The 264,901-nt window shown below is 43.2% G+C and overlaps 1 protein-coding gene across 1 annotated transcript; it reads left to right on the top strand.

Moving 5' to 3' along the window:
• Positions 1 to 130,336: 130,336 nt before the first annotated feature.
• On the top strand, positions 130,337 to 248,056 carry LOC121568671. Its single transcript, XM_041879076.2, has 24 exons — positions 130,337 to 130,397; positions 131,663 to 131,791; positions 133,721 to 133,800; positions 139,111 to 139,177; positions 139,523 to 139,705; positions 142,870 to 142,983; positions 145,040 to 145,129; positions 146,922 to 147,127; positions 148,483 to 148,572; positions 148,728 to 148,731; positions 149,025 to 149,151; positions 150,300 to 150,429; positions 172,647 to 172,886; positions 179,388 to 179,651; positions 180,360 to 180,579; positions 186,763 to 186,851; positions 188,602 to 188,786; positions 202,716 to 202,988; positions 206,421 to 206,673; positions 208,841 to 209,004; positions 223,506 to 223,665; positions 241,686 to 241,883; positions 246,865 to 247,009; positions 247,127 to 248,056. Exons 3-24 carry the CDS (start codon positions 133,783 to 133,785, stop codon positions 247,198 to 247,200), a joined length of 3,294 nt encoding a protein of 1,097 aa, XP_041735010.1. The 5' UTR covers positions 130,337 to 130,397; positions 131,663 to 131,791; positions 133,721 to 133,782; the 3' UTR covers positions 247,201 to 248,056.
• The last annotated feature ends 16,845 nt before the right edge of the window (positions 248,057 to 264,901 follow it).

Genomic DNA, 264,901 nt, shown 5'->3' with positions numbered 1-264,901 from the left:
ACAGCAGCAACCTCAGCCTACATCTATTAATTGAGATATGTGAATTCACAAGAGAACTAGGTTATTCGATAAGCACTCTCTATTGCCTATTTTTCTGTGATGAATATATGGCATAGCCTTCAAAGTAAACGAGTCCAGCAAATTCAAAAACATAATGACAAAACGCATCAAATGTTTTGTTACAGTTTAAAGGCCCCCTGCACTGTGCCTTGAACGAAGCTGCCCTTTTTTTAAAGCTCACACCCCCCCAGTCTTATTTTCTGTGAATCAACGATGAAAAATTACTTGAGTAAAATGGACCATTTGCTAGGAAATCGCATATTTTCACGGATAAGGAATGGAATAAGAGAGAGAGGGGAAGAGAGGGGAGAGACGCTGATGTCTGACTGAATTAATAGACATGATTATTTCACACCAAAGAAGAACACTATTTCATCTAAGCTGCTATCGGTTCCATCACAAAGGGTCACCGCGCAGCTGTGGCGAACCCAGCGTTATTATGAAGTTTGATGATAGGATCCCGTTTGCTATCCTAGTACCTCGCTCGAGGCAAGCAATAGCTCGAGGCAACGCCAGTGCCGCCCCGTGATAAAGGACTTACTCTGTGCGCAAAGAAAGAGAGCAGCTTTCACTTGAGACTAATCAACTCGCAGGCTTGGCCTATACTGCTTTTCGTTTTTCCTCCCTCGATCCTTTTTTCATAATACAGCTAACTTTTGGCTTATTGCACATTTCCTGGATATTTACTTATTTATCCTGCTAAAGAAAGGAGTGGATTTGAGGGACATAGAAATGCTGTTAGGATGAATCCAAGTCTACGATTGAGGATGGATTTGCTCACAAATCGTTAGGATCCACAACAATAGTTGTAAAATATATATATATTTTTAAATACAATAATGAAATAGTGCAGTTGTTAAGCAAGTTACAAGACACATGAAGACTTGATGGTAGGAAAGGAACCATTCTGTCTATAGCTCATTTGAGCATCTGCCTTTAAGGTTGATGGTTTAAACTTTATCCAATAAGGTAGGCCTTTAACACGTTTACACAGTAATTTCCAATCTAAATGCCAATAAGAAGAGTATATTGATACATTGCACTGCTGTTTTCCACAATTGTCTTTTTCCACTTTGCCAATGTATTTTATTTCTTGCTGTTTGGACATTTTTTATAAATGTTTGTGTGTTTGATTGAGCCAAAGATGAATTCCCACTTTAATCTGAATGGACACTAAAGCTGTGAATTGCAATGCACTGACACTCCAAGTGTCTCTCTACCTGGGCTGTCTGAAGCGGTGGACTCTAAGCCCCAGAGTGTGGGTGTGTGTGTGTGTCTAGCCCTCTCCTGTGTATGTTGTGAAGACTGCACTATGCTGTCTAAATAGAACCTGTTCACATTAACACCTTGGCACTATCATATTCATCATCATCACTATCCTCATCATCATACTTCTCATAGTCATCTTCATCATTAGTCCTGTCTGTACAGATAAAGATGCTACGGCCGTCTAGTTCCCTATGTGGTCCCGTTTGGCTCAGTTGGTAGAGCATGGCAATGCCCGGGTTGTGGGTTCGATTCCTATGTGGGACCAGTACGAAAAAGTGCAAAAATATATGCACTCACTACTGTAAGCCGCTCTGGATACGAGCTTCTACTAAATTACAACAACAAAAAAATTGATGCACAGAAGAAGTGTGTTTAGCTCTAAGACAGAATACCTGATGTCTGACTAAAAGTTTAAAGGAGGCCAGAGTGAGTCACTTGGATAGTTACGTTTGATAACCTACTCCTAAAAATACCTTACGATAATAAGACATTTACTTATAACAAATTGCAATTGTTTATGACTTGATATAAACATTTCCGGAAATGTCATTTTCAGTATTTGGGAAAGGGATAGATCATGTGTAATAACTTTTTATGATGAATTGCTACATTATTATCTTATTAGAGGAAACCTATAGGGGAGGGGAGATTGCTTCGACCTCTTGAGTGTGAGAAGAAACGGTTAGATCTAACCACAGGCTAAACACTTCCAACAGGACTTGACATTGCAGAACAATTTCCCAATTACCTTTTGACATGCATATTGACACAAACGTGCAAAACTGTAATTTTCTCTCAGAATATGTTAGCTTGAGGGGATCGCTTTCATGCCAGTGAATTGTCAGATGTATTTCTTCCTCGTTCCTGCTAGTCTGACTGACTGTGACAGTCAGAGTTCCCTGACAACCATTGCTAAAGGGAGAGGCCATTTTCAAAATGGCAAAAAACAGACAACTTTGATTTTTCCATTCTTTAGATGACACCATGTCAATACTATTTGGAGTGAAACATTGAATATGACTGTAGAGTAATCAAGTTACTGAAAACATAACATTTACCATGTAAACAGAAAAGGTAATCACAATTAATCATCAAATTGGATGTGTGTATTGTGTTTCGGTAAGACATGTTGTTGTGCACTAATAGTGTGGTGTATTCTCTGTCCTGAAAAATGAAGTAAGCTTTATGCAACATCTTTTTGAAAGCGGACCCTTTCGTTTGTCTGTTTCAACCCTAGCCAATAAACTTCACAAACACGTGCTGTTGTCTCAGTCAATCATGCACTATCCAACCTAGTCTGCCAGTTGACATTGAAATGCCATGGCCATCGAGACATCATCCTGTCTTTGACACAGCCAGGCAGTGAGAGGAGAGGGAGCTCTCTAGCCGTGTCATCACAAACTTGTCATCCCATTCGGGTTGATTGGCACGTGCTAACCCAGATCACGGCTGCTAGCATTGACGGAAGAGGGTTTCCCTGATTCCCTAACAGACCCAGGAGCCTCATGACAGGATCCTCAGCAAAGCGGGTCAGTTGGGCATCACCTGGTTCCGGGGGCCCCCTGCTTCGGCTTCAGCCCCATCCCCAGCCCATGCAGCCACATACTCAGCCCTCGCCTGTGCATACTCCAGTCACAGCCCACACCTCCAGCATTATGCCCTGAGTGAGAGGCTGGAAACATTTAATTGCCAAGCCCGCATCGCCACGCTCCTCAAAGTGTGAGGTGGGCCGTTGGTGTGTACGATCTTTCACCAAAATCTGTTATCTACTGGTTGGTGGAAGGTATTGAGGGGAGAAAGGAGCTGAGTGGGGATGGTCTGATGCTAGCTAGCTAAACCAGGAAGTACTCATGTTGTGAGTGGGACTGGTGGACTAGTGTCAATCATTCAGTCAGTTAGTTAGAAAGGTTTCAAACTGTTCATGGTACGTGAAACTAAAGGTGAAAATGCATGTTTGGGACCGGTCACAGAAGGTCAAATGTTTGTCTCCACAGCATAATATACATTAAAAACCACGTAGACAGTATCTAGCCTTGAGTTTAACCGATGACACAGTGACAGAATGGTGACACTGTCTGTGGTCGTCTTCATTCACATACGGTCACTACTCTCTCATTCACATACTGTCACTCCTCTCGTCACACGGTGGCCACGTATCTCATGCCACACCACAGCCTCCAACCACATTCAAAAGTCGTTGCGGCAAAATGAGCCTCCGCTCCTTCTAATCACCCAAATTAGCATGGCAGCCTCAACTGGTGGGGACGAAACGCAAGCATCTAGCGAGCAGCAGCACTGTGTTTAACACAAGTTCCATTAAAAGAGCCCATTACTATTACTGAGGGGAAACAGTGCCCCGGGGTTCTCAAAGTGTTGCAAAAAACCTCATTGATAATTAAGTGTTGGTTACCCCGGTATGCATCGCTTCCGAACGTTGCTTACCAATCACAGGTCTCTCTCTCTCTCTCTCTCTCTCTCTCTCTCTCTCTCTCTCTCTCTCTCTCTCTCTCTCTCTTTTCTCTCCTCTCTCTCTCTCTCTCTCTCTCTCTCTCTCTCTCTCTCTCTCTCTCTCTCTCTCTCTCTCTCTCTCTCTCTCTCTCTCTCTCTCTCTCTCTCTCTCTCTCTCTCTCTCTCTCTCTCTCTCTCTCTCTCTCTCTCTCTCTCTCTCTCTCTCTCTCTCTCTCTCTCTCTCTCTCTCCTCTCTCTCTCTCTCTCTCTCTCTCTCTCTCTCTCTCTCTCTCCTCTTTCTCTCTCCTCTCTACATATCATAGAATCACGTGGGCCCTCTAATAAGCGTCAATTAGAGCGACGGGAGGCCGGGGTTAATTATGCCTCAACACATTTTGATTGAACGTCATTAGAATGTACAGTGTTTGGGAGGAACGATGACAAGGGGTAACGGTAGATAACACGTTCGTCTTCGTGTGTACACCACTCACTTCCTCCCCCCCTTCCTGTCGCATCGGTAAATACTGAGACGTAAAGGCCCCCATGACAAAACCACTGCTATTTATTTGATCAAGCCCTGTGGTTTTGCACGTGTTATTCAAAATGAGTGCTTTGCATGCACACAATGGCTTGTACCTTTGTGTTTAGTGTTTATGCAGACTAGATAGCAGGAGAAACACTGTTGGATGATGAAAGAGAAGCAGTTGCTATTAATAATTTGTGTTGTTGATAGAATTACTCACAAGTTACCAACCCAAATGCCCCCTAATGTGGAGGCTTTTCTGTAGCCAAACAAACAGAAAAATCATTGTCTTTGCAGAGATGTGCTTTCAAGTGAAACAGATTCCACTATCAATAATATAACACAATATGTGCCACAATACACAAATACAGAGTCAAGGAGGGAATCATTGTTCCACTGTAAACACTTGCAGTGAGAGAAACTTGAAAGACAAAAAGGCACAATGTACGCTAGGTATCTTGATTGAAGCCCAGCAAATGGATAACAATCATTATCCCAAATAATAACACTTTGTTTGCGCGACGGCGAAGCAAAGACATAAAAGTAACTTCAAAATGAAGCTCTTGACAGCCCGTTAATGGATCGCTGTAGGCCCATCTGTTTCATTGCAAATAGAAATGGGGTTTGATTTCGTGAACTGTTACCACTGTCACTGTAAACAATAATTGTCAAACATATTTACCCGCAATCGCTTTAGCAGATGTTCCGGTTTTTGTTTTGCTCGGCTTTTGTGTATCTCCCCTCTGCAGACGCGCCACATGCCCTCCCCTACCCCCTCCCTATCCCCTCTGTACTAGAATATTGAGCAGGTATTTGCTGAAGGTGCTTCAGGGCACAGGGGGAGAGGGGAAGAGAAGGGGAGATTATCTGGCCCCCTCATCAGCAGTGCTGGGCCCACTCCTCTCTTCCCTCTGCCTGGGGCCTAGGGGGGGCGGGCCTTGCCTCGCAGCCATGCAACCTCTTTATCACCCTAATCTGTTAATTGTAGGCGCTCAATTGGCACATGGTGGATTTTTATTAGAGCTTCCCCACATTAACTAGACAGAGAATGCAGAAAAGCTGGTGTGGCCCTCTGTTTCTTCTCTGTCTTTTTGTTAACCCCTTGATGTTTGGCCTCATAATGGAGACTGGGCTCTTTCAGGAGCTACAGAGAAGCCCCTCACTGTAGCAAACTGATCTGATCTCAGGTGCTCTCCATACCTTCTCCTCCTCCTTCTCCCATTTATTTTCCTCCCTCTGTCTTTGTGGAGCTTCTTACAGTCAACCAAGCCCTTCATCTAAAGGGCTATAGCGGCCACCTTCCCCACCTGCCCCATTCAGGCTCTTTTCTCTCTCTTTGTCAGGCCAGCCTGCGTCCTATCACATTATTCACTCAAGATGCACACACACACACACACACACACACACACACACACACACACACACACACACACACACACACACACACACACACACACACACACACACACACACACACACACACACACACACACACACACACACACACACACACACACACACGTTTCTGGGCCTTCCTGGCCAAAACAGACTGTGTTTGTTGTCAAAAGAGTGATTAAGAAAGATGACCCCTCCCTGCTTGGAGAGGCAATTAGAAAGGTCAACAGAAGTTAAACTCTGATTTTAAAAAAAAATGGTGGTTTTGTTTAACATAAATTAATCACACTATCAAACTCCAGCAAGAAGGGGTCTGTTGAAAGGGTGTAGTTAAAAAGGAGTCAACCTGTAAGCGCCATAGAATGCAGGCAGGGCCCACGTTTGTAATTCAAAGCAGAGAAATATTGGAATGCACTCTTAACTGAGAACCAAATTAGAGAACTCGTGCAAGAGGGCAAATTCAAATGAGATTGAGCTTGGGTTAATCAGCTCTACAATTATTTCAATGCACTCAAAGATGAGTGAGTGACTGCATGGTGATCATGACGAATGCAAAACGTGGTGTCCTTGGGAAAATCAGAAGCAAAGTTTTTAACTGACAAAAAATGCGGACCTGTAACTTGGTGACAGGACAAAAGAGTGAGTGATTTATGACAGGCTATTAAAGGCTCCTGCTTTCAGACACGGCAAACAGGTGTTTTACTAATCAGTTCATGAAGTAAAAATAAATAAAACATTGTTGTATTTTTAGACAGTCGGTGCGTACACCTGAAGTAGTCAGTAGTCAGAAAAAGAGGTCTGTATACTCTTAAGGTCAAATCAGTCCAACATCGGCCTGCAATGCCACTTTTCATTCCCTTTCTTAGGAGAAACTGACACTTAAAGTCACATTTAGGGTCACACTCAAGTCACACACCATCAAAGGCCACCTTGTGTCTGGGCTCCAGGTTTCATAATGTCCCTGTGTCAACCTTCGTGTCACATTTACCGTCCCGATCTTGATGAACGTGGAAAAAAAAGCGGCATGATAACAAATTAAATTTGGCTCGAGATTGAGTTTGTGTAATTTATTTTAAAAAATAGACGGAGTGATTCACACCCTGCAGGTCAATGAGGTCTTTGTAAACTGGCAGCTGCATGTCGTGAACTGCATTTTTTTTATGGCGGAACAGGGTCAGAGGGACTGTTACTGTCCCAGGATTTGGGTCCTTGCAGAGCAGGCTACGTACCAAGAGCTACTGACTACCAAGAGCTGTTATCTTGATATCTTCAGAAGGCCTTATTCACAAGGACTCATGTGGTGCCTACAGCAGTCCAGACAACAAAACAGATGCATGATAATGAAGCATGGATATATCTGTAACAAGTATGTCACAATCCCATTGGTTAGCTCTAAGTATCAACTCAAACATATAAACAGTTACTGAGTAGAGGGTAAGGATGACCCATTTGTTTGGATTTTAAAAGTCGGTAAAACAGCTGTTTTATGCTTACTCTAAAGATTTTCAGTTACAATCACATGCAAATACATATGCAAAGTTGAACTAAGTCAAGATACCATTTTCTTTGCAAATGTGAGGGCAGCATACGCTGAGTTTGGTAGCAGAGTTGAATTTAGACGCAAACACAGGCATCCCCCAGAATAGTTCTTCCAGATTCTTCCAGGTATATCTCACTGGTCATCCCCAAAGCCAACACCTCCTTTGGCCGCCATTCCTTCCAGTTCTCTGCTGCAAATGACTGGAACGAACTGCAAAAATCTCTGAAGCTGGAGACACTTATCTCCCTCACTAACTTTAAGCATCAGTTGTCAGAGCAGCTTCCCGATCACTGCACCTGTACACAGCCCATCTGTAATTAGCCCACCCAACTACCTCATCCCCATATTGTTATTTACATTGTTATTTATTTTGCTCATTTGCACCCCAGTATCTCTATTTGCACATCATCTTCTGCACATCTATCACTCCAGTGTTAATACTAAATTGTAATTATTTTGCACTATGGCCTATTTATTGCCTTACCTCCATAACTTACTACATTTGCACACACTGTATATAGATTTTCTATTGTTTTATTGACTGTACAAGTATTTGATACACTGCCAATTTTGCAGGTTTTCCTACTTACAAAGCATGTAGAGGTCTGCAATTTTATCATAGGTACACTTCAACTGTGAGAGACGGAATCTTAAACAAAAATCCAGAAAATCACATTAATTAATTTGTATTTTATTGCATGACATAAGTATTTGATCCCCTACCAACCAGTAAGAATTCCGGCTCTCACAGACCTGTTAGTTTTTCTTTAAGAAGCCCTCATGTTCTCCACTCATTACCTGTATTAACTGCACCTGTTTGAACTCGTTACCTGTATAAAAGACACCTGTCCACACACTCAATCAAACAGACTTCAACCTCTCCACAATGGCCAAGACCAGAGAGCTGTGTAAGGACATCAGGGATACAATTGTAGACCTGCACAAGGCTGGGATGGGCTACAGGACAATAGGCAAGCAGCTTGGTGAGAAGGCAACAACTGTTGGCGCAATTATTAGAAAATGGAAGAAGTTCAAGATGACGGTCAATCACCCTCGGTCTGGGGCTCCATGCAAGTTCTAACCTCGTGGGGCATCAATGATCATGGGGAAGGTGAGGGATCAGCGCAGAACTACACGACAGGACCTGGTCAATGACCTGAAGAGAGCTGGGACCACAGTCTCAAAGAAAACCATTAGTAACACACTACGCCGTCATGGATTAAAATACTGCAGCGCACGCAAGGTCCCCCTGCTCAAGCCAGCGCATGTCCAGGCCCGTCTGAAGTTTGCCAATGACCATCTGGATGATCCAGAGGAGGAATGGGAGAAGGTCATGTGGTCTGATGAGACAAAAATAGAGCTTTTTGGTCTAAACTCCACTCGCCGTGTTTGGAAGAAGAAGAAGGATGAGTACAACCCCAAGAACACCATCCCAACCGTGAAGCATGGAGGTGGAAACATCATTCTTTGGGGATGCTTTTCTGCAAAGGGGACAGGACGACTGCACCGTATTGAGGGGAGGATGGATGGGGCCATGTATCGCAAGATCTTGGCCAACAATCTCCTTCCCTCAGTAAGAGCATTGAAGATGGGTGGTGGCTGGGTCTTCCAGCATGACAACGACCCGAAACACACAGCCAGGGCAACTAAGGAGTGGCTCCGTAAGAAGCATCTCAAGGTCCTGGAGTGGCCTAGCCAGTCTCCAGACCTGAACACAATAGAACATCTTTGGAGGGAGCTGAAAGTCCGTATTGCCCAGCGACAGCCCCAAAACCTGAAGGATCTGGAGAAGGTCTGTATGAAAGAGTGGGCCAAAATCCCTGCCGCAGTGCGTGCAAACCTGGTCAAGACCTACAGGAAACGTATGATCTCTGTAATTGCAAACAAAGGTTTCTGTACCAAATATTAAGTTCTGCTTTTCTGATGTATCAAATACTTATGTCATGCAATAAAATGCAAATTAATTACTTAAAAATCATACAATGTGATTTTCTGGATTTTTGTTTTAGATTCCGTCTCTCACAGTTGAAGTGTACCTATGATAAAAATTACAGACCTCTACATGCTTTATAAGTAGGAAAACCTGCAAAATCGGCAGTGTATCAAATACTTGTTCTCCCCACTGTAACTCTTTGTTTGTTGTTTTTAAATCGCACTGCTTTGCTTTATCTTGGCCAGGTCGCAGTTGTAAATGAGAATTTGTTCTCAACTGGCCTACCTGGTTAAATAAAGTAAAAAAAAAAAAGTAAAAAAAAGAAAGAAAATACAACACATCATCTAGATAACATGCAGACAAGATCCACTGCCCCAGTGTTGCCCGTTCATCAAAGCAGTAACAGACCGAACTGAGCATCGCTGCTAACGCTAACGTAGCACATTGAAGTAGCCTGTTCTTGTGTCACTCAGGACCCGCAATCTCTGCTTGTCTGACTTGCTTGGTGAGGAGATAAACATATCTTCACTCTGTGGGCTTAGCCTCTCTTAGCCTCTGCTAGCCTAGCGCATGGCTTTTATGGTGACTTTTCATCAGGGTAAATGGGGATACATTTTATCATAATGTCTGGGGGAGCCCTCAGCCCGGGTGTTGTATAGGCCAACACAAGGCAGTACAGGGGCTTTACAACTTAAATAAGTATTTTACCCGGGGCTCTGTTTTATTACAACTACTGTTTACATCTGACAATACATCCTAAGTATTCTATTATTAAGTTTGGACAAATCATTTGCCCCGGGTCGAAGGTAGTATGCCATTGAAATGTAATCCTTCTGTTGATCTTATTACTGCCAAACCTAACAAGAAGAAATCAATTTCAGGGGCAAAGGAAAAGGGGGAGAAAAAAAACAGGAAAGGAAATTAGATAAAAAAGATAGGGTGGTGGCGGGAAGAAAAATGTCTATGCTCCACTGTGAGTCTGGTTGACGCCCCAACAAGTCGACAAATAGTGCGTCGTAATTTTTCGAGACGTTAAAATATGGTGCCCCTCGACACTTTTTTTCCCTTGCCCCCGAGGTGAAAGCAGACACCTCGGATTAGTTCATTGTGGAGCCCACATTGTTTTAGCACTTACTCCTCACCGTGAGAAAGTGTGCAGGAGCAGCTTTGAACGTAACACCACCTGCAGTCCTATCCCGACTTCTCTGACAGACAGGCCATGGGTTTTTCAAGATTCTTATACCAATTCATCGATTGAGTTCAACTGAAATGTACTAGTCCACCATCGCTGTCTTGAATGTGCCCTTGTTTAGCCAATGTTGAGATACACTCTCCAGACATCTCAAGTATTAGTACAACTATACATTGCTTGGATTGTTTGTTTGTATGAACTCAGACAAGCTAATCCCAGAATGAATTAGAGATATTTCATATAGGCCAATGATATAGAAATGGACTAGACAGCATAGACCTGCAACTGAAGCAAACCTTTCCAGCCTGTAGTAGGCCTATCTGTGTAGTGTGTTTCTATAACTCAGTCCTAGTAGCTAAGGCACTTGGTTGTGATGTACTCCTGAGTGGCGCAGTGGTCTAAGGCACTGCATCGCAGTGCTAACTGTGCCACTAGAGATCCTGGTTCGAATCCAGGCTCTGTCGCAGCCGGCCGCGACCGGGAGACTCATGGGTGGCGCACAATTGGCCCAGCGTCGTCCAGGGTAGGGGAGGGAATGGCCGGCAGGGATGTAGCTCAGTTGATAGAGCATGGCGTTTGCAAAGCCAGGGTTGTGGGTTCGTTTCCCACGGGGGGCCAGTATAAAAAAATATGTATTCACTAACTGTAAGTCGCTCTGGATAAGAGCGTCTGCTAAATGACTAAAATGTAAATGTACAGTATTGGAATGTAGCTTAGTCAGTGTGCTACGAGGTCAACGGACACTAAGGGGTCACCAAGCACACTACCACTGAACTCTACCACACTACCACTGAACACTACCACTGAACTCTACCACACTACCACTGAACACTAGCACACTACCACTGAACTCTACCACTGAACACTAGCCCACTGCACTCTACCACTCTAGCACACAAGCACACTACCACTGAACACTAGCACACTACCACTGAACTCTACCACTAAACTCCAGCACATTTAGGAGAGGTGGATGCTCACACCCTGGAAAAAAAAGGGGGACAAGTGAACAACTAAACAAAGAAGTAATAAATTAGCCCTGGGAAGAAATGTGAATCCGAGTCTCTGGCATGACGCCACATGGAACCCCAATAAAACCTGCAATGCTTTCTCTCTCTCCCACATCGCCTTGCTTTAAGTGACACGGGAGAGAGGGAGAGGAGAGAGAGAGAGGAGGAAAAGAGAGAACAGACACGTTAATGGGGTTAATGCCTGACGAGTGATGTCATGGAAAAGTTGCCGCTCACCAACACCCACCCGGCCGCCCCTCTCTACCACCTCGTTGGGCCACATGGGGGGGGGATGAATGGCCGTTCCCACGTCTTCCATTCCCCCCCCCACACACACACACGCACTCTAAGGATTTCCATGTGTTTCACTCCTGATATAAGTTAATCAGGTTCACATTTTAAACAGAGTAGTCATACAGTCCTCAGCTTGCTCATAACACAACACTTTGAGCCAACCTCTCTCTCTGTGTGTGTGTGTGTGTGCGTATGTGTGGGAGAGACAGTGTGTGTGTGTGTGTGTGCCTGTATAGTGTGTGTGATGGAAGGGGGTGCCTACTACTGCCTACATAGTCACCAGGGATGCTTATGAATACTTCAGAGTGCACACTACTGTACGTCCAATAGGACCAGACAAGTACATGTGAAAATGCTCATTTTCTAACATATTTTTTAAAACAAATAAACGATTAAATATTAAAACAAACTAGGTCATTTATTCTCATCCACATGAATGAACTTGGGGAGCAGCATTCGGTTAAAACACATCTGTCATATTCCTTAAAGATCACGCATATTTCAAATATGTTAATAGGCCGGGGAATATATGCAATATGAAGTAACAAAATGCACATCAGAAAGCCGTGCTTTGGAGCTTATGAAAAAACATAACACTCGCTAATTATTCTGGAAAATAATGAATTGCAAAACAGCTTCTCGCATTCAAAATATAGCTGTGAAACACTCTGTTGGGAGGCTTCAGCGTATAGTGTTTTGAGCTGCGGTCGGCCATGCATCTCAACCAACCAGAATTCCCTGCGACTTTCGTCCTCTTTCATCATGTTGCTGTGGCGATAATGAGCATAGAACTCTCTCTCTCTCTCTCTCTCTCTCTCTCTCTCTCTCTCTCTCTCTCTCTCTCTCTCTCTCTCTCTCTCTCTCTCTCTCTCTCTCTCTCTCTCTCTCTCTCTCTCTCTCTCTCTCTCTCTCTCTCTCTCTCTCTCTCTCTCTCTCTCTCTCTCTCTCTCTCTCTCTCTCTCTCTCTCTCTCTCTCTCTCTCTCTCTCTCTCTCTCTCTCTCTCTCTCTCTCTCTCCTCTCTCTCTCTCTCTCTCTCTCTCTCTCTCTCTCTCTCTCTCTCTCTCTCTCTCTCTCAATATATATATATATATATATATATATACAGTGGGGAAAAAAAGTATTTAGTCAGCCACCAATTGTGCAAGTTCTCCCACTTAAAAAGATGAAAGAGGCTAGCTTGCTGGCTAAGTTAACTGCATTAGCTAACATATTTTGATAACTGGTTAGATGGCGTAATGTACAGTATTTCCAAAACTTTTGTTGACTTTAATGTAGCTGTAAGCTAGGTGTTGATAGCAACTGGTTGACTCATGTAGTGCTAATGTAACGTTAGCAGGCTGGTAGTGCTAATGTTAGCAGGCTAGTAGGGCTAACGTTAGCAGGCTAGTTGGCTAGCGGCGTTGCAAGTTGATTTGTATTAATACATTCATAAAGTATTTGCTTGTAAGTTGGCTGAAAATGTATTTGACACCAGTAGTCATAAGTGCAAATTATTTGGTTTAATTTTAAGTTATACATTTTAAGTTATTTCTGTTACATTATAGGCAATAGCCTGGCTTGCCAATTCCTCCATATTACATCACTCCCCGACATGACTTCAGCATTCTTCGGAATTCTGATATTTTTTATGTAATAACTCAAAAAATAGGAAAGTGAGGTGTAACTTTGCATTGGGACTTTTGATGTGTATACTAATGCAAATCTATATGTTACATGTGGTAACGTTTATGCTACCTGCCACAGAGGAACTCTAGAGTTCTGTCAGAGTGACCATTGGGTTCTTGGTCACCTCCCTGATTAAGGCCCTTCTCCCCCGATTGCTTAGTTTGGCCGGGCGGCCAGCTCTAGGAAGAATCTTGGTGTTTCCAAACTTCTTCAATTTAAGAATGATGGAGGCCACTGTGTTCTTGGAGACCTTCAATGCTGCAGACATTTCTTGGTAGCCTTTGCTCTGACATGCACTGTCAGCTGTGGGACCTTATATAGACAGGTGTGTAACTTTCCAAATCATGTCCAATCAATTGTATTTATTACAGGTGGACTCCAATCAAGTTGTACAATGGAAACAGGATGTACCTGAGCTCAATTTCGAGTCTCATAGCAAAGGGTCTGAATACTTACGTTAATAAGGTATTTCTGTTTTTTATTTGTAATATATAGTGGGGAAAAAAAGTATTTAGTCAGCCACCAATTGTGCAAGTTCTCCCACTTAAAAAGATGAGAGAGGCCTGTACTTTTCATCATAGGTACACGTCAACTATGACAGACAAAATGAGAAAAAAAAATCCAGAAAATCACATTGTAGGATTTTTAATGAATTTATTTGCAAATTATGGTGGAAAATAAGTATTTGGTCAATAACAAAAGTTTCTCAATACTTTGTTATATACCCTTTGTTGGCAATGACACAGGTCAAACGTTTTCTGTAAGTCTTCACAAGGTTTTCACACACTGTTGCTGGTATTTTGGCCCATTCCTCCATGCAGATCTCCTCTAGAGCAGTGATGTTTTGGGGCTGTCGCTGGGCAACACGGACTTTCAACTCCCTCCAAAGATTTTCTATGGGGTTGAGATCTGGAGACTGGCTAGGCCACTCCAGGACCTTGAAATGCTTCTTACGAAGCCACTCCTTCGTTGCCCGGGCGGTGTGTTTGGGATCATTGTCATGCTGAAAGACCCAGCCACGTTTCATCTTCAATGCCCTTGCTGATGGAAGGAGGTTTTCACTCAAAATCTCACGATACATGGCCCAATTCATTCTTTCCTTTACACGGATCAGTCGTCCTGGTCCCTTTGCAGAAAAACAGCCCCAAAGCATGATGTTTCCACCCCCATGCTTCACAGTAGGTATGGTGTTCTTTGGATGCAACTCAGCATTCTTTGTCCTCCAAACACGACGAGTTGAGTTTTTACCAAAAAGTTCTATTTTGGTTTCATCTGACCATATGACATTCTCCCAATCCTCTTCTGGATCATCCAAATGCACTCTAGCAAACTTCAGACGGGCCTGGACATGTACTGGCTTAAGCAGGGGGACACGTCTTGCACTGCAGGATTTGAGTCCCTGGCGGCATTGTGTGTTACTGATGGTAGGCTTTGTTACTTTGGTCCCAGCTCTCTGCAGGTCATTCACTAGGTCCCCCAGTGTGGTTCTGGGATTTTTGCTCACCGTTCTTGTGATCATTTTGACCCCACGGGGTGAGATCTTGCGTGGAGCCCCAGATCGAGGGAGATTATCAGTGGTCTTGTATGTCTTCCATTTCCTAATAATTGCTCCCACAGTTGATTTCTTCAAACCAAGCTGCTTACCTATTGCAGATTCAGTCTTCCCAGCCTGGTGCAGGTCTACAATTTTGTTTCTGGTGTCCTTTGACAGCTCTTTTGGTCTTGGCCATAGTGGAGTTTGGAGTGTGACTGTTTGAGGTTGTGGACAGGTGTCTTTTATACTGATAACAAGTTCAAACAGGTGCCATTAATCCAGGTAACGAGTGGAGGACAGAGGAGCCTCTTAAAGAAGAAGTTACAGGTCTGTGAGAGCCAGAAATCTTGCTTGTTTGTAGGTGACCAAATACTTATTTTCCACCATAATTTGCAAATAAATTAATTAAAAATCCTACAATGTGATTTTCTGGATTTTCTTTTCTCAATTTGTCTGTCATAGTTGACGTGTACCTATGATGAAAATTACAGGCCTCTCTCATCTTTTTAAGTGGGAGAACTTGCACAATTGGTGGCTGACTAAATACTTTTTTCCCCACTGTATATGCAGATCTGTGGAATGTTGAGGCCTAATACCAAAGACACACACACACGTTAATTGCACACAAATGCACACACACTCACACACAGTTGCATTCAGGTGTGGAGTGAGGCATATGAGCATGAAAGACAGCTAGGGCAGATCAGAGCCATGATGACAGCAGGTAACATAACGACACCAGAGGGACGGCTGACTTACAGTGAAAACAACGAGTGTTCTACTGTGAACAACTACATTTTTTACAGGTCTAAAATGCAATTATAGGATAAATATGTATATATTTATCAAATGCATTAAAATAGTGTGATATCTAATTGAGGTAATTGCGATTACATGCTTAGTTTATTTACTTTAAAAGCTGTTCATATAAAAATTAGCCCTGTCAATCAAATACACCATATGCAATGACTTTAACCTGTTTAGCAGGATCACCAAGTCTTAGTGGTGGTTTGGGTTTAGATCTTCCTCTGCAATGGCACGTCTTTGATATGCTTAGAGATAGGTGGAGGACAGTAGTGGGCTATTGTCAGGCCAGTCAGACAGTCAGTCAGTCAGTCAACATCAATCTGAATGGCACTATAAATGGCCAATAACAATGATGACAGAGAATCCCATGGGCCATCTATGACACTTCTCAATTGTAAAAGGAGCATTATACACATTTACAATGAATAACTAACACTTTAATGCCTCTAATACTTTAAGACAGAACTAAATGGATAAAACAATATTTCCCAGACTTTCCTGTCAAGAATGAAGTACTACGAGCTATAGTAAACAAATATTGTTCTTAACACCTTCAAAAACAGACAGGGATCCTGGCATTAAAAACAGAAGCACAGCTCTAGCAGACTACTCCTTTAACAATTATCAAGCCAGAGGAGAGAACTTTGATGATGAGAGATGGACAAAACATTACAAACACTGTAAAGAGAGTGAATATTTTGAGTTATTTTTTCAGGCCCTGCTGTCTCTGGCTTCCTACGTTGTTTTGAAGCAGTGAATAGATTTAAGACACACACACACACGCGCACTCCCGCACGCCCGCACACACACACACACGCGCACGCCCACACACACACACACACACACACACACACAACGCGCACACACGCCCGCCCGCACGCACACACACACACACACACACACACACACACACACACACACACACACACACACACACACACACACACACACAAAGATGTAGGATGACATGACAAAGAGCTGGGGGAGAGAGAGAATGGGGGGAGAGAGAGAAATGGCCCCAGGCGCCAGTACTTCCAGTCATACCATTTCCCTTGGTGGCAGCCCAGGCAGGCAGTCCCTAAATAAGTGACTTATAAGTATTTATTGATGCACAAGTGTGGCATCTGTTCCCGAGGTCTGTGGCTCTGGATGTAATTAGCTCTGAACCTTACACTTCAATCAGGCGACACACTTAAAGGGAAAGACTAGAGCCCCCTTTTTCTTCTTCGCTCCCTCCCTATCCGCCTGTTTGTTCCAAATCCACACTGTATGGCTCCTCGATGAGCGGTAATTATGAATTATTCCGTCATTACCTTCATCATCATTATTGTTACCCCCGCCACATTCCCCACAACATCAGGGCCAATGGTTCACAGTAAAAGGTAAAGGGAAAACACTCTAAAGCAATGGCACTGACGTCAACAAACGAACAAACAAACAAACTATCCAGCAGTTGATTGTTGTTGCCCATTTCATGGCCTAGCTTAAAACGCTTCCTGAAATGCTTTGAGTATAGTGTGTGTGTGTGTGTGTTTGTGCAAATTGTGTGTATGTGCATCCATGAATGTGCACATATGCGTGTGTGTATTCGTGTACAGTGTGGCTGAAATTAAATTTGATCAATTTCAGCCGGATTTGAAAATATAAACTATTCATTTTGTTTGGGGAGAACACAAGAGGAGGTTTAAACCTAGCCCAGGGGTTGGAGGCTTTGTTCAGCCTCTGCTTTGATATTACGGAGGGCTTTTTTATTGAGCGCTTGACAAGATAGATAAACCATACAGTGGATTGAATAGCCTCCTCTTGCAGCACACAGTAAATGTCATTTGCCATTAACAATGCTGCAGTGAGGTACATAAAACCATTAATACACCCCTTTACGACCGCTCGACCTAACTGAGCATGTCTCCCATGCAACCCTCAATCTGATGGACGTGCTAGCCACGGCCTTGCTGCAATACCACCACAACAGCATTTAATTGCCACCAAGCAGATGAGATGACAGACATTAGCTTTTTAAGGCCCGTCGTAAAAAGGAAGACGGAATGAAACACACAAGGCTGAGCACACCTATCTTGAGAGAAGTTGCCACCAATAAAAATTCACATTGTGTATAATGAGGTGTAGTTTCTGCATACTCGGACAATCCCAGGAACAACAAGAGCATGGATGGACTCATGGGAGGGGGTGGGGGGAATTGGGGGACAGACGACTGCCTCTTTAAGGACACTTGGCCAGGAGAAGGGGCGAGGGGTAGGGGCGGAGGGGTGACAGGCTATCAGTCAAAAATGAGTGGTCCACCCACAGAGCCCTGTGGTGCCCCTGTAAAGCCAGGTTCAGTCCAACAGGGGCTTTGGCCATAGATCATCACTAGGGGCCCATCGGGGCCCGGGATGTGACTAAAGCGGGGCATGCGTGGAAACAATGGCCCATAGTCTGGAGAACGAGCTTAAGCAGCTGGGCGTCACTGGCCTTAATGGGGGGGCAGACTCCCCACTCCCCTCCAGACGACCCACAATGCATTGTCTGTTCCCCCAGCACAGAAAAGGTGGTTTTTCCAGGGCCCTGCTACTATCATGTGGTGACTTTTTCCCCCTGCGAGAAGCCGCTGCCAGCTGAATAGCACTGGGACGAGTGATGGGCCCTAATGTTTGTGTGTGTGTGTGGAGCAAGAGGGGAGGCTTTGAAAGAAAGCGGCCCATTGAGGGCCATTTTGAGGCGGGGAACACACACGGCATATCACAAGGGAGCATCTGGGCCCTGTGGAATGTGTACATGATGTCAAATGATGTCCTAAAGATAGGCTCCATAAAAACACTTGGAGAGGGTGATGATATGACACATCCCACCCCAGCTCCCCACTTGCCATATAAGTGAGTTGAAGAGAGAATGTTTGTATTGCCTGGCTGGAGTTTTGCTAGTGGGACTCATTGACGATGCGTTGCCAGATAGGGAAGTCTGTTGCCGTCGTCTCGTGACACATGAGTAGGAATGTTCTGACTCAAATCCTGTTTTGGCTGTGTTGCTGGGGTACTACACGACACAACACTTTCCCCCCTCCTCTTTCCCTCTAGTGTGTATTTCTGGAGTTAAACTTTGAGAGCATACACAAATCCTCTCTGAGCCGTCCTACAGAATACACACTTTCCCATCAGCCTGGGCGAAGCATGCCCAGACACGTGCATGTCATTAAAGTCCTGTAGACACCTGCTAGTTTGGAGCAATCTGATTATTGTAATTTCCATGAAATCTCTACCTGCATGCACATAGGCAGTAAAAGGAGGAGTAGTTGTTACAATTACAGGTTAGGTTAGTTAGCTGTCATAGGGCCCAGGACCTTCACAGGCTTTCCTACTGGGTTTCCAATTGATTGATTTAATTATTACATTTTACATTTTAGTCATTTAGCAGACGCTCTTATCCAGAGCGACTTACAGTTTTAGTGAGTGCATACATTTTTCATACTGAAAAATGATCTTGTCTTACCTGGCAGGTATACCTCAATAGACACACCCTCATCGAGGTGTGCTTTGAAATGGGTTGGTGCAATCAAAGTTTTTTCAATAGCCATCTGATAGACCTAAATTATTTTCCTAAAATGACATTTAGTTTGACTATACGTATCTTAGTGGTACATCTCACTTTGTGTTCTTGTCAGATTGGCCTCCTTATAAGTTTCTCCACACTAAGACCATTTCTGACTGAGGTCCAAGTAGGTCAAGAGTCAGCCACTGAGACACACACACACACACACACGTATGAGTTGACCAGAGGAAGCGAGGGGATCAAGAAGTAATTTATCATGCACTTGTCACATCCTGACCTCATTACAATTAGCAGCCAGATGTCCGTGCACTGTGTGCCACAAACCTGCGCTCACACTCCGAGGGGCACTTTTCAGTGTGTCTCACACGCACAGGCACACACACACGGATGCATGCAAGGACACACACACGGATGCACGAGCACAAGCATACACACAACCACACATTTACACACTCAAAAATCCCAGCCTGTCTCATTCCACCTCTCCAGCTCTGTCAGAGGGGATGGGACTTAGGGGACAGGACATAGGTGGTGGTAGTGAGAGTGTGTGTGTGGTGGGGGGTTCAACCCAGGGGGGACCAGGCTTTCAACTCTCCAATACTACTGGACCCCCTGGATAACTGACCTATCCATCCCTCTCTCTTTATCTCCTCCCCTGGGGGGACTAGTAGGGGGGATGGGGGTGGACTGCTTTGGGGCCCTTACCATGGCAGACTGGGTATTACCTGTGGAGTGAGCTGTCACACTCAGCTACCTGCACTGGGGAGATACAACCGGGCCAGGACACCCTGGGGTGGGGGGGGGGCTGGCTCTGTCAAGGGACTGATGGTATGAGAGGAGGGCATATAATCACTCAGGGCCGTCAGCTAGCCATGACACCGGCTACCTCTTTGGAATCCAGACCTGGAAGGAGGGTGGAGGTCACCAAATGGTCGCAACGGGCTCTTGTGGCCATAGGTGAGAGAGAGGGGGACCCTGGGAAGGATCTGTGAGGAGGAAGTGGTGGAGGAAGAGATGAACTGCTGGTGGTCAACATGGTCTTCTAATTACCTCCATGCTGGGCTTCTCTCTGTCTCTCTCTCTCTAGCGTATCTCCTGTGAGCCCCCCGCACCCCTCCTGTGAGCCCCCCGCACCCCTCCTGTGAGCCCCCGCACCCCTCCATCTGTGCCCCCATGCCACACATGCAATGTGTTAACCCACCACCACAGGCCTCCTACCCCCTACCCTAACAGCTAACACCCCAGCCTATCCGTCACCGCCTGGTGCTACTGTACCCTCCACGGTCGCGCTGCGTTGAGGGGGACAATGAGGAAGTTGAGGAAGCCGCCAGGCGGCTAATTCAATGAGCTGGGCCCTGTCGGTGATCTAGGGATCAGGGATCAATGTTCTTTCGGGCTCTTCAACCTCCTACAGTTAGCTAGCCATATAGGCTACCACTACCCAGGGGACCGCCGCTACAGCTGCTGTAACTTCATTAAACACAATGCAAACGCTGTGCAATCGGGGCCCAAGGCAGACAGGGCTGAGGTGAGACTGGCACAAAGGCAGCCATTGTGGCTCAGGACGGGGACAGGGAAGTGGAAAGCATGCTGACAGATGCCCCTTTCCCACACTTATTTATGAAACTGTGGTCCGCAAATAATGTCACAGGCTAGAAATAGTAGTGATGAGTTGACAGCGATGACAATGGGAGTGAGGGAGCATCGTTTGACCTGGAAGAGAATTGTGTACTCAATATAATGTACTTACTGCTTCAATGTTTGTCTATTGTGACTCATACGTGATAGGTAGCAGTTATTCTTAACATCGCTGGTTAATAATGTAAGAAATGATCCCCTATGTCCGCAGACGTCAAGCCAGCCGAATCTCCAGCCTGCTGAGTTGTATTCTGAGCAGACAGATGAAGCAAGATCACAAACTAACAGAGGCAAACCCAACACTGTTTTGAATAATGCTGCTGCCTGTGTAGCGATTTGGCACCCTGGTAGAGTGGATTGACCACTGCCCCTCCAGTGGACGGGAAAAATTGGACGAAAACAATCTTCTGCTTGTTCCTGCTTTACCTTTCCTGACACGGGCTGACCTACTCATCGATCTTCGCTCCACAAAATAGGTTTCCTCCCCGGGAAGAATAGACTGTGTGTGTGTGTCCTCATTTATAACAACATATTTTAGGCCCACAAAGACTCTACTCTCCAAGGTTTCTTCTCGAGGGTCTGATATTAATGCTAATAAAAAGCATGTTTTATTGCTGTTTATTCTCTGTGTTGCTTTAGTCACAGGTTAGGTTATATACTGCATCATATTTCCTAATGATTATGGCAATATACAGGTATTGCTTATTCCCTCCATTTGCAATCACCTATTCTAGTATATTAAAACTGCTACCTTGTGATTAAAGTAACTGTCCTGTGTTTCCAGATTTCTATGAAATATGACCTATAATTACTTGAGTGAAATAGCTTTCCTTCCAATTTTTTTAACATTAAGTATGTTAAAAAGCAGCTTTTCTGTGTTGGAATGGTGTGGGCGCACCCCAACAACAGAATGGTGTGGGCGTATACCAGTCATAAAAAATATTAATGCGAGTAGACCGCTGATTGGCCAGCTCATCCTCCCCTAGATCGCTGATTGGCCAGTTCATCCTCCTCAGGAGTATGACATCATACTCTATGAGGAGATCGCTAGGATTTTTTAAACAGTCTGTTTGAGATACAAGTTTGAAGTGGGATTCTTGAAGTGTTTTTCTTCGCCAATTTATGCTTTGGCCACAAATACGAGTATATGACGAGTCAACAACATTATTTGGGTATGAGTTAACAGAATATGAACTTTTAAAAGTGAGATTTTCAATGGACAGTTCCTTTAATTTATTCAGTTAATTTCAGAAGGTATGAGCAGGTCCTTGCTTAATGTATATCTACAGTACATAAATGACAAAGCTGCAAGCTGAATCATCAGTGCTAATGCCACGTGCGGCCCTCCCTTGTTTCCCCCCTAATTGGAGACCGGCCCGTTTTGTGTGTATTTATTACTTTATTCTTGAAAATGTATTATCTTTATTAGCATGCATTATTTTGCCTTTTCATTTCCTTTGGTTTGCTGTGCCTTTATTCTATGTGTCTCCTAATTATAGTATCCTCCCCCTTTGGCTGGTCTCCACGGCGATCGGCACACCCCTAATTGACACACCTAAGGCTAATGCCCTTAACGAGCCATGTGCCCTGTACAAAAAGGAGCTCCCAGCTCACTTCTGCTGCTGGTGAGAACAACCATAACTACCGATGCCGCCGCGATGGAGGGCAGAGCCGAACGAACAAGTGCTATGATGCACAACGCCCGGACGGTCTTTCCTGAACCAAGTGAGTGAGGAAAGTGTCCTACAGAGAGAATGCTTCCCCCTGATCCCTGCTCTGTTCTTTCCCCCCTGTGCCAGTGGCAATGCAGCACATACCAACGAGCAAGGCCTGTTTCTAGCTTTTTGGGGGCCTCGCGGGCAAAACATTTCAGTGGCCCCCAATCTTGGTGGCAGAGAAACATTTGCATCTTAAAAGTTAATGTCCTGCAATTCTACACATTTTGTCATGGGATGGATAGAAAATGTAGCAGTTTTAAAGCAAATTTCCTGCAATTCTACACATTTTGCCATGACTTATGCCATGTTCATATGAGTGTGAGTGCCTGCATTGACACTTTTTTGCACTAACTCTCTTGCACTGCATACACACTGGACTCTACCCACACACTCACACTGACACCCCAACAAACACAACACACTACATATGCCCACATACACACGCATACTGATGCCACATACACACACATTTTCACACTCACCACATACTCCCTGTATACAGCCATGTTATTTTCTACTTCCTGTCTACAGCCATGTTATTTTCAACTTCCTGTATATAGCCATGTTATTTTTACTCATTGTTATTCACTGTATTTATTCCTCGTGTCACTATTTTTATCTTTAACTCTGTATTGTTGGAGAAGGACCTGTAAGTAATCATTTCACTGTTAGTCTACACCTGTTGTTTAGGAAGCATGTGACAAATAACATTTGATTTGAGTGACTAACAAAATCAATGGGGGCCCCTGGAGGTAAGGGCCCCTGGGCATGTGTCCTGCGTATCCGGTCAGTAATTCAGCCATGATTACTACAAGGTTTAGATCGCTGGCTAGGCTAACTTACCTAGCAATCTATAAAATGTTAGCAGACATGGGCTAATTGAGTGACTGAAATAACAAGAGAAAAACGGCTGATGCGCTACCAAATTTCAAAAATTGCATGTTGTGACCCCCGACTGACTTCCTAGTCGGGGGCCTCCTAGCGGCCGCTTATCCCTAGACATGGCACTGGCGACAAGTGACCAGATGGACAACTATGGACCGACGGACGGACAAATGAACAGCGGCGTCAGCCATTTTCTTCTACCTAACCAGCAGCTGTGACTTCATCTTGGGACTGAGTGTGTGTGTGTGCCTTTGTGTTGAACTTTTGTAAACCCCGGAGACCTCAACTAAAGGGAATCTAAACTCTTATCAAAAGTTGTCTGTGTGTTGGCCTGGGATCGTACTTACCTGTTTCTGACACTAACACACACACGCACCACTTGCACTGATGTTAAAGGTAAATACAACATGCAATGTATTACACTAGGAGTAGAACAGGAACCTTCTGAAAAAAGATAAAAGGAAGGAACGTTTTTTGTGTGTTTTTTTTTTTAGCTCCAGGAGCTGGTCTGGGGGAGTGGCTTCAGATAAGAATAACAAGTCACACGGCAGAGGACAGATCTGGGTGCTTCTCCTCTGCCCCGAGGCCTGGGCATGCACAGCGCCACTGAGGCGAGAGGGAGGAGGGGAGGGGAGTGGAGAGGGGGACGTTTCTTAGCAGAGGATAGAGAGGGGTAGGGAGAGAGAGAGCAAGCAAGAGAGAAAAAGGCCTTGTGTTTGATGTATGAGCTCTGGCTTGCCATTATGAGTCACCACCCCCTCAAATCAGCTGCAGGCAAAACAGAAATCTTTTGTGATTAATTAGAAAAAACTGGACAATTATGAATTGACTACACAAAAGCCAGTGTATATGGTAATATAAATAGTAAATGAATCCCACACAATGCCATGCAAGTGTGTTAAATCACAAGGAGAGAGGCTTTTTCAGACTCCTCTGGATTTTTGGATGCATGATTCTACACAGCAGCAACTTGATTTGGTCCTCTGGTGTTGTATTGAATAGTCCAGCATCATCTCTGTGCCTTCATTGTTTCTGGGCATTTCTCCTTAATATGTTGATACTTTCAGCTGCAGTTTTGGTGGGACTCCCTATCTTTTTAGTGGTACATAAGGAGAGCCTTGAACGTCAACTGACTATATCTAAGAACTAATTTTAATACATACACTGAGCATTACTGAGCTGTTTTGAATATTAGTTGACCACATGATCTGACCAGGAAAAACTATTTTTACTCACATTAGGTCAAACTCCTGGCCTTAACTATTAGTGCACTCCGTGTGAGAGCCAGCCAGACATTTGTAATGGCAAACTATCCATTGTCATGTGAATTTGCCGGCGGTGTGTTCAGGAGCATTCCAGTGATGTGACCTGATTGAGGGAACCTATTCAGCCACATCACAGGGGGAACTACTTTTTTAGAGTCCACGTCTAACAAGCAGCTGGAGCGCAACGCAACATCATCTTCACCCTTTACATAAAAGTTTTCTTCCCTGTCAGACAAGGCGACAGTGTGGTTTCCAGCCTGCTGCCATATGGCCCCCATACTGTTGGGGTTCTGCTTAACAACCTAGGCACTGAGTCTCTTTGCAAGAGCAGGCCTGTAAAAAATCTAACACAGGCAAAAGTCATCCGTGGCTAACGCCTGATGGCCATTTCTCCAGGAGGGATGCCTGCTTGCTTGGCATGGCATCTCCCTCTCCCCTGGAAGGGTAATTAACTTGTTATCTAATGATACCCCATATCCCTGTGTCTTAGACCCTCTTAGACCCGGGCCCCCCCTTTGGGTTGGAGCTTGGCGATCCCAGCAACTCTTGCATTGTTTTCTATTATTATTCGAGCGGTGATGCCTCGGTAGTAAAGCCATTGACCATTCAGTCAGTCTGAGTAGCGGCTGGATAATTAAAAGTTCCCAACCCTTGGCCCTCGGGGGGTTGAAGGGGCCATGGCAGCCAGTCACACAGGAGCCGGGACCGCTGCAGCACCACAGCGGCCAATCGATCAGCTGATTAACCCTCATTACTGATTGGTCCGAGCTGATGGCACCCCAACCCACAGTCAAGAAATCACCTTTGGCACCCGAGGCATGGGGAGAACTGCTGTGCTGCTGCAGCACACTCCATTACTGAGGGAGGGGTGGGGGAGAGAGGAGAGGCAATCTTTTGTGTGTGTTTTCACCATCGTGATACAGAGTCAACCAGAGAAAGAAGAAATAGTAAAATCACATTTGTTCATCTTTATTAGCCTGAGCTGCCTTTCCCTCTCTCCTTTGCTCCCTCCCTCCTTTTGTTTGGTGGTGGCAGTTTTAAGCTGGGTCAAGCAGAAACGCTAGCCCAGTTTCCGCTGCAATGGCAGATAAGGCATTGTACCTTGGCTCAGTAAACAATAGACTGCCATCTGTCTATTAGGAAGCACATTATGAGTGGGTGGAGGGGAGAGAGAGAGAAGCAGAAGAGGAGGAGAGGGCTCTCTGTGCTAGGGTTCAACCAGGCCTGCTTTCCTCTGCTGCCCTCTACCCCTCTGTCTCTTTCTGCCTCCTCTCTCTCCATCTCTTTTCTCTCTCTCTCTCTCTCTGCAGAGCCACTCATGTGTTTGTCTCCCTGGTAAAGAATGCACAAGTGCGTGCTGGAGGAATTCTGAATCTGGAGCAAGATGTGCCGCATGCTGCTTCTCTCTGAGAGAAACATACTGTATTCCAGAGGGAGTGAGTCTAAGGAGAACCAGCCGTCTCCCTCCCTCTCTCTATCTGAAAGTAAAACATAGCATTGGCATCTTTGCTCTTAAATAGACTAGTGGAATAAGAGGGAAAGCTTTGGTACTTTGAGCATGACATGACAGATTAGATACCGGAGCAGACACTCTGGGGACATTTAAAAAGGTTGCGCCGTGCCCAAACAGAATACTCCAGATCTGCTGGTTCTATCTGAATTCTAAAGGTTTGGGGTGTAAAAGAGTCGGAAGCCTGTCATGATGCCATACTTTGTGTGTGGGGTGCGTGTGGAGGGCCTTGCACACATCTCACTTTCATCCCCTAGGCGAGAAGTTCTCCTCACTCAATGTTTTCTGCAAACAAGCCTTATCTTACTCAAGTTGTAACTCTCATCCAAAAACAGACAGGCTTCTCTCCCCAAATGTGACAGGTCATATGGCAATGCTCTCAGCATACAGTGAGGGAAAAAAGTATTTGAACCCCTGCTGATTTTGTACGTTTGCCCACTGACAAAGATATGATCAGTCTATAATTTTAATGGTAGGTTTATTTGAACAGTGAGAGACAGAATAACAACAAAAAAATCCAGAAAAACGCATGTCAAAAATGTTATAAATTGATTTGCATTTTAATGAGGGAAATAAGTATTTGACCCCTCTGCAAAACATGACAGTACTTGGTGGCAAAACCCTTGTTGGCAATCACAGAGGTCAGACGTTTCTTGTAGTTGGCCACCAGGTTTGCACACATCTCAGGAGGGATTTTGTCCCTCCTCTTTGCAGATCTTCTCCAAGTCATTAAGGTTTTGAGCCTGACGTTTGGCAACTCGAACCTTCAGCTCCCTCCACAGATTTTCTATGGGATTAAGGTCTGGAGACTGGCTAGGCCACTCTAGGACCTTAATGTGCTTCTTCTTGAGCCACTCCTTTGTTGCCTTGGCCGTGTGTTTTGGGTCATTGTCATGCTGGAATACCCATCCACGGCCCATTTTCAATGTCCTGGCTGAGGGAAGGAGGTTCTCACCCAAGATTTGACGATACATGGCCCCATCCATCGTCCCTTTGATGCGGTGAAGTTGTCCTGTCCCCTTAGTAGAAAAACACCCCAAAAGCATAATGTTTCCACCTCCATGTTTGACGGTGGGGATGGTGTTCTTGGGGTCATAGGCAGCATTCCTCCTCCTCCAAACACGGCGAGTTGAGTTGATGCCAAAGAGTTCAATTTTGGTCTCATCTGACCACAACACTTTCACCCAGTTCTCCTCTGAATCATTCAGATGTTCATTGGCAAACTTCAGACGGGCCTGTATATGTGCTTTCTTGAGCAGGGGGACCTTGCGGGCGCTGCAGGATTTCAGTCCTTCACGGCGTAGTGTGTTACCAATTGTTTTCTTGGTGACTATGGTCCCAGCTGCCTTGAGATCATTGACAAGATCCTCACGTGTAGTTCTGGGCTGATTCCTCACCATTCTCATGATCATTGCAACTCCATGAGGTGAGATCTTGCATGGAGCCCCAGGCCGAGGGAGATTGACAGTTCTTTTGTGTTTCTTCCATTTGCGAATAATCGCACCAACTGTTGTCATCTTCTCACCAAGCTGCTTGGCATTGGTCTTGTAGCCCATTCCAGCCTTGTGTAGGTCTACAATCTTGTCCCTGACATCCTTGGAGAGCTCTTTGGTCTTGGCCATGGTGGAGAGTTTGGAATCTGATTGATTGATTGCTTCTGTGGACAGGTCTCTTTTATACAGGTAACAAGCTGAGATTAGGAGCACTCCCTTTAAGAGTGTGCTCCTAATCTCAGCTCGTTACCTGTATAAAAGACACCTGGCACCAGAAATCTTTCTGATTGAGAGGGGGTCAAATACTTAATTCCCTCATTAAAATCCGTTTATAACATTTTTGACATGCGTTTTTCTGGATTTTTTTGTTGTTATTCTGTCTCTCACTGTTCAAATAAACCTACCATTAAAATTATAGACTGATCATTTCTTTGTCAGTGGGCAAACGTACAAAATAAGCAGGGGATCAAATACTTTTCCCCCTCACTGTAGATAGAAAGAACATACACACAAGTCTATTACACTAAAAGGTGGTTTCATGGTCCCAAAGTAAGCCTGCTGGTCTAAAAAACACTTCCATTGAACATAGATCAGGAATAAGCTTGTTCTGGGCTGTATTCTTAGAATGTATTTGAAGCAGCCCCAATCCAAAGAACACGACTGGTGACTTCAACATGTACTGTAAGCATACCTTCTATTACGTCTATTTCTATACTCAACAGAAAGAGGGGGAGAGGGAGGAGAAGAAGAGGGTGCAGAGCCTGAGGGTGCCAGCTAACCGCAGGGGGAAGCGGTAAGACATCAAAGCGCCAGGCTGTCACCTCCAATGCTTGACCTTTAACCTCTAACAATCAGCCAATCAGTCGCTGTGACCACACATCATATTATCCAATCTCTACATCCGGAAAATGGTTAGAGCTATACTAACCTTTTTTCATCCATTTAAATGTGTATTAAACTATAGTCCTGGGTGCACTGTGCAGAGGTGAGATTAATAAAAAGAGAAAGTCTGTTCCTGGGACTCGAAGATGAAAAAGAAGAAGGGATCCAGAGAGGGTAGAAGATAGGACGTGTGGGGCCAAGAATATGATTGTTTGAGGATGTGAACTGGTCCCCTCCCCCTTCACTCCCTGCCCTCCAGAGATCTGCATCAAAAATAAATAAATAAAAGTATCCTCCAGTAACAGTAACAAAACATATCCCTTAAAACGATTTAAAGTTAAATAAACAGAGCTGGCCCGGGGCCAAGAGGCGCAAGGCTGATGAAATCAGATGCTATCTGCCAGGTGAGCCAGGCCCACATGACAATAAGAAGAAGAATCTCTGGGCTCTGCTCAATTATCTGGGATTTACATACATTTATCTCCATGGGACGCTCGCTCCAGAAAAGTGGTGCAAGGTTATATTCTCTCGGAAGCAGCTAACTCGCTGATAAGACTTTAGAGAAAACAAACCTGAAACTGCCTGAATGTCATCGCCAGGATCTAACCTCCCTCCGCTATCAGTCTGACGGGATCTGATCTAGTCGGGGCTTATCAACACAAACAATATGGCTGTGGATTATCATAACTGAAAACGATCAATCTTCAGGAGGGAGCACTATTTATCTCACGCTAGGCGGCTAAGGAGATATGCAGAGATATTCTGAGATTACAGATACGGGCAACAAAAGGGGATAGGCTGTTTAAGGTCACATTAGGATACGGGGGATCGGAAGTCAAATCGTCCATTTACCGGATGGATATAAATACGGAAAGTGCACACACATCGACACACACAGACCCACACACACGAGAGCTGGTGCAGACTGGTGTTGGGGGCTGGTGATCTCTATGAGCTCATGCATGGATTGCTATCTGTTTTATGTCATGACGCCCCGGGGGGCAGGCTGAAATCTGATAAGCCAGGTAGAGCGTAAATACCTGGTTTCTTTAACATCATTCAGGACGCACCTTGGGAGGAGGGGGGGCTGGGTCAAGGTGTGTGTGTGATTTCATCTGAGCCTGTAACCACTCTGGCTCCTCTTTTGGAGACCGGGCCTCCCATTCTGCAGTCATTGTGTCACAAATCAACTGACAGTCACGTCTTCTCATTCAGCCGCCGTGCATTGTTCCTACGGTGACATGTCTAAACCTAATGCATGTTGAGAGGGAGAGGTCCTTAGTGCAGTGGTTAAAATGAGGAAAAGACAACAACAGACTTCAGTGGTAGAGCAACTCAGTCCTTGCTACACTGTTGCACTGCAGTTGGCCAACGGACTGAGTGAGTTTCCCTCTACCTTAAGGCCTTGTGTGCAGTGTGTACTTTAACATTCAATATGACTAAGTTGTCAACCCCTATGGAGGATGGTCAGCAGCTGAGAAGCTGATATGAGTTTTAGGAGTCTAAGGGGAGGTGGCGAGTGTGAAGGTACAGTTCCTTGCAAATGTATTCATCCCCCTTGCCGTTTTTCCTATTTTGTTGCATTACAACCTGTAATTTAAATTGATTTTTATTTGGATTTCATGTAATGGACATACACAAAATAGTCCAAATTGGTGAAGTGAAATTAAAAAAATTACTTGTTAATTATAATTTTTTAAAAGATAAATAACGGAAAAGTGGTGCGTGCATATGTATTCACCCCCTTTACTATGAAGCCCCTAAATAAGATCTGGTGCAACCAATTACCTTCAGAAGTCACATAATTAGTTAAATAAAGTCCACCTGGGTGCAATCTAAGTGTCACATGATCTGTCACATGATCTCAGTATATATACACCTGTTCTGAAAGGCCCCAGAGTCTGCAACACCACTAAGCAAGGGGCACCACCAAGCAAGCGGCACCATGAAGACCAAGGAGCTCTCCAAACAGGTCAGGGACAAAGTTGTGAAGAAGTACAGATCAGGGTTGGGTTATATAAAAATATCCGAAACTTTGAACATCCCACGGAGAACCATTAAATCCATTATAAAAAAATTGAAAGAATATGGCAGCACAACAAACCTGCCAAAAGAGGGTCGCCCACCAAAACTCACGGACCAGGCAAGGAGGGCATTAATCAGAGGCAACAAAGAGACCAAAGATAACCCTGAAGGAGCTGCAAAGCTCCACAGCGGAGATGGGAGTATCTGTCCATAGGACCACTTTAAGCCGTACACTCCACAGAGCTGGGCTTTACGGAAGAGTGGCCAGAAAAAAGCCATTGCGGGAGACTCCCCAAATATATGGAAGAAGGTACTCTGGTCAGATGAGACTAAAATTGAGCTTTTTGGCTATCAAGGAAAACGCTATGTCTGGCGCAAACCCAACACCTCTCATCACCCCGAGAACACCAAGCTTATAGAGACATACCCCAAGAGACTTGCAGCTGTAATTGCTGCAAAAGGTGGCTCTACAAAGTATTGACTTTGGGGGGGGGGTGAATAGTTATGCACGCTCAAGTTTTCTGTTTTTTTGTCTTATTTCTTGTTTGTTTCACCCCAAAAAATATTTTGCATCTTCAAAGTGGTAGGCATGTTGTGTAAATCAAATGATACAACCCCCCCAAAAATCTATTTTAATTCCAGGTTGATAGGCAACAAAATAGGAAAAATGCCAAGAGGGGTGAATACTTTCGCAAGCCACTGTAGATCCAGTGCACTGATCTTCCCCAGTCTTAATGCTGAGAGGCTAAAGCCAGATGAGCAGGTTGTGGCAGGCTCTTTTAAGAGCCCCTCTCATTCAATTATCATTGAGGCGCTTCAAAGTGTGACCACTGTCCTTGTGTTGGGGGGCCAAAATTAAGGTCCAAATGAGGCAAAGGGGCCGTTCCCGCTCCCCCCAACACACACACACTAAAATCCATGACTCAACAGGAGCCAAACCTGAGCCATCTAAGGATGTCCTCTACTGTGGAAATGCTTCTATTCTTCCTCTGGACAAACATCTTCTTGAATATGTGAGAGTTTTGGAAACATTAAAGAAACATTGAAGGGAGGGTTTAGGGAACGTTAAGCCCTACCTGAGAGATCCAGGTGAGATAGTGTAGCGGAGTGTGAGATGACACTGATCCATATGGGAATGCAAGCCAGTGACCTTCGGATGGCCCTCTCACACCCACTGCAGAAACCGGGGAGCTAGTCCCACAGCGCATTACACACTAAGTATACTATCATCTACTTGCTGCTGCCTCAGACAATGGTGGCTGATGCGTGGGTGCCAAACCAAGATATCCTGGCTTCTAAACCAATACATCATGGCTTTCAACACTGCAACAGCAATCTGGATCTTCACTGTATGAGGAAGTCCTAACCGCAAGTGGTGATACGCTCCGTTGTGTGTCTGGGTACAAGAAGCGAAGCAACATAGCTGTTGTGTGTCTGTGTCCAAAAGTGCAGCGACATTCTTGTTTTAAAGCACGTGGATAGTTGTGGTAGCAGTCAGACATGGTCGACTATAGTTTTCATAATAATAGTTGCCGGGCAGAAACCGTGCATCAATATATTCAAACATTTGTAGTGAATTTGGGGATATTTTCAATACTCACCACTGTTTGTCCTTCATAGTTTTAATGCGTGTCTTGTTTGTGCACATAAAGCCATGGAACGGCTGTGCTGTTGAAAATGTTAAGTGCATGGTACTATTTAAAGGCATTTAGTGGTTTGTGGCAACCGACTCCAAATTGCAAAACATTTGCACGGCAATGCGCCTCACTCTCCAAACTTGTTTCCAGATTGGGTTTTATATTGTTTGTTGACGAGTGCCGTCTTTTATTTGCTTTGCTCCATTGCCTCACTTCTTGGCCATTTTCGAAGAACATTCCACTTGTTAATTTGCTGACATCATCACTCACGATCGATAAGGCGTTATTTCTGTTTCTGCGATAAAGTGGATCGAACGCTCGCAAAAAAGAGCACTGTGCAGTAAGAAGAAGTAAAGTTTAATCTGAAGTTGTGAATGACAATATTGATTTATCTTTTCTCTGGACAGAATACGGCCTGGGTGGAAGATAGTGGACAATAACAGTCACATGGTTAGATGGATTCTGTATTCCTCTCTCTCTCTCAGGTGTGACAGAGGAGCAGAGATGCACCATAGGGTGATGCTGTGGTAATGTGTGGACATGAGGAGAATGGGAAGGTGTGGCTGAGACGAGAGTGGGGACAGACAGGTGTCAGTAAGATTGATCCTCATAGGTCTTATACTGCGTTTCCATTGGCTAAATAGAGCTGAGCCACACCTGACATACAAAATCTATGTCACCATCCTCAGTCAATACCTGCCTTAGCCTAAATGGTAAAAGATAGCCAGCTACCAGGCGCTCTGGCCTTTAAAGGCCTATTTATCTAATTCATTGCTAATAGCTTCCCATCACCAATGACGGGAAGATCCGTTATCAGTCAGGCAGAGCCTCATCAAGCAGCTGCAGAGCTATAGCTATATCTCCTACACCAGGAGGCCCATCTCTGAGACAGAGGGCCTGTACGGTAGCCATCTTGAGAGGGCCTGGTGGACACATTAAGACCCATTTGCATGGTGATAACACAGACAGGAGCTGCTGAGGAGCGCTAAGCCCAAGACTCAATGGAGCTGGCAGTTTAAATATGTAGGGGCTGTTAGTGCTAAATACTGGAGCTATAACAATAAATACTTATCAAGTAGTGGACATTCACAAGTAGAAGAAGGGTTAAAGAGCACTGGTGATGAACCTGGTTAGTCAGTGATTTAGCAGGTTGGAATCTCTGAATGAATCTCGCAGGAGTCACCCCCCTTTTTTAAATGTTAAATGTTCTCTCTCTCTCGCTCTCCATTTGTGCCGGGGCCCACAATTAAGGGCCGTGGCTCTGAATAACAAAAAAAGGCCCTTCTAACTCAGGTTGGCCCCAGGTGTTGTTTAGGCTTGGGGACATCAAAGGCACTTTTGAACCTTTCCGAGGCCCTCTCTGCTCAGGTAGTAATCCCAAAGCATAATCTATTTTAAACTGTAAACCACATTAGACTGACACCCTAAATCCACAGGGAGGGGGAGGGAGGGGGGGTGGGGGGGTTGGTGACCTCTTCAGACAAAAGGCAGCTGACCTTAGTAAAGGGCTGTGTGTTTTGCAGTAAGGGGATAATATGTAGCTAATGTGTTTGCATTTCTGAGATGTATTTAGCAAGGGGCATAGTGGTTGATTCCAAAAGGCCCTTTTATTTAAACTACGTCATCAACTAGGTGTAAAAGGAAGATTAAATTGTGTTAATTGGGGGTTAATAACAGAAACAACTACTAAACATGGATGAATCAGCACTAACAAACAAATATATGTGACCTTAACAATGAACAATAACACAATGTAAACTCTGAACTGATCAACAGCTTAGGAAAGAGCTAAGAAGTACTCCTTAAGTATTTCTCAAAGTATTTTCTCTCACACAGTAGTTCAACATGTTACCTCAATACCAGGGATGACATGGGTGAGTAGCTCCTGTGGTTTCCATAACATTGCCTGGGGAACCAGATTCATGGGGCTTTTACACCATGCAGTCCCATTTACATTTCTGCTCACCAACTGGCCTCGGGTCATAGGCAGATTATAGGCCACAGAGGTCAGACATTTGCACATGGTTGTGTGTGTGTGTGTGGCCTGGTGAGAGGTGTCTGTCAAAATCTGGGAGTGAAGTGACGTTTCTGTCAGCCAGTGCAATAGACCAGAGCAATGATTATGTGTGGACAACATACTGACCTGTCCTCTGCAAGTGATTCCCCTAATGACTAGGGTGCACTCCACCAACACAAGGTTTCAAATACTTTCTCACAGCAAACACACACAGGCAGACGTGAGCCCGCACGCACAGACACACACACACACTACCCCCGGCACACACACTAATCCCACACACAATGTTCAACATTCTCAAAGCCATAAATTCTCTAGGTGTAGAATTTATTAAATGTCTCCAGCCCCCTGCTTCTCCCCACCCAACAAGCCAAGAAAACAAGCCATATCACAATCAATTCCATAAGCTAAATTGGGGTGTAAAGTGGCGTGTTGAAGGTCAGGGTGGCGGGGCTTTGACTTCCATCTGAGCGTGAAGCACTTACCCTCTGCCCCTCGGAAGCAGCTAGCGACAGACAGACAGACAGACAGACCGACTAGGCCTAGCTCTCTGTGCCATCGCCTCACACAATAACTCTCCACAACTCCACACTCACTCAGCTTGGTCACCCTGTAAAGAGAGGGCGAAAAATAAGGGGAGAGACAGAGAAGGAGGGAAGGAGAAAATAAACGAGAGAAGAGTGAGTCCTGTTTACCTAGGTATTCCTGATTAAACCGGGAGTATTTTATTTAATGAGCATGACGCACGCAAGGTGTTCTCGTAAATCATCACATGGTTTACAAACTCAATAAGAGCTTCCTGCTATAACCAGGCAGCGCACACCTAAATTATTAACGAAGCCGGGGGCCCCCAGAGGCACAACTTTGATGATGTTATAAACAGGGGAGAGGACAAGGTGCTCTCTCAGCAAAAGATTATGGACCCCTAATTATCCAGCCTCAGAGAGAGAACGAGGGAGAGAAAGAAAGATCTGCATCTAAATAAACGTGACACATTTCCTTCCTGGCCTCTTATTTTTTCTCACACACTACTGGACTGAAGGATGATTGAGAGGGGGGAGCTAAGGGAGCCGTTTGAACCAATCATTGGAGGGTAATGATTGTGAACTGCACTGTAGGTTATAAGTCTTTGCATTGACATAAAAAGGAAATGGGTGTGATTGATAGGTTGGTGTTTTGAGAGACAAATATGGTAATATATGACATGTGGATAAACACTGAGAACACCTTCCTAATATTGAAATGCCCAATCACCCCCCCGCCCCGAATGGCACACATACACAATCCATGTCCTCCCCTTCATCTACACTGATTGAAGTGGATTTAACAAGTGACATCAATAAGGATCATAGCTTTCACCTTGTCAGTGTATGTCATGGAAAGAGCAGGTGTTCCTAATGTTTTGTACACTCTGTGTGTGTATGTGTAAATTATGAATATGTTAATGAGGACAGTGTGCATGAAAATGGCCGAATGCACTGGCACCGAGATCACCGTAACAAGTTCCTCCTCTGACAGCTTTTTTTCCCCTCACAGGACACATTTTTCTCTGGGCAAAATACAAATTTTTTAATCCAAATTCATCAAGCTTTGATAATCGCTGATGCAGCATTACTTGAGGTAAGCCTGGGAAATGGTAGGAAAAGTACAAAGTAGTGGAACACTGTTGGCTTTAACTGATAATTTTACTTTAACTAATAAAATGACTCCTAAGAGACTGCACATCAGAAATAGAGGGGAAGTTACAAGTGAAAGTAATCAATATAAAAGCGGAACCTGTACTGTCATCTGTTAAATTCACTCACATAATAAAATGATTATCTAAAGAGACTAAACTACACTTTCGCGAGTGGATCTGTATCTTTATCGCCCAAAGCCAGGCTTTGAGTTGGAGTACCTGTACCGCTAGCTAGCTATACATACACCACAATGTATTAGGAAATGTTTGATACAAATCCATTCATTTCCAGCATTACAGCATCTCTCTTTCACCAGACACATGAGTTCCTAAGGCCCAGTTAGTCTGGGATGTTAGTACATACAGAACGTAGTAAACTCAATAGCGGACAGCCGTGTCTCTGGTGAGAATGAGATAAAGAAGTGTAATTTCCCCAGTGCAAATTTGCTCCAAATTAAAATAAAAAACGAGTCCCTGGTGAAATCGCTTCTAAATCTGATATAGCAAGTCAAATGACTTTGTCATTAAAACGGATTGACTGTCTGCAGATCAGACTGGTCCCCATAAAACACATAAGGTCCTCGTAATGCACGTTTGTCTTAAAGATGATCTGTTTCGAGTTAGCCTAGCCAATGCAGTTTCCTCTCTGCACGGTTATAAAGGGGAGATGTTCTTTCCCTTTGACAGCCCTGTTTACTCCAAGAGGCTAAACAAATTAGGTCCCAGCTGACTGAATGGTGATGTGACGAACGGGGTGAACGCAAGACACTGGGAAGGAAGGACAGAGAGGTCTGTATTATAAAGATGTTAGTGCAGCTAGCCACTTCAGAGACATTTACTCTGACACCGCGACAAGTAGCAGGAATGGTTTTAGATGAAGAGAAACCAGGAAACTCCCGGAGAAGTGTTTGTTAATGCTAATGACCCAGATTCTCTGTACACGCACAGACACACACACACACACACTCACATACACACACACACACACACACACACACACACTGAAACACCAAAAAAGCACACACGCACACACCCTTTGACAAATATGACGATTTGATGTTTACTCTGCTCAACCACCTCTGCTCTAGCCAAAAAGCCTACTAACATCTCAGCTCAATTTTACCACATGGAGAAACCAAACAAACACAAGGCCCTGCTGCACACAGGGTGTGCAACTCACAGAAACGGGCAAAACAAAACACGTGTAAAATGCTGTGACCTTGGCCTAGAGAGACAGGCTTCCTCAATGCACAGACAATAGGCCGCTCGGGGTTCGAACACATGCGGCTCCCCTAGACATATTTGTGGTTCCCCCGCCCTCTTCCTCACACACCTTCTGTGGGAGGCTGGAGCTGGAGCTAGCTAGCCTCACGCCGCTACCGCTATCATAACCAGCTAGGGGGAATTCAATAATGCATTGAGATGTAAAATACCCTGAGATGTGTTTTCATTCCCCTCTCATCACAGCCAAGCATGTAATCTAATCAAAGAGGATGCTTCCCCCACTCTTGAGCATGGGCGCGAGGAGTCACACTCATACTGCTTCGAGTTATCCTGGAAACACTGCTCCGCAAAAAGATGGTTCCCCCTCAGGGGCTGAGTGCCATGCACTTTCTCTTCCCATCCCCCCAGTCGAAAATAAGGATGGTTCTTGCATAATGGAATCAAATCCAATGACTGTTGACCTCATGTAGTAAACATTGAAGCATGCTTGGTTTGCAGGCTGTCTCTTTCTCTCTCTCTGTCGCTGGCAGGTTCCAACCTGTGTAACTCCATCGCTCTCTGGTTATGTATTGGAGGTGTAATGGATTGAGGGTAGATATATGCATGTGCTTTTTGTAACCCGAGTTGGGAGGCTCCATGTTCAGGTCGTAGAGGAGACTAAGTGCAACACACATTCATCACTTCAGGTAATAATGACAAACTAGAGACCCTGAGGGACCATTCAAAAGGGTCACGTTCAAAGGCAAATCAGAAGTCTCTCGACAGCTAAAAACTCAACATAACCTCCCCGAACACATTAGCCAAAAATCCTCACTGACCCACTGTGTATCCCTTCTCTCCATTCCCAACCATTCTCCATCCACAATAAGTCATCTGTTGAGTGGCTGAAATGTGATGATTACGCAGGCCCCCAAGTATGTGCTTTTGAAAGGAAGTGGTGTCATCGCTCCGTCTAAAACTGTATCGGACCAAATCGAATTATATCCCAGGCGCCCTGGCACATTCAATTATCCCGAAATCCCCCCAAATACCACCAAAGACGTGGTCGCCAGTCGCCATTGACTGAAGAGTGGCCAACTGTAAGGATAAAGGGAGCGGTAACAAGGCTAGCTAACAGAGAAAGTCAAGAGAGATAGGGGGTCTGGGATGAATGCAGCGCGGTGGAGTGACGTTGTAGGCCGTCTTCTTGTGACTATCCAAGCTGTCACCAAGTGGCTCTGTATTAAAGTATGCATGCCCTGAAGCTTAGGATGCCGCTTTAGTCAAATTGAATAAAGACGATGCTTTGCACCAGTTTGAGAGTGTGGTTTCTAAATATACTATCTGATAAAAAATTATAAAAACATTCTCCAATAGAGAGACGCAAGCTAGCATGTAATTAGCATAACTTATAATCAAGTACAACACAAAACAAAAGACCCTTCACATACATTTGTCCAAACGTGTACCACACCAGAGTGAATATCAAATATCAACTGTTGATAGCTCAATGTATCGATCAAGTGTTCACCAGTCAACACGCTGTTTACTTGACACTTACAATTCCAACTTTTATATCTTTAACAGAGGGTGAAAACTCAAACGCCGGCTATAATTAGCTGTTCAAAAGGAGGTTCATATTTCTCAGGCTGAGCTTCCTTATCGGTTTCCTGGACAGATTGTAATGAATAACCCTGTGAGAGGCTGCCCCCCTCCTGACCCCTCCCACCCCCCTCCCAGGAGGCCGTACAGTGAGACAGACAGTGACACACAAATCTATCCCCTTTCACTGAGTGACAAACCGATCTGCCTGGCTGGCTAGTCATCAGTGACCTCTTCCACTTGGCCATCACTTTACCCAAAGCTGAGATACACGGATTGAGTGGAGTGTGTTGGTAGTGAAACCTCCCCTCCGTGTGTGTGTGTGTGTTTGTACGTGTGAGAGAGGAAGTGTGTGTGTTTGTTTGTACGTGAGAGAGGAGAAGTGTGTGTGTGTTTGTGCGTGAGAGAGAGGAAGGGTGTGTGTGTGTTTCTGTGTAGCCCTGTCCATCTATGACTCTGCTAAACATGCATTTTTATGACAAATCCACCAGGGTGTCAAAATACTAGAATCAATTGTTTTCCTGGGTCACTGATCAATTGTCACATGTGCCAATCAAAACCTAATTATTCAAAATCCCCAGTTATTGTTTGCATACATGTACAGTAACAAATGTTCCTATTTCCAAAAGTGATTTTATTTTTGGAGGGGTAGAGAGGGGTAGGATATGTTTGTTGTGGACACAGTAGGCCTTATTCAGATCTAGTACAGTAGTGCATTGTTCAAATCTAATGCAATGCATTTTTGCCATCTTTATTATAGGTTTCCATAGTAACATGAATACATATTTTGTGATGCTATGAATGACAGTCAAAGTCAAAAGCTGTTTGCTTCTGAAAATCAACAAAGCCAAAACAAACATGTTCCCAAATAAACTAGACACGTTATTCAATCAAAGGCTAAACGCTAATGACACGTGAACACGGCAAACAAACACACTGTGTGAATCTGTAAGCTCCAGAAAAGGAGAAGGTGTTAATTAGTGCACTACCTACAGCATGATTGCATTGCACTTGTTATGCACTTGCAGGTGATTACATTTCAACAGGAGCACATTACATTCATCACTTGGCAATGTTAACAGGTGACAGCCCGGCCCTGAACACTTACACAGTCACAGTCACACTCACACCCTTTTCTTTGGTTAGCCAATCCCCTAACCAGTTTCTGTATTCCCTATCTATCCTCACTCTACCAGAAAAAGAGTGGCCGGCAACCCACTTTAAATTCTCCTAGCATAAGAGCGCGTTGTCCAGATTCTTACAGCAGTAACCCACCAAGGCTTTTGTTCAAAATTAGACAGCGGCCCCCGAACAGCCTGCTCTAACTCAAACTATTTCCCCGCTGAACCAGCCTTTCTCTTCCCCTGATTTTAAAATGATGCCATCAAGTCGATCAGGCACCGGCGAGCCACCGTTGGGATGGCGGTGAAATGACAAGCGAGTTTCTCTGTGATTTATTCTGTTCTAGCGCAGTTGAACGGCTGTCCCCGTTGATGAGCACGGTGCGCTGCTCTGCGGTGCCTGGGAAAATCTGCATCTGTTACATGAGCAGGGCTTGTACAAAATGGCATGTTGTCAGAGTGGCAGGCTTGTCTCTACTCTCTGCATGGTAGACTCACTGCTACTACTGCTCAGGTCTACAGGGACCAGGCACTGATACAAAGTATCCAACTTGCTGACTGACTTTATGCATATAGGCTGTTATTGATACTGCGGATACATTTGAACCATATTAATTAAATTGCAGCGTTGTAGTCCATTATAAATGCACTGCACTCATTTTCAGATCTGACAACAAACACAAGGTAGAGCTAGGCCTAACCACACCCTCTATAACAGACTAACCACACCCTCTATAACAGACTAACCACACCCTCTATAACAGACTAACCACACCCTCTATAACAGACTAACCACACCCTCTATAACAGACAGACGGACGGACGGACGGACAGACAGACAGAAGGGCAGATGGGGAGACAGATGGACGGGCAGACAGAAGGGCAGATGGGGAGACAGACGGACGGACAGACAGACAGAAGGGCAGATGGGGAGACAGACAGAAATGATTTTAATAATGACATTTGTATCTATGAATTACACAGCCCCGAGGTCCAACCTTAATGATCAGTGAGTGATTCCACAGTTAGTCATTGAAGTGTATGATGATCCATTGCACCAGGAGGCAAAACCCCCTCCTTCAGGGAGCTGTTCATGTTCAGCAACGAAGCATGTGAAATAACACATTCATAATCATCTACTAATACTAAGGAATGATGAAGATAATTAAAATGATATCTTAAACTGATTCGATTCAAACAAAAGCCCAACGCCTGCTAAGTTTAATCACGATTTGGGTGATTTTCATTTACATTTACGTCATTTAGCAGACGCTCTTATCCAGAGCGACTTACAAATTGGTGCATTCACCTTATTTTCCTGATAGTAAACAAAATGATCAAGTTTACCATGGTGACACAGAGATTCCAAGAATATTATAGGCAACACCTTTCCCGGAGCACTGTTGGCCCAACTCCAATGACAGTATTCTACCTGAGACAAGGCCCTGTAATCACTCATCGTATCTAGCTGAGAGCAGCAGCCTACATGGGAGGGAGGGAAGCTGTATCAACATCAGCCTAGCTGTCACTGCCCAGACTACTGTCCCTGTTCCTCTGACAGGCCTCAGCCCCAGCCTTCATAGATCATCTCTCTCCATCCCTCTCCCCCTCTCTCTCTTGCTCTCCCTCTCAGTGGGTCCTGGCCTGGTCTTGTCTGGCTGCAGCTGAGAGTGGGGGACCTGGGGTGGGGTGCCTGACCAGCTGCATGCTTTTCTGTGTGACCCCCGGAGAGGCTACAGAGCAGGCACCTGTCTATCTCCCACGACCCCTATTGATATGTGGTGTGTCTGTGTGTGGACAGGACACTGGGGAAGAAGGGAGGCAACGGCGTGGGTTTCAGTCAGGCTGCCGTGGTTGACCCGGATAGAGAGTGGGCTGACCCTGATGGGGGGGGTCGGCTAGGCTGCTTATGTAAAGTACCAATCATGGAGACCAGTGATGCTAATGCTAACGCTGCTATAAAGCTACATCAACAACCACTGCTACTAGAGCTACTGTAATAACAAGCTACACATACAACTATTACTTCATTATTTTTTATTCATACTAAATTAATTTGTAAACTAGTTTAAAAACAGCAATAGGCCTTTTCCTTCCGCTATCCTATCTTCCTTTGAAAAGTAGAGCAATCCCAATATAAAGTTCAGCCAGTCTGTACTAAGTAGGTCTGTGTGTGTGGATGTTTTGTGAAAATATATTTTTAACTGTTGATAAAGATCAATAGCCATGCTCATGATATAAATTCTGAGCTCCAAGATTGTATTGATCCAACCTCTAATGCCTTTGGCTTCAGGATGGCATCATGAGGCAGACTTGAGAAAAAATACAAGCAAAAAACTGATTGACTGTAAAAAAGATTGATACTGTACCTCCCTAGCTAGCCTGCTGTAAAACAGTCTGTGGTTTCACTTGTAGCTACTGCCAGCTTGATTCCTTGTGAGAAAATCAGAGTGATAATGTATTTTTGTTGTGTTGTTCACTAGTTATATGCAAGTTCCCCTTCTTTTTTAATTTCATAACTTGCTCTGAAGTTTGGCAAAGTCATTGAACGGTGTCTATCAGTATTATTTGAATTGAAACCACAGATCATATCTTGTCGCCAAGTGTCAAGCAGGGTGAACTAACACTCGCACTTGCGTTAATTATTTTTTCTTACTAGCTCTGACTTTTGCTACTTTATTTAAAATGTACTTACTATGACTGACTGTGGTATGTGGTTGTCTCACCTAGCTATCTTAAGATGACTGCACTAACTAAGTCACTCTGGATAAGAGCGTCTGCTAAATGACTAAAATGTTAATGTGGAATGTGCCAAGCAGAGTCACCTCAAACAGTCATAATAACATTTGTATGGCTGTTAGGCTACTGGATCAAGCATCCATGCCATCCCAAACTGTGTACAAAAGCATGCAAACACAAACAGGCAGGCACAGACACAGGCACGTTCACCCATGCACACACTTCCTCTGAAAGCCAACCTGCTCTCTCTCACCACTCTGGCCCTAGCTGCATGTGCAGGAGCAGTACAGGCAAAGGGGGCTACTGTAGATCTGGCGCCTGGCACGTCAATATGACAAAGACACATTTTCCTCTGTCTGCCTCGGCCACCTGGCCCCTCCCTAGTGGTGTGAGGCCGCCTCCCCACCGCTGGGCGCTCAGGTATAGTCTGGACCAAGGGTCAAAGTTCAATAAGTAGGACAAAACCAAAATGTGTGGGCGGGCGGGGGGGTCGTGCTGCCATTAGTTATGCTGCTAAATGTCCCTCCCAGGTGCCACATGGCTGTAAGGAACAGACCCACCAGACCAGGCTGATGGAACTGCCCAGACTGCTTTCCCTATTCGCCTGTTTCAAAGTAGCACATAGAAAAAGCCCAGGTGTCATATCACTTTTTTACCCCCACGCTGAACCTGCCGTTCTTCTACATTGGAATATGGAGTGAAATGGCTCTGCAGAAGAGCATGTCAAGTTAGGACTCCTTTGTGAGGCAGGTCACTGTTGGACCAGTTCATTGGTTATGATTACCCCCATTTACTGACAATACAGTCGGAGAGGAAACTGTACCCCCCCCCAACAGACACACACACTCCACATGTACACACACAGCTCCTTCACCCTTAACTCCACTCAACCCAGAGAAAGTGAAGTCATTAAGATACACTGGATACTCCTCTCCTCTTTACGTAGAAGTTCAAGTTTCCTGTCTAATATTGGGGTTCTCGATAATGCCCGGGCGATTTACAATAATTTTCCTGCACCAGGCTTCTGGTTTCACCTGCGGTGGCGAAGATATCATTTCTCTTCACTGTAAAAGCCCAGAATGCAGCTTGTCAGGCCCATTCCTCAACACGCTACATTTCGGGGCCTGCTGACACATTCATAAATATGACACCTTGTTTTGTCCTCTTGGCGTCTTTTGGTTGGGGATAGCCTTTGAATTGGAAGCAGGTAAGCTAATAGGCTCTCTCTGATACATGGGAACCTGGGGTTTGGAGCTCCACGGTGGCCCCGGGCGACATATGACAAGCAGATAATGACTGTATACCTGTCAAGTCAAGGATATCTGTCTAGCACTAAATACAGATGTGCCTTTTTGACAACAAAATGCCAGCTTCTCTCTTGTTCTCCCTTTCACATGCATGCGAGCACACACACAGAAACACAGAGGAACAAAGGCCTCCTAAATGTATGCGCTTATAATTGTGATTTTCTGCGCTGGCCGGTGTTCCCACGTAATACGTGTTTGGGAATGCATGGTCGGAGCTAATATGATTCCATTGTAGTCAGAGAGAGTGAGATAGGGGAGAGCAAGAGAGAGACTTTCTGTGTGTTGTGTGATGCCTCGGGGGTTGCAGGTGAAAGCAATCTCTGCCGTGAAACCCGACGAGATGCGCATTTCTGCACCCGGAGTGCTGCCGGAGCTGATTTTTTTTTGATAGGATAAAGCCACTGACACTCGGTTCCTCCATCACGCCAGGGCATGCCGCTGTTTTCATCTCCCTCCTATTCTATTCATTAGCTATCCAAACACGGCCGCCACGATACCAACACAGGGGAACATTTTGTTGTGTTACATGGTGGGATTAAAATGGATTTAATAAAAAAAAAAAAAAATTAAACGATCTACACAAAATACTGTAAAAAATGTGAACATTTGTCAAATATTAACTAATATCTTGATTACGTAAGTATTCAACCCCCTGAGTCAATACATATTAGAATCACCTTTGGCACATTATTCGTTCTTCCACCTCTGGCCTGCTGGTCCCCCTACCTCTGCGGAAGTACAGACCCCGCTCAGCCCAGTCAAAACTGTTCGCTGCTCTGGCACCCCAATGGTGGAACAAGTTCCCTCACGACGCCAGGACAGCGGAGTCACTGACCACCTTCCGGAGACACTTGAAACCCTAACTCTTTAAGGAATACCTGGGATAGGATAAAGGTAATCCTTCTACCCCCCCCCCCCCCACTAAAATAAATAAAAACAAAATAAAAAAGACAATATATATAAAACAAATGAAAATTAAAAATATACTCAAAAAAAAAAATGAAAAAAAAAAAAAAAAATTTGTAAAGTGGTTGTCCCACTGGCTATCATAAGGTGAATGCACCAATTTGTAAGTCGCTCTGGATAAAAGCGTCTGCTAAATGACGTAAATGTAAAATTATTCATTTTTAAATTCTTCAATTTCTGTCAAGTTGGTTGTTGATCATTGCTAGACAGCCATTTTCAAGTCTTGCCATAGATTTTCAAGCAGATTTAAGTCAAAACTGTAATTAGGCCACTCAGGAACATTCAATGTCATCTTGGTAAGCAACTCCAGTGTATATTTGGCCTTGTGTTTTAGCTTATTGTCCTGCTGAAAGGTGAATTTGTCTCCCAATGTCTGTTGGAAAGCAGACTGAACCAGGTTTTCCTCTAGGATTTTGGCTGTGCTTAGCTCTATTCCGTTTCGTTTTATCCTGAAAAACTCCCCATTATTTGCCCCATTATTTGCTGATGTCAAGCATACCCATACCATGATGCAGCCACCACCATGCCTGAAAATAAGGAGGCAGTTACTCAGTGATGTGTGGTGTTGGATTTGCATTTAGGCCAAAAAGTGTACTCCTTTGTTGTTGTTTTTTGTTGTTGCAATATTACTTTAGTGCCTTGTTGCATATAAGATGCACGTTTTGGAATATTATTATTCTATATATTTGTATTCTTTTTTTCACTCTGGTCACTACAATGTTGTTGATCCATCCTCAGTTTTCTACCATCACAGATATTGAACTCTGTACCAATGGCCTCATGGTAACATCCCTGAGCAGTTTCACTCCTGTCCTGCAGCTCAGTTCAGATGGATGACTCTATCTTTGAGGTGTCCGGGTGGTTTAATACATAATTCACAACATAATTATTAACTAGACCATGCTTACAGAGACATTCAATGTCTGATTTGTTATTGTTACCCATCTACCAATCAATGCCCTTTTTATGAGGCTTTCAAAAAGCTCCCTGGTCTTTGTAGTTCTCGGGGCCAGTTCCAGGCATAAGCAACATAAGCGAAAGCTTAGGGCCCCGCGGCTGCTAGGGGGCCCCCGACCCCCAATGTATTTATTTTTTAAATGTAGCAAATCTTTTGGGGAACTCAGTCAGGATCTCAACTTAATATGTTGATAGTTAGAATAGTAGAATATAAAAGTTGCAATTTCTAAATTTGGTTGTGCATCAGCAGTTTTTCTCTTCTTGTGTTACTGACAGTTACTCAATTAGCCCATGTCACAGTGTTAATTTTGGCAGCTATTTTAGATTCCGTTTTAGTCTTAGTTTTAGTCTTAAAATAACTTTTAGTCTTAGTCACATTTGAGTTATTATCAGTCAATTAAAACTCTGGAAAATGTTAGTCTAGTTTTAGTCACAGCCATTGTAGTCACATAAGTCAGTGCATTTTTGTCTATTAAATAATGAATATGTAGGCTACCTCTATCTTCCATCATGTGAACATTCAGATAGCCTTGTCCAGCTAGGCCTACAATCCCCTCATATAGCTGGCACATTGTTATTGTGGCAGATTGTAACCAATGCCAACCATAAGTAACCATATAGGCTATAAAGCCTTGGCTACAGGTTAAACAATTTACAGCTCAGACATTCTCCCCATCATAACTGTCAAGGGGGTAAATAAGTGGTTTCCCTGAAAAGGAGAGAATTTTACAAAAATGACAGTATTACTGTACTCCTAATATTCAACAAATAGCAACAAAAAAGCGGCAATACAGATGAATGAATAACAGCGCACATGGGAAAATAGAGCTTCTGATGTGATCAAAGCAAAAATAACCTCCATGAAAGTAAGAGAGACTAAACATTGTTTCTATATAGTTGAGGTTAGTTACAAGTGAAGTCACCTGGCTTCGCATCAATTCGAAAGATTGACGAGTGACTGAAGTGACTGCATGGGAGCTGTGTGGGAGAGCCGGGCAGATCAGCTCAATCAGACAGCGCAACTGAAAGATGTCAATTTGGGATTGCATGAAATATTCTGCATGCTTGCATGCTTATGACTGGGCAAAACAGATGAAAAGGAGCTTCATGTCAAATGAAATGTCCATTAGTCTCACGTGGAATTCTTCTCATCCCATTTTCGTCAACTAAATTGAAAAGTAATTTGTAATAGTTATCGTTTTTTTCCCAGGGCGCATCGTCTCGTTATCGTCATAGTTTTAGTCAGGAATAATAGGTCGTTGACAAGTATTTTTCGTAATAATTATTGTTGAGGAAATGAACACTGCCATGTAAGCCATTTTTTTTAGATTGGTAAATTAGTCTAGTCATCTATCTAAACTTGTAGTAATCATGGTTTGAGTTACCGACCGGGGCCCTGACTTCCAGGGGGCCCCCATTGATTTTGTAAGTCACTATTACACAGATGTCATATTAACATGGTTTAAGTCATGGCAAGATTAGTAGAATTGCAGCAATCTTGTTTTAAAACTGCAACATTTTCTCTACGCCTCATGGCAACGTGTAGAATTGCAGGAAACAAAATGTTGCTTAGGGCCCCCAAAAGGCTAGAGCCAGCCCTGGTAGTTGAATCTGTGCTTTAAATTCAATACTTGACTGAGGGATCTTACAGATGTTGTATGTATGGGGGACAGAGGAAGGGTTAGTCATTTAAAAATCATGCCAACCCCTATTATTTCACACAGTGAGTCCATGTAACTTTTTATGTGATTTGTTAAGCCCAATTTTACTCCTGAACTAATTTAGGTTTGCCTAAACAAAGGGGCTGAATACTTATGCAATGAGTATTTTTTTTTTTTATTGTTATTAATCTTTATTTTTTAAATCATTTTTCTTCCACTTTGACATTAGAGTATTTTGTGTATATTGTTGACAAGAAAATACAATTCAATCAATTTTAATCCCACTTTGTAACACAATAAAATGTGAAGAAGTCCAAGGGGTCTGAATACTTTTGCACACACACATACACACACATCTTCAATTTTTGTTGTAGTTTTAGTTTTTTGGAGATCAACATTTTGCACAGTCATGCTTTGAATGCGCATTGCATCCATAAATAAATACAGTCAAAATCTGAGGCTTCAGCCCTGCCTTGACCAGAATAAAAGGAAAACGGCATACTACAGCAGCCAAGAGAATCCAAATGATTAGTGCATTGCTGAGATGAATGAACAAGAGACAATTATACATCATTTATGCAGATTCAATTACGGCTCTGTACATGGAATTATTATGATTAGCAACAAACCATATTTTTCCATTCGTGGCGAGGTACAGTATTTTGTATTTGTAGGCATGAAGCTGCAATGCATTTAGCATAATCTCATAATAGGCCAATTTAAATATTTCTGCCCATGTTGGCCATACTGTAATCCCAAACAAAAACAGTGCATTGGGCAGCGCTCCACGAAAAATGTGAATGGAACTTATTAGTAGCTGGATACTTATTATATGCCATTATTTATGGCTGCGAGATTATTTCCAATCCACTAGGTGCTTAGTGAACAATACTGAGGAAGGCTCCCGGTAAATGTATGCCTATTACCATCATCTGATTGTGGTTTTCCAACCATGTGTGGTCTGGAAGCTCAGGTCCAGTCCTCAACATTCAACCATCAACATATCAACTTCCTGCCTGTGGCCCATGTACCCGGCATTGTGCCTGTCTGAAAGAGCATTACGCTCCTATTGATAAATCCCACTGCCTCGGAGGCCTCTCCCAGTGCTGCCGCCAATGTAGCGCCCATCCCCCCCCAAGGGAGAGGAACACTGACACTTATGACAGTTTATTATACAGAACATGGAACCTGGTTAAACAGATTGGAATCTCCCTGAACGTTGAAAGTGTTTCTCCTAGCCCCGCTCCGCTCTGCTCCGCTCGACGCATTAATGCAATCTAGAGAAAGGCTGAAGAGCTTTTCTCCAGGTCAGCCAGCCAGCCAGCCAACCAGTCAGTCAGGAAACATCGGCCTCCACCACAGCCGCCCCGCCAGCTAAAATGGAAATGTGAGAACGGGGTAGACTAGCCTGGCTGACAGGGATTTAAGGTTCAGTACCGTCAAGATAAAGTAAAGCCTCGCCTGGCAAAATGACACACTTTCCCCCTGTTCAATGGCCATAATAACGTGTTCCTATGTGTTCTTATGCCGGGCCTGTAACCTTTTATTAAATTAGAAGTAGCAGCTCTGAGGTCCTTTTCTAAACTGCAGGCAGCCAGAAAGCTACATACTACTCTGTCCCTCCAAGGAACAGCTTGAGCTTTCAGGCGTACGGCCACAAAAAGATCTCTCTCCTTTACAGGATTTGAGTGTGGGTCCCTGGTATGGATGTAACTGCCATTCTTCAGGTAAAGTACTATATATAATATCACACGTCAAAGCAGTAGCGCAAAAATGACATTCTATAAAGTGTTTTGTACCTTTGAACTATTGGAAAAAGTGTGAGTGACATGACAATCGACAAACGACTGAAATACACCAACTCACGTTGCATTCACAAGAATTGGAAATGATCAAAATCCAAACTACATTGAGAGAGCTAGCAACGTCTTAGCCATCCATGTCTTTCCTCAGTTATAAACCAGGGGTTTTTCAGTCAGGATGTGTCAATGTGAGATCTTTTATGATTGTCTGGCTTGCTCATATTCCTATCCGGGGGGCCAGTATGTGCATGCACAGAGCAACATACAGTATCTTGGTGAATGAGAGCATTTGAGAAGGGTTGGAGAGGGAATAAAGAAGGATAGTGAAATACAAGACTGTGACAGGAGGTAAAAATGACTGCTCTCCAGCTTCCAATAATCACCTGCTATTAGCAGTATGACATAATACTAATAATAATACATGCTAATAGCACAAGGTAACGTGTGAACAATGAATATGTATTCATTGTTTTAGGACTAATTGTGGAACATGGGAGAGGTAAGTGATTGTTGTAATCGTGGGAAACGGCAGCATACTTAGGTGAGTCGAAGATAATTGTTTTAAAGTAAAGCTCAATATCTTTCTTTCCTTGTGACAACACAAGGATCTGTTGTTCCTTTCAACTCCCTATTTGTTGCAATAAACCCACCAGATCGCTTCACCCTCTAGTCAACTCAATACTGAGATGCAGTTAGAAGCCAAGCCTGTTTCTCCAGGAGCTCTGAGGCAACACACTTCTCTTCTCCCTGATCCCTTTATGAACACCTCGCCACCGATTCTTCTCCACTTCGGGGGACTTCTGTTCCATTCTTCACGGTCAAGGATTAAAGCATTAGACAACACAGCTCGCCTCGCCGTGTCACGTGCTTGGGTGCCGCAGCCAATGGCAAAGAGCGCTAGGCGAGCGGCAGGCGCAACAGGCGCCCCGCTTGGCCACCCACACATCCAGGAGACGGTGCGGGGAGCAGTATCAAACGGGGAACATCTGTGGCCACTGGGCCGTGCAGGACGGGGAACAATGGTGGCCCCCCGGGGGCAAGGCAGGCACACACAGCTCTGGCCTGCTCCTCGCTGCAAAGGCGCAGGCACACAGGCCCAGGGAGCAAGACCCCCACCCCCCCCCCACCCCATGTGGCAGCAGAACCATGGTGGAGAGACAGCCAGAGCTAAAGATGCACAGCCACTGCTCCAGCACTGAGGAGCAAGAGGAGGAGGAAGAGGGTCTCTCATGGCAGGCAAGCAGGCAGGAGACACTGCAGTCCCCCCACCACCCTGGACCTATGGCTGAGTCTGAGTAGAGACTAGCCCCCCAGGCCTGTCTCTTATAGACACACAGAGCACAGCTATTGGAGAAAGTAACACACAACTCAATGACTAATGAGTTGTGAGCAGCACTCCACCACCTGCCTCTTTGGAAATGGAGGAATGTTGTGTTTACTCCAATGGTGCAGTGTTGGAACCATAGAAAACTGAAGACACACACGGAGAAGAAGCAGTGGTCTGCTGATAAGAAAACATTGGATGGTTATTGTCTAGCTGTTTAAGTGCATTGCAGTTGACCTGTCCCAGTTCAAATAATAGGATAGGATCAAGGTTAGATGGTAAACATGTACAGTCCCCTGTTGTCAATGAATGCTGGAGAACTGCTCCGAGGGGGTTCGATGACTGCATAAGAGATGGCAAATGACATTATAGCTTATACAGTGGGAGAACAAGTATTTGATACACTGCCGATTTTGCAGGTTTTCCTACTTACAAAGCATGTAGAGGTCTGTCATTTTTATCATAGGTACACTTCAACTGTGAGAGACGGAATCTAAAAAAAAACTAACAGGTCTGTGAGAGCCGGAATTCTTACTGGTTGGTATGTGATCAAATACTTATGTCATGCAATAAAATGCAAATTAATTACTTAAAAATCATACAATGTGATTTTCTGGATTTTTGTTTTAGATTCCGTCTCTCACAGTTGAAGTGTACCTATGATAAAAATTACAGACCTCTACATGCTTTGTAAGTAGGAAAACCTGCAAAATCGGCAGTGTATCAAATACTTGTTCTCCCCACTGTATAATAAGGACGTTTATGATAATTTGGCAGTGTCAAATTCAAACCCACAAAGTGATAGCGGCTGAAATAGTGTAATGCAACACTACATTTCGTAAACAAAAGTAAACTACAAAATTACTAAACATTTTCCAAGGTTTTACTTTAATGCAAAGTTTAGACCAATTATTTTCAGTGGGGAAGAGAAGAAGAAACTATGTACATTTAATCTATAGATCCTGTCCTTGTCCACTTAAAATGTATTGTTCTTCCTTTCATGTTTTATTCCCTCTTGAAAACATGTACTCTGATGTAGTGCACACGTCCATGACAGTTCCAGGCCATTGCACATATTAGGAGTCAACTGCTGCTTTTCTGTGTTTAGTTTCTGTATTTCTTATTTGGACTCTGATAGATCTTCATAGCTACATTACTCAAGAAAAAAAATAAAAAATATGGTTTTCTCCTCCCATTCCCCTCATTAGAATGCGTCAAGGAGCACAGGGCTCATCCGTCTACTAGGCTATATTGCTATACTGTAGGACTGAATAAAGCAGCATGTCTAGATCGACAGAGCAGAAGCCATGCAGAGGTAACCGTACCTCCACATCATCATCAACATCTCCCCACAGAGACACATCATTGCCACATCCTCACTGTTTACTTCTCTAAGCAGAGCGAATCCCATCATGGCTCCCTCCGTCGGCTCCGCAACACAATTTCAATAAAATATTCCACAGCTGTCGTGGCTCTCAATGGCCTCCCAAGTGGCTTTTGTTGTGTTGACACGCGTGAAACTGTGCACAGGCACGGAAACAGGGCAACAGACACCGTCGCCCCACCACCGCCACACATGTCCCCACCACTGATCCCCTCTGTGTCGCAATGTCACCTGACTCGGCGTGCCACCTTGTCATGTTGTGGTTAGGTGAAACGTCACACCAGCACACTCACGTGTCACCTATAAGAAGAATCATTGTTGTGAAATGCTTTCATATGAGGGCTGAATGTGGAATATATTTTGTGTGTATGTCATTGTAGGGAATAGTAAGAGCAGGGAACAGAATTCTATATATTTTTTGCATGTTTATGTGTGTGTTTGTGTGTGTTTATGTGTGTGTTTATGTGTGTGTTTGCGTATGTGCATATGCATCTGTGTCTTCTATGTTTCTTGTTCGTTTGGGTTGTATTTTAGTGTGCGGGGTTGACGAGCGCTGATGAGAAAATGTACAGCTGCCTCTGTCATGGGCCCTGTCTGGCTGTGCGGGCCCCTGCCATAGCCCCCTGTATTGTATAGCTGTGTGGGCTCAGCTGCACAGGTCCTCCCAGCAGAGAGCTGTGGGCTGGTGCCCTCCTCTCCATCACCCCAGTGGGCCCCAGTAGCCTGAGCTCAGTCACACACACCTCCCTGGACTGTGGGAACCACCAGGTCTCTACTGGAGCTACCTCTACACTTCACATGAGACCAGCACTGGAGACCCAGGCTAGCATCACAAAAAATGGCTACTGAGGCTTGTATCTTGAATTCAGTCAAACACAAATTCATAGACAAAACACCAAGGCAATCATTTATAGGTCAATGTTGTGTTATGAGTGGCACCATGAGACAGAGTGGAGTATCAGTCGGGTACAGTTTGCATTACAGAAACAATACGTTATTACCACATTGTCAATATCTCTGGAAGAGAACTCCCCCAAGGTCCCCATTCATTCAGCAGTAGTTCAAGTAGAAGTTCTGATATAGTGGCTGTAGATGCATTTCAGCTATAGAATAACAGAGGTGGTAGGGACAATGATGGAAGCACTCTAACGTTTACCATAATATACACAGACATGAGAGGATGAGGAGTTACACCTGAGGACAATCAGTGTGTTTAACTAGCACTTAGTGACTTACTAAATTAGTGATCTAAATCTTCCAATTGAAGTGTTTGCCTTCTGAATAGGCGTTTCCTTCACAAGATTGACATACTAGCCATTTTTGTTTGCCAAGCGCACTTATAGGATTTACACTGAGCTAGCTACATGTTTTAGATAACATCGCATTGGTGGGATTCTTTACCATACTGTACCATGCAGACCCCTTAATCAACCAACTACTCGTATGAGTTGCTTTTCAGTTTGACTGACAGAAGTCGTGCTTGACCATGAAGCTAAATGAGTCATCAGTAAACTGTACCCAAGTTATAATAAACTATAGTATCTGTATCACAGTGCATTTTGTACTCATTTAAATATGTAATAGGATAGGATGTAGGTTGGATGGTAAACATGTACAGTCCCTTGTTGTCAAAGAACGCTGGAGAACTGCTCCGAGGGGGTTCGATGACTGCATAAGAGATGACAAATGACATAATAGCTTATATAATGAGGAAGTTTATGATCATTTGGCAGTGTCAAATTCAAACCCACAAAGTAATAGCAGCTGAAAGTGTAACGCAACACTACATTTCATAACAAAAGTAAACTACAAAATGACTAAACATTTTCCAAGGTTTTACTTTAATGCAAAGTTTAGACCAATTATTTTCAGTGGGGAAGAGAAGAAGAAACTATGTACATTTAATCTATAGATCCTGTCTTTGTCCACTTTCATGTTTTATTCTCTCTTGAAAACAGGTGAAATCTTTGCACGGGTGCAAATGCTTTATGCAGGTGGTGAGAGTAGGCAACGACAGCTCCGCCATGCTGACCCTCAACTCGGAGGCCCCCCAGGGGTGTGTGATTAACCCCCTTCTGTACTCCCTGTTTACCCACGTCTGTGTGGCCACGCACGACTCCAACTCCATCAAGTTTGCTGTTTACACGATGGTGGTAGGCCTGATCACCAACGGTGATGAGAGAGCCTACAGGGAGGAGGTCAGAGACCTGGCAGTGTGGTGCCAGGACAACAACCTCTCCCTCAATGTCAGCAAGACCAAGGAGCTGATCGTGGACTACAGGAAACGGGGGGATGCACACCCCCATCCATACCAACAGGGCCACAGTGGAGAGGGTCAAGAGCTTCGTTCCTCAGTGTCCACATCACTGAGGACTTAACATCCTCTCACACCAGCACAGTCGTGAAGAAGGCACGGCAGCACCTCTTCTTCCTCAGGAGGCTGAACTTTTACAGCTGCACCATCGAGAGTATCCTGACTGGTTGTATCACCGTCTGGTATGGCAACTGCTCCGCCCTCGACAGAAGGCCCTACAGAGGGTGGGCCAGCGTATCACTGGGGTTGAGCTCCCAGCCATCTAGGACGTACTTGCCAGGCGGTGTCTGAGAAAGGCCCGAAAAATTGCCAAAGACTCCATCCACTGGAGACATGAATTGTTCTCCATGCTCCCATCCGGCAGGTGGCACCGGTGCATCAAGACTCTGACCAACAGAATCCTACCAGCTTCTATCCGCTGACCACAAGACAAACGGCTAAATGGCTACTAGTATGTTTACTATGTTAAATGGCACACACCCCCTCACACCTATGCTACTGCTAAAATGGGTGCCAGGCGCACCGGTTTGTGTCAAGAACGGCAACGCTGCTGGTTTTTTCACGCTCAACTGTTTTCTGTGTGTATCAAGAATGGTCCACCACCCAAAAGGACATCCAGCCAGCTTGACACAACTGTGGGAAACATTGGAGTCAACATGGGCCAGCATCCCTGTGGAACGCATTTGACACCTTGTTGAGTCCCTTCCCCGACGAATTGAGGCTGTTCTGAGGGCAAAATGGGGTGCAACTCAATATTAGGAAGGTGTTCCTAATGTTTTGTACACTCAGTGTATTCTCGCATTCATGTTTCTTCAACCTATATCCTACTTCTAATATATATATATATATATATATATATATATATATATATATATATATTGTGATGTCACGAGAGGCTACACAGCTTTCAGCGGGATTGCTCAAGTAGTGCAAGGAGACCAGGTTCAACCAAAACAAGGATTTTATTAAAGGTCTTGGGAAACTAACGAAAGTATAACACAATTCTGTTCTCTGGTGGCTCTTTAAGGGTTAACAGTTCAGGGATGTCTCTTCCACATCCAAAATCATAACTCTCCTCGCTCAAATAACTTTTCCCCAGTCTTACTGTATTCCACGTTGCAGCTAGTGGCCAACCCAGCAAAACGTCCTTCCAAATGTCCCACACGTATTTCCACAGGTGCATATATCCAAAGGTGAGTATTTCCCAAAGGTAAGTATCTCCAAATCCTTATATTCCTCATGGAAGTGGACGTGCAGCACTCTTGTCCTCCAGAGAGCCCAGCTTGGAGACCGTGTCTCTTCCCTTCAACAAACCTTCAGCTCATCAGCTCCTGATTGGTTTCAGCTGCGTGGGAAGATTGGCCATAGAGGGTTGGAGTTCCCGACCATACCAGCAGATGGAGCCATAGCTGTCTGGGTTTGCAGCCATCTCAGGGGGGATGTAACGTCCCTCCAGGACACAGCCTCTCGTGACATCACACATCCCCCTCCTCGGGACCGACGTCCTCGTCGGGTAAAGGCAGCGAAGAAGGCATCACGCCGGGAGAGGGCGTCCGCATTGCCGTGGTGCTTGCCAGCCTGCTCTCTCTTCAACTCCTCCACCTCTAGGACCAGGGACTCAGCCTCCTGTTGTCTCTCCTTGAGTTTCTTACTGAACGCATCAGCCTTGGTTTTAGCAGAGTTTAGCTTCTGTTGAGCAGCTTTCAGTTCCTTCTCTCTCTCTGCCTCCGCATTCTTCATCTTGTTCTCCAACACCTTGTACTTCTCCTCTGCCTTCTTCTGGACCTCCTTACTACTGCGCAGGGTCTCCTCACACTCCTCGATGGTCCTGCGCAGCCTCTCCAGCTCCTCCTGTTGCTTAGGGAAGGAGCTCTGTTGGAGTTTAGCCTGGAGGATATCTAACTCTTCTGTCTTCATGTCTAACTGTTGCTTTAACAAACGATACCTCTCAGCGGTCCCCTTCAGACCAGACAGTTCTTTGTCCAGATTCTGTAGCTCCGTCTCTGTGTCGGTCTGGGGCACCTGCCATCCCTATCAGAGCCCGGGCGGGAGTGAGTAATTCGGAGGATTGCACGGAGCCTTCCCAGGATGAGTCTTGCCTCTCCGTTTCCGAGGTACTCGGGTTATCCTCTCCTGAGACTCTCTCCAGAGTGGGTAAAAGGCTGGGCAGTCTCGTCCAATTAGGACAGGGGACGGGGAGGGAATCAACCACCCCCGCCGTCGTGTGTATGGTTCCCCGTGTGCTGGTCATTGTAAGTTCAGTAATGGGGTATTCTCTGGTGTCCCCATGGACACAGGAAACTGGGAGGACTTTCCCCGGGGTCAGACACGTTGGGCCCACCAAATCCTTACGCACCAGGGTGGCCCGGCTACCAGAATCCAGTAAGGCCTCCACATCATGGTGATTCACAGTTACCGGGCAGGTGGGGGGTCGATCTGGGCCGCCATCTACGACTCCCAAGAGCGAGGCAAAACGGTGTGTGGGTGCTGAGCTGGAGGACTCCGCAGTGGGCATAGGTTCCTCGGCTGGTTTCCCACACTGCCAGGAGATATGTCCCATCTCCCCACACCGGTAACACTGTCGAGTTTCCGCCTCCTGGTGTACTCTTCTTGGACCCGCCTGGTTTCTGGCTCCCCCTGGAGCCGGGATGAGTCCTGACGTGGCTGGGTTCGAGACCTTGGGGTCCTTTGGACGGGTTCTTCCCATTTGTGGTGGGGCCGCACTCCCTGGGGTCTTTCCGGGAAGCATTCAGCATCTCCGCTGTGGCCTGGTACTTTTCCACAGCTTCCACGGTCAGATCAGCCGTGGTCAAGGCCTGTTGACTGATGAACCGTTTTGCCTCATAAGGCAGGGCGCGTAGGTAACGATCCACCACAACGGCCTCCACCACCGCCGCTGCTGTATTCCTCTGCGGATCCAGCCATTTCCTTGCGATTCGGACAAGTTCATGCATCTGCGCCCGAGGAGGTTGGTCTGGTTGGAAGGTCCAGCTGTGAAAGCGCTGGGCCATACCAAACTTTGTGAGTCCATATCTGCTGAGGATCTCAGACTTCAGGGCATCATAGTCAGTAACCTGGTCAGGGCCCAGGTCCCGAACAGCATTCAGCGATTCCCCGGTTAGAAAGGGGGCTAACAGACCAACCCACTGTTGCTTGGGCCAGGCTTCCCTAGTGGCCGTGGCCTCAAATGCATGCAGGTATGCCTCAATGTCATCGGTAGCTCCCATCTTAGATATAAAGTCACTTGCCTTTATTGGGCGGGTATTTTGGACAACCCTCTGTCTCTGCAACTGCAATTCCTCTGCCTTCAGAAGGTTGGCTTTCTTTTGCTCCTCCAAGAGAGCCACGTTTGCTTGCATCTGGGCTTGCTGGCCAGCAACAAGGGCTTTCAATATGTCCTCCATTTCCGTCGGCGGGGAGCCTACGGCCAACTTTGAAAACTGGGTGATCAAACCTTCGGTATCCTCCTCTGACATGCACTATTAACGCTTGAGCTTGCCTGTATTCTCCACCATCTGTGATGTCACGAGAGGCTACACAGCTTTCAGCGGGATTGCTCAAGTAGTGCAAGGAGACCAGGTTCAACCAAAACAAGGATTTTATTAAAGGTCTTGGGAAACTAACGAAAGTATAACACAATTCTGTTCTCTGGTGGCTCTTTAAGGGTTAACAGTTCAGGGATGTCTCTTCCACATCCAAAATCATAACTCTCCCTCGCTCAAATAACTTTTCCCCAGTCTTACTGTATTCCACGTTGCAGCTAGTGGCCAACCCAGCAAAACGTCCTTCCAAATGTCCCACACGTATTTCCACAGGTGCATATATCCAAAGGTGAGTATTTCCCAAAGGTAAGTATCTCCAAATCCTTATATTCCTCATGGAAGTGGACGTGCAGCACTCTTGTCCTCCAGAGAGCCCAGCTTGGAGACCGTGTCTCTTCCCTTCAACAAACCTTCAGCTCATCAGCTCCTGATTGGTTTCAGCTGCGTGGGAAGATTGGCCATAGAGGGTTGGAGTTCCCGACCATACCAGCAGATGGAGCCATAGCTGTCTGGGTTTGCAGCCATCTCAGGGGGATGTAACGTCCCTCCAGGACACAGCCTCTCGTGACATCACAATATATATATATATATATATTATGTATATTATTATCATTATCACTGCATTGTTGGGAAAGAGCTCTCAAGGTGTACTGTTTTACAGCTGTTGTATCCTGTGCACGTAGCGAATAAACTTCTGAAATGATAAAATTCTATTGTATCTTGCCAAGCAGGTCTCTGATGTGTCACACACTGTGATAATTCATCGTATAATGACAGACAGGTATGAACAGAGAGAAACTCCCACGTTACTTTGACCTACTGTGTCCACAACACCCTGTGGCATTTGCAGACTTGAGTGGTATAAAATGTAATGATGACTCCCACAGAAATATTGTTGAAATTCTAGTCCTGTGTCCTTCCTCAACTTGTGAATACTACAGAGGAAGAGAGGAAAGGAGGCAGAGGGTGAAGAAAAAAGAAAGAGATGGGACTGAGAACGTTTAAAAAATATATAGAGAAAGAAAGAGAGCCTCCATTCGGATGGCTTCCTGAGACACAGCCGAGTCTTAATCAAAATCCACACAGGAAGAGCTACTTGAGTAACTTAATCAAAGAGGCTGCTGTGTATTAATAATGGAGCACGGCGGTGGAATGGAGTTTTACTTATTCAAGACTGTGCGCTTACTTTACCGCATACCTTTCAGAGTATTATTAGGCACAGGGTTCACACGTGTGTGTGGCAAGAGACTGAGACATGCTAATAGAGGTCTTAGGCTAATGTCTGCTCCCCCCACGTTCAGTCCACCTACCACCTTTACTGGTGAAAGACAAGTCCAGTATGGAGTCTATGATGGTCGGGCCCGGCCCGTCCCATTCCTGGCCCTGAACTACCTTCATTATGATAGATATGGATTGTCGTTCATAGCGTGTTGCAGCAGAGCTGAGGCCTTAATAGCAGATGGTATTTTCTCGTTTAGAGGGGTATAACTCATGTCAACGGATTGGCCGTATATGTCAGGATGTCTTGACGAATCTCCCCTCTCTTTCCCTCTTCCCTTGCCCATCTCTCAACTACTCTTTCAAAAAACACAGAGGTAGAACTTCAGAGCCCCACACCTGCCTTCCCCAAGGCGACGGCGCTTGGGAAAATATCTGTGGGGCAGATAGGGAGCCGACTCACTTTGCTTTGCCTGTGACAACATAGAAGGGAGGCAGGTCCTTCTTTCAGTGTTTGAGGAAGGTGGATGGTTTCCATCGCCCAACTATGGGGCCTGTGTCAAAAACCGAGGACAAATGCCTGAATGAAGCTAGCATGACTCAGTGACAGTTGCGGGCCAAATCTGATGAAAACTACAAAAACTCTAGTTACAGATAATCTTGTCGTCCATATATTTACTTCTTATAACCGTATTACCTAAAACACATTCTGATGTTTATTGCTTAAAAACAATATCCCAGACCCAGACATTCTCTAAACATCTCTTCTTAGATGATAATTCCTTATTTTCCTCGAAGGTGAGATGTTTTTCAAGGATGCCTTGTCAGGAACTTTTAAGACTCTCTAGTCTTAATCTTGCCGAGACAATAGAGGTAAGAGAACAAATAAGAAATCATTCCGAGTGCTTTACACTAAACCTCTGTCTGGTCATGTCACTACAGCACTGGGATCTCGCAACACTGTGACAAACAAACACTGACGTTACATGGGATTATTGAAGAAACCGCGGCAGACAATGGCCTTTTTCGATACAGTGGGACCCAGATGCGTGTAAACAACAGAAATGGCGGACATGTGTGGCGTGCAGATAGGGACGGGGACGGTAATTAGCTCAGCGAGAATATGGCGAAGCCCGCCATTGTCTAGGCGCCCAGAATGCCTGCACTTCAATGGCAATCTCACTTGTGGATTTGGACGCCCCAGATTGAGACGATGTGACTGGCTATTGTTCTGCTAAATGCTATTAACTTCTAAGCTGAGTGACACATAAAAGTGAAGCTGATGTAAATTACAATTCCCTTCTCATAATCCACTTGCTGATGGGAAACATTAGAGAGGCCTTGTGTCTTAACAACAGATTACCGGGTTGAGCTTTAACACTCTGCAGGTTTTAGTGAAATAGGGAAGATGCCACAGGATTTCTGTTTCATCCACCCATTCCCTCCTCCTTTTTTTCCCTCCTTCCCTCCTTTCATTGATCCTTTAGTGGCATTCAGTATCTGCCAATGGTGCATGCCTGCAGGGGGTCCACCAAATCCATTATCAGGTAGAACAACAACCTCCACAGTGTTTTTACTCACACTGAATTTCGGAGCGGGGAGGGGAAGTGGGGGCTCGCCCGTACCTTTTGAAGAAGATTATGAGAAAACCAGGGAGACAAACGGGCGACACGAAAACACAGCGAACAATGAAAGAAAGTTCTAGTTGCCATTGAGTGTCAGAGATGTGCCACATTGGCTGCCTACGCTTACTCCTGTCTCCTGAGATGCCTGAGATGGTGAATAATGGACATAATCAGAGCTATTACCAGAACAGGACAACAGTACACTCTCACTCATCAGACAGGTATATTCTAAAATCCTTACGAGAGATCAAAATTAATTGACATAGTTTGTTTTGGTTCATGAGAGGTCAGAAATTCATGCTATCGAGGAACATAAGCTATTGGCGAATGCAACTCTAGGCTAATATGTATTAGGATTCCTTAGGAAATACAATATTTTATATATAGGTTAACAGAACCAACACCTGTGCTTTCTAATGCGTGTTAGCAGTGGTTAGGAGTCTTGGGTGTGACAGCTGATCGTACCAAGAGTCCTGCTGGTGATCTCTGGGAAATCACTCCACACCTCGCTAATTAGCGCTAGATTATTTTCGTGTGATAGCACCGGGGCCCTCTGAGCGCACTCAGTAAGAGACCGTGTTTACCTGTGCTCCAGAATCCCCATCAGCACGCTGACAGAGGCATGACAAAAACCGGATCCCCCTTATCTAGCCAAGCGGCCTTCTGAGGTGCGCCGAAAGTGACAGGTTGAATAAGTGTGTAGGCAGTCGGAGAGAGAGAGGCAGAGCCGGCTAATCCCCAGAAACATTGGTTTCTTCTCTCTGACTAAAACGGTGGGTGCCCAGACTGACCAGCTGCATCTGCATCGGCGTGGCCCCTAATTCTGCTGTGCATGGCATGCATACACGCACGGGAGGTGGCACCCGTTAGGACTGGCAGGCGTTGGGCACCTCTGACTTCATAGCGACTCCACAGCCTGGCTGGCTGCATTGGTCTCTCTGCAGGGCAGAGCCTCACCAGGGGGCCAGCATAACGACGTACACTCTTAGAAAAAAAGGTGCTATCTAGAACCTAAAAGGGTTCTTCAGCTGTCCCCATAGTAGAACCCTTTGAAGAAGCTTTTATGGTTCCATCTTGAACCACAGAGGTTTCTACATGGAACTTAAAAGTGTTCTACCTGATACCTTAAACCAAAAAGGGTTCTCCTATGGCGACAGCCAAAGAACCCCTTTGGAGCCCTATTTTCTAAGAGTGTAGCGTACACAACATCCACACTGCCCACTGCTGAGTACCAGCCTGAGACAGTCCAGTGCAGTGTGCAGCACAGCGTGCCTAACCCCCGGGTACCATTCATCCTGGCTGCTTGCCACCCCTCGGATTATTCACTCTATTTCTTTAAAAGCTTTCAAAGAAAACGAGAGGGCCAGAAAGAGAGAGGGGGGGGGGAGAGGAAAAGAGCTCTGCGAGTAAAGATGGGCTAAAGAGAGGTAGGTAGGGGCTGTAGGAGCTGTTGGGTGACCTCTTAACACAACCAACCTGAAATAGCCATTTGTGTGACCTGCGCATATTCCAACACACCGTACCAAAATAATGTATGCACTTACTAACTGTAAGCCGCTCTGGATAAGAGCGTCTGCTAAATGACTAAAATTTAAAATGTAAAAATGTAGCCGTCAGGATGCGACTGTGTTTCCCTGCAGTCTGACTTGCCTTTCCTGAGGGGGAGTCAGGGCCTGTGGCTTAGCGACTGCAGTGCAGCAGGGCTTTTCTTTTGAAACCTGAAGCCGCCGATGGCTGCCTATGGCTTGGCCCAGTCTGGGGGTGTAAGGTATGAGGGAGGAGGGAACCTGTCTGGCCGGAACGGCGTGTTGTCTGAGTTCCAGGTCCCTCTGGCTCTCATGGGAGTCGTGACGTTACTCCTGCCACCGTACTGTAGCTGGCCTGCTGTCAACAACAGGGCATGGGGTTTTGAGCGACTGAGCGCACCTATCAAACTGTGTCATCTTCGACACCAAAGGCCTTTTCGAATGCCACTCTTTCATTGTCTTTCACTCTACATAAATATACCCTCCAAAATAAATGTGTTGTCAGCGCATTTATCCCCCAGATATGCATTTCTAAGAGCAGAACCACGGGCATTTTGGGAGATACCAAAACTTAAACTTTGGCTTCAGGTGATACTAGTGTAGAACAAGATCTTTAGAGCGTATAATAGATCTTTAGAGATATTCAAATGATTGAACTCTCATAAATAAAAAAAATTGGGATGCACTTTATCTCATAATGTTTTGGTTTGTCTTCCTGTAAACACAGTGAATCTACAAAGAGAACAGAGCACTGTGTGAATTGACAGGCTAATTTCGCGATAGCATTCCAGGAAAATAGAGCAAGTCGAATGCATTCTCTGTAGTGGAGTAAAGGTCAGAGTCACACTTGTCATCCTGCAAGGAGACATGTTTCGAGAGCCGTAAAGAGCGGCGCACACAGCTCTAATGTGGCCTTAATAAGCAAAAGCAAAGAACTCAGAGGATGTTGCGTGTTATGCAAACAAGGAAGATTTACCAAATAAAATCTCTATTTCTCCACTCAAGCTTCGGAGGCTTTACGGTAGCCAAGATATGGAGTATGAAGGGATGAGGAAAAAAATCTGAATGACTTCCAAATGATAATGCTGAGAACCTTAGGCACGTCTCCAAGATAAAATACTGGAATGGTGTATTTAAAGGTTAATGGTCATGAGTGTTCCTGATTGTGTCTGTGTGTGTCTGTGCACATGTGCACACATCAGCCAAGGCAGATGAGGATGACAGATGTGTGTGAGCGAGCGTGTGATGGAGGGATGTTGAATCGACATCGAGGGGGGAGACGGCACTTTGAGTTCCATCCTCTCGTCCTCCCTCTATTCCTCTGTTTCCTAAAGGCACAAACTCTGCGAGTTGTCACCTTGGAGTAGTCTGGAGGCCTGCTGAAGCACTCGACTCCTCCGGAGAGAGAATGTCAGCCCGAGCCCTGGGCAGTTTTGACAAACAGAGTATATATTGATACATGATAAAGTATGCTAGAAATCACCCCACTGCCAAAGGCTACTATAGTTTTAATATCATCATTTGAATTAACAAGCATTCTGTGGAGAAATAATGAGCTTTCATTATTCAGAACATCATCCTTACCCGGGGAGCTCAGAAGCTATTAGCGCTTGAGAACTTAATGAAAAGAAGATAGAGAAGGTTTGAGATAAAAGTTTGAATGACCACACTCGGTAACCAGAGTTAAATTTTAATGTGGCCCAGTGGATGACGGATAGCCTCTTATCTCAGCCTCAGCCGGGAGGAGGGCGGGTGGACAGGGTGACAGGGTGAGCCACCCCCAGAAGGTGCCAGGCAGGCTGGCGCGCAGGTGAAGGATGGGTGCCCACCTCACCTCTGTGAGTTACCACGACAGGCCTGGCAGAGTGTGCCCATCAGGGTAGTGCCAACCTTCCCCCAGTGTGATCCTGTAGGTATAGATAACCTGACACATCTATGGCCCAGACCTCCTAAACTGACTGTTAACCGTGTCTCAACTGTGTTCCTTTTGTACAGTATTGTAAAAGTGCCATACAGTGGGGAAAAAAGTATTTAGTCAGCCACCAATTGTGCAAGTTCTCCCACTTAAAAACATGAGAGAGGCCTGTAATTTTCATCATAGGTACACGTCAACTATGACAGACAAAATTAGAAAAAAAAATCCAGAAAATCACATTGTAGGATTTTTTATGAATTTATTTGCAAATTATGGTGGAAAATAAGTATTTGGTCAATAACAAAAGTTTCTCAATACTTTGTTATATACCCTTTGTTGGCAATGACACAGGTCAAACGTTTTCTGTAAGTCTTCACAAGGTTTTCACACACTGTTGCTGGTATTTTGGCCCATTCCTCCATGCAGATCTCCTCTAGAGCAGTGATGTTTTGGGGCTGTCGCAGGGCAACACGGACTTTCAACTCCCTCCAAATATTTTCTATGGGGTTGAGATCTGGAGACTGGCTAGGCCACTCGAGGACCTTGAAATGCTTCTTACGAAGCCACTCCTTCGTTGCCCGGGCGGTGTGTTTGGGATCATTGTCATGCTGAAAGACCCAGCCACGTTTCATCTTCAATGCCCTTGCTGATGGAAGGAGGTTTTCACTCAAAATCTCACGATACATGGCCCCATTCATTCTTTCCTTTACACGGATCAGTCGTCCTGGTCCCTTTGCAGAAAAACAGCCCCAAAGCATGATGTTTCCACCCCCATGCTTCACAGTTGGTATGGTGTTCTTTGGATGCAACTCAGCATTCTTTGTCCTCCAAACACGACGAGTTGAGTTTTTACCAAAAAGTTATATTTTGGTTTCATCTGACCATATGACATTCTCCCAATCCTCTTCTGGATCATCCAAATGCACTCTAGCAAACTTCAGACGGGCCTGGACATGTACTGGCTTAAGCAGGGGGACACATCTGGCACTGCAGGATTTGAGTCCCTGGCGGCGTAGTGTGTTACTGATGGTAGGCTTTGTTACTTTGGTCCCAGCTCTCTGCAGGTCATTCACTAGGTCCCCCCGTGTGGTTCTGGGATTTTTGCTCACCGTTCTTGTGATCATTTTGACCCCACGGGGTGAGATCTTTGCGTGGAGCCCCAGATCGAGGGAGATTATCAGTGGTCTTATATGTCTTCCATTTCCTAATAATTGCTCCCCACAGTTGATTTCTTCAAACCAAGCTGCTTACCTATTGCAGATTCAGTCTTCCCCAGCCTGGTGCAGGTCTACAATTTTGTTTCTGGTGTCCTTTGACAGCTCTTTGGTCTTGGCCATAGTGGAGTTTGGAGTGTGACTGTTTGAGGTTGTGGACAGGTGTCTTTTATACTGATAACAAGTTCAAACAGGTGCCATTAATACAGGTAACGAGTGGAGGACAGAGGAGCCTCTTAAAGAAGAAGTTACAGGTCTGTGAGAGCCAGAAATCTTGCTTGTTTGTAGGTGACCAAATACTTATTTTCCACCATAATTTGCAATTAAATTCATAACAAATCCTACAATGTGATTTTCTGGAAAAAATAATCTCAATTTGTCTGTCATAGTTGACGTGTACCAATGATGAAAATTACAGGCCTCTCTCATCTTTTTAAGTGGGAGAACTTGTACAATTGGTGGCTGACTAAATAATTTTTTCCCCCACTGTACCAATGGGTAAGCTATAGTTAATTAATTAGCTATGCATGATTTCTATACAATAACCCTGCCCATGCCCTGGGACATGTACCGGACCATCAGTCTTTTTCAAACATGATTTCCTTCAGTATGCAGTGACTGTAGTTTATTACATAATTACACAAATTGCAATAATGTAATGCATTGTTCTGATATGAGGGTATCATTATGTAATCGCTGAACAATTACTCTTTACAATCAAAGTCAAGTCAATACAGGTCAACGACGACACATTTATACAAATCCAAATGAATGACGACTGGTTGGAGAAATGTGAGCGATGTTCTAGTCTAACGTTATATATGGAAAGTGCACAGAGAAAAAACAGAAAGACAGAGGGGGGGGGGGGAACCACTGGAGTAGCAGGGCGACTCACTCTCTCTCTGTGTGATGCTGCTGCCTGTGTTTCTCCCAAGGGCCTAGGGAACTATGTTTGCTTGCTGAACCATTGTGATGTCTCCAACAGACATGTCTGCTGCGCTGTGCTGGAGGAAATCTTTGTGAATGGGAGAGGAATGCATTGATTTGATGAATGAGTGGATATTTGCGGGAGTACTGGTGGCCAATGTGCAATCTGGGAATTATTTGTGTTGCTTTTGCGAGTTCTACTTAACAGCAGCTAAAACCTTTAGCTTTGGATGCAGACTGCAAAAGTCACAGTTTAATGAAATGCCAGCGAGGGGTTTTCTTTTCTCTCTTGAGAGCAAAACTGAGACACGCCACATCACACTTTCTATCTTCGTTAGCTGACGATTGTGTTCATGCATGAAGCGGCATCCAACTTGAAACTACAAGTTCCATCTGCATAAGGTTTAATTCACATACTTCGAATGGCCAGTTAATTCTTGTTTTTCAGCTAGGCGACTACTTCCCTCTTAGTCTTTAGAAATAAGTTATATATCATCACCAGAGCATTCAGAAGTTCCCCTAAAAAAGTGCTTTTCAATCTATAGATTATATACTGTATATACTTAGACCTACATCAACATGGTTGGTTGCTCACCTCATATTTGTAATATTCGACAGTAATGGTAAGTGCGGTTGAACAATACAATTTACCACATCTCACCGCATTAAGTTTAAAATACCTCAAACCAAAACCCCAGTGACTGACCCCTCGCCTATAGTTTGGATTTTATGTCATCTTCCCCTCAGCTTGGGTGATTGGACCCAAAGTACTTCAGTCTGGTTATCTTTCTGGATATAGGCTGCACCTTGTCCCATTCCAAATACATCAAGGACACATACATATGTTGCCAATGTGCATTTCAGTATATAAAACTCATATGTAGGCCTATATAATATTTTTTAAATAACCAATTAATACTTCTACTAGGACAATAAAGTTGGACATCAAACTCAGGTGTTTTATAGGAAAAAGGTAAATATCATTTGAATGCATTTTACTCCACAGCTTCTACTATTTGTACCACAGTATGTGTCACACTTCAAAGAAAGTGCTTAACTTTTTAAGTTCCCATAAAGAATCCTTACCCAAAATAGGGACTCTGTTTATGGTGGCCATATAACCGTAATTAAACACACCCATGTGTTGCCTGCTACAAGTGCTTAACACAGAACAGCGGCAATACAACTCCACAAAATAGAGTTGAGGGGAGAGAAATGCCCACTATAGATTTTCATATATATTTTTTAAAAGCAGTTTACCTTTGGATTCCACACATAAACAGCCTGCTTTGGCCTACCTTACCACCTTCTATATACTCCAGCTAATATCAATGTGATAAAGCAACTGTTCACTTTGATAAATCCAACATTTACTACTTGGATATTCATCACTTTACTCAAAGTGTATAAAGTCTTGTTGAACTCAATGTCCAAGTCTGAGTCTCTTAAATCTCAAAAACCTGAAGCAAAGTATCTGACACGGATTAAAGATGACACAAGGGTAGCAGGCATTTCTCCCAAAATTGTATTGGAAAATGTAGTAATCAAATGGATTTTATTGGGGATTCTATAATATATAACGCCAGCTTTCCTGATAACTTCAACCTCTTTAATTTGCCTCTATTGCATCACTTTGGTTGGGATTTATATTTGTAGCACTGCTGGGGCCTGGAATGGCTGAAGGGTGAAGCCCGGCAGGGAGAGGGAGAGTACCCCGGCAAGCCCTGTGTAAGGCAAGCATTCACAAGCCCCAAGCAGGCAGGCATCGTAAAAAAACAGCCTACTAATCATTTCAATACACCGCCCAGCCAGGCACCTCTGTACTCATCCACTCTCACACTGAGATAGTGTTATGAGCAACAGTGTACAAGGGAACAACTGGTTGGGTAATGCTGTAACATTATCCGCAGAAGAGGAGAAGAACAGGTACTGCATTTTTATGAGAGGGCGGGGCCCTCCCCCCACCCGACACAAAAGACACCTAATTTAGATAAATGGAGCTGGCATCTCATGGGGAATCTTCCTCATAATTTCCCTTGGAGTCACAAACAGCTGTTGTTTAACTAGATCATATCAGTATCACATTGCTGCAGGCCTGAAAAGTAGCTCCTCCGTCGCTCCTGATTGAGCTAGATAGTCATTTTTAAAGTTGATCTTTTTCAGGTACTTGAATGTTACCGCTGCCTCGTGAGACGGTATACATGCCTGCGAAGCGAAACCCGAGACACCAGCTATTAAATATTTCTTTAATAAATCTCCCGACCTAGGCCTTAAAGTGAATCTAAGCCCACCGCCAAACCCCCGTAATAAAGAAGGGATCCGTCTTTCCGTCTCTATCCTGCATGCCGTTGTCCAGGAAGTTCCAGCCTTCCCGTTCCAGCGTTCCCAGGCTCCCACACTCCTTCCATGTGTTGACGCTTGATTACAAACACATGGCATCATTTCTATACAGCCAGCTCGGGACAGAAAGACAGACAAGCAGGCAGGCAGACAGATGTCACATGCCCCAGACTGCAGACAACCTGTAACATACTTTTCATGTAGTCCATCCATGAATGTGTGTTGCAGTCAATCAGAAAGTCTCATTTTCTAGCAACTGTAAATGGGGGTTCCTCAGGGATCCGTCTTAGGACCTAATGAAGTCACTTTGTTACACTGAGATTTTGCCTTGTTTAATTAATATTGTATATTACTTTATATTACTTGCTGTTATTTTGATTTCGCATTTACTTTGATATTTTACTTTTGATTATTGATATTTGTACTGCACTGTTGAGGAGAGCTTGCAAGTAAGCATTTCACTGTACTGTACTGTTTACACCTGCTGCATCCTGTGCATGTGACGATAAACTTTGAATTGATTCTGATTTGGCCATTCTCAGCTGGTTATCCAAAATCAACTCACAAAACATTTAGTGTCTGAGGCTCATGAGGGAATCAAAGCCACAACCAATGGAGTTATCTCAGTCTGAATCAGAGGCCTGTGAGTGATTTGGGATTTCAGTTGAACAGAGATTACTAGAGCTCTCTCTTTTCTATTCGTCTCCGACCCCCTGGAATGACTTCCTGCCAGAGTGCATTCACCAATCAGCAGCCAGCTGTGAAATTGGCATTGAGAGTTAGCAGTCTGTTTCTTCGGCTCTCCGGGACGGACAGGAAATGGCTTGGGTTGGCCGGCCGCTGAAAATTGATCACCTGCGATGCGTTTCCACCCCATAGAACCCGACCACATCGGAGAGGCAGGGAGCTAAGCCTGGATCACCATAGCTTAGTCTACCCTACCATTTCTACAATCCACTTGTACAATCCTCTACAATGTGATAAAAAAACCATGAAGCTAGCCAAATGAATGTCCCACTTTAGTATCTTACTTTTACAGTTACACACACACAAGTGAACAAGTGTCTAAAATCACCTAATAGTTACATAAATAACACACAAAGCGTTTTTGTCAAAGAGCCCCATTACTGATGTTAAGGGACGAGGACAAAAGGACTCCCCTATAGCAAAGTGCTACATTTTCTCGGTGGCCGGATACTTTTACGATAATTGCCGCTACTTTCCCTATGTAACACTCTCATAATTAGGGTTTACTTCACGTCCCCCAGAGGGATTTTTGGGAAGCGCTCGCTTGCATCATACGTGTGTTTACACTTCTGCTAGAGAAAGTCTTCATTCAGATACTGCTCACGACCTGGTCTACGGAACAGAACAGGAGTGTTTTTACATCTTCATGCTTCGATCAAAAGCAGAAATATGAGTTAAGGACACAGAAATGCTAATGAAGTATAGGCTATGGTATGACGCAGTGTCATACAGTACTGCTGTCTATTACCCCCAACAACTCTTTCTCTATGTCAATCTAAGTCACTCCAGCAACTGTTGTTTCACGGAATAACTGGCTGGATAAGTGTGTGTGTGTGTGTGTGTGTGTGCGTGTGCGTGTGTGTGTGTGTGCGCGCGCAGGCAGGAGAGCAGACAGTCAGAGTGCGTTGCTCTGGGGCGTAGCTCAGGGGAGCTGGTTTTCGAGTACAGCGCAGAGGCCTTGTCATATTCATGTCACATTACCGGTATAATACACTGCTTCAATCCAATTAACTTCTCCTGGGACTGGCCTTGCTGCAACAGCCATGCAGGGTGCTTTTCAGGAAAACACAACCGTACAGTAGGAGCTCTGACCTTGACCCTCTGTAAGGACGATGTCTGATACGGAGAAAAAATGTATATGATATTGTTGGGTATAGTATGTCTTATCAATTAAATTTGTTATAAAATTGTATTCGTGACATATACAGTTTACAGCAGGTATAAAAGTTGCAGTGGAATGCTTACGGGCTAACTCCGTTAACATTTGCAGTCCAGTATCAATATAAAGTAATAAGTCATAATAGTTATTCTATAATCACATTCATACAACAAAACTGTATTACACTGCATGTATTAGACTGTCCAGATATGTTTCTTATAACGTGTGTGTGTTGTTGATGCTAGACGTGTGTGTTTGTGTTAGCGTGGTGCTTCAGTGGAACACAATGGGGAGCAGCTAGTTTCTTTGATGACTCATTGAGAGTCATAAGGTGAGTCACTGGGTGTCACATTCCACAGCCAGCGTTTCCTGTGTGAGCTTGGTCTTAAGAAACGCATCCACTCCAGGTGTGTTGGAAATGAAACACGTGAGTAACTGTCTTTGGAACAAACTACAAATCGATAGAGAGATGCAAAGACGCATACCCCCACACATTCACACTGTGATTCGAACCCAACCCAGCCCACATAAAAATGAGCAGAGAGCGTGTTAATGTTAGTAGCATAGGATCCCACAGGGATAATGTTCACAGCACTTTGCAGCTCCATTGTGAATATGTTACGGCAGAAGATCAGTGGAGAGATCTATGGTTAATGTGACTTCCTTTGATGACCTACGCTTCTGTGCGGGCCTTATGCACTGTGTATACAGTGGGGGAAAAAAGTATTTAGTCAGCCACCAATTGTGCAAGTTCTCCCACTTAAAAAGATGAGAGAGGCCTGTAATTTTCATCATAGGTACACGTCAACTATGACAGACAAAATGAGGGAAAAAAATCCAGAAAATCACATTGTAGGATTTTTAATGAATCTATTTGCAAATTATGGTGGAAAATAAGTATTTGGTCAATAACAAAAGTTTCTCAATACTTTGTTATATACCCTTTGTTGGCAATGACACAGGTCAAACGTTTTCTGTAAGTCTTCACAAGGTTTTCACACACTGTTGCTGGTATTTTGGCCCATTCCTCCATGCAGATCTCCTCTAGAGCAGTGATGTTTTGGGGCTGTCGCTGGGCAACACGGACTTTCAACTCCCTCCAAAGATTTTCTATGGGGTTGAGATCTGGAGACTCCAGGACCTTGAAATGCTTCTTACGAAGCCACTCCTTCGTTGCCCGGGCGGTGTGTTTGGGATCATTGTCATGCTGAAAGACCCAGCCACGTTTCATCTTCAATGCCCTTGCTGATGGAAGGAGGTTTTCACTCAAAATCTCACGATACATGGCCCCATTCATTCTTTCCTTTACACGGATCAGTCGTCCTGGTCCCTTTGCAGAAAAAACAGCCCCAAAGTATGATGTTTTCACTCCCATGCTTCACAGTAGGCATGGTGTTCTTTGGATGCAACTCAGCATTCTTTGTCCTCCAAACACGACGAGTTGAGTTTTTACCAAAAAAGTTATATTTTGGTTTCATCTGACCATATGACATTCTCCCAATCCTCTTCTGGATGCACTCTAGCAAACTTCAGACGGGCCTGGACATGTACTGGGTTAAGCAGGGGGACACGTCTAGCACTGCAGGATTTGAGTCCCTGGCGGCGTAGTGTGTTACTGATGGTAGGCTTTGTTACTTTGGTCCCAGCTCTCTGCAGGTCATTCACTAGGTCCCCCCGTGTGGTTCTGGGATTTTGCTCACCGTTCTTGTGATCATTTTGACCCCACGGGGTGAGATCTTGCGTGGAGCCCCAGATCGAGGGAGATTATCAGTGGTCTTGTATGTCTTCCATTTCCTAATAATTGCTCCCACAGTTGATTTCTTCAAACCAAGCTGCTTACCTATTGCAGATTCAGTCTTCCCAGCCTGGTGCAGGTCTACAATTTTGTTTCTGGTGTCCTTTGACAGCTCTTTGGTCTTGACCATAGTGGAGTTTGGAGTGTGACTGTTTGAGGTTGTGGACAGGTGTCTTTTATACTGATAACAAGTTCAAACAGGTGCCATTAATACAGGTAACGAGTGGAGGACAGAGGAGCCTCTTAAAGAAGAAGTTACAGGTCTGTGAGAGCCAGAAATCTTGCTTGTTTGTAGGTGACCAAATACTTATTTTCCACCATAATTTGCAAATAAATTCATTAAAAATCCTACAATGTGATTTTCTGGATTTTCTTTTCTCAATTTGTCTGTCATAGTTGACGTGTACCTATGATGAAAATTACAGGCCTCTCTCATCTTTTTAAGTGGGAGAACTTGCACAATTGGTGGCTGACTAAATACTTTTTTTCCCCACTGTACATGGCGTATTACTCAAAGGACTGTGGTGACAAAAGTGTCTCCGAAAGCCCTGTTTTCATTCCAGAGCGCCGGGGCAAACTTGACAGTCTGGTTTTTCGCCAGTGACAAGCGGGACCAAAAGGTCAGAGACTTCAAAGGCGAGCCCGGCAGCAGCGTCAACACAGCGCTCAGCCCTGACTGCCAGCCTACTTCAGGAGGGATTTGCGTGGGGTTATGAGAAATCCTTGGAAAACAGGCGTCAATAGGGCTGTGTGGAGTGCGCTTGGTGCACTTTGCAATCAGCACCTCTGGTTTCAATGCACTTGTCCAGGTATGGACTGACAGACTGACAGATACACACCAATCCAACTTGCCAAAGTCCCATTCAACTCTCCACCATAACTCTGTTTTCTTTTAGAGGATTTTGGGGATTTTTAGGGGGGGAAATCTGACACAAATATACAAAACAAATAAATCAATAAAACAAATATATGCATAATAAATATTAATCAAACTTTGAGGAAGCAAAAGAGAGAAAAAACTGCTCTATCTTGTGAGCAGGGGAGGTTTCTGTCCTTATCAAAGTGGCACAGGGCAAGATTAAAGAGTCCAAATCCTCCGTGTCCTATCCTTCTCTCCCTCTCTCTCCCTGTAGCAGTGGGCGCTGGGTGCCAAGCTCTCGTCCTCTCTGCCTCCATACATCCCTTCTTCCCTGGAGGAGGGCGTATTAATTACTCCAGTCAGGGGGATCTGCATCCTGTGCCATGTTTGCTCTTAGTCCTTCATTGTCACCATGCAGATCTACCATCACCGGCACAATTATCAATTTAGAGCACGGTTTGGGATGCTATCATTTCGTCCTTCTCTCTAAAAGTGTGACGTCGCCGCGGCTTCTGCGTTCATTCTGTTTCCACTCTCTTCTGCTTAGTGATTGTTGTGTATAGCTGTTTTATTAGCGACTTGGCCTTATGAGATATGACTATGATGTGGGGGGTGTTAGAAGGTCCTAGTTGGTTGGCTTGTTTTATCTGTTGCAGTGTTTACCAGGTGATGAATGGAGAACACAGGTGGATTACTCAAAGGTGAGTCTTCATAGGGTCATTGCATGGGGGGCTGTTTGGGGTTGATGACATCACTTCCTATTGCTGTACAGTAACTGCTAAATGACAGCATTTACCATTTGTATTAAGATCACGAAAGTATAAACAATATATATATACACAGTACCAGTCAAAAGTTTGGACACACCTACTCATTCAAGGGTTTTTCTTTATTCTTACTATTTTCTACATTGTAGAATAATAATGAAGACATCAAAACTATGAAATAACACATATGGAATCATGTAGTAACCAAAAAAGTGTTAAACAAATCAAAATATATTTTATATTTGAGATTCTTCAAATAGCCACCCTTTGCCTTGATGACAGCTTTGTACACTCTTGGCATTCTCTCAACTATCTTCATGAGGTAGTCACCTGGAATGCATTTCAATTAACAGCTGTGCCTTGTTAAAAGTTAATTTGTGGAATTTCTTTCCTTCTTAATGCGTTTGAGCCAATCAGTTGTGTTGTGACAAGGTAGGGGTGGTATACAGAAGATAGCCCTATTTGGTAAAAGACCAAGTCCATATTATGGCAAGAACAGAGAAACGACAGTCCATCATTACTTCAAGACATGAAGGTCAGTCAATACGGAACATTTCAAAGAAAAAGCCATATCTCAAAAAGAAAAGATTAAGATAGGCAGTCTGAGATATGGCTTTTTCTTTGCAACTCTACCTTGAAGGTTAGCATCCCGGAATCGCCTCATCACTGTTGACGTTGAGACTGGTGTTTTGCGGGTACTATTTAATGAAGCTGCCAGTTGAGGACCTGTGGGGCGTCTGTTTCTCAAACTAGACACTCTAATGTATTTGTCCTCTTGCTCAGTTGTGCACTGGGGCCTCCACACTTTCTATTCTGGTTAGAGCCAGTTTGCACTGTTCTGTGAAGGGAGTAGTAAACAGCGTTGTACGAGATCTTCAGTTTCTTGGCAATTTCTCGCATGGAATAGCCTTCATTTCTCAGAACAAGAATAGACTGATGAGTTTCAGAAGAAAGTTATTTGTTTCTGGCCATTTTGAGCCTGTAATCAAACCCACAATTGCTGATGCTCCAGATACTCAACTAGTCTCAAGAAGGCCAGTTTTATTGCTTCTTTAATCAGCACAACAGTTTTCAGCTGTGCTAACATAATTGCAAAAGGGTTTTCTAATGATCAATTAGCCTTTTAAAATGATAAACTTGGATTAGCAAACACAACGTGCCATTGGAACACAGGACTGATGGTTGCTGATAATGGGCCTCTGTAAGCCTATGTAGATATTCCACTAATAATAGCTGTTTCCAGCTATAATAGCCATTTACAACATTAACAATGTCTACACTGTATTTCTGATCAATTTGATGTTATTTTAATGGACAAAAAAATTGCTTTTCTTTCGAAAACAAGGACATTTCTAAGTGACCCCAAACTTTTGAACGATTGTGTATATATCTCTATCTGCAGTTGCCGAAGAAATATCTCAAAATAACATCCAACTAAAAACACTAGCACTCCGATACAAAAACCATGACCTAACGAATATTAAACAAATGTTCATAGCTTCCTCACCCTCCCCTCTTCACATCACTAGGGCCAATTCATTACCCCTCATCTAATTCAGTCAAATTGAAGCTGTATATTATTGAAGCCAATGAGTCCAGAGGGCCCACACATGGACTGATGCTGGGTTCAGACTTCAGCCTTCATGCAGTGCCTCTCTGCGCCTGTTGTGCCCACTGTGCCAGGGCCGGAGAGCAGTGTGGACAGCCCTGGCTCTGACTTGCGTATTCTTGGCTGCTAAACAGGGGGAAGTAGAGCCTGCGAAACTTAGGCCCTCAGGATGTTCTGTCCCCATGCCAACGCCAGAAGTGTGGCTGGAAGATAACGGGCCCACCACGTGCACTGGTACACTTTACACACAGAGCGAGGGAGGGATGGAGGAGGAAAAGAGGGGAGGAGGGAAAAGGAGAGCAGGGAGAGAGAAAGGGGAAGGAGATAGGCGGGATGAGAGAGGGAAAGAAAGATGTTCACTAGAGAGATAGAAAGACAGAAAATGAGAGGGAGAGAGCAACCACAGTCTGGGCAGGATCAGAGATGTAATGTTCATTTCTCCTGAGAGGGATTTCAAGGTTGCCGTCTACTCACATCTCGATTTAGTGTATATACGTGGTATACAGGGCTAATTATTTAGACATGGTGTACGGTGTACTTCTTCTGCTATTGAGGTCAAGGCTGTGTTGCATTATGCTGCAACCAGTTCACATAGAATATGCTAATGTTAACAGCATTCTGCGTGCAGACACACACACAGTACACACACACACACACACACTGAGGGCTACATGTTACACAGAGGGAATTGGAGATGCATCTTCAGTCAGGTTGCCCACTCCCCTCTCTCTCTCTCTCCCCCCTCTCTCTCTCTCCCCCCTCTCTCTCTCTCTCTCTCTCCGTCTCTGTGGTGTCTCATTGGAAATGTAGAATGGAGGAGCTCGGGGCCATGTGTGGAGGCTTGGCCAATTATAGGGATTTTCATCAGTGCTGGAGCTGCTCGTTGCTGCAGGCGGAGAACAGGCAAACCAGCCACGGGTCCCTGGGTCAACACTGTACTCTCATATCTCAACACAATGAGCATACCTGGGAGAAGCAGGAGAGAGATTTGCACAGTAGATAGTCAGAGAAATGCAGCACCGACTTTACAGCATATCGTAAAAACGTAGACCGTGGTACTGCATACAGATAATTTCATGGCCTGGCTGCTATAGCAGCCACTGCTCTACCAATGGTGAATGCTACTTGTTATCGCTAATACTAGTTTAATGTCTATAACACTATGACACTGACACTATATTGTAGGATCATTACTGCTGATGACAATAATTGAAAAAATATTACATTACATGCACATAACAACATGTGATCTACTAAGAAGAGGGTTGAATGCTGTCAATACACTATAATAAAACTGTGAACAGTGGACAGCTTTCCTTCAGTTCCCTACTACTACTACTACTACTACTTACCTCACTTCACCTGCAACAAGCTGATTTAACTAGTTTCCAAGTCATAGTCAGGTAATCTACAAATGAGGAGGAAGTGAGAACAACCAGAGTTTTGGGTGCAGCTGGTGAACTAAATTGTGGAACTAAATGGCCATGTCACCCACAGCCAGCCTCGTGTCAGGCTGATAACCCATTGAATTGGCTTCGGCTTACTAAAGGTTACAGACCCCATGCAAGGTCTAAGACAACGATTCACTCGTATATAATTTAGTAGCTTGCGGGATATTCAGCAGCAAAACTGGATTAAGCAAGCCCTGAATCTTCTTAAGTAGTAGGAATCAAAGCATGGTGAATGTTTGCCCTAGGTTTTGGCTCGGGGATGAAACGTTTGGCCCGCTTCATGAACTAGAACCAACACCAGAAATGTCTCTGTGAATTATCTGCCTTTGTGCTGAACAGAGTCTCTGACAACACTGCACCGTGTTACACTACAAAAACTCAAAAATGGCTGCAAATTGAGTGACTTGGAAAAGGCACCAAACTTGTGGCCCGTTCCGTGGTGTTGCTGTGTGTGTGTTAGCACTGGAGGCTAGCTTGTGGTGGAGGGGGAGATTCACGCCTCCTCACACGCCAGCTGAGAAACCGCTAACCGCCTGCATTTACAACTTATCCCCGACGCAAGTAAACACGTCTCTCTTTTTTTTAAGAGAAAGTAGCGAGCACATCCAAAAGCACTGCTGGGGGACTCACAATGCTCCTGAACAAACACTGTTGGGATTGCTAAATTACGCTTGTCATCTAAACGCAAACAAGTCTTCGATACGATCGGAGGGGATTAAGCCAAGGTGTCAAAATGGAGAGAGCAAATAAAAGGAGGTGGTCGCTTCTCCTCTCACAATCACAGGATTTCTCTTAACGCTTAATGAGGAGGGGGTGTTGATTTAAAAAAGGCCAATACAGACTCCTGAGTCTATTTAAAGAGAGACAATTGGATATCAGAACCATATTTATTTCCCAGAATGCAAAGGGGGGCGAGAAAGCGAGAGAGAGAGAGTGAGACAGAGCGCGAGAGAGCTCTAAATCTGTGTCAAAAAAGACATTAGGCCTGGGCGAGATGTTCATTTAGCGAACCAGCAGTGAAAGCAGGTATGTTGGCCCATTAATTAAAATAATCACATCACAGGTGTTAGAATAATTCATTAACTCAGATTTAGTTAATGCTTAATTTAATAAGTCCTTGTTGGTCAGGAGAATTGAGAAGGAGGGGGAAAAACGGTACAAGGAGGCTATTAAACAACGGCGGCCAAATTGTCAGTCTGTGTTTAGGCGTTCCATGGGGGAAACATTCCTCCCTTTTAAGAGATATATTATTTTATGAAAGACCAAAGGGATGGAGGGTTGGAAAAAAAAGACAAAAATGGGGTGGGGAAAAAATCAAGTTGCCTTACTATTTTTAACTGACCCATAAATCTGTTTTTAAATTCCCTTCCATTTAAAATACCCTGGTGAAGGTTTCCTTCTATCGCACAGTGCTGTTAAGTACCACAATCCATGCATAGCGCTACATTTATCCTAACAATGTAATTGGTCCAGCTCCCTCGGCTAGTGGCTCAGTTACTGGCCCTCCCCCAGGCCTAGAATGAAGAGAAATCCCAACCCTCTGTGGGACTCAGACATGGAGAAATAAAAACTACTACTACGCTAGCGTCAACTACACGCCTGCTAACAACTCCACTGGAGGGGTGTGTGTATGTGGGGGGATTCTGCCTAGTCGCACCATGGGCAACAGATGAAAAGGAAGGCCTGCCCCTGCTCTTAGACACACACACACACACACACACACACACACACACACACACACACACACACACACACACACCCGAGCTGGCCACTCGGCAGCGAGGCGCAGCGCAATTACGAGGAGGAGGACAAAAGCTTCACAGAGAGAGCAACAGAAGGGCCGGCTCCCTGTGTCACCTGCAGCTAAATATATAAAGCAAAGGGGAGGCTAAGGGGTGGGGGGAGAGAGGCGCATAATCAAGCACTTGACTAATTTGGAAAGCTCCAGCTGGTTTGAGCCAGAGGGCCTGAGTAGCAAGAAAGTCTGAAGCACCTTACTGCTAGACTCCACCCCCCCCCCCCCCCAACCCTACACACACACACACACACACACACCTTCCTCTATCTACCAACATACTCCCCCCTGACCAAAACCAACACCACCCTCAATATAACCCCAACTCCACCCCCTCCTCCCAATGCCCCTCCCTGCACCAGCAGCACGCTCCCAAAACAAAGAGCCAGAGACATCAAACGCTACAAAATGTCAATATGTTTGGTGTGGGGTTGGGGTGGGTGTGAGGTTGAGGGTGGAGGAGGTGAGAATCTACCATGTAGTACCTGGTTTGCGTGCCTTCCATATTTACATATCTGCATTTACATTCTGGCGCTGCACCTGGGTTTCACATGAAACCCATACAACTTATCAAGCAGCTGGAATGGGCCACAGATGACAATGGTATGGGCCCTTCATGTGTGAAAGGCCATCTGAAGTGTCAGTGTCAACAACCCTGATGCTCCTACATATACAGTACACTAAAAGAATCCTGTTGTTTTTACGGTAACATACTGGCAGCGAGTTACCTGTAAGTTCATGTAAAAAAGGTACAGTATGTTACTGTAAATTCCCAAAAACCGTTGGTTTAACAGTACATTACTGTAAACTTTACAGTAATTTACTGTTAAGCCAAAGTTTCTTTGGAATCTACGGTATCATATTGTACTTTTTTTTTTACAGTAACTTACAGGTAACTGGCTTCCAGTAAGTTACCGTAAAAACAACTGGATGTTTTTTTTACAGTTTAAGCTTGTAGTATCACTATCAGGGTCTTTCAATACAGGAGTATCAGGTGGAGGTTTTTACATTGACATTCAGCAAGAGAGTGAGTAATGGTGTAAGACCTGCCATGAAGGTGCTGGTTGATACATACGTTAGCTAACATATGTCAATAAAGTTACAAACAAACAGGGATAAACCCAGACCTATATGGATGAGATGGTCTCCCGACTAACCTGATATTGTGAGAAACAATGTAATTTTTGATTAGTCAAAACACGCACACACACACAGACACACAAACACACACACACCAAATAACAGAGACCCATGTGGGCGAATCACGGCAGTGTTCTCTACCCCTCTGCCCAATGACAGAGTTCATGACGAGGAGGAGGAGCTACGACTGAACAACTAACGGAAGATCTCTCAGAGGGAGATCAGATGACGGTTGATGCTCGAAAGCACAGCAACTTCGGATCCCAACGATACAACCGAGATGTTCAGGGGAGGAGCACAGAGATAAAGAGAGATAAAGAGAAAGAAAGAGAAAGAAAGAAAGAAAGATGGGAGACAATGGGTTTTGTGGTCAAGAGGTCAAGAGGTCAAGTGGACTATCCCTATCTGATGCCATGGATCGCATTAGGACTGAGGGTTTAGAATAAAGACAGAATCTGCATCACAAATGGCACCCTATTCCCTACATAGTGCCATAGACACTACCCTATGGGCCTTGGTCAAAAGTAGTGCACTACATAGGGAATAGGGTGCCATTTGGGACAAAGACAGACAGCTGCCATTGAGGGAGAGGTTTTGTGTCTCTGGTGTACCGGTGCCACTAGTCTGTCCTAGATTTTTTGGAGGTTGATTAGATGAGTTTATAAGTCACATGCACAGGGTCGCAGATGTATTCGCAGGGTACATTGAAATTATTATGCTCCGAGCTCCAACACTGCAGGTAAAAAAGAGAGAAGTGAATGAGACAATAATAATAATAACAACAACAAATATACACATTTACAACTGTAGCAATGATACATGTCCATAGGGGGGTGGCAGGGGGGGTAGAATATCCATAGGGGGAGCAGCAAGGGTGGGGGTAGGAAGTCCGGGGGGCAGGAGTGGGATGGGGGATAAGGTAGCTGCCTAGCGGCTACTCAGCAGCTTTATGGTCTGGGGGTAGAAGCTATTGGCCAGTCTATAAGGATGAGGGATGAGGTATCACCCAGGAGAGCTGAGATCAATGGTTTCCTATTCACTTTAAATGGGTTATGATAATAGGCCCTTTTCACGTGACGTCAGACAACTTCCGTTCTGCCGCGATGCAGGTTATGTTTACATCCGGTGTCGCTTAGGAACGCTTAGCTAGTAGCACATCATTATGGAGTTCACCCAGTCCCTTTCACATCTGCCACCAATACGACTTAACGACGTAGAACGACTTGCTGACAAGTGGTCCCTTACTTCAAGATCGAAGCTTGATAAAGGCTACAAGTTCTTCGTTGAAGGTTACCTGTTTGATTATGAAGGTACGTGTTTATCTTTATTTAGCTTAAATTAGCCCTATGCTAGCGAAGGTTATGAGCTGACGAGTTTCTGTTTTGCAGCCTCTTTTTAATATTACTGCTGTTTGTATCGACCGTAAGATAAGAGTCAGTAATGTATTAATGGCTAATGCTGCGCCCTTTCTCCCAATCACTGTATTGAAACAGTCTCAAGTGTAGTTAACGGTGAGGTGACAGTGAGAGGGCGATGTTACAGGTCCATGAAGAAAAATGAGGAGGCTCATCGGCTTCAGGTTTCTCAGATAAACAGTTCTCTAACATTATGATAAGATAGGTTAAGATAGATAAGTTTTCTTTTTGTTGTGTTTTGCTGCGGTTGCAGATTTAATAAGAATGATTCCACAATGTTCCACTGTGGATCAGTTTGTTTCTCAGTCTGAGCTCTGATTTTGTATCATTAAACTTAATACACAACGAAATTCTAACAAACCGATGTGGGTTGTTGACGGCAATAAAGACTGGGAAAGATTCTGTGATAACTCAAAATGTTCAAATTTTCGATAAGTGTTGGCACTACTTGTCAAAGGTTTCAGAACAGCCAATTTTTCTTAATTAAAAAAAGAAATTGGGTTTTGAAAATTGTGTACAGTAGTTTATAATGAAACGCAGAAAAAATGTTTTGTAAGTACAGCACTAATTGTTATGTCTCTATGAACAGGTTACACTAGACTCTGCAGAGGTTCCTGTGGTACTCAATCACATGTCATGTTCCTGCTCTGCTGGGAAAGCACTATGTAATCACATAGTAGCACTTCTTTTTCAAAGTGCTCACTATGTTACCATGGGCTTTAAGACAGTGCCATTGCCTCTGTCATGCACCAGCGCACTGCAGACCTGGCACCGGCCTAGGACACAGGTCAGACATTATTTGTTACACTGATGCAGAACTTTGCAGTTTGTATTGACTTTTGACAATGTATTGTTCATCATTATTATATCACAGGGAATTGTACCAGAGGCCACCAATGATATGGCGGTGTAAACCAGCGGCTAAGAAAAAAACAAGTGTCAGAGCTGGTGTGAAGTGCACACTGTACCGAGCCTATGATGGTGAGTCTGAATGAGCCCCCGCCTGTACTAGAGCACAAAGACTTTAGTGCATTTCTAAAATAATACAAACATAAAAGTGATTATTATTTGTTACTTTTTATATAGACTTTCAGTGGATATTTTTTTATTTGTATTAGAAGCATGTACGAGACTGGATGAGTGTGGTTGTCTTTTTTTAGTGAAAAAGATAAGGTGGCATTTAATGAAATCTAAACTTGACATATCTCACTTTCATGCCAGGGCCTATTCCGGATCCTCACGTCATGGCCAGTGCTGAGAAACTGAAAGACATCCGTCCACAACCAGGGATTTGCAAATTGCTGCACGGGCTTGAGGGCCTTAATTTGGTGGACTCTAAATTTGGCCCTGTGCCATTTGGGTCTGTGCTTTCTTACCAGTGCCCTCTAGAATTAAGTAGAGATATTATTAAACACCCTGGTGCCAGTGAGTTTCCTCAGTTGCCTATTGAAGGTTACAACTTTAAATTTCCCATTGATTTTGAGCCCAACTACATACAACAATGTCATTTGGACAGCCTGATTGTGTCAGAGGAGATGTCTGCTGCTATTGAAGCAGAAACAAGAATGCAGTCAGAATGCCAGCTGTGGAGCCAGGTACGCAAACCCCGACTGACAGCCAGCAGATTCCGTGAAATATGCCATGTTCGTGGGGAGTTGTCTGCCAAGGCTTTGGCAACCCGCATTCTGAGAGGAACTCCTCAGACAGCTGCTATGAGAAGAGGGTTGGATCTGGAACCTGAGATACTGAGGCAATATTCTGATTTTTGTGATGTCTCTCTGAAACAATGCGGGGTCATCATCCACCCTGATTCACCTCACCTTGCAGCCAGCCCGGATGCTAAAGTCTTCTGCCCAACAGAAGCACCACCATTTGGTCTTGCTGAGGTTAAGAGTTGCGATGTTGAAAATGTTACCCAAGTTAAACACCTGATCACAGTTAAAGGCCAGGCCTGCCTTAAGAAGAGCCACAAATACTACTATCAGGTTCAAGGCCAACTCGCCTTAAGCGGACTTCAGTGGTGTGACTTCATTACAGATACCCGCACTGACTTCACAGTTGAGAGAATCTTTAGGGATGAGGAGATTATCCACTCAATGCGACAGAAGCTTGATCATTTCTATTATAACATCTACATGGATGTCTTCTTAAGTTATAAAACATAAGGCAGAATTTTATGTGTAAATAGTGTTAAGGTAAATGTGGAAGGTGAACCTTTGACATTTTTTCTTTAACTGCAAATTAACTTGTCATATACTGTATATCTCCTATGTACTGAAACACACATTTTGAAAAGGATTGTGATGTAAATGTCGACATGTTTTTCTTTAACTGCAAATGAACTTAATTGTGTTATATACTGTATATCTATGTATTGAAATACAAATTTTGAAAAGGATTGCGATGTTGTAAATGCTCTTACCAAAATCAAAAAGGATTGGAAGCAGTTGCTTGCAAACATATATTTAATAGTTCCATCAGTGCCATGACACATAAGCACATAACATGGTTAATAGTTGGATATTTTTTACAATATATCACATTAGGTTCATTAATAGCTATGAAAAAGTTATTACCCTTAACAAAAACATACAGTATAACATTAGATCAATTAAATTACCAACAAAGTTAATTCATATTTACATTTTTTTGTACATACAATACAGTAATATAAAAGTACTTCTATTTACAGCCCATCTAGCTTACTCAGGAAATATACAACTTCCAGTTGACAAAAACATCAGACTGGTTTGTCTCCTTTAATGTCAAGAGGTCCCTGATAGTTCGACATGAGGCAGCAGATGGCCCACAGCTGATTCACTGAACCCACTGTGGAAAGAGGAACAAGCCCATCCCAGATATGGTACTCCTTCACCCTCCGTATGGCCCTCTCGACTAAAATCCTCAGCCGGGCGATGGCCTGGGTCTTAAGAGTGTCCTCCCTGCTGAGCTGAGGAGATTTTTACGGGAAGATACGGGAATTTCTGTTTGTTGTTTGAACAAAATGGTACACTGCAATAGCATCTTCTCGAAGATTGTGCCATGCTTCGGTGTTGGATGGGATACTGTTGCGATACAGACACCGGGAGAAAAGAAACAGCTAAATTAACATTCAGCTTTGACCAGGAATCAATATTTATCTAGCTATCATGCACAACAGTATTTGAATAGGTGAGTTACTATACATTCATGAATAAACTAACTGCCTAACAAAGGGTTAGATAGCTAGCTAAGTAAACTTGTTACATTACAGCCAGGCAGCAATGTAACGCTACCTTTAACGTTATCGGTATCTGGTACTAAGTTGTTGTTAGCTAACGTTAGCCCACTTTTTAAGTAACTAAGGCAGTGAACAATTATGAATTAACAATAACGTTAGCAAGTTACAAACCATTGCATATACGTAAACATTATTACTCTTAACTTTACTAATTTAACTTAAACGTACCTCAGAAGAGAAGTCTCAGGTTACGGGCGAACGGAAGTGAAGTTAACCTGCTACGCGGAAAGGCGGAAGTTAGATGACGTCATCGTGAAAAGGGCCTATAGAAAGAGATTCTGCTAACAGTTTGTTTTGATTGTCCCTATATACTAGCAGTAACGCGCATGTCTTTTGCCAGGTCGCAGTTGTAAATGAGAACTTGTTCTCAACTGGCTTACCTGGTTAAATAAAGGTGAAATACAAAAATTAATAAAAAATAAAACTTTTTTTATTTTTTTCAACAGGGAACCATAAAGTAACTGTTAGCTTAATTTGTGGGTCATTTCTTGAGGATCTATAGATGTAAACACAATAGACTGTCAATATAAAGTTTTACAGAGAATACTGAATAGGAACATCAGGCAAATTGTAACTAAATTGAAGGGAACCAATGAAGCCAGTTACCATTACAAATACCAATGGAGTCTTTAAACAATGAGATTTAGGGCATGTTCCCAATCTGCAAACTACTTTGTAAACCTCAGTACTTTCATGGTTACCTGGGGTGTTTTGGGGTGACAGTGTTTTGATTTCTACTGCTGCCATACTGAAATGTTCGCTAATTCAGAACATATGGTCATTTTTACTAGATTTACGTCCAGCCAAGATTTGTATTCGGTTGGCAGGTGAAGTCAAGAGTATGAGGCCTGTATGTGAGTGTGCGCACACACACTTGTACAGACGCGCACAAACAAGTCCCCCAAGCTGGGGTGTGGTGGTGCCCACTGAATGACAGGCACCTGAGCAGACCAAGCAGCCCTGTCAAGCAGTCTGTCACTGTAGTTTTATGTGCTCTTGATTTATGAACTTTTGGCTGTGCCCCCGCTGGCACTGTGGCAACACATTTAAAATGACATTTCTCTCATTCTCTTTCTCTTTCACGCACACGCACACGCACACACACACACACACACACACACACACACACACACACACACACACACACACACACACACACACACACACACACACACACACTAAGTAGCTCCCACACACAGCGGGAGGGCCCGGCGCTGGGTTCACGTCGCTGTGTTTAATTTGCTCTGCGCCTCCATTAAACCCACGCAAAACACTCAGCACCCCAAAAAAGATCTGAGGGTGAAGTGGCAAGAGCACGGCCCCGACCATTTTTCAATCATCACACAGCCTGCCACTGCCAGGGCAGCAGCCAGACCTGCTAGCTGTCAGCAGCTCCAACACTGTAATAAATTAGGCAGGCAAGGCCACTGTGGTGGCATGTGGATATGGTTCATATGGTTGTGCTATAAACATGCACTGCACACATAGGTCTGTTGATTGTAGGCATACCTGTAGACTATTCATAATATTGATAAGACCTTCACACACACACACAATTACAAACACACAACGTACATATAACATCGACTTCCAAAGAACCCCATACATACAAGGGTATAATACCCACGCACACTAAAACACCTACAGTCCATGTGTACCTTCACCCACCCCATGTACCACTCACATGTAGCCTACACACAGAGAGCCGCAGAAAACAAGGGCCAAATTGGATTTCCGAGGATGATTGTGTGATGAAAGATTGTGTATTTTTCTCATCTCCCCACCAGTTAGTGTGATTAAATAAAACCTTGCCCAAGTTTCAATAAACGTATTATAACAATTGCATTGCCTTGACAAAGATTTAGGGACTGGCGTGATGGGATTTGATTACTTCGAAACATTGAGGTTTTTTAATGCTATTTCTGCTTCTTTAAGTTGAATGTACACCTCCACTTGAAGAAGTTTAAAGGATTACTCTTCTTTTCAACACGTGGTTAACAGTACTTTGATGACGACAGCGGCGGCTTGAGTTCCTCCCAACAAATTTGCCCAGATTGTAAAAGTACCATAAGGAACCATATCCAAAATGAGACCTTATTCCCTATATACAGTAGTGCACTACTTTTAGTGCACTATCAGTGTTGGGGAAACGACTCTGAAAATATTGTTTATCAAGCTACAAATGACTTCACACTGGAAGAAGTTAAGCTACACTAAAGCAACCCTTAAGAAAAACAAGCTTACTTAGATACTTAGAAAAAGTAGTTCACTACATCCAAACTACTTTGTGAAGAATTATCATTTCTAAATCAGAAATGTCATAGACTACAAATTGCAAGAACAGTTCTCTTTGGAGTCAGATATTAACAGAATGTGTAATTTAGCCTATTAAACACAACGTGAGAATTAGGCACACAAAAAGTTTTTCAAGTGAAAAATATTTTTGCAAAAAAAAAGTGTGTAGTTCCAGTAGTTAGCTACACCACTACATGGCAAAAAGTAATTAACTACAGAAAACACAACCAATATTTTTATTTAGTTCAACTACTACCAAGCAACTGCAAAATGTAATTAAAATTACTATTTGAACTAAATGTAGTTCAATACTCCCCAACACTGTACACTATATAGGGAATAGGGTGCCCTTTCAGACGCTGACTTAGAGTACAATAGGCTAGTAATCACAGGTAGGGGGAAAAAAGGGGAATTCATCTGTTTTAGACTGTCTTTAGGTGTATGCATACTGTCTGTCTGAAGAGAGTCTAGCAGTATGACCAGACAGGATTACTAAGTCTAGATGAGCGCTGACACAACCAGAGTCTACTCTACTGTTCCTCCATATGGGCTGACTCACAGATGGGCCTGACGCATGCTTTCCACTGCATCATGAAAGAGAGAGAGAGAGAGAGAGTCATCTGTTGGCCTGCTCATTGATTTACCTCTCCAAGGGTGAGAAGCAGAGACAGGTAACAGGCAGACCCAACCCCAGTTTGTTCTTGGCAGGTGGTGACAAGCCGCAAAATATCTTCCACGCCTTTTCTTCTAACCAAGTTAACTTCTGACGCAACACATGAGATTGAATATCTGTTGGGAGCCACAGATATCCTGAGTGATCGTCAGCTACACTGGGATCTGTTTTCACCTCTCTGTGTTCCCACACGCCATTCAACTCACACTGTAATAGGCCACATCGCGTCATCACAGAGAGGCAAGGATGGATCCTGCTGAGGTGTGTGGGTGTCTGCCTGTCTGTCAATACACACATACTCTATATGACTCTGTCTGTCTGAGTTTATCTATATGAGTACTAAGTGTACTGTGTGAGAGTGCTAGTTGCCCCTGATACTGTCTGACGTAAGCCCACTACAGCAGTGCAGAAACAGAGTGTGTTTCCCTGTCTGGAGGCACATCTGCTCCCACAGCTGCTTCCCCTCTCACCTTGAGTCAGCGGCTCTGCTACTGCCAGACCAGTGGCACCACTTCCTGTTGGGCGTAAACAAATGATAACCAGGTAACCATGGAGCGGAGATAGTGAACAACTACACCACCACCAACAACAATAGCTAAGCCACTGAGAGGAGGAGAGAAATAAGAACTGTCTTTACTTATTAAAGTAACTGTCCAGTGTTTCCAGATTTCTATGAAATATGACCTATAATTAATTACAATATGAGTGAAATATTTTCCCACCAAAATTGTAATTAAGTATGTTAAAAAGCAGCTTTTCTGTGTTGGAATGGTGTGGGCGTACCCCAACAACAGAATGGTGTGGGCGTATATCGGTCATAAAAAATATTCACTCGCGTAGATCACTGATTGGTCAGCTCATCCTCTATGAGGAAATAGCGAATCAAATCAAATCAAATGATATTGGTCGCGTACATATATAATGCAGATGTTATCGTGGGTCTAGCGAAATGCTTATGTTCCTAGCCCCAACAGTGCAGTAATACCTAACAATACAAAACAATACACGCAAATCCCCAAAATTAAAATACAATTATTAAGAAATATTTAAATATTAGAAAGATCAGTGTCAGAGTCCGGAATATAAATATATATGTATATGATGGTGTGCATATACATTATGGACAGTATATGAATAGAAAAGGTATACACAGCAATAGTTATATAGGATGAGCCTTGACTAGAAGACAGTACAGTATATACAGTGCCTTTGGAAAGTATTCAGACCCCTTGACTTTTTCCACATTTTGTTACGTTACAGCCTTATTCTAAAATGGATTAAATAAATAAAAATCCTCTCAGCATTCTACACACAATACCCCATAATGACAAAGCGAAAACAGGTTTTTAGAATTTTTGCAAATGTATTAATAATAAAAAACAGAAATACCTTATTTACATAAGTATTCAGACCCTTTGCTATGAGACTTCAAATTGAGCTCAGGTGCATCTTGTTTCCATTGATCATCCTTGAGATGTTTCTACAACTTGGAGTCCACCTGTGGTAAATTCAATGTACAGTTGAAGTCGGAAGTTTACATACACCTTAGCCATATACATTTAAACTCAGTTTTTCACAATTCCTGACATTTAATCCTAGTAAAAATTCCCTGTCTTAGGTCAGTTAGGATCACCACTTTATTTTAAGAATGTGAAATGTCAGAATAATAGTAGAGAGAATTATTTATTTCAGCTTTTATTTATTTAATCACATTCCCAGTGGGTCAGAAGTTTAGCATTGCCTTTAAATTGTTTAACTTGGGTCAAACGTTTCGGGGAGCCTTCCACAAGCTTCCCACAATAAGTTGGGTGAATTTTGGCCCATTCCTCCTGACAGAGCTGGTATAACTGAGTCAGGTTTGTAGGCCTCCTTGCTCGCACACGCTTTTTCAGTTCTGCCCACACATTTTCTATAGGATTGAGGTCAGGGCTTTGTGATGGCCACTCCAATACCTTCACTTTATTGTCCTTAAGCCATTTTGCCACAACTTTGGAAGTATGCTTGGGGTCATTGTCCATTTGGAAGACCCATTTGCAACCAATATTTAACTTCCTGACTGATGTCTTGAGATGTTGCTTCAAAATATCCACATAATTTTCCTTCCTCATGATGCCATCTATTTTGTGAAGTGCACCAGTCCCTCCTGCAGCAAAGCACCCCAACAGCATGATGCTGCCACCCCCGTGCTTCACGGTTGGGATGGTGTTCTTCGGCTTGCAAGCCTTCCCCTTTTTCCTCCAAACATAACGATGGTCATTATGGCCAAACATTTCTATTTTTGTTTCATCAGACCAGAGGACATTTCTCCAAAAAGTACGATCTTTGTCCCCATGTGCAGTTGCAAACCGTAGTCTGGCTTTTTTATGGCGGTTTTGGAGCAGTGGCTTCTTCCTTGCTAAGCGGCCTTTAAGGTTATGTCGATATAGGACTAGTTTTACTATGGATATAGATACTTTGTACCTGTTTCCTCCAGCATCTTCACAAGGTCCTTTGCTGTTGTTCTGGGATTGATTTGCACTTTTCGCATCAAAGTACGCTCATCTCTAGGAGACAGAACGCGTCTCCTTCCTGAGCGGTATGACGGCTGCGTGGTCCCATGGTGTTTATACTTGCGTACTATTGTTTGTACAGATGAACGTGGTACCTTCAGGCGTTTGGAAATTGCTCCCAAGGATGAACCAGACTTGTGGAGGTCTACAATTTATTTTCTGAGGTCTTGGCTTATTTCTTTTGATTTTCCCATGATGTCAAGCAAAGAGGCACTGAGTTTGAAGGTTGTTGTTGGAAAAATTACTTGTGTCATGCACAAAGTATATGTCCTAACCGACTTGCCAAAATTATAGTTTGTTAACAAGAATCTTGTGGAGTGGTTGAACAACGAGTTTTAATGACTCCAACCTAAGTGTATGTAAACTTCCGACTTCAACTGTCTATATAAGGTCCCACAGTTGACAGTTCATGTCAGAGCAAAAACCAAGCCATGAGGTCAAAGGAATTGTCCGTAGAGGTCCGAGACAGGATTGTGCTGAGGCACAGATCTGGGGAAGGGTACCAAAAAATGTCTGCAGCATTGAAGGTCCCGAAGAACACAGTGGCCTCCATCATTCTTAAATGGAAGAAGTTTGGAACCACCACGACTCATCCTAGAGCTGGCCGCCCGGCCAAACTGAGCAATTGGGGGAGAAGGGCCTTGGTCAGGGAGGTGACCAAGAACCCGATGGTCACTCTGCCAGAGCTCTAGAGTTCCTCTGTGGAGATGGGAGAACAATTTTATCAATTTTACAATAAAGCTGTAACGTAACAAAATGTGAAAAAAGTCAAGGGGTCTGAATACTTTCCGAAGTGGGTAAAACAGTATGTAAACATTATTAAAGTGACCAGTGTTTAATGACTATGTACATAGGGCAGCAGTCTTGGGTTGAGTACCAGCTGGTAGCTGGCTAGTAACAGTAACTAAAGTTCAGGGCAGGGTACTGGGTGGAGACCGGCTAGTGGTGAGTATTTAACAGTCTGATGGCCTGGAGATAGAAGTTGTTTTTCAGTCTCTTTGTTTCAGCTTTGATGCACCTGTACTGTCTCCGTTTCTAGATTGTAGCGGGGTGAACTTGCCGTGGCTCGGGTGGCTGAGGTCCTTGATGATCTTCCTAGCCGGGTGCTGTAGATGTCCTGGAGGGCAGGCAGTGTGCCCCCGGTGATGCCTCCGCCAGGGCCCTCACCTCCTCCCTGTAGGCTTTCTCGTTGTTGTTGGTAATCAGGCCTAACACTGTTGTCGTCTGCAAACTTGATGATTAAGTTGTAGATGTGCCTGGCCACGCAGTCATGGGTGAACAGGGAGTACAGGAGGGGGCTGAGAACGCATCCTTGTTGGGCGTAGCGGTGGTGTTGTTGCCTACCTTCCCCACCTGGGGTCGGCCCGTCAGGAAGTCCAGGAGCCAGTTGCACAAGGTGGGATTCAGATGTAGTTGATGAACAGATGGGATAGGGCAGCGTGCAGTGTGATGACGATTGCGTCATCCGTGGATCTGTTGGGGAGGTATGCAAATTGTAGTGGGTCTAGGGTGTCGGGTAAGGTGGGGGTGATCCTTAACTATCCTCTCAATGCACTTCATGATGACAGAAGTGAGTGCTGCAGGGCGATAGTCATTTAGTTCAGTTACCTTCACTTTCTTGGGTACAGGAACAATGGTGGACATTGTGACGCAAGTGGGGACAACAGACTGGGATAGGGAGAGATTGAATATGTCCGTAAAACACTCCAGCCAGCTGGTCTGCACATACTTTGAGGAGGCAGCTAGGGATGCTGTCTGGCCATGGAGAATGAGAGCTTGTGAGCGGCTTTGGCCCGCGTCAGCGGCAGTTTTTTTTCCTTGAAGCGGGCGAAGAAGGTGTTTAGCTTGTCCGAGAGTAAGGCGTCGACGTCCACGACGTGGCTGGTTTTCCCTTTATAATCCATGATTGTCTGGAGTCCCTACCACATACATCTCGTGTTTGAGCCGTTGAATTGCGACTCCACTTTGTCTCTGTACTGACGTTTTGTCTGTTTGATTGCCTCACGGAGGGCATTGCTGGACTGTTTGTACTCGTCCATGTTCCCAGTCACCTTGCTGTGGTTACATGCGGTGGTTCGCGCTTTCAGTTTTGCACGAATGCTGCCATCTATCCACGGTTTTTGGTTTGGATAAGTTCTAATCATCACAGTGGGTACAACATCCCCTACGCACTTCCTGATGAACTCAGTCACCGAGTCAGTGTATATACGTCAATGTTATTCTCAGAGGCAACCCAGAACATACCCCAGTCCGCGTGATCAAAACAATCTTGACGCATAGATTCTGATTGGTCAGACCAACATTGAACAGTCCTTACCACAAGTACTTCCTGTTTAAGTTTCTGCCTATAGGAAGGGAGAAGCATAATGGAGGCGGGATCTGATTTACTGAAGGGAGGGCGGGGGAGGGCCTTGTAGCCGTTCCTGAAGGAGGAGTAGCAATGGTCAAGAATTCTTGATGAGCGAGTAGTGCAGGCGATGTGTTGATAAAACTTCGGTAGTGTTTTCCTCAGATTTGCTTTATTAAAGTCCCCAGCTACAATAAATGCGGCACAAAGTCCAGTGTAGTTCCTTGAGAGCCATCGCGGTGTCGGCTTGTGGGGGAATATACATGCCGTGACGATGACTGAAGAGAATTCTCTCGGGAGGTAATGCGGTCGGCATTTGATAGTGAGGTATTCTAGATCGGGAGAACAAAAGGACTTGAGTTCCTGTACGTTACTACAATCACACCATGAGTAGTTAATCATTAAATATATACCTCCACCTTTTTCCGGAGAGTTCTTTCCTTCCTGTCCGCGCAATGTACGGAGAACTCTGCTTGCTGTATGGATGGGAACAATATATCTGGAGACAGCCATGATTCCGTGAAACAGAGAATGTCACAGCAAGCATTTTTGAAATGGTCTGTTTGAGATACAAGTTTGAGGTTTTTTTCTGAAATGTATACTTTGGCCACAAATAGTATAGGATGAGTCAACAACATTCTTTGGGTATGAGATAAAAGAGTATGAGTTATAAAAATATTTTTAACTGGAAAGTTATTTTAATAACATATTCAATGAATACAGGTATGGAAATCGAACAATGTGCATTGAGGACCTCGTAAACACACACAAACACACTTATTCCTCCGTTCAGGGGCCAAGAGCACGGGGACTGTGAGGAGAGGGCCATATTCATCATCCCAGCGCCAGGCTGGCACCCCCACTCAATCACGCCGCCTTGTCAGAATGGTCAAACCTCATTCACATCTTTAAACATTCAATCACTGGCTTTACCCTGACCACAGACAGACAGATAGACAGGTATAGCCCTCAGCTATATGTGACAGGCCTCTACTTTATCCAGGCTGTCTCCCTCTAACCTGGGATAGCACAAATTATACCTATAGCTCATCCACTATCTATCTACATGTCTCTTGTATCTAACATCTGATCCAATGAAATTGACAGAACTGAAGTCACACCTCAACCAATGAGAGGTGACACAGAAAGACATAACAGAATAATAGATAGTATTCTAAAATATTCTTCATAATTGTGTTTCTGACTACTGTGTTTGAGGCGTAGGGCCCCGTTGCATAGCTCACAGTACAGTAACTCTTTCTGCCTGAACAGGTCTCCTTGGAGGGAAAGGCAAAAGGCTTTCATTTATCCTGAATGGAAGACAAAGCACAAAACACAAGTCCCCAGTGGCCCCCTGCACTAGGAAACTACGCGAACACCTTGCCCCAAATATCTGATCTTGGAGGTGCAAAAATAGCATCCGCTGTATTTGTTTGCTGGGACGAATTCTTCCAATCCCCAGACATTGTCTTGTCATTGAACATTTGCCGCGGTGTGTTAGGAATATAAAAATGCGTTTCTATAAAAAAGAAAACACATAGCATACTGCTCAAGAACAAAAAGATAATTGTATTGATTTGGATGTGATGTGCAGAAGTTCAAAACTCTCACCTGGGTTATAATGTTTGCTGTCAGATGGGCTATATTGACCGAGTTGTTGACGCAGGAGCTCTGCTCAGAAATGGATCAATGAGTTGGTTTGAACTCCACATGAAAAGAAGAAGCTCAGAGTAAAAAAACAAAAGAAGTTCCAATGGATATGAGTTCAGTTCCTTTGAGCCGAGAGAAAGAGATGTGTGTGTGTGTGTTTCTGTTTCTGTTTATGTCTGTGTGTGTGTGTGTGTGTGTGTGTGTGTGTGAGACAACGAGAGAGAAAAGTGTCTGGTATGGAGGCTGTGAGAAAGTGAAAGTGACTGCGAGCCCCTGAGCCATAGGACTGAACATAGCTGGTGGGTTTGGTGGGGCGGGAGACTCAGTAAGCGAAAGCTGCACACACTGACATCAATTACACTGAAGTAACTAACAGTAAATGGCAGTTGTCAGTTAGTCTTGATGGCTTGGGGAAATATTTCCTCACCTGAAGGTTATTGGCCAGCTCTGAGGAAGCCAGGTTTTGCTTGTTGCAGAGCAGGCCCACTTTCTCTCTCTCTCTCTTTTTCACTCCTTTCCCCTCTCTCCTGTCTAGCTCCGAGCTATGGTAAATCAAATAGATTTGCATGATGATAAACATGCTGGGGCAGCGATTTGAGTGGAACAGCACTCACATTTATAAAAAGCAGAGCAAGATGAAACACACACACACACACACACACACACACACACACACACACACACACACACACACACACACACACACCAATAGCTAAAGCAAGTGTACAGGGGGACTAGCAAGACAAGAAATCCAAACGGCAGTCACAATCGCTGACATCTCCAGGACGCTGTATGCCTGCCTGCCTGCCTGGTTACATCCCATCCAGCATGCCACAAAGTCAGCTAGCCTTCAGCCCTGCTCGTAAAACCAATGACTAATTTCCATTCTCTCTGCTGCCATTCAGCCTCAAGGTGGACACGGTCTGGGCTCCCTCAGCACACACAGATACAGAGGGGGAGAGAGAGAGGCAAGCTCTCTCTCTAGCTCTCTTTTTGCCTGGGAGCGGCTGCTGTACAGTAGCTGGGCAGGTTGCTGTTGTGTGTATAATCCAGTGAACACAGTGTGCAGTGTAGCCCACCCTCCCCCCTTTTCTATCCCCCTCTGTCTGAAACAGACCCAGGAAAAGGGAGGCCCAGGGGTCAGGCAGCCAGTCTCTCCCCAGAGGGGGTGTGCTCCAGGGGGGGCTGGGCTAGGTCGGCGTGTGGCTGAGGCAGGTGGTGGTGGGGAGGCAGTCAGCGAATCGGCACCTCGCTGCCAGGGCCCACCCACACACAGACAAACGAACACACACAAACACACTGAAGACTGGAAAGTTGTATCTACTGATCAACCCTAGTCGCCTCGCCAGGGGGCTTGTGGGACACCCCTGGATTTTGGCAGCAGGTTCCAGTTGCAGCCAGCCCTCTTTTTTCATAGCAGGAAAAGCGTGTGTGTGTGCTGTGGGTGTTTCTGTGAGTGTGCATGTGGGTGAGTGTGTGTAGTCACAGAGCATGTGTTTTTATTTATGTGGCCATGTTTGTTTGGTGTGCGAGTGTGTGTTAATTTAGGTGCATGCCTGTGTAGGTGTGGTATGCCTGTGAAGATTTGTTTTCGAGTGAGTGAGCCTGGGTGTGTGTGTATATATGAGTCAGAACCCCCCCCAAACCATTTCCTGAGAACACACATGCACAGCCACTCCTGACCCCTCCTTTTATAGCCTCCTGTCTGGCTGTTAAGGTTGCCTGCTTGCATTAATTACCTCCCGCCCTGCGCTCCCTGGACACCCTCATTCCAAACCCACCTTTAGGGTCCGCCATGCAGGAGCAGGCCTGACCAGGGTTCAAACCAATTAACAAACAGCTTTCCTTAAAGGAGTCTATGCCTTTATTCTCCCCACTCTCCAAGACAGAGCCTAGTACCACCTACCTACCCTGAGAGCTGGCATGCCCTGCGTCTAGCTACCTCGGTTAGTTGAATTAAAGAAATGAATAATGAATCGACTTCACCACCCCAAGACTTTTTCGTGCCTCTCGTGTTTGCACCGCAGCTCATGTAGCCCTCCCATCAATTAAGCATGTTAATACAGCCACGGTTATTCATTTAGGTGTGCTATTGCCTACTCAGCATGTTGTGTGCAGTACTTTAGAAATCCCATGGTTTGCTTAGTTGCTTATGCCCAATGGCATGCTGACGGTGGTTCCGTCTATGTGCCAAACGTTTGATAGGTTTGAATCTGATAGTGTGGTAGTAAGTGCAGTCGGAACGTATCAAGCCCTCCGGTGTGGAGTTGACGTTGTGGTGGGTTATGGGTGTCATGGCTAGGTTTGTGTTCTTCTCATCGCAAGCCTGTACATGCAAAACATATTTCACATGAGATGGGTTGCTTGCTACACACACACACACACACACACACACACACACACACACACACACACAAACACACCTTTCACCTCTACATACACTACAAATGACAACAATGTTTATTTTGCCATACCTATAAATAACACAAGACAGTTTCAGCACAAACCAGTATAAAACAAGTATACAGTGATACATTTCATGTTGTCAACATTTAAACTGACACAGATACCATATTTCCTGTGTTTCTATCCCACACTTCCTGCATCTCCCTCTCCCTCTAGCTCGTCTTACAAACGCCGCCTGCACTGCTTATTATCATTGGTATGCACAATGTTAAAGGTAGAGGCAACCTTCCTGTCAGACAGCCAAGAGAGGCAGACATTTGATTTACGAATCCCCACCTGGTTGTCAGGAGGATGTACCTGTGCAGTGGAAACTCAGAAGGTGAATCATTATGTGTGTGTGTTGCGTGTGTGCGCTTGTGAATGTGTGTGTGTGTGAGAGAGAGAGGAGGCTAAGCAAACGAGAGACAGGTGGAAAGTGGAGGGAGAGATATTTGTGGTTCGGCTACTAGGGTGTGATGTGCATTGTTTTGAAGAGCAAGAACATTATGTAAATAAATACTGATATCCTGCATCAGCAATGAAACGGACAGATGTAGAGATGTAGACAGGCACATGCATGCCCCATGTTTTCAGTTAGATGGAGGAGACAGCATACACACAGGGCTGTACAGCAGGGGCCTATACTCATTCAGCTGACTCACTTGCTGTCTTGGGTGATGATGACGGTGGATGAATCCAAGACGACCTCACTTCCTCTTCCTGTCACGTGACCTCTGGATGACATACTTTAGAGGGGGGGTGATGTCATAAGAGCCCTCTGATTTGGCAAGGCCAGCTTCCTTCATCGCAAACCATTGGTTGATGAATGCAACGTCCAATATCAGTCTTGTCCAATGTGATATCAGCTTGTTTAGCATGTTCATTTTGGTGCTGAGGGGCCAGTGGTTTAATGTCCATTCCTTTCCACTCTGTCCTCTCCGACTACACGGTTCCACTGAAAAACATCAAGGGGAGGAATGTGTGTAACGTTTTATGAATCCGACACAATTAAGACCATCGTTTCCTGTAGCCCGGAGCGGCCTGTAGAAGAGCAACTGTCTCAGCAGAGCCCAAGTGAAATGTTTTTCTAATTACCACACACCCACACACACACACACACACACACACACACACACACACACACACAGCCCCATCACATGGTTTGCGTTACATTTTTAAGTAAATACAGCTAATCTTTATTGGTAATTTCATCAAATAAATGGGGCTGTATAAATGAACCACATCAGGTTTTTGGGCATCAGAAAGTGAATGAACGGACGTCCTGATTGAAATGAAGGTCTCTTCAAACTCCCCAGTGAGGGTTTTCATGAGTACCAAAGGGAAGTTGAGGATAAGACAAAAGTGCCTCCGGTCCAGTGGGACCTGGGTTACATTTTTCTTAATGTGTTGGTTTCTCTAATCAAAACGTCTGTATGTTTATTCTCAGGTAAACCTCTGTAATTTCCCTCATATGTTTGTAATCTGACCAATTTAGTCCGTCATTCCTCAAGATTTGGTGTAATTTGTCATATACAAAAAAAAATTATCCCTCCGTTGTGACTCTGTTACATTATTACTCAAAACCATACCTCTCCTCTCTCCCTTTTCTTCAGCTTTATTTCTGCCAGACGACAGCCGTTCAGTGTGGGCCTACATGAAATGAACAAACAGAGAGTGTTTAATCTCACACAGATGACAATAATGGCTGTTGTTGTGACCACTCTACTGATGGCAGTGACCAGACGCTGTATTGATCAAAAGGTATTTTTTCTCTCTCCACAAGCAGACCGTTGAATGTGTTGGTCTGTGGTGCTAGACAATGCTATTGACCGATAGCTCTCTCACTCTCTGGGTGACAGGATAGTTACTGTATGTATTGGTGAGAACATCATATGTGAGAGAGAGAAAGAGAGAGAATTAGAGAGAGAGAGACAGCGAGAAAATTAAGGAAGAACACTAGAGGAACATCTTGTAATGTATCCTGACATGGCTTATTGTGTAAAGGTGAGGTAAATCAAGGCTCCAGATATTAAATCAAAAGTCTGACCTCACCCACTCCAAGAAAATTACAAACCCAGAGAAGATGGAGGATGCTGTCAGTGTCTTATTAAACCGCTGTAGGTCTAAGCCCTTAGATCGCAATTTCTACTAAGCCTACAGTGGGGAAAAAAAGTATTTAGTCAGCCACCAATTGTGCAAGTTCTCCCACTTAAAAAGATGAGAGAGGCCTGTAATTTTCATCATAGGTACACGTCAACTATGACAGACAAAATGAGAAAAACAAATCCAGAAAATCACATTGTAGGATTTTTAATGAATTTATTTGCAAATGATGGTGGAAAAAAAGTATTTGGTCAATAACAAAAGTTTCTCAATACTTTGTTATATACCCTTTGTTGGCAATGACACAGGTCAAACGTTTTCTGTAAGTCTTCACAAGGTTTTCACACACTGTTGCTGGTTTTTTGGCCCATTCCATTTTTGGCCCATTCCATTGATGTTTTGGGGCTGTCGCTGGGTAACACGGACTTTCAACTCCCTCCAAAGATTTTCTATGGGGTTGAGATCTGGAGACTGGCTAGGCCACTCCAGGACCTTGAAATGCTTCTTATGAAGCCACTCCTTCGTTGCCCGGGCGGTGTGTTTGGGATCATTGTCATGCTGAAAGACCCAGCCACGTTTCATCTTCAATGCCCTTGCTGATGGAAGGAGTTTTTCACTCAAAATCTCACGATAAATGGCCCCATTCATTCTTTCCTTTACACGGATCAGTCGTCCTGGTCCTTTTGCAGAAAAACTGCCCCAAAGCATGATGTTTCCACCCCCATGCTTCACAGTAGGTATGGTGTTCTTTGGATGCAACTCAGCATTCTTTGTCCTCCAAACACGACGAGTTGAGTTTTTACCAAAAAGTTATATTTTGGTTTCATCTGACCATATGACATTCTCCCAATCCTCTTCTGGATCATCCAAATGCACTCTAGCAAACTTCAGACGGGCCTGGACATGTACTAGCTTAAGCAGGGGGACGCATATTGCACTGCAGGATTTGAGTCCCTGGCGGCGTAGTGTGTTACTGATGGTAGGCTTTGTTACTTTGGTCCCAGCTCTCTGCAGGTCATTCACTAGGTCCCCCCGTGTGGTTCTGGGATTTTTGCTCACCGTTCTTGTGATCATTTTGACCCCACAGGGTGAGATCTTGCATGGAGCCCCAGATCGAGGGAGATTATCAGTGGTCTTGTATGTCTTCCATTTCCTAATAATTGCTCCCACAGTTGATTTCTTCAAACCAAGCTACTTACCTATTGCAGATTCAGTCTTCCCAGCCTGGTGCAGGTCTACAATTTTGTTTCTGGTGTCCTTTGACAGCTCTTTGGTCTTGGCCATAGTGGAGGTTGGAGTGTGACTGTTTGAGGTTGTGGACAAGTGTCTTTTATACTGATAACAAGTTCAAACAGGTGCCATTAATACAGGTAACGAGTGGAGGACAGAGGAGCCTCTTAAAGAAGAAGTTACAGGTCTGTGAGAGCCAGAAATCTTGCTTGTTTGTAGGTGACCAAATACTTATCTTCCACCATAATTTGCAAATAAATTCATTAAAAATCCTACAATGTGATTTTCTGGATTTTTTTCTCTCAATTTGTCTGTCATAGTTGACATGTACCTATGATGAACATTACAGGCCTCTCTCATCTTTTTAAGTGGGAGAACTTGCACAATTGGTGGCTGACTAAATACTTTTTTCCCCCACTGTATGTATGTGGACACCCCTTCAAATTAGTGGATTCGGCCATTTCACACACATTGCTGACATAAGTATAAAATCAACCACACAGCCATGCAATCTCCATAGACAAACATTGGCAGTAGAATGGCCCGTACTAAAGAGCTCAGTGACTTTCAACATGGCACGGTTATATGATGCCACCTTGCAACAAGTCAGTTCGTAACATTTCTGCCCTGCTTGAGCTTCCCCGGTCAACTGTAAGCAAAGTTATTGGGAAGTGGAAACATCTAGGAGCAACAATGCTCAGCCGCGAAGTGGTAGGCCACACAAGCTCTCAAAACGGGGCCGCCGAGTGCTGAAGCGTGTAAAAACCGTCTATCCTCGGTTGCAACACTCACTACCGAGTTCCAAACTGCCAAACTGCCTCTGGAAGCAATGTCAGCACAATAACTGTTAGTCTGGAGCTTCATGAAATGGGTTTCCATGGCCGAGCAGCTGCACACAAGCCTAAGATCATCGTGCGCAATGCCAAGAGTCGGCTGGAGTGGTGTAAAGCTCGCCGCCATTGACCTCTGGAGCAATGGAAACGCATTCTCTGGAGTGATGAATCACGCTTCACCATCTGGCAGTCCGACGGACAAATCTGGGTTTGGAGGATGCCAGGAGAACGCTACCTGCCCCAATGCATAGTGCCAACTGTAAAGAGGAATAATGGTTTGGGGCTGTTTTTCATGGTTTGGGCTAGGCCCCTTAGTTCCAGTGAAGGGAAATCTTAACGCTACAGCATACAATGACATTCTAGGCGATTTTGTGCTTCCAACTTTGTGGCAACAGTTTGGGGAAGGCCCTTTCCTGTTTCAGCATGACAATGCCCCTGTGCACAGAGCGAGGTCCATACAGAAATGGTTCGTTGAGATGGGTGTGGAAGAACTTGACTGGCCTGCACAGAGCCCTGACCTCAACCCCATCGAACACCTTTGGGATGAATTGGAATGCTGACTGCGAGCCAGGCCTAATCGTCCAACATCAGTGCCCGACCTCACTAATGCTTGTGGCTGAATGGAAGCAAGTCCCAGCAGCAATGTTCCAACATCTAGAAGAAAGCCTTCCCAGAAGAGTGGAGGCTGTTAGAGCAGCAATGGGGAGACCAACTCCATATTGATGCCCATGATTTTGGAATAATCTTTTTGACAAGCACATGTCCACATACTTTTGGCCATCTAGTGTAACATATGGAATATGGAATTGTTTTAAGATGGTCATAAAATGTATTATCATTTATCCATTTAATTTAGAATTTTAGGATCCCTGTAGGTATAAAAAAAAGATATATATTATTATTATTTGATGAAACATTGAATTTGGCCTTTACTGCTATAGCTCATAGAAACTAATTGAAAAACAAGGCAAAACAGAAAGTGAAAAAATAAATCATAAGGAACAAGGTTTTGAAGTGTCTGTCCTATATCTGAGAGATATAAGAAAACTTTTCTAGACCCATGTTTGGTCACGTTATTTTCAGCTTGCGTGCATTGTAGAGCAGAACAATCGATGCCTTCGTGTTTGTGAGTGTCTCTCCTTTCGATATTGGTGACATTTTAGTTTGTAGCTCCAACGGTTCGGTCTGGAAAGTCGGTTTTGTGAGAAGACCTCTTCGAAATGACGAAATCCGCGACAGAGAGTTCAGACAACTCCCGTAAAGCTTTTGGATGTTGTAGTGCCAAACAACTGACACTGTCGTGTTCGTGAGAGTCTCTCCTTTCGATTTGGTGACATATTAGTTTGTAGCTCCAACGGTTCGGTCTGGACAGTCGGTTTTGTGAGAAGACCTCTTCGAAATGAAGACGTCCGTGACAGAGAGTTCAGACAACACTGGGGAGTTACTTGTGTGTAGAAAAAGGCCACTTTCACAAGCCCTATGTTATGGAATTGGCACAATCGGTGGAAAGAGGGGATTGAGCTGCAGCCACTACAATATGGGAAGTATCTAGCATAAACACACAGAGAGCTATTCAATATTCAAAATTATGTCACTGTGTGACGCACGGGTGCGTCAATCAACTCTATGGGGTTTTAAGGACTTAGGGGCTAACCAAGGAATGTGTGTTAATTTCTTATGAATCTGACACAATTAGGGATGTAGGGAGGGCTATCCCAATAACACACTTAGGTGGAACGTGAGCCTAGATATGGGGGTCAATTCATATTTCTATTCAGTCGAATAGGCTATTGTTTCCTATGAAGATTTTTCTATTCATAATATGAATTTCAACTCACTTTCTGAATAGAAAACCGCATTGACCCCAACCCTGGTACTACTCAACATTGACCTCTGTAAAGGACCAATAGCCCTGCAAGACCTGTGTTGCATTGGGGAGAGAAGTCTCAAAATACAGTATTTACTTTATCAGCTCAAAATCTGGTATGATACAGTGAGGAAAAAAAGTATTTAGTCAGCCACCAATTGTGCAAGTTCTCCCACTTAAAAAGATGAGAGAGGCCTGTAATTTTCATCATAGGTACACGTCAACTATGACAGACAAAATGAGATTTTTTTTCTCCAGAAAATCACATTGTAGGATTTTTAATGAATTTATTTGCAAATTATGGTGGAAGATAAGTATTTGGTCACCTACAAACAAGCAAGATTTCTGGCTCTCACAGACCTGTAACTTCTTCTTTAAGAGGCTCCTCTGTCCTCCACTCGTTACCTGTATTAATGGCACCTGTTTGAACTTGTTATCAGTATAAAAGACACCTGTCCACAACCTCAAACAGTCACACTTCAAACTCCACTATGGCCAAGACCAAAGAGCTGTCAAAGGACACCAGAAACAAAATTGTAGACCTGCACCAGGCTGGGAAGACTGAATCTGCAATAGGTAAGCAGCTTGGTTTGAAGAAATCAACTGTGGGAGCAATTATTAGGAAATGGAAGACATACAAGACCACTGATAATCTCCCTCGATCTGGGGCTCCACGCAAGATCTCACCCCGTGGGGTCAAAATGATCACAAGAACGGTGAGCAAAAATCCCAGAACCACACGGGGGGACCTAGTGAATGACCTGCAGAGAGCTGGGACCAAAGTAACAAAGCCTACCATCAGTAACACACTACGCCGCCAGGGACTCAAATCCTGCAGTGCCAGACGTGTCCCCCTGCTTAAGCCAGTACATGTCCAGGCCCGTCTGAAGTTTGCTAGAGTGCATTTGGATGATCCAGAAGAGGATTGGGAGAATGTCATATGGTCAGATGAAACCAAAATATAACTTTTTGGTAAAAACTCAACTCGTCATGTTTGGAGGACAAAGAATGCTGAGTTGCATCCAAAGAACACCATACCTACTGTGAAGCATGGGGGTGGAAACATCATGCTTTGGGGCTGTTTTTCTGCAAAGGGACCAGGACGACTGATCCGTGTAAAGGAAAGAATGAATGGGGCCATGTATCGTGAGATTTTGAGTGAAAACCTCCTTCCATCAGCAAGGGCATTGAAGATGAAACGTGGCTGGGTCTTTCAGCATGACAATGATCCCAAACACACCGCCCGGGCAACGAAGGAGTGGCTTCGTAAGAAGCATTTCAAGGTCCTGGAGTGGCCTAGCCAGTCTCCAGATCTCAACCCCATAGAAAATCTTTGGAGGAGTTGAAAGTCTGTGATGCCCAGCGACAGCCCCAAAACATCACTGCTCTAGAGGAGATCTGCATGGAGGAATGGGCCAAAATACCAGCAACAGTGTGTGAAAACCTTGTGAAGACTTACAGAAAATGTTTGACCTGTGTCATTGCCAACAAAGGGTATATAACAAAGTATTGAGAAACTTTTGTTATTGACCAAATACTTATTTTCCACCATAATTTGCAAATAAATTCATTAAAAATCCTACAATGTGATTATCTGGAGAAAAAAAATTCTCATTTTGTCTGTCATAGTTGACGTGTACCTATGAGGAAAATTACAGGCCTCTCTCATCTTTTTAAGTGGGAGAACTTGCACAATTGGTGGCTGACTAAATACTTTTTTCCCCCACTGTATAATCTAATATGAAATTGCTGAAAACAAAAAACTTCTACAAACACAAGGGACGTGGCTACTGTACACAAACCAATGGGGGCCTGCCATGAGAATTCTGACCAGCTGTGCTGTACATAAGTCTTAAAAACAGCTAAGTACATATACCACAGCTTATTGTATTGTGTTGTGTTCAATGCTACACAATAGGAAATACATTTAAAAAAATTGTTTTCAGGTTTTATTGTCACGTGAACAAGTACCGTGAAATGCCTTTCTTGCAAGCTCTTTCCCAACAATGCATTAATCAATATCAATATCCAGTATAGTACTATAAAATAAAGTAAAGTAGAACAAAAACACACAAGAAATAGAAATAAGAAGAACACGAGAAATTAAGTAAGCTATTTACAGGGTCAGATTCAGGGTCAGTAGCTATATACAGGGTCAGTTCCAGGGTCAGTAAGCTATATACAGGGTCAGTTCCAGGGTCAGTAAGCTATTTACAGGGTCAGATTCAGGGTCAGTAGCTATATACAGGGTCAGTAAGCTATATACAGGGTCAGTTCCAGGGTCAGTAAGCTATATACAGGGTCAGTTCCAGGGTCAGTAAGCTATATACAGGGTCAGTTCCAGGGTCAGTAAGCTATATACAGGGTCAGTTCCAGGGTCAGTAAGCTATATACAGGGTCAGTTCCAGGGTCAGTAAGCTATATACAGGGTCAGTTCCAGGGTCAGTAAGCTATATACAGGTTCAGTTCCAGGGTCAGTAAGCTATATACAGGGCCAGTTCCAGGGTCAGTAAGCTATATACAGGGTCAGTTCCAGGGTCAGTAAGCTATATACAGGGTCAGTTCCAGGGTCAGTAAGCTATATACAGGGTCAGTAAGCTATATACAGGGTCAGTTCCAGGGTCAGTAAGCTATATACAGGGTCAGTTCCAGGGTCAGTAAGCTATATACAGCTTCAGTTCCAGGGTCAGTAAGCTATATACAGGGTCAGTTCCAGGGTCAGTAAGCTATATACAGGGTCAGTTCCAGGGTCAGTAAGCTATATACAGGGTCAGTTCCAGGGTCAGTAAGCTATATACAGGGTCAGTTCCAGGGTCAGTAAGCTATATACAGGTTCAGTTCCAGGGTCAGTAAGCTATATACAGGGCCAGTTCCAGGGTCAGTAAGCTATATACAGGGTCAGTTCCAGGGTCAGTAAGCTATATACAGGGTCAGTTCCAGGGTCAGTAAGCTATATACAGGGTCAGTAAGCTATATACAGGGTCAGTTCCAGGGTCAGTAAGCTATATACAGGGTCAGTTCCAGGGTCAGTAAGCTATATACAGCTTCAGTTCCAGGGTCAGTAAGCTATATACAGGGTCAGTTCCAGGGTCAGTAAGCTATATACAGGGTCAGTTCCAGGGTCAGTAAGCTATATACAGGGTCAGTTCCAGGTCAGTAAGCTATATACAGGGTCAGTTCCAGGGTCAGTAAGCTATTTACAGGGTCAGTTTCAGGGTCAGTAAGCTATATACAGGGTCAGTAAGCTATATACAGGGATGTAACTCAGTTGATAGAGCAAGGCATTTGCAACGCCAGGGTTGTGGGTTCGATTCCCACAGGGGATATGAAAATAAATAAATAATGTATGCACTAACTAACTGTAAGTCGCTCTGGATAAGAGCGTCTGCTAAATGACTAAAATGTAATGTAAATGTATGTCAGTTCCAGGGTCAGTAAGCTATATACAGGTTCAGTTCCAGGGTAAGTAAGCTATATACAGGGCCAGTTCCAGGGTCAGTAAGCTATATACAGGGCCAGTTCCAGGGTCAGTAAGCTATATACAGGGTCAGTTCCAGGGTCAGTAAGCTATATACAGGGTCAGTAAGCTATATACAGGGTCAGTAAGCTATATACAGGGTCAGTAAGCTATATACAAGGTCAGTTCCAGGGTCAGTAAGCTATATACAGGGTCAGTTCCAGGGTCAGTAAGCTATATACAGGGTCAGTTCCAGGGTCAGTAAGCTATATACAGGGTCAGTTCCAGGGTCAGTAAGCTATATACAGGGTCAGTTCCAGGTCAGTAAGCTATATACAGGGTCAGTTCCAGGGTCAGTAAGCTATATACAGGGTCAGTAAGCTATATACAGGGTCAGTAAGCTATATACAGGGTCAGTTCCAGGGTCAGTAAGCTATATACAGGTTCAGTTCCAGGGTAAGTAAGCTATATACAGGGCCAGTTCCAGGGTCAGTAAGCTATATAAAGGGTCAGTTCCAGGGTCAGTAAGCTATATACAGGGTCAGTAAGCTATATACAGGTTCAGTTCCAGGGTAAGTAAGCTATATACAGGGCCAGTTCCAGGGTCAGTAAGCTATATAAAGGGTCAGTTCCAGGGTCAGTAAGCTATATACAGGGTCAGTAAGCTATATACAGGGTCAGTGCCAATACCATATTTACAATGTGCAGGGATACTGGAGTGGTAGATACTGTATGTATAGGGGTAAGGGGACTAGGCATCAGGATATATGATAAATAGAGTAGCAGCAGCATATATGATGAGTATGTTAGTGTGTGTGCGTGTAGAATCAGTATGAATGTGTCTGCATGTATGTGTGAAAAAAAAAGAGTAAAATCCACCGCACTAGGCCGTTAAACATAACCATTACTGTTGCTTTACTTGTTAGCATTCTAGTAAAATCTGGGTTTTAAACCATCAAAAAATGCTCTTGCACTGAGCTGCCCACAGCCCAGGTAAGGCCCCTGAAATCCCCAACTCAACCCAGTTAATGACCATGAATAATGTCCACTGCTCTCCTCTTTGTCTTGTCTGGGTGCCCAGCCTAATCCGGCCTGACAGTCAGCTTTGCTCTTTTATTAACTCTGCGTCACTTGTAATCAGTGACAGTGAAGTCAGGCGGCAGGCAGGGCGTGCTTGTGTGAACTCCCACCACTGTACTGCCTCCCCTGGCCCTGTATGGCTGTATCTGTATGGCCTGGGCCAGCCTGGCCAATAATGCAGCTACTGGGGCACAAACCCCACATAATGAAATAACCCTGGTCCGCCTGCTCTCCCGTATTTGGGTCAGGCCCATACAAAGCTCTATTGATTTTTGCTCTGTGTCCGACTGTGCCCCTGTCGGAAAACCATCATCCTCTACTAATACGCACACCGCTGCTGCAGACTCTCTCCCGGATCACACCAGAGTTGTTGGAGATGGGGTGTGTGTTTTTTCTCTCTTAGCGTCCCCTGCATTGGCAGACACTGGAGTGGTTTGATAAAGAGGCAGGCTGACATTCGAATGGGCAATTTGTGTGCGAGCGGCGACGAGGAGGGGATCAGGAATTCGCTTTACTCCCTTAAAAGAATGTAGCAATGCCCATATGTCCGTCTGCCCTACTACATACTCGTCGGAGTGGAAGAGCTCAGATGGATGCTAGAGTGCTCTCTCTCCCTTTCTCACTCACTCTACCCCTTTCTGCAGGGCTGACAACACTCTCTCCACTCTCTCCAGTGCTGTGCTGCAGACCCAAAAGCCTAATGCTATTTTGTCTATCACATTAAACCGTGCACTGTCCATGTCCATTTAGGACGGTATACAGGCCACAGCATGGTGAAGCAGAAGGAGAGATGGCCTCGTTGTTGTCATTCCCAGCCGAGGTTAAAGAACGGACAAGCTGCATTTCACATGGAAACATCGAACATTATGAGCATTTATAATGGAAGGCTGGAATGTCACACATCCTGAACATCCAGCATTTCTTCTCTCGAGTACAAAATGCCTGAAACCCTGGTAAAGTGCTTTTAGAAGAGCCACTATTCATTCTCTTAAATGCAGGTTTGAAACCTGTATTTACTCCCGCAGACCTTTTGACCCTGGGACTGGCTAACGTCTAATTTGTAAAATTGGCTAATTTGTAGAACGGCTGAAATTTTGGTAAAACTACTTAGAGGTAATGGGGGTCTCATTTCAATATATCAGCCATGCTGAATGGAGGGGAATATAGGGGCAGAAGAGTTACTACAAGCTGCAGTGAGCCAGGGCCGGTCCTAGTATTAGCTGGAATTGCCCATCTCTCAGCACACAGCTATTTTCCCAACATCAATCTGAACAGGCTTTTAGCACTTCCATTAGCTTCCTATTCGTTATCATGTATGCTGTAGGCTTTTTCTCAATTACAGTCATTTATGACGGCGAGTAATTACATTAAACTCAGTTACCTGTAAGGTGGGTAACAGTAAATTAATTTGGAAGTTTCTGTCTTTTTCTTTTCATTTGGAAGTAACCGGGGCCGACTGTTATTATGCAACGCAACCAGGGGGCAGAATTCTGATGCAAGACACTGACCTCATGAGGAAATAAAAAAGAGACAGAATTTAAAGTTCAGAGCAATTTCATCGCGCCAGGAGATAGAACACGATATGTGACAAATGATGCTAAGCGTGCACATTGTCTACACCCGACACAGAAATGCCTGCAAGTATTTTAGAACATGCTGCCACTCTCCCCATTATTCCTAATGCTAAGCATTATGCACATGGTTAGCATTAGTCATAACAAATGATTTGTTCATTTTTAAACAGTTTAGGGCATGACATTAATATATTTCCTAATGAACCCTTCCGTATATAGCACTATCACCTTCACTAGCTTTTGAAGAATGCATGATCCCTTCTATTCCATTTAACTTATTATCCTGTTTTAGAGGTGCTGGCTGATAACCTTTTGCACATAAAATACATGGAAAATCCTCAGGGTCTAATACAACAGAAGTGATGTGTGGAAAAAAAGGTTTCCCTGCTTTCACAATACATACGGTAACTTAACTCCCTTAGTATCAACTGGCTCTGTGCTCTGCAGTTCAACTGAGCGCTGAGCCTAATTCTATAATTACTGATATTGATGACAATGGAACGGGAGTTTTTAGAAACGCCTCTTCCACACCCGGGTGGGGGGGAGCTATCTGTAGTACTGGGCTGTACAGAGAGCCATCTGCAGTACTGGGCAGTACAGAGAGCTACTGGGCCGTACAGAGAGCTATCTGCAGTACTGGGCCGTACAGAGAGCTATCTGCAGTACTGGGCCGTACAGAGAGCTATCTGTAGTACTGGGCCGTACAGAGAGCTATCTGTAGTACTGGGCCGTACAGAGAGCTATCTGTAGTACTGGGCCGTACAGAGAGCTATCTGTAGTACTGGGCCGTACAGAGAGCTATCTGTAGTACTGGGCCGTACAGAGAGCTATCTGTAGTACTGGGCCGTACAGAGAGCTATCTGTAGTACTGGGCCGTACAGAGAGCTATCTGTAGTACTGGGCCGTACAGAGAGCTATCTGCAGTACTACATCTAAACTTTAACTGCTACTCTAAGGAATGTGTCTAATGAACAGCTTGTGTGTGAAAATGTGAAATTCTTATAACCTCCTAACCTTTGTAAATTAACACCTTGGTGTTTTCCTTCCTCAGCCTTTGCCTGCTCTCTCAAACCAAGCTGATCATCATCCTACTGCAATACCGCTGCTACCCCATCACAGGTGCACTCAGCACATTTAGCATAGCCCTTCATTTGTGCTCATCATTTAGGCTAACAGCTTACTCAGCCTGTTTATTGATGGTTCCTGAGAGCTAAATTAATAAAAGAGGCTTTGGGGACCCAGAGCCGAGTCATAAGCAGGATTGTAATGATCGTTTGCGATGTCGAGACACTCACAGCAACTAATTACCAATTTGCCTCTCTCTCAAATCCTATTTCGAAATATAGCTCTCATCGTACTCCTTTGTTTTTAGGTACCCGCGAGCTATGAACGACTTTAACACAACATGTTGAAGGGTGTAACTTCACAACTTGTTTTGCGGAAGGAGAGCGTGAGCACGATGCACATACTGTAGACATACTGCAGACGTTTAACATCTGCTGAAATGAGGATTCTTCAATGAGCACATCCGTCTACTATGGTTTGACTGACTATTCATTTTACGGCAGTCTTTGTCATTCACTTTGAAGGATGCTGCAGTGAACAAGCCAGTCTTACTCTGACATTTAAAACCTTCCATGTAATCAAAAGCTAGAGTTGAGCCACTGTTCATGGGTTGAAGGAGTATTATCTGATAAAATTCTAATGGGGTGAGGGAAGTCAAATACTCAGGGCCCTAAGAGCCTACAGTGGTGAATCGGCGGTAAAGGGATTGAATGATTGTAAAAGCAGTATTTGTCATTCACTTTGAAGGATGCTGCAGTGAATCAGCCAGTCTTACTCTGACATTTAAAACCTTCCATGCAATCAACAGCTAGAGTTGTTTCCTGGTCAATCAGCACTTTCAGGGCTGGTACTGTCATAGATATACAATCACAGAACATTGACTTGAATGGGGTTTTCCATTCTAGTAATTATATTTCTATGTGTACAGTAGTAAGCTCCACCCTATTACCTACAGACCACAGGGAAAAGTGCCAACTGAAACAGCCTCAGAGTTCAGCCACACTGCATGTTACACACCCATCTTACAGACCCAATTCCAAGTCAGTTATCCTTTATCATCTCCAATTAGTTTTGCCGAAATAACTATATTTTGGTGGCCTCTGGTACATTCTAATTCCTTTATTTCATCTGAAATTATTGAATATTTAATTGATTGGAAAATGTTGTTTTGGTATTGTGTAGAAAGACATGACAGTGGTGTAAAGTACTCAAGTAAAAATAGTTTGAAGTACTATTTAAGTTGTTTTTTGGGGTATCTGCACTATTTTTGACAACTTTTACTCCACTACATTTCTGAAGAAACAATGTACTTTTTACTCCCATACATTTCAAATGCTCAGGCAGGACAGCAATATAGTCCAATACACACACCTATCAATATAACGTGTTGTCATCCCTACTGCCTCTGATCTGGTGGACTCACTAAACACAAATACTGCATTTGTAAATTATGTCTGAGTGTGAGAATGTGCCCCCGTCTGTCCGTAAATGTTTAAAACCAGAACATTGTGGCGTTTGGTTTGCTTAATATAAGGAGTTTGATATATAGCATTTACTTTAACTTTTTCACTTTTACTCAAGTTTGACAATTTAGTACTTTTTCCACTACTGTACTTAAAGGGATACGTCGAGACTGGAAGTCTATGGGTATCTGCTATGGGTATCTGCTAGCATGCTAGCAGATACCCATAGACTTCCAGTCATTGCGCTAACACTAGTTAGCAACTTCCTTCAAACTGCATAAAAATGGTATCCACAAGTTCATCTGACTCTGGGGAAGTAGATAAAGGGCCTCATTGCCAAAATCCCGAAGTATCCCTTTAAAAACATTTTAAACCAGATACTTTTACTCAAGTAGTATTTTACTGGGTGACTTTCATTTTTACTTTTTTAGGGGGTAGAGCCGCTTTAATATTGCAGATTGTGGCTTCTATCAATTTAATTGTCTGCATCATTTCCAATCCCCCATAAATATATATATATATATTTGTATAAATACACTACCGTTCAAAAGTTTGGGGTCACTTAGAAATGTCCTTGTTTTCGAAAGAAAAGCAATTTTTTTGTCCATTAAAATAACATTAAATTGATCAGAAATACAGTGTAGACATTGTTAATGTTGTAAATGGCTATTGTAGCTGGAAACGGCTGTTTATCATTTATAAAGGCTAATTGATCATTAGAAAACCCTTTTGCAATTATGTTAGCACAGCTGAAAACTGTTGTGCTGATTAAAGAAGCAATAAAACTGGCCTTCTTGAGACTAGTTGAGTATCTGGAGCATCAGCAATTGTGGGTTCGATTACAGAATCAAAATGGCCAGAAACAAAGAACTTTCTTCTGAAACTCGTCAGTCTATTCTTGTTCTGAGAAATGAAGGCTATTCCATGCGAGAAATTGCCAAGAAACTGAAGATCTCATACAACGCTGTGTACTACTCCCTTCACAGAACAGCGCAAACTGGCTCTAACCAGAATAGAAAGAGGAGTGGGAGGCCCCGGTGCACAACTGAGCAAGAGGACAAATATATTAGAGTGTCTAGTTTGAGAAACAGACGCCTCACAGGTCCTCAACTGGCAGCTTCATTAAATAGTACCCGCAAAACACCAGTCTCAACGTCAACAGTGAAGAGTCGACTCCGGGATGCTGACCTTCTAGGCAGAGTTGCAAAGAAAAAGGCACACTGGACAATAAACATAAGTTTGAGGTGTTCGGATCACAAAGAAGAACATTTGTGAGACGCAGACCAAATGAAAAGATGCTGGAGGAGTGCTTGATGCCATCTGTCAAGCATGGTTGGGGCAATGTGATGGCTTGGGGGTGCTTTGGTGGTGGTAAAGTGGGAGGTTTGTACAGGGTAAAAGGGATCTTGAAGAAGGAAGGCTATCACTCCATTTTGCAACGCCATGCCATACCCTGTGGACGGCGCTTGATTGGAGCAAATTTCCTCCTACAACAGGACAATGACCCAAAGTACAGCTCCAAACTATTCAATAACTATTTAAGGAAGAAGCAGTCAGCTGGTATTCTGTCTATAATGGAGTGGCCAGCACAGTCACTGGATCTCAACCCTATTGAGCTGTTGTGGGAGCAGCTTGACTGTATGGTACGTAAGAAGTGCCCATCAAGCCAATCCAACTTGTGGAAGGTGCTTCAGGAAGCATGGGGTGAAATCTCTTCAGATTACCTCAACAAATTGACAACTAGAATGCCAAAGGTCTGCAAGGCTGTAATTGCTGCAAATGGAGGATTCTTTGACGAAAGCTAAGTTTGAAGGACACAATTATTATTTCTATTAAAAATCATTATTTCTAACCTTGTCAATGACTACATTTCCTATGCATTTTGCCATTTCCTATTCAAACTCATTTCATGGATGTTTTCATGGAAAACAAATACATTTCTAAGTGACCCCAAACTTTTGAACGGTAGTGTATATGCAGTAGGAGTCAAAAGTTTGAACACACCTACTCATTCAAGGGTTTTTCTTTATTTTTACTATTTTCTACATTGTAGAATAATAGTGAAGACATCAAAACTATAAAATAACACATATGGAATCATGTAGTAACAAAAAAAGTGTTAAACAAATCCAAATATATTCTATGTTTGAGATTCTTTAAATAGCCACCCTTTGCCTTTATGACAGCTTTGCACACTCTTGGCATTCTCTCAACCAGCTTCACCTGGAATGCTTTTCCAACTGACTTGAAGGAGTTCCCACATATGCTGAGCACTTGTTGGCTGCTTTTCCTTCACTCTGCCATCCGACGCATCCCAAACCATCTCAATTGGGTTGAGGTTGGGGGATTGTGGAGGCCAGGTCATCTGATGCAGCATTCCATCACTCTCCTTCTTGATCAAATAGCCCTTACACAGCCTGGAGGTGTGTTGGGTCATTGTCCTGTTGAAAAACAAATGATAGTCCCACTAAGCCCAAACCAGATGGGATGGCGTATAGCTGCAGAATGTTGTGGTAGCCATGCTGGTAAAGTGTGCCTTGAATTCTAAATAAATCACAGACAGTGTCACCAGCAAAGCAATCCCACACCATAACACCTCCTCCTCCATGCTTTACGGTGGGAACTACACATGCGGAGATCATCCGTTCACCCACACCACATCTCACAAAGCCACGGTGGTTGGAACCACAAATCTCCAATTTGACAAATTTCCACCGGTCTAATGTCCATTGCTCGTGTTTCTTGGCACAAGCAGGTCTCTTCTTATTATTGGTGTCCTTTAGTAGTGGTTTCTTTGCAGCAATTCGACCATGAAGGCCTGATTCACACAGTCCCCACTGAACAGTTGATGTTGAGATGTGTCTGTGACTTGAACTCTGTGAAGCATTTATTTGGGGTGCAATTTCTGAGGCTGGTAACTCTAATGAATTTATCCTCTGCAGCAGAGGTAACTCTGGGTCTTCCATTCCTGTGGCGGTCCTCATGGGAGCCAATTTCATCATAGCGCTTGATGGTTTTTGCGACTCCACTTGAAGAAACTTTGAAAGTTCTTGAAATGTTCCGTATTGACTGACCTTCATGTCTTAAAGTAATGATGGACTGTCGTTTCTTATTTGCTTATTTGAGCTGTTCTTGCCATAATATGGACTTGGTCTTTTACCAAATAGGGCTATCTTCTGTATACCCCCCGTACCTTGTCACAACACAACTGATTGGCTCAAACGCATTAAGAAGGAAAGAAATTCCACAAATTAACTTTTAACAAGGCACACCTGTTAATTGAAATGCATTCCAGGTGACTACCTTATGAAGCTGGTTGAGAGAATGCCAAGAGTGTACAATGCTGTCATCAAGGCAAAGGGTGGCTATTTGAAGAATCTCAAATATAAAATATATTTTGATTTGTTTAACACTTTTTTGGTTACTACATGATTCCATATGTGTTATTTCATAGTTTTGATGTCTTCACTATTATTCTACAACGTAAAAAATAGTAAACATAAAGAAAAACCCTTGAATGAGTAGGTGTCCAAACTTTTGACTGGTAGTGTATATACAATTATTATTAAATATATTTTCCTTCTTTATTATTTTCCCCTAACCCTACCACCCGTCCCCATTGGAGTAAAATAATGGACAACAATACTTAGGCTTCTACTTACAGCTACATACAATATACATTTTATGGACACAGTATATTTTACATTAGTTACCTTTATTTATTTATTTTTTAATTTTGGCCCACCCTTCAGCTACCCTCAATCCCTCCCATCTAGTTTTGATTTCTAATTGCCATATCATTTTCTTCTTTACTTGAGTCATTTTCTATTAAGGTATCTTTACTTCTACTCAAGTATGACAATTGAGTACTTTATCCACCACTGCTGAAAATGTTTGAATTCAGCATATTGTTAGTTGTTTTGAATATCATCTAGGTCTTGTTAATGTTGGGATGTAGCTCAGTAGAGCATGGTGTTTGCAACGCCAGGGTTGTGGGTTCGATTCCCACGGAGGGCCAGTATGAAAAATATAAAATAATGTATGCACTAACTGTAAGTCGCTTTGGATAAGAGCGTCTGCTAAATGACTAAAATGTAAATGTAAAATGTAGGCCTACAGTGCCTTCGGAAAGTATTAAGACCCCTTGACTTTTTCCACTTTGTTAGGTTACAGCCTTATTCTAAAATTGATTAAATATTTGTTGTTCTCAGCAATCTACACACAATACCCCATAATGACAAAGCAAATACAGTGGGGAAAAAAAGTTTTTAGTCAGCCACCAATTGTGCAAGTTCTCCCACTTAAAAAGATGAGAGAGGCCTGTAATTTTCATCATAGGTACACGTCAACTATGACAGACAAATTGAGAAAAAAAATCCAGGAAATCACATTGTAGGATTTTTAATGAATTTAATTGCAAATTATGGTGGAAAATAAGTATTTGGTCACCTACAAACAAGCAAGATTTCTGGCTCTCACAGACCTGTAACTTCTTCTTTAAGAGGCTCCTCTGTCCTCCACTCATTACCTGTATTAATGGCACCTGTTTGAACTTGTTATCAGTATAAAAGACACCTGTCCACAACCTCAAACAGTCACACTCCAACCTCCACTATGGCCAAGACCAAAGAGCTGTCAAAGGACACCAGAAACAAAATTGTAGACTTGCACCAGGCTGGGAAGACTGAATCTGCAATAGGTAAGCAGCTTGGTTTGAAGAAATCAACTGTGGGAGCAATTATTAGGAAATGGAAGACATACAAGACCACTGATAATCTCCCTCGATCTGGGGCTCCACGCAAGATCTCACCCCGTGGGGTCAAAATGATCACAAGAACGGTGAGCAAAAATCCCAGAACCACACGGGGGGACCTAGTGAATGACCTGCAGAGAGCTGGGACCAAAGTAACAAAGCCTACCATCAGTAACACACTACGCCGCCAGGGACTCAAATCCTGCAGTGCCAGATGTGTCCCCCTGCTTAAGCCAGTACATGTCCAGGCCCGTCTGAAGTTTGCTAGAGTGCATTTGGATGATCCAGAAGAGGATTGGGAGAATGTCATATGGTCAGATGAAACCAAAATAGAACTTTTTGGTAAAAACTCAACTCGTCGTGTTTGGAGGACAAAGAATGCTGAGTTGCATCCAAAGAACACCATACCTACTGTGAAGCATGGGGGTGGAAACATCATGCTTTGGGGCTGTTTTTTCTGCAAAGGGACCAGGACGACTGATCCGTGTAAAGGAAAGAATGAATGGGGCCATGTATCGTGAGATTTTGAGTGAAAACCTCCTTCCATCAGCAAGGGCATTGAAGATGAAACGTGGCTGGGTCTTTCAGCATGACAATGATCCCAAACACACCGCCCGGGCAACGAAGGAGTGGCTTCTTAAGAACCATTTCAAGGTCCTGGAGTGGCCTAGCCAGTCTCCAGATCTCAACCCCATAGAAAATCTTTGGAGGGAGTTGAAAGTCCGTGTTGCCCAGCGACAGCCCCAAAACATCACTGCTCTAGAGGAGATCTGCATGGAGGAATGGGCCAAAATACCAGCAACAGTGTGTGAAAACCTTGTGAAGACTTACAGAAAACGTTTGACCTGTGTCATTGCCAACAAAGGGTATATAACAAAGTTTTGAGAAACTTTTGTTATTGACCAAATACTTATTTTCCACCATAATTTGCAAATAAATTCATAAAAAATCCTACAATGTGATTTTCTGGATTTTTTTCTTCTCATTTTGTCTGTCATAGTTGACGTGTACCTATGATGAAAAGTACAGGCCTCTCTCATCTTTTTAAGTGGGAGAACTTGCACAATTGGTGGCTGACTAAATACTTTTTTCCCCCACTATATATTACAAATAAAAAACAGAAATACCTTATTAACGTAAATATTCAGACCCTTTGCTATGAGACTCGAAATTGAGCTCAGGTACATCCTGTTTCCATTGTACAACTTGATTGGAGTCCACCTGTAATAAATTCAATTGATTGGACATGATTTGGAAAGGCACACACCTGTCTGTATAAGGTCCCACAGCTGACAGTGCATGTCAGAGCAAAGGCTACCAAGAAATGTCTGCAGCATTGAAGGTCTCCAAGAACACAGTGGCCTCCATCATTCTTAAATTGAAGAAGTTTGGAAACACCAAGATTCTTCCTAGAGCTGGCCGCCCGGCCAAACTAAGCAATCGGGGGAGAAGGGCCTTAATCAGGGAGGTGACCAAGAACCCAATGCTCACTCTGACAGAACTCTAGAGTTCCTCTGTGGCAGGTAGCATAAACGTTACCACATGTAACATATAGATTTGCATTAGTATACACATCAAAAGTCCCAATGCAAAGTTACACCTCACTTTCCTATTTTTTGAGTTATTACATAAAAAATATCAGAATTCCGAAGAATGCTGAAGTCATGTCGGGGAGTGATGTAATATGGAGGAATTGGCAAGCCAGGCTATTGCCTATAATGTAACAGAAATAACTTAAAATGTATAACTTAAAATTAAACCAAATAATTTGCACTTATGACTACTGGTGTCAAATACATTTTCAGCCAACTTACAAGCAAATACTTTATGAATGTATTAATACAAATCAACTTGCAATTAGCACTACCAGCCTGCTAACGTTACATTAGCACTACATGAGTCAACCAGTTGCTATCAACACCTAGCTTACAGCTACATTAAAGTCAACAAAAGTTTTGGAAATACTGTACATTACGCCATCTAACCAGTTATCAAATTATGTTAGCTAATGCAGTTAACTTAGCCAGCAAGCTAGCCAGCCAGCTAACGTTAGCTATTTAGCAGAGTAGCTATTAGCTTAGCCATCTTAGCCAACCACCACAGTTATGGTTGGCAAGCTAGAGCCCAACTTCTGGAAAACAGCTAGAACACAACACAACTAAAACATACCACAGATCAAAGCAAAGAGAAAGCAGAGACTTACAGATTGATGGCTGGGGCCCATCTGATGGTAAAACGTTTTAAAGCGTGCACGCTGAGTTAGCTATCAAGCTAGGAGGCGGGCGCTTCACCGGCCGATGGAGAGTCAGGGAAATCCAAAATAGATAGATTCCAGATGTCCGTCAGCTAGCATGCTAGGACTACGCCAAGGTGAAAAAGTTACAAAACTCCTGTAGCCTACTTCACAGAGAACATGCCAAAAAATTTACTAAACAAAAAAAGAGAACAGACGAGGTACTACAAAATTAGAGCAATCAGGTAAGATTTTCTCTTTGACGTTCAGCCCACGGCAAGAAGGCTCCAAAGCCTGCCATGCTAGATAACACAGTCACAAAGTCCATAAAAAGCATGCAACGTGGCTGCACTTGCTTCTTGTTTACATCATACTTTCTGTGATTGGTGGATTGTAGCTCACCACCGCAACACATGGTCTGGAATGGAATTACATAATAGCATAGCTAGTGGCTAACGTTAGCCAGCTTGAGCTAGCAACCGAGCTAGAATATGACCTCGGTAGCACAAAGTAGATCCTCCATATGATGTTGAGAAATAGTGCATTGTGGGTAGAAGGATATCCGGAAATAAGTTAATAAATATGCAATAACCCAAAAACATAACTATGTTTGCACTTATACAGTTGAAGTCTGAGGTTTACATACACTTAGGTTGGAGTCATTAAAACTTGTTTTTCAACCACTCCACACATTTCTTGTTAACAAACTATAGTTTAGACATGTCGGTTAGGACATCTACTTTGTGCATGACACAAGTAATTTTTCCAACAATTGTTTACAGACAGATTATTTCACTTATAAGTCACTGTATCACAATTCCAGTGGGTCAGAAGTTTACATACACTAAGTTGACTGTACCTTTAAACAGCTTGAGTCAATTGGAGGTGTGCCTGTGGATGTATTTAAAGGCCTACCTTCAAACTCAGTGCCTCTTTGCTTGACATCATGGGAAAATCAAAAGAAATCAGCCAAGACCACAGAAAAAAAATGGTAGACCTCCATAAGTCTCGTTCATCCTTGGGAGCAATTTCCAAACGCCTGAAGGTACCACGTTCATCTGTACAAACAATAGTACGCAAGTATAAACTCCATGGGACCACGCAGCCGTCATACCGCTCAGGAAGGAGACGTGTTCTGTCTCCTAGAGATGAACGTACTTTGGTGCAAAAAGTGCAAATCAATCCCAGAACAACAGCAAAGGACATTGTGAAGATGCTGGAGGAAACTGTTACAAAAGTATCTATATCCACAGTAAAATGAGTCCTATATCGACATAACCCGAAAGGCCGCTCAGCAAGGAAGAAGGCACTGCTCCAAAACCGCCATAAAAAAGCAAGACTACAGTTTGTAACTGCACATGGGGACAAAGATCGTATTTTTTGGAGAAATGTCCTCTGGTCTGATGAAACAAAAATAGAACTGTTTGGCCATAATGACCATCGTTATGTTTGGAGGAAAAAGGGTTAGGCTTGCAAGCCGAAGAACACCATCCCAACCGTGAAGCACGGGGGTGGCATCATCATGCTGTGGGGGTGGTTTGCTGCAGGAGGGACTTGTGCACTTCACAAAATAGATGGCATCATGAGGAAGGAAAATTATGTGGATATATTGAAGCAACATCTCAAGACATCAGTCAGGAAGTTAAAGCTTGGTTGCAAATGGGTCTTCCAAATGGACAATGACCCCAAGCATACTTCCAAAGTTGTGGCAAAATCGCTTAAGGACAACAAAGTCAAGGTATTGGAGAGACCATCACAAAGCCCTGACCTCAATCCTATAGAAAATGTGTGGGCAGAACTGAAAAAGTGTGTGCGAGCAAGGAGGCCTACAAACCTGACTCAGTTACACCAGCTCTGTCAGGAGGAATGGGCCAAAATTCACCCAACTTTTATTGTGGGAAGCTTGTGGAAGGCTACCTGAAACGTTTGACCCAAGTTAAACAATTTAAAGGCAATGCTACCAAATACTAATTGAGTGTATGTAAACTTCCGACCCACTGGGAATGTGATGAAAGAAATAAAAGCTGAAATAGATAATTCTCTCTACAATTATTCGGACATTTCACATTCTTAAAATAAAGCGGTGATCCTAACTGACCTAAGACAGGGAATTTTTACTAGGATTAAATGTCAGGAATTGTGAAAAACTGAGTTTAAATGTATTTGGTTAAAGTGTATGTAAACTTCCGACTTCAACTGTAGGTAACCAGATCATGACTACAACTAAGTTACTAAGTCTTTGACCACACTGTGTTGTTACATTGGTGAGTAAAAACTCATGCTTCCTACCCTTTAATTGAAAATTATAGTTTGGTAGGGCCCTATAAAATCGTTTTTTGCCTGATTCTGTTTTGTTCTTTCCCAGATTCTGTTTTCTCCATTTTGTATTTTTCAGGTTTCTGTTGGGGTTTTTTCTTCTGTTTTTTGGGGGTGTAGTTACCCTTTAATTTAAGTGAGCACCTAGCAAGAGGCTGTTGTTTAGCATGTTTTTGTAGTGCACATGTGATGGTAGAGTTTGCAAAACAAATACCCACTGGATTGATGAAAATATAGTTAACATTTAACTGAGAAGGTTTTTCGGAAAGCCTTTCCATTTACCAGAAGACCGTTTTCATTAGCATCAAAGCTAACGGCTACACAACATTTTTGAATATTGTTTAATTCTGTTTTAATGCCTGGATTCCGTGAGAGCTCTAATTATCACTTTTGGACCAGAATGAGGCTCTCCACTACCTATTGATGCAGTGATGATTCACCATCTTCATCAAATGTTTTCATAATTTCTCTGCAGATAATTGCCGAAAAGCCTAGGCCTACCAGTAAAGTATGCAAATAAACTGCTCCCTCACCGATGTGATTCGGTAGGCTACACTGACCAAGTGTACATGCACACAGTATTCCTGATAGTAGCTTATATCCCTCTTAAGGTCTTATTCGGTACAAGCTGTTTACATGCACCTTTGATATCACGCTCATGACGAGTATCCTTGTATTCATGAATAAACAGAATATTTATAATTTAAGTTAATATGGGTTAAATGGAATAGTAACTGAAATATGGACACTGACTGTAGGCCTATAACCTCTCACATGTACCGTAATATAATAAGAACTCCTGCAGAATTATGCATTTCTTGCAATAAAATGATACATTTTGTCTCAGGAGTGGAAATATGATTTATTTCTTTCAGCATCTCTTGAGAAAATGTGAATGCGCGTGTAATGGGTTTTCTTTGACACTGTTATGCAATCAGATAGTATTTCAACCACATAAAATATGCACCCAAGAAAAACTGAAGTCTTATCAGAAACGTGTTCAATCGTTTTCTTAGCTCTCCATTTCCTTAAAACCGGTGATGACATTTGGACATTTTGCACAGGATCAATCTTATAATAATATGCCATGTAGCAGACGCTTTTATCCAAAGCGATTTACAGTCATGTGTGCATACATTTTTACGTATGGGTGGGTCCGGGATCGAACCCACTACCCTGGCGTTACAAGCGCCATGCTCTACCAATTGAGCTACAGAGGACCACATCTTTCCACTGTTTCGGAGTTATTGCATTTTCTCCCGGTCCCTAAACGAAACAGATAACTTTACCGGTGTTAACTATTACTAATGCATTAATTATATTAATGTAAGACATTATTCTGGTGGGCACTACTTTATTTAGTCTTCTGTGGCAACAAGTTATGACAGAAGAGAAGCTTCATGTATCTAACTATAGTTGACAAAACAAATGGCCTACCAAATGTCGGAAATTATAAGCAGAAAGTTGTCTAAATTAGGGGTGAGAGTAGTGGTGGATCGAACTACGCAGGTAGCCTACTTTTTGAAGTGATTTGTTTGACAATCAGATGAAAACATCATCACACAACACCCATGATATGCGAAACTGAGCGTGCACAGACCGCGAAAAACAACCGTAAACGGGATAAGATGTTTACATGCCATAGTATCCCGTCTAAGATCAGCATATCCCAGGCATCTTAACAGGGTTTCTCATAACCGGGATACAAGCCTTTTCGGGTTATTGTCGGGTTATTGTAAACGATATTGGTATGCATGTAAACGTGGTCACTGACTGACGAGAGTCGCTCACTTTAGCGTCACTGTCTGACATCCTACGAAAGGAAACCTAACAAATATGTTGGTTTACTTGTCCGGATGCGATACCATGTACATCAGTGGAGGCTGCTGAGGGGAGGACGGATCATAATCACAACGGGCTAAATAGCCTATGTGCCACGAGTCTGCATGGCTGGCTATGTGAAACACGCGAAAGAAAATAAATGAATGTGCCAGAAAACAATAATTAGGCTAAGTGGATTTCGACATGCAAATTCTCGAGCATCATGCTCTCCCCCTCCTCTATGTAAAGAAATTCGACTGCAATCAACCACAGTGCACACAAATTGTACCGGGGGGCTGGACAGACAGCAGACTGCGTTTACCTGTCATTGCTCGCTTTGTGACTAACTGGCACCTATCCTACCAATAGATCGCAAGAAGATGCATATCGTTCATTCTAGCATGAGAGGGCCCAACGGCCGGCGCCAATGTAAAACACTGCAACACGATCACAACAATGGCCATATATTGGCTATTTATTATATATTTTATTTAACTAGGAAGTTAAGAACAAATTCTTATTTACAATGACGGCCTACCACGGCCAAACCCGGACGACGCTGGGCCAATTGTGCGCCGCCCTATGGGACTCCCAGTCACGGCCGGATTGTGATACAGCCTGGAATCGAACCAACCTGGAATTGTCCTCTAGCACTGATATGCAGTGCTTAGACCGCCACTCGGGAGCCCCATATACAGACTACACAATCCTAAATATGGCACTGCCTAGTCTGAGAAAATGTATATCCTGCAAAATGCTATAGTTCACCTCATTGTTCATGTGTGTATATACAAACAGAGGCCTGTGATCATAGTGGTCATGCTTGAGCTGCTGTCTGCAAAAAGCTCTTGTGCCATAAGAATGAACTAATCTGCTTGACACTGACAGTACGCATTAACTGTATCAACATTTTCCTCCACCCTTTTATGTACTTTCCCTCTCTGGTTAAACAAATACTGCACAATTACTCATCGTGCCATTCATCTTTACAGTAAACAGAGCTTTCATCCAACCTCAATCTTATATTAAGAATTCAATTCAGAGCTCCCCTTTTCAATACAATTACAAATAATAGAATAAAAACCTTGACTTGACATGTGATGCTTCATCCAGTCTCTGTCAGGACAGATAATGAGTGATGGATAGGAGGGGGGAGAGAGATGGAGAGAGAGAAGAGAGAGAGAGAGAGAGAGAGAGAGAGGAGAGAGAGAGAGAAGACAGAGAGAGAGGGGAGAGAGAGAAGACAGAGAGGGAGAGAGAGAGAGAGAGAGAGAGAGAGAGAGAGAGAGAGAGAGAGAGAGAGAGAGGGGGGAGAGAGAGAAGACCGAGAGAGAGAGAAGACAGAGAGAGAGAGAGAGGAAGTGATGGCAGACCTTCAGTTTTCCCCACTTACAAGGTAAGTTAATATGGTAATACAACACACACAGTAGTAAACTTAGCCTTAAATCATTAACTTGGAGGAAATAGATCATTAAACGTTTAAAAGATACTGGAGTTAAACACACAGGGTGAACATTACACCCCTTTTAAACTTAAAAGGCAGGTGACGGTCCACTCTGATCTTTAGGTCAGTGTAGCATGTCCAGTTGAGGATTAAAGCTAAGGGAGTCCCTTGAAAACATTTCAATTCCAAATACACAGCTGAAATCACACAACAGTTATCCAGAGAGATGATTAACTGAGTTTAGCGTCAGTAGACTGCAGTGTCCGTCAAACGACGACAACCTCCAACTGTCATTACGCCATCTCCGTGGAATTCCTGCTAAGGGACAGAAGGGGTCTCAGGGGGTTTCATAATTATTGTAATCACTACACCCCTTCTCAGCCAGTTAATTGCATACTTACAGAATAGATGGGGTCATTGTCCAGTGGAGGAAGCTAAATCCAACCAAGAGCTGATTGAATCTATACTATTTCAATCACTAGGCCTAAGTCTATCATTTCTACGTCACTATTTCAATCACTAGGCCTAAGTCTATCATTTCTACGTCACTATTTCAATCACTAGGCCTAAGTCTATCATTTCTACGTCACTATTTCAATCACTAGGCCTAAGTCTATAATTTCTACGTCACTATTTCAATCACTAGGCCTAAGTCTATCATTTCTACGTCACTATTTCAATCACCAAAGTGATGTGTGTTCTAGCTGTATTATTTCTAGCTGTATGATGATATTCGTAACTCTATCTGCATAATAGATTCTTGCCTGTAGGAAAAGGAGCAACAACCATGTGTTAGGTTCCAGATGAGTCAAAAGCAAGCACTGCATTTGTCAATCACTGAACAGGCAATATGGTCCAATGAAGAGGGCCCTGCCACTGCCATGGAGTAGTAGTATATCTCATGTCTCCTACATGTCACCCAGTCAAGCTTTATGACACACTGCAGCCGAGGGCACTTGACCCGGCAGGGACAGGCACCGCCATCATGGCGCTGACGGTGTAGCCTGTTTTTAGCATAAAGTTTCGTCATTCCTATTTCCTACAGTTGTCCAATTGTTCTTTTCCTAAAGCGTTTGCGAGAGCTCACAGTGTGCTAATCAAAGAGGAAACTTGCTGCCTGTCAAGAGACGCATAATAAATCCTTGTCAAGAAATGCGGCTGTCGCATGCTAGAGATAGTCCTTATTGGTGAACAATATGTTCTCTAAATGGTCCCCATGGTCCCAATTTTCATAAGATCATGCCCTAATGATGACCCAAGGCCCATTTTTAATAATTATTTGTGGTGCCCTTTTAACAATCATTCCACTTCTTTGCACAATTTGACTCCAAAGCCCAAGATGGATTCCTTGTGTTCCCTTCCCTGCCTCGTAGACATAATATTTTGGGGACATTAGTTTCTTGTTTTATCACAAGCAGCAGGCATGATGCATTCAAAGAAAGCAGAACATTCAGCTAAAAGTCTTTACTTTTTTCTTCTCTATGCATATTAAATATATCATGCTTGACAGACTTCATTCCCCCTTTTTTTTCTCCCCTACACGTTCCGAGTGCAGAAAAGCTATTTCCCAAAAGCTATGCTGAAGCGGAGCACAATCTTACAAAATATTCAAACACCCACCACCCTTCACTCCTTATGTGCAGTACAAGTCTGCATGCACTCCGAGGTTCAAGGGAACTAGTGAAGTTCTATACTTACACATAAATTGAAGTGCAGAACTAAGCAAGCAAGCTAGAAAAAACTTTGTGACAGCTTGAATTACAGAGATTTTAAGACTAACTAAAATACATGATAGATAAAGTTATTCTAAAATAAACAAAAATAAACTTTACTGGGCAAGTTGGTACAGTGATCTTTTTTCTCATAATAGTGAGACTGGGATTTAAAAATAATAATATTTTCATAATGTTTGTGGTAGGAACCACTTCCCGTCACAATGACTGAAAATGACGTGTGTTCTTTCAACAACAATCTACTCGTCCAATTTACTAATTATATATTTTGTCTTTATAATAAATATCCAAAAAGATTGCTCAAGACATTAGCCTAAACCTCCGTTAATATTGACATTATCAAAGTGTATAAAATATAAATCCTAGGCCTATGATGAGTGCATTTCCAGGTTTCAAAAGGGATTAAGTTCATACAGTGGCTTGCAAAAACTGCAACACTACATTCATGTTTGAGTAATCTAGATGTGAATAATAAAGTAGCCTTCAGGTTTATGTATTTTCCCTTCACCGGTCTGGTTATTTATAGCTTCATCTTTCTTACACGCTTAAATACAGTATATGACCAAATATTTGGACATTTTGATGGCAGAGAGAAAAAAAAGGTAGGGGCGTGGATCAGAAAACCCGTCAGCATCTGGTGTGACCACCATTTGCCTCATGCAGCCGACATCTCCTTCGCATAGAGTTGATCAGGCTTTTAATTGTGGCCTGTGGAATGTTGTCCCACTCCTCTTCAATGGCTGTGCGAAGTTGCTGGATATTGGCGGGAACTGGAACACGCTGTCGTACACGTCGATCCAGAGCATCCTAAACATGCTCAATGGATGACATGTCTGGTGAGTATGCAGGCCATGGAAGAATTGGGACATTTTCAGCTTCCAGGAATTGTGTACAGATCCTTGCGACACGTTGCCGTGCATTATCCCGCTGAAACATGAGGTGATGGTTGCGGATGAATGGCACAACAATGAGCCTCAGGATCTCGTCATCGTATCTCTGTGCATTCAAATTGCCATGGATAAAATGCAATTGTGTACGTTGTCCGTCGCTTATGCCTGCCCATACCATAACCCCACCGCCACCATGGGGCACTATGTTCACAACGTTGACATCAGCAAACCGCTCGCCCACAAGACGCCATACACGCTTTCTGCCATCTGCCCGGTACAGTTGAAACCAGGATTCATCCGTGAAAAGCACACTTCTCCAGCATGCCAGTAGCCATCAAAGGTGAGCATTTGCCCACTGAAGTCAGTTATGACGCCGAACTGCAGTCAGGTCAAGACCCTGGCGAGGACAACGAACACCCAGAAGAGCTTCCCTGAGACAGTTTCTGACAGTTTGTGCAGAAATTCTTTGGTTTCGCAAACCCACAATTTCATCAGCTGTCCGAGTGGCTGGTCTAAGACGATCCCGCAGGTGAAGAAGCCGGATGTGGAGGTCCTGGGGTGGTGTGGTTACACGTGGTCTGCGGTTGTGAGGTCGGTTGGACGTACTGCCAAATTCTCTAAAACAACATTGGAGGCAGAGAAATGAACATTAAATTATCTGGCTACAGCTCTGGTGGACATTCCTGCAGTCAGCATGCTAATTGCATGCTGCCTCAACACTTGAGACATTTGTGGCATTGTGTTGTGTGACAAAACTGCACATTTTAGAGTGCCTTTTATTGTCCCCAGCACAAGATGCACCAGTGTAATGATCATGCTGTTTAATCAGCTTTACATGTTGCGTTAATATTTTTGTTCGTTATAGTTGAAACAACTTTATTGGTTTTTCAGTGTATAGTAGTGTGTACTGTTTGACCTTGTAAATAAACTACAAAAAGTGCAGAAATCAATCGCTCCTCTCTGAAGATGCCACAATATTGTATTTTGGAGCTGGGGGAAAGAAAAGAACGTAAGCAAGATGAACAGCTGTATTGTGATAAACCGTCACCCCATATGCTGAAGGAAAACAATTTCTATGAAGTGGGAGAAAAAAATACGCTTAATCAACTAACATTGATATTACTTCTGGCAATTAGGAGCATGCTGATAATGATATGAGTTTTCAACTGTAAATAATTATGCTGCCTGCAGGCCATGCTTTAATTCTCCTCTGTATCTATAAACAATAATCAAACCACCAGGCTAGAAAGTTGGATTTGGCGGTTGCGGTGCGTACTGTTGTTTGGGGAAATGCTGCTCAGTGGGGCCCTGTGGTGCTGCCCGTGGCAGGCTTGACCTTCAGGTGCTCTGAGTGCTAATGTGCTAACGCTATCGATCAGCCTGCAAGCAAACCCAACCAGCCCAATGCCCCGGCTAGCCCAACATCAAACAGCCAACTGTCTGTGAGCCTCTGTGCCATGACAGGAGGGGTGGGGCTGGGCCCGCTACTGTGGCCTCTGTGGTCCGCTAAATGGGGACATTATAGGGGAACCGCTGCCATTGCAGCAGACCACAACTTGTTAATGAGTAATGTATATTTGGGCCTCATGCAGTTTCAGCTTTATTGTTTATACAGTTTATACAGTGCTGCTCCCCCATGTTGCTGGAAGAGTAAAAAAATTACTCCAATGAATGTCACAGTCGGCGTTTGGGTTTGCCTAATTGCAGTAAAAAATACATTCAAAATGCATTAACAGTATGTGACTGTGTTGACTGCCGTTTGAGTACAGATGGTACAATGATGCCATGCCACCCTGACATTGTAGATCATGCAAGCAACTATTAAATGCAAGTAAGCCTATAAAACTATTTCACTAGTTTCAAAGAACTACAGTATATGGCACAATAGAGAGAGCCTAGTTGCTTTGGCAGGGCAAGTAAAAAAACAAAACTAAAAGCCTGACAGCTAACTTTACTCACTGTCTACCACGAGGCACAAGTGTGTCAATGTCAGAGGACTAAGATGAAGAACATAATTAAGGAAACATATGAAAGCTGGAGCTGGGCTTGAGATTAATTAGCCACATGTCAATACTCTCATCAATACCCGATTAACAAATGACACATGGCCCAATGAAGGCTATTGATTCCCCTTGCATTTTGTAGCGTTAATAGGTTGAAGCTGATTCTGAAAGCTGACAAAAAAGAGAGTTTTCAAAGTACAGTTTGCTGCTGAGCCTCGCCGAGAACAAAACAGCAAATCTAAAGTCTGAAATCACCGAAAGTAGCAAAAGTCTTTACTGTAATTAAAAATGACCCCTAAGAAAAAACAAAACGAAATGAAGCAAAAAAGGACTCAATCTAAATTAATGGTGCCAGAACGGCCAACATCATAAGTTAGTCCCTTTATGGTGATGATAGTAATGAACACTTAGATGAGGGATGAACAATTCCTGTCCTAGAGTCGAATCCCTATGCAGGTTAATTAGGTAAGATAACATCATTAACCAGTCTCATGCCTACATGGAGAATTAATTGGATAAGATAGAGCCAGATCGTAGATTTAGGTCTATATTTAATCATTTAAACGATCAAGGACAACTAAGCTGGAAAATGGGCTGTCCAGATCGGTGAATGTCTTATTTAGATCACATATACAACCAGTTTATTAGGCACATAGATCATGCTAAGCTCTGTAGTTTGGTGATTGTATAGGCCTATTGACGTATTACTGAACAAAGGACTTTATTTCAGGAAATATATTATAGATTTGGTGCCCTCTGTTTTGTTTATATGTTTTTTTTCTATTGTGCATGTTCTTCACTCTATTAAAGGTAACCTGTACATCTCTGGAACTAACCAGTTGATGTCTAACATGCATTGTCCAATATAAATTAGGTGAATGTTAGTTTATCATATTATTAATGATCAAACATGGTAACATGGATTCCAAATCTCTAAAAGAAACAAACAAATATATTTCTCATGCAAGCAATCTCTCTCCCTCAGATGAAAAGGCCACCGATGGCCTAGGTAGTTCCTCAGTAATAAATAACAAAGCTAGGGCTGTTTCTTCTTGTGGAGACATTAGCCATGCCCTGTGCCTATTGTGAAGGAAGTAATCTGCTGTGTTTTGTACCTATTCTTCACACCAGCTGTAATGCACTCCAGGTTTTCTTTGTGACAAGAATGTTTATATGAACCATCCTAAATAATTAATGGGGAACCTTTGTGTGAATTGTCATACTGCATAATGAATGTTTACAAAGCTGTATGATGGCTTTACCTTGGATGGGACCTCATTACTGTAATTGATGTTGAGAAGTAACAAAGTCATAATATCACTCCTCCCTGGAAATACAGTGGTGGTGAAATCTCTTTGAAAGGTTGTCTGAACCCATGCAGATCTGCTCTGCATAAATAATAAATCAACATTTAAAATACTAACGGTTGTGCCATCTGGCAGATGTAGCCTACCCATTGCTGAAACCTTATCTTTGCACTCAACAGTTACACCAAACAGTAACAGTGTTGCTTGCGTGCTCGTAATTGGCTGTCGTTTCCCATTTGCCAAAACGTGGAATTATGGTATCAATGTTATAGTTAGTTACACCGACGTTATAGCCATACTGCCAGATGAAAGGAAAAATACTTGGAATTCGACGCCTGGAATAATGTAGGCCTTTTGTACGCTATTTAGACACAAAAACCGTTCACTCAATGAATGATGTTTATATTTTACGAAAAACGTATAGAAACTCAGGATACATTGATAAATATTTGAGAGCTCGAGCAGGACATTTTGATACTCACCTGTAGTAATGACCGCAGCATATTGGGTAGCAACGTCACCATCACCTTGGCTACAGGATCCTTGGTGAAGGCAGGGTAGTGTTCCGGGGGAGAGAGGAAGGCAAAACTGTGTAAGGTAATTTATTCTAAAATCCTATTCCTGTTGCCAATTCGCATATTTTAACATTTACCCGAAGTCATTTCAAAGTAAGATAGAGCTGAGTGATGCTATCAACCGACAAATATCACGTTTTATCCTTCTGTATCATGAGTTAACAAAGGCCTTGCCTTGTAACGCTAGACTAATGCAGGAAACGTGAGCTTTTATTCGTAGACGTTTGAAGTAATGAACTAGGCTATAGGCATTATTTCGACATGAAACATAAATTCCACTCACATAAACTTGTGTCAACGTATTTAGGGGTACAGTTTGCCATTCTTGTGCTACCTTTGTGAGTTGTTCTGAAATTGCAGGTGTCTGCCTGACTCGAGCGCGCGTGCGCCGTGCCATACCTTTGGGTCGTCACTAGTTACGACAGCCACAAAGTCATATGCCGCGTTCAAAACAACTGGGAACTCGGGGATAAAAAGAGCTCCGACTGGGAAAAATCGATTTGAACGGTCATCCAACTCAGAACTCGGGCCACTTTCTAGAGTTCCGCCTTTGCGACCTGGTGATCACTGACGTCATGATTTGACCTCGTAGTTTTCCGAGTTCCCAGTTGTTTTGACAATAAACCCCACAGTCTTATTAAAATGTGATTTTAAACCTAACCTTAACCACACTGCGAACATTATGCATAACCTTAAATGAAGACCGAAAAGCTCATTTTTGTTTTTCATAAATATTGTGGCTGTGCTATCTAGTGGAAACCATACCTTTGACATATCTTTGCGGGCTTGGTTGGCTGCTCACTCGAGTCAGACTCAGCGAAACACCTTCAATTTCAGAACACACACAGGTAGGTAGTACAAGTGGCAAACTGTACAGCTAAAAGGCTGATATAAGTTTATGTAAGTCGAAATAATGCAATAGTAGATGGCCTATTTCACGACTTGTCTACAAATAATAGTCTAGCTAAGCTTTCTGTAACGTTAGGCTAGTGGGCAAGGTAAACTAACTCATAATACAGATGAATAAAACGTCTTATTTGTCAGTGCCATATGTGTGTGAAATGTTTCTCCATTCGCCTGCTGCTAAATCAATCCAATAATGTGAACAACAATATTGCACCTCAAGCCAGGCCTTGTCGACTACTGCAGGAAACTTCAGCTATTATTTGAGGACTATAAATACAAATTTTCGACATGAACATATACATTCAAAACGCATGAAGTTGTTTGCATATTTTGTGATATAGTTTGTCATGCTAGTGATACATTGTTGCTCTCAATTTGCAGGCATCCCACATCCTGAGTAGGCTTATGCACTCGAAGATCAAGTTCCACATGCATGTGCTAGGTTTCTCGATTCAGCTGTTACTCATTCCATCTAGTTGCCAAGAATGTGAACTTCATAAGAAGAAACAGGTAAATAAAATAGAAGTAGTTATTAAGTAGTCTATATTGATAACAGGGCAGGTAGATAGGCTATTGTCAAATAAACAACTGGGGAGCAACAATAATATTGCACCTAAATGGCATGCAGGAAATGTGGCCTCTGTGTCCAAGACAAGATAAAATAAATACTTAGGAAATAATTGTGGTATGTGCCTCAATGACTATGAAATTACATCCTTTATCCCTGTTGGTGGAAAACAAAGAATATCAACCAAAATGTAATGTCACACAAAGCCTTAGAGAGCGGAAGTTCTTATGCATAGCAACACAGAACAGAACACCCTCTCATTCAGGATTAAGAGTAGATTGAGCTTTGCTGAGTAGTTTACCTAGGAGATGATGCTTCTCAGGGCAGAGGAATGGGAGGTAGTAAAATAAGTTATTTGTATCACTACATCCTGTTGAAACCATATACAACTGGGTTTCATTTTCTGTTAAGGTAATTTCACACTTTTCATAAGCTCTCTTTGGGTCCATTATTCCAATGGAGCGCTTGATTTATTGGAAGAATTGTACATTTAAGATTTGTAGTAACAGTTGTCATGACATGTTTTCTTCAAAGTCTGTATTTAACAGGATTTTATGTTATTGGTCAACACTGGCACTGTATGGCATAGATCAATTACTAAGCATGAGATAATGTAAGACAAATCAATGAACTCATAGCCAGTCATCACTGGATGGGCGCTTGTGTCGTTAACTTCAACCCACAGAGTGTATTAAACTCGAAGGACTGAAGGGTGTTGTGTACATATATTTGCATGGCCTTTGCAGAGCCAGAACCCGAAGCAGTAATGAGTCAGTCATTTCTGTGGTTAAGAAACTGTTGGCAATCACATTACTTGGAGAACAGCATTTGGCAGATAGAGGCTAACAGCTTTTTACAACCAATTGTCTGGGCTTCTCACAGCATCTCGTTTTATGACCCTTATAAAACATTCAACCACCCATCTCTATTAATAACTAAGAAAAACAAAACCCCAAATGAAAAACATGAATTTGAAAACTGCCTTTAATTCAATAAAATGCACATGTACAGGAAATGCTACAAAGTAGCTCTTTATCCGAAAAGAGTCCTAATCTTTCCCTTATCCCAGTGATAAAGAGGAATGGAAAGGAATAGATGCAGCTGGAAATATAACTAAATAGTTATTATTTTTCTCAGTTGTTGGAACTATCTACGTAATGGCCCATATTAAGGTGTAAGGATATCCCGTGGTCTTTTCTTTTCTAGTGTGTGTGATGTGGACTACACACTGGATCACTTTCACCCGGTTATTACGCAGAGTGTAATTTGAAATAATTACAAAAACATCGGCCCACTTGTTACAACATACATTTTCCCTCACACATACAGCACACAGATTCAATAGCTTAATGTTTTTCAATCACACCCAGTGGAGCAGTGTTTAGTGTGAAAAAGTGTAGCATTTCATCCTAACTCACATGGTATGGGATCATCTTTCACATTTTGCCTGGGGTTTGTTTAGCTATTTCAGCAGAAACTTGTTGAAGCCATGTGAATTACCATAGGAAAAGAAGATAGAAAATACCAAATAGTATTGTATCAGATGTAAATGAATAAACTATTTGAATAATAAGGGCAAATAATTTGCTATCTCTGATATAAATAAACTGCACTTAGCCCTTCATTCTCCTAGATGCATTTCAAAGATTACAGTCTGTAGATCTAAACACAAACAACAGAGGGAAATTAAAGATATGATAGTACTGTATGAAATGAAGCATTTTGTGCTATAGGGTCTGCATAGGCATACAGTAAGAACTCTCTGCAATAACAGCATACAAAAGTGTTTACTATATTCACTCAATTGATTGCCAACTTTGTATAAATATAGTTTTTCTTCACGATTCATTTAGCAATTTTGTTCTGCACAGGTTCCAGTCACTGTCCAAGGATCAGAGTCAAATGCTCCAAGATCGGTGCAGTGTGAGCAGTCATGGACACCTCTGGCAGCGTGAGTACAGTTTTACCACTAGCCTCATTGCCAAATACAGGGGTTAGGCCTTCGTACCTCCATTTTCTCTGAAGGTGCTGGGGCAGGCTGACCGTTGACATTTAGCATTCCTCCAAGCTGCCTCTGAGATTTCAATGGGGATTGAGGGTTGTAGAGGGCAGAGCTGCGGCTGTGGGGAGTTCTCAAGGAGAGGGAACAAAAAGGCTCTTGAAAATCCCAAGGAGTTCCCATGATCCTTGGTGAAACCTTGATCCTACTGTTTCCATTACTTGGATTAGGGTGCACAAAAGTCCATATTTCAGTGATTTATTTTGCATCTTGCCAAGGCGTTAGACAATGAATTTGTGAGATTTCCCCAGTTTGGGAGTGAAATGTTTAAAATCGATTTGATAGTTATGATCTCTTTGTTTTGCTCATTATTCAGGCCTGGGAATGTCTGGTCCATAATCATTGTGTATTCTGGGTCTGCACTGACATTTCTTTCAGCCTTTAGAGCAGCCTGTAGTGACATTTTGTCATGGAAAGTTTTCAAAGTCATATTTCAAGGTTCTCCCTGTAACATACATAATCTGTTAGCATCAAAGGAGCACACATGCATAAATAATTGACTAATTCACTTAAAGGGGCCAGCATAGATTAATTAAGCCTGAATACTAATTATGTTTTTCTGTCTACACCAACTGAAGCTGTTGTTTTAATGTGAAACTGTTTGGTGGACAACAATTACCACAAACCTATAAGACTATTTATATCCTCTAAATGAAAATAGGTTTAGTTCCGATTTAATTTAAAATAATATGTTTTGATGCTGTTGTAGGACAGAAATGTCAGCCTTTTCCTATAGTGTTTTAAGTCAGGGGGTATTGTACTATACACACTTTGATTTAAATACAAAATACCTCTATATACATTGTATTTCCATCATTCACGTTTTGCTGATATGACTCTTATCTCAAACTGATTTAAAATAGCTTTTCATGCGGTATTTTTTTTTGAATTGGCCACTGCAAATGTATTTGAAAGTAGATAAAGCGGGCCTACATAAAAGATGACAACAAAAGCAATTTCTGCCAGCATTGATTAAACAATATGTTGTTTAGTTCAGTCCCAGCCTGCACAAACCTTTCACTACACGACTATATACCTGTCACACACTTGCATATAGATTGAAAAAAGATTCAATTCCATTGTCAATTTAGATATGCATCCATTTACTCTCTGTGTGGCAGTTGTTTTCCTTTCATGGGCCAAATTGGGAGAATAGCCAGTAAACTAATGCACAATGCTGCTATCCTAATGATTTAAAAAACAGTTGTTCAGATTTGGAGCGCTCTAATATAATATAAGGATAGAGACACAACACGTCAGCATCAGTACGGGCCTAATGTATTCGCCCCTTTAAACCCCAGTAAAACTCTGTCATTCCAAAGAAGCTCCTCTCTTTGACTCTGTGCCTGCTGCACAGACTGCTGTCTGGAAGTGGTAGGCTTTAAGTTGCTTGTTTCTGACACAGCGGACTTGGGCTGTCTGCGCTCCCATCGTAAGCAGATTGGGATGAGGGAGACAGCTCAGAGCGGGGCTTGTTTACAGCCGGATAGAAGAAAACAGCCAGACGTAAATTAGGGTTGACGGTTTCATGAAGCACAATTGGTTGATGGCAGATTCAATGTGACTGGCCTGAACTGGGCGATGATCCGTACAGTATGCAAAATTTACTTTCTAGCTGGTCTGTGCCCACCAGCCTAGCAGCAGTCTTCTCCCCGAGCCCTCACAGCTCCGGCTTTGAATGGAACCCGAACTGAACAAGGCATTGTTGTGCCCAATTCCTTTTGACAACAATCACATTCTTTTAAAAAACTTCATAGATTTTTCTTGTCACCAGTTATTAATGATTTTTTTCTCGTCTTGACCACAAAGTAAGCATTTCTTATGTGCCGATTCAATTAGGGAAGGAAGGGGCATGGTTTTGAGCAGTAGATGCCTTCAGATGACAACACAATGAAATCAGGGCATTTTTTGCTTTGTATTCAGGGCTTGTTATAATACTCTAGATCTTCTTGGCACATGACTCCAATACAGCACCATGAATTTAATATATTTATGTTCATTGGAAAGACATGTCAGAAAATATTTGCCCCTCTGTAGTTTATCCTGCTCGTGATATTGTTAGAATTGGAACAGTTGTTCAGATTCCTAAAATCCAAGCTGGCAGAATCGTCACATTATGCCACGTCTATTACCTTGTTTTTATCACTTGCATGTTTTAGAAATGAAACATCTGCATGCTGCATTCTGTTAGAGCACATTGGGTGATTGTCGTTGTAAAACGGGACATGCTGTCACTGTCAGTGGAAACCAAGGAAGGAGAAGAGAAACATGCAATCTTTTAGCTCTCTAAATGGAGTGGATTAAGTGAAGTTTTCTGATTTTGATTTTTTGCAACAATGACCAAAAGCGTTCTGCTCGCAGCATGTGCACTCTCCATGTGTACGTTTTTCTGAAATGGTTTACTGAGGTTTGTCTTAAGCAGGAACCGAACTCAAGGCGATACATTCATGCAAATCTCAAAATGTGTTGACATTTTGGTAGAAAACAGAGCTAATTCATTTGAGGAATAGGACCAACTCCCATTTTAAATTTAGCCAGACCTGATGTGCAGATGTACATTTAAACGTTATGAGTTTGTCTTTTGATGTTGATTTAGGTGTTACTGACGATAGACTACAGTTTGCCTTTCTTAACAGCAGATTGATGCAGAAAATACAGAAATACTCAAAGTCCTACGACATAACAACGGACTCAGCTTGACTCATACAGATTGGGAAAACATGTCTTGAATAAGCCTGGGCAATAATGCAGCATTATCAAGAATCACAGTATACTGTACATGTAAATGCACTGAATAAGATGTCTCTTTAAAGGCAGTGTTAAAGGGATTGGGAATGCTACATTTCTATATTTTCTATAGGGAAGGAAGCAAATATGGATATTTCATAGTAATTAGAAGGATGTATAGTTCATTTTATTCTGGCCTAAGATAAAACATAATGCGTGATAATTAAATGGGATTTATGTTAGGTTTTTTGCCTCCCTCTTCAAAGTGCCTTAGTCTCAAGGGCAAAAACAATTATTTGAAAAATAAAGGCGTGCTATCCGCCCACATTGTGCTAATTTGATGATTAATTACACTAGCTAACTAAAGACCAGCCCCACAAATGTCTCAATGTATCCTACAATACCACATACAATACATGCCTACTGTCATTTACTGTTAATTCCTCACCATGCTGCATTATTGCATATTCTACAGTATTTTTCAAACGTAAACAGCAGTTTCATAGTGTGTTTATCTCGATTTGTCCTTCAATATGATGATGAATTCTCAGAAGTATGATTTGTAGGTTACCATGAAACTAAAACAACAACAACAACCCAAGCACCATTTTGCATGCTGCTGCATCTTTTTTTAATTACTAACTCAGCCTATTACGGAATCATATAATCTGGTGTTCATATACACAAGGCGATGTTCATTATGTGTCATTTTCCTCATTTTCCTATTAGTAAACTCATTACTTGCTTGTTTCTCAAGTAGCGATACTATTATAACTTCGTCATTTACTTTTGGATATGAACCAAAAACTGTACAGTATGTGTTTGAAAAATATGTTTGACACTGGAAAAGGAAACTGAATCTCGTGCTACACACTGGTCTCTGGTCAGTGTTTAAGTCTTACTGTTCTCTACAACTGAGAGAAATTGATTGGAATGCAGTGGAAAGAGAAAATGGTTTTTAAATAAGTTACAATTAGATAACCATTAATCTCTATGGTATAAATGAATGTCTTGCTGTAGGGCTTGTTGGATGTAAAAACAGATTTACAAAACTCTTCTTTCCAGATTGGAATGTGTCCTCCACTATTTTAATTGCTCTGTCATTTAGAATGAAAAAACACCCCCGCCCTCCCATACCCCTGATTTTGTCTTTGAAATTAAATATTGTATACAAATACATGCTGTTCATGGGCATGGGCACCGTTCATCATCAGAATCTGCGTAAATGATTTTTGAAATTGAAGTTCCAACTAAATGCTTTGAGGCTATAGCTAGAGATCTTAAACATAAGGATATGCACGTACAGGAAAATAAACATCCATAACAAAAACAACTACTTATGTGATTTACCTGGGCTTTTCTTATTGTTCTTCTTGTCCACAGAAATTAGAGAAATGCGGGGCTCACCATTTTGTTCCACCATTTCTTGGTTTCAAAGGGGATTTCAACATTTCTAGTGTCCATTGTCATTAGTATACCACTCAATTGAATGACATCGCCTCCAAGAGTATATGGAGCATATAGAAATATCCATGAAACGTTATGTCAAAATCCTCATTATTACATTGAAGTGCTCATAGAGAAATACCCATTATAGGCCTACCGTGCATGTATTCCGGTAGGTGGCTTTCAGCGATCACGGTTTGTATTTCCCTCTTTCTTGTGTTACCTGAAAATGTTATATTGTGGCCATGTACGGTAGGCCATTGAATGGTCTTATCTTTGGAAGGGGCAAAGGGATGCTTCATCTAACTTCTTTGGAGCACACTAGATCTTAGCAAAACTATTTTAGGAAGATCACAATATGCTGTGATTAAGTGAAAATGTTCCATGATGCTTGGGGTTGTACATCAAAGTTAACAAATGGCTGTGGAGCCCAATTACTATGGGGCATTCATAGGATATTATGAAAGGTTCGCTGCAAGTTGGGTTGTGTTTGGGCTTTGATATGCAATTTGCTTTCTATCACATAAGGGATATTTTTTTTGCACTTCCCATGAATCGAGTATTGAATATTTTTCAAAGCATCACAAAAAAATATCAGAAGCCTTTAATTCTCTGATTTAAGGACAATTTTTCTCCAGACTTTTTAGGATGTGTTCATGAGAATGTACGTAATGAGCAATGTGCTTGGATTTCCATATTCATTTGCACACTGAATCTCCACACTCACCAAGCCTGTGTAAAAATGCATCATTTTCCAGGGGAGAGAGTGTTGTTTCCCATACATTTGGAAAAAGGAGGAAGTATTTTAATGTGACCTTCATTACGCATTCGTGACAACTTTTCTTATTTATTTATGATTAAAAATGTTTCCACTCCTGTTGTTCAATTAGTGCTTGACCCCTTTAGCGGCGATGTAAATTAAATGACATTTCGGTGTCGTCCCATATTTAAAATACTGCGTTAGTTGCGGATCATAAATGATGATCTTCATTCTGCAGCTAATTTATTCATTTAACAATTTCCCTCCAGAAGTTACAGCAGAAGGCTCTGCAGCAACCTAAGCAGAAGAAATCCAAGTCGGCTGAATCTCTGATGGGTGAGCCCTGCTTGATGAGTTATTGCTCATAATTTGTGTAAGGATTAATTAACTAATTACAGACAAATGGCTTTGGGCTAAATTTTGCTCTTGCTTGTCAGGGCGCAATTTGTAATTATTTTAATCATTTCTTCTTCTTCTCCCTCCCCCCCCCACCTCCCCCCTGCAAGATTCTGATTTAATTTTAACCTAATTGTGTTTTAGTGACATTCGAGGAGGATGCACATGAGTATTTTGGGGGAGAGGAATCACTAGAAGGAATGTTCTGCTGCCATTAAATGTACTTTGGTATAATGCGCCGCTTCTGACCTTGCTGTTGTGGTGTTTTTTCTTCTCTTTTTGCAGGCGGAATGGAGGAGAGCGCTGTAGTGGAAGGCATTGAAAACCCTACCTTCGATGGCGGCTACAGCACAGAGCTTTCAGCTTCGCGGGCTTCAGCAGGGAGAGAAATTCGACGTGACAGGCAAGATAGCACCCTTGCAGCTCACCAACAAAAAATGGAGCTGCGAGCCCCTGCCAAATCAAGAGGTGAAGCTTCATTCTTCATTAGCCTCAAACTGGTTGACAGTGGATTTGTGGATTTGTTTCTGATCTAACCTTTTGGGTTTCCGAGGGCCTGGTCCTCACATTCCAAAGCTAGCGTGTCCTAACAAGATCCCCTCATATAAATTCCACCTAACCGAAGAATGTCACAAGAGTGGGGGTTCCAGAACACCCTGACGGAATCAGCCTCTCGACTCCCACTCTAACAGTATTCTACCTTCTGGAGGGCTGGAGTCATCGGAGAGAGCATTTACTTAGCCTACCCCTACCAGCATATACACACTGTCTTTATAGTGTACGCCCCTGAAACAGAGCTGATGGCCCATCATGCAGAAAAATATGCCCCGTTGTAATTTACTATGTTCAGTGAGACTCTTGGAGCAATATGATGTTACACACGCTGTGATGCGTTCAAACATAAATAAATAAAAATGGTAGTTTGGTCTTGATAGGTCACACAAGTCAGGTATTTTGAATTAAGAGATGTTTTTATTTATTTAATTAATAATCTAGTAATTAATTGAAGCTTAATTTTAGTGGAGAGAAGCTTCCAACATTTGGCCATCATTCAAACACACACACACACTTTTTCTGGAGCTGTTGAGAATAACCCTTGGTTACTTTTGTCATGGTTGTGTCTGTTCCATGACAAAGTTAAGGGATCATTCTAAAAGATTTTCAAAAGATAATACTGCCAGTTGGAGTGAGACACAGAGAGAAAGAAACTGTTGGGGTTTAAATCACGAACACGGATGCATAGACACATCATAACACATGATCGTAAGCAGTGAGGTTCTCTTGGTATCTTTCTGAGTTCCCATGTACCCAATTTGTGTAACCCATGGTCACAGTAAACTCATTAGTCTATTTTATACTGAAGAAAAGTGGATTTTCCTTAGATCTGGTGTATTACAGTAGTTTTGATTAGTGGCATTTTATTGTGGGGAGCAAACCTCATTCAAGTCTAGTCCATTTTGCCCCCACCCAGTGCTGGGTAGAGTAGCACATTAGACGACAGTGGTGCTACTGAGCTGATCCATCTGATACAGTAGACGTTGTGTCACCCATCGGCACGCCAGGCAGGGAGCAGGGAGCAGGGCTTTGATGAATCCCAGGGAAGTCTTCTCTCATCAGAGATTAAATCGATAGCATCTGCCCCCCACGTCTCTGAATTGTCAGGGAGATATCTTATGACTTGCACTTATTTAAAAAAAGAAAGAAAGAAAGAAAGAGGAGAAACTGTAATATTCTGAGACGAGGAGGCCGCCTGTGTGAAATCAATCATTCATGGGAAACTTTCTCATTGGATGTGGATGGTGTGTGTGCCGTTGTGTGTGCGTGTGTGCAAATGCCCCCAAGACTTTCAATGTGTGTCAAAGTTAACACTGAAAAAATACCTTATAGTTGAAGGAGCGCTAAATGAAAGAGTAGTGTCTCATCAGTTATGGATCAAGGCTTCTTTAGAAATGCTACATCTTATACGTAGGGCTAATAAAATATGTGTATTACTGAGATAAAACATTTACTTCTACAGAAGTGTATCGTGAGCAATGCTACAATTGTCATTGATTTTGTTTGATATTTATGTCATCCCCCCCAGTAAATTTAACATTACATCTAGAATACTATCCTATGTATTAGATATAATTTAGAGGTCTGAATTTTCATTACAAATTGAAATAGAGCAGCCAAACATATGTGGTCTTATTTCTCCATCAGGCACTGCAGTTATTTTCATATTCAAAAAAGGCATATATTAAATCCCATTGCTAGTGCACTGACACGCATAGCAACAGTCTGTAGAGCCTGTACCTCTATATAATAGATGCAAGCGGCAGCTCTTTCATGTTTGTGACACTTCTATTTGGTTATCCTCAATATCTTTCATCAAAACTGCCTGTTAACAGTAGCGTTGGATGGAGAGAAGTAGTGTGGGTTATTGATAGCTTGCATGTAAGAACAGGGAATTGCTATTTTTATTAGAGGCGAAGAACTGGAGGACAGCCAGACTATTTAGGTAAATCAAAGATATGATTCAAAGACAAGATCTTTGAGAGCTGCCGCCATTATGTAAATTTAGATTGAAAAAAGGCTTTCATAACCTCGAAGCTATTGCGGCAAAATTGTTAAAACTGTGTTTACGACGTAAAGGGACTTACTTGTGAATTTTACAGTTAATTTATGGTGTCACTAAAATTCATAAGTGCAGCAATGAATATACAGGACTCCAGCCTAATAAGTGTCTCTATCTGACAATTTGTAACTGGCGTTCAACAGTGAGGAAGGTATGTAGAAAAGCTTGTACAATATTTTACATAAACACAAATAGAAGCCTACAGAATTCTTGGTGGGTGGGTAGTGGCAGAGTAGAGGTCCTATGCAAACACACTTACTCCACATTTGTATGCGTCCCAGCGTTGATCCTCTCCCTCTAATATAAATGTGATCCTTGTGTGCAAAACATTTTTTACGCACACCTCTTCATTTAGCCCGACCGAGTAATACAAGTAAAGCAATTTAGATTGGGGATATAGTCTGTGAAATATTCAAGCCAGGAGAATGATTTCAGGTTAAGAAAGCAACTCTGTGGGGTGTACCTGTTTTAATAGAAACACCCCTTGAGGTGCTGGATTCCCATAAATTCTAGCAGAGCAGCTTTGATGCCCATAGGTCAGCGATTGCTAATAAGAAGTCAATGGGACACGGGTTAAGTTATTTTCCTTCTCTGCCTTCTCTTGGCCCAAGCCGACCGGGTTCTCCCAACCGTCGACCCCAGAGCATTTAGAGGGGTATTGTCTTTGAAATTCCAGGTACTTTTCACTTGTACATTTTCTCATTAGTTCCTTTTGAACACAAGTAACATATGGCAATCGTATTTAAGAGATTGCCTGGCGTGACCTTTCGCGGCATGCTAATTAGGCCCCAGAGCTCCTCTGGGCCCCGGCGAGCCGCGCTCATGTGAACGGACTGACCGGCCAGGGCTTATCAGGTAGCAGACGCTGGCTCTCTGGCCAGCCTCAACAGTGTGGCTTTCAAAATTAACATTTCGCTTCATATGTTTCTAATAAACACTGACCTCCACCAACCTGCCCCTCCACCACTCCCAACTTCCTCCTCCTCTCTCACTCTCTCTCGCTCTTCTGGCGTAGTTTCCACAGGAAATGAGCGTGCCCGAAATTACTTTGACCCAGCGCTGGTGCAGGAAACCAACCCAAGGCGGTGCGGGATGGCGGAGGTCGGCACAGAAGATGAGCTGGAATTAAGTATGCCATTTCTCGTCATAATAGTTCTCCTCAGTTCATTAAAGTGAGGTGAGAAAGATCACTCATTGCCAGCCAGTTTCTGACGGCAGGGGCGGTACTATGTAAATACATTTACTACTGATGGTCCACAAGATGGCTCATACATAGGACAGTGTGTTAGTTTCAAGCTCGTTGTCATTGACGAAGGTCACGTATCATTGGTCAGTTTCATTTCGCTCCAGCTTTTCTTGCACTCCCATCAAATGACAGACACCAGACAGAGCCATATCAATAGTTGCACCCCCCCCATGCCTATTAAAACCATGCTCTTGGGAGTCAAGTAATATGCATGTTATAATGAAACATGGCTATTAACAGTGGAGCCATTTCACCTGTATCTTTTGGATATCACTGCCTTGTAATATCAAAGGAGTCCTAAAGCCCAATCCCATCAAATGATGACAATCAACCTAAGAGGCATATTCCTGCTCCTTTTTCATTACCTTTGTAGAAATGTTATTCCCTACCTGACCATTCGCTATTACCCCATGAATGAGAATGATTTGCATGTCTGCATATATATTCTTGCCTTGACAATTTGAATGTAATTTCAAGCACACATATATGCATATTTTGTAACAGTATTCATATTGAACAAAAATATAAACGCAACATGCAACAATTTCAAAGATCTTACTGAGTTACATTTCATATAAGGAAATCAGTCAATTGAAATACATTCATTAAGCCCTAATCTATGGATTTCACATGACTGGGAATAAAGATATGCATATGTTGGTCATAGATACCTTTAAAAAAAGGTAGATGCGTGAACAGAAAACCAGTCAGTATCTGGTGTGACCACCATTTGCCTCATGCAGCGCAACACATCTCCTTTGCATAGAGTTGATCAGGCTTTTAATTGTGGCCTGTGGAATGTTGTCCCACTCCTCTTCAATTACTGTGCGAAGTTGCTGGATATTGGCTGGAACTGGAACACGCTGTCGTACATGTCGATCCAGAGCATCCCAAACATGCTCAATGGGTGACATGTCTGGTGAGTATGCAGGCCATGGAAAAACTGGGCCATTTTCAGCTTCCAGGAATTGTGTACAGATCCTTGCGACATGGGGCTGTTTATTATCATGCTGGAACATGAGGTGATGGCGGCAGATGAATGGCCTCAGGATCTCGTCACGGTATCTCTATGCATTCAAATTGGCATTGATAAAATGCAATTGTGTTCATTGTCTGTAGCTTATGCCTGCCCATACCATAACCCCACGGCCACCATGGAGCACTCTGTTCACAACATTGACATCAGCAACCGCTTGCTCACACGACGCCATACACGTGGTCTGTGGGGCGGCAGGTAGCTTAGTGGTTAAGAGCGTTGTGCCAGTAACCGAAAGGTCGCTGGTTCTAATCCCCGAGCTGACTAGGTGAAAAATCTGTTGATGTGCCCTTGAGCAAGGCACTTAACCCTAATTGCTCCTGTAAGTCGCTCTGGATAAGAGTGTCTTCTAAATGACTAAAATGTAAAATGGTTGTGAGGCCAGTTGGACATACTGCCAAATTCTCTAAAACAACGTTGGAGGCGGCTTATGGTAGAGAAATTAACATTCAATTATCTGGCAACAGCACTGGTGGACATTCCTGCAGTCAGTATGCCAATTGCATGCTCCCTCAAAACTTGGAGACATCTGTGGCATTGTCTTGTGTGACAAAACTGCACAAGGTGCACCTGTGTAATGATCATGCTGTTTAATCAGCTTCTTGATATGCCACACCTGTCAGGTGGATGGATTATCTTGGCAAAGAAGAAATGCTCACTAACAGGGATGTAAACAAATTTGTGCACAAAACTTGAGAGAAATAAGCTATTTGTGCATATGGAAACTTCTGAGATCTTTTATTTCAGCTCATGAAACATGGGACCAACACTTTACATGTTGCATTTATATTTTTGTTCAGTATAGTTAAATTTGAAAAAGAAGCGAGCAATTCTGAGTTGAAGTAATACAGTTATCAGGAGATTATGTGACATTTTATGTGACATTATTTGTTTGATTTGTAGAAATAATGAACCAAGATGAAAAGAGCCTATATCAGAAAATGGCTGAAATGATGGACGCAGACGACGACACAACCATCATAGACTTACCAGGTATTTTCGCAACACTCCAGAGCCTAAAAACACATATAAAACAGTTTTTAAAAATTCCAAAATGATCAAACCGCAACTATGGAGTCAATATGCAGGCAACTGCTCAATCGAAACATGCTGTTCATTTTCGGACGGAACAAAGAAGAACACTTTAAAGGGACACAAAGTAGAAGGACTTGTTCCAAGCTTTCCAGGCACAGGCCTATTGTGGTGCAGTAGGCGTGCCTTTTTCCATTAACAGAAGGCTCATTTGAATATGTACCCAAACGGGGAAACTGAGGTTGGTTTAAGCTGGCATTGTTCTGGGGGGGAGACAAGACAGTCGCACCGGATCCTGTTGACATGACGCATCTCTGTTGTAATTCCAGTGCAGAAGGGATGGGCTTAGACCTGCTCGAACATGGTAGAATTTTGCCTGCTTGTATTATTCGGCATTGTTATGGATTTAGCTGTAGCAGTGAGATTAGCAGCCCCTTCCATTGTCACAGAATGTACATGAAATCCGGTAAAAAAAAGTAAAGAGGTTCTTGGATTAACAGTTTTATGCAATAGGCACAGGCAGAGCCCTTCTCTCTCCTGCACTGCGAGCGCCCAACAGCATCGACTGCCAGAGAGCTCTCCGGTGAACCACAATAGACTTCAAGACAATCACCTTATGCTTTTCTATGGATGCCTCCCACCGGTATAGGCCGCAGCCTGACTAGGCAGGCTCTCTCTCTCCTCCTGATCCTGATGCATTGTGACTGGAGCAGGGTTTTCTCTTCCTCTTACAGTTGTGCACAAAGCACACGCACAACAAAACGAGGGGGAAGAAACAGAACATTAATGAAATGGACACAGTCCAGTGAAAGTCATTTCAGGAGGGATTCCTGGATAAATCCCCCGCAGGGAGGTTGTCATCTCATCTGTTTACCTCTTGAAATATTTCATCTCTTTGGTTGAGAAAGAAGAAAATAATCACTTTAGGCATTGATTGGCTTCATCTGATTCACACATTGGACTGCACACGTTGACTGTACCTACAAGAGGTAATAACAATACCTCATAATCACTATTAACAAGGCAATGCAGTAGCGTAGAAGATACATTTGAATGTTGAATCCATCCTCTATTTCTAACTGAAACCTAGCCAGCTTTGTTAAAGGTATAGTTCTACTCTTGTTACTTCCCAACTACGAGCAGAGCACAGAAGCCAGCAATGTCAGCCCAGCTGGATATTTCTCTCTGTGCTGCAACACAATAAACTCCCTCAGAATTTTGAGACCAAACTTAGAAACATCAGTACATGGTGGGTATAGTGGCAGTTTCTATATTGGAGCTGTCACAGTGTTGAGTCTGTTTGTCGACCTCAGACTTTTTATGGAGAAAGTGCTGCATCAGTGGCCTCTTGAAAAGCTAGCTTGGCTAATCCACCGGCAACAATTCATTGATGTACTGTAGGGGACTTGCTGTAGCACTGGTGGTGATTTAGTGATGGACATTAGTTAAGGCTTCGACTTATCCAGTTCCACACTGGATGCATACTATTACAACATGTCATTGACATGGACGTAGATGGTCAGTGGCGTATAAGATGTGAGTTTGTCCAGTTTTTTTGCCAGTGCTTATAAGAAATAATGTTTCAGACAAGTGCATTTTTCAGATGGCCTTCAGTACTCTGCATGTGAAATCTTAACTGTCTACTACTTGTGCATACAGTATGTGTGTGCATGCATGCATATTTGTGTGTACATCCATCTGTGTGTGTGTGTATGTGTGTGTGTTAACTCCACACACTCCCCTGTGTGTCCAGGTATGGTGCTAGCCCACAGGGAGGAGGCAGAGGTGTGGAAGGTGAGGGCTGGTGATCCAGCGCTGGGTACCGGTGCTGCAGGCCGTGGGCACTTCATGGCGGCGGTGGAGGAAGGGGAAGAAGAGGTGATCCCCCGCTACGCCCAGCAGCTGAGGGAGCGCGTGCTGCCTGACATGATCACGCTTGGCAGCCTTTCACTGGAACAGGTCAGAGCCACAAAGAGGAATATCTATGTCATCTCCCATATTCACCAGCACATGAGCCATGTCCATTACATACTCCGGCTAATGGACAACACTGGGTGCTTCGCTTCCCGCCCACCTGCCCCTCACTGAGATTTCTCTCTGTGTTGTGTTTCATATTTTTTTGTTTTTTAGTGGCCCTTTTAAAAGTTGCCCGTTTGGTTCCTAATGTAGTTGATGTAACTTTCAGATGCACTGAACTGAAATCTTTTTTTATGTAACTTTAATTAATTGTAAGGTTCAATTCATCTCGATCCCAGATTTGCCAAATTGATCGCATCATACATTGTGTGTGAAAATAGGATATTGTCCAAACTATTAATTTGTTAGCGTTTGTTGTTTTTGTGATTATTCATCATTATGCATTTGTCATTGAAGCCTGGATTTCCATCTTGGTTTGTCAACCATCTCTTTTCAGGAAAAATAGAGCGTGACAATTTTTTCTCCCCACCACTTGTTTTGGGAGAAGGGGATTTTGTGAAATAGCGTGAAGATCTGAAGAAGCTTATGAAATGAGTGTTGATACTCCATCAGTCATAAAATGGGGTGAAAACGGGAACATGGGGTTTTCATTGTTCAGCGCTATTGAGGTAGCCAAACCCAAACATGAACGCATATCTAAACAGAAAAGAGAAAACTATCCAGTATATTTATAGCTGTAATCTGACTTAAAAAGGAAGAAGAATTAAGGAGTTGCAAATTAACACCAAGAATATGGAAGGAAAGTGAGAAATGGATGGATCTTGTGATGTTAAGACTTGAGTCATCGTTTCATGTTTTGATAATCAGTTCCATCTACAGTAATACTGTGTACGAGCAGAGATCAGTGTTTTATGCTATCATAATGTGTATTCACTCCCCAACTGTTTTGCGCCCACTTCTCTTTGAAAGAACATTAGGCTATGCACCGGAGATTTCCTCATCTATTTTGAAATAATAGGGCTTTTTTCCCCCGTTTGTTACACACAAAAGCTTTCATGGTTGCTTGCGAGACGTTGTCATTTAACAGTGTCAATGCGACTGAATAGCTGTGTAAACTTGCTGACTGAATGGTACCGGCTGGAAGGATTCATCAACCCGTTACATGTCTGTAGGCTCCGGGCTGGCTGCTATTGATTGCCTGCAGATTGCATTACCACGTTGTTTCAGAGTTAGATGCTGTGTACTTAATTCACACTAGACCTCCCTATCACAGATCTCGCCCAAACTAAGGGTGCGTCTGAAATGGCACCCTATTCTCTAGCACACTACTTTTGACCAGGGCCCGCATAAGGTGCCATTTTGGATGCAGCCTAAGTGTGTGCTTTTATTTTTGGCAGGATACACATCTTCAAAGAGGAGGGATGTCTCAGGAAAATGAGTGGGTGAGGAAGAAAAGACTAATGTCCTTCTTAAGGGGAAATGCAAAGGTACTTTGCTGTGTCCATAAAGGGAAAGATTACTTTGTGCTATGTAAAATGATATTTCCTGAAGTAGTATTGTTGGTATTACTGGGATGATTTGAATACATTGTGCCAGGTTCGCTGAGAGGCATTTTAATCTCCTTCCTCTTATTGTGTCGTAGAGTTGTACATGCAATCGAAGCTGTTATAGTAATATAAACCAGAGAAATCTCTGAAATGGTTGTAGTTCAAATCATGCACTATTTCATCAGTATAATAATATAATAATATGCCATTTAGCAGACGCTTTTATCCAAAGCGACTTACAGTCATGTGTGCATACATTTTTAGGTATGGGTGGTCCCGGGGATCGAACCCACTACCCTGGCGTTACAAGCGCCATGCTCTACCAATTGAGCTACAGAGGACCACTGTATCACTCCTGCATGCGTTTGTTTTGTGAGTATTTATTTTTACAGGCTGCAAAATGCCCATGTTGACAAAAAGTTGGCTCATTCTTTCAAAGGAACCCCAGGCCCAGTCACACAGAGACTGTGACCAACAGGAGAGGATACTGCAAGACAGGCTGTATGCAGCATTTCAATGGTATGTTCTCTATAACATCTCACTCAACATTTACAACTAATGTTACATGAATGGAATAATCATTCATTGTACAGAACATTCACCATTTCTATTTAGCTGCCATTTGAGAAAACATGAAAGATGACTGTAGCCTATATGGGCTCTATATTGCAATGCATTGTCTGTGCTTCTGCATTGTGGGTAAATGGCTGCGAGGCATGAAAATCTGCCTATGTCACTGGACTCAGGAGCATCAGTTTGTGTTCCATCCACATCAGTCTGGAATCATGCATCTCCTCCCTCAGCCCAAAGGCTATAATGGCATGTAGAGTTTTTTTAGTAATTATGGCCTACCATCCGGCCTGACATAATACAGTAAAATCAAGAGAATCTACATGAGCCTGTTGTTCTCACTGTTTACTGTGGGTGTTGGTTTGGACACCATGGCTGTCAGATGAATGCCGTTTGAGTTTAGCAACGATGACCTTCTCCGCGCAGCCTTGGCCCCTGCAAATTCCTTCTGATATCATTGGTGGGTGGCTATTAGACATGAGAGGCTTTAATACACATCACCTAGGGCTACGTTTTCTGAGATTCAATGAGAAATTATCTCCTTTTCTCTACAATGGGAACGGGATGCCAAGCTGACTTTCTTTAAAACATGTAATTTATTTCCTTTCACTGTTTTTGATTTAACAGTAATTTCATTAGGGAGAGGGCCCCCATTCTGCTGCGTTGTTAACTGACGAAAGCACATGTAATACTTTTGATCGGGCGAGCAGAAAATAAAGTTGGTGGCTGGCTTTGATGCTGCGCCGATGAGCATTTATTTGCTGAATTATTCTTACTTTAAAGCCATCTTATCCACTAGCAGGCGGGCCTATGATATTGCTTTATTTTGAGGAATTAAGAGAGGTGGCTGGGAGACGGAGCGGAGCAGCAGTTTATTACATTACCCCAGATAAGATTGAAAGGCCAAGCAGGCTGAGGAGAGAGCGAGAGAGAGAGAGAGAGAGAGAGAGGGGGAGAGAAAGAGAGGGAGGGAGGGAAAAAAGTGGAAAGTGTTTGTTGTTGCGTTATTAGATTCTCCGCTGTTGGCTACAAAGTGGAAACAAGAGAGCACAATATGCAGGTGGCTGGTTAACAGGGTTACCGCTTGTGTTTCGCAGCGCAGAGAGCCAGTTGCTGAAGGCACTGTGGGAGCGCAAAGGTGAAGTGATCGCCAAATACGGCGAGATGACAGAAGCCTCCTCTGCAGCAGAACCACCGTGGGCCAGGGAGCCGGGCCTCGGCTGGCAGGTAGGATATGTTATCCCAGCCATTATCAGACACAAACACAGGAAGTAACATGGCACATCAACAGGAAGTCCCACTTCTATATCGGAGGCTTATTTCCACCAGGGTTCAACCATAGAATAAATGATGATATCTCGCAAAATATGTTTATGGCCCAAGAAACAGATAGAGGAATGTTTTTTTTTTAAGTCAAATGATGTAATTATATGAAATCCATGCTGCCGTGAATGGAATCTGTCAGCAGAGTCTATTTTGCAAGCACACTCATGCACGCGTGAGCATACACACACACACACACACACACACACACACACACACACACACACACACACATAAAAGGCTTCCCTGTGTTTATCATGGAACACTGGGCAAAACCGCCGTCTCTCTTTCTCCTTTATTTAGGATGTTTTTCATCCCCCAGTGTGTAAAAAGCCGTCTGGTGTCTTAAGGAAAACAGAAAGGGAAAGAAGGGAGAGTGAGGAGGAAGGAGCAGCATCAGGCAGCAGCAGCCTTAGCATCCGTAGGAGTGTGCTGTTGTGTTGTTAGGCTGGGGATGAGGCTGCTCTGCCACCATGCAGGCTTAGAGATGTAATGAATCTTCTATCAGCCCTTCCTGCCAGGGTGACAACTCGCTTTGAGGAAGGTTGTAAATGTAGGAGAGATTGTGGTATAATTCCTCAGACTGGCATTTCTGCCCCCCAGTCACCATTCGATTATCTCCCAAATTGCTGTGTTTCAGAGAGATAAAGATTTTTTATGGCTTGCTGACTTGAAACAACCGGCACAGCCAGGAAAAGCAATGGCCAACCTGCCATGCATAGTAATTCCATTGGTAAATGACAAAATCTTTGTATATATGACATTTCCAAAATTACTGCGGCAGATGAATCTAAAATATAAAATGTCACATTTGGCATGCAAAACTATGAAAATATATTTCTGTGCAAAATTCATGGAGGCATTTAATTTAGAACGTGTTTAATAACTAAGTCTGCCTGCATCAGTAATCCTGCCTGGAGGTCCCAAAAAGATTGTCATATTTATTCACTCGTTTCTCCCCCCTTCATTCCGAAGCCAAAAATTTTAAGGGTGAATGTTCATTGTTAATTAAGATTTACTAATTAAAATGAAAATAATTAACGAGAAAGCTTAATCTCCGAATATTAGGCTATACTTAGAAAGAAAATATGTTTTTGTATGCGGCATTTCCTATATATTAAAGAGTTCATTTTGTGGAGCAGTCAATGTAGGAACCTTGAAAATATGTTTCGGTGAAGGATGCGCTGTGTGCCAAAAAACTGCTAACTGCTGAGGATCCGTGGCTGAATGCTTTGATCTCATCTGTAGGAGTGGTGTAATGTTATGGCACTTTAGGCACAACTAAGGCTCCGGGCAAACAAACCACCTTCTGATATGGAAAATTGTCTCACTCCGCCTTTTACCTTTCCGGATGTCTTGACTTTCCGCCGTGCACGTACCGGTCCATGCATGAGAGACCGATATTAACAATATCTCTAAAGACACATATAGTGAAAAATGAACACTGGTGTGCTGTGAAGTTTTTATTTATTTGTATTATTCTTTTTGTACCCCCTTTCTTTCTCCCTCTGCAGTGTGGGGGCTTAGAGCCCTAACCTCCTGGATGTGCGATGTGTGGGCTAAACCGCTTTACCACCAATTATACTAATTTCACTTCTGCCTAAATTGTTTTGTGTTGTGGCGTATGCAAAGATGCTCAGCGAGGAGATTGCGGGACATAACGGCAGGGCTCGGCACACAGCTTCCCCCTCTGAGGCTAGCTTTGCGCTGGGCACTGCCAGGCACAGGCACGCACGTGGTGCTGGGTGTGTATCTGTTTACGTGTGTGTGTTTATGTGTGTTTGTGTGTGTGTGTGTGTGTGTGTCTGTGTGTTCCAAATGGTTAATATGGGCCATTAACAGTCAAAGAGCGACACTGCCAGGCACACAGCGCTGGGTAGGTGAATCCAAATAGTGTCACCAATATAGACCGTTTATGTAGCATGGGAAAAGTCAGAGCGGAACATGCAAATTTAGTTAAATAAAATCTCCAGAGGATGTTTTGGAATATAATGGATGGCTTAAGATATGGTGACTGTGTGTTGAACTGTCATCCCTGTGCTGTTTGTGGACGTGTGTTTGTTTTGTGGTAGGTGAATAACACCAGGATCTGTCCCCTTTGCTCCTGCTCAACCGCCACTGTCTAGCTCCCGGGTAGCTGACTGTATAATTCAAGACCTACAGTGCATTTGGAAAGTATTCAGACCCCTTGACTTTTTCCACATTTTGTTACGTTACAGCCTTATTCTAAAAATGGAAGGTTCTCCCATCTCGACAGAGGAACGCTGGAGCTCTGTCAGAGTGACCATCGGGTTCTTGGTCACCTCCCTGACCAAGGCCCTTCTCCCCCGATTGCTCAGTTTGGCCAGGCGGCCAGCTCTAGGAAGTCTTGGTGGTTCTAAACTTCTTCCATTTAAGAATGATTGAAGCCATTGTGTTCTTGGGGACTTTCAATGCTGCAGACATTTTTTGGTACCCTTCCCCAGATCTGTGCCTCGACACAATCCTGTCACGGAGGTCTACGGACAATTTCTTCGACCTCATGGCTTGGTTTTTGCACTGACATGCACTGTCAACGGTGGGGCCGTATACAGTGCCTTGCAAAAGTATTCATCCCCCTTGGCGTTTTTCCTATTTTGTTGCATTACAACCTGTAATTTAATTGGATTTTTATTTGGATTTCATATAATGGACAAAATATTATACAAAATAAATACCAGAAAAGTGGTGCGTGCATATTTATTCACCCCCTTTGCTCTGAAGCCCCTAAATAAGATATGGTGCAACCAATTACCTTCAGAAGTCACATAATTAGTTAAATAAAGTCCACCTGTGTGCAATCTAAGTGTCACATGATCTGTCACATGATCTCAGTATATATACACCTGTTCTGAAAGGCCCCAGAGTCTGCAACACCACTAAGCAAGGGGCTCCACCAAGCAAGCGGCACCATGAAGACCAAGGAGCTCTCCAAACAGTTCAGGGACAAAGTTGTTGGGTTATAAAAAAATATCAGAAACTTTGAACATCCCACGGAGCAAATTGAAAGAATATGGCACCACAACAAACCTGCCAAGAGTGGGCCGCCCACCAAAACTCACGGACCAGGCAAGGAGGGCATTAATCATAGAGGCAACAAAGAGACCAAAGATAACCCTGAAGGAGCTGCAAAGCTCCACAGCGGAGATTGGAGTATCTGTCCATAGGACCACTTTAAGCCATACTCTCCACAGAGCTGGGCTTTACGGAAGAGTGGCCAGAAAAAAAGCCATTGCTTAAAGAAAAAAATAAGCAAACACGTTTGTTGTTCGCCAAAAGGCATGTGGGAGACTCCCCAAACATATGGAAGAAGGTACTCTGGTAAGATGAGACTAAAATTGAGCTTTTTGACCATCAAGGAAAACACTATGTCTGGTGCAAACCCAACACCTCTCATCACCCCGAGAACACCATCCCCATAGTGAAGCATGGTGGTGGCAGCATCATGCTGTGGGGATGTTCTTATTTCTTGTTTGTTTCACCCCAAAAATATATTTTGCATCTTTAAAGTAGTAGGCATGTTGTGTAAATCAAATGATACAAAGCCCCAAAAATCAAGGCAACAAAATAGGAAAAATGCCAAGCGGGGTGAATAGTTTCGCAAGCCACTGTATAGACAGGTGTGTGCCTTTCCAAATCATGTCCAATCAATTGAATTTACCACAGGTGGACACCAATCAAGTTGTAGAAACATTTCAAGGAGGATCAATGGAAACAGGATGCACCTGAGCTCAATTTCGAGTCTCATAGCAAATGGTCTGAATACTTATGTAAATAAGGTATTTCCGGGGGGTTTTCTTAATACATTTGCAAAATATTCTAAAGACCTGTTTTTGCTTTGTCATTATTGGGTATTGTGTGTAGATTGATGACGAAATAAATGCATTTAATCCATTTTAGAATAAGGCTGTAATGTAACAGAATGTGGAAAAAGGGAAGAGGTCTGAATACTTTCCAAATGCACTGTATATTGTTTGTTGAATGCTTAATGTTTGAATTTTCATGTATAACTGGGTACCAGGATGCACTGTCTATGGAACCTTTTTTATGCCCTCGGCGCTACTGTACTAGATAGATAGATAGAATGATAAATAGATAGATACAGTACCTTCAGAAAGCATTCATACCCCTTGATTTATTCCACATTTTGTTGTAAAAGCCTGAATTCAAAATGGATTAAATTGTGGTTTTTTTCTCTACACACAATATCCCATAATGACAAAGTGAAAACAGGTTTTTAGAATTGTTTGCAAATTTATTGAAAATGAAATACTGACATATCTCATTTACTTAAGTATTCACACTCCTGAGTCAATACTTTGTAGAAGCACCTTTGGCAGCAAGTACAGCTGAGTCTTTCTGGGTAAGTCTCTAAGAGCTTTGCACACCTGGATTGTGCAATATTTGGTTGTTGATCATTGCTAAACAACCATTTTCTGGTCTCGCTATAGATTTTCAAGTAGATTTAAGTCAAAACTGTAACTCGGCCACTCAGGAACATTTACTGTCTTGGTAAGCAACTCCAGTGTAGATTTGGCCTTGTACTTTAGGTTATTGTCCAGCTGAAAGGTGGAAAGCAGACTGAACCAGGTTTTCCTCTAGGAATTTGCCTGTGCTTAGCTACATTCCGTTTATTTTTTCTCCGGAAAAACTCCCCAGTCCTTAACAATTACAAGCATACCCATAACATGATGCAGCCACCACTTTGCTTGAAAATATGGAGAGTGGTACTCAGCAATATATTGGATCTGCCCTAAGCGTAACACTTTGCATTAAAGACCAAAAGTTAATTGCTTTGCCACATTTTTAGCAGTATTACTTTAGTGCAACAGGATATTTTTATTCTCTACAGGCTTCATTCTTTTCACTCTGTCAATCAGGTTAGTATTGTGGAGTAAGTGCAATGTTGTTGATCCATCTTCAGTTTTCTCCTGTCACAGCCATTAAACTCTGTAACTGTTTTAAAGTCACCATTGGCCTCATGGTCAAATCCCTGAGCGGTTTCCTTCCTCTCCGGTAATTGAGTTAGGAAGGACGCCTGTATCTTTGTATTGATTGGGTGTATTGATCATTAATAATTTCACCATGCTCAATGGGATATTCAATGTCTGCTTTTTTTACCCATCTACCAAAAGGTGCCCCTCTTTGCGTGGCATTGAAAAACCTCCCTGGTCTTTGTGGTTGAATCTGGGTTTGAAATTCACTGCTCGACTGAGGGACCTTACAGATATTTGTATGTGTGGGGTACAGAGATGAGGTAGTCATGAAAAAATCCTGTTAAACACTATTAGTTTCACACAAAGTGAGTCTATGCAACTTATTATGTGACTTGTTAAGCACATTTTTACTCATTAACTTATTTAGGCTTGCCATAACAAAGGGGTTGAATACTTTTTGACTCAAGACATTTCAGCTTTTCATTTTTAATTAATTTGTAAAAATGTTGAAAAACATAATTCCATTTTGACTTGATGGGGTATTGTGTGTAGGCCAGTGACAAATACATCTTTAATTCAGGGTGTACACAACAAAATGTGGAAAAAGCCAAAGGGTGTGAATACTTTCTGACGGCTAGCCTTTATATACTGAACAAAAAGGAAAGAATCCAAATAGTGTCACTAGTATTGACCGTTTATGTAGCATGGCAAAAGTTGAGAGCGGAACATGCAAATTAGTTGGATGGTTTAATATTTGGTGACTGTTGGTTGAAGTGTGTTTGTTTTGTGGTAGGTGAATGATATCAGGATCTGTTCCCTGGTCAACTGCCACTGTCTAGCTCCCGGGTAGATGACTGACTAAATCAAGACCTGCAGTATCTGCAGGGGTTTTGTGTGTAGGCCAGTGACAAATACATTTTTAATTCAGGGTGTAACACAACAAAAGGTGGAAAAAGTCAAAGGGTGTGAATACTTTCTGACGGCAATGTATCTAAGCCTTTATACAGTGCCTTCGGAAAGTATTCAGACCCCTTTACTTTTTCCACATTTTGTTACGTTACAGCCTTATTCTAAAATTGATTAAATTGTTTTTTTTCCCTCATCAATCTACACACAATACCCCATAATGACATAGCAAAAACAGGTTTTTAGAAATGTTTGCTAATTTACCATCAGGTGGATGAATTATCATGGTAAAGGAGAAATGCTCACTAATAGGGATGTAAAGAAATTTGTGCACAAAAGTTGAGAGAAATAAGCTTTTTGTGTAATCTTTTATTTCTGGGATCTTTTATTTCAGCTCATGGAACATGGGCCCAACACTTTACAGGTTGCACTTACAGTACCAGTCAAAAGTTTGAGAAATAAGGATACATAAATGATCAGGTTCATGCCTAAGTTGTATTCGGCTGAGCCCGGTGAAGCATGAGGCTAGCTAACCCACTACCTGGACTAGCTAGCGGGTAGCTACTGGTAACTATTAGCAACTGTGGATAGTTGTTTCACGCTTGAGAGTACCTGTAATTACGCCAGCTAGCTGCCTACCATTCAGCTGTTTTTCTAACCTCATTGTCTGAAGCGTTAACGTTAGGTAGTTAGTAGCTACTGTGCTCGAAATGTAGCTAGCTTGTTGCTACCTGGATAGCTACTAAACAATAGCTGGAACGACCTAGCGAACAGACGCGAACTGGCTGAGTCGATTCAGTGGCTAGCTTTGCACTTGGCTAGCTAACAGTAGCTGCTAGGGGTAAGTTATACATAGTTATACAAGTTTTTACATACTGGTAACCAGAGTCGTTCAAGGGAATTCGGGACATGGGTGACTAGTTAACGTTAGCTTGGCTCTCTCTGTGTGTTCGTGCCGTGGGAGGAGGGTTTTTTTCGTTGGCAGAAAGCAATGGCTAGCTAGTATGCTAACTATTCTAGCTAACTAACTGGCTGAATAAGTTGACGACGGACTCGCTCAAGCTGTCGGGACTAACCCACAACGTTAGACAAGGACACGAATGATCTGCTTGGCGTGTTGACACACTGGTGGTTTGTTGTGGCCGAGTATTGGTGCTAAACCGTGTTGTTGGAGGCTGGCATGCTAGTTGGCTGTGGCGTCATAGGATTTGGTGCCCTGGACGGTTTTCACTGAAGAATACTGTACCAAGTTAGCTAGCTGAATAAACTAAGTTAGTCTATTCCTAGAAAACATTGAACCGCTGTAGTTTACAACAATTATAGTTTCTGAGGTGGAAGTTGGGAGAGTTATATTTGGGTGTTTCAGTGAAACGGAAGTGAGGGAGGCCCCGCTCTCTCGCTTTCACAGATGTTTAGTTCATTTCATTCCGATCTCCTTTGCATTATTGTAGCCATTTTCTGTAGCCTGTCAACTATGCGTCTGTCTATCCCTGTTCTCTCCTCTCCGCACAGGCTATACAAACGCCTCACACCGCGTGGCTGCTGCCACTCTAACCTGGTGGTCCCTGCGCGCACGACCCACGTGGAGTTCCAGGTCTCAGGCAGCCTCTGGAACTGCCGTTCTGCTGCCAACAAGGCAGAGTTCATCTCAGCCTATGCTACCCACCAGTCCCTCGACTTCTTGGCGCTGACGGAAACATGGATTACCACTGAAAACACTGCTACTCCTACTGCTCTCTCCTCGTCTGTCCATGTGTTCTCGCATACCCGAGAGCATCTGGTCAGCGGGGTGGTGGCACAGGAATCCTCATCTCTCCCAAGTGGACATTCTCTCTTTTTCCCCTGACCCATCTGTCTATCTCCTCATTTGAATTCCATGCTGTCACAGTCACTAGCCCATTCAAGCTTAACATCCTTATCATTTATCGGCCTCCAGGTTCCCCTGGAGAGTTCATCAATGAGCGTGACGCCTTGATAAGTTCCTTTCCTGAGGATGGCTCACCCCTCACAGTTCTGGGTGACTTCAACCTCCCTACGTCTACCTTTGACTCATTTCTCTCTGCCTCCTTCTTTCCACTCCTCTCCTCTTTTGACCTCACCCTCTCACCGTCCCCTCTACTCACAAGGCAGGCAATACGCTTGACCTCATCTTTACTAGATGCTGTTCTTCTACTAATCTCACTGCAACTCCCCTCCAAGTCTCCGACCACTACTTTGTATCCTTTTCTCTCTCGCTGTCCTCCAACACTACTCACTCTGCCCCTACTCAGATGGTAATGCGCCGTCGCAACTTTCGCTCTCTCTCTCCCGCTACTCTCTCCTCTTCCATCCTATCATCTCTTCCCTCTGCTCAGTCCTTCTCCCTCCAATCTCCTGATTCTGCCTCCTCAACCCTCCTCTCCTCCCTTTCTGCATCCTTTGACTCTCTATGTCCCCTATCCTCCCGGCCGGCTCGGTCCTCCCCTCCTGCTCCGTGGCTTGACGACTCATTGCGAGCTCACAGAACAGGGCTCCGGGCAGCCGAGTGGAAATGGAGGAAAACTAGACTCCCTGCGGACCTGGCATCTTTTCACTCCCTCCTCTCTACATTTTCTTCCTCTGTTTCTGCTGCTAAAGCCACTTTCTACCACTCTAAATTCCAAGCATCTGCCTCTAACCCTAGGAAGCTCTTTGCCACCTTCTCCTCCCTGCTGAATCCTCTCCCCCCCCCGCCCTCCCTCTCTGTGGATGACTTTGTCAACCATTTTGAAAAGAAGGTTGACGACATCCGATCCTCGTTTGTTAAGTCAAATGACACTGCTGGTCCTGCTCACACTGCCCTACCCTATGCTTTGACTTCTTTCTCCCCTCTCTCTTCAGATGAAATCTTGCGACTTGTGACGGCCGGCCGCCCAACAACCTGCCCGCTTGACCCTATCCCCTCCTCTCTTCTCCAGACCATTTCCGGAGACCTTCTCCCTTACCTCACCTCGCTAATCAACTCATCCTTGACCGCTGGCTATGTCCCTTCCGTCTTCAAGAGAGCGAGAGTTGCACCCCTTCTCAAAAAACCTACACTCGATCCCTCTGATGTCAACAACTACAGACCAGTATCCCTTCTTTCTTTTCTCTCCAAAACTCTTGAGCGTGCCGTCTTTAGCCAACTCTCTTGCTATCTCTCTCAGAATGACCTTCTTGATCCAAACCAGTCAGGTTTCAAGACTGGTCATTCAACTGAGACTGCTCTTCTCTGTGTCACGGAGGCTCTCCGCACTGCTAAAGCTAACTCTCTCTCCTCTGCTCTTGTCCTTCTAGACCTGTCTGCTGCCTTTGATACTGTGAACCATCAGATCCTCCTCTCCACCCTCTCCGAGTTGGGCATCTCCGGCGCGGCTCACTCTTGGATTGTGTCCTACCTGACAGGTCACTCCTACCAACTGGCGTGGCGAGAATCTGTCTCCGCACCACGTGCTCTCACCATTGGTGTCCCCAAGGGCTCAGTTCTAGGCCCTCTCCTATTCTCGCTATACACCAAGTCACTTGGCTCTGTCATATCCTCACATGGCCTCTCCTATCATTGCTATGCAGACGACACACAACTAATCTTCTCCTTTCCCCCTTCTGATAACCAGGTGGCGAATCGCATCTCTGCGTGTCTGGCAGACATATCAGTGTGGATGACGGATCACCACCTCAAGCTGAACCTCGGCAAGACGGAGCTGCTCTTCCTCCCGGGGAAGGACTGCCCGTTCCATGATCTCGCCATCACGGTTGACAACTCCTTTATGTCCTCCTCCTAGAGTGCAAAGAGCCTTGGCGTGACCCTGGACAACACCCTGTCGTTCTCCGCTAACATCAAGGCGGTGACCCGATACTGTAGGTTCATGCTCTACAACATTCGGAGAGTACGACCCTGCCTTACACAGGAAGCGGCACAGGTCCTAATCCAGGCACTTGTCATCTCCCGTCTGGATTACTGCAACTCGCTGTTGGCTGAGCTCCCTGCCTGTGCCATTAAACCCCTACAACTCATCCAGAATGCCGCAGCCCGACTGGTGTTCAACCTTCCCAAGTTCTCTCACGTCACCCCGCTCCTCTGCACACTCCACTGGCTTCCAGTTGAAGCTCGCATCTGCTACAAGACCATGGTGCTTGCCTACGGAGCTGTGAGGGGAACGGCACCTCCGTACCTTCAGGCTCTGATCAGTCCCTACACTCAAACGAGGGCATTGTGTTCATCCACCTCTGGCCTGCTGGCCCCCCTACCTCTGCGGAAGCACAGTTCCCGCTCAGCCCAGTCAACACTGTTCGCTGCTCTGGCACCCCAATGGTGGAACAAGCTCCCTCACGACGCCAGGACAGCGGAGTCACTCACCACCTTCCGGAGACACTTGAAACCCCACCTCTTTAAGGAATGCCTGGGATAGGATAAAGTAACCCCCCCTTACCCCCCCCCCCAAAAAAAAAAAAAACATATTGTAAAGTGGTTATCCCACTGGCTATAAGGTGAATGCACCAATTTGTAAGTTGCTCTGGATAAGAGCGTCTGCTAAATGACGTAAATATAAATGTAAATGTAAGTATACTGAACAAAAATATACAGTACCAGTCAAAGGTTTGGACACACCTACTCATTCAAGGGATTTTACATTTTACATTTACTTTTTAGTCATTTAGCAGATGCTCTTATCCAGAGCGACTTACAGTTAGTGAGTGCATACATTTTCATACTGGTCCCCCGTGGGAAACGAACCCACAACCCTGGCGTTGCAAGCGCCATGCTCTACCAACTGAGCTACAGGGGACTTTTTCTTTATTTTTACTATTTTTTACATTGTAGAATAATAGTGAAGACATCAAAACTATGAAATAACACATATGGAATCATGTAGCAACCAAAAAAATGTTGAACAAATCAAAATGTATTTATATTTGAGATTCTTCAAATAGCCACCCTTTGCCTTGATGACAGCTTTGCACACTCTTGGCATTCTCTCAACCAGCTTCATGAGGTAATCACCTGGAATGCATTTCAATTAATGGCCGGCAGGGATGTAGCTCAGTTGGTAGAGCATGGCGTTTGCAACGCCAGGGTTGTGGGTTCGATTCCCACAGGAGGCCAGTATGAAAAAATAAAAATTGTATGCACTCACTAACTGTAAGTCGCTCTGGATAAGAGCGTCTGCTAAATTGCTAAAATGTAAATGTAAATGGCAAGAACCGCACAAATAAGCAAAGAGAAATGACAGTCCATCATTACTTTAAGACATGAAGGTCAGTCAATACGGAATATTTCAAGAACTTTGAAAGTTTCTTCAAGTGCAGTCGCAAAAACCATCAAGCGCAATGATGAAACTCGCTGTCATGAGGACCGCCACAGGAATGGAAGACCCAGAGTTACCTCTGCTGCAGAGGATAAGTTCATTAGAGTTACCAGCCTCAGAAATTGCAGCCCAAATAAATGCTTCACAGAGTTCAAGTAACAGACACATCTCAACATCAACTGAGGAGACTGTTCTGAATCAGGCCTTCATGGTCGAATTGCTGCAAAGAAACCACTACTAAAGGACACCAATAAGAAGAAGAGACTTGCTTGGGCCAAGAAACACGAGCAATGGACATTAGACCGGTGGAATTTTGTCCTTTGGTCTGGAGTCCAAAATTGAGATTTTTGGTTCCAACCGCTGTGTCTTTGTGAGATGCGGTGTGGGTGAACGGATGATCTCTGCATGTGACTTTGTGGCTGTGTAAGGGCTATTTGACCAAGGAGAGTGATGGAGTGCTGCATCAGATGACCTGGCCTCCACAATCCCCCGACCTCAACCCAATTGAGATGGTTTGGGATGAGTCGGACCTCAGAGTGAAGGAAAAGCAGCCAACAAGTGCTCAGCATATGTGGGAACTCCTTCAAGACTGTTGGAAAAGCATTCCAGGTGAAGCTGGTTGACAGAGTTTTGAACCATTTGGAGCTTATGGAGGGAGCTTGAGTTGATGCCGAAGAGCAGTGAGTTGTAGTAGTCAAGACAGGAGGAGTTGAATGCATGTATGAGGGTTTCAGCAGCAGGACTGGAGATGGAGGACCTGACTTTGGCAATGTTGCGGAGGTGGAAGAATGAGGATTTGACAGTCTGTCTTATGTGGTCAAAGGAGAGGATGGAGTCCAGAATGACGGCAAGGTTGCGTGCATGGAGGGAGAGAGAGACAGTAGTGTCGTCAATGGTGAGGTTGCCAGCTTTGGTGAGGGTGGATTTGGTGCCTATGAGGATGAGTTCCGTTTTATCACTGTTGAGCTTGAGGAAGTTTGGTTGCGTCCATGTTTTTATTGCAGAGAGGCAGGATTAAATGTGGGTCAGAGGTGGGTTGAGGAGGGACTTGGTGCTGAGGTAGATCTGGGTGTCATCGGCATAGCAGTGGAAGTCAAGGTTGAAGTGGCAGAGGATCTGACCAAAGGGGAGAATGTAGATAATGAAGAGTAAGGGACACAGCACAGAGCCCTGGGGGACACCCTGTATAACTGCAGCTGAGGTTTGGCCGTTGAGGGAGATGTAGTGGGTCCGGTTTGTGAGGTAGCCAGGAGAGTGTGGTGCCCTCAACACCCAGACCCTCAAGCCTGGTGAGGAGGATCTGATGGCTCACTGTGTCAAAAGTGGCACTCAGGTCAAGGACAATCAGGATTTTGAGGGCATCAGCATCAGCAGATGTGAGGAGGTCATTGACAACTTTGAGGAGTGCAGTTTCAATACTGTGGAGGGGTGGAAACCAGACTGGAGGCGCTTGAACAGGTTTTTGATTAGCAAGTGGGTTTGTAATTGAGAGGCAACAGTACGTTCCAGAGTCTTGGCAAAGAAGGGGAAGTTGGAAATGGGGCGGAAGTTATTGAGGATGATAGGGTCCAGTCCTGGCTTTGTTAAGATATGTGATGCCAAGAGTGTGCAAAGCTGTCATCAAGGCAAAGGGTGGCTATTTGAAGAATCTCAAATAGAAAATATATTTTGATTTGTTTAACACTTTTTTGGTTACTACATGATTCCATATGTGTTAATTCATAGTTTTGATGTCTTCACTATTCTACAATGTAGAAAATTGTAAAAATAAAGAAAAACCCTGGAATTAGTAGGTGTGTCCAACCTTTTGACTGGTACTGTATATACAGTGGGGAAAAAAAGTATTTAGTCAGCCACCAATTGTGCAAGTTCTCCCACTTAAAAAGATGAGAGAGGCCTGTAATTTTCATCATAGGTACACGTCAACTATGACAGACAAAATGAGAAAAAAAAACTCCAGAAAATCACATTGTAGGATTTTTAATTTATTTATTTGCAAATTATGGTGGAAAATAAGTATTTGGTCAATAACAAAAGTTTCTCAATACTTTGTTATATACCCTTTGTTGGCAATGACACAGGTCAAACGTTTTCTGTAAGTCTTCACAAGGTTTTCACACACTGTTGCTGGTATTTTGGCCCATTCCTCCATGCAGATCTCCTCTAGAGCAGTGATGTTTTGGGGCTGTCGCTGGGCAACACAGACTTTCAACTCCCTCCAAAGATTTTCTATGGGGTTGAGATCTGGAGACTGGCTAGGCCACTCCAGGACCTTGAAATGCTTCTTACGAAGCCACTCCTTCGTTGCCCGGGCGGTGTGTTTGGGATCATTGTCATGCTGAAAGACCCAGCCACATTTCATCTTCAATGCCCTTGCTGATGGAAGGAGGTTTTCACTCAAAATCTCACGATACATGGCCCCATTCATTCTTTCCTTTACACGGATCAGTCGTCCTGGTCCCTTTGCAGAAAAACAGCCCCAAAGCATGATGTTTCCACCCCCATGCTTCACAGTAGGTATGGTGTTCTTTGGATGCAACTCAGCATTCTTTGTCCTCCAAACACGACGAGTTGAGTTTTTACCAAAAAGTTCTATTTTGTTTTCATCTGACCATATGACATTCTCCCAATCCTCTTCTGGATAATCCAAATGCACTCTAGCAAACTTCAGATGGGCCTGGACATGTACTGGCTTAAGCAGGGGGACACGTCTGGCACTGCAGGATTTGAGTCCCTGGCGGCGTAGTGTGTTACTGATGGTAGGCTTTGTTACTTTGGTCCCAGCTCTCTGCAGGTCATTCACTAGGTCCCCCCGTGTGGTTCTGGGATTTTTGCTCACCGTTCTTGTGATCATTTTGACCCCACGGGGGTGAGATCTTGCGTGGAGCCCCAGATCGAGGGAGATTATCAGTGGTCTTGTATGTCTTCCATTTCCTAATAATTGCTCCCACAGTTGATTTCTTCAAACCAAGCTGCTTACCTATTGCAGATTCAGTCTTCCCAGCCTGGTGCAGGTCTACAATTTTGTTTCTGGTGTCCTTTGACAGCTCTTTGGTCTTGGCCATAGTGGAGTTTGGAGTGTGACTGTTTGAGGTTGTGGACAGGTGTCTTTTATACTGATAACAAGTTCAAACAGGTGCCATTAATACAGGTAACGAGTGGAGGACAGAGGAGCCTCTTAAAGAAGAAGTTACAGGTCTGTGAGAGCCAGAAATCTTGCTTGTTTGTAGGTGACCAAATACTTATTTTCCACCATAATTTGCAAATAAATTCATAAAAAATCCTACAATGTGATTTTCTGGAGAAAAAAATTCTCAATTTGTTTGTCATAGTTGACGTGTACCTATGATGAAAATTACAGGCCTCTCTCATCTTTTTAAGTGGGAGAACTTGCACAATTGGTGGCTGACTAAATACTTTTTTCCCCCACTGTATATATACACAGTGCCTTCGGAAAGTATTCAGCTCCCTTGACCTTTCCACATTTTGTTACGTTACAGCCTTACTCTACAATGGATTAAATCATTTCCCCCCCTCATAAATCTACACACAATACCTCATAATGACAAAACATAAACAGGTTTTTAGAAATGTTTGCTATTTTATTAAAAATAAAAAATGAAATACCACATTTACATAAGTATTCATTTACATTAAATACATTTATTTAAGTATTCAGACCCTTTGCTCAGTACTTTGTTGATGCACCTTTGGCAGCGATTACAGCCTCGAGTCCTCTTGGGTATAACGCTACAAGCTTGGCACACCTGTAATTAGGGAGTTTATCCCATTCTTCTCTGGAGATCCTCTCAAGCTCTGTCAGGTTGGATGGGGAACGTTGCTGCACAGCAATTTTCAGGTCTCTCCAGAGGTGTTCGATCGGGTTCAAGTCTGGGCTCTGGCTGGGCCACTCAAGGACATTCAGAGACTTGTCCCGAAGCCACTCCTGCGTTGTCTTGGCTGTGTGCTTAGGGTCGTTGTCCTGTTGGAAGGTGAACCTTCGCCCCAGTCTGAGGTCCTGAGCGCTCTGGAGCATGTCTTCATCAAGGATCTCTCAGTACTTTGCTCCGTTCATCTTTGCCTCGATCCTGACTAGTCTCCCAGTCCCTGCCGCTGAAAAACATCCCCACAGCATGATGCTGCCACCACCATGCTTCAAACTCCAAGTGAGCTGTCATGTGCCTTTTACTGAGGAGTGGCTTCCGTCTGGCCACTCTACCATAAAGACCTGATTGGTGGAGTGCTGCAGAGATGGTTGTCCTTCTGGAAGGTTCCCCCATCTCCACAGAGGAACTCTAGAACTCTGTCAGAGTGGCCATCGGGTTCTTTGTCACCTCCCTGACCAAAGCCCTTCTCCCCGACTGCTCAGTGTGGCATGGTGGCCAGCTCTAGGAAGAGTCTTGGTGGTTCTAAACTTCTTCCATTTAAGAATGATTGAAGCCATTGTGTTCTTGGGGACTTTCAATGCTGCAGACATTTTTTGGTACCCTTCCCCAGATCTGTGCCTCGACACAATCCTGTCACAGAGGTCTACGGACAATTTCTTTGACCTCATGGCTTGGTTTTTGCACTGACATGCACTGTCAACGGTGGGGCCGTATACAGTGCCTTGCAAAAGTATTCATCCCCCTTGGCGTTTTTCCTATTTTGTTGCATTACAACCTGTAATTTAATTGGATTTTTATTTGGATTTCATATAATGGACAAAATATTATACAAAATACCAGAAAAGTGGTGCGTGCATATGTATTCACCCCCTTTGCTCTGAAGCCCCTAAATAAGATATGGTGCAACCAATTACCTTCAGAAGTCACATAATTAGTTAAATAAAGTCCACCTGTGTGCAATCTAAGTGTCACATGATCTGTCACATGATCTCAGTATATATACACCTGTTCTGAAAGGCCCCACAGTCTGCAACACCACTAAGCAAGGGGCTCCACCAAGCAAGCGGCACCATGAAGACCAAGGAGCTCTCCAAACAGTTCAGGGACAAAGTTGTTGGGTTATAAAAAAATATCAGTAACGTTGAACATCCCACAGAGCAAATTGAAAGAATATGGCACTACAACAAACCTGCCAAGAGTGGGCCGCACACCAAAACTCACGGACCAGGCAAGGAGGGCATTAATCAGAGAGGCAACAAAGAGACCAAAGATAACCCTGAAGGAGCTGCAAAGCTCCACAGCGGAGATTGGAGTATCTGTCCATAGGACCACTTTAAGCAATACTCTCCACAGAGCTGGGCTTTACGGAAGAGTGGCCAGAAAAAAAGCCATTGCTTAAAGAAAAAAATAAGCAAACACGTTTGTTGTTCGCCACTCTGTGGAGTGCTGCAGAGATGGTTGTCCTTCTGGAAGGTTCCCCCATCTCCACAGAGGAACTCTAGAACTCTGTCAGAGTGGTCATCGGGTTCTTTGTCACCTCCCTGACCAAGGCCCTTCTCCCCGACTGCTCAGTGTGGCATGGTGGCCAGCTCTAGGAAGTGTCTTGGTGGTTCCAAACTTCTTCCATTTAAGAATGATTGAGGCCACTGTGTTCTTAGGGACCTTCAATGCTGCAGACATTTTTTGGTACCCTTTCCCAGATCTCTTTCTTAAAATTGTTTTATGATCAATGGAAACAGGATGCACCTGAGCTCAATTTCGAGTCTCATAGCAAAGGGTATGAATACTTATGTAAATACATTTTTTTTGTATTTTATTTTAAATACATTTGCAAAAATTTCTAAAAACCTGTTTTCGCTTCGTCATTATTTGGTATTGTGTGTCGATTCTTGAGGATTTTTATTTATTTAATCCATTTTTGAATAAGGCTGTAAAGGGATCTGAATGAGGGGATCTGCAGTTCTTTTTAAGTCTTGATTCCAATAGTTATTTTCTTTCTAATTGATTCTCAGTTGGATATGCTCTCTGCAAGGTTTTGTATATCTTCCCTATCATATGAACATCCTTTTCTGACTCAAATAAGATTCCCTCAAGGCTGCTCTGATGTCAAAAGATTTCAAATCAAAATTATCGTGATATGTAACTTTTAAATTGCATGTAATCTGAGCAAAAATATAAATGCAACATGTAACAATTTTAAAGATTTGACTGAGTTACAGTTCTTAGAAGGAAATCAGTCATTTGAAATACATTCATCAGGCCCTAATCTATGGATTTCACATGACTGGGCAGGGGCGCAGCCATGGATGGGCTCAGCCCCCCCCCTCAAATGATCCTGCAGGTGTAGAAGCCAGATGTAGTGGTCCTGGGCTGGCGTGGTACACGTGGTCTGCGGTTGTGTGGCCGGTTGGATGTACTGCTAAATTCTCTAAAACGACGTTGGAGTTGGCTTATGATCGAGAAATGAACATTCAGTTCTCTGGCAACAGCTCTGTTGAACATTCCTGCAGTCAGCTTGCCAATTGCTCGCTCCCTCAAAACTTGAAACATCAATGGCATTGTGTTGTGTGGCAAAACTGCACATTTTAGAGTGGCCTTTTTTGTCCCCAGCACAAGGTGTGTAATGATAATTCTGTTTAATCAGCTTCTTGACATGCCACACCTGTCAGGTAGATGGATTATCTTGGCAAAGGAGAAATGCTCATTAACAGGGATGTAAACAAATTAGTGCACAAAATTTGAGAGAAATATGCTTTTTGTGCGTATGAAACATTTCTAGGATATTTTATTTCAACTCATTAAACATAGGACCAATACTTGTGTTGCGTTTATATTTTTGTTCAGTATACGATGTTGTTGATCCATCCTCAGTTTTCTCCTATCGCAGCCATTAAACTCTGTAACTGTTTCAACGTCACCATTGGCCTCATGGTGAAATCCCTGAGCGGTTTCCTTCCTCTCCGGCAACTGAGTTAGGAAGGACGCCTGTATCTTTGTAGTGAATGGGTGTATTGATACACTATCCTTAGTGTAATTAATAACTTCACTATGCTCAATGGGATATTCAATGTCTGCTTTTTTTTATTTTTACCCATCTACCAATAGGTGCCCTTCTTTACGACGCATTGGAAAACCTCCATGGTCTTTGTGGTTGAATCTGTGTTTGAAATTCACTGCTCGGCTGAGGGACCTTACAGATAATTGTATGTGTGGGATACAGAGATGAGGTAGTCATTGAAATATCATGTTAAACACTATTATTGCACACAGAGTGAGTCCATGCAACTTACTATGTTACTTTTTAAGCAAAGTTTTATTTATTTAGGCTTGCCATAACAAAGGAGTTGAATACTAATTGACTCAAGACATTTTAGCTTTTCATTTTGAGTTAATTTGTATATATATACAGCTCTGGAAAAAATTAAGAAACCACTGCAAATTTTTCTCAAATCAGCATCTCTACATGTATGACATCCATTCCAGTGTCTGTTGAATTCCAACACAGGGACACCTCATTCTACTGAATTAGGTACCGATTAGGTGATCACCTGAACCAAATCTTATTTAACGAGGAAAAGTATAAAAACCACTGCTATGGTCATCACTATCCTCTTGCAATAGGACCAGCTTGATGCCAAAAACAGTGCTAATAGTACCTCAAAAGTAATATTAATCAAAAAATAACTATGGACCATGCCAAAAGAGTTGAAAAGGAAAGTTTTGAGTGAGGAAAAGAAGGGTTCAATTCTGGCTTTACTGGCAGAGGGATACAGTGAGCTTCAGGTTGCTTCCGTCCTTAAGATTTCAAAGACGGCGGTTCATAAGAACAAGGTCAAGCAGCAGACATTGGGGACAACAAAGCTACAGACCGGCAGAGGGCGAAAATGACTCTCTACTGACCGGGATGACCACCAACTCATTCGAATGTCACTCAACAACCGTAGGATGACATCAAGTGACCTAACGGCAGCTGGGGTGAAGTGCACGGCGAGGACGTTCGAAACAGGCTCCTAGGGGCAGGGCTGAAGTCGTGCAAAGCTAGAATAAAGCCCTTCATCAATGAAAAGCAAAGAAGAGCCAGGCTGAGGTTTGCAAAAGACCATAAGGATTGGACCGTAGAGGACTGGAGTACGGTCATTTTCTCTGATGAGGCCAATTTTCAGCTTTGCCCAACACCTGGTCGTCTAATGGTTAGACGGAGACCTGGAGAGGCCTACAAGCCACAGTGTCTCGCACCCACTGTGAAATTTGGTGGAGGATCGGTGATGATCTGGGGGTGCTTCAGCAAGGCTGGAATCGGGCAGATTTGTCTTTGTGAAGGACGCATGAATCAAGCCACGTACAAGGTTGTCCTGCAAGAAAACTTGCTTCCTTTTGCTCTGACATTGTTCCCCAACTCTGAGGATTGGTTTTTCCAGCAGGACAATGCACCATGCCACACAGCCAGGTCAATCAAGGTGTGGATGGAGGACCACCAGATCAAGACCCTGTCATGACCTGCCCAATCTCCAGACCTGAACCCCATTTGAAAACTTCTGGAATGTGATCAAGAGGAAGATGGATGGTCACAAGCCATCAAACAAAGCCGAGCTGCTTGAATTTTTGCGCCAGGAGTGGCATAAAGTCACCCAACATCAATGTGAAAGACTGGTGGAGTGCATGCCAAGATGCATGAAAGCTGTGATTGAAAATCAGGGTTATTCCACCAAATATAGATTTCTGAACTCTTCCTAAGTTAAAACATTAGTATTGTGTTGTTTAAAAATTAACATGAACTTATTTTCTTTGCATTATTCAAGGTCTGACAACACTGCATCTTTTTTGTTATTTTGACCAGTTGTCATTTTCTGCAAATAAATGCTCTAAATGACAATATTGTTATTTGGAATTTGGGAGAAATGTTGTCAGTAGTTTACAGAATAAAAAGTCCTGTGTAGCTCAGCTGGTAGAGCATGGCGTTTACAACGCAAGGGTTGTGGGTTCGATTCCCACGGGGGGCCAGTATGAAAATGTATGCACTCACTAACTGTAAGTCGCTCTGGATAAGAGCGTCTGCTAAATGACTAAAATTTAAAAAACTAAAATGTTAATTTTACCCAAACACATACCTATAAACAGTAAGACCAGAGAAACTGATAATTTTGCAGTGGTCTCTTAATTTTTTCCAGAGCTGTATATATATTTTTTATGGGGCATTGTGTGTAGACCAGTTACACAAAACCTCACTTTGAATTCAGGCTGTAACACAACAAAATGTGGAAAAAGTGAAGGGGTGTGAATACTTTCAGAAGGGACTGTATATTGTTTGTTGTATGCGTAATGTTTGAATATTCATGTATAACTGGGTACCAGGATGCACTGTTCCATGGAACCTTTTTAGGCCCTCGACACTACTGTACTAGATAGATAGATACTGTATGTACTTTAATAATCCATGAAGGGAAATTTCATATTAAATGCCCCATGTTTGTGTACGTGTGTGTGTTTTTGTGGTAGGTGAATACTGGGTACCAGGATCTCGCACTTAGCGCTCCTGAATTAGGCTTCTGGTCATTTACCACTGTCTAGCTACCAGGTTGCCAAATATGACACATTTCCCTTTTATCTACACTATACACTGAGTATATGAAACATTAAGAACACCTGCTCTTTCCATGACATAGACTGACCAGGTGAATCCAGGTGAAAGCTATGATCCCTTATTGATGTAATTTGCTAAATCCACTTCAATCCCTGTAGATGAAGGCGAGGAGACAGGTTAAATAATGATTTTTAAGCCTTGAGACAATTGAATTGTGTATGTGTGCCATTGAGGGTGAATGGGCAAGACAAAAGATTTAAGTGCCTTTGAACAGAGTATGGTTGTAGGTTTCTGGCGCACCGGTTTGTGTCAAGAATTGCAACGCTGCTGGGTCTTTCACTCACAACAGTTTCCTGTGTGTATTAACAATGGTCCACCACCAAAAGAACATCCAGAACACACGCTTTCGACACCTTGTAGAGTCCATGCCACGACGAATTGAGTCTGTTCTGAGGGCAAAGGGAGGGGGGGGGATATGGTCTCATATACCATGGCTTTCAGCCAATAAGCATTCAGGGCTCGAACCAGTGTATATTGTTCTCTGTATACTGAATGTATGACTATTTCTTTCTTTCTCTTTCCTGCCAATTTGCTAAAATTAGTGAAAAGGTTGTACATAATAAGTACATCATTACAATAACATTGGCACATAAGGGTATGCACACATCTGCTCTAGTAATTAATGATGTATGCTAATTCATACAAAAATGTATTTTGAGGATGCCATTGAGGACAGGAAATTAGTGTTTTTATATTGTTCAGTGATTATCTAGAATGAATTCCTAAACAGTCCAACGATCTTCCCGTATTACTCATTGTATCCTCGAAAGGAGGCTATTCCACCAAAACAAACTATCAAACAACAACATCAAAGCTCATCCCGGAACCTCATTGTGATCGTCTACTGTTTTGTCACAGACTCAGACACTAACCCTCTCCCCTCCCAGATTAATTGCTTCCTCAATTAATCCAGTGTGTTCGTCCCCCCTTCAACGTTTCCAACTGAATCCCACCCCTCGATGGATTTCCAACCTGATATGCTTCCCCTTTCAACAGCCAATGACTGAAATGTGCAAATATTGTTTTTAATTCTCTCAACTGTATACAGTTTGGTGGAAATACCGTACCAGGCTTTCCTTTCCAAATAAAACAGAAATTAGTCTGAGTTGTTTAGCAGCAATGCTTGTGTTACAGTACAGGACATACACATGAGATGTTTAGGGTAATGAATTTCCTTTGTGAGTAAGAATGATGTACTCTTCCTGTCTGCTGTCTGGTGGAGAGGTAGGCAGTGACATGCTGTCTGAGCAGAGGGAGAAAAGGATAGAGGGGGAGGGAGATAGATAGAGAGAGAGCGTGAGGGGGAAAGGGGGGGGGGGAGAAAGAGAGGGAGACTCCAGTGCTGTGTCTGTGAGGGGGGCGTGCGTTGACCTCTGGTTCCTTGCTGCAGTGACAGTAACCTTAACATGGCCTCCTCTATGTAATGCAGGTGGAGTGGTCGCAGAGCCCCCAGCCCATGGAGGTGCGTGTGCGTTGCCTACGAGCAGTCAGGGACAAGCTGCCCAGGGGCCTCTACAGCATCAGTGTGGTCCTCCACAGCCATCTGGGGGGCCCTGCCCTCACCTGGTCCTGTCTGAAGGAGGAGCAGTGGGCTGGGACCACAGAGCCCGTGGAGCACGGGGGCCACTTCTACGACACAGAGCTGCACGTCAACCAGAGCCTGTTCACCGTACGTAAGCGTCACAGGGATGGGGACTGCTCCTCCGCCCCAATTGGGTGACAAACACGTTTAGTTTAGCCCCCCGTCCTGGCCTTCCTCTATCCTCTATTGAGAGTAATGTGTTTTTATTCAGGAGGGGAAGGACAGGATGTGATTTGTGGCGATGGGAGTTCATTCAATAAGACACTCTTTTATTGAAACGATGCTCGGGGAAGCCGCTCAAGAAATAGTCCTTGATATGTGCGATGATGGAGGAAAAAAATAAGAAAACATATTCTTCATCTGAAAGCAATTCTGACACTGAGGGGCTCTGGATTAAAACACGTTCACTTCCAAGAGGGGGAAAAGTCTTTGAAGTGAAACCCAATACTGAATTAGCTAAATGCTATCTTTAAAAACAAACAGGAGTGATCTGTCAGATAAAAAAACGACAATGCACACATGCGGTATTGAAATAACGGTTACAGCATGCTGTAGGTTTAGTTTGTTTTCCACAGCAATAATTCTCTTCTCTTCTTTCCAATGGTTTTCTCTTTGGCTGCAGAGTAGGCTGTATATTGAAAGGGGTTATGAACATTTATATTAAACAGTAACTGTGTATATGAGGATGGAGAGACATTGTATTAAAATATGCCAGTGAGAGCCTCTAGGTTTGACTTGGGGGAAATCCAATATGAATAAAACAGCAACTTTTCAAACATGACATTTAATCCATGCATGTAAATCAAAAGAGAGATCTATTATTCATTTATATAAGGGCATAGTGTTTTATTGGACTGAAAATGAAGTACAAATGCACTGAAAAATGTAGTGTATTTTCCAGAAGTCTATATGAGCAGCAATCATGCAGTATACCCGAGCTGCAGTGGGGACTAAAGTAGGCCTCTACAGTGGTATTTTTAGACATGGAACTTGGCAAATGAAACTATTTCCACTGTAACACCCTGGATAAAGTCTTGATACTTGTTACTCAGTTTGACAATTTTTTTTGACTAAATTCTATTGAATGTTATTAGTTCAGCTGCATTTTCAGATGATGGTTAGCATAGCAGTAGCATGTACCACAGTTTTAGGTCTAATAAGTATTTTTATTTAACCTTTATTTTAACAGGGAGTCCCATTGAGACCAAGGCCTCTTTCCCAAGAGAGCCCTGTGAACATTTTACACTTTTAAAAGGGAGCCCTTCTAAATGTAGCCTAATCCTAAATCATCGCTGTACTTTTCAAAGCACTTGTTGGCACTACAACAACAAATGCTAACAACAATAAACATGTTAGATGGTGGATGATGACCAGAAAGTAATATTTATTCATTGCTATAAGATGCCTGATGCAATGCTGATACCAACATATAAAAACTATAAGCAACCTAATCCACAATTTGTTTCCCTCCTGATCCGTTTTCCCAAAGTGTTATGATGCAGAAGGACTGTCTAGATAGTCAGTGTTCCAATGGCAACTCTAAAGTGCCTTATCGCATGTGGCCACTGTCAATGCACTGCTACAGTAGGTGGGCGTATTCATCAAGCTTCAGTCTCCTGATAATATTGTCTCAGGCTCCATCTGACATAAAGGACGGGGTAAGCCGCTGAAACTGAATGCGGACTTCGCTGGGAAAGGCTGTAGGATCTGATTCAGAGGTATAAGGGTTTAAGTACGGCACTGCAAATGCCTCGTGTCACTCTCAACCCTCTCTCCCCAAACCTGGCTCTTATTTATAGATGTTGTTGTTAGCTGTGGAAATGAGGAATTAGCAACAGTAGGAGGAAGCCAGGAGCTTATTTTTCTTTTTGGTTCCCCTGTTCTTTGTGTGTATGTGGTGTGTGTGTGTGTTTGGGGTTCATTTTACCAGGAACACCACTTCAATTTGATCTGTCTTAAAGATTCATGCAAGGAGGCTGCACACATGAAGGGTGTCAGGCCCACTGTCTTAACACAGTGTTTACTTCAAGTGGGTAGAAGCATAAGATCCAAAATCTTAATATTGAAGGGGAGGAAAAGGAGGGAAAGCATGGCATGATAAACTAAATCTTTGGATTTTCACCCAATCTTGTATTTTTTCCCCTCAGCCCTTCATCTTTCCTTTTTTTCAGTCATTGTTCTAATTGCTCAGCTTTTTTCTTCTCCTTTTTTCAAAAGAAAGTGTTTTAAAATAGTTTCCCAAAGACGGAAGAAGGATAGATAAAGTTCTAAAATTGAGTCGTCTTGTGTGTTAAAGTCTGGACAGTCAGGTTTTCTTTCTCTCTTTTTCCTCCATTCCTTTTTTTGTTCTCCTTTCAAGATTGGGGCAGTAAATATCAGTCTGTTTTTAATGAAATTTGATAGTTTAATGGTTTAATAGACGGTTCCACCAGGCCAAGGCACACTGGAACACTGGACCATATGTTTCTGTTTGCTGCTCCACCTGAGAAGGCCTGTAGTGCATCTCATCCAGGTTCTCTCATGTTCTCTCAGGCAACTGTGCCTTCCTCTCCCTTCCTTTCCTCTCCCTTCCCTTCCCTTCCTCTCCTCTCCCTTCCCTTCCACCCCCCTCCCTGTTTATGTGGCTTATATTTCTATTACAGTAAATTAACTATGAAATATTTTTCAATATCCATAATATGCAATATTATGCCATAAATTGTGTCTTGAGTCAGACACTTCCACCATCATTTCTCTCAGGTAGGTACCAAAAGCAGATTAGCGGGGGATACACATGATTTATGTGATAAAACAAGTCTTCACCGTTTTCCATTACAACTAATAGAAGGATGAAATATTCCCCCCCGGTGATTGATGAAGTGGCGTGCTCCTCGTTGTCAGTTCATTTTTTAAGCAGAAGGTAAGTCTACTGCTCTCTGGGTAAATAAGAGTCCCTGTTTGTCATCTGCTAGCACAGCCCAAACTGCTCTACCTGCTGCTGCATGCGTGATTTTGTAACATGGCTCAGTATGTTAAGGTCATGTTAGGCATGTTACTGTAAAATGTACATACTTTGGTTCACAGGGCAGTTAACGTTAATATCTCCACGGTGTCCACAGGTCCTTAAAACTGTCTTCGTTCTTAAATTAATTTATCTGAGCTGGGATGACATTGCCCTCCTCTTACCGAAGCAATTTGACGTGAAGCATTTTTGCTTAAGTCGGTAATTTCACTTCTGTCTCTCACTCCCGCTGCCCCCATTGCACATGGAGTAACAGGAGAGATGCATTCTGATAAGCGCATGCATTGACTACTGACAAGTTGAGCAACATTTTAAAATGTAATTGTGGGAAAGACTGTTCTTTTTTTTTCTTTTTTTTTTGTGTGTATTTTACCCGCTTTTTCTCCCCAATTTCGATCTTGTCTCGTCGCTGCAACTCCCCAACGGGCTCGGGAGGCGAAGGTCGAATTATGCGTCCTCTGAAACATGACCCGCCAAACTGCGCTTCTTAACACCTGCCCGCTTAACCCGGAAGCCAGCCGCACCAATGTGTCGGAGGAAACACTGTTTACCTGACAACCGAGGTCAGCCTGCAGGCGCTCGGCCCACCACAATGAGCCGCTAGAGCGCGATGAGCCAAGTAAAGCGCCCCCGGCCAAACCCTCTTCTAACCCGGACAGCGCTGGGCCAATTGTGCGCCGCCCTATGGGACTCCCGATCACGGCCGGTTGTGATACAGCCCACTGACAAAGACATTATCAGTCTAATTTTAATGGTAGGTTTATTTGAACAGTGAGAGACAGAATAACAACAAACAAATCCAGAAAAACGCATGTCAAAAATGTTCTACATTGATTTGCATTTTAATGAGGGAAATACGTATTTGACCCCTCTGCAAAACATGACTTAGTACTTGGCGGCAAAACCCTTGTTGGCAATAACAGATGTCAGACGTTTCTTGTAGTTGGCCACCAGGTTTGCACACATCTAAGGAGGGATTTTGTCCCACTCCTCTTTGCAGATCTTCTCCAAGTCATTAAGGTTTCGAGCCTGACGTTTGGCAACTCAAACCTTCAGTTCCCTCCACAGATTTTCTATGGGATTAAGGTCTGGAGACTGGCTAGGCCACTCCAGGACCTTAATGTGCTTCTTCTTGAGCCACTCCTTTGTTGCCTTGGCCATGTGTTTTGGGTCATTGTCATGCTGGAATACCCATCCACGACCCATTTTCAATGCCCTGGCTGAGGGAAGGAGGTTCTCACCCAAGATTTGACGGTACATGGCCCTGTCCATCGCCCCTTTGATGCGGTGAAGTTGTCCTGTCTCCTTAGCAGAAAAACACTCCCAAAGCATAATGTTTCCACCTCCATGTTTGACGGTGGGGATGGTGTTCTTGGGGTCATAGGCAGCATTCCTCCTCCACCAAACACGGCGAGTTGAGTTGATGCCAAAGAGCTCGATTTTGGTCTCATCTGACCATGACACTTTCACCCAGTTCTCCTCTGAATCATTCAGATGTTCATTGGCAAACTTCAGACGGCCCTGTATATGTGCTTTCTTGAGCAGGGGGACCTTGCGGGCGCTGCAGGATTTCAGTCCTTCACGGCGTAGTGTTACCAATTGTTTTCTTGGTGACTATGGTCCCAGCTGCCTTGAGATTATTGACAAGATCCTCCAGTGTAGTTCTGGGCTGATTCCTCACCGTTCTCATGATCATTGCAACTCCACGAGGTGAGATCTTGCATGGAGCCCCAGGCCGAGGGAGATTGACAGTTCTTTTGCGTTTCTTCCATTTGCGAATAATCGCACCAAATGTTGTCACCTTCTCACCAAGCTGCTTGGCGATGGTCTTGTAGCCCATTCCAGCCTTGTGTAGGTCTACAATCTTGTCCCTGACATCCTTGGAGAGCTCTTTGGTCTTGGCCATGGTGGAGAGTTTGGAATCTGATTGATTGATTGCTTCTGTGGACAGGTGTCTTTTATACAGGTAACAAGCTGAGATTAGCAGCACTCCCTTTAAGAGTGTGCTCCTAATCTCAGCTCATTACCTGTATAAAAGACACCTGGGAGCCAGAAATCTTTCTGATTGAGAGGGGGACAAATACTTATTTCCCTCATTAAAATGCAAATCAATTTATAACATTTTTGACATGCGTTTTTCTAGATTTTTTTGTTGTTATTCTGTCTCTCACTGTTCAAATAAACCTACCATTAAAATTATAGACTGATCATTTCTTTGTCAGTGGGCAAACGTACAAAATCAGCAGGGGATCAAATACTTTTTTCCCTCACTGTATGTGAGTATAACAATTACTTCTCAACTGTCAATATAGAGGAAATAACATCACTTTACAATCAAAGTATGTAATTGAGATGATGCGGAACGGAGCGCTCCATTTGTGGTGAATACATCAAGTAGCCTATGCAGGCCTTCCAATGGAAGGTTTTCTCAGGACATTATATTTACTGTTAGATCAGTTACATAGCTATCTAGCAACAATATCATATTAAGAGTTAGCAATCTAGCTAAAGTGTTTTTTTTTGTGTTCCCACTTCCTCAGCTGTTAAATTATGTAGCATAAACTATAGCCTAGGCCAATATTCACAAAAAAACATGCAGGCAAATTAATCTCTAAAAAGATAGGATTATTCTGGATCCTATTTTGACATGTTTTACCTCAAAATATCCATCATGCATTCCCTGAACATGTTAGATGAAATAGCACATTTCTTTCATGTCTTACTTGGCACTGGAAAAAGACAGTCTAGAGCCCTCCTGCTTAGCTATCTTGCTTGGAAATATAGCCATTTGATACCTGATTCACTGAATGAGGGAAGGACCTTGTTAAGTTGGATCAGTGGCCTAGCTCTACAGATGGAGAGTTGACCTCTGTTTTATACAGTAACATTGCTGTGTATTTTTCTTTAAGGCATTTTCTTCACAGTGGTATCGTTATGGTATTGAGTATCATTATAGTTGGTTTTGGTATCGAAGCCAAAATTCTGAACACTTAGAGTTTGTAATCTAGCTAATGATTAGCCCGTTGGGGTTACCTAACCAAATGCAGATGGGCAACCCCATGCTTCAGCCATCTAAAGCCACTATGCTACTACATCCGTTAGGCTACAGGAGAATGCCCATTGCTAAAATAGCACACCTGCCTGATATGAACTATGTAGGCTATAGCCTTTGGTGAAAAATACTACTTTTTGCCAACATGGGCATATTTCTGGAGGGGAATATTAGCAGGTGTGTGGCGCACCCAGATCTCAAAATTGGTATTCAATCGCATTCCAAGTGGCATTTACAAGGTCTTAAAGTCTTCAGTTCAACTTCATGGAACCTGCAGATACTTTCTCAAACCAGTCTTTATCATTTAACCACTTCCCGAACCTCAGTTCAATGCCAACATTGTTGTGGGACCGGTTAAGACCGTTAATGGAATCTATTGTAGGCCGTCATGCAGAGACAGTCATACAGCGTAATATGGAAAATAGATAAGTAGAGGATCTAGGTTGTGGTTTGAGAGTGAACCGTCTCCCCTGATGGCTCTTGTCCTATTTGCCCCCCTCTCTGTGTGTGTGTTTGTGCATCCGTGTGTGTGCAGATCCTGCCTGCGTCGTGTGACATGCTGCCATCCATGGTGCTGCTGTTCAGGTTGCTGGGTCTGACGGGGGAGCGGAGCCATGTGGGCACCACACTGGGCTGGGCTGCCTTCCCTGTCTGCCACGCCACCCTCACAACCGTCCAGGGGCGCTTCAAGACCCCCCTCCTCAGGGGGCTCCCGCACCCCCACCTCGACCAGTTCCGCAAGATAGAAGGCCTTATGTCAGCCGACCTAGACAACTGGCTGTGTAACCTGTACTTCCAGGTGTGTTAGTTGGTGGGTTGATGGTAGTGTGTGTGAGGGAGAGTGGGCGAAGGAGTTGTGTGTGTGTGTGTGTGTCCCTTTCAGTTGGGAATGTTGAGCCCAGGGGCTATGGACAGTCACCTGATTTGAACCATTATCAGAGAAGTTGGGTGGTTGGTCTGAGAGGACATTGTGTGTGGTAAATGGTTTTAGTGGAGAAATTGGAAATTGGCCCCAGATTGTAAATAAACCACATATTTACTAAACATATCCGGATGCATTTGAGGTGATGCATTGATCCAATTACTCAACAGCTTAATTGAATTAAAATACAGAACAAAGGTTTCTCTATTTACAGTTCCTCTGCATTTTTTGTCCCAAGTGTATTTTTCCTATCAATAGGAATCAGTATCGCAACTAATATCTATAGTGGTTTTAAGACATAAAGGAGTAGCCGTACAGACATTCATTACTGATGTATTGCAGTAGACGTGTAGAACACAAGCAGCAGTGACATCACCACTGTTATGTACTAAACATCTGAAGTATGAAAAATGTATGCACTCACTAACTGTAAGTCGCTCTGGATAAGAGCGTCTGCTAAATGACTAAAATGTCAAATGTAAAAATGTTATCAATTCTAAATGTATCATTGCATCATGCACTCATTCTCGCTCTGTATCTCCCCCAACCCCCCTCCCCTCTCACCTTCCCATAATGGCTCTACAGGTGAGGAAGCTCCCCAGTGGCAGCTCCAGGGGGGAGGAGGAGCACAGTGTCACCCTGCAGATCCCCCCTCTCCTCGTCCCCCCTCCGCCCCCCCAGGCGGGCCCAAGCGGCTCCAGCCCCAGCTGGGAGAGAGGCGGCGTCAAGCCGTGTCACCGGGGGTCTCCTCTTCACCTGTCTGCCTCACACTCCTCCTCTGCCTGCTCCTCCTCCACTCTGCCAGGTAGGACTCCCCCACCGTCACCCCCACTACCCCCTACTGCCAGCAGCCACAGTGGGGGACAAATTTCACCTAATGTCACAGACAGAGTGGCAGGTCTCCATGGCTGTCAAAGGAGGTGATTGTGCTCTGAGGCAGGTCCTTGGTGTTTATCATGTCCTATTATTAGTTACTATTTATTGTCAGTATTGCTATTATATTGCTAGATATTGCTGCATTGTTGGAGCTAGAAACATAAGCATTTTGCTGCACCTGCGATAACATCTGCAAAATTGTACGCGACCAATAAACTTTGATTTGATTTGATTAATAACAATATATTTGCAAAACACATTTCAGCCAGTTATAGTACCAGAGTGTATTACCAACATTGCCCATTTCAAATAAATTGAACATTTCATTCCATTCTACACAACAAACAAACACTCATAACTAGAAGGATGTTATGCAATGGAAACTATGGAATAGATCAAATGTTTTATTAAAACGAGGAAACGGCTAGTTCTCTAGCAGGAACTCATATAACCTCTCCGTGCGCAATTAGCATATTCATATTTTGTTCTTCTGTGGATGTGCTCAATGTGTTTGGGAAACAACAGATGAGAAAACCCCCAGCCTCATGCTGAGATTAAAGTCATAGGACATGTTGCATGTATTTAAAAGAAACACTAAGTATGATTTGAGTTCTAGTGGGAAGTTCGTACTGCACGCGAGTACAAGCAAACAACAACAACCACCTAAAAACACATTTCGTAACAATTGGTTTGACAGCATAATACTGAAGCCAGTGTGGTTCACACATTTTTGTTCTGAAGTATTTGGCTTTTTTTACGCAGAAAACGTATTCTCATGGCACAGGGTGTATGTCTAGTACACAGCCTGTCCAGTTGACACCACAGCATCGTGAAATCTCTGAATAGTTTATTGGAGCTTTACTTTAGATATGAGGACTTGTGATTTATTATAACTCATTGATGAAATGCAAGCATATGGGAATGTCCTGGCCCTACAGTCCTAGCCTGGTCCCAGATCAGTTTGTGCTGTATAGCCAACTTCTACGGTCCATTTGGCATGACAGTGACCAAAGGAGTTGGCTATACAGCTCAAACAGATCTGGGACCAGGCTACTAAAGTCTCTCTTCAGTACGGTCACATGGATGTGTTTCTCAGCTGAATGAACAGGCAGGTGGAAAAGAGTAACATCGTCCATCTGTAGAGAGGAAGTGAATAATACCGGCCTGCTATTATCAATGATAATGCGTCCAGTTTCTCACTTAAAACACACTTCTCTTGTTTCCCCTGGTTTTCAGGTCAGGCAATATCCTGGCCAACGTCAGAAATCAAACGAAGGCTCATTTGGTATTGATCTAGTACAAAGACGACCAGGCCTCTGTTATTAATACATCACTTTTTTTTTGGCAGGGCGCTCATCTTTATTTAACAGTCCTCAAAAAAGTTTCTGGGGTAGTGCTGGAGCTTTAAACATCAGACGGGCGTTTTAATTACAAATGAGTTGTGACAGGTCTGCTGGGTAGCAACCTGGCCCATTTTAAACGTGATGTCGGCTGACAGCTCGAGCCGTGTTCTCCGAGTGTTCTCCGAGTGCCGCAACATGTGGAAGAAATTGGTATTTTACATTTCACAGCTTGTCACTTCCTCTGCAGAGCGACCCTTGACCTCCCAATGAGATCCTAACACCCCACAAGGGAAGTGTCCCCGCCAAGAGCATTCTGGGAGATTTATGTTCTACCACACAGGCAAAGTACCAGTCCTCCACATCCACCTCCTCCACCCCACCTGAAAAGAAAGAGGGGGGAACAACAGAGAAAAGTCAGGTGAAGAGGTGGCTGGAGAAGAAGTGAACCTGATCTGTACCTTGAGTAACGGATCAAAAGGTGTCCCTCACAGCACCTCGCGGAGGCCCGTAAGGCACCACTCTGTAAGTCTAGCTGAAGTTTGTGTCACATTTGCATATGGATCCGTTCACGTTGCATTACTTCTCGGAGCGGAGTTATGAAATTCAGATGGAGAGATTACGTCAAGCTCCGAGGAGAGAGATTGGATAGACAACTTTAACCTAGCCCACAACTGGAAATCAAATTCAGCGAGGAAAGAGAGGAACAAATTATTCCCGTTATCCAGCACTCTGTCAAAGTCTAGGGCCTCAATCATTTCCTTCCATTTGGAGGAAGCTCTCTGTTTTTGATGTATAGAGATTCCTTTTTCTTTCTATGCGTGTAACGCCCAAGTTTTTCTCATTATGTGCTTCCCTCAGAATCAGGACAAGTATATGGAGACCTCTTGTCATAGGATAACACACACATAGTCTTACTTGACAGTCAGACTGAAAGTTTTGCATTCCTGGGGCCTTAAGTTAATTAATCTCCTTCGCATTATCACAGCCCTGGATGAGGTGTCTATTACAGACAAGAAAGTGACTGACAACCCAATCCATGACGACTATACCAAATAATAGATTTGACAAGTTTGGAGAAATGATGAAAAAACGCTAATGTTTAGCAATTTTTTTGCTGTTGACTTTGTTGTGTCAGAAAAGTAAACTTACCATATGAGGATCATAATCCTGTTTTACTTTGTTTGCTCCGTGCATAACGGAGACTATTTGCCTTTTGAACACACGAGAGTCACCAGAGGCGGTGTGGGTTAACTGACCTTTCACATTAACTGAATGATCCGGTTACACTTGAGTTTGTTTGAATCCAAATGACTAATTAGATTAGGCCTGTGTTCTATGATTGCCGTCAGTGGATCAGTAACTGGATGCAGAGGATCGGAGTTGAGAGGGTTTAGTTTTGTGTTGTTGCTTTTCTCTCCCTCTTTTTGCCAATGCATCATAATGAATCATAATACCACCCTTGAGCACAATTTCGAGGATTTTTCATCTGTCTCTGGAACGCAGCGCTGAACGTTCAGGATAAAGGTCCCTCAGGGTTAGGGTATTGGTCATCCAAGTCAAACGTTACCACAACGTTATATCATCCCCCCTCTTTATCAGTCTGTGATGGGCCCCCAATTAATTTTGCACTGTCCATATTCTAAATGGATGTTTTATTGTTATGTCAAAGCCTGTTTGTATAGATACAAGAGTAACCCCACAAAGGCAATGTTATAGACTGGGACAAACAGAACCCAAGGGGAACACTGTTTAGTTTAACCCCCCCCCCCCACACACACACACACAGCATACATACAGCATGTCCTCTATGCTGATGAATGAACAGGGATGGAGATGTGAAGTGTCCTTCAACAACAAGATAATTTTATTAATCAACGCTATAATACTCCAGCATGATATCCAAGCTTCAAATGAGACTGCAAAGATCCGTGATCCTACTTCGAGTTGCGTTGTCGAGTAAACAATGTTCCGTTCGGATAACCACATCGCTACGAGTCGAAACAATCGCTGAATATAAAACCCCGCCACCGAATCCCGGCAGCGAGGGCACTCTCGGGTAATCAATGATTCACTGACCTTGGCTCCGCGGTCAACTTTGGACCAATCACAGGGCAATTAGAAGCCCAGGTGAGTGGAAAGGGCTCGTCCGGTCGGCTTTCACTAGCAGTAACGGGGCCCTGGACATCTCAGTGTGGTGGACCCGGGGCCATGTTTTCCAGCCGAGGTCTCTCTCGCTCTCTTCCAGCTCTCTCTCTCTCCCAGCTCTCTTTCTCTCTGTCTCTCTCACACTCTCTGTCTCTCTCTCTCTCCCAGCTCTCTCTCCCAGCTCAGAGAGAACCAGCTGGATAACAAGGAGGCTGTTGTTCTACCCTCTGAGCAACACTGGGGTTGTGGCAGCAGCCCTCCAAGTTCATGGACATAGCCTATAGCTGTCAACACTGTGCTAATTCTGGCCCAACACCATCTGAGAATCAGGGTTGGTGAATTAAACCCGAAGCTGCAGTATGGTGCTCTCTCTCTCTCTTCTCTCCTCTCTTTCTCTCTCTCTCTTCATCCATAGCGGCGCTGGTGTTTTAACACACAAACAATGACAATGAATTTGTCCTCCAACTCTGGAGGCTTAGATCAGACCTCAGCTGTACCGCTTAACTGCATGCCCATCACTTTCTGCAGTACTTCCAACCCGTAAGCAAGGTAGTTCTGAGTTTGTATTATTTAGATGTAGCTACTTAGTTTAATATATTATTTTAGGACCCATAGTTGCAGCTTATTTTAAAATATGTCAAAGCAAAAAATTATACTCATTGTCTGTTGAACGCATTTGAAATTAAAGGCATGTTGAACACATCCAAGTTTGTAAATAATGTTTTTACATTTGACTACAAGGGTCATTGACTGGGTGCCATTCTGTTATTGATTCTCGTTCACCTTCTCACTTTCCATCTCTGTCGGTCTCTGGCTTTTCTGTGAGGAGAACTGACATCTCATGTTTGACTTACAGTACAGTAACTGTCACAGTAAAAAAATATATTCTGAATTCAGTATATACTGTAGGATCTCTTTAACAGAACATTTTATGATTTTGAATTTTGACAGCGCACATAAAGACTTAACCATGCAAGCCAGAGTTGAATAGTTATGCAATCACATGACAGATCAGGTAAAAAAGAACATATTCTTCACTCTGAAAATAACAGATATAACCTTATTACCTTGTAACTGTAGGCATTCCTAATGTTTACCAGCAAAGCCCTGGTAATTAAGAACTACATCTGGGTTGGAATTAAATCTGATGTCAGTCTCCAAAACCAGGAGGAAGCTGAACAGTCTTGCCATTAAGTACACTTTAGCCGTCAGACGGATTTGCTGATATGTCGCCTATATTTAAAGGTTATTATTACTGATATATTTAATCCCGCAGCAAGAGAGAAAAATGATATAATCTCAGAGGTTTCCATATGTATTATATAGATGTGACTGGCTGCAGAAGAAGACGAGAAAAAAAGCGATGAAAAAAAGTTTCACATAGTGATCAAGCTAAGGTTTACTTAATTAGAACCTCCAGGCAATGCAAGAACCCTTTTTTAAATTCTGTGAATGTTAATATGCTAAATAATGCAAAGCTCCGGCTCTTCAAGCATGAGACACACATCTGGCGGCTTACCATTTAAATTACAGCCCAAAAAATGAGAGAGAGAGAAAATAAAAGAAAAAGGGGAGGAAAAAACACTTCAAAAGTAATTTTCCAAAGGAAAGAAGAATGGAGAAATGTATTACAACCAAATTTAATTTCTTTTTCGATTTTTCATCATGTCTAATTGCATGCATTAGAGCGTTCAGGCTCGGAAGGTTTGGCTTCTTAGATTGTGGGAGATGTGTGTGCAGGGAAGTTTCATAAGTCACTCCACTCTCTCTCTCTTTCTCTCTGAGGAAAATCAGCCTCTTAGACTGATACTTTTGCAAACTCTCCTGACAGAACAACAAAACAACTTTACTACCTGCCTCTGAGTATGATCACTACACACCACACATGTGCAGTGCGCACCACTGGAAGTGGGAAGAAATATTTTAACAATATTGCAATTGATGTGTTGACACCCACACAATGTTTGATTGTTTTATTTTAGGAATACACTACATGATTTTGAAACATGTATTTGGTAATTGTATAGTCAGTTATGCAGGAAGATGTTATTGATTGGTTGCTTAAATAAATGGTCCTTTTGAGTGATTTAAATGGTGATTTAACAAATATTTAAGAGTGCAACAGTGGAATTTGTATTTTTTAATATCCCTATTTAAATTGTATTTAGTTTTTCTTATTTTAGTTACTAGATACTGTATGTGACAAAGGTGTTAGTAGATATGTGAGTTACCAGAAATATATACATGCTGTTTGTGTGTATAAAATCATTGTTTCATCCTACTGTTTACTGTCGGTTTGAGATATTTTTACTCAATGAAGTTGTTGTTTTTTTACCAACATTTGTTATTGCTTGTTTTCTTTTTTAACACCTACCTCGTCAACTCTTACCAGCACTCCTACAGTGAACAGAACCAGGATAAAAAATGTCAATTCATAAATCAGACATAAATGATGATGTATTACTCTCTCTCTCTCTCTCTCTCTCTCTCTCTCTCTCTCTCTCTCTCTCTCTCTCTCTCTCTCTCTCTCTCTCTCTCTCTCACTGTTGTTGCCAGATGTGCTTTGCTAATAAAAATAAACATGATTTTTATTTTATTTTATTTATTTTACTCTTATATGACAGGGAAGAACTCCACGGTAGTGGTCCCTGAGAAAACAGAGGAGAGGAGGGATCACTACACAGAGAAAGCAGAGACATGGACCCACTACAAGGTAACAATGTGATTTAGGAAAAAGCGTTACTCCTCTCTTGAAATGAGCCCCCCCCCACACACACACACACACACACATGCAAACCGTCTCCAGCCCTACACACACCGCCCCTCGTTATTATCTGAGATTTGTCAAAATACATTTCACACTAACAGGTATTTTTCAGTCTTCAAAGCCAGTTTTGATCTGCTTGACAGGCCAAAGCAGCTGAAATTCTGTGAAATCAGCAATGCCAGCCAGGCCTTTTTATTGCTCCGAACACGCCTCTTCCTGAGCTACAGAGGACTTAAGCTAAATGAACCAAAGCCTAGTACGTTACCTGCCATACTTTGAAGTGGTAATTGCAGAATGACTTTTCTTTGCTGATCTGGCATTGCTGTCTCACACTCTGCTTTGCTATTGTGCCCTCCTTTGTTGTTGTGATGTTATTGTTGTGATGTTATAGTTTTGATGTTGTGGTTGTGATGTTGTTGTAGTTGTGATGTTATAGTTGTGATGTTAGTTGTGATGTTATAGTTGTGATATTGTTGTGATGTGGTAGTTGTTGTAGCAGATGATGCATATACACCACATAAGCTCCTATCCATCGCACACTCTTTCCAAGCCTTCATTCCTAAAGCTCCCCTCTACAGCCGCGTTACAAGAGGCTCTTAGTCTCAAGACGGCCAATAATCAGCACTGCTGACCTCTTAAATGAATACGTTTGTTGATACGAGGTGTTCTTTTTTCAGAAGCCACAAAGCTGCAGGGTTTTAAACGCTGCTAACTCTGTCAAATGTCACCCGGTTGAAGCCAGTTGTCTAATGATTAAGTGTGGTGATCTCAAACCTGCCCCAACCTGGGCGCGGGGGATCAAATTTCAGCCCCCTCTCAACCTGCGGTGCCAGGCTAATTAAAATTTATTTTCTCCAGGCGACCGCTTAAGCCCAGAGGGCAGGAATCGCAGTGGAAAATCTGGCTCTTAAGATATTGCATTAAATGTATTGTAGAGACACCAGAGAACATTGCGGTTTATATATCTCCTGTGTTTTTTCTCCTCTCTCTCTCTCTCTCCACCTTCTTTATTGTGATCATCACTCTGGAATTCGCACTTTCTTTGGCAAAGATTGCACTATGAAAATCAATGGGGCTTTTATAGGGGCCTTAGCCTATTTACCACATCCTGGGTGCAGTTCTCTCAGGTGTAGAAGAGAGAGACAGATAAATAGGGAAGGCTCTTTTTCAAACTAGGGAGCTGATTAACATAATCAGGGAGTATTTCACAACTTCTAGCTAGCAGACAGCCTAAGCCAACCCAAGGGCAAGGCAGCACCAGTTGACAGGACGAGGTAAAGCAAGCCGTTAACGCATGGCCGAGCTTAACAAATAATATCAGGCTCTGAAGTACCTCTGCATCTGAAATATTTAAAACCCACTTCCTACCTCCATTCTGACCATGTTTACACCAGTCCATGACTAGTGTAAATAACAGCAACAGCTGCCCTAAACGTTCCATTGAATATCCCATATTTAACCTCTGCTGCATTTATCCATCTATGCCGTGTTTCTCCCTCATCAATGTTGCTCCTCTCCAGAGATGTGTTATTTGGGTGTCATTCAATTCTGAGACTAGAAGAGAACGGGCTCAAAAGTGTGATGCGCTGTCTCCATGTGATCCCCAGATAGATCGGGGCCCGTTTCCTGCTCTGCCTGCTTTGATTACAAACGACATCCGCATGTGTCTCCCCCCGATTTGTGCTCTCCCCAACAGAAGAAGCCAATCAACAAGATAAATAGCTCGAGTGCCCGTGTGAGAGGGAGCGCCGCACCAACACCGCCGCCGCCTCTGCAGGGCCAGGCTGACAAACAGGAGACAGCAGCTCCGGCTGCAGCATCATTGGAGAAGAGGGAGAATCTCTGGGCTGAGGAGATGGAGGAGTATACGTTCTCCCTACAGTAAGTCTCACTACTCATTATGTAACTTCCAGTCGCAGCACGGAGGAAATGTGGGTGACGACAGATTTTTGCCTCGTAGAAGATTTCAACGCAGAATGTCTTGAGAATAACTACTATAGTAAAGATGGCACACACACGTGTAGTAGTGCTGTGTGAAGAAGAAAAATATGGCGTTTATATATTTTTATTAAAACATTTTAGGGGTGGATCAGCTTTAATATTGTGGCTTCTGTCAATGTAATTGTCTGCATCATTTCCAATCCCCCATATATCTATTTTTTATATCTTTGTTTATAAAAAGTGAGTGATGATATCTCCAACCCCATCGTGTTTATGTATCTCCCCTGGTGCTATGGGGTCAGATCTTTTAGAGGGGTGTACATGGCAACATTGGCTCAACACACAGACCTCTGTCACTGTGTGGTTAGTTGTTTTTCAATTCCCTTGCAATACAAACTGAATAAGGGGGTTGGGCAAATGTTTTCTCTTTATTGTTGCTTACAGCATTTGATTTTTAATGAGAAAACAGGGATGTGTCAAGCACAAACAGCCCAGGATACAACACATGGTATAAAACACCAAACACCATGTTTGATAAAAAACTATTTTCATAGAGTATTAAAATAATATAAAATGGGTATTGCTTATTTCAACGGGATAAAAAGTTTTGCAGGTATTTGTTTATATTTGAGCTGAACATAAATTAATACAAGGCGAATCTGCACCCATTACAATGAAAGGGAAAGCCTCACACTCTCAGGGGATTAAAAAGGGGTCTGTGTTTCCTCATTTGAGAGTAGTTTGTAATTTATAGCTTCCGGTGGCATATTAAACAAGATCAGAGACTACACTCTGGCATCTCCCGAACACACCAGGGGAATTAAAATCATTACCACGACAACAAAAATAAAGCCACAAACATGACGACACAATGCTAAGTGAAGGGAGAGAAAAACACATAATGAATCTAACTTGTATGGGCGGACTATACGAAGGGAAACATTTAAAGTGTGTTTTACTTTTACTTTAGGACACTTATTCAAGATGTGGAACATACTCAACATGTGGAACATATTACAATTTTGCCTACAGTGCCTTGCAAAAGTATTCATCCCCCTTGGCGTTTTTACTATTTTGTTGCATTACAACCTGTAATTTAAATAGATTTTTATTTGGATTTCATGTAATGGACATACACAAAATAGTCCAAATTGGTGAAGTGGAATAAAAAAAATTACTTGTTAAAAAAAATTCTAAAAAATAAATAACGGAAAAGTGGTGCGTGCATATTTATTTACCCCCTTTGCTATGAAGCCCCTAAATAAGATCTGGGTCAACAAATTACCTTCAGAAGTCACATAATTAGTTAAATAAAGTCCACCTGTGTGCAATCTAAGTGTCATATGATCTCAGTATATATAAACCTGTTCTGAAAGGCCCCAGAGTCTGCAACACCACTAAGCAAGGGGCACCACCAAGCAAGCGGCACCATGAAGACCAAGGAGCTCTCCAAACAGGTCAGGGACAGAGTTGTGGTGAAGTACAGATCAGGGTTGGGTCATAAAAAAATATCCAAAACTTTGAACATCCCACGGAGCACCATTAAATCCATTATTAAAAAACTTAAAGAATATGGCAGCACAACAAACCTGCCAAGAGAGGGCCGCCCACCAAAACTCACAGACCAGGCAAGGAGGGCATTAATCAGAGAGGCAACAAAGAGACCAAAGATAACCCTGAAGGAGCTGCAATGCTCCACAGTGGAGATTGGAGTATCTGTCCATAGGACCACTTTAAGCCGTACACTCCACAGAGCTGGGCTTTACGGAAGTGTGGCCAGAAAAAAGCCATTGCTTAAAGAAAAAAATAAGCAAACACATTTGGTGTTCCCCAAAAGGCATGTGGGAGACTCCCCAAACATATGGAAGAAGGCACCAAGGTCAGATGAGACTAAAATTGAGCTTTTTGGCCATCAAGGAAAATGCTATTTCTGGCGCAAACCCAACACCTCTCATCACCCCGAGAACACCATCCCCACAGTGAAGCATGGTGGTGGCAGCATCATGCTGTGGGGATGTTTTTCATCGGCAGGGACTGGGAAACTGGTCAGAATTGAAGGAATGATGGATGGCGCTAAATACAGGGACATTTTTGAGGGAAACCTGTTTCAGTCTTCCAGAGATTTGAGACTGGGACGGAGGTTCACCTTCCAGCAGGACAATGACCCTAAGCATACTGCTAAAGCAACACTTGAGTGGTTTAAGGGGAAACATTTAAATGTCTTGGAATGGCCTAGTCAAACCCAGACCTTAATCAAATTGAGAATCTGTGGTATGACTTAAAGATTGCTGTACACCAGCGGAACCCATCCAACTTGAAGGAGCTGGAGCAGTTTTGCCTTGAAGAATGGGCAAAAATCCCAGTGCTAGATGTGCCATGCTTATAGAGACATACCCCAAGAGACTTGCAGCTGTAATTGCTGCAAAAGGTGGCTCTATAAAGTATTGACTTTGGGGGGGTGAATAGTTATGCACGCTCAAGTTTTCTGTTTTTTTGTCTTATTATTTTGTTTCACCCCAAAAAATATTTTGCATCTTCAAAGTGGTTGGCATGTTGTGTAAATGAAATGATACAAACCCCCCAAAAAACAATTTTAATTCCAGGTTGTAAGGCAACAAAATAGGAAAAATTCCAAGGGGGGTGAATACTTTCGCTAGCCACTGTATATGCCCTATAATGCACTAATGCCCTAGAAAGCTACTCCCATATTTATTACGTTTTAAGAACAAACACAAACTTCAAGCAGAGCTCACTAGCTTTACATTACATCTGTTCATCACAGCAATCAGAGGCGCTGATCTTGTCTTTCCTAAATATCCCAAACAGTCTTGCAGTGCTATTTTGAGCTATACTGGGCATGTCTAACACCTGAGGACTGTATGGGGAACAAGCATAGGGGGATTCTTGTATTGTTTTATTCACTATTCCACTCTTCTTACTGTAATGCTGTCATCTGTGCTGCCTTGTGCTGGAGCTGTGTCTTCTATTCAGAATTTCTAGATTCATATTGGGGTGATTGAGGGATATTACTGCCATCTAGAGAACCATGAGAGACTGAGCCCATTGATGAGAGCCTTGTTTTTAGGGCAAATCAGAGATACACACCACACTCACACTGTATACTGTAAATAATGTTCAAAACATACACTATAGTATTATGTATTTTCAGGTTGCAACTAACCACAAGTTTCACATCCTCTTGAACATAACCTGTTTGGTTTATGAAGGGATCTTGATTAAGCTAAAACAATATTACCAGGAATATCATTAACATATCAAATTGCAAATCATATGCCAATATCGCCATTTCCTTTAAGATAATACACAATGCTGGATAATAATTCTACAAGAATGTCAGTTACCCACACAAGAACAAACATGCCGTGCATCATCACTAACAAGAGCTAGAGAATAAAGTATTCCTTAAGATGAACTACTCTGTTTCTAACAAGAGGTAGAAATGACTAACACCTTTTGGCAGATGATAAAATACATTGAATGTTGTGTACTGTTCATAATATAGCGGGCCTACATAAATAATGTTTTACATTTGAAGTTTAAGCTCGATGGGGCAGTATCTGGTTCACCCCTCTCTTTCTTGGAGTTTTGATTATATTCTCCTCTCAGTTTTATCCCCTTTGATTTTCATATCAAAAAGTAAGCTGTTAGTTGCCAACCTCAAATGCAACTCATCCCAAAACATACGTTGCTTCACGATAATAACCGTTAGCCATAAATTACAATTTCAAAGAAAAACACAATGCTTCTAAGTGCAAGTATTGACAATAACAGACAATTCCCGGCAAATGAAAAGGCAGGAATTCCCTGCTCAGTTGATATCTGTTTGAAGAAACATGAAAGACACTCGCCGACCCTTCCACCTTATTTGATGTCTGCGAGTGGAAACTTCTTAAGCACCTTTCTCAAAAGAATGTGAGTGAATAAAATCAAAATGTTTGATTAGTGTTGTAATTTGATACGGGCAATTTGCTACTGGATACCATTGCAACAACTTTTGCTAAGGTAAACATATTTGAACTGACTACTATAGCCTATTGTACTGACTACTAAACAATGTAACAATCCAACACAGCATTTTAAATTCAATGGTGGATCTGTATTTTTAGGAGGGCCTCAGACTTGGAAGACTTTTCTGACTCCATATAAAATAGGAAATGAACAGGAAAGTGTTTGCTGCAATTACCTTGTCTCTTTAACAACCTCTTATTACCAACTTCAGTGGGCCACGCAAACTCCTCCTGATTTAATTGTAGTGGGTTTTGGTGTAATCTGTTGTGGGAGGAGTTGCCTTTTTAATCGCTTAGGAAAGTTTTCATTGCATTTGTGAAACCCAACTTTAACTTTAAGATGATAACAGTACTTGAAGTTTAAACTGTGACCTCTACGCATGAGCACCTCTAATAATACTAAAGACCCAATCAGCATTGACACAAGGGGCCAGTACTCATGAGGGGCCAGTACTCATGAGGAGCCAGTACTCATGAGGAGCCAGTACTCATTAGTCAACTATATTGGTCTGGAGGACTACAGGTCATTACAGAAAACATAGTCGTCCAAAATCATATGTCCCTCAAATGTGTTGTGCTTTCCCCCCTCTGTTTGTGCATGTTTGTGCATTAATTAGACTGCAGAGTGTGTCTCAGCAATGGTATCCAACTAAATATTTCTTTATCTCGTTTTGGGGAAACCTGTTTTAATCAAACTCACTCTCACATAACAATTAGATCTAATTAGCCCAATTATCAAGACTCTAATTACACTGAAATGTACCCCCTAAATCTCATATCAATTATATCTGTGACTTTCCTGTTAGAGAAAGAGAAAGGGAAAAAGATAAGACAAAGTGTAGCGACACCCTTCTCCTCCAGAGGCCAAAGGATGATGCAAGTATCTCCACAGTAGATTCACTCAATGCTGAAACTGGTATTGGAAAAGCTCTACTGTCTGATAGCATTGTGTATGTCTCCTTATCGCTCATTTGGATTTTCTAAATTCATACAGTACATGAGTGACATTTTGCACTGTCACATACTGTAACAGAGGATTGCTTTATTTCTGTCGCAAATAATGAATTCCAACATTTGAAGAATTACTGTACGCACAGCTTTAGAAATTAGGTTGGTTCTGTTGAATTGATTTCTAGTATTTGAACTGTAGTAATCATTAATTGAAAGGCATCTCTCTCATGGGGAGTCAGAGGCCCTAATGCTTTCTAAGGTCTTTATGATCCATCAGAGCATAGTTGACCCAGTGCAGTCTCTCTCTTTGTTCTGGTACCCTATCTACCATTAGCATCCATTCATTCAGTCTTCCATCAATTTAACAGTTGCACTGTTGCAGCACAACACCAAATGCTGCATGCTGCAGTCCACAGGGCATACGGGGGAAATCGTAGAAACACAGTTTTTTTCCTCTGTGAGACTCGGAACCCTAACTGTTCTCATTGTGGCGTTCCGTGGAGTCACCAGGAAGTCGGGAACACAGTGACCTACTTTCCCCTCCAGCCTGGTGGGTTGGAGATCCACGCTTCCCTTCCACCCGTTCCCTGGCTGGGCTTGGCAAGGCGCCGCTTAGGTCCCTGCCTCTCCGGCTGTGTGTGTGTGACGACGAGAGGGGCTGGCCAAATACTGCCGGGTCACGAATCGAAGACGCTCACCCGTTGGCGGGGTGGGGGGCAGCCCCTCTCTCCCTCTGTCGACAACGCCGCTCTGCTTTTGGAAAGAAAAAAAAATTATATGCCTGTCTGTTTGGAAATGGCTATGAAAACACATTGTGCTTTGTTATGGGTTGGTTATCTAGATATTGCACTGAAGTGAATCACTGATTTGACAGTGCATTGACAAAAAAGACTGATGCACACTGATGTAAACAACAACCAGAGAGGAATGACTGGAACCTGAGAGAGGGGGAGAGAGAGAACCACCTGAAACAACAACAACCTTCCTCAACGACCCCACATACTGTGCTACTCCAATCCAGAACCCGGCAGGGGTCAATCAAATCTGATGTAATGCTCGGTGGAGTTGTGACGAACGGTCACCCACCAAAGGTTCCCAGGGCCCTTTCCTGCAGCCCCTGCCGTGGCCTGGGAGGACATGTTGCCTTCACCCCTCTGGGTTGCGCTAGATGTTGCTCCCGCTTTCACAGAAATCAGCGCTGTCAGCTCTCTAACAGGCAGGTCCCTGCCCTGACACCATTTGCCCGTCTCCGGCAAAGGGGGCATACGATCAGAGAAAGGCCCTCCTAGGCCTTGCAAGTCTGGTATCGTCTGGTCTGGGTCAGTGAGCTGTGTTTCCCACATCCCCTTTATGGGGCCTCAGAGAGAGAAAGAGAGAGACTGAGAAAGAGAAACTGAGAAAAAGAGAGTGGAGATGTTCACAGAGGGCAGGGGCAGAGGTGAGGCTGCTCTGACACTCTTCTCCGGTTCATTTGTCTTCACATGTTATCTGGATGACATGAACACTGAAAAAGATTGCCAAATCAATAAACATCTTGAAAAAGTTTGACTCATTCGAGTAGTTTCCCCAAAATTGTTTTTAAAACAAATAAATTATACTTGGATGGAAGTGACTTTTACAAGAGCGAGACATACTGACTAATGTACTGTAGTACAAACATACAGAACACACTCTCCTTGGACAAATAAACACGGGATCCTGATTTTCTATTAGAACAACATCGCTGACGAGTAGCTCTTCTAATAAGCTGACAGGCTGTAACCATTGATTTTATCAGCCGTCTGACAGACATATTTGTATATCTAAATATGACTTGGCCGACCATTTTGGCCATTGTCAATTTCTGCCAAAGCACACTCTGAGCAATTGCTCTCCGATTGACCTGTTGTTACCCTTCCCTGTTCTCTAGGTAGTCATTGGATTAAATTATTTGCATTGGCAATGGCATGTGTAGCAATCGCTATGTTTGTAGGGTAGACTCTATTCCAGCGTCCTTTCCTCACACCAGTCTTTTACGTGAGTGCATGAGCTTTGCAGGTATGGGCTAGGTCGCTATTGTCACTCTCACCCTTCGTTGGCTGGCCTGTTCCCAGTGGAAATCCTGTGCCTGACACACACTCTGGAGGCTTCTGTGGGCCTGGAGCCCCATGGCTCTGGGATTACAGTCTGCCACTGGGCCCTGATGGAAGGATGCAGTCTTAGTTGGCCAATCCTCACCACCACCTCCATCCCCTACCTACACACCCTCCATCCTCTACCTATACCACAACCTTCCCCTACCTACATCCCCTACCTACACTCCCCCTAACCCTGAACGTCAACCATCACCACCTTCCCCTACCTACACCCCCTAACCCTGAATGTGTGGTGAGATAAGAGAGAGAAAAAGTGAGAGAACGAGAGGAGAGCGTGATGAAGATTTGACACGCCAACACGCCTGCTGGGAGCGTGTGCAGTGGCATGTGGGGTAGCATGGTGTGCAACCTGCCTGGCACAGAGAAGAGCCTCACACATGCATGCTGGGAATGAAGCAGATCTTGTTGCGCCTCTCTCTATCTCCCTCTCCCTCTCCCTCTCCCTCTCTCTCTCTCTCCCTCTCTCTGGTGACAATGTCCTGCAGTTATGAAGACAAGGTCACGAGGAGAATGAAACTACCATGTTAAATACTGATGCAACTCTCAGGAGGCTTCCTGGGGCCTCCCAGTGTGCATCACCCAAATAGATCTCTCCAGAGCAGTTGTGATTAGTTGTTTCCCCTGCCTTAATCAGAGGGGTTATTCAACTGCAGCGATATCACACCACGAAGCATTGGATTGTTTTTTTAAAGGTCAGAATTATACTTGGGTGATGGAAAGCAACCTGCTTTGGGATGCTAAGTGCTGTGTTTATAGAGGGAGAGAGTAAGGGTAGCCCGTTTGGTTCGTTGATCCCAGGTGCATGCGAATCCTAATGTTTCCACCCCTGTTTATGGTTCGCTATGGGACCTACCATTTCCATGTTTTAATCCTAAATCTATAAAAAGGCCACATGTTGCATTTTGGGTTGAAAAACAGTGAAGAATGGCTACCTCATATACACAAGCAGGCCTGTTCTCATGAACGAGGCCAAAACACGTTTCGGGGGGTATTTGGCTTGGGTAGAACCTTCCTCTGACTACCCTTTCTCTCTGCCAGTTCTGTAGCAATATTATAGCGCTAGCGTTTCATTGGTTCTCCTACACTTGCCTCGCATGTAAGTGCCTCCTCCTCGCATTAAAAAAGGCAGAGGCAGCTATTAGTCAAACAAGGCCTCCTAATTAAGTGGAACATATTTTTTCACTACTTTTGATTAGGTTAGAGAGCCCAGGCTCCCAGTCCCTCTCAGCTGCAAATAATTCTGATAATTTGGCAGTAAGGGGCATTATACTATTCTAATTATATGATGTACTCCAATTCTACAGCTGAGTCATGATGCCATAATTCTCTTTACTATACCCCAAATACCTACTGCTTTCTCATTTTCTCAATGAAACTCATTTATGTGTATCTTGCTTTGCCAGCGTCCTGTAAATGGGGCAGCATATAAAACCGAAGATGTTAAAGTAATTGTAGGGGTTGGGAGAAAAAGAAAACGATGCTAAGTTAAACCTAGAGAAAATGTTGAGTACTTTTTAAAAAACAAATAAAACTTCTCATAAGATGATATCAAGATGACTCAATTAACCAAAAGCCTTGGTTATGGCCTCGCGGCCATGCTGTTGTGGGCTTTTTTACTTCACCTTTTTTTGGGTGGCTTTTAGAAAAATACCACCATTGCTGGACCATATGATTATCATTTAATATATCTTATGGGAGAGAGTGTATTTGGGATTTTCACTTGGTTTTTGATTAAGAGGTTTCATAGCTTCCTGCTTGACTTTAACCCACCTGCTCCAGCTTTTTAAATGCCAAGATCATTCAATCTATGACAGATACTTCTACCCCAGAAGTAGAAACACCTATATATTTATAGTGATAACTCTTTTCGCTGTTACAAAGGCTCTTTAAAAATGTGTACACAGTGATGTAATGTTGTCCCATGGCTTGCAGAGTTACCTCCCCCCTATCGACCCAGGGGACACGGCACACCGTGACAGTGATGCCAGCCTGACTACAATATTGTCCCTAGTTAATTGTCAGCAGGATTAGAAAGGTCAGGCTGTTGGAATCACATAGTGCTTTGATTGAAGCATTCATTCCCAGCTCGTGTTTTACCAGGAAGTGTTTTTTTTTTAAGCTACAAAGGGTCAGATTAACTAGGTGACTTTCTCTCTCTCCTACAGATGTAGGATCTTAATTTGACTTATATTGTCACAGTAAAATAATCCTGCAGCAACAGGATTTGAACATTTAGTCCATAATGTTGCTTGATAGGTGGTTAGACTATTAGCTGGTCAAAAGTAGGCTACATGAAAGTGCAATACTGTTAATATAACTGTGTGTTAGTGTGGGTTTTCAGTGAATTTATGTAAATCACAAAGCTCATCTGCATTTCCTACGGTGCAGGAAATTTCTAGGCAACAAAAGTGTGATCAAATTAAGGTCCTACATCTGTAGGCCAGGTTTAGTCTGCTGTCAATTATAGATAAGAATCTTAGTTTACTGTCACAGTAGAAAATAAATAATACTCTACTGCGCGCGCATGTGTGTGTGTGAGAGAGAGAGAGTGAGTGTGCAATGAGCCGCAGTGGTGTTGAGGAGCATATGCACCCTTCACTGTGTGACTACCCTTAATTTAAGAAAAAAGCCCATCAGCTGTTGAGGAGGAGACAGCCATTTCTTGTCTCTCTCTCACTTCAAAGAACCAGGTACTGTAACTCAGTGTAGGCCTGTGAAATCCTCCTTGAAGTTCAGGCACGCTTTGGATGTGTTGTGTAAAACACGTCGCTATAAAGAAGACATACACTGTGATATTGCTAATCCCGCGATTTACCATCAATCACCAAAAACGCACAGTTCTCTTTCCACTGCTCAGCGGCTTGACGCTCGCTTTAAGTGAGACTGCTTGAGTAAAAAACATAGAGAGAGACGGAAGGAGAGGGAGCATGCTTTCTTTGTTTGAAAACTGGGAGTTAGAAAGATACTTTGTAGGGGAACTTGGAGAACTTTGAAGATATTTTCCTGTGAAGTGAGTGTAGCTGCTGCACCAGTGGAGCATAAAAGCTCTGGTGTTAATTTATGCATGTATTCTCTAATACACTGCAGAGGAGCAGCAGGCCCCTGTGTAATGTGTGTGGTTGGGCCCTTAAGTGGAAGTGACATAGTACTTTGGTTCCAGGATTGTATTATTACATTCTTAGCTGGTTTTTGCTCAGATAACTTTGAAAACCCTTGTTGTCCTCGGTTGTAAGCTATAGAAGCTGATTGGAAATCGGTCTGTATATGGTTTGCCATTATGTCAGACAAACCTTCAGAAACGCAAAGGAAAAACTGTTCCCTTGTCCTGCCTTGCTTACAGAACATAGAATGTAAACAAGGATGATATGTCATTTTTTTTGTCAGTCCTATCTCCCTACTTTGCTGAAAATCGACAGTATTTATGATTTATGTCACCGATATGTATTCAGTGTGTGAAGAAACAATAACATTATGGGGCGTTTGGCGAACTGTGTAGCTACCATTTTATTTTTTATTTTTTCTGCAGACAAGTATTCATTCCCCGACGACAGGGCTTAACAAAAAAGTTGTTTTGGTGCATTTACAAAACAATGCCCATGGCCCATAAAAAAAAATAAAAAAAAAAGTGACAGAAAATAACTTAATCCTCCAAATAAAGGATAAGTCCGGTCTTTAAGTGGCCCCAGAGTTAGAGCCTTAACTGACGGTGGGGGGGGTATTTCTCAGGGTTACCTTCTTTCGTGCTTCCACCCCTGCAGCCATCTCCGCATAAATCAGCTTTAAACTCCACGCCACACTATCTCCCTGCAGTACTGCCATCATTACCCATGCCAACTTAAAGGCTTAATACGTGTCCCTACTCGTTGCTTACTTTATACTATTTTTCTATTTTTAAAGAGCATGGCTTTCATGTCCATGGTATATCATATATAGAGAGAGTGATGCTCTCTTGTAACACTTGACTGGAGAGGGGTGTGTTGCAACATTATCCAGATTTTAGTTGAAGCAAAATGATTTTATTCATGGTGAGTTGACAACCCTTACGGTGTGGGCTATAAAGAGTTGGCAACCTTCTGACCAGGTTTACGGTTGTGTACGATTATTGGTGTATACAATGCTAATCTTCTTTGGAAACTGAGAAATAAACTACAATGAACTCCAACATGTAAAGTGTTGGTCCCATGTTTCATGAGCTGAAATAAAAGATCCCAGAAGTTTTCCATACGCACAAAAAGCATATTTATCTCAAATTTTGTGCACACATTTGTTTACATCCCTGTTAGTGAGCATTTCTCCTTTGCCAAGATAATCCATCCACCTGACAGGTGTGGCATATCAATAAGCTGATTAAACAGCATGATCATTACACAGGTGCACCTTGTGCTTGGGACAATAAAAGGTCACTCTAAAATGTGCAGATTTGTCACACAACACAATGCCACAGATGTCTCAAGTGTTGAGGGAGCGTGCAATTGGCTGCAGGAATGTCCACCAGAGCTGTTGCCAGAGAATTGAATGTTAATTTCTCCTACCATAAGCCCCCTCCAATGCGTTTTAGAGAATTTTGTAGTACGTCCAACTGGCCTCACAACCACAAACCACGTGTAACCACGCCAGCCAAGGACCTCCACATCTGGCTTCTTCACCTGCGGAATCGTCTGAGACCAGCCACCTGGACAGCGGATGAAACTGAGGAGTATTTCTGTCTGTAATAAAGCCCTTTTGTGGGGAAAAACTCATTCTGATTGGCTGGGCCAGGCCCACCCATGGCTCCACCCCTGCCCAGTCATGTGAAATCCATAGATTAGGGTCTAATGAATTTATTTCAATTAACTGATTTCCTTATATGAACTGTAACTCAGTAAAATCGTTGAAATAGTTGCATGTTGCGTTTTATATTTTTGTTCAGTATATATGGAATAGCTTTTTCACATATGAAATAGTATATACATTATGTTCACAATATGTCTCTTTGAATGTATGACACTGTATAGCATTGCAATAAGGCGTGACATTGGAGTGAAAATCCTTCTTCTCATCACACACAAGCCCACACCACCCCCTCTCCCTGCTATTTAAATATTGTACTTTTGGTAATCGGAGGTGCCACAATGAAATCAATTCAGTGGGTGATAACAGATTTCACATCACGTTACCCATTTGGCTTTGAGGAGCCCCCTTGTGTGGAGACAGCTAAAAATATTCCTATTCATGCATCATCAATATCTTCATTACAAGAAAGATGGGAGTCAGGTTGTATTTGCAGTTCCTCCGTAATGCCTCTTGACAGGGTATCATCTTGCCTATGTCTGTGACACATTGTTTTTTTGTCTACTGTGTAATTTTACTTTTGCCGACATGCGGAAAGCCTTTCTGTACCACGCAATGAAGCCAGAGTCGTGATAAGGCCTAGAATGATACAATTGTCCTTTTTCCAATGGCAAAACAGCAAGTAGAGACACTACATGCACTTTGTTAAGAACTCACAGCATGTAGGTTATATGAATGCTGTGCTTCTTCATGTCTATCCACATTGGATACTATTCTACTTGATCCCTTATGAATCCATATATCAATCCACTGTACAGAATGTATTTCTCCTATCCATTCCCATTCACAACATACAGGGGAAAAAAACAATAAAATGTGCAATAGATTTCTTCCCAGTAATTTACTTGTACGCTGCGTGGTTTATCCTCACTGTACCAGTTTGTTTCAGAGTGCTGCATGAATATAACTATTGACTGGGCATTTTCTGACTGAAAGCGATCTCTCCCACGTTGAAAGAAAACTTGAAGCGATCTCTCGTGTTTATCTGTGAGGAAACCTGAGAACTTAACACAAATAATTTAACACTTCACAGAGTGCCTTCCTCCGGTGTTTGGTTGATGATCACTTTTAGTTTATTGTGCCTTGATTTAGGAAATTACCGGCCACATCCTGTGACTTAATATTGGGCGAATTACGCTCCACTGGACTCAAATCTAACAGTACAGTCAGGATGAGGGGATGGAGAGAGAGAGAAACAATTGATTATTTTCGCTTTTCCTCTTTAGGCATTATATGCAAACCATTTCCCTGGGTACACACTACAAAGTGAATACCAAGCATCTTTGGGAACAGAAAGATGGCTAGACGTATGGATGTCCACGGGCCGTTGCCTGGAGAAATATTAGGATGCACCTTCGCCTTGTTTGACTCCTCACACTGACAAAGGGACATGTTGTGTCTTTAGCCGTGTGTGTGTACACGTGTGTGTGTGTGTACACGTGTGTGTGTGTGTGTGTGTGTGTGTGTGTGTGTGTGTGTGTGTGTGTGTGTGTGTGTACATGTGTGTGTGCTAGGTTTGGAGAAGGTGGGGGAGACTAGAGCCCTGTTGAGAGAGGTTCTTATGTTCTCAGTCTTGTCCTAATGTGGCGTTCCAGTTTTCCATGCCAGGTCATTACTGGCCCAGCAGCACCCACTCTCTCCTCCTCTCCATCCAAACTCTCCATCTGTGCCCTCTATATGAAAGAGAATGACTGAGCAGGAGTAGGGCTGCACTGGGGAGCAAGAGAGAGAGGTGCAGTGTGGAGAGAAGCTGAGCAGGGGTAGGAGGGGCTGCTGAGAGAGGCGAGAGAGAGGCCTGTGTGTGTGTGTTGTTTCCAGGCCCTGCACTCTCCTGCTGTCGTCTTTCTATATCTCTCTGTGTGTCTCCCTCTCTCCCGGTATATCCGAGTATACACTGTATAATGTATGTGTGATGTTTTTTCCAGGCCTGTGCTTTCCTACAGAGGCCCAGGCGGCAGCGGTACCGGCAGTGGTAGGGATGGTGGGGCTGCTGAGCGTACACATTTGGCTCTTCGCATGATCCCGTCAGAACTGGGCCTGTCACCACGGCGCTGGGGCTGGGGCTGGCACTCCTCCTCGGCAGCAGCACAGCTCTGCCTCATTATGCCGCTCCTGGCTTTGATCTGGTTTGCGAGGCTCTACCTGCATTACTGCAGCCAGTGGCTCTTCCTCCAGGCCATCGCAGTTCCTGTCAACAAGTGAGTGTGCTTCCTTTGATATCCTCCTCTCTCCGAGGAGGAGGAGTGCTTGTGTGTGTGTGGAGAGAGTGCAGGGGAGAGGAGAGTAGAGGCGAGGTCTAGCACAGTGCAGCAGAGTTGTGTGTCTGGGGGGGGGGCGGAGACACATACACATACACACACACACACACATACATGTACAGTGGGGAAAAAAAGTATTTAGTCAGCCACCAATTGTGCAAGTTCTCCCACTTAAAAAGATGAGAGAGGCCTGTAATTTTCATCATAGGTACACGTCAACTATGACAGACAAATTGAGGAAAAAAAATCCAGAAAATCACATTGTAGGATTTTTAATGAATTTATTTGCAAATTATGGTGGAAAATAAGTATTTGGTCACCTACAAACAAGCAAGATTTCTGGCTCTCACAGACCTGTAACTTCTTCTTTAAGAGGCTCCTCTGTCCTCCACTCGTTACCTGTATTAATGGCACCTGTTTGAACTTGTTATCAGTATAAAAGACACCTGTCCACAACCTCAAAGGACACCAGAAACAAAATTGTAGACCTGTACCAGGCTGGGAAGACTGAATGTGCAATAGGTAAGCAGCTTGGTTTGAAGAAATCTACTGTGGGAGCAATTATTAGGAAATGGAAGACATACAAGACCACTGATAATCTCCCTCGATCTGGGGCTCCACGCAAGATCTCACCCCGTGGGGTCAAAATGATCACAAGAACGGTGAGCAAAATCCCAGAACCACACGGGGGGGACCTAGTGAATGACCTGCAGAGAGCTGGGACCAAAGTAACAAAGCCTACCATCAGTAACACACTACGCCGCCAGGGACTCAAATCCTGCAGTGCCAGACGTGTCCCCCTGCTTAAGCCAGTACATGTCCAGGCCTGTCTGAAGTTTGCTAGAGTGCATTTGGATGATCCAGAAGAGGATTGGGGAGAATGTCATATGGTCAGATGAAACCAAAATAGAACTTTTTGGTAAAAACTCAACTCGTCGTGTTTGGAGGACAAAGAATGCTGAGTTGCATCCAAAGAACACCATACCTACTGTGAAGCATGGGGGTGGAAACATCATGCTTTGGGGCTGTTTTTCTGCAAAGGGACCAGGACGACTGATCCGTGTAAAGGAAAGAATGAATGGGGCCATGTATCGTGAGATTTTGAGTGAAAACCTCCTTCCATCAGCAAGGGAATTGAAGATGAAACGTGGCTGGGTCTTTCAGCATGACAATGATCCCAAACACACCGCCCGGGCAACGAAGGAGTGGCTTCGTAAGAAGCATTTCAAGGTCCTGGAGTGGCCTAGCCAGTCTCCAGATCTCAACCCCATAGAAAATCTTTGGAGGGAGTTGAAAGTCCGTGTTGCCCAGCGACAGCCCCAAAACATCACTGCTCTAGAGGAGATCTGCATGGAGGAATGGGCCAAAATACCAGCAACAGTGTGTGAAAACCTTGTGAAGACTTACAGAAAACGTTTGACCTGTGTCATTGCCAACAAAGGGTATATAACAAAGTATTGAGAAACTTTTGTTATTGACCAAATACTTATTTTCCACCATAATTTGCAAATAAATTCATTACAAATCCTACAATGTGATTTTCTGGATTTTTTTTCCTCATTTTTTCTGTCATAGTTGACGTGTACCTATGATGAAAATTACAGGCCTCTCTCATCTTTTTAAGTGGGAGAACTTGCACAATTGGTGGCTGACTAAATACTTTTTCCCCCCACTGTACATAAGTACATACACACACCCTCCCACTAGATACTGTATAAAAATCTGCCCATTAACAGTTTAACAAGACTTGCCTAAGCATTAATTAAACCATGTGGGAGAATTCATTGATTTCAACATGCATTCTTGCGTGTGCATTATTTGGAAAGAATGTATTGTTTATTATTTTGTAGACAGTATTTCATAATAAACAAAGTAGGATGCCATTGAAAGGCTGTTGAATCTCAATAGCATATGGTGTTAATTTAATCTATCACATTAAAAGCAAGACTGTGAATATGCTTACAAGCCCGCTTTTACATGAGCATTAAATCATAGAAAAGCCATCTGACATCTGACAGAATATGGGGAAAATGTGCATGAGTAAAAAAGGAGGGGAGGGAGGAGGGATGGAGGAAAGAACGTGGAAATCGAAGGGGTCACCAGCCACCAACGGATGACAAGTTCCACATGTCTGGCTGCTTCCTCCTCTGAGCATTTCTCCCTGTAATGGGCAGTCCCCAGCTAGCTCTCTGTCTCCATCTCTGACAGTCTGGGGATGGCCAGTGTGCTGACAGCCTCCCCCCAGCCCCACCCCCTGTGTCTAGCCCCCTGTCTCACCCGATGCCCTCCCCCAATAGTGCCTCTGGGACATCAGCGGGCAGCAAAGCGGGCCGTTCATGAGCGAGACACTCTCACCCAGGCCCCACGCAGATCTCCCATCACCCCCAGCACTCTCATGCACACACACACACACACACTATACACACACATACATCATCACCAGTCAGGTGGCCAAGAGCCACTTTGCCAGCATATCACACCACCACCTCACAGGCCCAGTCATTAAAGAGCATCACATGCACAATAGACATTACACCACTCTGTGGCCCGCTCAGACTACTAAATAATTTATCATTACTTCCCATTTTATATGGAAAGTCTTTGTCAACAATCAACAATATATCTTTCTGTAAAAATGACATTTGTAACACCTGGTACAAACCACAGGTACGGTATATTAAAATACAGGGATAGGGATATAAAGGCTGTTTATGGAATTGTAAAGTTGTCATGGAATTGGACTTAAGATGGAAACCTCTAGACATGTCTGGACACAATTGTTGATAAACCAAAATACGTGAGCGTAGCATATAGACGAGTAGATGAATTGTTGAGAAGATAGAAAGCGGTAGTAGGTTTAGCATAGTGTTGTGTTGAATCAGAAGGAGTACAAATGGACCGTCAATGGGAGTAATGGCGAGTGGCTGAGAGTGGGTTGCTTCTCTTAGCGAATCACATGGGAATTAATGGACAAAAACAGGCACCGCTATACTCACACAAGCACTATTCGCAGATGGTAGATTAAGAAACTCATGAGCCTTGACGTGAATTGTTGAGTGTAGGTACAGTACGTCTTATCTTACCTTTGTTGTCGAAATCTACAGTTTCACAACTCTTGAGTTGCATTCTCAGTTTTACAGAATTTACTATGAATTGATTGGTACTGTAGATCCATTGTCGCAATACACTTTATTCATCATGTAATCTCCTCTACAAACGGAAATTATGTTCTTTACACAATATATATTTCTACATCAATGTTTTGCTATTTCAGTATGCTATCACATTTGTATGTGTCCTGTCTTAGTGAGCCCATAAGCCCTGATGTAGGCTAACATTTCTCTTGTTTTCCTCTACCCCCTCCCCCTCCAGATTCCAGTTCCATGCTCACACCGTGGAGCTGGTCTACCAGAATTCCTTGCTTCATACCCGCGAGGAGTTGGCTATGGTCGTGGTGGGACCTCTGACCTTGAACGCTGTAACGTTGCTGCTGCTCCTGATCAGATGGGGCTGTCAGCTAGCGTTTGGCTCACTCCCCTCCTTCACGTCAAACTTTATCATGGCTCTGGGAGTGTGGACAGTGCTGGACCCGCTGGCGGTCTTTGTAGTGGATGCCATCCTGGGGGTAAGTCACTTAAAATAACTTGGACACTTGTGTTCACTTTAAATGGGAAGTTCACTTTATCTTAGCAAAGTGACTTTAGAAGTTAGAAAAAAAGCACACAGAAGGTTAGATCCATGTCTTTTTGCATCAGGGATCCCGTTTTGTCTGTCCAAAAGAACGCCACAGTCAAATGACTTTCAGTTGTTTATGCGGAATGTGAAACCATGACATAGAGGTGGATAAGAGGCTATTTGAAAGCCACACAATGTATATGTGTATTATTATTTGGCCTGGGTATTTGCTCCATCTATAATTTAAATAACCACCATGTACGTAAATGAACATAAATGATAATCCAAGGTGAATGTCCAATATGTGTCTAATATACACGTGTACTGTCCAATCATATCCTATAGTTAATCATATGGTTATTAGTGAAGAGATGATAGCACAGTATAATATTCCTCACATAATGGAATACCACAGAGGGCCTTGACAAATGCATGTCCAACCAAACACTTTCCCCGGTTTTCTCTTTGCTTGTAGATTACACTGTAGATGTACTCTACTGTCCTTTGCTTCAATGTATTTAATCCAGTGTATAAACAGTGCATTCGGAAAGTATTCAGACCCCTTGACTTTTTCCACATTTTGTTACGTTACAACCTTATTCTGAAATTGATTAAATAAAAAAATGAATCCTCATCAATCTACACACAATACCCCTTAATGACGAAGCAAAAACAGGTGTTTAGATTTTTTGGGAAATTTATTAAAAATAAAACATAAGTATTCAGACCCTTTGCTATGAGACTCGAAATTGAGCTCAGGGGCATCCTGTTTCCATTGATCATCCTTGATGTTTCTACAACTTGATTGGAGTCCACCTGTGGTAAATTCAATTGATTGGACATGATTTGGAAAGGCACACACCTGTCTATGTAAGGTCCCACAGTTGACAGAGAAAACCAAGCCGTGAGGTCGAAGGAATTGTCCGTAGAGCTCTGAGACAGGATTGTGTCGAGGCACAGATCTGGGGAAGGGTACCAAAAACTTTCTGCAGCATTGAAGGTCCCCAAGAACACAGTGGCCTCCATCATTCTTAAATGGAAGTAGTTTGGAACCACCAAGACTCTTCCTAGACCTGGCCGCCCGGCCAAACTGAGCAATCGGGAGAGAAGGGCCTTTGTCAGGGAGGTGACCAAGAACCCGATGGTCACTTTGACAGAGCTCCAGAGTTCCTCTGTGGAGATGGGAGAACCTTCCAAAAGGACAACCATCTCTGCAGCACTCCACCAATCAGGCCATTATGGTAGAGTGGCCAGATGGAAGCCACTCCTCAGTAAAAGGCACATGGACAGCCCGCTTGGAGTTTGCCAAAAGGCACCTAAAGGACTCTCAGACCATGAGAAACAAGATTCTCTGGTCTGATGAAACTAAGATTTAACTCTTTGGCCGAAATGCCAAGCGTCATGTCTGGAGGAAACCTGGCACCATCCCTACGGTGAAGCATGGTGGTGGCAGCATCATGCTGTGGGGATGTTTTTCAGCGGCAGGAACTGGGAGACTAGTCAGGATCGAGGGAAAGATTAACAGAGCAAAGTACAGGGAGATCCTTGATGAAAGCCTGCTCCAGAGCGCTCAGGACCTCAGACTGGGGCGAAGGTTCACCTTCCAACAGGACAACGACCCTAATCACATAGCCAAGACAACGTAGGAGTGGCTTCGGGACAAGTCTCTGAATGTCCTTGAGTGGCCCAGCCAGAGCCCGGACTTGAACCCGATTTGAACATCTCTGGAGAGACCTGAAAATAGCTGTGCAGCGACACTCCCCATCCAACCTGACAGAGCTTGAAAGGATCTGCAGAGAAGAATGAGAGAAACTCCCCAAATACAGGTATGCCAAGCTTGTAGCGTCATACCCAAGAAGACTTGAGGCTGTAATCGCAGCGAAAGATGCTTCAACAAAGTACTGAGTAAAGGGTCTGAATACTTATGTAAATGTGATATTTCCGGGGGGTTTTATTTTTTAAATGTGCAAACATTTCTAAAAACCTGTTTTTGCTTTGTCATTGTGGGGTATTGTGTGTAGATTGAAACAATTTAAGCAATTTTAGAATAAGGCTGTAACGTAACAAAATGTGGAAAAGGTCAAGGGGTCTGAATTGTGGGCTCCATGTGTGTCCAGCGTCTGTCCTACAGTGCAGAGTCTCCCGTGGCGGATGCCGCCAAGCTCTACTGGCACTTCTACTGGACGGACCAATCAGGGGCAGCTGGAGTAGTCATCACCCTCTTCCTCTACACCATCCTCTTCCTCCTCTCCGCCACCATCCTCTACCTCTACTTCCTCAGGTCAGCACAAACATGCAGAGGCATTATGCCCAACGAAACTAATTTAATGCATTTGTATATACACTATCAATCAAAGTTTGGGGTCACTTAGAAATGTCCTTGTTTTCGAAAGAAAAGCAAATTTTTGGTACATTAAAATAACATCAAATTGATCAGAAATACAGTGTAGACATTATTAATATTGTAAATGGCTATTGTAGCTGGAAACGGCTGATTTTTAATGGAATATCTACATAGGCATACAGAGGCTCATTATCAGCAACCATCAGTCCTGTGTTCCAATGGCACGTTGTGCTTGCTAATCCAAGTTTATCATTTTAAAAGGCTAATTGATCATTAGAAAACCCTTTTGCAATTATGTTAGCACAGCTGAAAACTGTTGTGCTGATTAAAGAAGCAATAAAACTGGCCTTCTTGAGACTAGTTGAGTATCTGGAGCATCAGCAATTGTGGGTTCGATTACAGGCTCAAAATGGCCAGAAACAAATAACTTTCTTCTGAAACTCAAAGAAAAAGCAAAGAAAAAGCCATATCTCAGACTGGCCAATAAAAAGAAAAGATTAAGATGGGCAGTCTGAGATATGGCTTTTTCTTTGCAACTCTGCCTAGAAGGTCAGCATCCCAGAGTCGCCTCTTCACTGTTGACGTTGAGACTGGTGTTTTGCGGGTACTATTTAATGAAGCTGCCAGTTGAGGACCTGTGAGGCATCTGTTTCTCAAACTAGACACTCTAATGTATTTGTCCTCTTGCTCAGTTGTGCACCGGAGCCTCCCACTCCTCTTTCTATTCTGGTTAGAGACAGTTTGCGCTGTTCTGTAAAGGGAGTAGTACACAGCGTTGTACACAGCGTTGATCTTCAGTTTCTTGGCATTTTCTCGCATGGAATACCCTTCATTTCTCAGAACAAGAATAGACTGACGAGTTTCGAAGAAAGTTCTTTGTTTCTGGCCATATTGAGCCTGTAATCGAACCCACAATTGCTGATGCTCCAGATACTCAACTAGTCTCAAGAAGGCCAGTTTTATTGCTTCTTTAATCAGCACAACAGTTTTCAGCTGTGCGAACATAATTGCAAAAGGGTTTTCTAATGATCAATTAGCCTTTTTAAATGATAAACTTGGATTAGCAAACATAACGTGCCATTGGAACACTTGACTGATGGTTGCTGATAATGGGCCTCTGTACGCCTATGTAGATATTCCATAAAAAATCTGCAGTTTCCAGCTACAATAGCCATTTACAATATTAACAATGTCTACACTGTATTTCTGATCAATTTGATGTTATTTTAATGGACAAAAAAATTGCTTTTCTTTCGAAAACAAGGACATTTCTAAGTGACCCCAAACCTTTGAACGGTAGTGTATTTATAAAAAAATATATATATATATTTATGGGGGATTGGAAATGATGCAGACAATTAAATTGATAGAAGCCACAATCTGCAATATTAAAGCGGCTCTACCCCCTAAAAAAGTAAAAATGAAAGTCACCCAGTAAAATACGACTTGAGTAAAAGTATCTGGTTTTGGCAATGAGGCCCTTTATCTACTTCCCTTTTATGTTTTTCTTTCAAAAACAAGGATTTTGCTAATTGACCCCAAACTTTTGAACGGTAGTGTACAAGATAAAGTTTATTTTACTCCGAATTAATTCTAAGATTGAATTTGGCCATCGGTGCTGATGAGGCTAGACATAAGAAATGAAACAGTACTGAATGCAGTACAATGCTATGAGCTTAATGTGTTTTCATACACATTACTAGGGTTTTCATGGTGTATGTACTTTAGTACTGTAGTGCTCTAGCAATATTGGCATTTCCTACCATTGCTTCAGAACCCATGTCACAGTTGACATCTCAGTTCCTCGAAACAGCCCGTTTCTGAACCAGAAATTGATCTTGCTCCAGACCTGTCCTGTCACATTGGGCTTCTGTGTCGACTTTGAGTCTTCCGTCTCTGACCTTCCTAGTGGCTGAAAAGTGTCACAACACTGGGGAAGCACACAGGAAGAACGACTAGCGAATTAGGAATTATCATTGGGATATTTTTGGATGGTCCAGCCTATGGGGACACCCTGCCAATGAAGAGTAAAAACCCTCTGTAACACCCACAGTCTTGTCCACCAGTTCCTATACCCGCTCCCAAATAACCAACCCCCCAGACCCCCTCAATCGGTGTGTGTGTGTGTGTGTGTGTTTTCACTCAACTATGTCCGCAAAAAACAAGTGTTGATCTAATCTGTTGTGATTTTAGAGTCTCATGCAATTACTTATGCAGTTATGCGTAAAGCAAACTGCCACACACGGTTGTCGAATTGAACGCAGCTCCGCAATTGGTAAGAGAAGATCTAAAGCGTTACTAATTCGGAACTAGGTAGATTTGTTTTTACATAGCGTGAATATGTAACATCCTTGCATTATGCTATTAGTTGATATGCTGTATGGCTATGCATGGTTCATCATTGAGCTGTATCCATAGTGAAGGGGCCTGCCGCTACAGTAGATGGACAACGTTTGAGCTGCTCATCAGATGAAGTCTATCAGATTGAGATCACCCCTGCTGGAACGTTAGTGGAACGTTAGTGCCAGCCGTGTTTGTGTTGGGATGGGGCTCTTCAAACTGCTTTAGCACTTATCTCTCCCATGAGTCATTCTGTCCTGTGGAGAAAGCAATGCTCCAATCTGATTGACTCAGAACAACAGCCAATGAGAGTGGTTCCTTTCAATGGATGTTTTACTAAGGAAGTTGGGGTTCGATGGTGATTAGTGATTATTGCAAGCTCAAGATGTGTTTTATTCAACATGTATTTGTAGGCCTGTAGTACCCAATTGTCCTCCATTTTCCTCTCCTTCAGCTATTTTTCGTTCCCGAAAGGCAATGCTCTTTCACATAATGGAAAGATTTTCAGTGTTAGGCCTAATTTTGGGGGAGTGGTGAGGTAGGAAAAACGTTGGGTATGTGATAAAATACTGTACCACATCCCCATCAAAAGGTGTATGTTTTCGTACCCTGAAATTAGACCAAATTCCATTAACATCTTGAAATGTAAGAAATCATCCATTGAATTAATCAGTTTGGAATCGGTCCGAGAGGGAAAAAAAGGGTACCATTTCATTTTCCTTAAGCGGCCGCTTATCGGCTCAGCGCTAAATGGACAATATTAAAACAGCAGCCCGTATTAATGATTTCTGCCACTCAGTCGCCGGGTGGATTGTATTGAATATAGGGCACGAGGCTGAGGAGGGCTGATAATTTTATGGGTTACATGTTCTTATTGGCTGTCAGAGGGAGAGCTCTGACACAGCTCGTGACCTATTTCTAAAAAAAAGCCTGGGGCTAAATGTATAGATAGAATGAACTGTTATCCTTTTTTAATTACATTTTAGGCTGCCTTGATTCATTGGCTGCAATTTTTTTTATTTCAGTTATTTTTTATTCCTTTATCGAAAAACTTCACAAATAGAGGGGATGTGATGTGACATTGATAGTAGTGCTATTACATTAGAATGATTACAAGGTAAAGGAGAAGGAAAGGGTCTTCCATTTTGTATTGAGAGGGGCTGGTCTCCTTCTAGTACTTTGAATGAGTCTGGATCCAGCCCACTGACTGGCTGTCTGTCTGTGTGTCTGGGTTAGGGGCTCTGGGGCTGAGACAGACACACACACACACACGTTTGTTTCACTATCCATGTGAGGACCAAACAATTGATTCTTATTCAAAATCCTATTTTCCCTAAACCGTTACCCTTAACCTAACCCTAACATGAACCCCTAACTCCTAACCCAAATTTAAACCCTAAACCTAACCCCTAAGCCAAAAATATACTTTTTCCTGGTGGGGACCGGCGAAATGTCCCCACTCCTTGTTTTACTATCCTTGTGAAGACTTCTGGTCCCCAGAAGGATAGTAAAACCAAAAACACCCACACACAGAGACACACACACACACACACACACACACTGAATGCTCCTTAGACCTGGTTTGAAAGCTAAAATGGCTAGAAGTGAGATATATTGCATGTGTTCAATGTTATGACTATCTATGTGGTATACAGATATTATAGAACTTTTTTTTTTTTACATATACTGAACAAAAATATAAACGCAACATGTAAAGTGTTGGTCCCATGTTTCATGAACTGAAATAAAAGATCCCAGAAATTTTCCATACGCAGAAAAAGCTTATTTCTCTCAAATTTTGTGATCAAATTAGTTTACATCACTGACGGTGTGAGCATTTCTACTTTGCTAAGATAATCCATCCACCTGACAGGTGTGGCATATCAAGAAGCTGATGAAACAGCATGATCATTACACAGGTGCACCTTGTGCTGGGGACAATAAAAGGCCACTCTAAAATGTGCAGTTTTGTCACACAACACAATGCCACAGATGTCTAAAGTTTTGAGGGAGCGTGCAATTGGCATGCTGACTGCAGGAATGTCGACCGGAATTGTTGCCAAAGAATGTAATGTTAATTTCTCTACCATAAGCCGCCTCCAACGTCGTTTTAGAGAAATTGGCAGTACGTCCAACCGCCTCACAACCTCAGACCACGTGTAACCTCGTCAGCCCAGGACCTCCACATCCGGCTTCTTCACCTGCGGGATCGTCTGAGACCAGCCACCTGGACAGCTGATGAAACTGTGGGTTTGCACAACAGAATAATTTCTGCACAAACTTTTAGAAACCGTCTCAGAGAAGCTCATCTGCGTGCTCATCGTCCTCACAAGGGTCTTGACCTGACTGCAGTTCGGCGTTGTAACTGACTTCAGTGGGCAAATGCTCACCTTCGATGGCCACTAGCACGCTGGAGAAGTGTACTCTTCACGGATAAATCCCGGTTTCAACGGTACCGGGCAGATGGCAGACAGTGTGTATGGCATCGTGTGGGCGAGCGGTTTGCTGATGTCAACGTTGTGAACATAGTGCCCCATGGTGGCGGTGGGGTTATGGTATGTCAGGCATAAGCTATGGACAACAAACACAATTGCATTTTATCGATGGCAATTTGAATGCACAGAGATACAGTGACGAGATCCTGAGGCCCATTGTCATGCCATTCATCCGCCGCCATCACCTAATGGTTCAGCATGGTAATGCACGGCCCCATGTCGCAAGGACGTGTACACAATTCCTGGAAGCTGAAAATGGCCCAGTTCTTCCATGGCCTGCATACTCACCAGACATGTCACCCATTGAGCATGTTTGCATATCTGTATTCCCAGTCATGTGAAATCCATAGATTAGGACCTAATGAATGTATTTCAATTGACTGATTTCCTTATATGAACTGCAACTCAGTAAAATCTTTAAAATTGTTGGATATTGCATTTATATTTTTGTTCAGTGTATATAATTGACACTATTGATTAATATTAATTAGCAGCTATATTTAACAGATAAGGGTCTTTCTGTAAATAATGGGGCCAATGTGTGACATTACGGTCAACATTTCTAAATGGTTTGATATACATTTAAATATAAATTTCTAGCAGAATAAAAGTCTAGCTAGGCACAATGAGACCATAACGCCACCTAGCAACAACAAAACATCTACATGTCATTCAAAATGCCACAAGAAACATGGACACTGCATGTTTCTTTGTCATGCATAGTTGCCAGCTCTTTTTGTGCTTTAGTCAACTTCTCTATCATTTATAGCCATGCTAAACATTCCTGTAGAATGAAAAAGATAAACAACAGCATTTCTATATTTTAATAGTTTATATAATAATATAATACAATGGGTTCTGTCAACAAAATCATTGACAATAATAATAACCAATAATGAAATCATTATAATCAGTAAACTCTTCAAGCATTGTGTGTGTGTGTGTGTGTGTGTGTGTGTGTGTGTGTGTATGTGTGTGTGTGTGTGTGTGTGTGTGTGTGTGTGTGTGTGTGTGTGTGTGTGTGTGTGTGTGTGTGAGTGTGTGTGTGTGTGTGTGTGTGTGTGTGTGTGTGTGTGTGTGTGTGTGTGTGTGTGTGTGTGTGTGTGTGTGTGTGTGTGTGTGAGAGAGAGTCTGTGTCTGAAAACTAGCCGTCAAGTTCTTGCTTCCTCTGTCCTTGTTTCCTCCACTCTTGCCTCTCCTTGAAAGTGCATTGTAGCCTGAGGGGAGAAACCTTCACTCCTCTCCCCCAATGTGCTTTGAGAGGGAGGTGAGGAATGGGGGAAACAAGGGGAGAATCTCAATTACATTTCCTTGATTCCTCACGTCCTCTCTCCTCGTCGCCTTCTCAAAACCCATTGGATAAGAAGGTGAGAGGGAAGGACCTCTGACATTCTCATCCAATGGGATGTGAGAAGGCGACGAGGAGAGAAGATGTGACGAATCAAGGAAATGCAATTGAGATTCTCCCAAGGACAGAGGAAGCAAGTATTTGACAGCTATTAAAGCCCCCATGCAGTCTTTGTAATTTTGTTTAAATCATCACTGTTTGTCTAATAAATCACTGTGTGTGTTTATTTAATGAAAATAACTACAAAATATATTTTTTAGCATTTCCCTGAGCCTCCTTTGGCCCATAAAATGCCCAGTCTGATCGAAGATATTTACATACACAGTCCTGATCTGCTGATAGGATGGTCTAGAGCCCACCCCCTTACCCAGATGAACAGTCATTGGTCTATTATAATCAAATCACATTGTGATGTCATGATTTGGGCCAAAGGTTCCATCCCAACTAAACAAGCTGAAATTCCAGGCATTTTTTTCAAACAGCTCTTAGATAAAAAGGGCATTATCATAATTTTCACAATTTCAGAGTGTTATTTCGACCTCATAGTAGGGCCGGGATGATAACAGTATCGCAAATCAGGTTTTTAACTGCACTGCCCCGTTAAAATTTTTAGACAGTGCCAGACTCACTGACTGACTGTGCTACCATAATACCCATGACCTTTCCAGAAACAACCCCTAGCCCCTACTGCCCAGAGTCTAGACACTTGTGGAGATCTGAGAGGGATTGATGGGTGGTGACATGGTGAGAGCTTTACCTTACCCTCTGAAAGACTTGATGGAATTTTGGCGGTATTGCTTACACCTGTCCAATCCTCTCAGATCTCCACAAGTGTGTAGGGGTAGGGGCTAGGGGTTGCTTCTGGACAAGACCCCACAACCCTCTGGGAGTATGGTGGACCTACAGCACAACTCAAGGCATTGGTTGGATGTTTTATTCCATTGCTATACACACATGGATTTGCACAGGTGTAAGCTGGACACACCCACGGCACACAATCAGGCTGATCAGACAGTTCTGGGTAGCTGAAGACAGTGAAAGGATATATTTGCATGTCTACTATTTACATCCTTGCTTCATTCCAGCTAGTTAGATGTGCAACCACTGACTAACTATAGCTAGGGGAATAGCTCTAGTCTAGCAATAGATACTGTTGTTTTGGCTATATGGCATCATTGAATAATATTACCAATGGTTAGTTAGGTTGCTAGGATATATCAGTCAGCTAACCATTTGTGACCGACTGGCTTGATTCTGTCTTATGTAGCAAAATTTGAAATTGTGTTTTCTACATTGGTTAAAAGTAGAGACTCAGAGCTAGAAAATGGTATATCATACACTACAGTTGAGGAACAATGGGGAAGTAATTCTGCTTTGAAAGTTGATAAACTTGTAACCCCACTTTTGAGAAAATGGCCCTTGAATGTTTTGGTGCACCTACTGGAGAGCTCTTCTTTGTCTACACCCCCATTCAGCATCGTTCACACTCTCTTAAGCCTTAGCCCCACCCATCTCTTTAAGGATTCACATGTGAGGCCATGTGCTAAACAGAGTGAGGATGGTAGTGCACTAAACAACCAAAGATGTCAAGACTAAAGGCTTGTTTATACTACAGCTATGTCTGTAGACAGTTGTCGCAGTGACATCATGAGCATTCTATTGTCGTCCGACATCAAACTTGTCGGAGACTGAATCAAGCTAGTCGTCTTGACTTCTTTCGTATCTCATTCTCGTTGGCACCAAAAGTTTAAAAAAGCGTTGATAGGGGACAGAATGCGGTCGGACCATCATATAATAGGCATATACATTACTCTTACTGAATTTCCACGTGGGCGAGGATATTGGAAATTTAATCAAAGCCTATTGGATGATAATTTATTTATAATTAGAACAAAGGAATTTATAACTGACTTTTTCCAACATAACATAGGTACAGCGAATCCCCTTATTGTATGGGACACCTTTAAATGTGCCTTTAGAGGCCATGTAATTCAGTACTCATCTCGAAAACAAAAGCAATTTAGGTCAAAAGAGTTTATACTAAGAAAGGAAATAGAAAGTCTAACAGAACAGATAGATGGCAATAAAAACTGTAACATAGAGGCTCAGAATAAATTAGAGGAAAAACAAAAAGAAATGGAGAAACTTATTCAAGAAAGATCAAGTGTAATATATTATAAACATAAAGCAAACTGGATGGAATATGGGGAAAAATGCACAAAATTCTTTTTTAATCTTCAACATTGGAATGCTACCAAAAATAACTTAATGAAACTGGTTACAATTGACGGAGTCACCCATAATTGATAATGTCAAATTAACAGCCACACAGAAAGACTCATGTGAAGGTGAAATTACAGAGGAGGAACTTCTGGATGCAATTAAAGACTTTAAGTCTGGGAAAACTCCAGGGTTGGATGGCATACCAGTCGAGGTATACCAAACCTTTTTTGATATACTAAGAGGACCGTTATTAGCATGTTTTAACCACTCCTATGTAAATGGTAGATTATCTGACACTCAAGAAGAAGGTCTGATCTCATTATTACTGAAACAGGATACAAGTGGAAAATATAAAGATCCAGTCCATTTACAAAATTGGAGGCCCCTTACACTTCAGTGTTGTGATGCAAAAATTCTAGCAAAATGTATAGCGCATAGAATTACAAAGGTATTGTAGGATATTATTAATTATAATCAGACAGGTTTTTTACATGGAAGATACATTGGAGATAATATAAGGCAAGTATTGGAAACAATAGAACACTATGGAAAATATGGGAAACCAGGCCTGCTATTCATAGCAGACTTCGAAAAGGCATTTGATAAAGTTCGACTGGGGTTTATATATACATTTCAATTTTGGAGAATCTCTTATAAAATGGGTCAAAATCATAATAATAATAATAATAATATGCCATTTAGCAGACGCTTTTATCCAAAGCGACTTACAGTCATGCGTGCATACATTATTTTTTTTTGTGTATTGGTGGTCCCGGGGATCGAACCCACTACCTTGGCGTTACAAGCGCCGTGCTCTACCAGCTGAGCTACAGAAGATCATGTATAGTAACCCTAGGTGTCAAATTTTAAATAATGGCTATTTCTCAGAAAGTTTTAAACTGTCAAGAGGAGTGAAACAAGGTTGTCCACTATCGGCATATCTATTTATTGTGGCCATCAAGATGTTAGCTATTAAAATCAGATCCAATAATAATATCAGAGGATTAGAAATCCAGGGCTTAAAAACAAAGGTGTCATTGTACGCTGATGATTCATGTTTTCTTTTAAATCCACAACTAGAATCCCTCCACAGCCTCATAGAGGATCTAGATACATTTTCTAACCTCTCTGGATTACAACCAAATTATGACAAATGTACTATATTACGTATTAGATCACTAAAAAATAAAAATTTTACATTACCATGTAGTTTACCAATAAAATGGTCTGATGGTGATGTGGATATACTCGGAATACATATCCCAAAGGAAATAAATGATCTCACTTCAATAAATTTTAATAGAAAGTTAGCAAAAATAGATAAGATCTTACTACCATGGAAAGGAAAATACCTGTCAATTTGTGGAAAAATCACCCTGATTAACTCTTTAGTATTATCCCAGTTTACCTATTTGCTTATGGTCTTGCCTACGCTTAGCGAACAGTTTTTTAAATTATATGAGAAAAAAATATTTTATTAATTTATAATTTTATTTGGAACGGCAAGCCAGACAAAATTAAAAGGGCATTTTTATATAATGAATATGAATTCGGAGGACGGAAATTACTAAATATTAAAGCATTAGACCTATCACTAAAAGCTTCAGTCATACAAAAGTTATACTTAAATCCGAACTGGTTCTCAAGCAAATTAGTAAGATTGTCTCACCCAATGTTCAAGAAAGGCCTTTTTCCCTTTATTCAGATTACAACAACTCATTTGCAGTTATTTGAAAAGGAAATCATCTCCCAAATATCACTATTTCTAAAACAAGCCATAGAAAGTTGGTTGCAATTTCAATTGAATCCTCCAGAAACGACAGAACAAATAATGCAACAAATATTGTGGTTAAATTCAAATATACTAATTGACAAAAAACCTTTATTTTTTGACAGAATGTTTAAAAAAGGTATAATCTTCGTAAATGATATCATCGGTAGGACTGGTGGAGTTATGTCGCACATGCAGCTAACAAAAACATATGGAAATGTCTGCTCTACCCAAAATTACAACCAAATAATTGCAGCCTTACCGCAAAAGTGGAAGAGGAAAGTGGAAGGGGGAGAAAGTAAGGAACATGTCTGTCGGCCTTGCATTAAAGAACATAATTGGTTAAGGAAAACTGTGATAAATAAAAAAGTATATCAGTTTCACTTAAGGACCAAAGGATTGACAGCCGTCCCATATAGATTGCAAAATAGTTGGGAAGAGATTTTTGACGTACCGATCCCATGGCATAGTGTTTATGAACTGACACGCAAAAACGACACCGGATTCAAAAAATTAGAATCTTTCAATTTAAATTATTATATAAAATTCTTGCTACCAATAGAATGTTATTTATATGGGGGATACAATCTTCCCAGCTCTGCAGATTTTGCTGTGAAGAGACAGAATCATTAGATCATTTGTTTTGGTTCTGTCCATTTGTAGCTTGTTTTTGGACACAGGTCCAGGAATGGCTAAAGGATTGCAATATTTACCTGGAGCTAACCTTGCAGATAGCATTACTGGGTGATCTGAAAAGTCATAGTCAATCGATCAATAATATAATAATACTTTTAGTAAAAATGTTTATTTTTAATTCACAATCTGTAGAAGCAATGAGAATAGAAAGGTTCAGAACTTTTGTAAAACATCACAGTACAGGTGAAATATATATGGCAAATAGAAATCCTATATGGATGGTGTTAAGAGATAGATGGGAGGTATTGAATAGAGTTGAAGGATGGGACTAATAACAAATAACAACAAATAATAACAAAGATAGCTAATAATGTAAGCATACTGTGTCCATAATAAGTATATAGGTTGTATGTTGGGAGCTTTTGGGAAAGAGCACAGTTAGAAAGATATGGCATATAGAAGTAAACCGGATGGACATCATGAAAATGATCGGAGAGGTTGAGAGTAGAAGAAGTTCAGGAGCCAAACAAATTAAATAAAAAATATATATAATAAAATTATTGTGTCCATAAGGTGTAGATAGTAAGTATAGACCGGAAGTAGAGGCCTGGGCATTGTTGTTCACTAATTAACTCCAAGTAGGGAAAGGATGGCGGGGTTGAAAAGTAATAAAGGGGAGTATATATATATAAAAAACATGGGGGATTGGAAGTGATGCAGACATTTACATTGATAGAAGATACAATCTATCTGCAATATTAAGCTGATCCATTTCATGACGCTCCAGATGGACAGGTATTGTTCTGACGTTGCTTCCAGAACCAGTTTGGAACTCGCTAGTCAGTGTTGCAACCGAGGACAGAAGATTTTTACGCGCTTCAGCACTCGGCGGTCCCGTTCTGTGAGCTTGTGTGGCCTACCACTTCGCAGCTGAGCTGTTTTTGCTCCTAGACGTTTCCACTTTACAATAACAGCACTTACAGTTAACCCGGGCAGCTCTAGCAGGGCAGAAATTTACAATTTGAGAACTGACTTGTTGGAAAGGTGGCATCCTATGACGGTACCACATTGAAAGTCACTGAGCTCTTCAGTACGGGCCATTCTACTGCCAATGTTTGTCTATGGAAATTGCATGGCTGTGTGCTAGATTTTTTACACCTGTCAGCAACGGGTGTGGCTGAAATAGCCGAATCCACTAATTTGAAGGGGTGTCCACATACTTTTGTATATATAGTGTATATTGAACTATATTGACTTGTATGGACAGGCTGGCTTTGAATGAATAGGCTTAACCCACAAAAGTAGTTGTGAAGCAATGGGTCTATTGGCCATGAAGTTTAAGTCAGTACACACTATAACTTATGGAGAAATCTTACTTTATCTTGGCACTGTGGATTCATAGATTCATAGAATGGAGTTAGAAGGGTGAACTCCTACTTTGAAAGGACAGGAAGTGTTGACTGTGCACTTAACCAATGACAGGCATTCCACATTTAACCCCACCCACATCGAAATATCAAGTCGTTTTTTTGGTTTTATATGCAAAAACGAATAAATAAGCCGTTTTCACGTTCCCAATTTGCTCCATTTTAACTCTAGAAAAAAAACTTATCAAAACGTACACGGACCGTTATCTTACCTCAGGAATCTTGACATAATGTTGTCCACGACATAGGCCGCCCTAACAACATAGACACCTAAATGTTCTGTGAATTTTCCAGATCAACATTAATTCCTGCGCTTTGGCTGTTGTTCAATCGCTTGCAATATCACACCCGCTCTTTATCACTTGACTGTCATTCATAAAATCCTTTCCTGAATCAGCTGATGTTGCATGATAATTTCCCCACGTAACTAAACAGCTAGACATAAAATGTGCATCAAACAACTATTATGCATAATTATTGAAGAACCCCATTAATGACAGTATCGATTTTTGTTTGATTCATCTTGTTAAAGTTACTCTTTCTATTAGAAGATTTAAATTTTGCAATCCATACATTATTTTGGATATGTGTGCCCATGAAAACTGTTTTCACACTGTACATAGGGAGATACGAAATGTTACTAGGTTACAGTGCACTTCTGAGATCTCCATACAATATTCAGGAATTTTACAGGATCAAGTTCAATGTGTAATTCATTTGTTAAATGCTTAGTATATGATATAACGACAAACAGCAGTATCATAAATGTAAGGAAAGGAAGGTAGTGTTTTATGTCACACGATTTTTGCCAAATCTGTGAAGACTCCAAGCATGAGAAAGGGTTTAAACATAGGTTTTGATTCATTATATTGAATGTTCCACCTTTATATCTTAATGTATTCATGTGAAAAAAAGAGGCAAATTATTATTAATGACTTTGTAACATCTCCAAACAGTTGTGCACTACAATAAATTCTCACTGGTACTGTAGTTTCTAGAAAGACCCATAAGGCCCATGCTGAACATCAGTTCTGCCAAACATATTGTGCATATCCAAGGCATTTCCACAATGAAAGATGGTGAATCCCACTAAGAGAGAGGAGCATAAATGAATGAAAAGAGCACGTCTGATGATGAATGCAAACTATTCTTATGACTGGGGTCAGAGTACTACAGAGGAGTAGCAAACTCTCCCCAGAGCTTTGGATAGGAGTGATGCAGGGTTCAAAGCTCTATCTATCCAGTATCCTTGTATACAGCTGGCTCTCCTTGATGTTAGTTTTAACTGATTACCCCCTGACTGCAGAGAATCTCTTTGGTAGGGGAAAAGTTTGCGCGCTTTTGATGATTGGCCAAGGCATTTGTTTGTTTGTGTAGCGCCGGTGTCTTTGTGGGCTGTTGTCTGTGTTGCTTGTGAAGAAAGCTAGCCGGCTGATGCTCAGTCACCTCGAGACTCCGATCAATACGTGTTCTGGCGTGGCCGCATGACTCAGACCCACCTCATCAGACGGCCGCTCAATCAGCAGCCAATAGCAGCCAATCCCCTGGCGGCTATCTTTGAAGCGCCTTGTTGAGTCCTCTGGAGTCTCCCGTGATCTTGATTGTTCCATACCGCCCACTCACTGCCAGCCCAGCTCCTTTTAACTAACAAGTAGCCTCCCTCCCACTCACCAAGGCCAATTTGCCTGTATTCTCGTCCTCTATTCTGCCTTATTTTGTATTAATGGATCAATTCAGACACTCCGTTTGGAACGGCATACTGAGTGTGGAATGAGATGCTTAATGCAATTAATAGAACGTTTGGGATGATTTCTGGCACACTGGACACCATGATCTGGGTTTTAGTTGTAAGCACCAGACAACATCGAAACAATAAGCTTCATTCAATGCCGCCGAGGCTCGTCACATGAAAGGTGTCCCAAAGGTCAGGGAACCAGTTTGTGGAACGTTAGCCGAAGTGACGTTAACGTGAATATAATTAGGATGTGACGTTGGTTTGTTAACCGACTAGCGGACGAAACCATGGGTACAGTAATGAACGTTGACACCGTCGGGCTGAGTAGAGCAATGTTGTTCCTTGTTTTCACAAATGACCCTTGGTGACCTTTTACGAAGGCAGAGTGGCAGACAATGATGGTTCATGGCTCGTCTCCTTCACTCTTCCTCCCTCCACCCTCACTCTAACCCCCTCCCCCCAGACTCCACAACGAGGGGCGCATGCTGGACATCTTCCAACGTCTCAGCGCGGCGGAGGGATCCTTCTTCGTCCCCCGGGACCTGGAGGTGTCCAATCAGGAACTAGACTACATCATCCAGAAGGCCGAGCAGTGGAGGGGCTTCAATGGAGAGAGACGCAAGGTGAGCCAACTAGCCCGCTTAACGGCCCTAAACCCTGAACCCAACCAAACTGGGCTGGCTCAGATATTTTCTTTCCACATGATCCTTTTCAGCACGGTTCCATGAACTATGGTGGATGCCTAACCAGGCCAGCTCAGCTCAGCTTGGTGGTGTAAGAAGGCCTTTCTCTGGACCCCTCTACTGTAGCCATACTCCCTGCTCTCTGCTGTCCTCAAGTCCTAAGTGTTTCATTGGATTAATGGTTGTTTATTTACTGAGAGGATGAGCAGAATGGCCCTGTTGATACTAATCCATTAGATCGCTCCATCTAACAGGCAGAGAAATTGTGGTTGGTTGTCTGTAACCGTGGGTCATGCCCGCTAGGGTCTAGGACCAAGGGTATATATTCTGTTGGTGAGCTGATTAGTTAGTGAGGGACTTAGAAGTGTGGTCAAGATGGACTCCAGTTAATGTCCATTACTAGCTTTAATTCGGACACTTTATTAACGAAGATATTAAGTTCTAAGAAGATACATAGAATACGCTTATTTTATATCATTACATTTTCTTTAGTTACATTTCAGAAAGCCAAGGAATTCATCTCAAAGGTCTTTAGCTTCATTCTAATTAGTACAAGATAATTACCAAAACAGAAACTCAGCTAGCGGGCTGCCTGATTAGTCTGTGGAAACCAATTTCCAAAGATATTTCATTAAAGAAAGACTACTCAATCAACACACACACATGCATGCACACACACACACACACACACACACACACACACACACCACTGCAACAGGCATTTGGTTAATGTGAACTTAGCATGGACAAGTCGATGTCAGAAGGTTGTGGGTGCAGGAAATTCCAACGTTCCAATGAAATTATTCTCATCTGAGGAAAGCTGTCATCTTCTGACAGGCACTATGGGTGATGACACAGCGATGACACTGTATTAGCATGTAACCACGGCGGTGGGGAATCTATGCATAGTGATTGAAAATGTGACTTCTGCAGATAAGAAAATAGAACATAGTGATCCAACCCCATTTAATTTATTCTGTACAATTTGTTAGTGGCATACATCTCTTATTAACTTTCCTGCTCTCTCTCTCAAGTTCATACACTCCCAAACGGCTACAGCTTGTACTGTACTGCAGCCTCCCTGTAAAGCCTCCCAAACTATTTAGTGACTTTCTGATGAGATATTATAATACCTGTCAACCGAGGCGAGTGTAAGTGAAAGATAATTGCCACCTCGTCCGATAAATGCAAAGATTTTGTTCAGATGTTTTGTGGTAGCGTTCCATTTTCATATAGACTGTTGATTTTACCACAAATCAATTAAACCACAAATAAATCTAGCAATGTGCCTGTTTCACTTTTAGACATACCAAGTTAACTAAGTATCTGTGCCATTCCAAGTTAACTAAGGATCTGTGCCATACCAAGTTAATTAAGTATCTGTGCCATACCAAGTTAAGTAAGTATCTGTGCCATACCAAGTTAATTAAGTATCTGTGCCATACCAAGTTAAGTAAGTATCTGTGCCATACCAAGTTAATTAAGTATCTGTGCCATACCAAGTTAAGTAAGTATCTGTGCCATACCAAGTTAATTAAGTATCTGTGCCATACCAAGTTAAGTAAGTATCTGTGCCATACCAAGTTAATTAAGTATCTGTGCCATACCAAGTTAAGTAAGTATCTGTGCCATACCAAGTTAATTAAGTATCTGTGCCATACCAAGTTAAGTAAGTATCTGTGCCATACCAAGTTAAGTAAGTATCTGTGCCATACCAAGTTAATTAAGTATCTGTGCCATACCAAGTTAAGTAAGTATCTGTGCCATACCAAGTTAATTAAGTATCTGTGCCATACCAAGTTAAGTAAGTATCTGTGCCATACCAAGTTAAGTAAGTATCTGTGCCATACCAAGTTAAGTAAGTATCTGTGCCATACCAAGTTAATTAAGTATCTGTGCCATACCAAGTTAAGTAAGTATCTGTGCCATACCAAGTTAAGTAAGTATCTGTGCCATACCAAGTTAAGTAAGTATCTGTGCCATACCAAGTTAAGTAAGTATCTGTGCCATACCAAGTTAAGTAAGTATATGTGCCATACCAAGTTAACAACACTCTTAGAAAAAAGGGTTCCAAAAGGGTTATTCAGCTATCCCCATAGGAGAACACTTTTTGGTTCCAGGTAAAACCAGTTTTGGTACCAGGTAGAACCATTTTTGGTTCCATGTAGAACCCTTTCCATGTAGAACCCTTTCCACAGAATCCAAAACGGTTATACTTGGAACCAAAAGGGATCTACCTGGAACCAATAAGGGTTTTTCAAAGGGTTCTCCTATGGGGACAGCCAAATAACTCTTAAGTTCTAGATAGCACTTTTTTTTCTAAGAGTGTAAGTATCTGTGCCATACCAAGTCAACAAGAGTCTCTTGTGTTCTGTTTAGGTGTGAGATCTTCCTATAGACCCATTGCCTCACAACAACTTTTGTGGGTTAAGCCTATTCATTCAAAGCCAGTATGTCCATGCAAGTCAATATAGTTCAATATACACTATATATACAAAAGTATGTGGACACCTCTTCAAATTAGTGGATTTGGCTATTTCAGCCACACCGTTGCTGACAGGTGTATAAAATCGAGCACACCGACATGCAATCTCCATAGACAAACATTGTCAGTAGAATGGCCTTACTGAAGAGCTCAGTGACTTTCAACGTGGCACCATCATAAGATGCCACCTTTCCAACAAGTCAGTTCATCAATTGTCTGCCCTGCTAGAGCTGCCACGGTCAACTGTAAGTGCTGTTATTGTAAAGTGGAAACGTCTAGGATCAACAATGGCTCAGCTGCAAAGTGGTAGGCCACACAAGCGCACAGATTGGGACCGCCGAGTGCTGAAGCGCGTAAAAATTGTCTGTCCTCGGTTGCAACACTCACTAGCGAGTTCCAAACTGCCTCTGGAAGCAATGTCAGCACAATAACTGTTCGTCGGGAGCTTCATGAAATGGGTTTCCATGGCCGAGCAGCCACACACAAGCCTAAGATCACCATGCGCAATGCCAAGCGTCAGCTGGAGTGGTGTAAAGCTTGCCGCCATTGGACTCTGGAGCAGTGGAAACGCGTTCTCTGGAGTGATGAATCACGCTTCACCATCTGGCAGTCCGACGGACAAATCTGGATTTGGCGGATGCCAGGAGAACTCTACCTGCCCGAATGCATTATGCCAACTGTAAAGCTTGGTGGAGGAGGAATAATGGTCTGGGGCTGTTTTTTATGGTTTGGGCTAGGCCCCTTAGTTTCAGTGAAGGGAAATCTTAACGCTACAGCATACAATTACATTCTAGATGCTTCCAACTTTGTGGCAACAGTTTGGGGAAGGCCCTTTCCTGTTTCAGCATGGCAATGCCCCCATGCACAAAGCGAGGTCCATACAGAAATGGTTTGTCGAGATTGACCTCAACCCAATCGAACACCTTTGGGATGAATTGGAACGCCGACTACGAGCCAGGCCTAATTGCCCAACATCAGTGCCCAACCTCACTAATGCTCTTGTGGCTGAATGGAATCAAGTCCCCGCAGCAATGTTTCAACGTCTAGTGGAAAGCCTTCCCAGAAGAGTGGAGGCTGTTATAGCAGCAAAGAAGGGACCAACTATATTAATACCCATGATTTTGGAAGGAGATGTTTGACGAGCAGGTGTCCACATATTTTTGGTCATGTAGTGTAGTTCATTAATCGTTGTCTTCAGCATGAGATGGAGCTAATGTGAAGGTGAGACTATACTCATTTTTACATTTACATTTTAGTCATTTAGCAGACGCTCTTATCCAGAGCGACTTACAGTTAGTTTTTTTTTCATTTTTTTTTTCATACCCCCCGTGGGAATCGAACCCACAACCCTGGCGTTGCAAACGCCATGCTCTACCAACTGAGCTACATCCCTGCCGGTCATTCCCTCCCCTACCTTGGACGACGCTGGGCCAATTGTGCGCCGCCACATGGGTCTCCCGGTCGCGACCGGCTATGACAGAGCCTGGATACCGTCCTCAAGCACCTCACTGAACATTACATGAGATACAACCTCAGTTAATGCAGTTGGTAAAGTAATACTAATTAGTTTGGCTTGTTTATTGGATAGAAATTGAGCCTCCCATTTTATGGAGACTTTGAGAGAAATTAGGGCCCAAAGTTTGTGATTTAAGAAAATGCTTAATTTAGCCTGATGGCCTCTCACAGTTGTCCTCCTACTATACGTTACTTCCATACGTTACGTAGATTTCCTCGCTGCACTGCAACAATTACAGCATACTTTATATTGTCCCTAATTTGGCTTTATTAAACTGATAAAATGCTAACGCATTAAACACATTTGCCAGCGTGATTAAAATGTAGGATTATTGCATTTTATGATTTTTACATTATTCAGGCTGGCGATTTTTCACAGAAATAAGATTGTCCGTGCCATTATTTCATCATTATTGGAGCAATTTCTCCTATGCAAAAAAAGGTCACTTTCCTAACTCAGCAAAGACATATCCTTATTAAACTAATTTGCCTACATGCAAATTTTTGTCATTTTTCCCTCGTTAACTATTTATCAGAGACAGGCAAAAAAATATATTCATGAAGGAGAGAGGGGAGCAGCCTGACAGAGCTGAAACTAATATTTTGCAACTCTAATGATTTTTTGCATCCTTAATTAGATAGAATAAGGTTGATATGATTAGGTCAGGATGTAGTGTTTTTCATTAAAAATACATTTCAGAAACAGTATTCCAAATGTGCCCTTGCAATTAAATAATGAATCCAACGAGTTTCTTATTACGGACCCAATTAATATGAGAGGGAAGGGCGTAATTTTAATAACAATGGGCCACGAGGCCTTCATTAGCCAAGAGAGGAGGGAAGAATGGATAAAGAAAGAGAGGAAAACAGAGATATTCACAGGTACAGTGATGGTTTGACGGGACAGTTTTCAGGGTCAAGCAAGGTGATGACAAAGGGTCAATGACTTGATCTGACCATTTATCTTTGCGAGTCCCCAGTCACAGTTCATGCTAGCAAGAATATCAAACTAAACAAAGACAGCCTCAAGGGCAGCCATATTTCATTTCCTCTCTGATAGAATGTGTGTTAAGTAAACGGTTGAACACTCACACTTAACACAGTTCAATCCAACACAAGGAAATGAGAGAGGTTAATGACAACGTTGACTAAATCCAGTGATAACCAATGACAACGTTGACTAAAACCAGTTTTCTCTCAGGGTGCAGTCTGCCATAACATGGGACGCGATCCTTCCTACCGTTTACTGTACATGTGACATTGTTTCCCTCCAGCGCTGAAACAATAAAAGAAGAATCCACATTCAATAACAAATCTGCAAATGGCCCTATTATTATCAAACTTGTAATTTTCACGATCATAAAACATAATCTAATTTTACTTTCTTACTTACCAATTAACTTTATATTACACCTCACTATTCTTCCAGGCCTTACAGTATACAATTGGTTCTATTGCTGGAAGCTTTGAATATGACTTAAAGGTGGTGGCATCAGATAAAAGCACCAACTGTTGAGCTGATGAGTGGGCCTACACTCATACCTGAGTTGGAATTTGATCTGAACACTTGAGGAGGAAGCAGTAGGATGAGTTTCCATTAAAGTCTTATCATCTAGCTGGTGTGAAAGATGATGGGTGATAGATACACCCACTCGCTGATTTCATCGCTTATGATCGATTAGATCATCTACATCTGCACCAACATGCACAAGATTCAAGATCCTTTCCTAGTTCTAGTTCTCCAGAGACGTTACAACAGAAGCCAGGCTAACTGCCTGCTGCATTAGTTAGTTAGCACACGGTTGTGGGAGTCTACTGCAACCAAAAACTCATAGTGGAGCTCAGTTGGTAATGAGCACATTAATTATGGAAAAGCACTGATGCAGATGGACCTAATTAATTGTCTGCCGTCACCCTCTTGATTACTGTACCTGGAAGGGAGGCGTTAATTTCGGTAATACTTAAGCAGGTACGCAAACTGTTTTGTCAGAGTGGGGGCCGTGACAGTGACTGAGGAGAGCCCTACCTCGCTAGAGTCATTGTCACCGTCGTTATTCACCAGAAGTTTCCGGGTGACATTGTGCTAATGGGAGTTGTCGTCTCAACGATGGCCCCGGAGATGTTTTTGCAACTGAACGGCGGTCGACAACATCGTGGCGGCGGCGTTTGTCTCCGTATGTCTAGGTAATGGGTTACCTTGGGCGAATTTGGGGAACACCCAAGGTGCTTTGCAAAACATGCTTGTGGGGGGTAAACCTGTTGAGGTTTGGATGGCACAGATTGGAGCTCTAATGATAACTGGGACTGTGCGTCTCGTTCTTTAATCATGTGGGAGGGGATGATGTGTGGTCTCCCTCCTAATCTATACTAGGTCCCTCATGTTACCACTTGACCAGATTTCAGCTTCACTCGACGTAACTTCTCACTCAACGTAACTTCTTACCCATTGGAATTACCATAACAGCCTTTTAAGTTGAGTTGAGCATTGAAATGGTTATTCTCTTTATCCTGTATCCCAGCCTCGTGCAAAGTTTTTAGCCAATCTGTTTTAGCCCTCTCAACAATGTCCTCTGCATTATCTACCTAAAAACAATACTGAAACCCCTCTCAGTCCATAGGACTCCAAAGCAGATGGTCAGAAGGTACGTGACATTGTTGATGTTCACCACACTATCTGAACCTTGTCATTTGGCTTCCTGATTCCTGCTCTTCACTTATGTACAGTAAAGTGAGACGTTATAGGGGCCCTCAGCGACGACCGCCTCCGCCGCTAAGGGAACAAGGCCATCACCCCAAAACAGTGGAGCGTTAGCCCATGACGAGAAGCCCAGGAACCGCTTGTCAGTGGAACAATGGCCCAGAGAGCCCCCCTACAGGAACCCAAAACAGGAACACAGGAAGTGGAGAGGAATTGATGTGTCACCGCGGTAATACAGGAGGGGTCATCTGGAGTCGATGGGGGTAGTGTTGGGGGCAGGGAGGGAGGGGGTTCACAGAGGGCAGCTCCCCCATCACCCCTCACCCCTCTCATCCCACACCCGAACCTGCCATAGAGTGGGGGCTGTGTGTGTGTGTGTGTGTGTGTGTGTGTGTGTGTGTGTGTGTGTGTGTCTGTCGCATTAGGTCCGAGAGTGGCTTCTTCAATTACAGGGGGCTATTAGTGGACAGTGCTGTGAGCCTCCGTGGCCCGGGGCTACAGCATCCAGCCAGGCAGGCACAGGGAACAGGAGCACAACCACTCCACTCGCCGCTGCATTAGAGTGCTCAATATGAGATGTGACTGCAAAGGGTACATGCCTGTGTTGGTGAAAAGGTCACAGACTTTGGGGGCCAGTAATGTGTGAAAGTGGTGCAGTCGCACAATGGTTAAAGAAAGAAAAAAATATATATAGAAGCACTCACTCAGCAACCTCCCCCCCATCTACTCACAAAACGCTGCAGCCCTGTCTCCATTTGTTAGTATCGCCGCGTTCACCCAGGGCAACTCTGTGATTCGCCGAAGATCCTCTGAAAAAGCGTCTGCTTTGCTTCGCTTTTGGAAATTGTAGGCCTTTGCCTAAAAAGAGATGCAGCCATTGTAATTGTATAACACCTCAAACTGAAGAATGGGCGGTCAGTTTGTTATGTGCCTCTCTGACACTGAACCGTCCCTGTGTTGGCTTTTTGTGCTCTCCATGTCTCCTCCCAGGCCCATAGAAACAGAGGCATCGGTAGAAAGTCTCGTGTTTGAACTCGTCCGTGTGAACGTTTAATTACTGGGAGTGTCAGCCTCTGCTTAATGTGTCCCTCACCATTAATCCAGGAAGAGGATATTATTATCTCTTCTCCTCCCTAAACCCTGGGCAGGCTTTTCTCTGGTAGTCTGAGATGGAGAGAGTAATAGAGAAGGAGAGAGAGAGGGAGAGAGGGAAAGAGAAGAAGAGAGAGAGACTTGTCAGATAAGCAGGAAGTAGGTCTGTATGGTTAGCAGCCCCCGTCACAAGACAGACAGATACAAACTTACACAAACACAGATTGTTTTCCAAAGTGGATGTTTTCTAGTTTGTGGTGTTTTTGCACTTGTATACAGTGGGTAAAAAAAGTATTTAGTCAGCCACCAATTGTGCAAGTTCTCCCACTTAAAAAGATGAGAGAGGCCTGTAATTTTCATCATAGGTACACGTCAACTATGACAGACAAAATGAGAAAAAAAATCCAGAAAATTTCTCAATACTTTGTTATATACCCTTTGTTGGCAATGACACAGGTCAAACGTTTTCTGTAAGTCTTCACAAGGTTTTCACACACTGTTGCTGGTATTTTGGCCCATTCCTCCATGCAGATCTCCTCTAGAGCAGTGATGTTTTGGGGCTGTCGCTGGGAAACACGGACTTTCAACTCCCTCCAAAGATTTTCTATGGGGTTGAGATCTGGAGACTGGCTAGGCCACTCCAGGACCTTGAAATGCTTCTTACGAAGCCACTCCTTCGTTGCCCGGGCGGTGTGTTTGGGATCATTGTCATGCTGAAAGACCCAGCCACGTTTCATCTTCAATGCCCATGCTGATGGAAGGAGGTTTTCACTCAAAATCTCATTCACTAGGTCCCCCCGTGTGGTTCTGGGATTTTTGCTCACCGTTCTTGTGATCATTTTGACCCCACGGGGTGAGATCTTGCATGGAGCCCCAGATCGAGGGAGATTATCAGTGGTCTTGTATGTCTTCCATTTCCTAATAATTGCTCCCACAGTAGATTTCTTCAAACCAAGCTGCTTACCTATTGCAGATTCAGTCTTCCCAGCCTGGTGCAGGTCTACAATTTTGTTTCTGGTGTCCTTTGACAGCTCTTTGGTCTTGGCCATAGTGGAGTTTGGAGTGTGACTGTTTGAGGTTGTGGACAGGTGTCTTTTATACTGATAACAAGTTCAAACAGGTGCCATTAATACAGGTAACGAGTGGAGGACAGAGGAGCCTCTTAAAGAAGAAGTTACAGGTCTGTGAGAGCCAGAAATCTTGCTTGTTTGTAGGTGACCAAATACTTATTTTCCACCATAATTTGCAAATAAATTCATTAAAAATCCTACAATGTGATTTTCTGGAATTTTTTCTCTCCATTTGTCTGTCATAGTTGACGTGTACCTATGATGAAAATTACAGGCCTCTCTCATCTTTTTAAGTGGGAGAACTTGCACAATTGGTGGCTGACTAAATACTTTTTTCCCCCACTGTATACCCTTTGTTGGCAATGACACATGTCAAACGTTTTCTGTAAGTCTTCACAAGGTTTTCACACACTGTTGCTGGTATTTTGGCCCATTCCTCCATGCAGATCTCCTCTAGAGCAGTGATGTTTTGGGGCTGTCGCTGGGCAACACAGACTTTCAATTCCCTCCAAAGATTTTCTATGGGGTTGAGATCTGGAGACTGGCTAGGCCACTCCAGGACCTTGAAATGCTTCTTACGAAGCCAATCCTTCGTTGCCCGGGCGGTGTGTTTGGGATCATTGTCATGCTGAAAGACCCAGCCACGTTTCATCTTCAATGCCCATGCTGATGGAAGGAGGTTTTCACTCAAAATCTCATGAGACATGGCCCCATTCATTCTTTCCTTTACACGGATCAGTCGTCCTGGTCCCTTTGCAGAAAAACAGCCCCAAAGCATGCTGTTTCCACCCCCATGCTTCACAGTAGGTATGGTGTTCTTTGGATGCAACTCAGCATTCTTTGTCCTCCAAACACGACGAGTTGAGTTTTTACCCAAAAGTTCTATTTTGGTTTCATCTGACCATATGACATTCTCCCAATCCTCTTCTGGATCATCCAAATGCACTCTAGCAAACTTCAGACGGGCCTGGACATGTACTGGCTTAAGCAGGGGGACACGTCTGGCACTGCAGGATTTGAGTCCCTGGCGCGTAGTGTGTTACTGATGGTAGGCTTTGTTACTTTGGTCCCAGCTCTCTGCAGGTCATTCACTAGGTCCCCCCGTGTGGTTCTGGGATTTTTGCTCACCGTTCTTGTGATCATTTTGACCCCACGGGGTGAGATCTTGCGTGGAGCCCCAGATCGAGGGAGATTATCAGTGGTCTTGTATGTCTTCCATTTCCTAATAATTGCTCCCACAGTAGATTTCTTCAAACCAAGCTGCTTACCTATTGCAGATTCAGTCTTCCCAGCCTGGTGCAGGTCTACAATTTTGTTTCTGGTGTCCTTTGGCAGCTCTTTGGTCTTGGCCATAGTGGAGTTTGGAGTGTCATTAATACAGGTAACGAGTGAAGGACAGAGGAGCCTCTTAAAGAAGAAGTTACAGGTCTGTGAGAGCCAGAAATCTTGCTTGTTTGTAGGTGACCAAATACTTATTTTCCACCATAATTTGCAAATAAATTCATTAAAAATCCTACAATGTGATTTTCTGGAAAAAAATTCTCAATTTGTCTGTCATAGTTGACGTGTACCTATGATGAAAATTACAGGCCTCTCTCATCTTTTTAAGTGGGAGAACTTGCACAATTGGTGGCTGACTAAATACTTTTTTTTCCCACTGTAGATTCAGGGATGTTGAGGGGAGGAGGGTGAGGGGGGTGGTACTTTTATTTTAATTTCATCCTAATGTTGTATGCCATGTCAGCTGTCAAAACAATGTCCAGCTGGAAGCCACACAATTGAGTCCACATGTTGAAGTGCTGCCTCTCTCTGCCTCTCCCCTCCCTCCATCCCTCCGTCCCTCCCTCCCTCCCTCCCTCCCTCCCTCCCTCCCTCCCTCCTTCTGCCTGCCCCTCCCTCTCTCTCCCTCCCTCTCTCTCCCTCCCTCCCTGCCTCTCCTCTCCCTCCCTCTGCCTGCCCAGCTCTTATGGATCCTGGCCCGTTCACTTGCCATCCATAATGCAAACCAGAAGGAACAAATTGGACTGTCGGCGAGGAGTGAACGAGTGTTCTTCAGCGGCACACAGAAGAGCAAATGGGATTTTTAAAGACAGCTCATCTTGCACCGTTTTTTAGTGTTTTGCACACTGGCTGAGTCTAATTTGTCTTGTGGTTTGAAATTATTATATCAGAGGATTAGCAGAGAAAGTTTGCCTAGGTTGGAGCCTAATGGGATGTGGTCACTAATCTAAATAATAACAGTTTGCTTAATTGAAGAGTATTTAAAGAACCAACATTTTGGCACAATTTACTTTAAAGAGATAATTCACATAAAGCAGGAATGTATCTCTAGAAAGTGGTGGACTTGGTGGTGGAGAGTCGGTTGTCTTAGATCTGGATTTCATTTTAGCATTATTAAAAGCAGTACTACTAATAAAAGTACGTATCCTTCTTTGTGATCCTATGACACTATGAGAACCAGCCTGCATGTGAAACCATCTGCCCTTTTTACTTTCTGACCATCCATTTGTTAGTATTTTCCCTCCTCCTCCTCCTCCTCAGTTGCTTTAAAGAGTGTGACCTTGAGTGTGTCCTGTGGCCCAGGGGGAGCAGGGCTGCTGATTGTGACAGGTGTCTCGTCTTAACAGGACGGATGATGACATCCTCTGGAGAGATAGGTTGGAGGGACTTTAATATCTCTTATCTCTCTCATAACCACATAGATGGATATACAGCGCTGCACTGCCAAGGTGGCCCCGCTATAAGCAGAGAATCCCAGGTCTAATTTTGTTATCGGCAGTTATCATCCTCTGAAGCCTTGAAGGGCCGATTGGAATGAAGCCAATTGTAAGTGGCTGGAGAGAAAATCAAGAGAGATGTTTCACTTTGGCCCCTTTTTGGGGGGCATCTCAATATCCAATGGTACAAAGTACAGTAGCATCGACTATAGGTATGTGGTACATCATGAAGAAAGCTTCAAATGAACCATTACATTTGTCATCACTTAACGCGTTAATGAGAGGTTGCCTTTCCATGTAGCTTCTATGGTGTCACTTTATTGGGATAGTCCCCTATGGATGATCTGTAGATCAACCATTACATGAATCAGATGTCACCTTCATCTCTCTCAGTTAATGCCTTAACACCACCACAACAACACAACAAACCTGGAGAAACGGTCTTCCTTCCCCCTCAAGGCCCTAGTGGTTGAGCCTTGGTACTAAGTGGGGGGTGACTGCTATTGGAAGTGGGTTGGTGCTGCTACTGGAGTTGTTTGTGGAATGAGTCGCTGTTATTTTCCCCCTACCAGATAAAAGGAGATTAGTAACAGTGAATTATGCACATTTTATTTCCTGGATTATCTCGAGCTAGAGATGCTATCTCGCTAAGAAATGCCATTTAAAGTTGTTCAATTTATGCAGACTATGTAAATATTCATTGTTGCTTGTTTACCTTTTTCTAGAAGTCCAATTTGAAAAGGAGATGATATTGGGGGTAGTTTTATGACGATACTGTAGTGTATATGCACCTAGGTTTATCCAAGTAGATAAAGACAAAATTGCCCCTTGCACCATACGCACAATAACGAGGGAGAACGGACCAAAATAACATGTACTGGACTGAATCAGCCACAGTGTAGTTACTGTGTGCACTCTATGTACATAATAGCAATCGGTTGCCTGTCTTGGCCGTCTGTGCATTTAACCAGACACAGCGTTGTGTTTGAGCCAAATCAGACGAGCACTGGCGATGCGTCCGTGCCATTTTAAAGCTGTCCCAATTACACAAACAGACTGGCCCCGTATCGAGGACGTCGCCGACAATAATAGCGGATCTATTTCCATTCTAATGGCTGGCGTTGGCCTGGGTTATCCATGTGTATGTATGTCCCCTCTCTGATTCCTGCTCAGTGACTCTCTATGAGACCTTCACATTTGATTTGATTTGATCTACACAGCAGCGGTAGCAGCAGGCTTGGAGGCCCCAGTCTTCTGCTGCCTGCCTCTCGTCTGAATGCAGCGCTGGGGAAACGGGCCTTGAACCTGAGCCAGCTCTGTGCTGAGGTAGGGTGGTGTGGGAGTGACCATCCGCAGCTCAGAGAGACAGTTGTGTTCATGCCCTTGTACCGCTAGCTAGCCTGTCTCGCCTCTCTGGACAGTGGTACAGTAGTCTGGCTCAGCCAGGGGGTTGTGCCATGCAGCCCGATGGATTAAGCGTGGGGTAGGGGGGCAGGAGCTACCAGAGCACCCAGCCACCGCTGCCCATCAGGCCCATGCAGCCAGCCTGAGCCTGGGCAGCCCAGCCGGGGCTTCCATCCTCCATCCATGTGCGACTGACACATAAATAACCCAGCCTGTCCGCCACCCAGGCAAATTCAAATGCACCTGTCAGCGTGATGAAGCACTCGCCCGCAGGGAAGCATTGTTTACATTTTCACTCCACACTTCGCAAAAGTGAGATTCTAATTATTTTCCCACTGTAAATTAAAGCCAAGTGGGACAGAACTGAGAACCAAAAGAGACCCCCCAGTGGATGGAAGGAAGCGAGCGTCACTATATATAAATTGCGTTTGGGTAAAAAAAGGAAAGGAAATGCGGGTGGATGGTACTGAATAGGAAGGTCAGCGGCTTTTGTCTTGATAAAAAGAACGATGGGAATGAGACGGAGGAGAACGAGAGACAGGGAGAGAGAGAGAGAGAGAGAGAGAGAGGGAGGGAAATAGGTGAACTGCTCACACAGGCTGCAGTGCACGTAGAGTTTTGTTGTTTTGCTCATTACACACGGGTCTTGAGATATTCAGCCGAGTGGAATACATTATAGCCCCACATTTCATACATAATAATGTGCCAAAATTGCACCGCGATATTTGTCATCCCGATGACATGAGAGAGAGAGAAGGGAGAGAGAGATTTAATTAGTCCAAAGGAGCATGCAAATGGGAGGTAAAATTAGACTAGAAGAGGGAGAACCTAGGGATGAGTGTGAATGGTAATGATGGCTATCTAGTTTGGATCAATCATCCAGGGATCAGGGAAGGTGACAGGCCGGCTCGTGCCCAGGCCCCAGGCTCCCTTCCTGGACCACGGCCAGCACAGCTCAGCCTGTCTGTCTGGATGTCTATGGAGGCCTCTCCTCTCTCTCCAACCCAGCCCCATGACTCATACAGTACACCACTACATGGAAAACCTTCACCATTCGCTCACACGCACCACCTAACCTGTAGACACACTCACCACTCTGGGGCTTATTTAGCTCTGTGTTGTTTATCAGTTAGTGATACATAGCCTATGGCTGGGGTTTTCAAAATGGTGGTTCAGGACCTATTGGTTGGTTGTAGCAAATTCCAACTGAGTCTCAGCTTATGACCAGACAGTGGCTCAAAACATTTTGATTATGGAAGGGTCGTATGAAGATTTTGATAAGGTAGGTCAGGGGGGGAAATCGTTTGGGAATCAGTTGTGCCACAGGGACAGAAAAGCATGAGGTCACTAAGGAATTCCTCTATTTTAATTATGGTCAACTTTAGACGACCATTGACACGTCACAAAATGTTGGGAAAATGTCACAGTGATATCTGTAAAGAGTCAAGGTCGAGTTATCTAAATACAAATGCACTCTGTCCACAGCCATGTCTCTTACTGAAATAGTTTACTGAAATGGTTATTACTGAAATAGCTTCACCCAGTGGAAAGTTTCTATTTCCGTCGAATATGTCTGCCCTCTTTTTAGTTGTTAGTTGCAAGTTTAGATCCTTTTTTTAGGTATGCATATGGGTCAATTTAAAAATTAGGCTGAAAGGCATATTTTTTGGTACGTAGTGCATTTAGTCATTGTATTTAGGGGTAAAATTATTTTTAGCCTCAAACTGTTGAATAGAAAATATTTATTAAAATGTCTTAACTTCCACTCTTATTCTGTTCCTTATCTGAACACTGACACATTTTCAAGCTTCCTCTTTTGTAAATATTTACTATTGAATGCAAATAATTGATATTCTAAATATTCCCTTATTAAGTATTAGTTTGAATACTCACTTCACTGACTATAGACGCTATCATACTGTATAACCATGGTGTTACATTAAAATCCAGACTATTTGCGATCTTCTTAGTGTTACATGCAGATTTGTTTGTGAACAGTGGACCAATGACTGCTGTTAGATTCCCTACCCACTTCCTGGATCTACCCCTCTGTGCATTTGCGGTAATGTCTACAAATACCGCAATTTATGTCCTTGCTGGGAGACATGGCTTTCTGTTTATAGTCCCTAAAAGAAATAATGCTTGTCTCTTCCCATGCGAGTCAAGAGACTGATACGCACTCTATCAGATTTCCTAAATGCAGACGTCAACGATAAATCGAGGCAAGATTGGTCGGAATTAGGTTAGCTCACTTGAATGCTATCTGCTTAACCCACAGCTGGTCGGCCTGCTACACCCAGGCATTGAATCTAAATCAGTCACTTAGTGCTATCAAATGGAACAATGGGGAAGAAGAGAGCACTCAGACCTGGGCTCGTATAGAAGCCAGGCTGGCCAGAAACAGAACCAACCTCCTAATGCTCTCTCTCTCTCTCTCTCTCTCTCTCTCTCTCTCGCTCTCGCTCTCGCTCTCGCTCTCGCTCTCGCTCTCGCTCTCTCTCCCTCTTCCTCTTCCTGTAGCTGCAGCTCAGAATATGATTCACCCTGAGAACCATAATGTACTGCGTGAAATGGCATCCCCGTCATCCGCACACAAAAACGCTTCTATGTTTGTCTCAATGTGTTGTCACAGGGATTTCACCAGCAAATTGGCCAATGTGATCACGGCACAGGAAATGTTAAAGACAGGAGAAGGAAGATTTCGCATTAGTGAGAAGCATCGAAATATCTCTTGTTTTGTGTCATCTGTTGCATTTGTTACGTTTCCCTCAACAGCTATCAAATACGCTACTCAACAATCTAAAATGAATAGATTCCTGTTATCGTGAATAGAAGATCATTGGGGAAATGTGTCACCAGATTACACCAGTCAAGATAGGATGGACCTAGAGGGCACAGCTTTACCCTAATTAATACTGAATTAGCGTTAAAGAGATGCGTCCCCCTGCGTTTCCTTCCTTAAATGTTTGCGGCTGGTCTTCTCGCTCTCGAGCCAAAGCGACTCTTTGACATTTGTGACAATGAGGTCGTTCTCTCCAGGCTGTCTGCAGTGTGTTTAGAGCAGTTGTCTAATTACAAGTAGGTAATGACTTGGGTGTTTTCGAACAGCCTCTGAGTTGTTTGGCTAACAGTTTATGTAGTTAGGAGAAAATCAGGACATCGATACACTTCCCCAAATGAAGTCTCTCCTTCAGCGTGACCCTGCCACTCAGGCCCTGTGAATGAGTTGGCTTTCTGGCTCCATGTTTTCTTAGACAAATCATAATTACGGAGCCAATTAGGGGGTCACCTTGAGTTTATAAACTCTGCTGCCGGGAAAAATTCATGGTGCCTTTCACCCAGCCTTAACCTTCACTGTGTGTGTGTGTGTGTGTGTGTGTGTGTGTGTGTGTGTGTGTGTGTGTGTGTGTGTGTGTGTGTGTGTGTGATTGTGTGTCTGTGTCTCCACAGAATGACTCATGCTTTAATTAGGTCCTTGCTCTGAACCTGGCAGGATGCGGGCCTGCCTCCGCCTGCCTGTCTCCCCCACCTCCACAGAGTCAGTCAGGCCCCCAAATCTGGTTTCCATCTCAGAGGATGAGTCCTTTTACTCCTGCACGGCTGCCCGGTGCTTTGTCTGTCTGTCTGTCTCTCTCTCTCTCTCTCTCTCTCTCTCTCTCTCTCTCTCTCTCTCTCTCTCTCTCTCTCTCTCTCTCTCTCTCTCTCTCTCTCTCTCTCTCTCTCTCTCTCTCTCTCTCTCTCTCTCTCTCTCTCTCTCTCTCTCTCTCTCTCTCTCTCTCTCTCTCTCTCCCTCTCTCTCTCTCTCATTGGTAAGAGAGGCCTAGAGGACCCTCGAAGCAGAGGCCTTGAATTATAGTAGAGGGTAGTTGTTGAGCTTTTTTCTGTCTAAGCGTGTTTATGTCTGATATTGGAATAGATATTTAGTGTGTGTACGTGCATGTGTGTGTGAGTGTCCGTGTGTCGACCATGTCTGCCTGTGTGTGTGTTACCTCAACGTTCCCCCGTCTTGCACCTGCGTGTGTGTCGTTCAGAGGCAGTGTGTGTGATGCGGCGGGCAAACTAACACACAGGCCTCTAAAAACAGGCTCTATCAGCCAGAGAGGCACCATGATCTTCACACATGGATGCCGTCGAGTTACATGACCTATATAACATGTTACACGCTCTACTGGCTCCCTGTGTTGCCCTAATAGAGGAGGGCAGTGCATTACAGGTGCAGCGGCAGAACCCGGCACGCACAAACAGCACCGCCACCATGGTTGTGTGTATGCACTCGCCCTGGCACAACCTGATCCCTTCTCCGTTACCTGCTGCACGATCACTCCCCACAGGACTAGTGAAAGCATTGTAGCATTTCCAATTGCCTTATAGCTAGCAGCTTAGCATGCAAATTCCTTCTCCTTTCCTGTGTCCATATTTCTTGACAATAAATAAGAAGAGTGCAGCCACATGTTATAAGTCAATGCCTCGGTTGATAATGTGAGTTGTTTGTGTTTGGCAACTTGATCCTCAGCATTCTTACCTTCTTTTCCTTTTCGGACGGTGCTCATCTTTGGATGTGAGACTCAGCAAATTACAGAGGATTACTGTCGACTGTTTGGGTTTTAATTCTTTAAGAGCGCTGAGCTGTGGTCACAAGCAGGGCAAGGTATAATTGCGTTGAAATGAGCATTTGTGCAGGTATGCGTCACTAAACCCTGTGTACTCTGTTGTACTCTCCCTTCCTTTCTTTCTCTCTCTCTCTCTCTCTCTCCCTCGCTCTCTCTATTTTACACACACACATCTCTCTCTCTTTCTCTCTGTTGGTGTAGAGAGGGAATGAACCCTGACTGCTTTGACAAGCTCCTGACAGTGTCTAGTTAGTGTGTCCATGTGTGTCTCTGTGTGTGCATGCCTGCATCCATCTGTTTGTATGTGCGTGTGTGTATTGGAGGGTCTGTGCTGAGGCTGACAGGGGGCCCCTGTGTGTGTCTCACTAGGTGGCAGTGTATGACTACATCTGGACAGAGGAGGGCCCCTTGGCGGGCTGTGCCCCCCCCAGGGGTGACCCTCGTGGAGCCGTGCATGCTGCAGGGGGCGAGAGCAGTACCCACGTGTCTGTCTACACCCTCTACCTGAGCGGGCAGCGCCACCGTTACAGGCACTTCCTACGCCAGCCGGACGGCGCCATCCTAGAGGTAGGTTAACCCTGACTGTGCCCTCTCTCTCTCTCCCCTCTCTCTCTCTCTCCCTTGTCGTCAGCTGCCTCTCTGTCTTTCATTCTTCCTCTCTCGCACATTCTCTATTTCTCTCTCTTATAACCTCTCTCTCTCTTCCTCTCTCTCTCTCTCTCTCTCTCTCTCTCTCTCTCTCTCTCTCTCTCTCTCTCTCTCTCTCTCTCTCTCTCTCTCTCTCTCTCTCCTGAACCTCTCTCTCTCTCTCTCTCTCTCTCTCTTCTGAACCTCTCTCTCTCTCTCTCTTTCTCTCTGCCTCTCTCACCCTCTCTCCCTTTGTCTGCAGTTTCAGAGTGAGCGATAAAGACAGATGAACACTGAGTGAAATACAGAGAAAAGAGGGATGAGAGAGGAAGATAGTGAAACTGCACTGCGTCCTCTCCTCAGTGTGTGACCTAGCAGAAGCACACACACACACACACACACACACACCATGCACACACACACACACACACACACACACACACACACACACACATACACACCATGCACACACACACACACACACACCATGCACACACACACACACATACACACCATGCACACACACACACACACACCATGCACACACACACACACACACACACACACACACCCATGCACACACACACACACACACACACACACACACACACCATGCACTCGCAGGGAAGAGCGACGTAGAGGGAAGGGAATAAAGAGGGTAGAGGTTAGCATGCCACTCCTCTCCTTTGTGACTCAGAGTGAGAGGAAAGGAACCGTACATGCCTCACTATACCTCCCTAGCAATGCTACACACACAGACAACAAGATGGTGCTATGGCCATAGGAAGGCTTCTCCATTCTCCTTTCAAAGTAGCACCAAATGAGCACTGGCATGACTGTTATGATTCTCCCAGCTAGCACCAATGCTAACTCCCCACTTAATTTTTCACCAAATGAGCATCTGCCACAACTGCTATACCCCAATTTAGCACCCATGCTAACGCCCCTCTTTATTTGGTATCTGGAATATTGGGTGCTGCACGCATTCTCCCACCTCCTGCCTTCCTCTGCCCTCGGCCTCGCACACTCCTACCCTCAGTCAGTCAGGACGGAGCAGACTGCCGCACAGATTGGCTGTCTAATTAAATGTACCACTGATTCGGCTTTGTAACAACTGCAAGCACATGAGTGAACTCCCCCGATCCCCCCCGAGAGCAACCTGGATCGTCACCATCCCGAAAAAAAGTAATATTTTAAAGTTGGGCGTCAAAAGAGAGGAAAAAATAGATTAATGCCGGAGCTGCATCAACAGTTAGCTCTCGGGCGGTGTGGCGTCGTCCTAATGGGGCCCGTCATATTTTGACTGATGAGAATGTGTGTAAACACACAGCATGGCATATCTATTCGTTATCGGTTTTTGGTGTGTGTGCGTGTATGATTTGAGTTTGTGTGCGTGGTAGTGTGTGTCCCTGTGTGGCCTCCAAACCTGTGTGTCACAAATGAGACATCTGGGTAAAGTTGTTTACTGAGGGATTTAGAGATTCACAGCAGAAATATTCATTTTCACCATCTACCAGACAGAAATACAGTCACTGTAATTCCAAAAAATGAAAATACAATTCACTCTTGGCATTTCTGCTGGAGAAAATCATTTGGCCCTTGGACCTTTAACGGTAAGGATTGAGGAACCAGTGGCCCTATTCCAGTTGTTTACCTCAGAGGGAGAGAGTGGTGTTCCTGCCCGGAAAAACAGAGGAGAATGTCCTGCGGTATCACCCTCCACCCCCACAGTGGCATGACGGCCATGCCGCTACGTCGGGTGGAACATGAGAGAGACGCCTTTGGCAGCCGTGTCCCCTCACCCCCGGCTGTGGTGTGTGTACGAGGGAGAGGGGGGCGATAATGCCAGCTCTCCAGCCCCGCCGAGCCTTCCGCTTTCCACCCTCCTTTCCCCTCTCCCCACAGCACGGGCCCTCTTTACATATTCAAACTAATCCTCCCTTGAATATATAGACTGGTTTTATGTATAGAGTGACATCCAGGAATCACCAAAGGGCATCCCCAGCCCTCAGAAGAACACTTGAGCTGATTTTATTAGTGCTTTATGTAATTCTGCCAGCAATATACAGTCAGTGTATGCGACGGGGGGCTGTGTACAAACTGGCCTACAGATTTAAGGTGACAGCTCCTCGGAGAGAAATAACATTGAGGCAGTCCTGCCTGAGCAAACAGAAAATATCTCAGACTGCACAATTCAAGGGGATTGAGTAGAATACCTCATGCATATGGTTCCTTTCTCCACAAATATAGTATTCTAAAGCCCCCTGTGTAAGTTCATCATATTTATGTGTTTATTTTTACAGGAAACAAATCTCTATTTGAAGTGAGGCCTGTTCCCATATCACAATATATAACATATAACATTTTACCATTAAAGATGATATTGCTTTATCATCTTAAAATGTGATATGTTATCGTGATATGGGAACAGGCTCCTGTCAATGATTGCCCATTAACCCTTAGGAATGACTACTTGCTGTGACCTACAAGGGTAATCATTATTCAGTCCTGATGCTTGAAGAATGAGACAACTACAATAGCAATAGTTATTTGACTTCTTTGTACTGTGAAAAACAGTCAGTCTGTCTCTATCGGTTAAAAGATTTGTCCGACTACTTAAGGAGGCCTTCCTTTGTTTACTGAAGCAATATTGACGGACGGTTCATTTCCACATAAGAGGTCTGTTTTTCTCTGGCAGTGTCCTGGACAGCCAAGCCCCCGAGGACCAGGGAAAGCCTTAGACTAACATGACCACTGCTCCAGGGTTCTTATTTTTGCATATTAACCACAATTTACACTCAAAATTAGTATAAACGAACACCTAAGAAAAGCAAGCCCTCCGAGAGGTGCCCTGAGCTACAGACACTTTCAATGTAATACAGCAGTTTGGTGTGTATATTTGTATTGTCTTTGGGGGGGTAGCGGTCCATGACTAAGCAAAAAAAAACTTACATGCACATATTGAATATTCATTTGGCTAAACCATGTGATTCCTGCACCTGTATCCGTCTGGTTTTGGTGTTAAAGGTAATGTACAGACACTCTGCACTCTTAGAAAAAAGGGTTCCAAAAGGGTTATTTGGCTGTCCCCATAGAATAACCCTTTTTGGTTCCATGTAGAACCCTCTGTGGAAAGGGTTTTACATAGAACCCAAAAGGGTTCTACCTGGAACCAAAAAGGTTCTACCTGGAACCAAAAAGGGGACAGCCGAAAAACCCTTTTAGGTTCTAGATAGCAAATTTTTTCTAAGAGTGTGTAGTCAGGGCCCATCATGCGTTGCATTTAAGGAAATTGTTCGAACCATGTTTACCTGTAATATTAACCTGGAAGGCATCTACTATTTTACCTTTAATATTAACCACGGCATGCTGGGAAATGGTAACAAATGTAGTGCAGCAAGAATAGTAAAAGCAACAGTCCCTTTAGCATACTTTGCCAAAAGGATTTTAAAGGTGGTGGAGTGTTGTTTTTTTTTACTTCTCAAACAATCATGAATAAACAGATGTTTGCCAGCTGCAAACTCACAATGCATCACTCTCAACAACCGTTGAGATTCCAGTAGGGCCCTCATAACAAAACAACTTCTGAGATGGGCCTATAACAGCTCCATCTGAGGGAAACAATATGGCCGACGAAATTAATGTGGGCAAAGTCGTTATGTTCCCTACTAAAACCACAGTAGGTTTATGTTTCCCTGTGTCTTTTTCCTCCCAGGCTAGCATTTAAGTGTCTATGGCCTGCCAAAAAAAGAACGATTCAGTAACCAACTGTGCTGTTGTACCATCTCCTTCTTCCATATGTGAGTCCTGGATCAGCTTCTGTGAAAGTCCCATTAAAGATGCACAACTAAAGCTCCAACAGCTTGAATATTACTTCTCCGCATATTATTTATGGCTTGGAAAAACACTGATAAGCTCGTTGTAAATAAAAACACTGTCCCGTGCAATTTCATCATTGTGTTTCTTTCGCTTTTGAAGACTTTTTCCACTTGTGCGCTTTAACCATTGTTGACGTGAGTCTTCCTCACTCACAATCAATTTAATTCAATACTACATAGTTAATTAACTTAACGTAGCTAGGTATGACTGTACTGTTCTTGAGTTATAACTAGGAGGGGTGATTCCCATATATTTACAATCCGCCGCAAGCCCATGTGATGAACAGAGAGAGAAAGAGGGAGAGAGATGCCATTTCAATATTGGGCCGCCTGATTGGTGTAATATGCCATCAGACCCCCATTACCCAGAACCCTTTGTCTTCACTTTCCATGACTCAGCGCTCCTTGTCCACAAATGACTCCGCACTCGCCAATATTGACCTAATTCCACATTCAGAATATGAAGAAGTTAACCTTTAAAAAACACCTTGCAGCAACATTAATTGACAAACTGCATCAATTCTCCCTCCTGCACCCCCTCTTCCCCCCGGCCGCATGTTTGATTGCCGCTTCGGAGCCTCGGAGCACGCTTCATTGGCTATGAGGTCATCCTGAGCCTTCAGAAATATGAACATGATTTATACAGGAAGTGAGTTCCGCTATCTGCCGTTCGGTGCCGGGGAAGGATACGTCCTTGGTCTTTGTATGTTGCATGAAGAGATTAATGCTTTCCCTGCCAGCCATATCGGCTTTGCGAGAAGACCTTTTCCAAAAGTGTATCGCGTCTAATTATCCAAACGGGTTTACACTAGTTTGAGGAGATTTGTGCCATATTTTATATGAAAAACGTGGAACTGTGTTAATTATTTCTGCACAATCTTTTTTTGTAATTCCCAGGCTTAAATATTTTGTAATTTCAAATTACTGCAAAAACATTAAAACAATGGTAGTGAACTTGCCTATAGCAACATGTAACTGTTGAAATATCTTCAGCACTTGAATTTGCCTGACAGTTTGTTTTTGTCTATGGTGTGTCCCTGAAGGTGATTGGTGACATGGACGGGGCAGAGCCTCCTCTCAGCACTAGGCCCCGCCCCGGTCAGAGGACACCAGAGGAGAACCAGGAAAACGAAGGCCCAAGCTCCACCCTCCAACTCAGGGAGAGGAAAAGGAGGAAGCCTGTTTGGCGTGAGTCCAACACTTCTGTGCACTGTTTAATGGCTGTTTGTGTAGTGTGGCGTTTTAATGGTTGTTTGTGTAATGTTGTGTGTTTAAACAGTGTTATGGCCTAATCCGTGCCCTCAGGTACTCATCGCGTCGAGCCAGTAGGAGACAGTGGGCGTGGTTCGAGCTCTGCACTGCAAGGCCTTTGCCACTGATGTCACTGTGAAGTGAAACAAAGCAGGACAGGACACCCAGGTACTGTCAACTAGCACCTTCACCGACCGCATCAACTGAAGGGACAGGGACTATAGACATACCCCTGGCAATAAACAACTAGCACCTGAGGCTCAACCGACCATACCAACCTATGCGCACCGCACACAGCAGGGCTTGACATTCAGGTAAATTTGCCAGTGGCACACCGGGCCAGTTTCAACTGAAAACTACTAGCCCGAATGAAAAAAATACTGGCCTGGGTCAAGATCTGACAGGAAAGGGAATGATGCGTACATAATTTCAATAGCAGGTGATTTTGTGTTCCATTTACGGGCAAGTAGCATATACAGGGTTTGTACAGACATTGGCAAGTCAAATTCAATGACTTTTTCAAGCACTTAATTGTAATTTTCAAGGACCTACATTTTTCATTTAATTGTTGAAAAAAAACTCCCCCCAAAATGTATGCAAAAAAAAGTATGCATTACCACTTTAAGAATAATGCTTTTTTTTATAGGCCTACCCAATGGCATTATGCATTGACATTCACATTATTTTTACATTCTATGTCAGAATAATGTGGGAATTGCCTGACTAAATAGACAGAATGCTTCCGACACAAACACACTAATGGAGTCTGTCCATGTGGTAGCTAGTCAGTCTCGCCATTTGAGATGTTGAGGAATGATTGAGGGGATATTGTACCATGTTTTAAAATGAGAAAGTGACCAAAAACCTGGTTCCCTTTGTAATGGAACGCTTTGTATGGAAAACCAATTTGAAGCCAACATTCGATGTTGTCTTGTTCATAATAAGTCCTGTGTAGCTCAGTTGGTAGCGCATGGCGCTTGCAACGCCAGGGTTATGGGTTCGATTCCCATGGGGGACCAGTATGAAAAAAGGATGAAAATGTATGCACTCACTACTGTAAGTCGCTCTGGATAAGAGCGTCTGCTAAATGACTAAAATGTCAAATGTAATAACTGCACATTGTTTTACCGCAACAGAGTAGCTCAACACCCTTCAATTGAAACGTTGGGGAACAAAGGAAAGCGGCTACATCTCTCATACTAGCCCCATGTAGCTCAGTTGGTAGAGCAGGGCACTTGCAACGCCAGGGTTGTGAGTTCGATTCCCACAGGGGGCCAGTATGAAAATAAATAAGAATGTATGCACTCACTAACTGTAAGTCGCTCTGGATAAGAACGTCTGCTAAATGACTCAAATGTAAATGTAAACTGATCAGAAATGAAATCACAGAATAATTAAATTGGAGCAGTAGATCTTCTAAATTGGCAACCATAACTTCAATGACTTTTCAAGGACCAAATAGCCTAAAGGAAATGTCTGATTTTCAAGGTAGGCTATTCCATTATTACTGAATTGTGCATCGCAAATATTCAACCGAGACTTTGAACTTTTTAAAGAGCTGGTTTGCATACCCATTCTTGCCTTAGCATTTACTTTCATAAATTGCAACATCTTTCCTACCGCTGTTGGTCTTCGGTGAGTTGCTCCATGCAACAACCAGCTGTTGATGAGCTGCTTGTTCTCTCTGCCTGACAGATAATCTATAGGCTATATGTGTGCAGCGTGCGTGTGATAAATAATCGGCATAACGAATTAACAGCTTTGGGTATCCATCTGTTTTTTTAAATGTATCAATTATCTAGCCTAGATTACAAATGTCATTATTACAATATTTGTTTCACTGACCCAAGCGGGCCACTGACAGGGATGATCGACTGGCCCGAAGTATTTCCAAAACCTCCCCTGTGTGTCAAGCCCTGACACACACAAACCGGGGCATTTCTGTGCATTTGTTGCCTCTTCAGAAAGTAGGTATATTTTTGGTCAATTGCACATTACTGTTTGAATAAAACATGATAATAAAAAAATGCTAATTGTGAACCAAAAACTAATGTGACCAGGTAAAAGATTTTCACTGGCACCCTTTAAAAAGTGTGTCACACTGCCAAGTCAAACGGTCGCATTATGTTTTGGTCGCAGTATCGAACCCTGAGGATGCTAGTCCCTTTTGTGATGTATAGCTTTGTGACATAGTTCACATCATAGTAACACAGTTCCATTGGGCAGTGTGATTCACATGATCACACATACAGTACAGTCACAATCAGGAGGCATAAATTGGCTACCTATGCAGATAGGGCTATTCATTATCCAATAAACAATGTGAAGTGGAGTAATGATTCCGTGTGCCAAATGAATGAGGGTCATTAGGTCTTCATTAATGCCCCAACACAATGAAAAATTACAATTCTAAAAGTCACCAATCAGGGCCCAAGTGATAAAATATCAATATTGGGCCCACATTAAGCTGGATGATATTCAGGCCCGGGTTGATTTGTATTGAATATGTGTCTGGTGGCCGGTGCTTGACGTAACAAAGTGGGCCACAAATCAGCCCGTAATGGCCGTCTACTTATACATATTGCTTAATTAAAGGTTGTGAGCTTATTAACATGTGTCGGTGGCACAGGGCCGGGCTCTAAAGGTTTTATAGAAAACCTATCATACTAAACCACATAGGCCCTAATATCAGATCTTAATAACCTGTCATTTTCATTGATGATGATTCCTCTTTATGGTCGGCCATTATCGCACCCCCAACTTGTTGGAGAGCCGGCCTGGGTGCTCATTATACCTTACTTTTGGCCTTGAAGTTGCTCCACACCTCTATGTTTAAACCATCATAGCCATGACTTAGGGCCGCTGCAATACACACGGTGCAGCAGACAGACAGACACAAGCTAAAGGTCTGTATGAATGACGGTATGGAATTGGGAGTGCACCGCTCCAAACTGTACAGTGTTGAAAGAAAGATGGCTACCCCCACACTGTTTTCTTGTGCAACATTTTGACCCTAAGGCCTTCATCAGTCTTTGCTGTATAGTGTTCTAGTCTACAGTACAGCCGTCTGCAGAAGAGGCTAGAGTTGTGATAATGTACAGTCTAGCCCATTTGTGTGATCCATACACTGTCATCTTACAACCTCTCTGCTTCCTGGTTTCCTGCCCCTGACATTACCCAGAAGCCTGTGTAGCTAATCTGCTCCAATTAGAGATCACTCCATTAAGAGTGACAGCGCCACACCCCCCAATTCAATCAGCTCCTCTAATGAACACTGTGCAGAGCACCCTGTCACTGTCTGTCAATCAGGGACCAGGAAGACCCATTCACACACACGCACATGCACACAGGCACACATACACGCGCACGCACTGAGGCACATGTGCACGCACACAAGCATATGCACACACACACAATCACACACACACACACTCCTTTCTCTCTGTCTGGCCTATCTTCGGTTCAGCTTATCCACCATCAGGGTCTGGTCTGGCTTTGTCCCTATCTGCTCTATAGATCCACTGACAGTTGTTTTGGGTCTCAAATATACGGAAGTGGTAGAGGTGTATACAGTGACTGTTATTTACTGTCATAATTATGTAATAATTATGTAATTATTTAAACAACATATCTGAACAGCATGTGAATTCAGATGAAATTAGATATTTATCTGATCAGTATCTGAAGATGTGTTTGTGGTGTCATGTCAATATTTTGTTGTTCTGTATTAGTGGACAACACTTAGTTGATACAGTACATACTGTATGATTGGTTTGCATATGATGTATTGCAATTGTACTGTTCATGGACATTAAACTGTGCACATCCATACATCAAATAATCATATTGTATTTGTATAGCTGTATGTTTTAGTTCATACATATTATTTTCTTATAAACGTGATGACAAATCTTTTCCCCCACCAGGTCTGTTTTTCCTTTCTCTTCCATTTGTTATGGCCGTTTGTTCTGCTTCAAAAGGGGATGCTGAGCAGTATCCACACCTATATATAATTCATCAACAAACTCATATGCCCTGTGCAATATTTCTCACCAGAGGACAAAAGGTATTCCAACGGTTCAAATATTTGATTGCTAATGACAAACACTATTTCACCACAATTAAAATTTCAAATCGATCCCTAGGAGCAATTCTTTTTCAGGGGGAGAAAAGAGAAAAAGATGCCCTAAGGTCTGCGCTGCTTCACATGAGCCTTTTTGCAGAGCTATCATAAGGGAACTGCAACTTTTTTAAGTAGGCTCGTACATCTGCATAGTCCTAAAACCTGGGGATGTTGCTAGAAAAAATAAATCAAAATAAATAACATTTTGTCTAATTCTATATTTATTAACCCCTCAGCTTGTGGTATTCGCATAAAACAGTTTGTGTTCAGAAGTTCTGCGGTGATCGTTACTGTGCACGGTAGACACCGGGCGACTCTGCAGGCTGCTGCGTTTCTCGGCTGCAGTTCGCTCTATTCATTTTAATTAAAGTGGTCCAACTAAATCAAAGGGATTTAAATATATACTTTACTGTCGAGGTGTTTCTGATGATCTCTCTCTCTCTCTCTCTCTCTCTCTCTCTCTCTCTCTCTCTCTCTGTTGATGACATTTTTTTATTTTGTATTTAATCGTATATGACTATTCTAGTGTTTTGACAACTTCATCTGCGCTGTTGAGAGTCGTTTGATGTTAAATGTAATTGTAATGCAGTAAGTAGAAGGACTTTTCATTGTTGTTGTGGTGAGCCGTCTTAGATCAGAGAGAGAGAACCTGTGGCATCCAGCAGACATCTTTGAAGGCATATTCAATTCATATAAATATTTACATGGATATTGTTTGTTAGACGATGTCACAGTATATGTGGGGAAAAACAGTCTCTCGTTAAAATTCAGAGTCCGTTTTTTCACGTTTAAGTTTCTTACAGTATCTTCACAGTGGGTTGCACTGTGAAGATACTGTAAGAATCTTAAATGTGAAGAAAAAAACGGACTCTGAATTTTAACGAGAGACTGTTTTTCCCCACATATACTGTGACATCGTAGCACCATGTTAACATGCCCACTGTAGATCCACAATAGTATCAATGCTTGACTAACTGAGGTCATTAGGGACGTTTATTCATATAATAAACAAAATGAAATGTTGAATAAATATACAGTTAGGCCACTCTAAAATCCTCTGTAACACTAAATAATGTTGCCTTTTGGCGCATACTGATATTTTCTGTTGAATAAAATTGCCAACTAAAAAGGTTAGTTAACAATCTCACTGGACCATGGAAGACGGAGCATTTCTACTGTGGAAATGTACAATTAGGCCACTCTAAAATCCAGAGTAACAAAAAAACCATAATAGACAACATTCTGGGGCTTATGGTTCCTCACCATATGGCTACTGTTATACAGACCATTTTCATGTCTGGTGCCATTTGCCCACTTAGCTTAACTCAACTTAACTTGTTAAAACAGAGACAGATCATATGGTAACCAGAAACACCCGTCTACTACCATTGAGATAAGTCTGTGTCATATGGTGTAACAACAGGATATATAGAGTTAGTAGAATGGGTATGTGCTGTAGACCCCTGTCAGCTCTTTGTAACCATACATTCTACTCCACTGGCACTGACCCTTGAAACAACTCTCTGGTGCTTAAGCCATAAAAAATACAAGGTGTATTTTTGAAGAGTTGCAAACATCTGGATGGATCATGTGCTTTTTTAAAATGTATTTATTTAATTATTGATTTATTTCCAGAGTGGCAGAAGCAGATGTCCTGCTCACAGGGGAAAAAAATAGCTAGGGAGGAAAGAAATATATGAATATGCAAATCGTGTCACAACGTGGAACCTTGTAATGACTAGGAAATGTTCTCACCATCTTTCATTATGCAGAGGTCATTGCTTAATGCAGGCAGCTGGGACCGACCGGCTCTCTCTCCTTTTCTCCCCCTGTCCCCCCTGTCATCTCACAGCAACTTGAACAAAACTGCAGCCTGGCACGAAACACAGGGCCAGGGACAGGCTCGCCACACACACACACACACACACACACACACACACGCTCGCATGCCACACACACACATACAGACAGAAGGACACACACACGCACATATGAAAGCTTGCATGCCACACACACACTTGCACGCCACACGTGAGAGGAGCGGGGGTCATGTGACTCGACACACTTGACTGGGCAGAGATGCATGTATCCTGTCTGTGAATCCTTGGATGTGGGCATGTAAACCACACGACCATCCCTGTTTGTTTGTCTTCCTTTTGATCAACTCTCATCCATCCCTGCTCCTCTCTCTCATTCTGCTGAGGAAGCTGTTGAGATCTGTCTCTAGTGCACGAACATCTCTACTGAAGTCTAGCTGGCAGCTACCCTGCTTCACACAACTAGCGTTAATCATTAGGTATAACATCATCTCCTCAAATAATCCCAGCTTTTGAATGCTAAAAATGTAATGAACTTCACAGTTCATTGTATCTGACATTGCTTAATTAATGGGTGCATTTAAAGTACATAGGCCCCGGTAATTGATTTATATGCATGATTTGCACATACAGCTGTTAGTTCCTGTAGGAAAGTCATCACTCAAAATGGGCACGTTTCTACTGATACGGCGAGGTAATGATAGACTGTGTTCACTGCAGTAGCAGCCCGTGGTGAAGGAGAAACAACCCAGTTCAATTTAGTCTTATCTTTTCTTCTTGGGAATAATGTTAGATAACACAAGTAGCTTTATTCTCATGTTTTTCAAATGGACAGTAGAGTATTAATGAATCCATTTTTTGCATAAAGAATTTTCTTTCGACTCCCTCCACATAATTATGTACAATGACAGGCTTGTCAGGGAGGCCATATTTTCATATTTTCACTAGACGGTGCAGTGGCATGTCGAAACCTGGACCGAATGCCCATAGTTGAGCAATTAAAAACACTCATGCTAGCTAATGCTGCCGCCGCCACTTGGCTGTCACCCCGTATTCATCAGCACCGCTCTGCAAAGACAGCTTGCATTTTTCCCCTGCCAGGCCTGAGTGAACGAGAGACAAACATCAACAAAGAAAGTGAAGGAGCCAGCACGGATAAGAGACGCCACAGTTTTACTTGATGTACATTACAAGCCTTCATGATATCCCTCACATACATTCTCCATAAGTGTTAGTCAATGTACACTGAGTGGACAAAACATGACATAGACTGACCAGGTTAAATCCACTTCAATCAGTGTAGATGAAGGGGAGGAGACAGGTTAAAGAAGGATTTTTAAGCCTTGAGACAATTGAGACATGGATTGTGAGTGTGTGCCATTCAGAGGGTGAATGGGCAAGACAAAACGCTCAACCGTTTCCCGTGTGTATCAAGAATGTTCCACCATCCTAAGGACATCCAGCCAACTTGACATAACTGTGGGAAGCATTGGAGTCAACATGGGCCAGCATCCCTGTGGAACGCTGTTAGGAAGGTGTTCTTAATGTTTTGTACACTCAGTATATAGGTATATAGTATTTTATTACTTAGATTTCATGCAACCCCTGTACATGGTCTATTTACTGTAATGCTTGGTCCAGTGGTGTAAGGCCCAGGCTGGTCACAAGAAAGGTTAAGGCCATGATTATCGGTAGAATGGGGGGTGTTGTGGGGAGGTTTAGCAGTCGCTGGCCTCTAACCATTATTTGGAGTTTGGACAGAGAACCTCAGTGGAGCTCAGATCAATCTCTCACCTGGGGAATGACTCCAGCATATTTCTATCACCAGCCTATTGATTTTTCCATGCACAAGCCCCTCATGTGTGAGGTGTTTTCATGTGCACGGCGCAGAGGGGAACTCTGCCTGCAGCACACACACAAACACACACACACATATGTATCCACCTTGCTCATAGACACACACATGATCCTACACACCCACACACTCATTTATTAATTTCTGTGGACACCCATAGGCATATACACACAAAATGTACACATCAGCATATTTAGTGGCTTTAGATCTCTCCCATACATACATACACACCATCCCAAAACCTCTCCTCTCAGTAGACCCCCCCCTCCCCCCCAGCTCCTTGTTAAAGCAGTTGCCAAGTGAGCCATGTCCACAGTGGGGCCAACTGTCTCGCTCTCTTTATTACACACACTAATCAATAGGGACTGAGGTGATCCAGAGCCCCTCCCCGGCCCCTGCACCACCATGCTTCATCACGGGGGCCACATTAAGACCAGTGGATATGATTGCTTTGGTCCGTGTCACTTTGATTCAGAACTGGGACTGTTTTATTGTCATCCATAACCAGCACAGACAGGAGAGGGTGATATGGTATTTTAATAATGTATTAGTTTTGCAGTGCTATGTCCACAATGCTTCGGCAAAAATATGAAATGTAATAACTTAGTGTTGTGCCTGTGTGTTCCTGTGAGATGCCAGTCTAGAATTGCATGTATTTGAATGCAAATCTCGTTGTGTAACTTTTGATGTAGTCAGATGTTGAATGATTAGATTTTATTTGTTAGGCATGCTACTGTTTATTGATAAGAACAGTGGTAATATGATCATATATGTGACCCTTTGTGTGATCAAAACACTGGAAAGCACATTCAAGTTCAGTTTGATTCAGCTGTGGCACTGGCGCAGGGAAACAAAGGAAAAAAGAAACGATTGTGCTGGAATTTGTCAAAAGCCAATAATCATCCTCGCTCAGAGAGGAGTAGTACGTCAGAGGGAACCAATCAATATCACATTACTTTGAGTAGAGAGTATATACAAGACTCATCAAATTGATTATTTTTGATGCTACAATGGCAGTTTCATTTGCTCTCCAACAAAAACCTTGACAACAACCTCTGTTCAATTACCTGACCTGTGTGGCGCGAAGAGGGAAAAAAACACAAAAAACAAGACAAATGGGTATTTATTTGACTAAAATAACGCCTTGGCCGTAAAGAGAAATGAGGAATGATATGTCATATTTGTGCTCTGGTTAAAAGATGACTTGTTTCATTGGACATTGAAATTTCATGAATATATTTCCAAATGCCTGGAAAAAGAGAATTCATCATTAAGTTTGTGCGGGCCATAATGTCACGTTAGGGATTATTCAATTTCCTAATGTATTGTGCATGTCACTATGGCTAGTGATGCATACCTTCCTGGGTCCCTTGAGAGGGAAGGTGTGGGGAGTACATTACTGGTTGGCAAAGACGGATACCAGAGTTTTGGCCCTCTTAAGACATAAAACTTAAGACATAAAACTAATCCTAACTTTGTTAACTACAACATTTCTTAAACTTAGACTGTCTCCCTAAATATGACTGTTCTTAACCACCACTTTCCCAACTAGGACTTTTCAGTTTGCGAAGAACGGCCGCTGGTTCCTAATGGCTGATGGTCTTCAACACAGAGTCATCTGGAGAAACAAGGCACAGCAGGTCCTTAGATGATTAAAAAGTAATTTTCTTAACTGTCCTCATAGGATTTGTTTAAAAAAATACACACAAAAAATACATTAAATTGCTCCAATCAAGCATAAACGTCTCCTGCTCGTGGTGCAATTTGTACTGCTGTTCACATGGTGTGTGGTTATTTGTCATCGTTTTCCTTTGGCGCTTTTCCCAACTGCCCTGATCAACAATTAATGGTTGCGATTGCTTCTCTGTTACTTATGGCAGATGAGACAGATGCAGGTTTGCAAAAACTGTGGAATGTTAATGAACAAGAAGAAATTATGTGGGAAAGTGAAGGTCACAATGTTGGATATTCTCTAGGTGCTGTATGTGACACAAAGAATATAACACTTCTCTATTGACTTACCTTAGTGTGTTTACTTCTGTTTTCTAATCATTCCCGAATGCACATTGCAAAAATACTACTAAAAGTACTACAAATAGTAGTAGTAGTACTAATAGTAATAGTAGTTTGTAAATAGAGGAGAGGACTGGAGAAGCAGAAATAAAGAAGTATAAAATATGGCATCATTCTAAAATACTACAGTACATGGTCATTATAAAGGGTTAAGTCATCTAACTTTCATGTTTGCACCTTCAATAGAATACATACAGTACTGCAGTGTATAGCCTATTTATAACACACATTAACAAAATAATCCCCAGTGCTCTGCAACATCTCTTATAGTCCCCCACCAAATGACCTTTAGTGCTCTCCCCATCCGAGGACAGAGGGCCCTGGATTCGGATAGAATCAATATTCTATTATGATAGTGCGTTGAGTGTGTGGAGGTTTACTACTTCACCGTAATAGTCTCACTATTTCATCCTCTGGCAGGCAGGCCAAGCATGGCCAGAGGGGCTCAGTCACTGCAGGCTGTTGACTTCCAGCATTAAGGCCTAACACTAACGCTGGCCACTAACACCAGCCTCCAGTCCTATACCATGGGCTACAGCCTCTGTTCCCCAGTCCAAGCAAAGGGAACGTTTACTAGGCAAACGTTTCTAGTGATAGAAATGTAATGAATAGGACTGATGTGATTCGCTATTCTACAATTTAGAAAAGGCAGGTTTTTACTTTGTAGTTGATTTCTATCTGAACGTTCCACAACATTGTGGCCTGCTGTAATGTAATGGTTGTTGATGAGGGGAGGGGCATTGGGGTTATGGCGTGGGCACTGCTGGCAGAAGGGAGTGCTAAATGTAAATGTTAAGTCGTTAGAAGGGAAGGAGGCCTAGGCAGGCTAGGCCTTATAAAAGATTCATTCCATTATGTCCGTCGTCTCAAATAATTAACTAATGTGAGTATTTTACGCAGCCAAACGTTGGTACCTTTTAAAAATTCTGCAGTTTTTAAATGTCATCGAGACCCCTAGTTTTGATGTCTATTTTTAATCTGAAGTGATAAACATCAGGTTAACAGGGCACTGCATAGAAGGGGAAAATGTAATATTGTCTTTCTGATTTCTATTCAATCACACCTATCTCCGAGTCAGAAAATCTACTATCATTCCAGATACCGTTTGAATGAACTTTGCTGTGACATGCCCTCTATATATATTTTCTGTTGTGAAACAAATAGGCAAGGCGGCCAAGTGGTATTTTTTATGCATACTTCTATGAAGGAAATAATCAAATTAAATTAAATCAAATGTTATTTGTCACATGCGCCGAATACAACAGGTGTAGACCTTACAGTGAAATGCTTACTTACAATCTCTTTCCCATCGATGCAGAGTTAAATAAGAAGATAAAAACACAAGAGAAATAAAACACACAAGAATGAAGCTATATACAGGAAGTACCAATACCATATCAATGTGCAGGGATATGAGGTAGTTGAGGTAGGTATGTACAGTTGAAGTCGGAAGCTTACATACACTTAGGTTGGAGTCATTAAAACTTGTTTTTCAACCACTCCACTAATTTCTTGTTAACAAACTATAGTTTTGGCAAGTCGGTTAGGACATCTACTTTGTGCATGACACAAGTCATTTTTCCAACAATTGTTTACAGACAGATTATTTCACTTATAATTCACTGTATCACAATTCCAGTGGGTCAGAAGTTTACATACACTAAGTTGACTGTGCCTTTAAATAGCTTGGAAAATTCCAGAAAATGATGTCATGGCTTTAGAAGCTTCTGATAGGCTAATTGACATCATTTGAGTCAATTGGAGGTGTACCTGTGGATGTATTTCAAGGCCTACCTTCAGACTCAGTGCCTCTTTGCTTGACATCATGGGAAAATCTAAAGAAATCAGCCAAGGCCACAGAAAAAAATTGTAGACCTCCACATCCTTGGGAGCAATTTCCAAACGCCTGAAGGTACCACGTTCATCTGTACAAACAATAGTACGCAAGTATAAACACCATGGGACCACGCAGCCGTCATACCGCTCAGGAAGGAGACGCGTTCTGTCTCCTAGAGATGAACGTACTTTGGTGCGAAAGGTGCAAATCAATCCCAGAACAACAGTAAAGGACCTTGTGAAGATGCTGGAGGAAACAGGTACAAAAGTATCTATATCCACAGTAAAACGAGTCCTATATCGACATAACCTGAAAGGCCTCTCAGCAAGGAAGAAGCCACTGGTTCAAAACGGCCATAAAAAAGCCAGACTACGGTTTGCAACTGCACATGGGGACAAAGATCGTACTTTTTGGAGAAATGTCCTCTGGTCTGATGAAACAAACATTTAACTGTTTGGCCATAATGACCATCATTATGTTTGGAGGAAAAAGGGGGTAATTGCAAGCTGAAGAATACCATCCCAACCGTGAAGCACGGGTGTGGCAGCATCATGCTGTGGGGGTGCTTTGCTGCAGGAGGGACTGGTGCACTTCACAAAATAAATGGCATCATGGCTTAAGGACAACAAAGTCAAGGTATTGGAGTGGCCATCACAAAGCCCTGACCTCAATCCTATAGAACATTTGTGGGAAGAACTGAAAAAGCGTGTGCGAGCAAGGAGGCCTACAAACCTGACTCAGTCAGGAGGAATGGGCCAAAATTCACCCAACTTATTGTGGGAAGCTTGTGGAAGGCTACCCGAAACGTTTGACCCAAGTTAAACAATTTAAAGGCAATTCTACCAAATACTAATTGAGTGTATGTACACTTCTGACCCACTGGGAATGTGATGAAAGAAATAAAAGCTGAAATAAATCATTCTCTCTACTATTATTCTGACATTTCACATTCTTAAAATAAAGTGGTGATCCTAACTGACCTAAGACAGGGAATTTTTACTAGTATTAAATGTCAGGAATTGTGAAAAACTGAGTTTAAATGTATTTGGCCAAGGTGTTAATAAACGTTCAACTTCAACTGCACATGCCATACCAATAATTATCAAGCAGTCCCTCCTTGGGAGGAATGCAGCCCTCTTCAGACTTCCCTCTTAACTCAGAACACTCTACGCTACTTCCACAATGTTATTTATAGCAGATGTAATGCCAAACTTTCTCTGTTTGTTTGAACACGTTTTTTTGCTGTGATTGGTGTTTTTTAGGGAAGTGTCCCTCAGCATTTGTCTTTCTCATCCGTCCCCTCCCTCCTTACTCGCTGATGGAGGCCTGGGTGACTGTAGGTGCACGATGGCTCTACACCCGGCACATTCATCATGATGTAACCGTGAGCAACTGGGATCTAAATTACCTTCATCTGGCATCATTCCAGCACATGCTATAAATGAGGTAATCGTCCTTGACTATAAAATTTGCATTTCCAAGACTTAATTGCTATCATTAAATTTTTTCCGTAATTCTATTAATTTAACAGAATGGGGTATTGGGTTTTATGGTTTATAATTTGCATTAAAACAATGCATTCCTGAATAGAACGGGCTAAAAAACATTCCTAATATAGGAAAAAGAGAGAATAGGGTCTTGTTACTAACTTAGAAAGACGGACGTGGGATACCAAAACAAAAATCTGTCAACTAAGTGAAAGTGGTGTTCTGAATCCGTACAGGCACACAGAAGCACTCTGGGTAAGGGGGGTTGGGAAGGCAATAGGAAAGGAATGGGAACAGGGCTCATCACATTGTTTGGAATAAGTGAAGCTTGTGTCTTAATGGACGTTGGGACGAGCTGGTCCTCTTTTTAACTCCCCTCTCAGCCTTTGTGCATATATGTACATGATGTCAGCTGTGCTTAATACTGTCGTCCCCAAATAGTATGGCGGAAGAATACGGAGGATGACACGGAACAATGGAGCCATCAGCTCCCATTTGTTCCCCTGATGTTGACCTCGGACTAGACGTCTGTGAGGTTTATAAATGCGTGGCCATGTAAGTGCAGACAACATTCTGCAACCCGCTGCACTTCCTACACTTTGCTGACCTTAAAAGTGTGGCCTCAATTCAGAGAGCTGAAAACCATTACACACTAGCCTAGTGTTCTACAAAAAGTGGCAATGCCCTAGTTTATTGTGCAGTTGCTCTCTTCTCTGCACTGTTTTCTATTGTATCTGTGTCATGTTTTTGTTTTTTTACATATTTTCTCAATTTCTTAGATTTAACAGCAAAAATATTTTGAATACTTAGCTTTGTTAAACCGTTAACACATTTCCATGTCATTCAACATGTTCACTCAAGAATTAGCTTTCCCATCAGCTTCACAGATATTGGCCACGACTGTAGACCTACCCAGAATATGCTTGGGAGCGATCATCCATATCAACCGCAGAGTAACATGACCACCGCTGACACAGACCAGGTTGCTTGATCACATGGGGTTTGTGTGGAGTGTTCGGCACGTCGGTGCAGGTAGGGGCTGATACGTTTGCGCGATGCACGGCGTGTTTTGACTGTGTCAGCCAGCATCAGCTCAGGCAGAAGCATGGACGACCATCTCTCCCTTTAGTCTCCATTGCAGTCATGTCAGCAAGACGCATTCTTGGGGTCCTTCAGAGCACTAGTGACAGGGGAAACCTGCCAAGGAGCGACCTGAGATGGCACCGGAATATGTATACCCTCAGACAGACGCTTACAGTACACTAGCTAGGGCATATACCTAGGGGCTGTAGCTAGTACACTAGCTAGGGCCTTTACCTAGGGGCTGTAGCTTAGAGAACTTTTAAAGGGAAGCTTAGATCAAACAGTACAGAGGAGCGTGCTCTTAACACACAGGGTTGAAGAGTGAGAGGAAACCAATTATGTCGCTAAATCACACTATAGTCAGTGCAATCGCCAAATCACCCTTGTGTAGGTTTGTATTCTTAGTCATGATGAGTGGTATACCTGACATGACATCATTAATAATCTCCTTCCCTAAACACGCTAAACTGACAACAACGGAGCCACCCGTCTCCACAGCCGACAGGTACTTATGGGATCGCGTGGTCTGACGACGTTCACTCGACCTCTCAACCACTCATCACGTTCCTGACTTTACCTCAATTTCAGGGTGACTGTGTCTTATTCTGTTTAAGAACATTAGATTGTTCTCAATCGTTTTGCTTTAAAGGGATAGGACGCTAACCTCAAATGCCATAACTCGTTAGGTTAATTGTTTTTAGGACTTAGTTTGAAGTAACTTTGAGTTTATTCACACATGCTATTAAGACTATGCTAAAGTCAGTGCTAATTAAACCCTTTGTTTTGAGCCAATCAATGCTAACGTTAGCTGTTAGATGTAACATTGGCTCTAGTTAAACAAAGAAAGCCTTATCGTAGATGTCAGTCACTGCCCACCCGTAGACCACTTCCAAGGAGTCAATTAACAAGTTTTGAAATTTGGGTGAACTATCCCTTTAAGATGTACCAGTTAGGGACTCCCTCCAATACCACAAGCATGCAAGTGATGGAACCAAACTGTGGACCCACTCCTAGAACTAGCTCCTTCTCCCTCCAGCAGACAGACAGTAGTGATGCGCTTCATTTCCCCTTGTCCCACGACTCCAGCGTTGCCTCTCCGCACACGCTCCACCGCTGTCGTCCATATGTCGAGCGCTGTGAGATGGTCATCCCGTAAACGAGGCCCCCTATGACGTAGACCAGAGCCCATCTGCCTGGAAGATTACTCGCTAGTTTTCTCCCAGCACTCCATCATTGCTCGTAAACGTAGTGAGGAAGTTAGGTTGGAGGACGCCATTGTGATATGTCATTTGGAAATTAACACAAAGAAACTGCGCACTGTTAGCTGCACTGTTATTGGATGAACCAAGTTTTGACCTGTAATGGGGTCTTTATCTGGAATTTTGGATATGGTGTGTATTATAGATTTATCTATTATGTCAACCTCTCTATTGTGGGCTCTTATCAGGGTCTGATGTTAACGTGTTGGAGTGAAAGGGATAGTTGTTTTCTTTTAAATGATACAACAGCGCTGACTTAACTTTTATGTGCTTAACTCAATACTAAACAGAGGCCTGTTCCTGCCGTAGTCCTCACACTGAAATACAGGCCATTTCTTTGACGAAGCACCACACTTTGCATTCATTTGTTGTGCAAATTAACATTTAATAGCTGTATACATTTGAATATGTTCATTCCTGACATGGTGCGAAGCAACTGCATCAAAAACGAGCTGAGGGCAAGAGATGGTTTTGGCTGCAAGCACTTTTGGCCACTCGGAGCGCCATTTATTGTTTACCAAAAACAAAAGGCACCATCCATTTCTCAATATCGTACTCTCTGTAAACAACAAAGCCTGTAATTTGTTTATCACAACAACTCCGCGCTTAATGGCAGCGAGCAACATTTTGCACGCCCCCGGGATACGACATCTCTAAGAGGCTGACGACCAAACGAGGGATGATGAAAGACGATGGAGATCATCTATTTGTCACACTCCCCACATTAAACAGACATATTTGGAGTTATGGAGGCACAGCTGACCGGCATGTTCCGCCAAAACGTGTCATAGAAAGGGAAGGCTGACTGCAGAGCTTCAGCCAAGTCAATGAAATGGGCGGCACGGAAAAAGAGAGTGTTTTGACCATAACTGGCATCCAAATGCTTTGGCTTCGTATCCTGTTCCTGGTTTAAGTCCGACGCCATCTGTTGCACAGACTCTGTTTGTTTGGAGCTGCTTGAGTTTGGTTAGAGAGGAAGTCACTATGCAGTGGAAGAAACAACAACCCTGGGCGAACGTGGACGAGGGTTTTAGAGAAACCAACGTGAAGCGTGCAGAGGCCGGCGACACGATCAACAGGGACATCAACAAGACTTTTGATTCTGTCATCTCGCCCTGAAGATAGGGCTTTGTCAAGTGCGGAGTGGAGATGAGAGAAGAGAGGAGAAGGGTGGGAAACCTGTTTGGGTGGAGGCTGGAGGTTGTGTTTGTGCTGGTGTTGATAATCTGCCATCCCTCAGGTGTGACAGAGCTGACACCACTGTCAGACCGACCGCTTAGCACCTGGAGGTCAGGCAAGGGATAGGGCCAACCGTCCCCTCTGTTCCCCTCTCTCTGCCCCAGATCAGGTGCCCACCGTGGGGTGATTCTGCTCAGTGTTGGGGGGTAGGATGGAGAGTAGTAGATCTATAGAGTAGGTGTTGGGGCATCTCACAGGGCCCCTCTCTGATTGAGTCTGATGCGTGCTGATTGGCGGCGATGCTGTGCTTGTCAGCAGCGAGGCGGTGTCAGGTGAAATTAGCCGCCGCCGATGGAGGGCCCAGGGAGGATTTCATTAGGCCAGCTCGGCGCAGAGGCAGAATGACAGGGCATTCACACTTCACACACACCACCCCCTCCAACCCCTCTACCCCTCTGTCCCTGTCTGAACCCGCAGCTCAAATTAACCACGCATCTACCCAGCCACCCACAAACCCATCCCCCCTTCCCTTTATCCCTCTGTCCGTCAGCCATGCACACCCCCCCCATCTCCCCCTCCCCCACATCCCCCCATCTCCCTCTGCAGATGTGTGACGCTCCAGGGACACATGTTCACATACACGCCAGGGCCACCATCTCCGTTAGACAATTAAAGTCAGATTTGCCCCAGAGCAGCAGTAGCAATGATGATGCTGGTGGTGGTGGTAGTAGTGGTGGTGGTGGTGGTGGTGGTGGTGGTGGTAGTGATGGTGATGGTGGCGGTGGTGTTGGTAGTGATTGTGGTAGTGATGGTGGTGGTGGTAGTAGTGGCGGTGGTGGTAATGATGGTGGTAGTAGTGGTGGTAGTGATGGTGGAAGTAGTGGCGGTGGTGGTAGTAGTGGTGGTAGTGATGGTGGTGGTAGTGATGGTGGTAGTAGTGGTGGTGGTAGTGATGGTGGTAGTAGTGGCAGTGGTGGTAGTGATGGTGGTAGTAGTGGTGGTAGTGATGGTAGTGGTAGTGATGGTGGTAGTAGTGGTGGTGGTGGTAGTGATGCTGGTAGTAGTGGTGGTAGTGATGGTGGTGGTAATGATGGTGGTAGTAGTGGTAGTGGTGGT

This window comes from Coregonus clupeaformis, chromosome 7 (genome assembly GCF_020615455.1).
Source record: "Coregonus clupeaformis isolate EN_2021a chromosome 7, ASM2061545v1, whole genome shotgun sequence".
Taxonomy (NCBI): Eukaryota; Metazoa; Chordata; class Actinopteri; order Salmoniformes; family Salmonidae; genus Coregonus; species Coregonus clupeaformis.
This window is presented reverse-complemented; position numbering and strand designations above follow the sequence as displayed.

Bases quoted from the DNA above. Each gene is read 5' to 3' on its own strand.
- LOC121568671 (XM_041879076.2), top strand. The intron at 142,984-145,039 runs GTATGCCATTTC...TTTGATTTGTAG, and splicing joins AGAAGATGAGCTGGAATTAA to AAATAATGAACCAAGATGAA. The intron at 145,130-146,921 runs GTATTTTCGCAA...CTGTGTGTCCAG, and splicing joins AACCATCATAGACTTACCAG to GTATGGTGCTAGCCCACAGG.